Source organism: Phascolarctos cinereus, unplaced genomic scaffold (genome assembly GCF_003287225.1).
Source record: "Phascolarctos cinereus isolate Bilbo 61053 unplaced genomic scaffold, phaCin_HiC Scaffold_1;HRSCAF=81, whole genome shotgun sequence".
In the NCBI taxonomy this organism is placed as follows: Eukaryota; Metazoa; Chordata; class Mammalia; order Diprotodontia; family Phascolarctidae; genus Phascolarctos; species Phascolarctos cinereus.
Window position 1 is genome coordinate 366,359 of NW_027555514.1, and position 248,945 is coordinate 615,303.

Sequence of the window (248,945 nt, forward strand, 5' to 3'; positions counted from 1 at the left end):
GCAAGTCACTTAACCACATTGCCTAACCCAAAACCAAAAACAAACATACTATGGTTTCCTTATTTTTCTCTTTTAATTAAAATCTGATTTTAGCTTTAATTTCGTCTGAAATAATGGTTACTATTCCTGCTTTTTTACGTAATAAATTCTACTCCTGGCCTTTATGTTAGTGTGTATCTCTCATTTTTAAAGCATTTCCTAAAAGCAACATATTGTTCAATTCAAATGTTTAATCTGCTATCAGTTTCCATTTTATGAGTAAATTTATCCCATTTACATTCTAAACTAGAACTACTTGTATATTTTCCTTCTTCCTATTTTCCTCAGTATACTTCTCATCCTATTCCTATCCTTCCTCACTCCTCTACTTTACTTCTACCCACTACCTTGCCCTCCTATTCCTTAACCTACCCTCCTCTAAGAATCCCTCCCTTATCCTCTCCCTCCACCCTATCCCCTTACCCTCTCACTTCTTTCTGAACTTAGAAGATTTTTATACCCTTCTAAATGCATACATTGTTCCCTCTTTATCCCATTCCCACTATACCCCTTCCCTTCCCCTATTCCCTTATCCTCTCCCTCTAAGCTGAACCCTTACCCTCTAATTTCTTTCTGAATTTAGAGGACTTTTATACTCTTCCTAATATGTATGTATTATTCCCTCTTTAACCCATTCCTGATGAGAATAGCGTTCCAGAACTACCTGTCCTCCTCCCCCCTCTAATTCCTCTGTATCAGTTCTTCCTCTTGCACCTCATTTGTATGAGATAATTACTCTTTTTGCCTTTTCCTACATCACTTTGCCTTTTAGAACCACGTCATACTCAGTTCTTCGCCACTCTTTCTTTCAGGCTACCCAATTACTAATGACAGTCTTAGGCATACAATTTACATTTCCACACATAACAAGTAAACAATTTGTCCTTATTGAGTTCCTTGTAATTAGTCTTTGATGTTTATGTCATATTTCTCTTTAAGAAGATGTTTATCTTATATTTCTCTTCAAGTTTTCTATTTAGTTCTTGTCTTTTTGCAATAAAGTCCTGAAAATCTGTCAATTCATTGAATATCTGGGTTTTTTGTTTGTTTGTTTCTTTGCTAGGCAATGGGGTTAAGTGGCTTGCCCAGGGTCACACAGCTAGTAAGTGTCAAGTGTGTGAGGCTGGATTTGAACTCAGGTCCCCCTGACTTCAGGGCCAGTGCTGTATCCACTGGGTTGTTTTTTTTTTCTTTCACTCCAGATTGTACTTGACTTTGCTGGGTATGATATTTTCAGCTGTAACCACATTTCTTTTGCTCTTCAGTATATAGTGTTCCAAGATGTGTGGTCTTTTAGTGTTGTCACTGCTAGGTCTTGTAATTCTAATTTTGGCTGCACCATATTTGAAGTATCTTTTAATCTTATTGCTTGTAATATTTTCTCCTTAACCTGGGAGTTCCTGAATTTGATTATGACATTCCTGTAGATTTTCCTCTAAGGATCTCTTTCAGGTGGTGATAGGTGGATTTTTTCTGTTTCTACTTTCCCTTCTTGTTTTAACACTTCAGGACAATTTTCTTGAATTATTACACGTATTATAGTATCAAGATTCTTTTTTTGATCATAGCTTTCAGGTAGTCTGATTATACTTATGTTTTCTCTTCTTGATCTGTTTTCCACATCAGTTGTTTTTCTTATAAGATGTTTCACATTCTCCTCTATTTTTTTCATTCTTTAAATTTTGTTTTATTATTTCTTGGTCTCTTATAACTTTGCTGGCTTTCCCTTGCCCAATTCTATTTTTCAAGGAGTCGTTTTCTTCCTTAAGATTCTGGATCTCCTATTTCAGTTGGTTGACTTTATTTTCATAATTTTCTTGTTTTTCTTGGATTGCTCATACTTTAAAAAAAAAAGTTTTCCCTCAATCTCTCTTATTTGATTTTTGAAGTCTTTTTTGAGTTCTTATGTGAATTATTTTTGTACAGGTGACCATTTATTTACTCTTTGGGGTAGGAGAGACTCTTTTTTTTGCTTCAGTATCCTTCTCTGAAGATGAATCCCAGTCTTCTCTATTTCCATAGTAACTATCTATGATTGGGTTCTAGCTTATCATTTCTTACAACATAGTAGTATTCCATCACAATCTTATACCACAACTTATTTAACCATTCCCCCACTGATGAGCATCCCCTCAATTTCCAGTTCTTTGCCATCACAAAGAGAGCTTAAGTGGAATGGAAGAATATTTACAAAAATGTAAACTGCCTAGATTATAGAGTTATAAATATATATATGTATATATTTCCAAGGCAATTGGGGTCAAGTGACTTGCCCAGGGTCACACAGCTAGTAAGTGTCAAGTATCTGGTCTGAGACCAGATTTGAACTCAGGTCCTCCTGACTCCAGGGCTGGTGCTCTATCCACTGTGCCACCTAGCTGCCCCATATAAATATTTTAGAACATATAGGTTCTTTCCCTTTTTCCCTGATTGCTGTGGAAAACAGACTTAACAGTGGTAATGCTGGATCAAAAGGTGTACACAGCTTTATAATTCTTTGGGCATAATTACCCCCAAAATGGTTGGATCAGTTAACATTTCCATCAACAATGTATGTGTCCCAATTTTTGCACATCCTCTCCAACATTTTTCATTTTCCATTTCTATCATTTTAGCTAATCTGTTAAGTGTGAGATGTTTCAATATGCATTTCTTCAATCAATAATGATTTCATATGACTAAATATAGCTTTGATTTCTTCATTGAAAAACTACCTGTTCATATCCTTTGGCCATTTGTCAATTGGGGAATGACTCATATTCTTACAAATTTGACAGAATTCTCAGTATTTTTGAGATATGAGACCTTTATCTGAGAATCTGTCTATAAAGATTTTCCCCCAATTTTTTGCTTTCCTTCTAATCTTAGCTGCATTGGTTTTATCTATACAAAAAATTTTTTAGTTTGATATAATTTTACGTCTTACAATGCTCTGTATCTCTTGTTTATTCATGAATTCTTCTCCTAATAATAAATCTCGTAGGTAATATGTTCCAAGCTCTTCCAATTTATTGATGATATCTCCCTTTATATCCAGGTCATGCATCCATTTTGACCTTATCTTATAAATGGTGTAAGATATTGGTCTATACTGAATTTCTGCCAGGTGTTTTCCAGTTTCCCCAACAATTTTAACCAAACAGTAGTTCTTATCCCCAAAGCTTAAATCTTTATATTTGTCAAATACAAGGATACTGTAATCATTTACTACTGCATTCTGTATGTCTACCCTGTTCTACTGATCTACCTTTCTATTTATTAGCCAGTACCAGATAGTTTTGATAATTATCACCTTATAATATGGTTTGAGTTCCAGTACTGCTAAACCTTCTTCCTTTAGATTTTTTTCATTAATTCCTTTGAAATTCTTGACCTTTTCTTCTTCCAGATGAATTTTTATTATTTTTTCTATCACAATAAAACATATTTTTAATTGAGATGGCATTGAATAAGTAGATTGGTTTAGGTAGAATTGTCATGTTTGTTATATTGGTTCTGCCTACCTATGAACAATATTTTTCCAATTATTTAAATCTGACTTTATTTGTATAGAAAAGTATTTTATAATAATGTTCATATAGTTTATTGGCACACAGTTGTCTTGGCAGGTATGTTCCCAGGTATTTTATGCTGTCTGTGGTTATTTTAAATGGAGTCTCTCTTACTATCCATCCTTGCAGAGTTTTGTTGGTGATATATAGAAGTGCTGATAATTTACGTTGGTTTATTTTCTATCCTCCTATTTTGCTAAAATTATTGTTTCAACTAACTTTTCAGTTGAATTTCTAGGATTTTCCAAGTATATCATCACATCATCTGCAAAAGGAGATATTTTTATTACCTCATTACCCATTCTGATTCCTTCCTTCCATTTCTTTTTCTTCCCTTATTGCTAGTGCTAGCATTTCTAATACAATATTGAATAATATTGGTGATAATGGGCTCACTTGTTTCACTTCTGATCATTGGGAAGGCTTCTAGCTTATGCCCATTGCAAATAATGCTTGCTGACGGTTTTAGGTAGATACTTCTTATCATTTAAAGGAAAAATCCACTTATACCTATGCTTTCAAGTGTTTTTAATAGGAATGAGTGTTGTATTTTGTAAGAAGGGGTTTTTTTGCATCTATTAATACAATAGTGATTTTCATTACTTTTGTTATCGATAAACCAGTTATGTTAATAGTTTTCTTTATGTTAAATCATACCTGCATTCCTGGTATAAATCCCACTTGGTCACCATGTATAATGTTTGTAGTATATTGTTGTATTCTCCTGACTAGTATTTTGTTTAGGATTTTTGTATCCATATTGATTAGTGAAACTGGTCTATAGTTTTCTTTCTGTGTTCTTGTTCTTCTTGGCTTAGATATTAGTACCATATTTGTTTCATAAAAGGAATTTGGTAGGACTCTTTCTTTGTCTATTATTCCAATTAATTTATTTAATATTGGAATTAGTTGATCTTTAACTGTTTGGTAAAATTCACTTGTAAATCCATCTGGTCCTGATGCTTTTTTCTTAAGAAGCTCATTCATGGCCTATTCAATTTAATTTTCTAAAATAGATTTATTCTATTTTCTCTTTTGTTAAGCTAGGCAGTTTATATTTTCATAAATATTCTTCCACTTCACTTAAAATGTTAAATTTATTTGGTATATAATTGGACAAAATAACTCCTATTCTTTTTTTTTTTTCAGTAAGGCAATTGGGGTTAAGTGACTTGCCCAGAGTCACACAGCTATGAGTGTTATATGTCTGAGGCTGGATTTGAACTCAGGTCCTCCTGACTTGAGGACTAGTGCTCTATCCACTCTGCCACCTACCTGCCCCCAGATAAAATAACTCCTAACAATTACTTTGTTTTCATCTTCGTTAGTGGCATATTAACCCTTTACATTTTTGATACTAGTGATTTGGTTTTCTTCTCTCTTTTTAAAATCATATTAACCAATGGTTTATTTGATTTTTTTCATGAAACCAACTCCTAGTTTTATTTATTAATTCAATGGTTTTCTTACATTCAGTTTTATTAATCTCACCTTTAATTTTTAGGATTTCCAATTGGGTGTTTAATTAGGAATTTTAAGTTTGTTCTTTTTCTAGCTTTTTAAATTGCGTACACAATTCATTGGGCTGCTCTTTCTATAATTTATTGATGTAAGCATTTAGAAATGTAAATTTTCCTCTGATTTCTGCTTTTGCTGAATCTCATAGGTTCTGGTATGTTGTTTCATTGTCATCCTTTTTAATATAATTATTTGTTGTTCCTATCACATGTTTTTTAACCCACAAATTCTCTAAGATTAAGTTATTTAGTCTCTAATTAATTTTAATGCATTCCCATGATCCCTTATTAAATATAATTTTATTTCATTTTAATTTTAAAATTATTCACTTAATATTTCTGCTTTTCTTCACTTTAAAGTTTTTTATGGCCTAATATGTGGTCAGTTTTTGTAAAGGTACTATGTACTGTGAAGAAAAGGTATATTCTTTTCTATTCCCATTCAGTTCTCTCCAGATAGCTATCATTTCTAGCTTAGTTAAGATTCTATTCATCCTTGACTTCTTTCTTATTTATTTTTTTGTTAGACTTATCCAGTTCTGAGAGGGGAAGATTCAATTTCCCCACTACTATAGTTCTTCTATCGATTTCTACCTGTGATTCATTTAGCTTTTCCTTTAAAAATTTGGGTGCTAAGTGGACTTCAGAAAAACCTGGAAAGACTTGTATGGACTGACTCTGAGTGGAGTAAGCAGAACCAGGAGAACATTGTACACAGTAACAGCCACACTGTGCGATGACTAACTTTGATAGACTTAGCTCTTCTCAGCAATGCAAGGATCTAAGACATCTCCAAAAGTCTCATGATGGAAAATGCTACCCACATCCAGAGAAAGAATTAGGAGTTTCAATGCAGATTGATGCATACTATTTGCTCTTTTTTCTTCTTCTGTTTTGTTTTGTTTCCTCTTTCTTGTGGCTCCTCCTATCAGTTCTAATTCTTCCTTACAACATGACTAATGTGAAAATAAAAAAATTAGAAAAAGGAAAAAAAATGTGGATGCTATAGCATTTGGTGCATATAGGTTTGGTATGGATGTTACTTCATTATCTACAGTATATTTTATCATAATGTAGTTTACATGTTTCTCTCTTCTAATTAAATCTATTTTAGCTTTAACTTTGAGATCATGATTGTTAACTCTGCTTTTTTTGCATTAGCTAAAACATAATAAATTCTACTCTAGCCCTTTATTTTTACTCTATGCATATTTCTCATTTTTAAATGTATTCCTTGTAAACTACATATTGATGGGTTCTGGATTTTGATCCGTTCTACTATCTGTTTCCATTTTATGAGTGAGTTTATCCCATTAACATTCAAAGTTATAATTACTAGTTATATATTTCACCATCCTATTTTTCCTCACTGTTTATCTTTCTCTCTCTCTCTTTTTACCTTATCTCCTACCTCCCTAATCTATACCCCTTCTAAGAATCCCTCCCTTATCCTCTCCCCTTACCCTCCTATTTCTCTGTATATTCTTTATACCCTTCTAAGGCATAAGACCTTTATAACCTTCTAGATGTATGTTATTCCCTCTTTAACCCAGTTCTGATAAGAAAATGTTTCTACCACTACCAGCCCTTCCCCCCATTCTATAATAGTTGTTCCATTCACACCTTGTTTGTATGAGATAATTGCTCCATTTTACCACTCTCTTCCCAATCTTGTTTTTTAGTATCATCACATCATACTCAACTCAACCCCAAGTCCTCTGGCTATCTATGCTCTTTCAAACTACCCTAGTAATGATAATGTTCTTAAGAGTTATAGACAACGTTTTCCCATGTAAGAAGTAAACAGTTTGACCTTATTAAATCTCTTATAATTGGTCTTTCATGTTTACATTCTTATGTTTCTCCTGATTCTTGTAGGTCAAATTTTCCATTCAGTTCTGGTCTTTTCCTTACAAATACCTGAGATTCCTTTAATTCAATAAATATCCCCCCACACACACACACATACATAGGATTACACTCAGTTTTGACACATAAGTAATTCTTGGTTGCAAATTCAGTTTCTTTGTTCTTTGAAATGTCATGTTCCAGCCTTTCAATGTTGTGTTATCCTGACTGTAGCTCTACAGTATTTTTTAAAAAAAAATTTTTTTTTTCTAGTTGCTTGCAGTATTTTCTCCTTGACCTGGGAGCTTTAACTTCCTGTGAGTTTTTCATCTTGGGATGTCTTTCAGGTGGTGATCAGTGGATTTTTTCAATTTCTATTTTGCCCTGTAGTTCTAAAACTTCAGGGCAATATCCTCGAAGTATAGTGTCTAGACTTTTTTTTTTATCATATTTTTCAGGTAATCCAACAATTATTATATTCTCTCCTTGATCTGTTTTCCAGGTCATTTGTTTTTCTGAGATATTTCACTTTCTCTTATTTTTTTTTTCATTCTTTCGATTTTGTTTTACTATTTCTTGGTGTCTTATGAAGCCATTAATTGTTTCTTTTCATAATTTTCTTGCATTACTCTTATTTTTTCCCTAATTTTTCCTCAACTTCTTTTATTTATCCTCCTAACTCCAGGCCCGGTGCTCTAACCACTTCACCACCAGAGGATGTCTAGTCCTGATCTGATCTGGGCAAGACCATTAGGTCAAGGCCAGAGCTGGTAGAATCCTGGGGCCAGAGATCTAGACAGAGGAGGTTTGTTAGAGAGGCTTATCTTCAATTAGGGTCAAGTCAGTTCTGCATTAGGATTCACTGTAATGTTGAATATATTCTCTTTCCCTGGGGTGGGTGAGGAGGGGGTTGGCACTTGCCAAGTGAAGAGAGATGGTAGCCAAAGGCTACCCACATTTAGAGCACAAATTCATTTGTAGTCTTATGAAGAAGAATGATGGGAGACAATGACAAGTATCATCTCATAAAGTAGGGAAGAAAAGAAAGTAAGTGTAAAGGAAGCTGGGTGAGAGACCCAAGGAAGGTGAGCTCACTCAAGGGAATTCAAAGACCAAACTGGAAGGAGGAGCATGAACAGAAGAAAAATGGGAAAGCTGGACAAAGAGTTTGAATAAAAGACTGTCTTCACCATCGAGGCCCGGAGCCCTGCCACATCTGGATTCTAATATCACAGTCCCAGATGTGCTGACAAAGTCATGAGGTCATTCCCTAGGAAAGGCAGCTGGATTCCACCAGTCGGACACCTGGGAGGGTTTTTGTTGGCACTGCTCAGCAAAGAGAAAGTTAACTCTGTGCCAGCTTTGAAAGCATGCGCACCTACATGCATGCATGTTTGTGAATGGATATGTATCTGGATTACGGGATTTATCAGAAGCAGAGTTAAGGTGGCAGAGTAGCAGGAAATACAGCCTAGCTCTTACTCAAGCCCTCTTCCCTCAACTTCCTCATCTGCTTCATCTCTCCCTTACTTAAGCAAAGTTGTCTGTTTACTCAGTGGGACTCAGTTTACCAGGCTTCCTATTGTCCATTACAGGAAAAAAAATATCCTGAGGTAAAGAGACTACTGGCCTGGAACCATTTCTGATGGAGGAAGTGTGGCCCTAAGTTTTAGTGGTTCTGCCTCAATTTCCTTCCTTGTAAAATGAAGGGGACAGGGAGAAGTGGATGAGGTGAGTGGGGTGGGGTTGGGGTGGGAGGAGATTTCAGGCACTGACTGTGAAAATGAAAAAAAAAAGCCATCAGTTAATAACCCTTAGTGAGACCTGGATAAATTCCAGAGTCCCAGCCTGAGATCCATAATCGCTCTCTATCTGTGACACTCTCTGCATCTGAAAAATTCAATTTCCTGCAAATATGTTTAGTGAGCATCTCCTCTGCAGAGGGGCTCATGCTGGGGTGCACAAAAGTGAGCTGATCTCTTGCAGCCAGGAGAGTGCATTTTAGTGGGGGCATTCAACAAGGATCCAGGAAAATAAATGTAAAGTCACTGTGGGGGAGAGGGGAGTTTGCTACCCCCAAGGAATCAAGAAAGGATTCCTGTAGGAAGTAGTATTGGAACTGTTCTTGTAAGAAATCTGGAGATTCCCACAGGGCAGCAGAGGGGAGGAGGGACTGGAATTGGGGGGGAGAGGGGACGGGATGGACAGAAACAGAGAGAGTGTGTGAAAGGGAGTCAGTCAGTCCACAAGCATTCATTAAGTACCTACTATGTGCCAGGCACTGTGCTAAGTTCTGTGAATAATGTGAAATGTTAAGATCCCAGCTCCCTCCAGTTCTACTCCCTTGCTCACTGGCAGCCTGGGTCCCCAGAGAATGGTGGAATACTTCTCTCAGGATTGTAGGGGTCACTCGGAGAAGTTGGGGGAGGGTTCTAGGACTGTTGTGCACAAGCCCTCATCCTCACACATGACCTTCCATCTCCCAACTCTAGGTGTTTTCATTGGCTGCACCCCATTTTGATCACTGAAACCTCACGAAATATCTTGGGGTTTATGGTTAGATTTTTTTTTAAGGACCTTACCTTAAACCCAAATCACTCTGGCTCTTTTTGATTGGCTAACAATAGGTCCCAGGTCAAGCCCTACTTGGTCACTGTTTTAGCAATTGTTTCTGTTTCTGCCAGAAACCCTGAGTGTCTTCTCCTCCCAGATGGATTTTTTTTTTGTTCTGTTTTGGACTAGGTAAAAGAAGCCATTCTCTGCCTCATTTCTTACCTAGTCTTAATCACTGAATGGGTATTGCCTCAGTCAAACTGAGACCTGTTTAAAAACCTTAGCTTTAAATAAAAGGCCAGGGTCTCCCACTGCATCTGGGCCATCTCCAGACTTCCTGATCTGTATCTCACCACTGGACCCGCGTGGCTTCGGAGGAGAAAGTGAGGCTGGTGACTTTGCACAGCCCTCCCTCACTTAAATGCAATTCCTTTGCGCGTCATGGTGTCACCTCCCTGATGTCAGGGTCCTCTTCGAGAACGTATGACCTATAGCAACAGCCCCTCCCTGGAACTCTCCCCCTTAGTCCCCCGTCTCTCAGATTCCTTGGCTTCCTTCCAGTCCCAGCTAACAGCCTGCCGTCCAAAAGAAGTCTTCCCAACACCTCTTCCTTTTGGTGCCTTCCCTGGGCGATTTATTCTCATCTGTCCTTAGTTCTTTGCATATTGTCTCCCCTAGACTGGGAGCTCCTTGTGAGTAGGGGGCTTTCTTTTGCCTTTCTGCCTAACTCCAGTGCTTAGCACAGTGCCTGGCACACAGTAAGCACTCAATAAATGCTTGTTGGGTAACTAGGTGGGACACTAGTGGATAGAGTTCTGGGCCTGGGGTCAAGAAGACCTGAATTCAAATTCAGCCCCAGGCCTTTGCTAATGGTGTGACTCTGAGCAAGTCACTTCACCTTGGTCTGCCTCAGTTTCCTTTTCTACAAAATGGGGCTAATAACAGCACCTTCCTCCCAGGATTGCCATGAGGATAAAGACAGATAATCGTTGTAAAGTGCTTCATGCAGTGCCTGGTACACAATAGGTGCTAAATAAAGCTGTTATTTTTGTTGACATGATGCCTTATCCATTTTAGGAATATCTGTCTGGCAGAGGTGCAGAAGATGAAACGGGAAAAAAAAGTTAAATCAGATGCACCAGAATTCATGAAGTGCCTACTGTGTGTTGGGAAGGCACCATGCCAAATGCTGGGGTTCACAGTGTGAGAGATGATCTCTCAAAAGTGAAGCCTCCTCAGGGGATCCATAGTTCTTGTTAATATTTCTTTATTGTTGCTTTCAAAACCCTCCCCCCCACCCTGTTTTTAAGCACACAAGAGAAAGAATAAGCCCTGCCCCCAACCTGAACTGTTTGCCATTAGCTTCCCCCTTCTCCTGTCTCTGGGATAAGGGGGGAAGGGGTTAGGGAGGGGAAATTTCAGTAGATTTCAGTTTCCTAGGAATTACCTAACTGATGGGAATTCTGCCCTAAACCCCTTCCTGATCGCCACACCACTGCTATGTCAGCATTAGGTTTACTAAATCAGGACATGGATGTTTAGATTGGCTATACCCTGTTTCCTTGTTCTTTGTCTTTGAATTTTCGCACCTAGAATGTAAGCCCCGCCTCGGAAGCCCAGCCAATGGGAAGAAGGGGGTGGGGGATCGTGGTTAAGATCTATATAATCTTCTGAGCTGAACACACCTCGGCTCTCTTTGGTATGCGCCGGCTTTTGAGTGCCCTGAGGGAACCCTTTCTCCAGAAAGCCAATAAACGACCGATTCTTTTTGCTAATATCTCTGAGTCTCCAATCTTCGTACCCCACACAACAAGAAAGAAGAAAGAGTTTCTGTTTTCCAGGATTTTCTGTCCTAATGGAGGAAGACAGACCTGGAAGGGGAGGGCCTGGGGGAGAAAGTGCCTGCCCATGAGAAAGAAGGTGGAGAGTCAAGAACGGGGGAAGCCAACTTGGCTGGCCTGGGCTCCTTCCTACTAAAGCCATTCCAGGAGGACTGGCTTGGAGGCAGGGAAGCTGATTTACAGGCTGTCGCCTGTACAGTACAGTCAGCTGGCCTCAGAACTAGGAAGACCTGGGTTCAAATCCAGCCTCGGACCCTTACTGTTGAGGGACCATGGGCAGACCAGACCAGACCCTCTCTGAGGTCCCTTCCAGCGCAAGCTCTAGGAGGCAATGGGTGCACATTCTGCTTAGGGCAGATGCGCTGAGAAGCCAGAGCATCCAAGGGGCACCAGGATGGATGTTTAACCCTCCCAGCAAGACAACGACCCGGAGGACCACAGACAGCAGTGCCAAGGAGCTGGACCAGGTGGTCAGTGTGGGTGGAGAAGAGGCTGCTGAGAGGTCAGGGCAGAGAGAAAAAGGAAAACGGCCAGTCCTTGGGAGGCATGTGGGGAAGGGGGATCCTGCCCTGGCTGCAAGGAGATGGTGATCTAGAATAAAGGGGGAAATATTTATTAAGCACCTACTGTGTGCCCAGCACTGTGGAAGCACTTTACAATTATCATCTTGTTTGATCCCTATGGCAACTCCGTAAGGTAGCTGCTATTGTGATCCCCATTTTACAGCTGAGGAAACTGAGGCAGACAGCACTTCAGTGACTTGCCCAGAGTCACACCGTTGGTAAGTGTCTGAGGCCACATTTGGTCTTAGTTCTTGCTGGCTCCAGGCCAGCCCTCTGGCACTGTGACATCCCTAGTAGCTTCTTTGTTGACAAAGGAGTTGTTTATCAAGGGTAGGGGGGTGGGGAGTGTAGAAACAGGACCTTGAAAGCATAGATGAGAAGGGGAACTGAAGCACAGACCTTGTCATGGCAGCACCTTTGCTGGCTGAGCAGTCTGGGGATTCTCGCTGCTTCGGTCCACCAAAGAGCCAGGGAAAGAATGAGGGGATAACAAGATACCCAACTCTGGTTCCCCAGTCCTATACTAAGACATGGGGGAGAGGCATGATGCCCAAGCAATGGCAAAAAGTGGGGCTGGACTAGCTGGTGTGTACCTCCTGTACAGGCAATCTTCAATCCCACATTGGGGCACTTCTCTTGTTTTGAAACAGAGTGCAGACTATTAAAAGGGAGATGAGAAATGAGCCTTGTGCACAGACCTTGCAAGAACTCTAATTTCATTACAAACTAGCCACAACTGGACCTGTTCAACTGGACATTGAACAACAGCGGGCATTGTCCTGTATAGACACTGGCTTCTAGAACTGAATTCTGCTCATGCACAGAAGGCTCCGGGCTTCATCACTGTGTCACTTAGAGAGCACATAGCTCAGATTTTCCCATAATTTGGATGAAAATGGCATGTACAAAGCTTCTTTTGTGGCAACACTATACTACCAGTATCGGCCTTTCTTCTTGGGGACTTCTCTTGAGAAAGTGGCTGCAGTGTTGGGGAGCTGAAAGGGTAATGCAGGGGATGCAGAGGTCTGTTCAAGCCATCATGGTCGGGGAGTGAAGTGTGTGCTGGCCAGAGGCCCCTGCTGCCCATGACAGTGCTCAGAGCTCTTAGCGTGCATGGGACCTTTCGGCTATACTCTACCATCCCAGACCCAAACACATCTTTCTCAACATCAAACATACGACTTCAAGCCCTCCTTGTGCAAGTAATCTCAGCAAGTCAAGAAGCTTTTGTTGTGCACTTATTATGTGCCAGGCACTGTGCTAAGTGCTGGGAATACAAACAAAAAGAAACAGTGCCTGCCTGCAAAGAGCTTCCACTCCAATGAGGGAAGATCACACATAAAAGAAAGATAAAAGGGCCCTGGGGAAAAGATCTCCATGCTGGGGCTTGAAGGAGAAGTCCAGAGAGTCTGGAGGCAAGAAACGAGTGAAGGAGTGAGAACTACCCATCTCTGGCATTTCTGGAGACTGCCAAGTTTCTTGGTCCCACTCCAGACTCTTTGGTTCCTGGTTGGGTGTGTTTGGGCAGACCTGGTCAGTCAAGTGGTCTGTCAACACCGGTATAGGACTTCTTTTCCTGCTCCTTTTCTTCCCAGGACTGAAAGGTTTCCTACTGCTTATACTCTTCAAACAAACAGCACAAGTGGGTGGTATTTCGGCACCCAGTAATAAATGTTATGTAAACCTTATATAATAAATAGAAATCAACCTTACTAAATGTTTATTGACTGATTTTGCGCACAGGAGGTCCTAGTGTCCATCTTCGTGGTGTCTGTGGCCTCTGGGCCCTCTTCTTACTAGCTATAGAAGCCTGCCTTGATCACTGTAACTCTAAGGTTAAAAGCCTGGGGAGTTGTGCATGCTGGCGCATATGTGGAGGGAGATGTGACCCAAGTCTGGACTGGTGCTGAGTGGGCCATGGTGCTGCTCAACTGAATAGCAAGGGGTGGAGCTTATTCAGGGAGAGAGAAAGATGTATGGCCCCAGAGACTTTTGGGGAGAAACAAGTGTGGCTACAGAGACTTTGGGGGAAAGACACATATGGTTCCAGGCACTCTTTAAGAGACACTTGGAGAGAGGGACTGAAGGTATACAGAGGATGTTGGCTCCTCAATGTGTCCCTAATTTACAGTTTGCTTCCTTAGAAACTGCTAGAATGGAACTTTGGGGTTGACATTGGACCCTCTCATCTGATTTGAACTAAAAACTCATTTCATGCCCAGCTAAAAAGCTCATTCCTTCTTGTGTGTGTGGTTTCTAAAAAAAAAAAAGTATTCTAATCTCTAGTATTCTAATTCTCCAGTTTCCATTTTGCTGTTTTGCTTGGATAAATGGACCTACCCACTCTTCACTATCTGAGTCTTTTGTGTAACCGTCATTTGGTGGGAAGGGGCCAAGTTAGTGGCCATAAGCTAAGGCTTATCCTCCCATGGGCCCAGGGCAGAGGCTTTCCTTCTGAGTTCAAACTCATACCTCTAGACCGTCCTAGGTATTTATAAGGCAGACAGATTTAGTTCTGGCCCAATTCGCCTTGTGGATGCTGATGAGAGAAGGAACAAGGGATTGGCCTTTTTTTCCCAGAGATGTCTTTCCATGCCTATCAACGTAACCTATTTGGTCCTCCTTCTCATATGGGGGGCCCTGGACAGGATCCATGACAGTCGCTCCAGCTCCGAAGGAGGAAGCTTCCTTGGAAGTGGCCCTGGAGCCCCTGGCATCAGTGTCCCTTCTCATAGTGCTTCCCCAGCATCTTTGACTGAGACAAAAGATGGTGTTACAAGGATATCAGACTCCCAGCCCTCCTGGCCTACTCCTTGCTTGGTGGCACATGGGGCCTTGATCCCTTCTGTGGCTATTGCTTTGGCCCCGGTGCTCTCTGGTCATCCAAGGCTTGTGCTTGTCCATCACTTTCCAGAAGGCTGTGCTGGCTTAAAGTCTACCCTCGGATCAGTGCTCAAACTGCTCTTTTCTCCTCCTCTTCACTCAACTCCCATGGCTCATATTAACCTTCACGGTCAAACAGCTAATCTGCTCTTCAGCTTCTAACACCTTCTAGTCTTTTATGCTCTCCTGGCCTTTTTTCTGTTCTTTGCCCACATCACTCCATCTCCCAACTTGGAGCGATTTCCCTGGCTGTCCCCCTGTGCCCAAACAGCTCTTCCTTCTCATCTGCTCCCAGCTTCCCTCAAGTCGCAGCTACAATCCTACCTTCTCCAGGAAGTTTCTCTCAGTCTTCCCTCATCCTGGGCCTTGGTGCTGAAGCTATCTCCCTTCCTCCTGTCCAGAGTTAGACTGGGAGTCTTTCACTTTCTCTGTGTCCCCAGCATTGTCCTTGTCCTCGTTGTTAGGAGAGCTAATCAAGTGAGGAATTTCCACATAATCAATAGATAAAGCTAAGAAGTGACTGCGTCCATTTGTTACCAGATAAAATTATGCCAAACTGGACTCGTCAAAACCAACAAAGGACAACTTCAGTCTCACAATCTTTCTTTTATTATTATTTATTATTTATATGTCTCATAAATTCCTCCTGCTGTGATTTAAAACCTCTCTGAGCCTTTCTCTCTCTCTCTCTCTCTCTCTCTCTCTCTCTCTCTCTCTCTCTCTCTCTCTCCCTCTGTCTCTCTCTCTTTCTCTCTCTCTCTCTGCCTCTTTCTTTAAAATATTTTATTCTAGTCTGGTCTTTTCATCAGAATTCTTGGAAGTCCTCTATCTAATTAAGAGTCCATTTCCCCCAATGGGATTATCCTCACTTTTGCTGAATTAGTTATTCTTGTGCTTTAGACTTCTGGGTTCCCAGTTCTCCACTCCTTTCTGGTTGCTAATCTGGGGTTATTCTAATTGTGACATCTTGGCCTTTAGCGTCTTTCATTCTGATTGTTTCTGGAATTTTTTCTTCTGGATCTAAGCAGAATGTTACCAGGAGTTTTCCTATTGGGGTTTCTTTTAGGAGATGAAGGGCAGCTTCTTCTATGTTTACTTTGGTCTCTGGTTCTAAGAGATTTGGGCTGTTTTCTTTCACGATTACTTGAAATATGATATTCAGGCTCTTTGTCCAAAAAAACTCCTTTTTTAACTTTTCATAATTTTATTTTATTTTTTTGCTGTGCAAGGTGAAAATTCGATGTATGCTTCACATTTTTTGTGAGCTACCTCAACATAATACAAATTTATACAGGAGCATTTACGTTTCATCTCGCCAAATACACCTTCACTATTTAAACAGCTGACTGAAAGTAATACAGTCCTCTCATGATGTAAAGGATCTTTTCACTTGGCACACATCCTAATTGTAAAGAGAGGTGAATGATCTACTGAGTTCTTCAATCTTAGATTAGTCCAAATGTTTCAGTAGTAACAACCTTGTGCTCTAAGATTTTGTTTTCATGACTTTTTTTAAGTAGGGAAAGTCCTTGCTTTGTTTAAGCAAATGCCAAATTTTGTTGAGTCATTTCAGTCATGTCTGGCTCTCTGTGACCTATTTGGGTTTTGGGTTTTGTTTTGTCAAAGACATTGGAGTGGTTTGCCATTTCCTTCTCCAGATCACTTTACAGATGAGCAAACTGAGGCAAACGGGGTTAAGTGACTTGCCCAGGGTCACACAGCTAGTAAGTGTATGAGGCCAGATTTGAACTCATGAAGATGAGTCTTCCTGACTCCAGGCCTGGTATGCTATCCACTGCACCTCCTAGAAGCCCTAATGCTAAATTACATTATCAGAGTTATAAATTGAGCCATTTTCTATAATAAGTTGATATAACCCTAAATGTAGATGTCCAACTGGGCACAGAAGTCCATGGCTGATTCTTTTAAAATCCAAACTGAAAAAAACAAGTCTCATCACAGACCGAATTAAGCCAACTTGACAAGAATCATGGAAATCATTCCAGAGTTTTAATATTTGAGACAATTCAGATGGTTTTTGCATTTGGATGAATTGTAGACATTTTCAGAAAAACTTGTGTGAATTTCTTCCAATGTTTTGGCACTTGCGTTAATCTCGTTCCACTTCCCAAACATCAGTAGGTCCCTTTGGGCTCATTTAGATGGTCTGTTATGTAAGGCAGGCTCTGAAGATGTCACTTGGATCTTTTTTGAATGAGGGTGAATCCATTCCACTGGTGATGTCATAGACACTTCATTTCCATACTCCTAATGTTGGGTCTGCTTCATTTAAATCAAGAACTCACCAGGAGCAGATTTGATGAGTGACATAAGTTTATGAGTTAAATAAACCAAAGATACATCATGATGAGGTTTGGCCATGCTGAATACTTCAGCAGGCTCTCCATGGGACATGGCAGCTGGGGATTGAGCCCATGGACTCTGGCTTCCTCTGGCCAGGTGCCCGACCCTCAGTGTGCTGCAACTGCCTCCCTAGCAGGTTACCTAAGTCAAATGGTTCATTGTCCTCCTCCTCCTGGCTGGCTCTCCAACCCCAGCATTTAGCTGTGTGCCCAACACACAGCAGGTGCTTAATAAATGTTGATAGACCGACAATTTTGCACTTCTTGACTTTCTTTTTCCATGCCTCTCCAATATATATGCTCAGTGAGGTCTTCCAGTAGCTTGGAAATCACCATATCTAACACATTTGCAATTCTAATCACCAAACTGCAGGAAACTGCTTAGAGGTCAAAGGTCCTCGGGGCATGGCCAAGTCTGGAGCCCTTATAACCGCTAGGATTCGTGTAGCACTTTGTGGTTGGAAAAGAGCTTTAAAAATATTATCTCATCCTCACAATAACTCTGGGAGGGGGGTACTGTTATCATCTCCATTTTACAGATGAAAAAACTGAGGCAGACACAGATTAAGTGACTTGCCCAGGGTCCCACATCCAGCAAAAGTTTGAGGCAGGATTTAAACTGGACTCCTGGGCTCTACGTCCAACAGTCTATCCAGTGGCTCACCTAGCTGCCAACTTTCTCTAGGTTGGTCTTTGAGTTAAGTGTGGCCCACGCACTCAACTACAAAACTCCCACATGTCAGTGGAAAGCTTCTAGTCTTTGCCACTGAGGTACAGCCACCTGGCCCCAGCCGCTTTCTCCATCAGTCTCTGGAAGGCAGCAGGGGCCCCTGCAATACCTTGGTGCACACACTTGATCTGGCCACTTAAAAACATCTCATTTTCCCTTGGGTGGGGATCTGGCAGAAGCCCACCCGCAGGTCCATTCAGAGAAGCCGTGGCAGCCTAAACTCAATCCAGGACACCTCCAGCTCTTGTGGGGTGCGCTGAGGGCAGGCTCTGCTCCCATGTTTCTGCCCTTCTTCAGTACCACTCCTCTCGCTGCTGAGCCCTGTGGTGCTGTCACTAGGCAGTAGTGTTCTGAGCTAGCTGCTGAAGGCGCCATCTGAGAAAGGGGAAGATTGTCTCCAGAGCTCAGGCATCCCCCAAGAGCACACTTGTCCTATGGCTCTGCTTCTGCCTCAAACACACCTTCCAATTGTGTCTCCTTGACTTCACTTGGGGTTTTCTTGACAACAATACTGCAGTAGTTTGTTATTCCCTTCTCCAGTTCATTCTACAGATGAGGAAACTGAGGCAAACAGGGTGAAGTGACTTGCTCACGCTCACACAGTTAGTAAGCATCTGAGGCCAGATTTGAACTCAGGAAGATGAATCTTCCTGACTCCAGGCCCAGAGCTCTACCCACTGTGCCACCTATTTGCTGAGTCGGGGGCAGCTAGGAAATTCTTAAAGACAATTTTCTCTCTCTGCCCCTCAGAGAATAAATGGGAAGAGCTAATGTCCTTGTGAGGTTCACTGACACACTGGACTCTCTCCCTCATGCCTCTCTGCTCAGGCCATGGGGACGATCAAGTACTCAAGGTGGGATCCAGCTTGTTGGTGGCAGGAGTCTGCCAATACTTCCAACAGACTGGAAGGGGCTCCCACAAAAGCCTACACTGCTGAGACATGGGGAGTCTGGACATGGCAGAGCCACGGGCTGAAGAGGCACACCTAAAGCTTTGGTGACACCCACAGTGTCTTCAGGAAATCTCCGAGTCCCCCACAGCATACCTCAAGGATGTAAAGTTTTTGTCTTTTAGCTCTCCAAGGCCAAATCCTTCAAGAGGCTGACAAGTATTTTCTTCAAATGTCCTTCAGGATGTGACCAGGATGTGATGGCCACCTGTACTCCATCCACTGTCCTGACATCAATCTAGGCCTCACGGTCAGTCTTCATATCATCTCCATAATGGGTCCTAGGAGTCCCCAAGGGGATTGCTGAGGAGTCTGCCCCGTGCTTGTGGGGCTGGGGCAACCTCCTTCATGGCTGCATCTGCTTTTCCTGATGCTGGCTACATGAATAGCAGCCAACAGTAGCTAGTACACACTCTGAGCCAGGCTTTTCATTCATGCTAGCTTCTGGGCCATCGTGAGGGCTACGTTGTTTCCAGGAAAGCACCTGGCTCGCATTTCACCACTGTTGCCATAGTTGTAACTGAAGGAGGGTCCGCCTTTCTTTTCCCTAACTGCCTGCATTTCTGTGTTGGTCTATCATGGTCTCCACTCACTTGCCTTGTTTGTTTTGCAGGTGGAACAGCATTGAGCCTGGCTCCACTTCTCGCCAGATTGTCTGGGAGTTTTATCCAATGCCTGCACCTTTGAGGAAGCTCCCCCGCTTAGTTTCCTTGGACCAGCATGGAAAAAGTCCTCTTCATGGCTGGAATGGAGTCCCTCTTGTTAGGGCTCAAATGATTCCCTGGGATCTCTCAAGTCTGGGTCATGCCAGTGCAGTGACAACCTCAGTTCTATAATATTCCCTGGGGATAGCCTCCTGTTCAGCCCTGCCCCCCACCTGGAGCCCACTGGCTCTTTGGGTCATTCTGTCTGCACACATCTGTCTAGGCTGTGTCTATCTTGACACTTAACTGGCTAAGTGACTGTCTGCCTGGGCCAGGAATCCAGATGGCAGGTCCCCTTTATATGCTGTGATAGCAACCAACTAAGGACTGCCACCTTGATCATTTGACCAGTGTCATAAAAAGACTCAAGTCTTTTTGTGTAGTCCATATTTGTAGGAGAGTCTAGAGTTTCTTCTCCAAGGCCTCCATGGTTTTCCATCAAATAATTCATCTCGTTCCTGTCAAGAGCTGGCCAGTTCTGTAGAAGCTCAGCTGCACACCCAGGCATGAGGAGGAGGGTCACAGAGTCTGAAGTTCCTGTCTTGGGCTCATCTCTGCTCTCTGCAGGACAGTTTCTCTCTCTCTCTCTCTCTCTCTCTCTCTCTCTCTCTCTCTCTCTCTCTCTCTCTCTCTCCCTTCCTTCCTTCCTTCCTTTCTCTCTCTCTCTCTTTCTCTCTCTCTCTTTCTTTCTTTCTTTCTTTCTTTTCTTTCTTTCTTTCTTTCTTTCTTTCTTTCTTTCTTTCTGCCTCGTGGGAGGCAAGACTTCTCTGTGCAGCCTAGGGGACCTAGTTTTCCCTTGACATGGAAGTGGTGTTCCTCCAAAGGATGCAGGGACACCAGCCCAGGTGACTGCTTCCTTTCTGCCATGGAGATCCCCGCTCAGTCCTACCTGGGCTCTCTTCCTGAGGCAGTGGACTGAGCTCTGGTCAGTCTTACTGTCCAGCTACCCCATCCTGCCCCTACCACTCCCTCCTAGTACCGTGTTTTCCATAATTCCTTCCTCACTGAAAACTTTATTTTCTTGACCAAATCTTCTTCCTCAAGATGAGATGTAATGATTAATTACCAGGTATCACTTACCACTGTCATTTACCTAGTCTGCTATTTTTAAATGACCAGGAAGATTGGGTGAATCAGAGAACTCACTGAGTGGCCCCCCCCACCCCCTGCCACCTTGTAAATTCCTAGCTCCAGAACCATTTTTCCCCCTGGCCTCATAGTATCCAAATTTTAATTTGTTAGGGTTGGCCCCTAAAATCAAGAAACCTTCCCCCCACCCCTGCCATTAACTTTTAATGTAAAAACATTACAATACCTTCCAAGGAATTTGTGCCTCATCAGGTCAACAGATTGATCTAGAAAGTCTGTACAATTGACAAACCCATAATAGAGAAATAAATTGGACACCCAACATTATAAAGCAATTCATATGAAAGGCAAGCCCTATTACAACTGATAGGGAAAAAGTATCACCAAGGCAAGTACACAAAGCAGTCACAATCATTAACAAGGCAGTTACCTAAGTTCTCATTACATTAGCATCTCTAATTAACAGACATCCATATGCAAATGCAACATAGAGGTGGAGTAGATTGGTCCAGTAATAACAGACACCCCAAGAAAGAAAACCCCCTAAACAATCCAAAATAGGAGACCCAAAAGCGGGTACGACATTCACAAAATGTAAAAGCCGGAATAATGACTTCACTGAGAGGGAAGAAAAGAGCACAAATGGAACAGAAGTAATTCAGAGCCACAAAAGCATATATCTAAAACACTTAAAAAATGAACAAATTTAATTTTTAAAAATTCAATGAACAAAAGTTCCCAAAAGAAATAAAATGCTGAGCCCTGGGGATCCAGAGAAAGGCAAAAGATAGTCTCTGACCTCAGGGTGCTTACATTCTAATGTGGGAGATAGCACCCAAAAGGAAGCAGAAAAGGGAGGAGGGGGAAAGGGAAGGTAGGAGTCAGGGCAGGATGGAGAGGCCCAGAGGAGTGTAGCCAGCTGGGAAACGAAGAGAAGAGTGGGGGGAAAAATGCAGGAAATTCTACTTTAAATAAAGCAAGAAGAAAAGAATTAAGTTATCTAAACTTCCAAAGCAAAGACAGAAACAAAAGTTCCAGGGGAAAAAAACCCCCAAAAACACAAACCTAGAGATGAAGCTCTCACTTCCTTTCTGAATATTGGTTTGAGGCAGGAAGAAGAGAGTAAAGCTGAAAAGAAGCCAGGGCGCTGTCCCTTGGCCTCCACCTTTGGAAGGTGGGTATTGCCTGGAGCTCCTTTCTCTTCTTCCCGCCTTGACTCCACCTGAGGTGCTTTATCGGCATGCACTGGGGAGGCAGGGATGAGTAAGTGAGGCCAGGGGACCCAGCCCTACCCCACCAGAAAGATGGCTCTAGGGCTCATTTCAGCTCCTGGCAAAAGGGATCACAAATCAGCCTCTTGTGAAGGCTAGCTGAAATCCACATTCCAAAGCCCTAACCCTTTAGCTGGCAAAATAAATTTAAAACACTTAAAGGGAAACTAGAAAGGTTACTTAGTGGAACAAAATAATTTAGAATCAGTTGCTTTTCTGCCTTAGACACTTAGTGGGTGGGCTCACACTCAGCCCCTGCCCTCAAGAAGATCATAATCTAATGGGGGAAAACAGCATGCAAACGACTGTGAGAAGAAGAGGTGGGAAGGGGACACTGTCACTGGAGTCTCCTAAGTGATGTCAGCGGTAACAGTCCTCTGCTTGTGCCCTATGGTGTCATTAGTCCTCTTCAAAAATGAAGGACAAACAATGCCTCTTAGCCCAGCCTCAGTTTGCCTTCAATTTCTCAGCCACCATATTGTTCTGCTGAGCGAATCATTGACCAAAACCCTGAGACCTTTTTTTTTTAAAGTTGTATTATTTTGGTGAGGCCGTTGGGGTTAAGTGACTTGCCCAGCTGAGACCTGTTTTAGATGAAATGCTGCCTAGCCATGCGGCCTTCTTCTCGGGCCTGGAAAGTTGACGTTTTGATCCTGAGTACAGGACTTTACACGTATCCCTGTGGAGTTACATCTTAGCTCAACACTAAGCGAGAATGCTTTGGATTCTGTCTCTGTCATTTAGTACATGAGCTACCTCCTTTGTCTTTGTGTCATCTGCAGAATTCATCGCGGATCATTGGAAATCTTAAGTGGTCACGGCAGCGTTCAGCTCTTTTGCTTGGAGTTAGGGCGAGAGTGCAAGGTGAAGACAAAATTTGGCTGAGAGCTAAGTGGCAAAGATCTCAGCATTCATCAGGCATCATCCACAGGGCAGCCCTTAGACGGAGAACAGGCTGGTCTCCTAACCCCCCTACCCCACCCCCACTCTTCAGCTATTGCCAATGACAATATTGAGTGAAATCAAGCCCTAGAGAGGTTCGGTTGCCCAATGCCCTAAGAACAGGTTCCTCCCGAACCCTTGCAGAACAGGTGGTGGGAACAGCTGCTATAGATTTAAAGGGGACTAGCTCAGGTCTTGAAAGCAAGGTTTCTTCCACTTTATGGGGGTGGGGGATGGGATGCTAAGAGGGGAAAGGGCCATGGCCACCAGGGAAAAAAGCAGTCTGAAGCACGCTTTGACTCCAGGTCTCCTGACTCTAGGAATGCTAGCACTCCTTTCCCCCAGCTCAGATGTGGTTATGATTCTGCATGACACCCCAGGGCCTAGAGAGCCCAGCTTTGGCCACTAAGAAGATCTCACCAGTTCGTAAGATTTCCCCTCCTCGTCCGAGTTGTCCTGCACCTAGGTGTAGGTAAGCCTGACAACCCAGGCTACCAGGTCCCTCCAGTCTGTTTGTTTGGTTTCTTTTTTTCAGTTACGCTCCAGACCCCCTTTCACTTCAGGGAGACAGTTGCCATGGCAACTGAAGAACAGGCTGTGAGGAGTTTTGAAACAGACAAATGGGGAAGCCTGCTTCTTGGTTGTGGGCAGAGATGGGATCCCCCTGCCTAAGGGGAGACACCTTGAGACCTCTGGCTGGCAGGGATGCAGGGTGGTCAGTCATGGCAAGGAGAAGCCAGCCTCCATCCCATGTGTCTTGGGGCTTCAAAGACAATTCTGAAAAAGGCAAAGAGTGTTGTGACCTCAAGTTCAATGCTGCACTTCATTTTCTCACTTAATGTAAACTGTCCCATTGCCCTCCAGAAGGCCATCCTTCTCAGGGCCTGAGCGGAGCTGAAAGACTGTCCGCATTGGTCTGAACAGCTGAGGAAAGCATCCTCGATCTTCTGGCTCCTCGCTCTGCTTGTTGCTTAATGGAAAGGTATGTGGATGGGGCAGGGAGAGAGGGAAAGGCCCGCTAAAGTTTAAATAGGAGGACCAAGAGGAATGCAGCCTGATCCTCAAGACATTTGGAGGGGAAGCCATTGTGAATGTAAAACTTCCCCAAACACAGGAACTTGTCAAATACAATTTTTAAAAATATGACTTTAAAAGACCCCTGTATAACCCCAGTTAGGAAGGAAGAAAGAAACCCCATCCCAGCTCAGGTCCTCAAGAGACTGGCTCTCAACCTTGACCTGGAATCCCACTCATCATGGGCTGCTGGGATCCTAGCTCCAGACCTGTGACTTGCGGGCCCTCCAGCTCTCCAGGCTGGCCCACAGTAGCACAGGTCTCCTAGGGAAAGTCAGGCAAGACAATACTGCAAAGCTGGCTTCTATAGCTACCTTTCCCATGAGTAGAGCTCTATGGATCTGGATAGCAGCAGAAAAGCCCCCAGTGTGGCCTGCAAGTGGACTGACCAGTCATGAGGAATAAAGGCATTGCTGGGATATTTCCTCTGCAGTCACATTTGCAAAAATCCCATTTTTTCCTTAACTCATCCATTGCCTAGCCTGGCACCAGACCCCACACAGACAGCTCCTCCTTCCCAAATTAGCCTGCTGTCATAGTGCCCACCATGTGTCCTGCCTGCCCTGCCAAGGGGTGTGTGTGCATGTGTGTATGCGCACACGCATGCGCGTGTAGGTGAAGGATTCAGAAAAGTCAAGCAGCATCTGTGCCCCAAGAGGGAGTGAACTGGAGTCAGTGGCAGGAGAGAGTGGCCATACACTGGGAAAAGATTTGGCTTTTCAGCCTGCTTCCTCCCACGTCACCTAAACTCACTGGTACAGAGAATAGCAGTCACAGGAAGCCCCACCCCCAACTTTAAAAGAATCCAGTCTAAAAAGCCCCGTGTTTCTGCGCCTCTACTTGTGATCAGAGACCCAGGTGGGGAAACTCTGAAATGCTGTGCCAGCCCCCAGGCCATTGGTCCCTCCGGGATGGAAGCCCCCCTGCTTTCTGCATTGTCTGTGAGACAGAACCCAGCCCAGAGAGTGAGCAGCCACACAGCTCTTCAGGCAGTGACAAGCTTCTGTCTCCCTGAAATACTCAGGGCACACCTACAGAACAGGGCAAGAGGTCACTAAAGTGAAAGCCTGCAGGGTCTGGAAGGGGTCTCTGGATGCTCTGCATAAAAGAGATCTATGAAGCAATAGTGTGTTCCCAGAGGTAGTACCCACACTCAGCAGATCCATTCTGTGTCAAACGGCCCTGAGGGAAAATGCTTCAGCTGCCATGGTCACAGCCCATGTTCTCTGCTCCCCCCTCATTGCTTGTTTCTTTGGGGGAACAGTATGTTTGGTCATGTGGTCTGATATCCATTTATTGGAATAACGGCCAATTAAAACATGACTGTGTTGGCCAGAGAATAGGGGCCAATCTGGAGAAACAGAAATCAGATCCATGGGGTAAGAGTTCAGGGCAGCCAGGGCTGACATTCCAGGCTGCCCTTTTGTTGTTGGAAGATGCATGGTCCACATCAGCTGTTCTTGCAGGCCCTGTTTTGTTCGAAGAGCTGATGGGCTTGTGACTTCTGGGCTGAGCATTAGTGAGATGAGACTGTTTCTGTCTCCTATGCTGACTGACTTTCCAGGCTTCAAGGGGAAGAACCTCACATCTGTCTCTGTTCCCTCTGGATGGTGGGGAACCATGAGTGAGCTATCTTCTGGGCAAGGGCTTTCATGGGGAGGAAAGCGTGTTTACTTGTAACATTGTGTCAACCCATATGTTGGGGGGGGCAACAAGGAAAATCAATGCAATAATTAACACCTACACATCTGTTTATCTTTATGTTTTTATGTAAATACAGTTAAACAAAATCTTTAAAAAAGAAGTCACATTCTAGAGCAGGGGCGCATTCTGTCCAGTTTCTTTTCTGCTTCTGACTAGCCATGAAGGTGTTACCACCTAATCAAGAATCCTTTGGAGGCTCCTAGTCTGGGGTAAGCCTCATCAAGTCAGATTAGATGAGGCCAGGCATAAAGAACAGCAGCCAGGCCCCAGGAGGGTTACTGGAGGTGAGCGGAGTGAGGACAATTACAGAGAAAAAGTTGGGGGTCTGTAAGCTAGGTAGGTACAGGCAGGGTGCTGAGGGCTGCATGAACAGATTCCCTGCCCCTGGGGAGAGAAGCCAGTGAGTAGCTGGAGGCAGGTTGTCAGGTGAGCTCCCAACCCACCCCAGGCTTGAGGGTCTTTCCTCCAGTCTTCGAAGGAGGACCGGACCAGAATCCTGTCTAGCTGACCCACTAAATATTGCTATCTAATAATAGGCTCAAAGCAAAAGCTCTTAGGGCAGGAGGGTAATGCTGAGCTTACACTCTACAATGTGACTCCTTTCCACCAAATGCTAGTAACTCAAAAGACCATCACAAACAGTAGATAGCAAGCAAAGCCATGTCCCCAAGCAAATGGTACACAAATCAGAGAGGTTGCATAGATTAAGAGTGCACCTGCAAATTCCCCGAGAGAATGAGCCTCCCCACCTGGAGAGAGAAGCTCACTCAAGCAGGTCTTGCTCAAGGGGAAATTCTCTGAAGTCTTCAGGGACTGGAGCTGCTAATCCAAGACACATTGTCCTCTACTCTCTGCTGCTTCCAAAATCTATCTCTTTCTCTCTGTCCACATCTCTGGAGTTGGCCCCAAAGAAAGCCTGGAGCTGTGTGCATCCTCTGAAAGAAAGGCTGTCTCCTCTGCCCAAAAAGGCTCTTGTGCCAAGCCCACCCTTCACCCTATTGCATGAGCGTTCTCTTCTCTTTTCAGGAAGCTCACACAACACACCCCAGGCTTAGACCTGAGTCACAGAGGAAAGGATCCCGGTTCCGGCTCCTCGAATGCGGGCTCATCTCACCCATGCTGTCCTCCTGGCCTGCCCAGGTCCTGCCCAGGCTGGCGAATGGGGAGAGGTCATGACCAGAAGCTTCCTGGAAGATGCAAGGGTCAGAAGCCACAAAGCCAGAGTCCATTGCCATGGTCACGGGTGCTGAGCTGAGGGGACCAAGACAGAAAGCAGCATTTAAGTAATAGCTATATTGGGGTCAATGCCATGAGTATCACACATGTCAGTTAGATATGTTTATATGGAGAAGACCTGGCAGGTTGAGTCTGAGTCAGGATGAGCCAGAGAAGTCCGTGCGGTCCTGGTACGTGTTAGGAGACGCTGAGCTTTCAGGAGTGTCAGATGTTGTCTGAAGGATTGGATTTGGTTCTGAAAACCACAATTTACCAATATCATGGATTAGCTAGGGAGTGTCAAGAGAGGGGAAGACAAACTGAGGAGGAGACTGAATCCATGACATTTAAGGAGACAGTGTGGTACAGCAGAGTCAGAAGACCTGGATTCAAATTCTGCCACTGATGCCACTACCCGTTTAATCGTGGGTTTTTAACATCCTCCCCCACCCCCACTCTGGGCCTTACTTGGTTCTTATGTGAAAGGCAGCTGATCCATGAGGTCCCTCCAGCTCTAGACTAGGATCCTCTGATTGGCTGAAGAAACTGGGGATGTAAAGATCCCCTTCTGAGCTGCCTTTCTGTGTCTCCAGCAGAAGCAAGCGCTGGTGCCATGATCGGACAGTTTGCCAAGTAAAGGTCGGAGTCAAGAGGGTGGATGAGAGGGAGCTTTCATTTTTGCCTAGCTCTCCCTGCATACCTTTTCCACAGCAACCTAAAAATGTGCCAGATCAAGTCCTGATTGGAAAAGCCAAGAAAAAGTCCCAGTGAGCATTTGTCTTGCCCAGGGCAGCTTAAGAAGACAGGCAAAGAGCTCTATGGACACTGGGGGGCTGGCTAAGAGCACAGCGTGGCTATCATTAAATCTATCTTGACGTTTGCTGCTGATTTCGTTCTCTGGAAATGAGTAGAATGAGTCTCAACCCTCTTTGCTGTGACAACCATCTACAGCATATTCACCTCAGCCCTGAGTCTCCTCATCTCCAGGCGAAGCACTCTCAGTTCTTTGGACCAAACTTCACATGACCTGGATTCCTGCTTCTTCACCTTCCTGGTCCTGCTCCCCTGATCCAGCATAGCCCTGTCCTTTCTAAGCATGTAGGGCCCATGTATACTCTGAGAATCCTAATCCTAATTCTCTTTTCTAGTTATGATTCAGATCCCTAGAACCTGTCTACATCTATCTCTCAGGATTCTAGAGATGTCTCTGAGGAGTTGGGGGTGAGTCATTGGCTCAAGCCCTAGGTAAGTACATGAGCCCTAGTAGTAGCAGCACCCCCTCCCTCCACACCACCAGCCCTACTTCCAGCACAGCCTTCATCGGGGAAAGCAACTACTATAAAGAAGAGGTCAGACACCCCCACCAGGCTACTGCCACCGGAAGAGCAAGAAAGTCAGTTGTAGGTGAACCACAAGGCACCCTGAGGGAGATAGGAGGCAGCATGTGCCTGGCAAATCAAACCAGCACCACCTCGACCACCCTACCCCCTCAGACCCTGAAGGAGCCAGCCCAGGACCCTGAGCCCAAGAACCTTGGGAAGAGCAGTGCCCCCACAAACTACAAAACAACTCATAGAGTAGGGAGTTCTGACAAAAGGTGATCCACTAGAGAAGGAAACAGCAAACCCTTCCGGCTTTGCCAAGAGAACCCCACAGACAGGACTAAAATGATAAAAGAGATGACATTGGAAGATGAGCCCCTCTGGTCAGAAGGTACCCAATGTGCTCCTGGGGAAGAGCAGAGGACAACCACCAGTGGCTCCAGAAGCAATGAGGCAGCTGGGCCAGAGCTGAAAGGAAGCTCAGCTGCAGGTGTGCCTGGTGACAAAAGCAAAGTCTGGTGCTGTAGAAAGCAATAGTGCACTGGAATGCAAGGTCTCTGAATGAAGGCAAGCTGGAGGTGGTCAACAGGAGATGGAAAGATTCAACCTAGGAATCTTGGGTGTGGCGAGTCTTCAAAGTGATGGGAGTGCCAGATCATCTTACTTATCTCTGGAGGAACCTCTGTGTGGGCCAAGAAGCTGCAGCTGGAACTGAATAAGTAACAACTGATTGGTTTAAGCTTGGGAAAGCCCGACGTGTTTGTGAATTGTCATCTTATTTACTTAACTTCTGTGCAGAGTACATCATGTAAAATGCCAGACTGGAAGAATACAGAGCCAGAACGACGGTTGCTGGGAGAAATATCAACAATCTCAGGCACGTGATATCAACCTGGTGGCAGAAAGTGAAAAGGAATTAAGTCTCTTGATGTGAATGAGGAGAGTGGAAAAGCTGGCTTGAAGCTTCACATTAAAAACAACAACAACCACCAAGCTCTTGGCAACTGTCCCATCACTTCCTGGCAAATAGAGGGAGAAGAAATGGGAGCAGTGTCCGATTTTCTATCCTTGGCTCCAAGATCACTGCAGATGGCGACTGCAGCCATGGAATTGAAAGATGCTTCCTCCTAGGAAGGAAAGCTGTGGCCAGCTTGGACAGCAGACTGAGAAGCAGCCACCATCTTGACAACACAGGTATGTCTAGTTAAAGCTCTGGTTTTTCCAGTAGCAGTGCATGGCTGTGAGCGTTGGACTAGAAGGAAAGCTGAGCACCCCAGAATTAACACTTGAATTGTGATGCTGGACAAGACTTTGGAGAGTCCCTTCGACAGCAAGGAGATCAAATCAGTCAACACTTCAAGGAGAAGGCAGAGGGTGAGGTAGACAGATGGTGTCATGGAAGCAATGAACATGAACTTGGCCGGACTTGGAGAGAGAGTGCAGGAGAAAAGCCCGGAGTGCTTGGGGTGCGTGAGGTCACGAAGAGCCAGAAAAGACTGAGCAATGATGCCAAATCAGACCCTGAGCTCCTTGGGAGCAGGAGGTGACTGCCAGATGTTTTGTTTTGTCCCCTTCACTCTTCCCCAGGCGGTGCCACTGCCACAGGTTGAGCCCCCCTGCTTCCCCACTTCAGCTCCCTTTTCTGTGGGTCTTTCTCCTTTCAAATATAAGCTCCTTGAGGACAGGCTCAATCTTTCTGCTTCTATTTGCGGTTCCCAGCACTTTGTATAGTGTTTTGCACATAATAAGCACTTTTTCATTCATATACTTTATTCATTCTTTCTTTTTCTTTTTCTTTCATTCATTCATTCTTTTTCATTCATTTGAGCCCCAACTGGTGCGTATCCATCTCCAAGACTCTCCATGGAGAATCATTAGCCAGAATTTTAGAAGGTGGGATTTACTAAAGTGATACAGTAAGAATGGTAGGTACCAAGCATCCCCCCCCTGAATCCAAAGCTAGCCTTTATGTACTGGGGAGCAGCTAGTGCACAGAGTGCCAGGCCTACAGTTAGGAGAACTCATCTTCCGGAATTCAAATCCAGCCTCAGACACTTATTAGCTGGGTGACCCTGGGCAAGTCACCCTGTTTGCCTCAGTTTCCTCAGGTGTAAAGTGAGCTGGAGAAGGAAATGGCAAACCATTCCACTATCTTTGCCAAGAAAACCCCAAATGGAGGGTCAGACATGACTGAAATACGGAAAAACAAAAAAGCATTTATATGGCTCTTTAAGCTTTGCAAAGCACTCCACAAACCTTATCTCATAGTATCTATTATTATTCTCAATTTACCGAAGAGGGAAAGAACTGAGGGAATGTTTAAGTGACTTATCCAAGTCAAGTAGCTAATTAGTATCTGAGACCAAATTGGAATCGGGTCTTCCTGATCCCAGCCTCACTGCCTTTGACAGGGCCCTCTACAATCCACACTCATGGCACAACTACAGCCAGCTCCAGGGTAAGGGGACCTCCAGGTGGACACAAGTATTTATGGCAAAGGGTCACTTGCGGCTCCTGGACATCCTCTTCTCCTGTTTCTGGGCTGCTCCAGAAGCTCCCCCCCTTCATCAAGAGAACTTGATGTCCGCCTGTCCTTGGCTCCCAATGCAGACACCCCTGTCATTCGATCCAGGCATGTGGTCATTTGGGATGGCCATCCTCCTCTAGTCCCTAGGAAGACCACAAGGCTAGGGCTAGAGTCCAGCCAAAGGGCAATCATGGGAAGGCGTCCTGGTCCAGGTTAGTGCTGTGGCCTCTCCTTCCCTGCTGCTTCTCCCAGGGTTCAACACCCCAGACATTCCAAGTCCATGACATCCCTCTTCCAAGTAGCTTGATGCTCTTATACAGGACCTGGAAGGTGTGACGAATCCTTTAGCCAATTGGAATAGACTTCCTATCTCTTGTTATTTCACTTCACTTAATGGTTTTCAAAGACTTATCACTGTAATTTGAGGCCTATGATTGACTCAGCATCTTATCACTTTCCTTAAGTGGGGTAGGGTGGGTCCAGTCCCTCCACCCACATCTTTGGCTCCTAGAATTCGAATTCTGGTTCATTTGGGCCTGGCAGCTTCTTCCTCTTTGAGACGAGTTGGAAGTGAAGGAGAAGAGAGGGAATAAGCATTGCTCTAGGGCCTACTCTGCCTGATGCCCTAGGCAGCTAGGTAGATACAACTACAGTGTGGAGAGAAGGCTGGCCTGGAGTCAGGAGGACCTGAATTCCAATCTGGCTCAAACACTTACTAGCTGTGTGACCCTGGGCAAGTCATTCATCCTGTTTGCCTTAGTTTCCCCATCTGTAAAAATGAGCTGGAGAAGGAGATGGCAAACTGCTCCAGTGTATTTGTCAAGAAAGCCCCAAATGAGAGTCACATTTCAGGAGATCATGAAATGACTGAAAAACATCAAAAATCCACCAATATTGCTGTTATTATCTCCATTTTACAATTGATGCAGGATCTGAGGTAGGATTTGAACTCAGGGCTTCCTGACTCCAGGTCCAGTGCTCTGAGCACTATGGTGCTCCCTAGCCCCCTAGGAAAGAGTTAGAATCATGTCCATGTTGGCATGAAACTTGAGTCAATTGAGTTTAATCCTGTGGTTTTACAGATAAGGAAACTGAGTCCTGAGAGGCTGAGATGCCTTGCCTTAGGTCACCCAGCCAGCTTGAAGCCTCTCTGGAAGCCTTAGCAAGTGATGGCAGCATCAGGGACTCCAGGGCATTTTCCGGATCTATAGCCAGACCCAAGAGCACATTAGACCAAAGAGAAGAATGCCAGAGATGGGGTTGGGGGGGCTCTTCCCTTCTCAAACTGTCATAGGTTTACTTCTCTGTGCGCTATGCACCTTATCCTCTGGTTAGGGTTAGGGTTAGGGTTAGGGTTAGGTCTCAGGTAACTCTGGAGCATGACCTAACACCCTCAGAGAACACTCCAAAGTCAGGCCAAGCTTGTGAATGTGACAGATACAGGCATAGCCAGCCCCAGCCAGCACCTGCTTTCCTGGCCTGATGATCCATTTGTCTCCCATCTGCCCCCTCTGAGCACTACTTGTCTTCTGGACTCTCTGGACACAGTATGGCTGCCTCAAGAACAAGCCAGACTCACCTCATTTACCATGGGAATGCTTTCTAGACCTAAACAAGAAAATTAGAGAGGGAAAGGTTACAGGGGTGGGGAACCTGAGGCCTTGAGGCTAACATGTAGTCCTCTAGGTCCTCAAGTGTGGTCCCTTGACTGAATCCAAACTTCACAGAACAAATGCCCTTCATAAAAAGATTGTTCTGTAAATGTGGATCTCTGGTCCCTAAAGGGCAGCTCTCTGCCCCATGCCAGAGAAGCAGCTTCCTGTAGCTTCACAGACGACTTCTGGATTCACCAACCAAAAATGACGATTCAATGCTTGGGGAACTGTCCTTGGCAGAACCTGGCAGCTAACCCCAAATGCCACCCTCTTGCCCCACCCACATTACTGGAAGGCCCCAGGCTCCCTTTAAGGTCAGGAGCCTGGGAAACTTGCTAGACCAGTAAAAATGTGACTGACGGATATGAGAATTCAGCTGGGCGAGGTCTGCCTATGGGGCCTCTGGACAGGCCCAGGCTCTGGCCTGACTCCAGAGGTGGCCAAAGAAATGGCTGAGGCCTGAATGGATAGGCTCCCAGGATTCAGTCTGGGTCTTAGATCTTAGAGACCCTGGGATGGGGGTGGGGACATGCCCTGGGAGGACCTGCTGAGCTGGGCTGAAGGGCAAGGGGAAAGCCAGGCCTTGCCACACACCCACACCCACTACACACACACACACACACACACACACACACACACACACACACACACACACACACACACACACACACTCATCCGCCACGGGCTGGACACAGGCATTTTGTCTCCACTTCTCTGTAATCCTTGGAAGGGGGAGGGGCTCAGCGTGGAATAGAGGGACTTTGGGCTAGAGAGAATGAAGGTGAACCTTTGAGAATGCACAGTCCTTGAGGGTAGTTGTTTTCCCGTCTTTCTGTATATCCCCAGGGCTTGTACATAAGTAGGTCCTTAATAAGTGTTTGTGGACTGCCTGCCTGCCTGAAGAGCCCAACCCTGACAGGCACAGACCAAGCTGGACAGGTTTGGAGTTGGGTGCCCAAAATCTGAGGAGCAGCCTCCCTGGACCTGAGCTTTGTCACCAGGTGGGGCCTCAGGGGATGACCACCCCAAGCACTGCCTCCAGGTGTGATTTGGCTCAGTGGAGGGCTTCCCACAGTGGAGAAATTTCAGATCCTCTCATGGATCCAGCTCAATGCATCCTGCCTAGGAACCTGAATGGAATGGATAGAGCTGATTCCTCTCTAGCACAGGAGGAATGGTCAAAGTGAAACTCTTGTTCTAACACGGCCTGAGCAGGTGGCCCAAGGGAGCCCGTCCCAGGCAAGAAGGGTTGGCAGGGGGCTCCAGACAATCTCAAAAGCTGCTCTCAGCTGACACACCCACGCTGGGAATGAACCCCAGAACTCTCAGTAAGTCTGCCGCCTACCAATTACTGAGCTAAACACAAGTTGGGATTCTTAGCTCTTTGAAGGGAAAGTCAAAGGATCAGGCATTTGTTAAGTATCTCCTGTGTGCCAGGCACTGTGCTAAGAACCTTACAAATATTACTACAATTCCAGGAAGTAGGTGCTGTTATCTCTATTTTACAGTTGAAAAAACAGAGGTTAAGTGACTTGGCCAGGGTCACACAGCTAGTAACCGTCTAAGGTCATGTTTGAACTTCGGTCTTCCTCACACCAAGCTTAGCGCTCTGTGCACTGTGGCGCCCCCTAGCTGTCTTTGAGCCCCCCAATTCCTCCTTAAGGGGAAACTGAATCATGGAATGCAGATGGGATCTGTCCTATGGTCCAGGTGCAGGGGGAAGGCCCCAGTCTAGCAATACATCTGAGCCACTAGTCAAAATAAAAACCATGCTGAGCCCCTCACTTTCCACTAATAAAGAAATGGCAGCTTCTGATCATTTGGCAAAGGAACCTAAGGAACCATTGGCCCCCCCCGGCCTGAAACTCCGCTCCGGGAGGCTTGGCTGGCAGCCTCATGCTCAGAGTAGCAGCTGCTTAGTTCATGCTGGGGAAGGGAAAAAGATCAACGGACCAGCCCCCTCCCCTTCACCAACACTCAGGGAAATCTATTGTGGAAGGAGGATGCAGGAGGTGAGGAGGAGGCTGGTGGCAGCAGTGTGCCTCGCTGACATTCCAGCAGGACTTGGCTGCAAGTTTGGAGTGGACACGGCACTTCATCCCAGTCCTCACGGACTCCCCTTAGCATGCTCCATGTCCCAAAGCGGGCTGTGATCCAGCCCCTCATCCTATATTTCACCTCCCCATCATTCCCTTTGTCCCCTAGGCAGTAGCTCTTTCCTCATGGCTGCCCTCTCAAGCCCTGGCTCCAGCTCCAAGCTCGCCCTGAGCAATCCCCTGAGCAATCCCCTCCCCAGCTCCTAGATGTTAGCTTGGGCCCCCTTCTCAAAGTGCTTCCTCCTGACCGATCCACAGACTTTAAATCCCCTGTCTCACCCACCAGCATGGCTTCCCCCTGTTCCATTTTTGTGTTTGGGTCCTGGTGCCTAGAACAGTGCTGGGCTCACAATAGGTGATCCTCAGGTAGTTGCTGTATGGAATAGATGAAGTGGGGTGGCTCCTGATGTGGGGTGATGCCTTCAATCAGTCAAGGTGTGAGCAAATACCAGGAGCAGGAGGGGGCAGGAAGGTGGGTGTAGACCTTGTCTGCAGCCTTCACAGCCTGCCAGAGAGGCCCCATCCATTCCAGCCCCTGGCTTTCGGCCCCCAGAGGGTGTGTCTCTTCAAACTGGGAGTTCCTGTTCCTTGGTCCAGTAAGACTTTGGCTGGAGGTTGATGGCCCATGGGGGTCACTCTTCCTCAATCATATGTTGGTTCAGGACCTTTGGAGTGGGCATTCTTACATAGCTCTGTGTGTATGGGGGGAGTTCCTGCGCTTTTTCGGGTGCCTACAGGGCCTCAGAGCAGTGGAAGGTAGCCTGTTCGAAGGCAGTAGTATGGGAGCTGGCAGCTTCTGTCCACCAGGAAAAGTGTGGGCTCAGGATGGATGGTAGGCCCATTGTCCAAGGGCCAACCTCTCTAAGGCTGGAGAAACTCACCACTCAAAGGTTCAGCATATAAGACACTCTCACGCCACTGTGGCCTCCAAAGACCCAAAACACAAGGTGGCCTTTGGTCCCGTGGGGCTCCTGCCCTGCCTCAGGTTCCAAGGGAGAGAGGGCCTGCACCCTTGGGGACCTGCATTCCTCTCCTGGAGGCCGAGACCTGTGGCCTCTCTAATAGCTCCCCAGTGTTTGTACTGATATGATCTGGAAGCTGGTGCTCCTGTCTCCACATGGACACAGGTGTGGTCACTGCAGGGCCCTGGAGGTAGGAGCAGTACCCAGCAGGCCCACACCCTCTCCCTATTCCCTGTGTTGTGTATTATCTGCTACATGTCCTCTACTCCGTTCCCTGTCTCCTCTTCCCTCCATCCACACTCTCCTCTCCCTTCCCCTTCCTTTGGTATTGATAACAATCTCATCTCATCCTCCCACTAGCCAGGAAGCATTGTGTTTTGGGCCATTCTTGTCAGGGCTAGGTGCTCCTCTCACTCCCCTGAAGCCTGGGACCAGGCAGACGACGGGCAAACCACTTGTTTCTCACTGCCAACATCCTCTGCCGTTCTTCCTTCTTGGGGGTTGATGCCATTTCTGATGGATTGCCGAGTTGGAAAGGATACTGGAAGCCATGGAGTCTTGCCCGTACATAGAAAAGAATCCCTGCTACTGAAGACCCTAAAAGCAGCACCTCCAGGGATGGGGAACTCACTGCCTGTGGCAGCAGCCTTTTCTACTCTCCAGGAGGTTCGCTGGCAGAGGCTGGACAGCCCCTCCTTGGACCTGCAGTCCCTGAGGTCCCTCCTAACCCAGAGGCTTTGATTCTGTGAAGGCTGGAACTCCACAGTAGGAGAAGCATTGAGAGAGTTAAGGAAGATGCACGAGGAAGGCTGGGGAACATTACTGAGGAGGCCAGGGAACATTACTGTGGGGCTGTGACCAACATCACAGAATGTCTTAGGGACCAGAGAGGGCCATGAGTTTGTCTTGAAGTGAGGATAAGAGCAGAGGAGGGTGCTCTCTTAGGGGCCCATCAGCAGGCCCAAGGCACCAGGAGCAGAAGAGGGGGCCTCGAGGGCCACACAGGTTGAGATGGCATGGGGCCTGGATGTCTGAGCTGCTGGACCCAGTGACCACTTTGAAGAAACCAACCATCAGATACAGAGAGTTCAGACCAGCTGCCTTGGGAAAAGAGAGAAGGCACCCTCACCTGAGGGTGAGAAAAGCGCCTACGGCCTGGCCCACTGTTACTAATCCTGACACATCTGGTTGCTAAGCAGAAAATTAGCTGCCTGTGATCTGTCAAAGAGTTCTGAATGATTCAAAAGCCCACATGCCATCATGGAGGAAGCCACCAAAGAGCCTCCTTCACCCAGGCGGCCTTCAGGGGGTCTGTCGATTGCCTGCTGAGGGCCCCACAGCCTTAGAAGTCAAGCGGCCATTGACAGGTTCACCAAGTGCTCAAAGGAGCCAAATTCTGCCCACCCCAGCCCCAACCACTGAGGGGTTCTAGCCCCCAGAATGTTACAGCTAGTGGGACGGATGAAGTCCAACCTGTGTCCATAAGGAATCACTCCTGTGCCATCTCTGCTTGAAGACTTCCAAGGCTGGGGGAGAAAGGGTCCTCCCCTCACCTCCTGAGGCTGCCACATGCTACTGCCAGGCAGCATGAATGACTAGACTTCCCTGACACCCAGCCTCAGTCTGTCTCTTGGCTACTTCCTGGGACTTCCTTGTGGGGGTCATTCTCCACAAGGCAGATGGCAGCCCCTCCCTACCCTACATCTCCAATCTAGCCATCTCGGGTTCCTTCCACCAGCCATCCCCATTCTGCTTGTCCTCCTCTGGATTCTCCTCAGGACTGGAGGAAAGAGTGAGGCTGATGGTTTTGTGCAGCTGTGCCTCACTTACATCCATCTTCTGTGCAAGTCAAGACATCACCTTCCCAACATCTTTGGTCCTCTTCCAGAATGAAGGATCCACCACCACTAGCACTGCCACTACCCTGGGCAGGGGGCAGGGCTTCCCTAGATTCTCTGCAGGACTGGAATTTAAGAAAACCTCAAGGGACCAAACAGCATTGATTGGCCATGCATTTTTTACAAAATCCCTAAGAAGAAAAAAGAGAGAGCCCTGACAGCTTCCTTTCAAAAACAGAATGCTTGTGACCCTGGTGTGCCTGGTCCTTCTAGGCTTAGTGGCTGGCCCTGGCCTTCTGTACTCATTACACTAATCCTGGTGACTTTTTGTGCATTCTTAGAAACAGCATCTGAGCAGCTACATGCTCTGAAGAGCTCCAGCCCAGAGGGGAGAAATCTGCCTTGGACATTCATCATCTAACTGGCGAGCCATTAACTTTGTACCTTGAAGTGGGCACCACAACACTGGGTCTCAGAGGCATGGCAGGAGGGGCCAGTGTTTGCCCAATGATCCCTCCTTGTTTCCCAAGACAACCAAGCCTCCACCTTCTGACCATGGCTGTGCTCGAGAAAACAGGGGAGGGTGCTTCGAATGCTAAATCGGCCTCCTCCAAATCTTGATTCCCCCAGTGCAAGGTAAAGGACCTCATCTCTCTGAACTGTCCCTGAATGCTGAATCATCCACCAAAGTGGAACCAGAGTCAGGATGAGTTTGCCTCTGCCCCGGGCTGACTCTCAGTTTAGCTCACCTCTGCAGTGACATGTGATAGCCCATGATGCTGACGGGTTCTGGGGCCAGCACCCAGATCCAGGCACCTGCATGATGCTTGTACACAAACAGGGAGGCCATGGAGCTCTTGGTACCAGGGCACAAAGAGGCAGCTGGCAGGCAGCCCTCGCCACCCTGTGTGTTTTCTGCTGGTATGTCCCCATGAGTGTGGGCCCAGACAAGTGGTTTCTTAACACAAGGAAGGATGGCTGTCTTTAAAAAGAAGAAAAGAAAAGAAGAAATGGACTTGGGGTTGACATTACTGAGCTAAGATACAACTAAATCCAATTTAACATTAATGAAGGAAGGGCCCCTTCTGTGCCCAGGGCTGTTCCTGGGGATTCAGTGACAAAAATGAAGTGGTCCTTGCCCTCATGAGGCTTCCACTCGGGGGTGGGGGTGGCGTGGGAAGGAGAACAGCATTCCCACAGTTCAGGCGAAGGGCTTCAAACAAGACCCAAACCCAAACCAGTCCCTGTCCTCACCAAGCTTGTAGTCTACGGGAGGAGTGGCAGCCAGGAAGGGTTTGGCGGGGCGGGGTGGGGGGAGGGAGCACCTGGGGGGAATCTTTAAGGAAGCCAGGGCTGCTGAGGCAAAGGGGAGAAGAGCATGGCGGAACCGGCTGCACAAAGACATGGAGGCTGGAGCACATACAGGATGCAGCCAACAGGTCAGTGGGATGGAAATGGAGAGTGGGAGAGGAAATCGCAGGAAACAGACTGGAAAAGGTGTGCACAAAAGAGGGCCCGCTGGGGAGACCAGTTGTGGGGGGGAGAAAGACTGGGTCAGATCTTTGTTGGATGCCAAGGATGGTACTAAATCCTGGGGACACAGACCAGGCAAAACCCAGCCTGCCCTCAAGGAGCTCACATTCTAACGGGGGAGGCACAAACATACGGCTATAGAAAGCAGCTGCCAAGTGGACGCAGGAGCTGCTGAGATGCCATGGAGGGAGGAAGAGCAAGGTTGGCAAGGCCACCCAATATGGCATGGCCATTAGGGAGCACGAAGAGGGAGGGTGACCGTGGGTGATGGAGGCAGGGGGAGCGCCGGGGGAAGTATGAGGCGATGCCAGGGATGTGTGTATGGTGGGAGAGCTACAATGGGCCTGTGGGGCATCCAGGGCAGGTAGTTGGTGATGTAGGACTGGGGTTCAGGAGTGGAGTGGGGGAAGGAGAGGGGGGGGAGAGGGAAAAGGGGAGAGACACAGACAGAGAGAGAGAGATGCAGAGAAAGACAGAGAGACAGTGAGAAGGGAGAGGCTGTCTAGGTAGATCTGGGAGTCCTCAGCACAGAGCTGACAGTCCAACTTGTGGATGCCGATGAAGTTACTAAGAGAGAGAGTGAAAGGGAGAACATGGGAAGAGAAGCATCTGCAGAACCGAGTCCTGGTGTCCACTCAGCGCCAGGGTGCTGTGTGTGGAAGGCTAGCAATCCCTCTGCAGCTGTTTTATGGCCCTAGCGGACTATGGAGGGCACCTGAAGGGCTTGTCTTTCTAGTGCTGTCACTCAGAAGCCCCCACCGGTGTATTTCCCAGGGATTCCCAACAGCTAGACTTCCGTTAGCTTTTAGGATTTAGGTTATTCATTGAAGTGGTACAGCAAGGATAATAGATACAAAACCAATCCCTCCAAACCATCTCTCCTCCCATGTGCCAGGTCCCTGGGGAGCGTGGCCTTAAACTTAACATACCGAGGTAGTGAGGCAGAGGGTAAGAACACGTGTGGCAAATGGGCACCTTGTATGACCTGGCACTGAGAATCCTTCTCCCACTGTGGAGCCCTCAGGTCACAACAAAAGCTTGAATTTATGTGATATTACTATATATTGTATTTATATAGTAGTGCCTGCCATGTGCCAGGCATAGTGCTAAATGCTTTCTAAGTATTATTTCTTCATTTTATTTTCCTTATTGTTTTTCCAGTATAGCTTTCCGATGGGCTCTGAGGGTCAGCACCTTTACAGAGTTCATATGGACCCTTCTCTTCACCCTGAGGTGTGACAGTCCCTGAAGCTGTCTTTCTTTGAGTGACTAGTTTGTCCTCACTGTTCTTTAGCTTTCAATGCAGCACTGTGCTCCAGAGACACCATGAGAGATGCTGGTGGGACCTCCACATCTTTTGACCTGTGGAAGTTCATAAGGTCAGAATCTGACAGTTCCATTTCTGGATATGCTTAAGATCAGGAAATCACACAGAGAGATCTAGCTGTCCTTGGGCTCACAGCCACCATTACAACCAGTCCCCTTCCACTCCCTCAGGGTGTTACTTGTGAGGCTTGTCACTTCTCACTCAGGGGGAAAGAGAACAGAGCTACTATAGCCCCTCTGTTCTTGGGATTGATCCCTAGTGGTCCCTTTTGTCTGGGGACAGAGTGATGGCTGGGGGCAATGAAAGAGGGAGAGGGACGCTCTCCGGCTTCCCCCCAAGCCATCTAGTGTGACTCTGGAGTCTTTCACAGCTGGGCTGGCTCAGCACTTGACTGACTCCGAACAGGTGGTATCATGTTTCCATCCAACCTTCACACTCTTGACTTTAGCAAGGACTTATTCATACCTCCAGTGCATTGATGCTTCTATGACTGGTTTTAGGGGTGAGGGTGGGAGCTTCCCCCTTGAGAGGTATTCCTATAAAAGGACACTGGGAAAGTCCACAAAAAAAAGAGTATCCAGGAAGAGAGAGAGTGATGGCCAGTTTCCAGTACTCCAGAGAGGTCAAGGAGAACGGCGGAGAAAAACCCCTGGACTTAGCAATATTGATCACCAGGCAGCTTCAGTTGAGGGATGAGGTCCTACAAGCCAGATTGCAAAGGGCTGAGAAATGGGTGAGAAGGGAGGAAGTGGCATCAATGAGTGTAGAAGCTTACTTTAGGAGTCTGGCTATGAAGCAGAGCAGAAATCTGAGATGAGAGCTTCTGGGGTGGTGAAGTCAACAGGGTTTTTCTTTTCTTATTTAATATCTTATTTTTTTCCAATTATATGTAAAAACAATTTTAACATTCTTGCTTTTCAGATTTTGAGTTCCAAATTCTCTCTCTCCCTCTCTTCCCCCCCTCAAGAGAAGGCAAGCAATTTGACATAGGTTAATACACATGTAGTCATGCAAAACACATTTCCATGTAAGTCATTCTGTGAAAGAAAAACATAGACAAAAAACCCCCAAGAAAAATAAAGAGGGGGCAGCTAGGTGGTGTAGTGAATAGAGAATCAGCCCTGGAATCAGGAGGACCTGAGTTCAAATCCGGCCTCAGACACATACGATTCACTAGCTTTGATCTTCATTCAGGGTCTACCAGTTCTTTCGCTGGAGATGATCACCCACTGTCATCAGAGGTCCTTCAGAATCATCTTGGGTCATTGTACTGCTGAGAATAGCCATGTTTTTGGACAGTAGATCATCATACGATATTGCTGTTGTGGTGTACAATGGTTCTGCTCATTTCACCTCTCGTCAGTTCATATAAGTCTTTCCAGGTTTTTATGAGCGTCCTGCTCATTGTTTCTTAAGGCACCATAATATTCCATCACAATCATCTACAACAACTTGTTCAGCCATTCTCCAATGGATGGGCATCCCCTCAATTTTCAATTCTTTGCCACCACTAAAAGAGCAGCTATAAATATTTTTGTATTCATAGGTCCTTTTCCTTTTTGTTTTTTGTCTCTTTGGGATGCAGACATAGTGGTATTACTTGGTCAAAGGGTATGCCGGTTTTATAGCCCTTTGGATCAATTCACAGCTCCACCAACAATGCATTAGGAACCCAATTTTTCCACATCCTCTCCAATATTTGTCATCTTCCTCTTCTGTCGTATTAGTTAACCTGATAGGTGTGAGGTGGTACCTCAGAGTTGTTTCAATTTTTATTTTTTCTAATCAATAGTGATTTAGAACATTTTTTCGTCTGACTATAGATAGTTTTGAGCACTTTGTCTGAAAACTGCTAGTTACCTTTGACCATTTTTATGAATTGAGGAATGGCTCTAATTTCCATAAATTTGACTCAGTTTTCTGTTTGAGAAATGAAGTCTTTATCACAGAAACTCACTGTAAAATTGTTTTCACAGCAATGACTACCAACTATGAATTTCCCTCCATCCTATTTCCCCCCATGTTTATCTCTCTCTCTCCTTTTACCCTGCCCATTCTCAAGTGTTTTGCTCTGACTTTTACCTCCCCCAAACTGCCCTCCCTTTTATCAGCTCTCCCCACCCCTTTCAAGAAGGTTTTTAAAGACGGGACAGCCTCCGAACTAGTATCTGGGGAAAGAGAAAAGATTGCGGGGGTGGGGATTTTTGAGGGGACAAGCAAGCTCCAGAGTCGGGGAGAATGGAGCTGAATTCAGAAGCGCTAGAGCTGGGGGTTACCCCATCCTCCGAGACTGGAGCGAGGATGGTGTTCGCACTATAGTGAAGCAACGGCGGGGGTGGGGATGGGAGGAAATCAGGGAAGCCCTCCTGGAAGTGGCGCTCGAGCTGAACTTTTAAAAAAACTGTTAAAATGTTCATTTTCAGTTCCCAGTTCTCTCCCTCCCGTCGCCCCACCTCCCCACTCGCTGAGAAGGCCAGAAGTCCGCTCTCCAGGGCGCACATGAAGTCCCGCCGGACAGATTGGTTTTGTTTAACCATTTTCTTTTCCGTGAACAAAAACTGCCTTTGTCTCCCCTCCCCGCCATTGAAGATGAGACGTAGGGAGAGAAACAAAGCCCCCAAGACGCGCTGGCCGGCCCCCAGTGCCTCAGTCGGTCTCCCGGGGCCCGAGGCAGGGGAGCCCGTCCCGAAGTCCTTTCCAGTCGCCTGCCTTTAGGTCGTAGCTGTTGGGCGCCCCAGTCTCTGCTCCCTTCACGGGCTCGGCGCGTCCTCAGTTTCCCGTCCCGGCCCTGGGGACCTCCCCGGCGCGGTGGAGCCCGGGGGCCCAAGGGGTGGGGGGAGGGCCAACTCCAAGGCGGTCCCCGCTGGCCTGAGGCCCCTCCCCACAGCCCCCCTCATTCCCCCCCTCCCGCTCTCGCCCGGTCGCTGCTCGGGCTGGCCCCGCCCCCTCCTGCATCGCCCCGCCCAGGGCCCGCCCCCTCGCCCCACTCCTCTCCCCCTCCCCACGTCGGAAGGCGCCGCGCGTGCGCGCGCGGGTGCGGACCGGGGTCACGCGCGGCGTCTCCAGTGCGCGCGCACGGGGGGCGGAGGCCGCAGCTGAGGTGGAGGAGGAGGAGGAGAGGAGGGGAGGAGGGGGAAGGGGAGGAAGGCCGCGGGCCCTGGAACCAGAGGCAGGGCTCGGAGGACTGGAGGACGCGGAGGCTCCGGCCCGGGAGGCCGCGGGGCGCGGGCGCGGGCGCAGGTGGGTGTGCGCGTGCTCGCGGGCAGGAGTGGGGGAAGGGTTAGCCCCACGCGCGGGGGAGGGGGCACTCGGGGTTCCGACCCCCGCCTCGGCCCCTTCCCCTGGCGTCTGGTGGGGTGTCTGCTGCTCGAGGGGAGGGGGTGCGCCTCCCCCCACATGTGTGCGTTGCGTGTGTGTGCGTGGGGAGACGGGGGCGGGGGCCCGCACCCCCCTTTCTGGTGCGGGCCTCCAGCCCCCCGTTTGTCTGTTACAGATGAGCCTCGTGGGCGGCTCCGCCGCCGCCGCCGCCGCAGCGAGCAGCAGCCTCCTCGGCCACCTCTGCGCCTTTGCCCAGCTGCTTCCTAACGATCGGCTGCCCCTGACCGAGGGTGCCCTGCTGCGAGCCACCCTGTGCCGGGCCATGCCCGTGGCCTCCGCAGTCCTCATGTCAACATGATGAAAACAGAGCCTTCGGGGGAGCGGAGCACCCTGCGGAGCGCCTCCCCACACCGGAATGCCTACCGCACGGAATTCCAGGCTCTCAAGAGCGCTTTTGACAAGCCTAAGGCCGAGGGGGACCCCAAAGCCAAAGAGGGTGAGGGCTCTCAGCAGAGCAGGGGCAGGAAATATGGCTCCAACGTCAACCGGATTAAGAACCTCTTCATGCAGATGGGCATGGAGCCCAGCGAGCCCGCGGCTACTCCCCCCAAGGCCAGGGCCAAGGGGGGGCCCCCTTCCCCGCCGCGGCCGGGGAGGCCCAAAGAGCTCCTGGAGAAGGCGGCCGGCTGCGTGCTGAAGCTGGAGTCGTCCGTGTCGGAGCGCATCAGCAGGTTTGACACCCTGCACGACGGTCCTTCCTATTCCAAGTTCTCTGAGACCCGGCGCATGTTCGAGAGGAACAGCCGGCGATCCCCGCAGTCGGAGCGGCTGGGAGCCGACGTGCCCGACGACTGGCCTGGCGCCAAGTCCAACCGGGGCAGCACGGACTCCCTGGACAGCCTCAGTTCCCGGCCTGAGGCCGTCTCCCCCACCGTGAGCCAGCTCAGCGCAGTTTTTGAGAACTCGGATCCCTTCGCTGAGAACCACGAAGAGTACTCAGAGGCTGGCACCGAGGCCCCCAGCCCCCTCAAGGAGCCCGACTCTTGGGGTCCTTCAGACCACCGAGGGGCTGAGGCTGAAGGTGCAGGCCAGGTCCCGGCGGAGGCAGCTCCCAGGTCCTTGGAGGAAGGACCTCCGCTGGAGGCTGAGTACTCAACAGCCCAGCAAGGGCGAGGCCCAGGAAAGCCAGAAGGGCCTGAGGTGGAAGATGCTGCCAAAGCAGCACCTGCTGAGCTGCCCGTACTCCAGGCGTCCCCTGCAGAGCCAGAGGCCTCCAAACTCCCTGGGGATCACCTGGCAGCAGCCGCTTTCAGCTCCGGGGATGCCCCTGGCAAAGAGGAAGCCCCTGAGGAGGGCAGTACTGCCCAGAGCTCCCACGTCTACATGCACACGGACTACAGTGTCTACCGGGTGCGGTCCAGGTATAATTCAGACTGGGGAGAGCCGGGCACGGAGCCTGACGACCAGGACGACAGCGATGAGAATCAGGACTACCAGCCCAGCAGGGACTACCTGGAAATCAGCGGCTTGCCGGAAGAAGAGGACATCCCGGCCAATCGCAAGATCCAGTTCAGCCGGGCACCTATCAAGGTGAGTGCGTGGCCCCTCCAGGCTGGGAGCAGAGGCCTTGGCTGACCCCTGGGGCTGCTGGGGCGGGAGCCCAGCCACCCATTCTGTGGTGGGCAGAGAGGCTCTGGTAGGGGCCATGCTGTGCAGACAGCAGTCCGGGGGGGGGGGGGTGCGGTCTTTGGGTTGGTTTCCCACAGGTGGGTCAGCCTTGGGGGGCATGGTCTGGGGTGCAGATGAGGGTGGAGCCAGGAGTGGCCTTGCTCTGGTATCTCCCCAGCAGCAGCTTGGGCAGGCCGGCCAACCTCACTCTGGTGGCCAAGGCTTTTCTGATCATCTTCCAACTTAATCCATTTTTTGTTTCAACCTTCGTTTCTCCAAGAAACTGGGGCCTCCAGCTGGTACCCTTTATGCACAGGAAGCAGAGGTCCTGACCCCAGGATCAGGCCCTACTGTGGGTATCGGCACAGACTGGTAACCTGCTGCCCCATTACAGACTTCCTGATGCTTGAGCCCTCAGCCTTGTGGGGCTCCTGGGGCCAGGAATGGCACAGGCTCTTGGTAGCGTTAGTGAGAGCAGCTTGCTTGATGGAAGCTCCTGATCCCTTGTTTGTCCGTCACACTGGGCCTCCTATCCTCCAGGGCTCTTGGCCTCAGCCTCCCAGGCAGGGTCTCTGGGGGGCACCCCCTGCCTGGGCTCTTTTGTGGGCCGTCCTTGGGGAAGCTCCTGGCTCCTCTGGAGGGGAGGCAGACAGGCCAGAGCCTGGGACAAGGATGAGTTCTGAGGGCTCACCCTCTTTCAGGCCTTCTTCTGTGTCTGGACAGGAGAGGCCAAATGACCTGTGGGATAGAGGGAAGTCTCACACTGAGCTGTGACTTTCACCTCTTAAGTTTTCCTGCCCTAAGGCTCAGGCCAGCTGCAGTTTCAACCACACACAGTATGACAGACCATCAGCCATTGGGTGGAAAGCTCTGGGCCTTCCTGAGAAGGACTGGACATTGTGTGTGGGTCCCTTGGCCTCAGGGAGCTTCAGATCTAATAGGGAAGGTGGCTTACAAAGGGAAGGTTCTTCACATGGGGGGTGGGGAGAAGGGTGAGAGATGCCTGAGGAGGGAGGAGGTTGGCCTGAGGGGAATGAGGGGCAAGAGGCGAAAGTGGGACCCCCTTCACATGGGCCCCTGTTAATGCACACAGGACACGTTCTTTTGAGTTGAGCCTTTTGTTTGCTTTGGAAAAGTTGGGTTGGATTTCTGGCGCTCAGTTGTTTCCGGGATGGTCTTGGAGTCCCTTCCTTTGAGGATACAGGCCTAAGGTGCTTAACCTTTAGAGGTTTTGAATTTGTCTTTTCCTTGCCTCCTCTTACCTCTCCTGATCCCTCAGAGAGAAGGGAAGGAAGGAGAAAAGGAAAGGGCAAAGGAGAGAGGCTTCTGAAGGCAAACTGAGAATGTAGGGGCACCATCATTTTCATTCCTCATGGAATGGATGTTGCCGGGACTCCTCCTGGGCATGTGGCCCTGGCTTGGTGGGGGTGATGGGATGGTGCTGGACCTCGTTGCCCCCGGGCCCACCATCAGCTGTCATCTCTTGGGTTTCCTTGACCCCTTCTACCTTTATGGCTAAAGCTTCTCTGGAAACCCGCCAATGGGGACCTGTGCCTCTCAAGTGTCCTTTTCTGACAGCCCAGTTTTGTTCTGGGGCTCTACTCCATGGACTCGTGCTGTCCCCGGCTGCCTCTTGGCCTTGGCTCCTCGGTCTCCATGGACGGCTCCGAAGGGGAGCCAGGCCGAGGTGATTCACTCTGGGTTAGGGACATCCTCCTGCTGACATGAGCGCTTTCAGGCATTCAGAATGAAATGAAGGAATGAAAACCCATCTGGGGCTTACTTTGTACCTTGTGCAGTTTGCTTGTGGTGGTGTCTGACTTTTTGTGACCCGATGCTGGAGCAGCTGGTCGTGTCCTTCCCATTTTACAAATGAGGACTCTGAGGCAAACAGGGTTGAATGACTTGCCCAGGGTCACACAGCTAGTCTGAGGCTGGATTTGAAACTCAGCTCTTCCTGACCATAGGCCCTGCTAGCTCTCTCCTCTGCCCCTGTTTGTGCCTAGCTCTGTCCTAAGGAGCAAAGGGATTCTAACACTAAAGCTGTGGTCGGTCTGAGCTGCATCTTCTGTTCTACTGGAAAGCCCACTCCTGGGGGTGGGCGTGGCTGGGGAAGTTCTTGGGACTGGGGGGCAGCTTCTGGGGGGTGGATTGACACGCCCTGTGGGGACTTGAGCTTGGCTGAAAACCTGGACCTTTGGGGTTGGAGGAGGGAGAAGTGCCCTGGAGAGTCTGGGGAGGGGGCAGCAGAGCGCGGTGGAGCTGGGCCTTTCCTGGTGTGCCAGGTGGCGGAGAGCTGGAAGAGAAGGATGGAGAGATCCTTTCTGGGACTGCGTGCCTAAGCCCTGGTGGTGATGGGCAGCTCATTACCTCACCAAGCAGCCCAGCCATTGCTAGACAGCTCTGTGCTGCCTGTTCTGGGAGCTCTGCCTGTTCTCCCAGGACTCCCTGGGACGCTGTCGCTGCCCCCACCTCAGGGCCTCTCCAGTCCTGGTGGTGGTGGTTTATCCCCCAGAGTTTCTGCTCCTGGGTGGGCAGGGCCCCTGCAGTCTGGTGAGAAGCTGGGTCAGCAGAGGTTCCGTCCTCCTGAACCTGAGCCCTCCTCGGCAGAGGTCACTGGGCCCTGGTCCGGGCTTGCTCCTCCATCCCGGGCAGGCATGACCCAGGGGCTCCCCCGGGATGCATCTTGGCGGCCTGGGAGTGAGCTTGGCTGTCTTCCCCATGTTCATATCGGTGAATCAGCTCAGCATTAGAGGGGAAACACAGTCATTTCTTGCTAAAAAGCCTGTTTTTGACAATCTGTCAGGCAGGGGCAGTGGCTCATGCTGAGTGTGGCCTTGGGCTTAGGGCACGGAGCCTATGGTGTGTTCTAGCTGGGGCATCAAGCTCTCCCTCCACCTGGAAGCAGTGAGCAGGGGCTTTCTCAGGCTTATAAAAAGCTAGCAGACCTGCCCTCGGGGAGCTCTCATTCCAGTGGGAGTACCACAGGCCGCCTCTGAGGGAGGGTTCTCGTGCTCTGAACAGGGAGCCTGGGACCACAGGAAAATAAAGACTCACAGACTAACCAGGTAGTGGTAGAGAAGGTTCCTGAACTGTGCCCTGGCCCTGGAATTCACCTCTCAGCAGCTCCTCCTGGCCCCTCCCTGGAGGCCCCTCCCAGAACCTCCATCTAGGGCTGGCGCCCAGGCCCTCTCCAGACCTCCTTCACCAGGGCCTGGCGCTTTTGTCTCCCTGGTCCCTGTTGTCTTTCAGTTGTTTCAGCCGTGTCCCACTCTTTGTGATCCCATTTGGGGTTTTCTTGGCAGAGATGCTGGAGTGGTTTGCTATTTCCTTCTCCGGCTCATTTGACAGATGAGGAAACTGAGGCAAACAGGGTGAAGTGACTTGCCCAGGGTCACACAGCTAGGAAGTGTCTGAGGCCAGATTTGAACTCAGGAAGATGAGTCTTCCTGCCTCCAGGCCTGGTACTCTGTCCACTGCAAGCCCCACTTTCCCATTTGCCACAAGTGTATCTCTTCTTAATTACGAGGTTTCTTAGACAGCCTGGCCTCCTCTGTGCAGTCCCAATTCCCTCCCAGAGCCCCATGGGGCTCCTTGTGCCTGTGTCATGGTGGGGGCCCTGGGTGGTCTAGCTAGTTAGCTGTCTTCTGCATTGGGGTCTCCCTCAAATGACCAGCCTCCCTTTGGTTTGATGTGCTCACCAGCTCACGTATACACTCATCCATATACACATACATACACTCACACATATACACTCATATACACATGCACATTCACCACACACACTGTTCATACACACACACACTCGTATATACACTGTCACCACATACACATATTCACACACACACACTGATACACTCACACACATACACACAGTCATCACATACATAGATTCACACACGTACTGATATACACTCACACATACAAACTCGTCCATATACACTCACACTTACCAAACACACTGTTTTCACACACATACCGATACACGTTCACCCACATACACTCACAACATATACTATTCACACACATACTCTTACACACACACATACACACTTGTGCATACAAACTCATCCGTATACACTCACATTCACCATATACACTATTTACACACACACTGATACACACACACATACACACACTCACCCATATACAGTCACCCCTACCCACCACATACACATTCACACACATACTCACACACATATCCACCCGCTCATATACACACTCATCCATATGTATTCACTCACCACATATACATATTCACACACACTCACACGTGCACTCATTCACACTTGGTCTTCTCCGTCTTCTTCCTCTCCACATTAGAGGCCTTTTGCTCACTCACATTTGCCAGATTCTCAGCAAGTTCCTTTTCTTGGTTCTGGGGAGCAACACTCCAGCCTGGCCAATGGCCCTTTGGGCCTCCGCAGCCCACAAGTCCAGCTGACCTTCTCAGACCTGTCTTTGCCTCATTCCCCATCAGGGACAGACCGCATCCCTGGCCTGGGACTCTGGGGCCTTGGACAGGGCTTTCCGCCTTGTGCCTGTGGGGATGCCCAGGAGCTGCTTGTAGTGGTCAGGTGGCGGGTTAGGTCATGTCTTGTCTGGAGGCATGAGCCAGGCAGACGACAGGCCTGCCCCTCAGCAGGGAGTCGCTTCTTCTCACGGCTTGTCTCTTTTTCTGCTGACAGTTGCTGCCGATGGGAGTCTGGTGTCTGCACATTCTGGGTCTCTCCCACCTCTGAGCCTCACGGTTCTTCTCTGTAAAATGGACCTCTTCAGGGGATTTTCATGAGACTAAATGTCCAGCCATGGCAGGCTCCCCTCCCTCATCCTCATCATACTGTTCTGCCCTCTGGTCCCCTGCAGGGCCCCAGAAGGGGCCCCGTGGTCGCTGCAGGGAGGGGCTCGTGTTGGCCTCCCCTTACAGCTGAGGACGAGAGAGCTTCGCGGACGGGTCCAGGGGCACACAGCTAGGAAGTGTCTGAGGCTGGATTTGAACTCAGCCTCCCCTGATGCCTCTGCTGTTACAGGCCAAGGCCTGGATGGGACCAGGGAGGCTTGATTGGAGGGTCTGTGAGGGAGGTCTCAGAGACGATGAGCCGAGGACGAGGGATGAGTTGGATGGAGCCTGTCCAGCTTTTGTCTCTGTTCCCCCAGCACCCGGTGCAGTCCCGGGCAGGCACAGAGAGGGCCTTTCAAGAGTGCTTGCTGGGCCACTGACGGTGCTGCGCTTGGCATGCAGGATGGCCTGGGAGCCATGGGGGAAGTGACACTGAGGCCGCTTCAGGCCATCCCAGTGTGGAACGGGACCCCAGAGGGGTGCGCCCAGCCTCAATGGCCCTGATGTTCCTTTGGCATTTCTAACATTCCTTCCTACTCCTGCCTTGGGTCCCAGTGCCGTTCAGATGGCCTGCACGTGAAATGGGAATCCACAGGTTTGAGGTTTCCTCTTCCAGCAGTGACAGATCCTTGGAGAGCATTGTGGTCCCGTGGGGGGGTGGCGTGCATGCATGCACACACACTAGGCATAGCATGGGAACCTCTGGGCCACCAGCCCTAATCAGGCTCCTCAGTTCTGTGACCTGAGGCTTTGTGAGGTGGATCTCTCTGGGCAGGAGCCAGTCGGGTTTCCAGGCATCCCAAGGTTCTTTTTTTTTTTTTTTGGTTAGGCAGTAGGGTTAAGTGACTTGCCCAGGGTCTCACAGCCAGTAAGTATTATGTGTCTGAGGCCGGATTTGAACTCAGGTCCTCCTGAGTCCAGGGCTGGTGCTCTATCCACTGCGCCATCTAGCTGCCCCCCATCCCAACATTCTTGAGGTGCCCCCGAGCCTGCTGCCATATTTACTCTTGTGCTGTCTCCTGCCAGGAGAGAGTGGCTGGGAAAGAGCCTGGCCATATCTTGGTAACTTACTATGGGGCAAACCATTTCATTCCCCTCTGCATCTCAGTTTGCTAATCTGTGAAATGGGGGTTATCAGCATGGTGAAGAGGAAGTTCTTTGTAAACACTAAAAACTCTGTCAATGTTAGCTATTATTATTCTTGTCCCTCACCCCCCCCAATCCTGTCCCATTTCTGCATGCCAGCTGGTCTTTCTTTCCCTCAATTTCCTAGTAGTTCCCCAGGGGCAGAGTGGTGTCCAGTGAACAGCCAAATGAAATAGCTTTGGGGGTCAGCTCCAACCATTGGCTACCTGGTAAGCCCCCAACATTAGTATCTCCTCAGAGGCCTCCAAGAGTCTCCCCTGGTTCCCTCCTTATCCCATAGCCTCAGTGTTGTTGCTGTGGTCTTCTGGGTGAGGCCTTCTCCCTGCCTGGAAGGTCCTGGGCTTGGGCCCCTGGCACACAGCTTAGCAGGAAAGGGGGAGCTGTGCTCCAGTGGATAGCCTGGGGGCAGGAGGGCTGTGGGGTTAGTCTGTGTGACCCTGAGCTGTTTATACTTTCTTGTGGAATGCTGAGGCTGCCAGACATTTCATCAGAGGGGCACACTGGGGTGTCCTTTATGAATCCCTACTAGAAAAGGCGTGGGGTCACCCGTGATGAGATAGCTGAGAATGTTTTTCTGTGAACACAAATACTTTCTCATCTTCTGAAGAGGTCTTGTAGGTTATCCTGTTAGAGTTCTGCGGGGAACAAATGTGTTTGGTCAGGTTCTGAATGGAGACGCTTTGAAAATTCAGGGATGTTTGCTCTATCTGGAAGAGGTACATCTTCTGCGATCTGGTGCCGGGTGGCGGCAGGATGGGCAAGAACTGGAGATGTTTTGATGATGATGCAGGTGAGATAGGTGAGAATAGGAGACATTCACTGGGGTCTGGGGCTTCTGTGATGACCGTGAACAGGAGATGTTTACTAGGTAGCCTGGGGGCTTCGATGATGATGGATGTGAACAGCAGGATGTGGTGCGATAGACAAGAAGATGAGATGTTTGCTGGGGTCTCGGGGCTTGAATGATGACGGGCGTGAATAGGAGAGGTTTACTGGGGTCTGGGGGCTTCGATGATGACAAGTGTGAATAGGAGAAGTTTACTGGGATCTCAGTGCTTCAATGATGATGCGGGCATGATGGCAAGAACAAGAGATGTTCCCTGTTGGTGGGCATTGTTCTGAATTTGGAAACTTATTTGGGGAAAAGAACTGAGAGAGATGCAGAGTGGCCTGTGGCCCTCTCTGCATCTTCCTTGGGGTTCTGAGTATTCTGGTTGTGAGGACACACACATGAATTCAAGGCAGGTGGGATACCAACAAGTTTTAGGAGCACCAGCTTTTTAACTGGGTATCTGATTTTGGAAATATTTTGCAAATTTAGCTTACATTTATCCTGGCTCTGGCTCTCTCTCTCTCTCTCTCTCTCTCTCTCTCTCTTTCTCTCTCTGTCTCTCCACCCTCTCTCCTAGTGACCTCATTAGCTCTCCAGGATCAAAGATGATCTCTACAGAGATTTATCACTCAGCAGTCATGTATGAAACAGCTTCAGTGTTCCAGCCACTGAGCTAAATCCTGGTGTCTCTCTTCTTTCTTTCTTTCTTTCTTTCTTTCTTTCTTTCTTTCTTTCTTTCTTTCTTTCTTTCTTTCTTTCTTTCTTTCTTTCTTTCTTTCTTTCTTTCTTTCTTTCTTTCTTTCTTTCTTTCTTTCTTTCTTTCTTTCTTTCTTTCTTTCTTTCTTTCTTTCTTTCTTTCTTTCTTTCTTTCTTTCTTTCTTTCTTTCTTTCTGTCGTTCATGAGGCACTTTGGGGCTAAGTGACTTGCCCACAGTCACACAGCTAATGAGTGTTATGTGTCTTTGAACTCATGTCCTCCTGACTCCAGAGCCGGTGCTCTCTCCACTGCGCCACCTAGCTGCCCCTTTCCTTCTTCTTTCTTTCTCTGTCTCTATCCTCATCTTTCTATCTCCCTCCTTCCTTCCCTTGCTCTCTTCCTCTAACCTGTCTCTCTTCCCCTCTAGGAACCCTGAGGCAGAGGAAGGCTTGTACTGTGTAAGAGCAGTACCAAGGCCAGCTGGGGGAGTCATTGGGAATCAGTGTGGCAGGAAAGTGGGAGCAGGGGAGATCAAAGCAGAGAATGCGGAAGGGGAGAAGAACCAAATTATCAAGATCAAAAATAGAAAGGGTGAATCCGCCACCAATGAAGAGTAAATCAAAACAATAATTAGAAACTATTTTGCCCAACTGTATGCCAATAAATTTGACAGTCTTAGTGAAATGGATGAATATTTACAAAAACATAAATTGCCCAGATTAAGAGAAGAGGAAGTAAAATACTTAAATAATCCTGTCTCAGAGAAAAGAAATTGAACAAGCTATCAATGAACTCCCTAGGAAAAAATCTCCAGGGCCAGATCGATTTACAAGTGAATTCTATCAAACATTTAAAGAACAATTGATTCCAATACTATACCTAAAATGGGAAGAGTCAAAACAGAGAAAGAAAATTATAGACCAATTTCTCTAATGAATATAGATGCAAAAATTTTAAATAAAATATTAGCAAATAGATTACAGCAACTTATTCACGAGAATAATACACTACAACCAGGTAGGATTCATACCAGGAATGCAGGGCTGGTTCAGTCTTAGGAAAGCTATTAGCATAATTGATCATATCAACAACAAAACTAACAGAAACCACATGATCATCTCAATAAATGCAGAAAAGGCTTTTGACAAAATGCAACACCCATTCCTATTAAAAACACTAGAGAACAGAGAAATAAATGAAGTCTTCCTTAAAATGATAAGTAGTATCTACCTAAAACCTTCAGCAAGCATCATATGTAATGGGGACAAGCTAGAAGCATTTCCAGTAAGATCAGGGGTGAAACAAGGATGTCCATCATCACCACTATTGTTCAATATGGTACTAGAAATGTTAGCTTTAGCAACGAGAGAAGAAAAAGAAATTGAAGGTATTAGAATAGGCAAAGAAGAAACAAAGCTATCACTCTTTGCAGATGATGTGATGATATACTTAGAGAATCCTAGGGAATCAAGTGAAAAACCACTTGAGATAATAAACAACCTCAGCAAAGTGGCAGGATATAAAATAAACCCACATAAATCATCAGCATTTCTATATATTACCAACAAAACCCAACAGTAAGAGATAGAAAGAGAAATTCCATTTAAAATTACTGTAGACATTATAAAATATTTAGGAGTTATCTGCCGAAACAAAGCCAGGTACAATATGAACACAATTACAAAACACTTTTCACACAAAATTCAGATCTAAATAATTAGAAAAATATCAGTTGCTTATGGGTAGGCTGAGCTACTATAATAAAAATGACAATTTTATCTAAGGTAATTTACTTATTCAGTGCCATACCAATCAAACTACCAAAAAATTATTTTGTAGAGCTAGAAAAAATAATAACAAATTCATTTGGAATAACAAAAGGTCCAGAATATCAAGGGAACTAATGAAAAGAAATGCAGGGGAAGGTGGCCTAGCCCTTCCAGATCTTAAGTTGTATTATAAAGCAGCAGTCATCAAAACTACTTGGTACTGGCTAAGAAATGGAGTGGTAGATCAGTGGAATAGGTTATGTATGCAAGATGCAGTGGTCAATGACTATAATAACCTACTATTTGATAAACCCAAAGACCCCAGCTTCTGGGATAAGAATTCACTATTTGGCAAAAACTGCTGGGAAAACTGGAAAAGAGTATGGCAGAAGCTAGGCATAGTTTCAAAATCTTATACCATATACCAAAATAAAGTCAAAATGGGTTCATGCTTTAGATATAAAGGCTGATACTATAAGCAAACTAGAAGAGTGAGGAATAGTTCACCTGTCAGATTTATAGAGAACAGAAGAATTTATGACCAAATAGAAGATAGAGAACATTATGAAATGCAAAATGGATAATTTTGATTACATTAAATTGAAAAGTTTTTGCACAAACAAAGCCAATGCAGCCAACATTAGGAGAAAAGCAGAAAACTAGGAAAGAATTTTTACAACCTGTATCTCTGATAAGGGCCTCATTTCTAAAATATACAGAGAACTAAGTCAAATTTGTAAGAATACAAGTCATTCACCAATTGATAAATGATCAAAGGAGATGAACAGGCAGTTTTCAGATGAAGAAATTAAAGCCTTCTACAGTCAGATCAAAAAAAGCTCTAAATCACTATTGATTAGAGAAATTCAAATCAAAACAACTCTGAGGTGCCACATCACACCTGTCAGATTGGCCAACATGACAAAACAGGAAAATGATAAATGTTGGAGAAGATGTGGGATAATTGGAAAAAGAGTTGTGAACTGATCCAACCATTGTGTAGAGCAATTTGGAACTATGCCCAAAGGGCTATAAAAATGTGCATAGCAAAGGCCTCATGATGGAAAATGCTATCCACATCCAGAGAAGGAACTATGGAGTGTGAATGCAGATTGAAGCATACTATTTTCTCTTTTTTTCTTCTGTTTTGTTTTGTTTCTTCTTTCTTGTGGTTCCTCCTGTTAGTCCTAATTCTTCCTTACAACATGACTAATGTGAAAATATGTTTAATAGGAATGTATATGTAGAGCCTATATCAAACTGTGCGCCATCTTGGGGAGGGAGGTGGGAGAAAAATTTAAAACTCAAAAGCATATGGAAGTGAATGTTGAAAACTAAAAGTAAATTAATTGAAAAAAAAAAGAAGGGGGAGAAGGCTGAGGACAGGCAACGCTGGCCTTCCTGGTCGATGCTGGGGGCAGATGCTTCCTTGACAGGGGACATCCCATGAAATGACTGTGGGATGCAGCTCTTTCAGCTCTCTGCCGTGTTGTGGATGGTGTCCGTGAGTGCCTGGGTCCCTTCCCCCCAGATTGCTGCAGTCAGGCCTCAGGCCTTGTGCTGATGTGGCCATCTGGTGCCTTCTCTCCTTGATGTCTTTCAGAGTCCTTCCTGCTGTCTGTAGCTGTAGTCCTTGGCATCTGGGGGTAGCATTCTAGGTGTCTGCTGATCCTTGTGGGCTCCTGAACCTCTGCCATCTCTCCAGAGGGTCTCACCAAGGGCACTCGGGATGTTTCGGGAAAGCCTTTAACAGAACATGGAGAGGAAGGGCGTGTTGTGGAAGTGTGGGGCGCTCTCTCACATGTCGACTCTGATCCTGGGAGACATCCCTGTCTTCTGGGAGAGCCCAGGGGTACCCAGTGTGTATGGAGGTATCTGCTTTTGGACAGTGAGGAACAGGGATGTTGGGCTGTAGGTGGGACTTGGTGAACCAGCCCCCCCCCCCCCCCCATAGATGAAGAAACCTAGGCAGAAGGGAAGTGGCCTGCCCAGGGTCACTCAGCTAGTCAGTGTCTGAGGCAGGATTTGAACTTGGGTCTTCCTGGCTCTAGGCCCAGTGCTCTGGGCACTGTGATGCCCTCCAAGCATGGCACTATCAGCCCTTGCTGGTGCTCAAGAGTAGTGGGGGTTGGGGGAATCATGGGCTGTAGGGAACAGCCAGGACATGCTCTGACCCTGGGGGAGGGTGGCACAGTGCCCTTGTGAGAGGACAGGAGCATTTTCCCCATAGATCTCGAGGTTTGGGTACAGGCTGCCCCGTGTAGGGACTTCAAAAGAGCCTTTTGCCTGTATTCTGAGGTGTTCCTGCGTGGTGACCTGCCCTATTCCCTCTATCAGGGCCTGGGGCGCACTTGTCTTTGGGTTCCAGAGGGTTTTTAGGACTGTCAGCCTAGAGCCTCTCCTTTCCAGTGACTCACCTTCAGGCCAGGCCCCTAAGGAGCTTTCTGTGGGCTCTCTAGGAGGGCTGTGCCATGCGTAACAGGGAGCCTGAGGGCTTGGCCTGGCTGCAAGGCCTCAGGTCACAGGCCTAGAGCTGGCAGGGGCGTCCCAGCCAATGGCTCCAGCTGAGGCAGCCGTACAGAGTAGGGTCTTGAACCCAGGTCCTCTGGGCCCTGTCTTCTCAGGGCTTCCTCTGGCTCTCTGATCTGAAGGCCAAGGGTCAGTGGGCTTTGTCTGATACCCGTTCGAACCCCTCTGGGCCTTCTTGGTGCCTCTGATTGGTTCTTTCTTCCTGCTGCCCCAGCACGGTGGTCTTGGGGAAGCCTGGCTCAGGCAGGGCCTCTCCTAAAGGGAGTCCCTCCTCTTCCTGTCCTCCAGACCCCCTGCCACTGCTGAGGAGAGGGCAGATGCTCCGTCACCTGCCTGGCTGCTCTCCTCCCACCCCCAGTCCTCTGTGTTTCTGCCCCAGTACCCAGGCCCTTCATTACCTCCTCCTTGGAGGGGGCCTGGCTCGGGTCTTCTGGCATCTCTGACGTTTATTTGGGAGCACACCGACCCGTCAGGCACTTCCCACCCTTACCCGCCTTCCCTCTTCCCGCCGTAGTTGTCCTGCACATTTTTTGTAGGGAGAGATTTTGTGGCTGGGCTGGAGCCGGCATCAGGGGCTCCCCACCTGCCCTGTCCACAGCCTGGCAGACGCCGGCCTCACTTGACGAGAAGCCCTCAGACACCCCCCCCCCCCCCGGGACTCTGAGGTCGGACTGGTTTTTAGAATCGGGAAGCTGGGAAGTAGGCTCTAGCCCCGTGAGGGAGTGGGGGGGGTTCAAATGTGTTGCCGGGGGCTGCTATCCTAATGCTCTTGTTCCCTGTGGTTTTGGTCAAATTAAAAAGCAGATTGAGTTAATTCAGATATTATGTAAGGTCTGAGGCTGCTCCAAAGTGCCCCTCCTCTCTCCTCCCCCCCCTTGTCTTCCCCCTCCCTCTCTCTCCTGCCCTCTCCTTCCTTCCCCCTCCTCCTTGTCCCTTCTTCTTCCCAACTTAGTCCTCCCTGTCCTCCCCTTCCTCTCTCCTCCTCCCCCTCTCCTCCCTCCTTCCCCTCCTTCCTCCCTTTATCTCCCGCCCCCCTGGTCTCAGCCTTACCCTGCCTCACCTGGATGCTCTGGAGGCTTTTGTAGGTGTTCTTGGCTGTGATGGTGCAGGGAAGGGTGAGGGAGTCACCTGGGAGGACCTAGGCCTGGGGGATCCTGCCTCTCCCAGACCACCCTCAGGCATGCCCTGACTGTGGCCCCGCAGGGTGGGCTGTGGCTTCTGAGGAGGGCGAGGCCTGGACCTGCCTCATTTGCTCTGAGAAGGTGATTTCAGGGGTGGCCAGGGCACCTTCCCCAGCCCCCCCCCCCCCCCCCCCCCCCCCGCCCTCAGGCAGCGAGCGCCTCTTCCTTTCTGATGTTGTGGCGGGGATCTTAATTGGGCTCCTGGCTCCAAGGGAGGGGGAGGGCAGAGTGGGTGGGGCCTCCCTCCCTTCACTCCCTTTGTGGGAGGTGCTGAGGGGCCACTTGGATCGGGAGGGTCCTTGAGGATCCATGAGGACTCCTCAGTGAGAAGTCACTCCTAAGAGGCGTGGCAGGAGATCAGCTCAGGAATGTTTTTGCTTGAAGCCAAAAACACTGGACTTTGATTTTAGTGATGGACGGATTCATTTTAAGAGAATCTCATTCACCAATATTTATCTAAGAGGCATTAATTAAATATGAATTAATATGGTTTCCTAATGGATATGATTAATTTCCTGGCATTCACTGTGGCTGCATGGGAGATCAGGTGGAAGTCTGGATAATATCCCTTGGGTAGTAAAGGCTGTGTTCCAGCCCAGGCAATCAGTGGCCTGTTCAGTGACAAGAAAGCCTCCTCCTTCCCTATTTCATCCAGCTGGAGTCTCAGTTCTGACCTTTCTGGCCAGATCATCCCATTTCTCCAGTGCTTTTAGGCCAAATATTAATGTGCCCAGAGAGATTGAGCACCTCGTCCCCAGTCACATAGCTATCGTCATTGTCATATTGTTATTGGCTTTTAGAGTTTGCCAGTTGAGGCCACCTAATTCCTATCTGAGCCAAGGTCATTGCTGCAGCTCCCAGACCCAGGTTGCACTAGTCCCAGTGGGAGGTGCCAAGGATGGAGGTGGTATGAGTGAAGAGGAGCATGGTGGGGTGAGCCTGAGCCCCGAGTTGGGTGTGTAGATGTATTGGGGGACCCTCAGCAGGGAGAGGGGGGCTTGAAAGGGGCTGCCTTTGGGGCTCTGGCCTGGTTTGGGAGCTGATCATTTCACTCCTGGAAGCTAATGAGATCATGAGGCAAGATGGCCTCAGAGCTGGGGGGAGGAGTGATGAACTTTGGTGGGAAACAACTCCATCTCTATTTCCATAGAATTGGGTTTCTTGTGGACCCTGTGCAATTTCTGTGTTTAAAACCTCGGTCCTCAGAAGGGCTACATCTCACCAGCCTGCTGCCAGAGGGACCCGGGCCTAAACTAGAGGAAATCCCTGATGGAGAGGTGAAGAGCAGTCCCCGGCCTTGTGCTGGGGAGACCAGGCTGAGCTTGGGGCCTGGCTGCCAGCGTCCAGGCACTGACCTTCACCCTGGCCCGGGCCCCAGCTGGAGCAGGCCTTTCTCTGCCTGTGGCTCAGTATGCACTGTGTAGTTTTAGCCCTAGGCAGTAGATGGATAGCTTAGGAGCCTTCCTGCATGAAGGGCCTGGATGCTGTAGGCTGCTTGATTCAGCATGGACAGATCCTCAAGTCCAGTGGGCAGCTCATATAGAGGAGGACAGTGCCTGGGGAACAGGTCGGGGTGGGGGAGGGGCTAAGTCAGGGGCTTATCTTGCCCTGGCATCACTGGACCTTAGAATCCGTGGAGGAAATGGTTTCAAATCAGCTAGAAATGCTGCCCAAGTCTGGGACTGGGCAGGATGGCCGGGTAGGGTGCTCCGCAGGGGTCGTAGGTCCTGGAGGGGAGGATCTGTCTCAGTGGGAAGATTGGCAAAGGCATCAGCAAATATGTTACATCTAGGCTGGGCTGAGAAGGGGAGAAAGATTCTGGAAGTCCTGGAAAATGGGGCTGGTGCAGTCAGGGGCTTGGATCTCTCCAGACAAATCAGGCTGGATGGGGAGAACCCAAGTTCCCTGGCTGAAGGGTCAGAACTAATCTGAGAAGAGCTTGCTCAGTGCTTCCTTGGTGACACGCCCCTCCCTGGTCTGTCTGTCCATCTGTCCCTTCATCCCACCCCCATCCCTCCCTCTATCCCCACATCTGGCCATTCATAGCCAACCCTGCCCCCATCCCTTTGTCCATTCCCACTCCCTCATCCTTTGCCATCCATCCATCCCCACATCTATCCCTCCATCCCCTGTCCATCCATCTGTTCCCCCACCCATTACCTACCCTCCCCTCATCCCTCTGTCCACCCCCAGCCCCCATCCTTTGCCGTCCATCCATCCCCCATCTGTCCCTCCATCCCCCGTCCATCCATCTGTTCCCTCTTCCATCACCCACCCTGCCCTGTCCCTCCATCCACCCTCAGTCCCCATCCTTTGCCGTCCATCTGTCTCCCGCCCCCCTCCAGAAAGTTTCAGTTTATGCATTTTTCAGAGGGTGATAGGTCTGGAATAACTAACCCGTTCCCCTGCTGATTGCCTGCCTGAGAAGCCAGGGACAAGGCTTATTTAAAATGATTTACAGAGAAGTAGCAGATGCCTGTGCCCTGTGAGCCCTCCCTTCCTGGCCTTTTCCCTGGACCTTTCCCCTGCCTGGCGCTGCCCTCCTTGCTCCCTGCCACCTCCTGGCTCCCCTGGCAGTGCCCACTATGCCCATCTGCTCAGACTGGCTCCCATTTGTGTCAGATCTTCTGTGTTTGTAGTTATCTGAATGTTGTCTGTCCCATTGGAATTTGAGCTCTTTTGAATGGATCTCTGCCATTCTTCATATCCTCCATGCTTAGCACAGTGCCTGACACATAGGAGGTGCTTCATAAATGCTTTTTAACTTAAGGTGTTGAGAGGTTGTGTCCTGACCTGGGCATCATTAGTGTCTATTCTGGCCTCCCTGTTCTCAGGACGTTTCTGTCTGTTGGTTTCTCAGTGACCTTTGCATCAGCCTTGTGGTCCACTGGGAACATGAGGACAAAGGTACTGGAATAGGAAAAAGGCTAGCCAGAAGCGAGCAGCTGCTGAGTTCTCAGGGTGTTGGGGGGACACCTGGGATGGGGGTGGGATACAGATTTCCCCAACATCTTGGGTGACCTCTCAGTGCAGAGGAGAGGGGCTGACTGGTGTGCGTGAGCCTTGCCTCTGTGGAAGGTTAGTGGAAGAAACCGTAACAGAGGCTGATTCTGTACCTCTCTCTGACCACGGCCAGCCATAGGTGAGGCCAAATGCAGCATCATGGTTGGCTCCTGAAAACTAGAGGAAAGACTGGGAGGATGCTCAGGGCCTGGCTTAGGAAGGACTGGGGAGGAGAGAGCAGCCAGCTGGGGCAGTGGGGGGGGTCCCCAAGAATGTTACAGAGGGGGGCAGTTGTGATGCAAAGAAAAGGGAGGACAGCTTAGGACATGGCCATAGGCTCCAGAATGGAGAACGTTGGTGGGAAGGGGCCTCTGGGGCCATCACCTCTACGTATCATCTCAAATAAGGAAGGGGCCATGAGGCCTCTGCTTCAAGACCCAGGCTCCCATCTTTCCTTGTGATCCAGCCTCGGTGGTCTGTCCTATCTACAGGGGCCAAGCAGAATTGGGCTCACCCCTCAGGAGGATTAGCCCGGATGCAGTAGCTCTTCGGCTGCTGGACTTTTCTCATCTCCAGGCTAACCCACACAGATGCATCCAGCAGCTGTATTCAGCGCCTCCCTTTGGGGACCTGAAGTGGCGGCCTGGGGAGGGGTGTTCAGGCGAGGGAGCCCTGCGGTCACAGGGCCTCATGGGCAGGCTGTTCATTCAGTCCCTTTAGAGCTTTCTTCCATGGGGATCCAAGCTGGAGGCTGTGACCACAGAAGGTTCAGCATAACAAGGATGGATGACATGCCCATGAGGCCTCCTCACGTCCTGGGGGTGGGGCTTGTTCTCAGGCGGAAGTCCATGCAGTGTGGGGCTGCGATGACCAGACGCAAGGAGGTCATCATCCTCTTTTCTTTGCTGGGAGCAGACCAACGGCTTGCAGGAAGGACGTGGGGAATCAGGATGACGGGCCTGGAGTTTGTGCTCGCCCGGAGTGACCAGAGCAGGGAAGTCTGGGCACTCGGGAGCTGAGCTCGAGTAGTCTGGAGACCATTTGAAGGACTGTGAAGGAGTGATTTGGCTGCTTCTCCTTGGTCCCAAGGGCAGCTAGGGGGTGCCATGGTGCACACAGCGCCAGGCTTGGAGTCAGGAAGATCCGTCTTCTTAGTTCAAATGTGGCTGCAGACACATCCTAGCTGTGTGACCCTGGGCAAGTCACTTCACCCTGTTTGCCTCAGTTTCCTCATCTGTCAAATGAACTAGAGAAGGGCATGGCAAACCTCTCCAGGATCTTTGTCAAAAAACCCCCGGATGGGGTCATGAAGAGTTGCACACAACTGAAATGACTGAATGATGAAAGCAAGAAGGCAGAGCTAAGACTGAGTAGCTGCTAAGAAAGGCAGACTGCATCAAGAACAGTTTCCATTGAGGAGAGCTGTCCCAGTGTGGAGCAGGCTGCCCCCCTCACTGGGGCTCTTCAAGCAAAAGCTGAGGCTTTTTGAGCGGTTCCTACTTAGGTGTAGGTAGCTTAGGGACCCTGGGACCCCTCTCAGCTCAGAGGTGGTGGAGAATGGACGATTTGATCCGTTCCCTGGAAGTAGAGGCCGGGTCCGCATCACATTGGGCGCCCCAGAGGCCAGAGGCTGTGTCCTCATCACCATTAATACCCCAGGGGCCATGTCCTCCATTACAGTGGGCACCCCAGAGGCTGTGCCCCTATCACAGTGGGCATCCCAGAGGCCATGCTCCCCCATCACTGTGGGCACCCTAGAGGCCATACCCCCATTACAGTGGGTACCCCAGAGGTCATGTCCTCATTACCGTTAATACCCCAGAGGCTGTGCCTCTGTCACCGTGGGCACCCCAGAGGCCATGTCCCCTATCACCGTGGGCACCCCAAAGGCTGTGCGGCGGTCATCTCCTTCTGTAGACCTATGCTCATGTTGTGCTCAGAAGTGGCCAGCTTGTCACTGGGGAGCACACCAGGCTGTGTGGCCTGCTTTCCCAGTGAGTCACCTGCTTGTGGCTTCCAGTGGCCAGTGTGAATTTTGTCAGGCTCCCAGGGGTCTGGGAGCCCACCGAGCTCCCTCGGTCCCTTTGGCCAAGTAGACCACAGAGCAGAACAAACCTTTATTTCTCCTGGGGTGAATCATTAGGGGTTTGCTGGCCCTGCAGCTGGGGGACGGGTTCTTTTGCTCCTTTGGGCAGCCCTCTTTTGGGGTCCTGAAGCTGCCTTTGTTTCTGCCAGCTGGGAGAGAATCCTGCTAAACAGCTGGATTTGGTTCATAGGGAAGTGTGTTGTTCACCCTGAAGCCAAGCTGCAGCTTTTATTAATTTTCAGAATGAATATTTAGTGATAGTTTCTGTTTCTTACATCACCACAGTTATCCCTCTCCCCCTCTCAGAGAGTCCTGTGTGACACACAGCCCTTTGGAGAGATGAACAAGGTCCTAAAGCCTGTGCTGGGGGTGGGGCGGCCGCTCCTGGCTCTTCCTCAGAGTCCTGCGCCACTGCAATCTTTATACTTTGTTACGTTCGCTTTGCCTTCAGTTGTCACGCAGTTATGGTTGCTGTGCACTTGGTGTTTCTTGGCCCAGCATCAGATGATGCAGGACTTTCCATCATTTCTTACAGAGCAGTAACACTCACACACCACAGACTGTTTAGCTGATCCCCAGTCAATGGGCAGTGACTTTGTTTACGAGTCAGCTCTCACAAAAAGTACTGCTATAACTGTTTTGGGGTCTGTGGGAACTTTCTTCTTTTTGACATCTTGCTTGGGGTATAAGCTCAAGATAGAGTCTTTGGCTCAAAGGGTATGAGTATTTTGGTCATATTATCTGTGTAATTCCAAGTGGCTTTCCAAAATGGTCCTACCATTTCACAGCTCCACCAACAATATGTTGGTGTGCCTGTCTTCCATGCCCCCTCCAACACGGACATCTTTGCCAACTTGCAGGGTGTGGGGTGAAACCGCAGGGTTGTTTTGATTTGCGTTTCTTTTATTATTAGAGGTTTGGAGCATGCATGTGGTTGTGAATTTTTTGTGGTTTTTCTTTTGAGAGGTGTTTGCTAATATTCTTTTTGACCACTTAATCTGTTGGGGAATGGTTTAGTCCAGAGGTGGGGATTTGTCCAGTGAAGTTTGGATTCAGTAAAAGGGCTGCACTTGAGGACCTATAGGGCCACATGTGGCCTTGAGGCTGCTGGTTCCCCACCCCTGGCTCTCTCTCTCTCTCTCTCTCTCTCTCTCTCTCTCTCTCTCTCACTCCATATACACACACACGTATCTATATGTGTACATATATGTATATATAATATATGTATATACACACATATATACACATATGTGTGTGTGTATTCATTAATTATTTATGCATTTTGGATTCCAAACCTTCATCAGGGAAATTTGATACAAAGATTTGTTTTCCCGTTTGATCACTTCCCTTCTCATCCCAGATGCCATCATCTGTGCAGAAGCTTTCAGGTTCAAGTATCAAAGTTAGCTGTTTAATCTTTTGGACTTGCCTCTCTCTTATTTGGTTAATATTATTAAGATTCTATATCGATTTAGCATGTATTGTAAAATATGGTCAAAGGTATTGGTCTAACCCTAAATTTCGCAAGATGGCTTTCCAGTTTTTTAGCTGTTTTTAATCAAAAAACCTTATAGGAAGGATTCACCTCACTGGCTCTCTACCTCTTTATGTTACCTCTCCCAGATTTCTTCCTTCACCCCTGTCTCCTTGTGTCCCTCTTCCTGGGCTCCCCAGGTCCCTCTTCCTTGGCTCCCTGTGTCTCTCTCCTGGGCCGCTGCATTTATTCACTCTTCCTGCATTTCTGTTCTGTGGGGAGTTCCAGAAGCAAATAGAGTCACTAGTCCTGCTTTTCTTTCTAAAAGTGTTTCATGCTCTTCTTTATTATTGAACATATATCTTCTGTCCTGTGTGGTTCAGCTCAGTATTGCAGGAGAGGTCCTCTTGGGTTGTACCACGAGCACATTATCCCATTCCTTCCTCCTTTTGGGGGGGGCATGGCCGAATAGTCTTGTGTTATTCAAATGCCCTTTTCCTTTGTATTTGAAGAGCTTTCTCCAGATCCCTTGCCAAACTTGTTTCTGAATTGAATTGTGAAATTTAATAACCACTTTGTGTCTTGGGAGTTTTAAGGCAGTGGTGATCTGTGAATTCTTTCAATTGGGATTTCATTTTCTATTCTCAAAAATGTGGGTTGCTCCCTTCTGTTCTCCCCTTCATTGTGGCGTGAAGGTTACTTGTCCTGTCCTGTTCTTTTGGGAGGCCTGTGATCCTTAGGTGGCCTCCAGGCCTACTGATCTCAAGATCTCTGCGGGTTTTGTCTCCTTCTCTTCTGCTAGATTGTCTTTCACTTCTGTGTGTTTGCATTCCTGATCTCCTGTTCTTGCTTTTGTTTCTTTGATGAAGCTTGCCAGTTTTTCTGTTCTGCCTGTTGTTCTTTGTTGTGTAGGCCATACATTCTGCACTTAAAATTCTTAATTTTCTTTCCCTGAGAATAGTTCCATGTTCTCCTATTCATCATATATTTGATCTTTTTCTTTGTTTTGCAGGATCTGGATGCCATATTCCCTCTGCTGTTAATGTTTTCCCTGTTGATTTATCTGCTTATTTTCAGCATCTTAGAGTTTTCTTCTTCCTGAGATCTTTGGTCATTTCAGTCTTTTAAACATTTGTCCTGATTTTCCCCTATTCACTTTTTGATTCTGTGCCCTCTGATGGTGGTTTCCTTGGGGCTGGATATCAGAGCATTAAGATGCTTCCTCCCATGCTGGATACTCATGGTTCACCAGTCTAGTGACTATTTGGGTGGTCAGAATTGGTCCCATTTGAATGCTATGCCCTTTCCCTAAGCCTAGTGGGATGCTGCATCACCCTGTGACTCCCACCCCCATGTGGGGGCTGTCCTGATATTCTGCCCCACTTTCTTCTTTGCCCAGTTTTCTGGTCCATCACTGGCAGTAATGCCCTGCTTATCCTGTGGCTCATCTATCTGGGCACCTACTGTTCAGAACTTGGCAGCATTGGTGCTACAGGCTTGTGGCCCCCAGCAAGTTTTGGCCTCTGAGGGGTTGGTGCTGCTCGCCGCATGGACTGACTGGCTGCTGGGGCAGACTTCTCAGACTAGGACCAAGGTCTTCCTGGCACTGGACAGAGGGAGAAGGAACCAGTTGTGGGGGTGGGTCTTGTTGCAGGTCTGAGTGTCAAGGCCTGGGTGTGTCAGTGCAGCCTCGGCGCTGGCCGCAGTGTAGGCAAGGAGCGGTGCTCAGTGAGCCTGAGGGCTCAAAGCTTCATTTGGGTTCTGGGCATCCTAGACTGTGGAGACAGCTGAAGTCGCTTTATCTTTGGTGCATCATTTCTGTTTTGGAGCGGTTGGAGAGGTTGTGGGGATTGGGAAAAATGTCAAGTTCTCCATCTTGTTGGTCATGTGGCACAGAAGTACTTGATTTGGGGGTGCCATTTTTAAGGGCTCCTTTATCACTCTAAAGGGCCTCCCTTGTTCTTGTGGGCTGGCAGCCACCTCCTCTGGTTTGGGATGAGAGACCATGATTGACATGGGTCCCACATTTGAGACGTGGGAGGCGGTCATTAGCAAGCAGCTCAGAAGGGAAGTATCTGCTGTTCTGTGGGGAAGTCAGGGTGATATGGGCACAACCCAGTACGATGGCTTTGTCAAGGGTTTGCTCCTGTGAACACGATGCAGGAGCAGATTTTGGGAAGGCTGCCTCTTGGATGACTTTCATAAGGCAATAGGCCAGGCCAGACTGATGGATCTGATTTGTTTCAGCTGCAGTCTTGTAGACTTGGGCACTGCCTTTAATTGGAATGGCATGGAGGTGTTGCTTGTAATTTTACCCTCTTGAAAGTTGTGGTTTGTTGTGACTTTGTTTTGCTTTGTTTTTTTTTTTTTAATAAATGGGCTGAGTGTCCCATGGTTTGCAGGCTATAGCACCTTACAAATGGGGAATTCTATAGGAGAAGGGATAGAAGACTATCACTGGGGATGAGCCCAGGAACTGAGATGGGCCAGTAATGCTGGGGGAGCAGTGAGCTAGCTTGCCTCCTCTCTCCGGGGAGGGGGGGAGGAGAAGCGCAGTGTTGAGCAAGGAGGGGCATCTGGGCTGGGGAACTGCAGAATTGGTCAGAGGACATGGATGGGGCCCGGGATGAGCAGGCTGAGTGTTTACAGGGAGACGTGTGGGATACCCATTGACGATGTTGTGAGGCTTCCAGTCCCTCACATTTTCACGTCATGGCAGTCCTGTGGCGAATCCCGTGGTCCTCAGGCATCATTTCCCACATATCTCCATTCATAAAGCCTTGGCCATGTCTGCTGTGGATTCATTGGATGGAGGTTGGGGCAGGGTGGGGCATGAACCTGAAGGCTTATCCCTGTTGAGGCCCCAGGGTCCTTCAGGAAAGAGGCAGGGTTCAGTTAGGGATTAAAAGTGCTGGGTTAAGACCTTTGCTGCTCACATTTTGTGATTAATAGATGACAAATCACAATTTCTGGAAAAATACATTAAATGCTATTTAATCAGAGAGAGTTTAGATCCCCCAGGTTCACCTTCCAGGTACCTGTGAGCATTGGGAAGACAGACTTTTGTCAGCCAGACAAGGAGATCTCAAAGTGCCCCCAGAGCTTCCGAGACTCTGCGTGAGAGTGTGCTGAGTGTCCTGGTGGTCCCGCCACTTCCCCATATCTACACCTGACGCTGTGATATCTCCCCTGTGATTCCCTTAATTTCTGCTTGGGTAGAGGCTATATGTGGAGGCCGCCTTTCTGGCATTCTCAACCAGCCAGGGTCCTACGATCTGTTAGTCCGAAAAGAGCTGCTGACCTGAACCGGACCCTTCCTTTGTGAGCTTGGGTAGAGAAGGCAGTGGCGCCAAGCTCTGTGCCCCAGCAGTCAGGGAAGGCAAGAGTGGGGGTCACCCTGACATTTCTGTTTGGCTTCGGGACCCCCCATTTTCTTATAGTGTGTTTCCTCTGCTTCAGCTCAGGTTAGAGGCGACTAGGTGCCTCAGTAGCTAAAGCCCTGGACCTCGAGTTAGGAAGACCTGCATTCCAGTCCCCCTTCCTCCTTCCCTGCCATGCAGGCTTAACCCCCAGCCTTTCTGGGATTTCCCAGGCATGGGGTCTGTACCCTAGGAGAGTTCTGCTCCCCAGATGGGGTCTGCTTGGGCCTGGGCCTTGTGGGTCTAGGGTTTGGGGAATGGCATGGAGGCAGAAGGATGTGGCCCAGGCAGGACTCCTTGCCAGGCCCTCCTCTTAGACTGAGGCATCTTTACTGGTCACTCCATCTCTTGGCCTCCAGGAGACTTCTGGGAGGGCACCCCCAGCCTGTTCTTTCTCCAGCATTCATAAGCTGGAGGCAAAGTCTCCCCCTGGGGGCTGCTCTGCAGCACCCAGCTGCCCCCAGGCCACCTGCTCTACTTCTAGACAGCTTTGAGTCTTCGGAAAGATTTGTCCTTTTTTCATATTTTGATCCAATTTTTATTTTTTCAATTAACAAGCATTTCTTTTCTCTCCAATGCCCCCCCCCCCCCAAAAAAGGAAAGAAAGACAAAGGCCTCATAACAAGAGCTCAGTCAGGCCAAAGCCATTCCCACATTGGCCGTGGCCAGGTGTTTGTCTCATTGGAGGGTATCTCCCTCCATCCTCAGCGGTATGCTTTGACCTCAAACGCTTCCCCTCCTGGCAAATACTTAGGGACCTGGTGTCTGGCTCCCACCAGGCCTCCCTTCTCAGGTATCAGCCTGGATCTTCCTCTTGCCATGAATGGGAGGCCTTTCTCATCCCCCTCCCATCATCAGCGCCCTTCCTGGGTCTGGTCATGACTCTGGTCAGCCATGCAGCTGTGTGGGACAGCCACCCTAACCCAAATTAAACTCAGAGACTTTTCAAGGTGGAAAGCAAAAGTCTCCACCCACCATGCAAACAGCTCTCCACCCACCACTATCCCTTACCCCCTTAACTGGGGGTGAGCTTACATTCTAACTGGGAGGTGGGACTTACATTCTAAGCTGGAAAGTTTCTTCTTCCTGTCCCCTTAACCAGGTGGTGGGGCTTACGTTCCAGGCGAGAAATTCAAAGACAAGGAAAGAGGTGGGAAGCCAAGGGCAAACGCTCAGGTTGGGGGTGGGGCAGGGCTTATTCTTTCTGTTAAGTGCTTAAAAACAGGGTCTGAGTGAGGGAGGATTTTGAAAGTAATAGTCAAGAGTTATTGACCTTTTGAGGAGGCTTCACTTCTGAGAGTTCATCTCTCACACAGCCAGGATCTCATTGCTTTTCCAGCAACCACGACAGTGCAGACCACCAGGACTGGTGCCGATTTTTGTCTGCAGATTTCTTTTGCCTTTGGATTCAGGTTGTGGGCCCACCGACAGCGGGGTTGTCGCAGAACCATCAGGGCTGGGGGGGTTGGGGCCAGCTTCTGGGGGTCAGATGACGGCGTGTGAGCAAGGCCACCCTGGCTGTGGTCAGTGCACATTGCACTAAGGGTGCTGGTGGTGATGGACGAGGAAGGAGCCCCAGCAGCCTGGGAGTTTGAGCTGGCGTTGACTGCAAGCTCCCAGGGAGGGGGCCCATGCCGCGCTCCTCTCAGCTTGTCTGCTGGGGGTGCTGGTTTCTGTTCTCCCGTCTTCTTTTTTCACTTAGTTAACCTGCCTCAGGTCCCATGGAGACGAGCGTGTAGGGGCTACAGATGTCACTGACATAGACTGCTCAGTGCATTGCGGATGAGCTCCGCGTCTCATTTTCTACCAGTCCAAGGGACCATGTGGAGACTCCTAGAATCTCAGAGGGACCCCGGCGGCCCCTTCTCTGGCTGCTGTCTGTCTGTCCTCCTACTGCCCTCTGAGGCAGCCTCCCCCCCCCTCGCCCCCTGCCTCCCCCCACCATTGGACGTATCTCACGATCAGGATGATTGTCCTGACCCATAGCCCATCTTTGTCCCTCATTCCTGCTGGGGCCCGGGGGAGATCCTCTTTGTCTCCTTCTGGATTCTTCTTTTCTCTGGTTCCCAGCTCCCCTTCTTGGGGATCCTCCTATTCTGGCCGTCTCTTGTCCTTTAGTCACAGGCTGAGTGGCTGAATCCAACGTGTTGGTCACGGTCTGTTTGCTTTCCTGGCCACCGGAGCCCACTGTGCACTCATTGTGGAGCTTTCAGTTCGCTTAGACCTCTGTGTCTTTTTCAGGCGACCTGCTTCTGCCTTCTTTTACTCTTACGTACAAGTAAGTGAGTTTTATCTTGTTAACTCTGATTCAGTGAAGAGTCTAACCTATAGAAGATTTTTCTTAGTCCTAACTGTGCCCTCCACTGGATTCACTATCCCTCCTAACTTGGTATCATTTACGGATTTGATGTACGGACCATCCACCCCCTTCAATTTAGTCCTTGACCGCAGCTAAGCGTCTTGGGGCCCAGCACAGACCCCCGAGGTGCTCTGCCTGAGACCTGCCCCATTTATATTGATGGTTCCTTTATGAGAGTGTCCAGAGGAGGGCGGTTGGAAGAAGGGCCTCACTCTCACTTAACATCATCATTTTGGAAGCAAAGGCCCTGGGGGGCCATGGGAGTGGGCTTCAGGTGTCTGGAAAGCCGTGTACAGAAGGCGTTAGGCTTGTTTTGAAGAATCTGTGAACCTCTCAAAAAACGAGACTTGTTCAGCAATAAATCAGCGTTTATTGAGCACCAGGTGCTGTGCTAGGCTCTGTGGAAGCCTAGTTCCTGCCCTCAGGCTGCTTCCATTTTATCAGCAGGAGCAACATGTGCAGATAGGGGCGCGTACAGAGTTGGTACCTGTGAGTGCCAGGCACTTTCAGGACAGGAAGCCTGTAGCCTGTGGGGGTGAGGGAGCGGAGTGTGAGCCACACCCTGAAGGAGGGAGGGCATTCCTGGCAGGAGGGACAGCCAGTGCAGAGGCACAGCCAGGGATGATTGAATGTCCTGCAGAAGGAGCGGTCAGACAAAGAGCCTTCCTTGGGGAGCCAGCTCAGTTTGACCCAGGTATGTGAAAATGTCACAAGATTTTTAACTCCAATTTTGTTCCTGCCAGTGGAGGAGAGCAGAAGGGAGATGGAGTCTGGTGGTTAGGGCCTTTGCCTTTGCCTCTTGGTGAGGCTTGGACGTCCTTTCTGGATCTGGGGTTCAGGGTGTCCGGGCATCGCGGTAGGCTGGACCCTACGGCCAAGGAGGGACCGTGGGTCGCCCTGCAGACCCTGGGATTCTCTGTGTCGCTGAAATGACTTTACGCATAGCCCTGTTAAGAGGCACCTTGTCCAGCTGGCCTGTCATTCTCTCTGGTGAAGATCATTTTGGGTCCTGTGGGGGGCTTCCTGTATCCATCCCGAATGCCTGTGCTGTGGCTGTTCTGGATGGCTAGGGAGGCGGCCCCTTGGCAGCTCCCTGGGAGGGAGGCCCTGCGGATGGCAGGGAGAGCTCAGTGGGCCATCCTGCAAGGCCCCTGCATTCTAACCTCACCCTTCTTCTGAGAGGACTTTGCATGTCCTCTCAGGCTTCCCTTCTGTGCTGACACATCCCCCAGGCAGCCCCCGGGCCTTCGGGGGGGAACAGAACGTGGCTTTAAGGCAGGAAGAGGCCAGGCACTCTGGCCGTGTCTCTCTGGATGCTTCCTCGACTCTATTCAGTCCAGTCAGCATCAGTTAGACACCTGGGATACACCAAGCTCTGAGGATACAGATTAAAAACAGCCCTTGCCTCCAGTGAACTTACACTGTCCTGAGGGAAAATGATGGATGGAAGGAGGACTCAATACAAGGTAATGTCAGGAGGGAGAGAACTCTGAGAGCTGGCAAGTTGGGCGTAAGGAAAGGGTGCACTCCAGGCATGGGACCCTGCTGCTGCAGAGGTGCAGAGGTGGTCAGTGCATAGTGATGGGCAGCTGCTATGGACAGACGTGTGGAGCGGGTAATAAATGCCACCCAGGTCCACGTCAGATCCCTGAGCTGTGCTGAGCTGGGGAGCACGTGGCCACCCTGCTGCTGTGCTTTATTTTGGAAGATGACTTTGGCGCTGTGTGGCCGGTGAATCAAAGGCAAGCAAGTGAACGTTTTCTTTGGGCTTCCTCTGTGCTGGGCATGGCGTGGGCGGAGGGAGAAGGAAGATGGGGAAGGCCTGGTCAACCATCTGAAGCCCGCTGTGGCCTCCAGGGAAGAACGCTGAATGTTTGCAAATCACGCTCGGCTATGTTGAAAAATGTAGGGAAAAATGAAACAGCCATTCTTAGCTGGCAGTCAGCAGGCTGGATTTGGCCCTCCAGCAGAACCCAGAAGCAGGGTGCATTATTGATGTTCCAGGTGAGTAGAGGAAAGCGCCCAGAAATGAGAGATCTGGCAGCTTAGCAGAGGAGAGAGGAGGGGTGGTCCAAACCTGAGGGGGATCACCCTCACCAGGAGGGGGAAGGCTGGGCTTGGTGGTGGGCAGATCCCGAGTTCTGTCAGAACACAGTGAGAGAACACACTGCTGGAACTTTGAGCTGGGGCTGGGGAGAGCTGGGGAGAGGACCGGGGGAAGGAAGAAAGGGCCAAGAAGTGAGCCCAGGACATGTGCCGTGCCCGAGCCTGAGGTGGATGTTGTGTGGGCCAAGGAGGAGGAGAGCTGAGCGGGATGGGCACCACGAAAACCCAGAGAGGAGAGAGCCCCCAGGACAAGGCCAGACTTGGCACTTGAGAGCCGTGTCAAAGCTCAGGGAGGCATTTGTAGTATGAGGGAAGCAGGGTCTGAAGCAGGTTTGAGGGTTCCAAGGATTCTAGGAGACTTGGGAGCTAATTCTCATGAAGACGAGAGAGCCAGAGACAGAGGGAGAAAGAGGGAGAGTCATACCCACAGACAGACACTGAGCTGCTGGCAGAGAGCCAGGGGGAGCCTGGAGAAGGAAAAGGAAAGAGGGTTGCTGGAAGGGGACAGCTGGAGGGGTGACTGGCACTGCTCTGCCCAAAGGGGTCCAGAAGTTCTCCTGAGGGAGTATGTTGTTTTGTTTTGTTACCTTATGCCAAAAAGGTTTTGTTTCCTAGGAAAACTAGAAGAAAGTCTGTCTCCCAAGTGTAGGTTCGGGCTGGTTTGTGAAAGGTGTCTGAGGGAAGGCCTATGGGCAGTCCCCGGCTGGTGCCTTCCTACCTTGGACCCAGCTGGGAGGGGAAGGCTGACCCTAACCCCCGCCCCCCATGACTTGACATTTGTATGTGTATGTTGTCTCCTCCTATAGGATGTTGGGTCTTTTACACCCCAGCCCTAGCTCTGTGCCTGGTACCTTCAGACACTGAATAAATGCTGAGATCACAGATCTTGTTGAGTATTCGTTCAGCGTACCTCTTCAGTGCCTGGCGTGGAGCTTGGCCCTGGGGATCCAAGTCTGCGCTTGAGGCAGAGGGAGGGGAGATGTACATATAGTTGTTGTTCAGTTGGGTCGGTCGTGTCTGACTCTTCGTGACCGCGTTTGGGGTTTTCTTGGCAGAGCCCCTGGGGTGGTTTGCTGTTTCCTTCTCCAGCTCATTTTACAGTTGAGGGTGAAGTGACTTGTCCAGGGTCACCCAGCTGAGGTCAGGAAGAGGAGTCTTCCTTACTCCAGGCCAGGTGCTCTGTGCCACTTAGCTGCCCATCTAGCAGTGGAATCTCTGGGTCACAGGATATAAATATCTTTGCCTCTCCCTTTTCATATTTCCAGATTGATCTCCAGAAAGGTTGAACCAATTCCCAGGTCCACAAACAATACATTAATGTGGCCATCTTTCCACAGCCCCTCCCACCTAGATGGGTATGTGAGGTCAAACCTCAAGGGTGTTTTAGTTTGTGGGTTGTGTTTTAAGAAAGATGCCCGTGTCAGAATCAGTTCCATCTCATTGATGAGGGCATTGTGCAGACTAGGTGGCCTCTAGATGCCTCCGCGGGATCCTCCACTGAGGGTGATTGCCCCATTGTGTGTGGGTGGATGGAGGCTTTCTTCCCACCAAGTCCTCTCCACCTCCTGCCTTTAAAATAAATATTTGTTCTAACTTTAATGAGCACTAAAATAAATAAAATATTTCAGTCTAAATTTAATGAACACTAAAAAAAGAGAATGTTTCCCTGTACAACCTAAAACAGGAGAATTATGTGGTTCTCTGTGATATACAGCTTACTTTTAAAAAAAATACAACACATTCATCCTTTAACTTTCAAAACTGTTCTGCTTATCTCTGTTTCCTTCTGTTCTCTGTGTATTTTTTTAAATAACCCTTGTTTCTTCCCTTTTTGAGGGTATTTATTGCTACCCCCCCCCTTAAGAAGAAGGAAGACCCTTGTCACGACTATTCACAGGACAGGTCCCCACGTGGGTGTGTCCAGAAGTGGGCATCTTGCCGGGAGAGTCCATTGCCTCCCCGGCTGGATTGGTAGCTTCCTCAGCCACGCTGTGGAGGTCAGAATTGTCAGTGGTTTCTCTGACAAGGCTTCACTTGGCTTCTGGTCATCCAAGTCCTCCCCATGGGTCTTATTCCCTGTGGATGGATGGCACTGCTTTGGTTTCTTTTCCGTAAAGAGAATTGCTGCTGTAAATGTTCTGCTCTCCGACCTGCCCCTCTTTTCCTGGGCTCTGGGGGAGGCTGTTGCTGAATGGCCGGATGTGGTGCCCTGACTGCCCCAGAGCATTAGCTCCTCTGCAGTCTTCTTTGCTGCCAGCTGCTATGAGGTGGAGCCTCAGAATTGCTTTCATTTACATTTCTCTAATGATTAGTTATTTGGAGTATTTCTCATCTGGCTACCAATAGCTTGCTTGCATTTCTTGTTTGAAAGCCGGCTGGTCATATCCTTACATATTCGAATCAGAGAAACCACATTGGTGGGTACAGGGTAGCCTTGGCCTGTCACAGTGGGACCCACTGTTTTCCCTTTTCATTTGTCATATGCTGCCCCTGGCCTCATGCCAATGATAGTCCTCTCTTGGGGATCTTGGGAGGATTGCATGTTGGGGAGGAGAGGGTTTTCCTTCTGATGTTCCAGTTGGTAGAGAACACTGTTCTCAGGACCTTGGGGTCATGGCTCTAAAGGGGACTTTCCAGGGAATCTCATTTTACAGATGGGAAGACTGAGGCTTGGAGAGCTTAAGGGAGTTCCCTACTCAGGTACTTCATGGCAGAGGGTCCTTTCTTGTCTTACGTACTGTACCTACTGTCTTCTGATGGCATCCAGCCCCAGAAGACCACTGGGTCTCCCCCAGTGCTGTGAGATGTTGTAGACTGCTCTTTGCGTTAGCCTTCCTGCAGATGGCTGGGGAGCTGGGCCCAGAATTGATGGGGGGAAGAGAGCATTCTGGAAATCAGCAGAACCATCTCACTCCTATATCTGTGGGCCGAACACCATTTATCTGGAAACTAAGTGTGGTATCTCATTTCTCATTAGTCCTATTTGAGTGAGACATTTGGATACTTTCTTCAACTGTGAAATGGGCATCATAACAGCCACATGCCTCCCTGGGTTGTTGTGAGGATCAAATGTGACTACATTTGTAAAAAAGTGTTTAGCACACAGTAGGTGCTATATAAATGCTTATTTTCTCCCCTCCCCCCATCCTTAGTCAGACATATGCATTCCTGAAGTCACCAACCACACTGTGCAAAGCTGAGCAATTAAAAAAACCACAGAGCTTCTGGGGAAAATGGGATTGGGGCACAACATTCAAAAACCTAAATAAAAATGGCAGTACATTTTTACACGTTAAGTGGTTAAGATATATATCAATATGACAATGAATGGTGGCAGTGTCTGTGGCCTTAGGTGGCTGCCTAGCTTGTGCCCACTTCCCAAGGGCAGCCTCCCCCAAGTGCTTGACACTCTGAAGCAGGAGCTGCCCGGGCGTTGGAGGGAGGAGCGTGAGGGTGGGCGTTAGAGTGGGGGTGGCGTTCCTAGGTGCTCACCAGCCCTTCTTCCACCCCCGCTCCCCCCGCTCCAGAGGGTAAGCAGCAAATGTGACATTCTACCTTGAAAAAGATGTGACATTTGCTTGTGAAAGTGGGCATTGGAATCAGGGCTGCCGCTGTACCTGGGAAGTGGTAGAAGGGGTGGCGCTACCCAACATCAGACGAAAAGATGGCGCACTGCCTTGGGCCGGCTCTTCTGCAGCCGGGGGGCAGTGTTGGCCTTCTCTGATGACACTGGGCATAAGCAAATGTGAAACCTGCCTTAGCTAAAATTGTTCCCTGATTTGGCATTTGAGCTGGAATAAATGTGTATTTCCAAAACAAACGGTATAGCAGAAATGACAGAAAGCCTTTGCACTGGGTGGGGTGGCTGCCCTTGTCTGTCAGTCAGTCGTCACCAATTACGTGCTGAGCACTGGACTGGTGTTACTGTTTGTTCCTTGTGCTTGAAGAGGACCAGAATGATGTCGCTCGGGGGGGTGGGGGATGGGATGAGGCACAGCATGTCTGACTGTGTCAGGCCAGTGTGAGCTCAGAAGGTTCTACCCTCGGTCAGGCACAAACAGTCCATGTGAACATTTGGGATGGAGACGGCTCTAGATTTGTGCATCTCATGTTTCTTTTGAGCTGCTGCAGTTTTGCTTTACTCTCAGAGCACAGAGCCTAACTCTGATGAAGGCACACCGTGCTGGGTGGTCCTGTGCCAGTGTCTTCCATGACACATTCTGATTCCAGAGTTCTTCAGAGTGACCTTGAGAGGGGTCCTTGTATTGCTTCTTCTGACCTCCTTATGAGTACTTGCCCTGTGTGAGCTCTCCATGAAATAGTGTTTTAGGCAAATGTATGTTTTTGGCATTCGAAACATAAAAAAAAAAGCATTCATGCATTTGGCAGTTTAGTTCTAGAAAGGACCTCAGTGTCTGGTGTCTTATCCTGCCAGGTGATCTTCAGAATCTTCCTAACATAATTCAAAGGGAAGCTTCAGTTTCCTGGCATGGCGCTGGTAGACTATACAGGTTTCACAGGCATACAGTGAGGTCAGCACAACGGCTCTGCAGACCTTCAGTGTGGCAGGCAGTAGAGTGCCTCTTCTCTCCCACACTGTCCTTTGGAGCCTTCCAAACACTGAGCTAGCTCTGACAGTGTGTGCACCAACCTCATTATCAATGTGTATAGCCCTGGAAAGCACACTGCCAAGGTCAGTGAATTTATCTACAGCATTCAGTTTCTCCATTTGCTGTAACTGATGGTCCTGCGTTTGGATGGTGTGGTGGTGGCTGGTGGAGAATTTCTGTTTTCTTGGTGTTAACTGTCAGGTCAAAATTAGCACAAACAGCAGAAAACTGATCCATACTTTGTTGCATCTTGACCTCAGAGGCTGCCCTGAGTGCACCATCATCTGCAAACAAAAAACCATGCACCAGCACTCCCTCACTTTGGTCTTGGCTTGTAGCCTTTCCAAGTTGAAGAATTTGCCGTCAGTGCAGTAGTTGATCTTCATGCCACGTCCATCCTCATTGAAGGCGCTTGACAACGTGGCTGAAAACACTGTGCTAAAAAGCACAGGAGCGAGCGCACAGCCTTGTTTCATTCCATTGGCGACTGGGAAAGCGCGAGAGCGCCGCCTGTTAGCCAGAGCCTGGGTGAGCTATGCTGTCATGAAATTGATGTAAGTGCTGATGAACTTCTCTGGGAAACCAGGTTTTGACGTAATTTTCCATACACCCTCATGACTGATGGTAGCAAAGGCCTTGGTCAGATCTACAGATGTTGTGTACAGACCTCTGTTCTGCTCCCGGCATTTCTCCTGGAGTCGTCAAGCAGCAAACACCATATCGACCATTCCTCGGCCCTTTCTGAAGCCACACTGGCTCTCAGGTAGATGACCAATTCCCAGGTGAAGGATAAGCTTCTTAAGGAGGACTCTGGCAAGAGTCTTGCTAGTAGTGACTAAGAGAGAGAGATGCCGCGCCCCCCCCCCCGGTGATAGTCATAGGGTAATCTATTTCCTTTACCTTTATAGAGATGGACAGTGGAGGCGTCCTTGACCTGGAAAATTTCAGTCAGCTTTTGCATGAGCAGTAGACCCTCTGCCTTCTAAATCTCAGTTAGAACAGAATCGGCATCATGTTCTTTGACACACAAAAGTAGCCTAGTGGCATTCAAAACCTCTTCTTCAGTTGGAAGGTCAGGTAGGGAGGAATTGACTTCAACCTGAGGTAAATGGTCAGTGGCTTCAGCACTGATTGATAACAGTCTGTTGAGAACACTATGGAAGTGTTCTGCCCATCTCTCCAGTATCATGTTCTTATCACTAATCAGTGTGGTTCTATCAGCACTGAGTAGTTGAGATGCACCATAGGTCTTTGGCCCATAAATAGCCTCCAGGGCATCACAAAAGCTCTTTGGATTGTTACTATCAGCATAAAACTGAATTTCATCTGCCTTCTTACTGAGCCAAGAATCCTGCATCTCTCCAAGCTTCATTTGTACTTTACTTTTGGTGGAATTAATTGCTGCCTTCTTAGAGATGAATGACCTATCCTGCTGGTAAACCCTGTGGAATTCTCATTTTTCATTTAGCAGCTTCCGAATTTCTCCATCATTTTCATCAGACCAGTCTTGATGTTTGTGAGTGTTCTGACCCAGATGAGCAAATGCAGTGCTATACACCAAATCTCTGAAAGCTGCCCACTCCTTCTCTGTTCCACTGTTGCCAGCCGTGAGCTGGCTCAGCTTTCCCTCCACGTTAGCAATGAACTGTTCATGATTGTAGAAGTGGATAAGCGCTGTAATCTAAGCGCTAGGCTAGGCTGCAAAGAGAGGCAAAAGACAGTGGATACCCTCAGGCAGCTCACAATCTAATTGGGGAGATGATACATAAAAAGAAGCTGAAGGAGTAAGGCCACTACCCAGCTCAGGAGCGTGATTGAAGTCCTAGACCCAAGGTAGAGAATGAGCTGAGGATGTGCTTTGAGCATGTTGCAGAAAGATGAGATTCTGGAGACCATGAAACTCATGCCAGGAAAGGAGTGGTGAATCCCTGAGTGCCCTCCTTCAGTGGTGGAGAGTCAAGGAGGAGATCTCCATTGTCTGACCTCTACTCTGTCCAGTGGGGGTGGGAGAGAGTGCTGATCAAGTCCTCTTGCAGAATGATGACACGTGGGTTTCATGGTAGGCACTTTTCCATTTGGGTCTCATAGTAGGAACTGTCTTGCATGGTTTCATAGTAGGCACTTTCTCACATGGTCCTCATAGTAGGCACTTTCTGCACTTTCCCACATGGGTTTCATAGTAGGCACTTTCCCACATGGGTCTCATAGTAGGCATTTTTCCATTTGGGTCTCATAGTAGGTACTTTCTTGCATGATTTTCATAGTAGGCACTTTTCCACATGGGTCTCGTAGTAGGCACTTGCTACCACATTTTCAATAGTATCAAGAGCCCACATATCTGTAGCATATTATATACAATGTGTAACTTGATGTAAAAAAAAATTAAAGCTACATGAACAAGAAGAAAGACAAACTCTTAGCTCTGTCTGCATTGTCTTTCTCTTGCCTCTAGGTCACGGGGAGCTCAAGGGTCTCTGTAGATGTGGGGCTGTCCCTCATCTTTTGGGAGCCAGTGGAGGGACTTGTCGCATGCCTAGCCAAGATGTCCAAGGTGCTTGTTGTGGTGGTTTCAGCCTAGTACAGGTTGAGGGCAGAGGATGGGGCACAGAGAGGAGGACAGCAGGAGCTATCCCATGGCTCCCTGCTGAGCACTGTCACCTGGTGATGCAAAGAAGGCTTTGCACCCATGGGGGCCAGGCTGGATGCTCTCTTCTCCATCTTGGCACAGGGCACAGGGCACTTGGGTACGTGGGAGGCTGCAGGACAGCTACGTGCTTGCCTGGATAGGGAACGACATAGATCCAGGTGGAAAACTGGAGTCCCCTTGCCTTCAGTGAGAGTGACAGAGCCCAGAAAGGCAGGGCTGGAGAAGGTTGAGAGCATGGTCTGGCATCTCCTCCGTGTGGGCGGCACATAGTTGGCACTTACTATTTACTTGCTTGATCGAGAGGGCCAGAACAGGACGGAGGCATGGGGGATGATCCAGCCGAGGATGGAGGAGCGGTCAGACAGGCGGACAGACTGAGAAAGCAACGGGACGAGAAGCCGGGGAAGATCCAGGTGGCTGATGAGGGGTCAGGAAGGATGCAGACTGAGAAGAGGCCTTGGAGAAGCAGCTCAGCGTCGCAGTGGGTACTTTGACACTTCCTAGCTGGGTGACCTTGGGCAAGTCACTTAACCCTAATTGGCTAAAAAAGAAAGAAGGAACTATAAAATAGGGGTCATGGCCTGTACCTCCCAAGGTAGTTGTGAGGGTCAAATGAGATCCTGTTTGTAAAAAGTGCTTATTCCTTTCCTTTCTCTCCCTGCCTTGGAGAGAGGCAGTTTCCGTCTGGTGGTGTGTGTGAATGATGTCCCTCTGTTTGCATTTTTGCATTCAGCACGGTTCCTCCATACAGTATGCCAGGAGATTCCTTGTGACTTTGTGCGTGCTGGGCAGGGATCTTTTTAGGACAATGGGATGTTGCACCCCAGGGGGACGAGGAGTGCACATCTCTGAAATCAGGCTGCCTTCAGACAGCTTTTCCAGGGATTGCTTCAGTACTCGGTAAAGAGATTTCTTTTTGATAGTGTGATTGTGGGGATGTGTAGGCTGTGTTGGGAAGGGGAATGTCTGTCTTGTGACTCTCCTGCTCCCCTGGAAGGTTGGGGCTCTTCAGAGCAGCTGCTGGACGCCTGCCTGGCACCCCACGCTGGGGGCCTGTCATCCTCTCCAGAACCTCACTTTATCCCTGCAGCCTGGGTAGGGAGAGGGCCAATTACATCAGCTATTTTTCGAGGGGTCCCCAGTGGGCCAGCTTGCACGGTTACCCACTTCTCAAGCCTGCTTCTGGCTCTCCTGACTTGTCCACACCAGTGATGTCAGCCTCAGTCACGAGGCTCTCATTGTGAATTGGTGCTTCTTGTGAAAGGTGAGGCAGGTCCTCAGAGGGAAAGATGGGGAACCACATCCTTCTTTCTGTGGGGGGGGGGCAGCTGGGCTTTCCACTGTGCGCATTCCTTGGTCTGAAAACATTGTCTGGAAACCTCCTGAGACCACCCCCTCAGGCAGTGTCCCCGTCTGAGAAACTTCTTCTAAGACTTCCCCATAGGAGCCGTGGCCTGGGTAGGCCTGGAGCCCTGTAGGGAAGCTTCCTCTCATTGCCTCCCTTGTCTTTGCAGCTTCCTTCCCCCAACAGGTTTCTGTCAGGTGGCCCTGTGGAGGCCTTGTGAGTCCTGCCAAGGGCCCTGCCTGCTTCCCGAGGCAGATGGGCTCACCTGCATCCAGCAAGGAACCGCCCCCCTGGGCAGAGCTGAGCGGCCCTTAGTGTGAGCTGGGCTCCAGGGAGGCAGAAGCTACTGGTCAAATGCTGTTGAGGGGAAGCTTCAGTTGGGGGACCTGCCGTAGAGATTCTAGGGCCCTTTGAGAGAGGAAGGGGAGAAACAAACATTTATTAAGCTCTTGTAATGTGACAGGCGCAGTGCTGAATGCTTTAATCCTCACAACAGGCTATGGGGTTGGTGCTGTTGTCTCTTTTTTATAGTTGAGAAAGCAGAGGCAGGCAGAGGCTGGGTGACTTGCCCAGGGTCACACAGCTGGCAAGTGTCCAAGGCCAGATTTGAACCCGTCATCTTCCTGACTCCAGGCCAGCGCCCGCAGGCACCATCTAGCTGCCTCTATGAGAAAGATGAGATTTGTGATTTTGTTTTTAGGGTTAGGTATTTGTGAAAATGAGGCAGAATGGTTTATGTACGTTAGGAGAGTTCACTGGCATCCCCCAAAGAGTGGGGATCAACCTGAGACACAGAATTCAGGTGAGAAGGCCACAGGAGTAAACGTGGTCATAGCCATCAGAACTGGTGCAGTCCCCTGGTTCCTGAGCACCTGAGGCAGGGAGTCAGCTCTGTCGCTTCTCTTCTGAGTCTTCCGAAAGCTGGGCCGTGGAGAGTTCTGTTTGCATTCTCTGTTCCTGGGATCAGTCTGGCACCAGTGAAAACATCGCACCTGACATGTGAGTGGAGAATCTGCGGCCTCGAGGCCACAAGTGTCCCTCTAGGTCCTCAAGTGCAGCTCTTTGAATCCAAGCTTCACAGAACAAATCCCCCTCATAAAAGGATTTGTTTTGTAAAACTTGGACTCAGTCAAAAGGCCTCACCCAAGGACCTAGAAGGCTACATGTGGTCTTGAGGCCGCAGGTTCCCTACCGCTGGAGTAGAGAATCTTGTTCAAGAAACAGCAACAGGGCTGGTGTCATTGGATCACAGAATACACGGGGATGTGGGGGAGTGAAGAGTGAGGTGGAAGACGACTGAAAAGGTGGGAAGGGGCAGGTGATGAAGGGCTTTGAATGCCAAACAGAACATTTTGTGTTTGATCCTGGAGGCCGTAGGGAGCCGTGGGAGTTTATTAAGTAGGGGTCTGTGTGACATGATCCAACCTGTGCTTTAAGAAAATAACTTTAGTGGCTGAAAAGAGGGTAAGTTAGAGCAGGGAGAGACTTAAGGTAGGCAGACCGCCTAGCAGTGATGGCAGTGATTGACGTATAAGGAGATGAGCACCTGTACCAGGGTGGGCAGTGTCAGAGGAGAGAGGGGGCTGTGTTCTATGAGACTGCAGAGGTGAAATCTATAAGAGATACCCAGATGTGAAATCCAGGAGAGATGCTGCTGAGGTGAAATCCAGGAGAGATGTTGCAGAAGTGAAATCTACAAGAGATATTGCAGAGGTGAAGTCCAGGAGAGATGCTGCTGAGGTGAAATCTAGGAGAGATGTTGCAGAGGTGAAATCTAGGAGAGATACTGCTGATGTGAAGTCAAGGAGAAATGGTGAAGAGGTGAAATTGATAGGCCTTGGCAACAGCCTGGAGATGAGGGATGAGAGAGAGTGAGGACCTTGGGGTGACTTCTAGTTGGGGGACTGAGAGGACAGTTGTGCCCTCACATCATAGGGAAGTTTGAAAAGAGGGAAGATTTGTGGGGAAAAAATACCGAGTTCTGTTTTGGACATGTTGAATTTAAGGCATCTGTGGGACATCCAGTTTGAGATGTCCAATAGGCAATTAGTTGGGTGTGTGAGAATGGAGGTCAAGACAAAGGTTAGAGCTAGATATATAGACTTGAGAATAAAATAATGTAGAAGGAGAAGAGAAGAGAGCTTTGAACAGAACCTTGTGGGACACCTGTCGTTAAGGATCTGGACACACATCCAGGAAAGGAGACTGAGAAGGAGGGGGGCCAGCAGAGAACAGGATAATTGGATTAGAGATCCAAATATTTGGTTACCAGACATCTACCCTTTGGAGTTCTGAGGGAGCCCTTCTTGTGACAAGATAGTCAAGCCACAGTAGCCAACATAGCGACTGTGTCCTAGTGTCACCCACCTTTCTAGCCAAAGGAGACGTCCTTATCTCTTCTCCACACTCAAGATCCATCATTGTAGTTAGACCTAATTAGCCTTCACTTTAGTTTTCTTTTCATATGTGTGCATATAAATACATACACCTATATGTATACATACACATGTGGATGCACACATATACATGTATACATATACATTTGCATGTGTTTTTTGTTTCTGTTTAATTTACTCTGCGTCAGTTCCTATGCGTCTTCTCATTTTTCTTGGAATTCAGCACCTCCCCCTCCTCCTCTTGGGAGCGCCACACATCCTTTCTTTCTGTCCCCAGACAGGTTTGTCCTGTCTGATGGTGCAGCTCACTCATCTGAATTTCTCATTTCTGTTGAGGGTACCCACCTCCTCCCCACCACTCAGATTTGTCGCCTTAGAGCCGTGCTCGTCTGTGCCCTCTTCCTCCCTTACCCCCACTCCCATCTCATCAGCTGCCAACTCTGGTTCTTTCTGCCTCCGTGTCTCCACTGTGTCTCCCAGGCCTCCCCTTCTCTGTTCTCACCACCTTGTCTCCCGTGTGTGACTGGCCTTAAGGCCCTACACAATCTGTGTTCACCTCTCTTTACAAACTGGCTCTCCTTGCAGGTTCCCATGTGACGTTTTAAAAATAAGTTTGTACTGATATTTTCTGTTTCTTACATCACCATAGTTATCCCCCTCCCCCTTCCAGAGAGTCATCCCACATGACAAAGAGACCTTTTAAAAGTACTGTTTGGGGGGGGGCAGCTAGGTGCCACAGTGAATGGAGCCCTGGCCCTGGAGCCAAGAGGACCTGAGTTCAAATGTGGCCTCAGACCCATAACACTTACTAGCTGTGTGACCCTGGGCAAGTCACTTAATGCCATTGCCTAGCCAAAAAAAAATCCAACCCAAAAGCCATAACAAACAAAAATAAACAAACAAAAAAGTACTGTTTGGGGCAGATAGGTGGCACAGGGCAGCAGTGGATAGAGCACCCCACCTGGAATCAGGAAGACTCACCTTCCAGAGTTCAAATCTGGCCTCAGACACTCACTAGCTGTGTGATTCTGGGCAAGTCACTTCATCCTGTTTGCCTCAGTCTCCTGATCTGCAAAGTGAACTAAACAAGAAAATGGCAAACCACTCCATTATCTCTGCCAAGAAAACCCTAAGTGGGGTCATGAAGTGTCAGCTAACAACAACAACATTTTTTAGAAAGGAAAAAAAAGGCAGCACAGCTGATTGGTGTATTGAGAAAGTCTGAACACACATGATGCCTGTGGACCTCCCATCTGCACAAAGGGCTAGGTCAGGAGCATCCTCTCATCCCTCCTCATTCAATTTCTTCTCAGTCTTTGCACTTTTATTACATTTACTTTGCATTTTTTGGTGAGTGGTTTTTCTTTTCATGTACATGGTTAGTGTGAATAGCTTTTTCTTGGTTCTGCCAGCTTCCCTCTGCATCAGCTTATACAGCTCTTTCCAGGCTTGTCTTTTCATCACCGGCATCATTTCTTACAGCACAGTAATATGCCATAATGATAATGAACCACGAATTGTTTAGCTGTTCCCCAGTTGATGGGCATTGATTTTATTTCCAAGCCTTAACTATCACAAAAAGTGCTGCTATAAATATTTTGGAGTGTATGGGGACTTTTTTCTTATTGATGTCTTCCTTAAGTTGGGGTATAAGATCCAGGTGGAGTCTCTGGTTCAAAGGATATGGACATCGTAGTCACATTATTTGCATAATTCCAAGTCGCTTTCCAAAATAGTTGTAGTATTTCACACCTCTGCCAACAACGTGTTAGCGTCCCTCTCCTTCCACAACCCCTCCAACATGGACGTCTTTGCCAACTTGCAGGGTGTGAGGTGAAACCTCAGAGTCCTTTTGATTGCATTTCTCTTATTGATGGTTTGGAGCCTTTGTGTGGTTGCGAATTCTTTGCACTTCTTCTTTTGAGAAGTGTGTGTTTGTATGCTTTGACCACTTATCCCTTGGGGAACGTACGTGTGACATTCTTCTCCCTTCTCTGTCCTCATCTCTGCCTCTTAGAAGCCCCAAATTCCTTCAGAATCCAGCTCAAGAGCAGCCTCTTCCAGGCCATTGATCTCCACCTCTCTACTTGGTGTAGCGTGCCGCCCCCGCCCCCCATCACTTTGCATGCTTTTTGGATTTAATTTTCTGTGCACGTGTTGGGGTCCCTCCTGTAAGGAAGGCAACCTCCTTTGGAGAAGGGCCTGCATAGGTTTTGTTTTTGTCCAGTGCCAGGTACACAGCGGGGGCATAATAAATGTGTAGAATTTAATTGTGCAGCTAAGGAAGCTGAGGATGTGAGCGTAGGAGTCAGAATGTGACTATACCCCTCCTCCCATGGATCCCAGTCATCTTCCCACATCACCCTGCTTTGCTGACGCAGAGAGCTCGCTGATAGACTCAGCTCCGAGGTGACTTCACCTGGCAGGGTGGTGTAGGTGTCACACAGAGATGTCATCTCCCCGTCTTGTGGGGGCCATTTCATGTTTTCCTCTGCATACTCTTGTTTATTGATTGATTGATTCATTGACGAGGCAAAGCTTTATGAAAGAGGTGGAGAAGTGGGTGCAGCCTGTCCTTTCCCTGATAGAGATGGTAGCTTCCTCAGTTGGAGGAGGTTTGGAGGGGAGACACTGGGGGTCTGTGTTCTTTTTCTTGCCCTGCCTTTCACAAGTAAATCTGTTTCTTCATCTGAAAAATGGGCAAAAATTAAAGGCTATATTGAAATAATCCTGGCCCCAACTTTCTCTCAGCTGTGTACTTGGGGAGCAAATTATCTGTACCTTTACCCAAGTCATTGATCAGCACATTAAACACCATAGGGCCAAGCACAGATTCCCACAGCACTCCACATACTGGTGGTGCCCCTGCCATCCTGCCGTGCCTGACTGTAGTCCACATATCTCCATTTTTTCCCACAAGAAGCTCTACTCCTCTCTAGTCTCCAGCTATCCCCATGGAGATCCCTTTGCTTACTGGTTTTGTGATCCTGTCAAAGGAGGAAGTCAGGCAGGTGTGGCCTGTCCTGTCCTGGGTGCAGGCACCAAGGACTGGCTGGCTGTGTAGTCACTGCTTCCCTTTCTTTGTGTTCCCTGGCCACCCCTTGAATGTTCTGTTGTAGAATCTTCCCAAGAATCAAAGTCCAGTGTGATGGGCTGCCGTTTACAGTTCTGTTCTCTTCCCTTTTTTGGACAGTCAGCACAACTTTCCACAACCTCTCAAACATCGCTTTCCTGTGTTCCCAGCAAAGAGATGGTGACCTCTTGGCTGCTCTGTGAGGCAGAGCCCAGGCTTGGTTTGGCCGGACAGCTTGCTGTGGTGAAGCCCGAGCAGGGGGGTCAGTAACACCTGGCGAAGGGCAGGAAACAAACTGCCCTTGTGAATGTCCAGTACCATTTCAGCATGTTTCTCTGCATACTAACAAGAAGTAGAGGAGCAGATTTTTTTTTTTGTGCTGATAGCTTCATCAAGGCAGAAGTCAGTGCTTTTAAAAACTGTTCACCTTGAAAACCAGTCCCTGCCCTAGAGGAGGCTCTGTCCTGCTGTAGTGGCTGGGAAGCCCTGCTTTCTCCTGGATTCAAACACTGCCTCAGATGCCGGCAGAGGGAGCCCACACATCTCTCTGCCTCATCTTCCTCATCTGCAAAATGCACCTAATGGCCTCCAAGGTCCCTTTGAGCACAAAACCTGTGATCTTCTTAGGCAGGACTGTCTTCATTTTCTTCATGTCTCTTACAGAATCTAGCCTGGCATTTCTCAAAAACACCCATTAGCCTAAAAAAAAAAACAGAGGCAGAAGCATAGTGCATGGGGGAGCACTTGTTCTGGTCTCTCCCAGTGTTCTGGCTTCGATGAGGAAACCTCAGTGGTCAGCGATGATCCCAGGATGGTTGTCCAAGACGGCTCTCACTTCTTGGAGCAGAGAATGGCCTCGCCTGTGGCTGGTGATGCACTAAGTGATGGCATTTTCCTGCATGCAGTCTCACTGAGGTGTGCATGGCGGATGGTCAGCCTTCAGTTTGGCAGGCATTTGCTGTAGCAGCCAGTCATGGGAAGTTTGTTTAGAGCTGGTTGTGAGTCTTAACAAGCCCTCCTGCTGAGTGAAATAGGAAAGACTCATTTCTGCCTTGCCATTCAGCTTTGGCCACATTGAAAACATGGAGCCAGCATCCTCCTGGGAGGGTGCGGACCCAGCGTTGTTTAGCCACAGGCACCTGCTTGTCCTTAGGATGTTTCGTTTAGAAAGAAGGTGGAGGAATTTTGGACTTAATTGGAAGAGCATGTTTATGTTTGACTATCGTGCCAGGTTTTCCTGCCTGTTTTCTAGGAGCTCAGGCATGGAGATGATTTCATTCGGGGAGAATTCAGAGGCATTCATCCCTTGTCTGCAGCTGTTTAAGGCAGATGCCTTATTAGAGTTCTGAATGTGCAACACAGAGAAGAATTCAGAAAAGGCAAAACAGAAATGTGCTGCCATCTCATGCAGGAAGAAAGCATGTGAAGGGGGAGGGTCTCTGTGGCCCTGGCCTCTTTGCCCTCATGGGGCACTGAGCCAGCCATGGCTGTCCAGGCTTGCATTGGAGCACGTGGCCCCTCCCTGGAGTGCCAAGAGCCTTGGCCAGTGGTGTGGGTGTCAGTCAGTCTACCAACGAGCATTCTCAAGTGCTTTCTAGGTGCCAGGCACTGTGCTAAGTGCTGGGGTTAGAAGTCAAATAGATTTAATGCCCTGCTCAGCCTGGCTTCCTTTACCCTCACCTTGCTTCCGTGAAATGCTCTGTGACCCCTTCTCATCTGTACTTAGCCTTCGTACACACCAGATCTTCTGCTTGGTTGGGTTTGGACACACTGCGCCACAGCTCCGAACAGAAGCCAATTCAAGGAAGCCAAGCAGGAAGTTACCAGGCTGAGCTGGGCAGAGATACACGATGTGGCCGACTCTTACCGAGTTCGTGAAGGAGCCAAAGTGACCAGACATTCACCCGAGTGCTGCTCAAAGCGGGCAGATCCCCCACCCCGCAGCATTCCCCTCAAGCACATGCGTCCGTGGTCTCTGGGTGTCTGAAGTTATTAGGTTAGGAAAGGACCTCCAAGTCTCCAGTCTGAGACCCCCCTGTTATAGAGAAGTAATGGGAGCCTGGAAGGGGGGCTGGAGGGGGCAGCAGGTTGGGTTGCAAATTGTTGCTTCAGCGCAGGTCTCATTGTCATGGCCCCTGCCCTGTGGCGGGGGTGGGGTGGGGGTGGGGTTATGGTACCTGAAGAACTCATCCATTTCTAATTTAGAGAGGAGCAGTAAAACATTTCCAGGGCCGTGATTGGTTCTTCAAAGAACACTGGACAAATATTGTTTCAATTTTCTTCCTCCTAATTTATAGCTGCGACTGGCACATGACAGGGCAGTGAAAAGGCAGCAGGCTTAGAATGTTTCATTCTGATCAGGACAAACAGACGTCAAAATCAACCCAGAATCAGGAGAAAAGAGACAGTTAAATTTGCTCCAGCCTCACCTGTTCAAACAAATTATTTTATTTAAAAAAAAAGCAGGTGAAGTAATTGATCTTGATGCATAGGCAGCATTTCCTGTGGGAGTTTAACAAGTTTCTAGAAGCACTTGTCGAAATGGCTTCAGGCGGCACACCCGTCCTGTCTGTGCCAAGGCCTGTAGTCTCCACTGTGTACTGGCTCCTGAGCGCTGGCTGGGGGATGTGATGGCAGATCAAGCTAAGTGTTGTCGGCCACCTCCGCCTCCCTCTCTTTCTTCTCCACAGCGCCTTTCCTGTTGGGAGCTGGGAGTCGAGAAATTCTTGTTGACTGACTGACTGACTGACTGACTGACTGACTGCCTGGTCCCCCTCTCCCAAACTGCTTTGTGAGTTTTGTTTTGTGTTGTGTGGAGAGTGTGAGTGCCTTGTGAGGAGGGATTGTTTCATTCTTTGTACTTGTGTCCCAAGCACATGGCCCAGTGCTCAGCACATAGTAGGAGCTCAATAAATGCTTATCAATTGATTAAAAAGCAGAATGAAGCAGTGGAAGTGAAAGTGTGTGTACAGAGTCTTGTATTTAAAGTGTGAGCGCCTTGTGAGTAGGGATTGTTTCATTCTTTGTATTTGTAGTCCAAGCACACGGTAGGAGCTCAATAAATGCTTATCAGTTGATTGATTGAAAAACCACACAGAGCAGTGGAAAATAAAGTGTGTGTGCACAGAGCTTTGGGAGGCAAACAAATCAGAATCCCAAGAGTATTTACTGACCGAGTGACGGTGGGCAAGTAATTTCATTCCTCCTGGCTGCAGTTTCCTCACTTGAAAAATGGGGATAGTAATACCACCACCTCCCAGGGCTGTTCTGAGGATCACAAATGCCAGCCTAAAAATGCTCTATAAATGTGAGCTGTTCTTTACTGTTGTGGTTGTTAAAGGCTGAACCTCCAATGGAGTCGATAATCAGGCATATCTATGCTTATTGAGTGCCTGGCATTATGGCAAGCCTGGAGATACCAGAGACAAAGAAAAGCCACCTCTGTCCTCAGGGAGCTTACGTCCTAAAGTGTGTAGTGAAATGAGAATGTATGAAGTGACACAGAGTAGATGGAGGGCTACTTTAGAAGCACCTGCAAGTGGGGGTGGGGGAAGACCTCCAGGAGGAGGGGGCCCTTGAGCCGAGTCTTAGAGGAAACCAGAGACAGGGAGAGTGCCCTAGTCATGCAGACCAGAGATGGACCTTGTGCAGCGAGTGGCAGGAAGTTCAGTGCATCTATTGGTAAGTCAGCAAGTGTTTACTGAACACCAGCCATGTGCCTATCCTTGTGCTAGGTGGGGGTGGGATGTTGACAGAGGGAGAAAACAAGGGGGGGCCAGCCTGGAGCTTTGGAGCAGTGACTGTGACCCCCCTCCCCACCCCCGTCACAGATGGCTTTCGGACAGGGAGTGGCATCACAGAAAATGGAACCGGATCAGAGCCAGTGCGCTCCAGAGAGCAGCAGCACACTCACCTGGCAAAGAGCCCTTCATTTGCAACCAAATTTCCCAGATGACTAAGTGACCTACCTTGCTCTTCTAATAAAATGGGATATAGAGTTGTCACTGAAAGAGAAGTGACTTAGAAGTGGAAATAAGGCCACATCTGTATAACGCAGCCAAAGCTTCATTTTATACATTTTTCTCAGGCAGTCACGCCCTGGCAGGTGGGGCCTTCTCATCCCCTGATCACGGAGAACGTTGTCAGCTGTGAACCCACAGCCAGACACTGATGAGGGTGCGTGACTATGGTGCTTGGGAAGCACAAGGCAGAATGCCTCAGCCCTGAGGGCCTGCCATTCCTCTTAGCTCATCTTAGCTGTCAGGCACTTGGCAGCATTGCTTACCAGAGCTTCTCGGTCATTTCCTCTTTCACCTGCCACAGCTTTTTAGGGAAGCCAGCCAGGTGGAGTCAGGAGTCAGGAGTCAAGCCCAGGCTGACAGCCTTCCAGAAAAACTCCCTGGTATATTCCAGTTATTCTTTCTCCAAGGGACTTTTTCTTGGAGACTGCCTCTGAAGGGTGGGCCTTGATCTCCACCCCTGTTTCTTCAGGGCTCAGGTAAGGCTTAGTTTTAGATTAAATTGCCCCAGGTAGTGTGATGGTTTAGGATTAGGTGAAGCAGTAGTTTTCATTTTTTAAGTTTCCCCTGGTGGGGAGGTGATCAGTAAAGGAAAATGGGTTCCAGGAGTAGCAAGATCCTTTTGAGTTCTCCCCAGATAGATTTTTGATAGCATGGCACCAAGGGATGCTCTCGATAGTTACGGGAATGACAGACAGCGCTATTGAATCATGCGACATCTGATATGTATCTGCAAGAGGTTTGGCTGATGATTTGTTTTGGTTGATTTGGCTCATTACATTATTGTGAATTGAAAAAAATTAAGGCTAGTAAGTATTTGTCTTATTGTTTTGTCTACGTTTCTCTGGAAAAGTTTTTGTCTTATGTTTAATGTTGTTTGTACATTCTGTTACCTTGAATGATTTCTGAGAGGGAGAATGCAGACAGGGATGGTTGTCTGAAATTGTCATGAATCTGAGAAGTGCTGCGGGTGGATGCCTGTGCCTGGGAAAAAGTGGAGGGGATGACCTTGGCATGGCCTAAGGTGGGATCCTCATGACTCAGTTTCCCCATTGAGCTATTTCCTTTCTGAACAAGGAACTTCCCCACCTTGTTGCTCCTGAGCCTGGCTTTGGATACTACATGACTGGCTGTCACATATGACTTATGCCTGGAATCAGGCAGAGCTAAGAGAGTTTTTCACCCTGTTATGGTATATGTCAGGTCAGCCTATCCCCTTGAAGGGATCAGTCTCGACATTGTTCTAAGTCCCACATCTTCCTTTTCATGGCAAATTTCTACGAACAGGGCTAATGAGCAGTAGAAATTTTGTAAGTCCAATATTAAATCTATTAATAGATTGGTACTGGTACATCTCTGAGTTACTGTAATAGAATGCAGGTTTGAAAAATGTTACAATTTTAATCTGTATTTATGGTCAAATTATAAGAAGGGATGATATCCTACTAAAGGGGAAACTAGGTAAAGTAATAAAACAAAGATGTAAGGTAAAAGTTTTCTAATTAAACAGAGTAGTAAGTTTTGAGAAAGCAATAGGATTAGATTGTTTTCTCTAAGAACTATATACATTTGTATATGACTGGTTTCTAAATATATGCAGCATGAAAGTCCAGCTTTGATTATGTTTTAATAATAAGTTCTCCAAATTTGATTGAGAATTTTATATGTGAAATTATATTTATATTGATAATTGTAAAGAAAGTGAAATTATTTTCCCATTTTAAAAGTATTTGTCTGATAATTTGGAAAAGTAGAAGAGTTCATTTAAAAGGTTAGACCCTCATGAATTTTTTTTAAAGATTTTTATATTAGATACAGGGTTTAGGTGAAGAAAAATAGCAATTGGTATATTAAAAAAAAAAACTAAACCCTGAAATTCTTTAAAGTTTCAGAAGAATTATGAGTCCCTAATTAGATGTTATTGTCATATCTCTGTTGTTAATACAATTAGTTCCATCTGCCTTGAGCTAGACTTCGCCACATGAACTAGTTGTTGGGGAGCCAAATTTAAGGGATTGTACCAACTTTCATTAAGTCTTGTTACTAGAAAATTTTATCGGGGCAGCTAGGTGGTGCAGTGGATAGAGCGCTGGCCCTGGATTCAGGAGGACCTGCGTTCAAATCCGGACTCAGACACATAACGCTTACTGGCTGTGTGACCCTGGGCAAGTAACTTAACCCCATTGCCTAGCCCCCCCAAAAAAAAAATTATAAGAATTATCTGGGAACCTCTACAAGTGATTTGGAACCAGAGAAGCACAGCTGTGTTCAGGGTTGTCCTAAGAATGAGGCCTATTCCAGAATGTCTAAGAAAAGCTATCTAGGGACTAGATGACCACATGGGACATTTGGAACTCAAACTGTTCTGATCAAATGGACATTGAGAGGGGGTTTCTGGGACACAAGCAGACTTGATGTCATTTAATAGTGATGATCACAATTATATTGCTTTGGCCTTTTGTTTCATGGTGTTTATATTTACATTTTCTTGGTTACCTTGGTATCCTATAAATCTCCCTTCTCAAAACTGGTCATTGTGAGCCTTCTAAGTAGTTTGATCTGTAACCTGACCTGCGTAACTCTGGTTATGAATTTGTGAAAAGCCTTATAGATTTGGCTTATAGGTAAACGATCTGGGGGGGAGTGGGCTGCCTACTCCCCCATAAATCAAAAGGGGGAATTGAGGGGCCTTGGACAGCAAGTGGTTAATTGTGGGAATGGAGTGATCCATACTGACTCCATCTTGTGACTCAGTTCTGAAACCAGCTCAGTCCCCTTTGTGTTTAATTATGGGCTTAGTCCAGGGTCTATCTTATTATGAGAATTATGAGAAAACTTTGTTGCACTGTTCGAACCCATCCCTGTGTGTCTGGGAAGCTGGACCTCCTCTACTTGCTGCTTAGAGACTCTTAACTAAGGACCTCGTTTATGCTGACCAGAAACCTGCTCAGATTCGAGTTCTGACTCAAGGGGTTTTCTCACAGTTGTACATCTCAAGCAACCCATGTGTCTTATCTGAACACTGGCCCCATGTTCTTTGTTTGTTTACAGAAACTTGGGAGGAGTGGGGCAGCCTTCTCTGATTTCAGAGAATTATACCTGTTCACTCACCCCCTTCCAACTTGGAAAGTCCTTAATCATCCCTCCAGTTAGAAATCAAATTACCTAATTTTTTATCCTGGTTAATTGTTTTCTTTTAATTAATTGGTTTTATTTGATTGTTTTTAATGTGAAAAATCTGTCAGGCTCTGTATTTGGGGTTCAGCCCTAAGCTGAGGAGGTCTGGTCACAATTTGTTGGGCAATTGGCAGTCACTGCGTAATCGATATGCTTGGAAGATTGAGCCTTTGTTTCCTCAGTCATTTCATCTTTCACTCTCCATGTGGCAAAGCATTGATTCTTTTCGGATTGACCCTCAAGCTCCTCACAGTGGTTGTTACAAACCTTCTCTTTTTTCCCCAAACCCCAGCAGAGGACCTGGCTTGCCATTGCATGACTGAGAAAATTCAGTTTACCTATTGTGAGTTCAGTCATCTTCTTAATTCCTCACCTTAGAATCCAGATATGGAAAAAGGAAGCAGTCTTTCTGCCCACCAACCTCCTGCCAGATATTTCTGGCATCTCAAAACCAACAGGGTGTGAATGGACCCTTCCAGATGACCTTGATTCCATCCCTGTCATTTCCATTTGGGCCCTGCCTGATCATGTGTGGTTGGTCTTTTTTCATCCATTGGTTCCTATGCCTCAGATATGCCCAGCTTCCCTGCATCCTTATACAGCCCTCCTCAAGCTGCCCTCTGCCATCTCGTCTCCCATTTACACCCACCCTCCCACTGCCTCTCTTCACATTCTTCCCTAGACCCTTGGCAGTTTGATTTACAGCTTTCTTCAGCTGTCTTCTGTCAGGCCTCCAGGGGCCTTTTCTGGGCCCATCTTTGGACACTCATCTCTTCTCCTTCCCCAGTACAGCCAGCCAGCCATCTAACCAGTCTTCAGGTTCCTCTCAGTAACATTACTTGCCCCCATTTCTCATCTCATTGTGGACTATGCCCAGACCGAAGGATTCCTCCCAACTCTCTCCTGGGCTCCAGTCCCACTTAGCACTGCCCCCTCCCAACCCTGCCCCACCTTCTGACTTCTCATTTTCTGCGTCTGTCACCGCTTTCCTCATTCATTCAGGAAAAATTAACTTATTACTGCTGATTAGTAGTAGTACCTCCTGCGTGTCAGCCCGTGGGGATTAAGAGAGAATTGCAAAGTACCACCTAATACCTGGGAAACGTCTTCTGCACAGAGAAGTAGGTGCGAAGGAAGGACGGAGTGATTTAAGAGGGGGTTGCTAAGCATTGGACAAAGGAGCAGAGCAGGAAAGTCCTCTCCTAGAAGCTGATGCTGGCGTGACACAGAAAGGACGCGGCTCCGCTTGGAGGTGGAGGGCCAGATGTGGGAACCAGCCAAGGACAGTCTGATTTAGAGGATCTGTGAGGGGGAAAGTGTGTAGTCAGTCAGTCGCTTGGCCCTCCATGATGGGCCCTGAGGAAGCCTCCCTGGAGGGGGCAGCCCTTGGGCAATACCTTGTGGTCCTAAGGTATGTTTGAGTTTGCAGAGCACTTCCTAGCAGCCCTGGGAGGTGGGTGCTATTTTTATCCCATTTTACAGATGAGGATCTTGAGTGGTAAAGTCCTGAGGAGCAGGCTTAGGGCAGGGATAGCAGATGGGGCAGAGGACAGGAAGGAGGGTTTGGGGGAAAGATCACAAGTTCTGCTTTGGACATACTGGGTTTAAGATGTCTGCTGGACTTCCAGTTCGAGATATCCGAAAGGCAGTTAGAGAGGTGTTTATTAGAGGTTGGCAGGGAGGTTTGGGCAGGACAGGCAGAGGCGAGAATCATCAGCACAGACATGGTCGTGGAATCCATGGTGAAGTTAGTACAGAGGGAGAAGAGAAGAGAGCCCAGTGCCTAGGACAGAGTGGGAGCAGGAGGGGACCCATCGTTAGTAGGCATGACCTGGAAAAAGATCCAGTAGAGGAAGCTGAGGAGGAGCATTCAGAGAGGTGGGAGGAGAATCAGGGGAGAGGTTGTTCCAGAATCATAGAGAGAATGCCGAGAGAGTGATTGACAAGGCCAAAGGCTGCACCTGCCTTGCCTATCTAATTGCACAAACTCTTCGTGCCTGCCCACCTGGCCTGCTGGCTCTTCCCAGATGTTCCATCTCCCACCTCCAAGCCTTTGTCCACATTGTCCTGCAAGTTCGGATGCCAGGTTAGTTCCGTCTCTTTAGTTCCATGTTCTCTCCCCCTTCAAACACTTGGTATGGCATCTTTCAGGGTCCTTCTGACTCTTCTGGTTTCGTTTTCCTCCCTTTTCAGGTTTGATGCTAGAGCGGGCTCGTACACTGGGAACCCCTGGGCCTCCTCTGCTTGTCTCCCCGCATCTGCCTTCTCTGCTCTGTGGCCTTGGAGGGTGACCTGCAATGGTGCTGTTTCTGGGGGGCCTCACACATCCCATGATCCATCCCCCGGGCTGTTTTTTCTTCCTAGTTGACTCCTGGGGGGTCTCCAGGGTCCCCTGGTCCTTTCCCCTTCCTTAGTTCTGGGAGATCAGGCCCCCTCTATGCATGTCCGAGCCTTCTCTACCTTCCCCTCCCAGCCCTTTGGGGCCTCCCATCCCCTCAGGCTGTTGTTGGACCCTGATCCGGCTGTCTCTGTCGCCTTTGACCTTGTCGACTCCATCTTCCTCCTGGCCCTTCTGTCCTCCCTCACCCTTCTTTGTCTCTCTGTCTGTCTGTCTCTGCCTCACGCCAGGCTGACCTGGAGCTGGGGGCGTGCAGTCCCTAAAAGTCTTAGGGTTGGAGCTATAAAGCTCACCCCAGATTCTGGCAGCTCTCTTTGTCCCAGAATCACTCAGGACACACTTTCCATTTTTCTGCTTTGGTCATGAGGACCTAGGCCTCTCTTTCTCTGCCTCTCTGATGACCGGCCTGTGTCTCCCTGTCTGCAGGTTTTCCACACATACTCCAATGAAGATTATGACCGGAGAAATGACGACGTGGACCCCGTGGCGGCATCTGCAGAGTATGAGTTGGAGAAGCGAGTGGAGAAGCTGGACCTTTTCCCAGTGGAGCTGGATAAAGGTAGGAGCACCACTCGCATTGTACTGACATCCCATGAGCGGGTGTGGCCAACCCCAAAGCCTCATTCCTCCAGACGCCAAGACTGCTGAGGTGGCAGTGGAGCAGTGGGTGGGCTGGGGGGTTGGTATGGTCCTCCTTCCAGCTTCTGGGCAGGTTGGCAGGACTGCCTATCTGGGATGTTCTTTTTTCTCCCCAGATGAGGATGGACTCGGCATTAGCATCATCGGCATGGGTGTAGGGGCTGATGCAGGGCTGGAGAAGCTGGGCATCTTTGTGAAAACTGTGACAGATGGTGGGGCAGCCCAGCTGGATGGTCGGTAAGCTGACCCTTTCTAGATCTGTCTTCAGAGTAACCTCTCAGGGAGCTGAGGCCACAGAGAGCTCGGTCAGAGTCTGCAAGTCCATCTGGATCATGGCTGGCTTGTTGCTGGGGGCTCCCTGCAGTGGAGGAGAGCTGGCAGGGGGTGCCTCTGAGGGTGGTGCATGTGTGTGTGCATATGAGTGCATGCATATGAGTGTGCATGCATGCGAGTGTGCATGCACACGTGCATACAGATGTGTGTGTGTGAAAGTGTGCTTGTGTGTGTGAAAGTATGCATGTACAAATGTGTGTGTGTGCGAACGTGTGTAAAAGTGTGCATGTGTCCATGTGAGTGTGCATGTGTATGAGTGTGCATACATGCAAATGTGTGTATGAGAGGGTGTGCAAGTGTGTGAGCATGCACGCAAGTGGGCATGTGTCTGCGAGTGTGCATGTGTACAGGTGTGCATGCAAGTGTGTAAGTGCATCTGAGTGTGCATGTGTGTGCAAGTGTGCTCATGTGTATATACAGGTATGCATGTACAAATGTGTACGTGTGTGAACGTGTGTAGAAGGTGCATATGTCCAGGTGAGCGTGCATGCATATGAGTGTGTGTACATGCAAACGAGTACAAGACTGTGTGCAAGTGTGTCTGTGCAAGTGTGCAGGTGAACGCGTGTGCGTGCAAGTGTGCAAGTATGCATGCAAGTGTGTGCATGCATCTGAGTGTGCATATGTCTGTGCATGTGTGCGAGAGTGTGTGTATATGCATGTGTGCAAAGATGTGTTTTTCTCAGTTTTCAATAACTGCTTGGCTTCTTAATGGGCTAGTGATCTTGCTGGTGTGGAGAATCTCTCCAGAGATGCAGGTGGCAGCCAGGCCAGGCCAGGCCCTTCTTAGACCCATGCTTGGAAGCGCTCAGCCCTTTAGGGGCCATGAAGGATTGGCTGTGCCTTCGTGGACCCAGGCTCTTCCCTGAGCTGGGGCCCTCATTTCTGGACTCAGACCTCTGGGGACATCCATTCTGTGCTTAGGACTCTGGGGCATCTTGACAGTCTGGCTCCGTCCCCAGGCCCCAGACAGTTTCTAGCTCCAGCCTTTGAAAAGTGACTTGAGCACTGCCTTCCTGCAGCTGTATTTGGTCCCCTTTGGGCAAAATTCTTGGGAATCACTTGGTGCTTTGCTGATATCTCTGTTCATGGGAGCAGAAGCCCTGCCTTGGAGCCTCGTCTCTGAGATTTCACTGACATCAGGCCTGGCTCCTGGCCGGTGGAAATGTCACCTCCGATGACATTTCTGGGGGCTTCTTCCTGTAGTGAATGTGAATGTCCCTCCCTTGTCAGTCTGATGGACTTTTCTCAATTAATTCTGGAACAAGTCAGAAAGCCAGAAGAATCCTGTTGCCTTCTTTGCTTTAAAAACAAGTTGTTCGGGCCGACCCTGTTTCTTCAAAGGAAAATAACCCATTCTGGCTTTTCTCTGCTTGCTTTGAAAGGATCCAAGTCAACGACCAGATTGTAGAGGTGGATGGCATCAGCCTGGTGGGAGTCACTCAGAACTTTGCTGCCACAGTTCTCCGGAACACGAAGGGCACTGTCAGGTGAGCACCTCCGGAAGGCTGACTGTGTTGGGGGAGAGGCACTCCGTGCTTCCAGCTCTTGATTCTGGGATGAAGAAGAGGGCTGGTGTTGGAGCTCTTTCTGTCCTTGACTGGGGCTGAAATACCAGACATCAGGACTTCCTGCCCACGATTGGGTCTGTGAATAAAGAAGGAGTCATTTGACCAAGCCCAGAGACATCAGAATGGCCCCTGTCATACTCCTGCTCCAGAAACTCTGATGGCTCCCTATGACTTCCAGGATGAAATCCAGTCCTTCTGTTTGGCCTTTAAAGCCCTTCAACATTATCACATTCTCTGTGGTCCAGCCAAACTGACCTTGTTGTGAAGGAAATACTTATCCTATTCACTTCTAGCTTTTGAGCCCCAACCAGTGTGCTTCCCCTTGGACAAAATTGGTCACTGACAAGAATGATATTCTTAGATCTTAGGCAGAATGATGTACTTAACAACAAGGCAAAAGGGATAATAATAACATCCCAGGTATTCCTCTAAAAATGTTCTGGGCTAATTAATACATCAAAATGCACACATAAATTTGGGTATTACCTCTCTTAACCATGTAATTGTTATCTATAGGGGAGAGTAGGCACTCACTTAGAAAAACCTGCTAAGGTAGCCCATGGGCAAGAAAAATCCATGCGCTCAGGAAAACTCACAGCTCTGAGAGAGTAAACTTTCCTATCTTTTCTCTGTCTCAGAGACTATCCTAAAAGTTCCCTGCCAAATGTAGCTTTTATGTTGAGCAGTTGGTTCTGCTGATGAACTGACTTGATTTAAGCTTGTCAGGCTGCTCACTGGTCATGACACCTTAGCCAGACTAGTCAGGGCTCTGGGTAATGTTCCTGATTCTCTGCTGCTTCCAAATTTTTACTCTGCTCGGGTGGGCTTCTTCGCCAACAGCATCTGTGGTATCCATCCCTTCCAGGTTCCACCTTAGCCAATGCAGTTCTGAAACCCGTCCTTTTATCCCACTGTTCCTCCTTTTGACTTTCTAAGTGCAGACTCTGCTACCATTAGCTGATTGCTTCTCCTTTGCAGCAGCCCGTCTTGGGAATCCTGCTGGTTTGCTATGCATTCGCCTTAGTGAGAAGTCCTGCCGGTGAGAAGAGTGGTTAGCGCACCAGTCGCAGAGGGAAGTGTTGAGCAGTATATCAATGCAAGAACAGTTTGACTAGTGTCTTAGTAGAGAAATCGCTGCTGGATTTTGCTGCATTGCTCACATATGTGATTTTCTGTCGGAGCGATTGTTTCATTGTGTGGAGCTCTTGAGCAGGCGCCTGTGGAAGGTGGTACTTGTTGTTTTAAGGGTTAGTTTGTTTCAGATGAGTGAAGTTAATTTCCTGGCGGTGTTTCACGTCTGTCATTAACCGCTTTGGTCGGGGGGGTTTTGGCTGGTTTCTTCAGGACTTTGGCTGAGGCAGCCTGAGGATTGCATCCTTCTTTGGATGCTGGGGCGATGGAGTGAGCAATTACAGGTCCTAGCCATCTCTCTCTGCCCACGTCGGAGTCCTGGGAATCCCTGCTTCTGGTGGGAGCTCACGGGGTGTTTCCAGAGACTGACACAGGTGACTCACCTTCAGCTTTCCCTTCTTGGAGAGACTGGCTTCTCCTCCCCAGTCCCTGCTGGGCCGTGGGCCACAAGCTCCTCTGCACTTGTGGCAGGAGCTGAAAAGGAGCCAAGCTCAAATTGAGTCCCTGGCTGCTGCCCTGTGGGGTGGTGCCTCTGTGGTTCATCTTCCTGGCCTCTAAGGAGCCCACAGGACAGCTCTGGCCATTGTTGTATTTGCAGCTCTGGGGGCACCCTCGTGCATGACCCCTGTCACCCCATCCTTGTCACCCCCCATTGATCACTGTTTGATTCACTGGCCTCAACCCATGGAAGGTATTCAGTAGCAACTCAGTAATTGCTTGTTGAATGACAGACTTGTTGATTTCTCCATGAGACATTGTTTTCCATTGGTGCTGAAGACCCATCTATGGTTATCAGGGTTGTGAGGGAAGGAGGAGAGGGCTCCCAGCTCCATCTCCTGTGGAAATCACCCAGCTGCGTGCTTTTGGTGCCTTAGTTTGACACCCCCCCCCCAAATCCTCCACGGCTAGCTTCTTGGTCCTGACTCCAGGGCTACAATCCCAGCACATCAGGTGTATGTAAGGAGAGTTTACTAAAAGATGCATTTTAAATGACATAGCTCACATACATATTTTGTGAGAATTTACCCTAACATCTAGAAAATCCAGTCTTCGTAGAAGCCACCAACAGCCAGAGGCCTGTTAGGAAATGTCCAGCTAAGAGGGCAGTGACAATTATGGGGAAGAGCTCACCAAAAAAATGACTGGACATAGCAGCATCTGGTGCCAAGGAGGGCAGGCACCCCCCAGTAGGGAGAGTACCTCCCCAGGAGAGATGCCAAAGTCTCCCTGGCACTGGGTCAGGCTGAGGGGGATGAGTCCTTGACTGCAGGTACAGGCTGCCCCGGGGAGCTCTCAGGCTGGGTTAGTGCCTGGTGTCGCTTGTGGGCACTCAGGATTCTGCCGAGTTCATTTGTAAAGCAGGTTCCTCAGGCTGCGGCACCCCCCTCTCATCACAGCCTGTGCCCTGAACATCCTCGCCTAGCATCAGCCGTGGTTCTCCCAGGTCTGTGACAGACTTGCCAGTGTCATCACCTGCATGGGGAGTTGTTACGCCTCCCTGAACATTGTCTGGGCAGTGTGGTGACCAGGCAGCGGGTTCCGGTCAGTGAGAGTCCTTGGAGGCCTCTGGTCACTGTCCAGCATGGGGCCTCATGCCCAGCCAGCCACTCCGATGTGCCCATCCCAGTCATACCATCCACTCTTCCCCTGGGAGACCCCTGTACCCTTGGCCTGTTTGACAGAGCCCAGCAGCCCCCGCTTTAAGAGTGACTGGGTGGGGACCATGTTTGTGCTCTCTGTCCTTCACAGGTTTGTGATTGGGCGAGAAAAGCCAGGACAAGTGAGTGAGGTGGCGCAGCTGATCAGTCAGACCCTGGAGCAGGAGAGGCGTCAGCGGGAGCTCTTGGAGCAGCATTACGGCCAATATGACGCGGATGATGATGAGGTGAGCCCGCTTCCAGATGGGGTGGGGGTGGGGTGAGGGTGTGGCTTGTGGGGGTCCCTGAAGACCCTCGCCACCAGCTGCAGGAGGTGCTCTTGAGTCAGAGGGTCCACATGGAAATACCCCTCCCCCACCTCCGTTTCCTCATCTGTAAAAGGAAGGAGGTTGGCCTCTGAGATCTCTTCCAACCTTGTGTCTGTAGCCTGTGACCATGGTCACAAGGTGAGGCCTTTCCATCATGTCCGGAAGAAGTGGATGACCGTGGTGTGTGAAAGAGATAGTAGGGAAGCAAGATGAGAGGGGAGGGGGAGGGGGACCACCGTGGCAGGCAGAGCACAGGGATCAGGGGTCAGGGGTGCCTTGGCAAAGAGGAGGGCAGGGTGGGAGTGGGGGCGAGGGCAGGTATCTGAGCGGGGCTTGCTGGGCCTGGCCTGTCACCAGTGTCTGCCTTGAAGGCATTTCAGACCAATGAAGCCCAAAGCTGAAGAAGTTTGTTATTTTTGTTTTTTCAATTAATAAGCATTTTTTAAAAATCCATCTTTCCCACTACCTCCATTTAGCAAAAACCAACCAATCCACATCCCTCCTCATTATATGGACGCGTAGTCTGACAGACCCCCTCCTCACCTTGGCCTGCTCTGTCTCCGTCTCTGCATTGTAAGTGTGTCCCCTCCCAGTGGGAGGTGGTGGCCGTTTCCTCCTTGGTCCTCTGGACTTGGCCACCCTCAGAGGCTTTCCGAGCTGTTTGTCTCCATCGCTGTTGTCACTGTGTGCATTGGTCTGCTGCCTCTGCCCACTTCTCTCTGGGCCTTCCTGGAGTCTTCTGACTTTGCTCGGGGTTCAGCCGTTCCCCGATGGGTGGGTATGCCCATTAGTCTCTCAGCTAGACTGCCACAAGCAGAGCTGCTAGGAATATTTCTGTCTACATAGATCCTTTCCTTTTCTCTTGGATTCCTTTGGGGGTAAGAGCCTAGGAGTGGGATCAGTGGTTCAAAGGGCATGCATGTTTTAGCTGCTTCTGGAGCCTAGTTCCTGATTTCTTTCCAGAGCAGGAATTGTGCCACGTTGCTTCTCCGTCTGCAGCGCAGATCTCCTGCAGCATCCATGAAGTCTCCCTCCTCAGATTTCCCTGGTATCTCCATCTCTCCCCCTATTTATCCAGTGGTCACAGGGATAAAAAGCATCCTGGGAACAGATGTGCTGCTCTCCACGCTGAGGTGGGGAGGAGGTGTAGATGGAGGGGCAGCCAAGCAGGACAGCACATGGGCAGTGTACTTGGCCCGGACAAGTTGGCAGAGGAGAAGCTGTTCAGAGCCCTCTGTGGTCCAGGCTTCTTCCTGCCCTGGAGTCCGTGTCACCTGCATCCACATTGGCCCTGGGGACTCTGAGAGCTCATGAGTCCTGGAGCAGCCGAGTGTCTGGGGAGTCAGTCGGTAGTCAGGGATTCATTGGCTGGTGACTAGGCCCATGGCCAGTGGTGAGAGAGTCAGGGGCTGGTCTCCAGACAGGGCCCCCACACAGATGGGGCAGAGAGCCATGGACAAGGCGAGGGAAACTGGGGGGTGGGCAGCCTCGATTGCAGGGTGCTGTGACACTCATGGCCACTGCTCTCCCCATTGGCCCTACTGTCACTCCAGTATGGACCCCATCCTTATGTGCTTGAGTCACAGAATCAGGCCCTTGATTCAGTTAGTGTGTTTCTAAAAACAAAATGAAGGCAATACAAGCTCACGGTTTCATTGATGTGATCCTTTTTGGAAATGTTTGTGTTGGCCATAAGGCTGTCAGAGTTGTCTTGGATTGTTGTACTGGTGAGAAGAGCCAACAAGTCTTTCATAATGGATCATTGCACAATTGTACAGTGTTCTCCTGGTTCTCACTTCACTTTGCATCATTGTGCAAGTCCAGGTGTTTCTGAGAGCATCTAGCTCATCATTTCTTATAGCATAATGGTATTCCATCATAATCATATACCTCAAATTGTTCAGCCATTCCTTCATTCGTAGGTGTCCCCTCAATATCCAGTTATTTGCTCCCAGAAAAAAGCTGCTATAAACAATTGGGCATAGTTCCAAATTGCTCTACATAATGGTCGAATCAGTTCACAACTCAGCCACCAGTGCTTTAGTGTCTAATTTTCCTACATCTCTTCCAACAATTGTCATTTTCCTTTTCTGTTCCCTTAGCCAATCTAATAGGTGTGAGGTAGTTCCTCAGAATTGTTTTAATTTGCCTTTCTCCAATCACTAGTGATTTAGAGTATTTTTTTTCATGTGGCTATAGATAGCTTTGATTACTTCATCTCAAAACTGACTTAATATTTTTTGATCATTTGTCAATTGGAGAATGGCTCTTATTTTTTTTATAAATTTGATTCATTTCTTTATATATTTGAGAAATGACGGCTTCTTCAGAGAAACTTGCTTCAAAATTTTTTTCATAGTTAGGATTGCTAACTGTTTTTCTCTCCATCCTATTTCCCCCCTGTTTATTCTCTCTCTTTCCTTTCACCCGGTCCCTCTTCAAAAGTGTTATGCTTCTGACTGTTGCCTTCCCCAATCTACCCTCCCTTCTATGAATATTCCCCTCCTCTTTTCTTATCTCCTCCTCCTCCTTTCTTATAGGGCAAGATAGATTTCTGTACCCAACTGAGTATGTATGTTGTTCCCTCTTTGAGCCAATTCTGATGAGAGTAAGGTTCAAGTGTTCCCTGCCACCTCCCTTCTCTTCCCTCCACTCTTTATTGCCTCTTTTATGTAAGATAATTTACCCCATCCTACCTCCCTCTTTCCCTTTCTCCCAGCGCATTCCTCTTTTTAATCCCTTAATTTTACTTTTTTAGATATGATCCCATTATATTCAATTCACACCTATGCCCTCTGTCTATATACACTCCTTCTAACTGCCCTAATAATGAGAAAGTTCGTATGAGTTATAGGTATCATCTTCCCATTAGGAATGTAAACGGTCTAACCTTATTAAATCCCTTACGATTTCCCTTTCCTGTTTACGTTTTTATGCTTCTCTTGGGTCTTGTATTTGGAAGTCAGATTTTCTGTTCAGCTCTCCTCTTACCATCAGGAATGCTTAGAATTAAAGGCAAATTCCTGATCCTCCCCCCTCCCCCCACCACATCACTTTACATGAATAACAGTAACTGTGAATTGAGATAGTGGTTGTGTAAATGGGCACCATTTGCCCTAGAAATCTAAAAGTCAATTCCACCTTTTCCTCAGTCATAGATGGCAAACTGGTTTGCCTTTGCCTTTGATTTAAATGCCTCATCCCAACACTGCCACCACCACCACCAAAAAAAAAAAAGATTCTTCTTAATTTGCTTCACTCTTGGGCCACTCAGTATTTTTATTTTGAGGAAACAAACTTTATTGATATCTTTTTGTTTGTACATAACTTAAATTTCCTGCTACATCCTTTCTCCTCTCTCTTCCCAGAGCACCATATAACAAAGATTTTAATCAATAATTTTCAGAGGCCCTTCAGGCTTTCTTCATAAGCACACAAGGTATTTTTGTGATGCTGGCCCACTCACTGCTGTCAGTATGAAATTAAAGAGTATAGGAAATGAAATCTTTCAGCTGGAAATCCTAATTCTGAAGTGCCTTCCAGAGGGAGGAGTGTACATCAGAATTAAAAATGAAATCATGGTGGGGCAGCTAGGTGGCACAACAGATAAACCACTGGCCCTGAAGTCAGGAGGACCTGAGTTCAAATCTGGCCTCAGACCAAACACTTGACACTTACTAGCTGTGTGACCCTGGGCAAGTCACTTAACCCCAGCTGCCTAAAAAAAAAAAAAAGAAAGCATAACCTTTTTAAAGTGGAAAAGACCTAAACTGAAATATGGGAGAACAGAACTGAGAAGAAAATTTCCAGTTTCAGGTAACATAACCTATTCAAGATTTAAAAGGATAAAATGATCTCAAAAACCTCTTTTAAGTTAAAAATAACATTCAAAGAAGGAAAAAGTTAAATGATTAAATTTGTGCTAAATGGTTACTTGCACTTTGTGATTAGTCATGTTTCCACTTGTCATTCTCCTTTGTTCCCCTTAATTTTTTTTTTGGCTAGGCAGTGAGGTTAAGTGACTTGCCCAGGGGTCACACAGCTACTACATGTCAAGTGTCTGAGGTTGTATTTGAACTCAGGTTCTCCTGACTCCAGGGCTGGTGCTCTATCCAGTGTGCCACCTAGCCGCTCCTGTTCTCCTTAATTTTAAAAAATTTTTATTCTGAGTTCCTAATTCTCTCCCTCCTCCATCCTTTCCCCCACTCATTGAGAAGGCAAGAAATACCTATTCTACATATAAAACCATGCAAAACATATTTCTGCATTAACCATGTTGTAAAAAAGAGAGCCCCTAAATTGTTATAAAGATGACCCCAGACTCAGTTCTGAAGACTGGTGTCTCAAAGACTTTTTATTAAAGATTGAAGTGTCCTTTTGATTCTCATGAGAAGCAGGCACACCTTCTTGGAAGGGAGAATTGCAAGCATAAAAGAAGCCAGAACAAGTTTATAGTTAGTAATTGCCTAACTCCTCCCTTCTGGATCACGATTGGTCCTAATCCTTCTGGGTTACAATCTTCCTTATATGCCCCACCCCGAACATATTATGTGCCTAGAATTGTGTTATCACTCCCCCATTGGATGGAGAAGTTAGCCTGTCTGTGCTGATTTCTTATCTACTTACATGGAAACTTAACTCTTTCATGTCTCACAATTCCTACTTTTTTTTTTAAGTAAAGATTTGGTTTCCACACCTTCCCAATTTCCTTATCCTCTAATCTCCTTAACATGATTTCACATTCTCCATCACTGGGGAAAGTCTCATTGATACATAAGGTATCATCATCCTTATATTTCCAGAGCCTGCCCTCTGAACTCCCACTGTGGGTCCTACTGGGATAATCTTTAGTGAGGGATGTCTCTATCAATTGTTGTACCAGTCCCCTAGTGCATGGAACTATACAACATCCTATAGCAGTTAATACTCCTGAAGCCATTCCTTTCCATTTGCAATTCTGACTGTCCCTTTAATCAGTTATCTACACCAGAGTTCTCTGCCAACTCCTCAGCTAAAGTGGTTAAACCTTGCAATGCCTTAGTAATGGTTCTATCTGGGGCTATGCTGCTGGGCAACATGTCATCAAGGGATTTGGGGGACTTAAAACAATATGGGAGAAGGAAGGGAGGAATTGACCGACGCATTGACAAAGTAAAAAGAGGGAGTCCCCTTATTAAGTACAGATACAGAGACCCAAAAGTAATGATAAATTGTTCATTTAAAGCTTCAGAAATCTCTTCTCATACAGCTGTCCAACACTCTGGACATCATCTGGCGAAGTCCTCTGGTCCAAGTGCTGTTCAAACAGTGTCTCTTCTTGTAGAGATCCTCCTTCTTGTGTGCACCCTCCTACAAGATTGGTCTCAACACAGTTTTTAAATTACCTTGTCAATAACCAGGGCAAATAATGAAAGTTACCTCAACCCCCACGTCTCCACTATTACAAGGTCAAAACTGGAACCTTGGCCAATTGTCATATTTTAAGAAACTGAAATTAGAGAAGTTAGAACCTAGCCTTATACTCTGCATTACTTCTAGTTTTATACCTTGCATTAATTCGGTATTCATTCCTGTTCATATTCCTCCATCAGGAGGATAAGATTCCACTAAGGAATTAATAAGACTCCAATACATAGTAGTTAATTTAAAACCAGTACACATCAAATACTAAAACAATCCCAACTTCTAGTCATGTACAAATTAATAATCCTTAATTAAAATGGATGATTCTTTCAAGGCATTTACAATAAGTCACAAGCTATTCTTCTTTTAACGTTAATTAACTGTATCAAACTGAGACAGCTTACAACTTTAACGTTAACTAAGTATTAACTAAGTAACAGAGTAATATCCTAGTTCCACAATCTCCTAGCCTAATTATCCTCATACCACTGTGAGAAATCAAAGGATCCTGACTTGTACAGGAATATACTAGTAACATATCAAGACTGAATACTTAATTCTGAAGTTCCAGGCCAAATAACTCAATCTTATACTTGCATCTTACTATAATAACCTCAGGTGTTCCTGCATCAATTTATTTTCTTAATAGATTCGATATTTATGCTTACAAAACTTATGATTAATGGAATTCGCCATGAAAGAACAGGGAACAAGTAAGGGAACGGTGCTTCCTTAGATTCATGTCAGTTCCAGGCAGAAGTTATGTATATAATGACCAACTGCATTGAGCCAGGCTTAAAGTCTGCCAGGTGTCATAGTGGGGAAATTGAGTCAGGAGAATCCTACCTCAGCTATGCAGAAAAGTCATTCTCCTGACCTTCCCATGAGAACACCCACTTGCAGCTCATGGTTGCAGCTCACAAACCTCTTTGCAGATTGCTGACATCTTGGGTCAGTAGCTTAATCAGTTCTTTGTTAACCATAACTGAAGTTAGACTCAGAACAACAGTTCATTAACAGTCCCTAAGATCTTGGATAGCAAATTCTCCTTATCAGGGTTTCAGATGTGATTATAGTTTCACTTTAATTAGGGAACATCTCCAAAGTGAGCTCTAAGTAGTTTGCATAACTTCCTCCACATGTTCTGGTTCCTAATAACATCCTGAGTAAAATCAAACTTCTATTAAGATCATAAGTTGCCACTCTAAATAGATTTGCGTTTCTGTTTTTCAAACTTATTTATCTTTCTCTAACCATTCTTAATCTGAAAGAATGAGACACTTTCAGAGCTTGAATCCTATACATATAAGTTCAGACAGTAATTTTAACTCTTGCTAGGCCATGGAATGAATTCAGATCAAAATAGTGAAATCTTCCCTACTTACAGCTTACATGCTTTAGTATTAATCACTAGCCTTAGATCTCTGATACTGCTTCCACTGAGACCATTTCTCTAAGAGCACCCAGTTAAGTCTAATCCAAGGACACAACAAACCCAGGAATGAAACTCTAAGTTCATAGTAGGTTTGGACATAATTTTCTTACAAATAGAAAGTTAGTGGTTCCTCTAAAAGAATATCAAAGATTTCATCAAAATGTTTTCTTCATAAAAGTATCTCTTTTTAACTTAAATTCAGAAATATGTAAGCAGTATATTAAAAACTTGAAACAGAACCAACTAAAAATCTTTCTTTCTTCCTGGACATCTTCACCAGGTCCAATGGTCACCTGGGGCCACTCCTACCACAATAGACTGGCTTTTTTTTTTATTATCTGTGCTAGCCCTTCATTGTCTTTTTACTGGTCTGATAGCCTTGGACCACATCCAGATTAAACCTCCATGACCCTCCCAATCCAGGAATTTGGTGGATAACAGCCTAGATTTTCCGAGTCCTGCCAATCCCTGCTTTAAGAGCCTGGCCCATACTGCCCATTCCCCAACAAACCCAGTCTTTAGCCTAAAGAAGACCTGGGTTAAACTTTTTTTTTTAAATTTCTAATTGAGGCCCTGATATATGAGAGAATATTTCGTTAATTCCAAATTAATGCATATCAATAAGTTTTTCACAATAAAATATATTTGTACCACAGGGCATACATTATAAAATTATTTCCACAATTGTAATAAAATTTGAAACAGCCCATTATCGCTTTAGATGAATGTACTCCAAAATCACTTTGCACAAAGAATCATTCATCTCATCATTAATATGTTGGAACTATAACTTTAAACCGCCACATATTTTTATAATAGTCAAGACTTCAAATGAAAATCTGCTACCATATTAAATATCAATATCATTATTACTTATAATCAAATATACCTCACTAGGTATTTAACAGTTTCAGATTATCTCATTTTTATCACTAAAAGACCCATTCCAGGTTAAGAGTTACTTTTACACCATTTCTACCTCACAATGGTCCCTCAAATTTTATAATCTAAGAGTTTTAGAAATAAAATACAATTTAGAAATACAGTAATAACTTAAACAATGAACTTCAGATAATATCAGTTGCATTTCTGGATTATCATATATAGAATGATCGCTCTTATTACTCTTAGTACTTTTAACAGTTACATTAACTAATAATAAATGCCATTGACTTTTTTTCCTATAACAACCATTATTATTTTTTTCTTTATAGAACAGTAAGCTCAAATCCAATCAGATCCAAATTTATAATCGCTAATGATAAACATTTAAAAACATTTTTGTTTTAAATCCAATACTCTTGGCCCTTTAAAAGGAAATATTCTCCACAAATTTATATATTCCCTTAAAAAAACACGTGGTGACAATTCCTGCTCTAAATAATTCTCTTTCCTTTTCTTTCCTACTTCCTTAGGGGAACAAAGAAAAAGTCCCCTCTTCATCTTAGAGGCTTATCAGATAGAGCCACCCCTCCTGAAAATCTCAGGCTTCAGCAATTTGAACAGGGCATAGTCAGGTTTTCCCACCCAGCTTAAATAAAGTCCTCCTACAGGTTTATTCTGAGAGATGGATGGCCTAAATTTTTAACCTTAACTTTATTTTAACTTTATTATAACTTTATTGGTTTTCAAATCAAGCTACAAAATTTTCATCTTCCAATCCTTCTATTTAAAACAAACCAAACTTCCTCACACCTTCTCAAATACTTAAACCATCTAAAAGCTGGCACAGACACCCAGAACCACAATCCAAGGGTGGGGAACTTTCACTCTCCCTCTTCTCTCTCTTTCCCTCTCTCTCCCTCTCTCTCCCTCTCTCCTCCTCTCTCCCTCTCTCCCTCCCTCCCTCCCTCCCTCTCTCCCTCTCCCTCTCTCTTTTCCCAAACAGCATTTACAACTTAACTATGCATTCTAAACAAATCACTGAAATCTTATCACATTAAAAGACAGCAAAACCCTTATTTTTTTTTTCCAACTGTAAACACATTGCCAGATATATTGGTGGGAGGGATACCAAGGCAGCAATTAAGATTCTTAGTCTTGGGATCTCATTAAATGTGAGTTCAAATTCTTCTCAGCCTTTTTTTTTTTCCTCTCAGCCCTAGCCATCTTGTGTGTCATGCCCCAAATCCTTATCAGTAAAGGCTGCTTGCTGTACCTTCCACTAACTTCTGAGAGATTCTCTCCCAGCCTTTTTGATTCTAATCTCAATGTCCCACTGAAAGCCTGAGACTGGAGCTCTTTCTCACTGTTCCTTCCCCAATCTCAGACCTCAAAAGTTACCCAAAAATTTTTCTGGCAGACACAAAAACAGACAGACAGACAATGTGCACACGGTCTAATTCAAACCTTGACTGGTCAAAAGAAACTCATTTTCTCCCAGGGTCTCCTTTGAATGGGTTCCGAGGCTTTTCCTCCCCTTTTCCTTCAGTAGGAAAAGTTTTTCCTGGGTAGTCCCATTACCTCAATTTGCTAGCTAGCATTCTCCCCAGCGGGCTACTTTGGGGTATCTCCAGAATCAAATCCCTTCCCTGTCTCCTTTTCCTTCGAATTCTTCCCTCCCATCCTTAAGTCAGGTCTGTTAACTAACAGTTAACCCAGACAAAATGATCCCAGAGATAAGGGATTCCCCGATCAAGAAAGGCAGAATTTTGCCGCTCATTTCTTCCTACCTTTGTTTGATATATATCGGACTTGAGTGATCCTTGGCGTTTTTTGTTTTGTTTTGGTTTTTTTTGCTGGAGTTCAACCTGTCTCTGCAGCAACTGCTGCCGTCTTCTGGGTTTCACGAGCCTGGAGGAAAGCAAAATTTAAGTACCCAGACCATTAAAATCAATGGGAGCACTCTTCCCAACCCACTCAGATCTCACCTTTCTTGGTGGTCACTTGGATCCTGGAGAGCCCAGAATTGTTATAAGGATGACCCCTGACTCAGTTCTGAAGACTGGTGTCTCAAAGACCTTTTATTAAAAAGGTTGAAGTGTGTCCTTTCCATTCTCACGAAAAGTAGGCACACCTCCTTGGAAGGGGAGAATTGCAAGCATAAAAGAAGCCAGAACAAGCTTCATAGTTAGTAATTGCCTAACTCCTCCCTTCTGGATCAGGATTGGTCCTAATCCTTCTGGGTTACAGTCTTCCTTATATGCCCCACCCCTAACATACATTATGTGTCTGGACCTGTGTTATCACTCCTCTCTCCATTGAGAAGTTAGCCTGTCTATGCTGATTTCTTATCTACTTATGTGGAAACTTAACTCTTCCATTTCTCACATCAACTTTATTGGCACATAACTGAGCAAAATAGCTCTTAATTATTTTAATTTCCTCTTCATTGGTGGTGAATTCTTCCCTTTTATTTTTGATACTGGCAATTTGGTTTTCTTCTTTCCTTTTTTAAAATCAGATTAACTAATAGTTTATCTGTCTTATAATTGGGTTTTTCCCCCCATAAAATTAGCTTCTAGCTTTATTAGTTTATTATTTATTTTATTATATTACCGTGTTATTTATTTTATTATTAATTATTGATTTTTTTATTATTAGTTTATTATTTATTTATTAGTTCAGTGGTTCAATTAGTTCAATTTTATTAATCTCTCCTTTGATTTTCAGGATTTCCAATTTGGTATTTAATTGGGGGTTTTTAATTTGTTCTTTTACTAGTTTTTTTAGTTGCATGCCCAATTCATTGATCTGCTCTTTCTCTATTGATGTAAGAATTTAGAGAAATTTTCCCCTTAGAACTGCTTTGGCTGCATCCCATAAATTTTGGTATGTTTTCTCATTGTTGTCATTCCCTTTAATGAAATTCTTGATTTTTTTTTTGATTTGTTCTTTGATCCACTCATTCTTTACGATTAGATTGTTTTTTAGTTTCCAATTAATTTTTAGTCTCTGTTTTCACGACCCTTTATTAAATATAATTTTTATTGCATCATGATCAGAAAAGGGAACATTTAATATTTCTGCTTTTCTGCATGTGTGTCACTATAAATGTGTGCTTGTGTTTGTAGCATTGCATGTATGAATATATTTGTGTACATGTGTGTGAGTACAAGTATGTATGTATAGTATATGTATATATAGGTGTGCTTATATATGTATGTATATGCTTACATGTATATGTGTATACTTGCATGTACATGGATGTCTTTGTGTGCACATGTGTTTGAGGAAATGTGTATGAGTACAGATGTGTATATATGTGTGCTTGCATGTCTGTATGAGTGTGCATTTGTGTGTGCATGTGTGAGTGAATGTGTATGTGTGTGTATATATGTATGTCACGTGTGTATAATGTTTGTATTCATACTGTTGTGTGTGTAGCAGGGTGAGTATGTGCACATGTACTATGTGTATGTGTGAGTGAGTGTGCATAGAAGTGTGCTTGTGAGTACTCGTGTGTATGTGTGTGTGTGTGTGTGTGTATGTGAGAGAGAGAGAGAGACACACACACACACGATTCAGCTGCAGCCAGGGCTGATGTGGCCTCTCTGCATACGGGTCTGTGCAGGGTCTACTCTGGCAGCCAGCACATTGAGGGGGGGTGGGCAGGCGGGCAGGCAGCCACAGCTCTGCTGAGAAGCCCCCTTTCCAAAGGTCCTCCCTGGGCCTCCCTTTGTTCATGTCTGAGTGAATGGGGTTGGCTCCCCAGGAAGATTTCCCAGAATGCCGACTTGCTCCCATGTCAGGGGGAGCCTCGGTGATTCTTCTGTCCCCACCCAGGATTCCTCTAGGGGACATCCTTTGGGTCCTTCCCTCTCCATGGTGCTGTTTGCGCGTGCGACTCACCTCCTGTTGTGGCAGTCCCTGGAGAGCGACCCCAGCCACAAGAGGCCTGCTGGACCAAAGCGCTGCCTCCTTTGCCATTTGGTGACCCAGCTGCTCACACATCACCGACTGGCCAGGGAGTTCTCACCTTGTCTTCCCTTCAGACAGGGGAGTATGCCACCGATGAGGAGGATGAGGAAGGGGGGCCCTCCCTCCCCAGCAGGGACCTGGCCATCGAAGTGTTTGAGCTGCCAGAGAATGAGGACGTGTTCTCCCCATCAGAGCTGGATACTGGAAAGCTCAGTCACAAATTCAAAGAAGTAAGTTGTTCCAGGCCTGGCCTCCATTCTGCAGGCTATACAGTTAGCTGTCCAGTAAGGTGGCCTTGCCACGCCCTGCCTCGCTTAAGGCTCAGGGCCAGGCCCACTGAAGGCCCTCCCTTTGCCTGGCTGGTTTGGCCAGCCACTGGGCTGTTTTCACCTTCCCTGGGCCTTGGCAGAGGGGGACGATTTGCCAGGGGTGGGAGCTCCTGATCCTTGCGAGGCTGGGGTGGCATTTCTCTAGAGAGCCCTTCTAGCAGCGGTGGCAGAACAGAGGCGGGCAGAATCCGGAGGGTGGGCAGGCACCAGCACAAAGGTCAGAGTGAGCTGGCTCTGTTCAGGGGACATTCTGCCCTCACTGTCCCTGGGGGGAGAACAGGTGTTAAAGCATGTCACTCCCTGCCTCCTAAAGCCCTGAGGTGGGCTGATGACCTTGGACTTCTCGCTGGTCTGAAAGAAGCACTGATTGGGAGATTGGGATACAGGGTGGTTCCATGGAAGGTTGTGAGTCTGAGCCCTGGGTTCAAATCCTAGGAGACTGACACACCTCCCTGGACATCAGAGGGCTGTGTTGGTATCTCCATGCTTAGCACTGGGCTGCTGGGCCCGGGGAAGGTTGACTGACTGAGTGGTTGTTTGCTGTGGGGGCACACCAGCAGAGCCTCCCTGGCTCCCCGGGAGCCTTACCTCAAAAACCCCGCAGGCGGCAGAGTGGTGGTGGTGGTGTGGGGGGCTTTCCTGACCCGTGTTAGCCTCTTTACCTTAGATCAGAAAGCTGAGAAAAGTGAAAGCTGAGCCTGTGGGTACCTCAGGACTCCCCAGGGCAGGGGGCACAACCACGGGGTCTTCTGGTCAATTCCCGTCCTCCTCTTCCACCTGGGGCTTATTCACCCTAGTCCCCTTCAACTGTGCCCTAGGCTGGCAGCGCCTTTCCCCTTGGTCAGCCTGTTCTGTCTGGGGACGGCCTGAGACCAACTAGGCCAGCCGTGTTCTCTCCCAGCCCTCCCTCAGTAAGGCCTTGTGAGGCTTGGGAAGGCATGGGGCTGCCTGCTATCCACCCAGGAGAGTCCACTCTGTCTTTCTTTGGTTTTCAGCTGCAGATCAAGCATGCGGTCACGGAAGCTGAGATCCAGAAGCTAAAGAACAAGGTAAGGAGGGCGAGGTGACGGGGTACCTCACTGGCAGTAGCTAAGGAGGCCCTGCTGGTGATGTTGAGGCGGGTACATCACTGGCGGTGTCACAGTGGGGCACCTAATTGGTGGTGCTGTGGTGGTATCTAAGGGCACCACACTGTGGTGTCATAATGGGGCACCTAATTGATGGGGGTTTTGGGGTAGGGCCCTTACACTGACACCGTCAGTGGGGTGCCCTTACATACCACTGCTGCTGTCACCGTGGCATCAAAGGGTACTTCGTTGGTGGCGTCATGGTGGTCGTGTCCTGACGGGGCTCCTTACTGGTGGTGTCATGGTGGGGCACATCGGTGGGGGTGTTGGAGTAAGGCTCCTTGCTGGTGCTGTCATGATGAGGCACCCCACTGGCGGTGTCAGTAGTATGGAAGGGCACCCTGCTGGTGGTATCTCGGTGGTATAGAAGGGCACCCTGCTGGCGGTGTCTCAGTGGTATGGAACGGCACCCCGCTGGTAGTATCTCAGTGGTATGGAAGGCCACCCCGCTGTGGTATCTCGGTGGTATGGAAGGGCACCCTGCTGGCAATATCTTGGTGGTATGGGAGGGCAACCCACTGGCAACGTCAATGGTATGTAAGGGCACTCCACTGGCGGTATCTCGGTGGTATGTAAGGGCACCCTGCTGGCGGTGTCTCAGTGGTATGGAAGGTCACCTCGCTAGTGGTGTCAGTGGTATGTAAGGGCACCCCTCTGGCAGTGTCATGGCAGCATCATGATGCACCTTGGCAGCAGTGACATGGCAGTGTGGCAGCGAACCACGGGTGTCCTGAGGAGGAGGGAGGCAGCGGCAGGGGTGTGCAAAGGGTGCTTGCTGGCATGCCTGAGGCAGCATCTTCCCTCCTCCATTTCCAGGGTGCATCTGTGGCACCAGTAGGAGCCCTGTGAGCTTTTTTGGTTTAACCCATCCTTAGTAGGAAAAGGGTTTCCATGGGAGTAATTGAATCGTTAAAACAAGATTTAATCATTCTTATAGTTCAAAACACATTTGCTTTTGTATGACAGGAATGCTCTAAAACTGTGTGGCGTTCAGGGAGGGTTGGCAGTTTTAATTTTATGAAAAACCAGTTCGGTATTTCTGGTGCAGAGTGAAGAAGGAAGGAAGATGCAGCTATTGTGGGGCTGCCAGGACCTGGAGGTAGCAGATACCTCGGTGGTTTGCCCAGCTTTCACAATATATGCCTGTGGAAGAAATAATCTATTTTTTCAAGTTTGCAAATATCTTTGCAGTCTCACGGTTTTTTTATATGGGCTTAAGAATAAGGATGAGTTTCTAGCTCTCCGTTTTTGTTCTTTCTTAACTTCAGTAAACACGATTTTGGTTTTTCTCTCCTCATTGGAGCGCAGTTTGCGTAGCGTTCGTGGCTATGTGGTGTGTCTAGCCCACATCCCAGGTAGCTCTTGAGCTCAGATGTGTCCGTGCATCGTCTGTGGTGTCCACTGAGCCCTAGGAGTAACATGTGATAGAGAATGGTGGTTAGTTAGCTAACAGCAGGCACACAAAGCACCAATCAGGAGTGGTGGGAGCTTGCCCCTCCTCTGGCCCTGGCCAGGAAACAGAGCTTTTAAAAAGATTTGTTTTTTAAAATGGGAAACCTGGCCCTGGGATCACGAGCTGTGTCTCCAATGGGGCTCACGCACCATCCCAGAAACCTGAAATTCATAAAGGTAGGAGAACACTAGTGGAGAATGTGGGGCCCCCAGGATTCTGTGCCCCCCTTCTTATAGCATTGACACAGATGGGCAGTCCTCAGCATTCCCAGCTTGGCCCCCATCCCATTGCAAACAGAACAGACAGGGAGCCAGCCTCTGGTCATGTCTGCCCATGTGCTCTCTGGCTAGCAATTCCAGCGCATAGGACACAATGCATTCTGGGCTAACATCAATGAGTGTTTGCTCTTCTGTAACTCCCTGGCTCCATATAATGCCCCCAAGAAGCCACATGGCTTTGGGCTGGTGACTGGCTTCCCATCTGCTGGTGGCAGGATTGGGCACCAGGATCTCTCAGGACTCTCAGTGACACCAGAGTCATTTACATGTTGGACCATGGAGGGCGCTGGCTGATTTATTGTGGCATGGGTATTCCTAAGGGCATGGCACATCCCGCCACTCCAAGCCCAGGATTAAGGCATCACCCAGCTTCAGGGGCACACCTTCAGGTGATGTGAATCCTGGGGCCACCCTTGGCTCCTCCACGATGGGGCCTTGAATGAGGCGTTTTCTCTGCCCAGCTCCAGGCTGCGGAAAACGAGAAGGTGCAATGGGAATTGGAAAAAACCCGACTGCAACAAAATATCGAAGAGAATAAAGAAAGGATGCTGAAATTGGAGAGTTACTGGATTGAGGCGCAGAGTCTGTGCCACACGGTTAATGAGCATCTTAAGGAGACGCAGAGCCAGTACCAGGCCCTGGAGAAGAAATACAACAAGGCCAAGAAGCTCATCAAGGACTTCCAGCAAAAGTAAGACCGAGGGTGGGGTGGGGGGAGACTGAGGTGGGGGCACTGAGGGCGGGGGGAGAGAGGGGAGGGAGACTGAGGGTGGGGGGGGAGACTGAGGTGTAGGGGCACTGAGGGCAGGGGGAGGGGGAGGGGGGAGACTGAGGTGGGGAGACTGAAGGATGGAGGGGAGGGGGAGAGACTGAGGGTTGGCAGGGAGGAAGGGACACCTCAGACATCATTCCCTTATAATCCATTGAAGGAAGGAGGGATGGAAGAAAGCATTCATTTAGCACTAACTGCAGAGTTCTGTAACAGGTGCTTAGGGTAGGAGATGAGTGAGACTCTCAGTCCCATGGAGCTCCCATCCTAACTGGGAAGACAGCATGTGGTGGCCCCTTTCCTCTGGTCTCATAGTTTTCCCCGTGAAAAGTGGGGCCTGGAGCAAAGATGTGGCCGCCTTTCCCTCACTCCGGGTACTGTTTCTATGTTTCCACCATTACATCCATTGTTGAGTGAGAACAGAGGAGAGGGTGCCTCAGACATCCCCCTCAAGCCCTGTGGTTGGGAGGGAGTAGACCAGAGACGCCATTGCTGGGTGGTGTCCCTGTAACTTAGTCCATGCTGGGCTCAGAGCAGAGCTTCCCTGGATGTCCCCCACTCGTGACCCAAGCCCCAGGAGACAGCTGGCCTGCCTTGCAGCTTCTCTGATGGCTCTTGGCCAACCACGGCCGCTCAGCCCCCCACTCGCTTTCTTCAGCTCCTCCTGAGGGTCCAGGCCCCTCCCTTATCATAGGGAGAATTGGCCTCCTTCCTGCTCTGCTTTGTGGGCCAGGAAGGAGTTTGACCAGACGTGGCCGCACGGAGCTTCTGGCCTGGGAGTCCCCTGCTCCACCGCTTACAGTCATGGTAACTTGAGCAGGCGTTTCCTGTCCCTAAGGACAGTGGTGCCTGGACTCCCTCTGCGCCTGGTCACTTGGAGGCATGGTCACTGTCCCACTTCTTACATTGTGAGCCCCATACAGCCCAGTGCTGCCCTTGGGATGTTCCTTGGATGGGAATGTCCTTCCTCCGGGCCCAGGCACTTCCCCTGGTTGGGCTTCAGATTTCTCCTCTGAGGTGATGATCCTCTATGGGCCTCCACCCCAGCTCGTCTGCTTCTCAGGTGCCAGACAGGTTTTCCCTGGCACTTTGCCAGCGTGCAAGGACTCACCTCCATGGCACTGTGGGGCACTGGAGGGGATGTTAGTGAAGGTCAGGATCCTAGGCTCCATCCACTCAGGTCCAAGAGTGCCCTGGCCCCTCCAGGCTCCCGCCCCAGCCCTGTCCCTTCTGTCTCTCGAGACAGCTGCTGTGAGGCCTGAGAGTAGATCGCTCGGGACCCTTTGGCCTTGCCTCACTGGGTCTTTTGGTCTCCTGCTTCTCAGTCTGTTGCCTTCTCTGCCCTGTGACAGCCCTGTTTGCTTCGGCCTGGTTGGCCTCTCCTGGCAGAGACTCCTCAGAGGCTTTCTCCTCCCCTCTGTTTTCTTTCCTTCTAAAGAGAACTCGACTTCATCAGGAAACAGGAAGCCGAGAGAAAGAAGATTGAAGAGCTGGAGAAGGCACATCTTGTGGAGGTCCAGGGCCTCCAGGCTCGGGTGAGTCTTGGCCTCGAGGGCCTGTGGCCGGCCAGGGAGGTGGGCACCTCAGCCTGCAGCATGTGTCTGTCTCTCTTAGATCCATGAGCTCGAGACCGAAGTCTTCAGGCTGATGAAGCAGAACGGCACGCAGGTGAATAATAACAACAACATCGTGGAGCGGAGCACGTGCCTGGGTGATGGCCCCCAAGGAGAGGCCGTGGAGAACCTGGACAGCCAGCAGGTGTCCAGCCAAGGTCTGTGCTTGCACCCGGAGCGGTGCCAGAGGGAGGGGGCAGACGGCGGAAAGGCGCTCCTCAGTCAGGGCATCAGACAGGAAGCCTCCTCAAAGTTACATTCTGTTCCCAGGCATCTCACCCCCCCATCCACCCCCATTCTTCTTGTTCCCCAGCTTGGCCCCAAAAGGTCCCCAAAGTCATCCCACGAGCAGGGCAAGCTTCCCGCGTTATCCAAATCTGTTTTCGGAGGCAACAATCGGACCTTCATGTGATTGGAATCTAGTCCAGGCTTCGCTCTTAAATGTTTTTTAGCTCGTGGGCTTCCTAGGCTGGGCGCTCGGGACACAGAGCCCCCAGGGCTACCCGGGGGTGGCTGTGTGCCCACCCTCCAGGCAGTTCAGTTTTGATAGCAGGAAGGGAGCACTGGCGACCTGGCGACCCTGAGGGGACCAGGACCAGGACCAGGCAGTACCGGTTCAGCCTTTGCCTCAGGCTTCTCTTCAGGCCCCTCCCATTCCCCCTGGGGCTTCATGTTCCTCTTTCTAATTTGCCTTCTCTTTCTGCTCCTGTGGGAACCAGCTCCCCCCAGCCATCAAGTGCCCTCAGGCCACTGACTCAGCTTCTCCTACCCCCCCCCCCCGGGTCCACTCTCTTCCTTTTCTAGGACCCAGATCTTGTCACAGTGGGCCATTAGACCTTATGTTTAGCCACAGGGATCTCTCTCCTTGTGCCCATTATTGAACTTCCTTGATTGCTAAAGCCTTACTAGAGTCCTATAAGACCCTGAGCCAGTCTGGATTCCTGAATCTAGAGAAGAATCTAGAACCCTCACAACCTGCATGTGGTGTTTTTTTTTTCCTACCGATGCTGTTATCCTATCTAAGTGCCTGTCATTCAAGGCCCTCCATGGGCACCCAGCCTAACCTTCACCTCCCTCTCTGTTGTTTCCATCATGCACTCCCCAGTCCTGCCTTCCTGTGTGGATTCTTGCATGTTTGTACACACACACACACACACACACACACACACACACACGCATACGCATGCACCATTTATTGCATTAGTGTCCCCTGCATAGAGGAGCCCTCAGCTGTGAGAAAGTGTGAGGGAGTGGGGGTAAGCTGTGGTGTCAGTAACGGAGGAGGAGGAAGGCCTGTCTAGAAGCCAACCAGAGGTTCCTCCTTCCCTCCTGGTCTCACTGCCTTCCTCTTGCAGGCAGTTGGGTAGCAGTGTGCTGACCAGAGGGTAGGGGGCAGCAATGGGCGGGCCCTATGTGGGCAGGGGCAGGGGAGGCTGAGGTGGGCTTGAGAAGTGAGCATCAATTTAAGAATAAAAAATAAATTAAGGCCACTGGCAAGCCAAACTGTCCAAGAGGCGTCGATGCTGAACAGAACAAGGTAGGATACGTGCTCCTGGCGGCCCAGAGCCAGAAGCTTTCATCCTGTCTGCTTGATAGGGGAGAAACAGCCACCTTGGAAGCCAGCCTGTCTCTGCCGCGGCCAGGGGCCGGTTGGGCCTGCTGCAGATGGGTGGCCCTCCCGTGATGGGATCTGGGCATGGGGGGAAGGGCTGCAGCTGAGGCTAAGGCTTTATTTTCAGGCCTGAGTCTGCCTGGGAGGAAGCAAAGCCTGTTTGGGGCTAGTTTGGGGAGCGCAGAGAGAGAATGATAAAAATAGGAGAGAGAGAAACTGGGAGGAGAGAGAAGGGAGGGAGAAAGGGCCAGAAGGAGGACTGTTACTGCAAGAGATCATGTCAGCTGTTTTCTTTCAGCCTCTTGTGGGAGAGTGTTGTCCTGGGAGGGAGGGGCCCTGGGTCTTGCCATTAACCAGCTGTGTCACACACACCCTCCCCAACCCAGAGACCCCATAGTATATGGCTGGGAGGTTCCCTTGTGCTCAGTGTGGGCACTGTAGCCGTGGCCTCATGGCAGCAGCTTAGGCTGGCCACGGTATTCCAGATTTGGGTCTGGCCAAGGCAGACGAGCCCGAGACACCGTCTGTTGGCTGCCCCCATGCTGACTCACTGTGCTGGCAGTCCACGAGACCCCCCTTCCCCCACCCTGGGTAGTGTGGACAAGCTGGTATCTCTCCAAGCCTTCCCAGGTTGGACTGATGAAATCGATTTGGGGACCCCAGTGTGAAGCTTGACTTTTGTCCCTGTGACCCGTCCTCTTGTTGAGTCCAGCCCATGCTCTTCATGGTGGTGCCTTCCTGGGCTCCTGATTGCCAGCCCTCCCCCCCAGAATTTCACAAGCAAACCATTCGTCACAGTCATTGCTCAAGATGTTAAACCACCTGGGGTCAAGCCCAGTCTTTGTGGTTGTCGTCCTTGGCCTAGTTTGCTGTCTTCTCTGTTCTGTTACGTCTCTTGAATCTCCCTCGTCTTCCAAAAAAAGACCCACAGGGGCTCAGCTTTCGGTCTCTGAAGGAGGAACACCCCTCGGCCAGGTGGCCCGACTTCATCAGGAGTGTTTGCTTACTCTCTTAGCAGCTTCCTCACTCATCAGGGCACTGGCCCCCTGGCAGTCATTTCTGTGTTTCTTCCTTCTTTGGCCTTTACCCAAGTGCTGTATGCCCTGCTTGCCTCCTCAGGGCACTGATTGCTTCACATGAATAGAGCTCCTTCATATAGGATGCCACATCCATACCTGTATGTGTCTCCAGGAAATGGAGAGCTCAGTTCAGGTTCTTTATAGTTCCTCTCTCTGGAGTCATCATGGGAGTCATGGGGCCCTTTGCATTGAAGCCAATTCTTACAGCTTTCAAAGCTGTTTCTTTTACAGTGCTGTTGTTACTGTATTAATTGCCTCCTGCTTCTGTTCGTTGCATTCTTCATCAGTTTATAAGTCTTCAAAACTGCCCAGTTTTAAAATGTCAGAGTAGGAGCAGCTGTTCATGCACAGCTTTCACTGTCGCTTTGAAGCTGTGTTGTTCTCATTTCTCCATTCCATTCTTTCCTCTGGTGCATTGGGATGTAGGCCTTTGAAGCCAAGTTGTACTGGGGGTGCCTTTCTTTCCGCCTCCTGGCCTGGGTGTGTCTGCTCTTCTTTCCACGCTGCCCCTCCTTTTATAGCATCTTGAGGCCATTCTCTCCCACCTTTACCAAATGTACTCCATCCCTGGCCAGCAATCTGTCATCCCCTCTTCTAAGTCATGCTCTGGAAATCCAAATCCCATTCTCCAGTGTGTCTCTTCCTCTTTCCTTGTCTGCTTCCTATGCCTCCACACACTTTAGTTTCTTGCCTAGGACTTTGTAATCTTCAGCATGGGTTTGACCGTGTAGAACTTCTTTTGGGAAGTGTTTGTGATTTGTGCCCATATGAATCCCCAGGTTCTCATCATTGTACTAAGTGTGGACACGTGCTCCTAGGAGAGGGGTGGACAGCCCACTGCCTCAATGCCCCTGAATAGGCAATCACCAACTATGATTCCCCTTTTCATCTTCCCCAACTATGACTCCCCTTCTCATTTTCCCTGACGGCTACAACTTTGGCTTCTGTAGCTCAGCTCTGCCATTCTCTGGAGGACATTCCATGCAGCTCCTTCCTCCCCACCCTTCCCCAATTCTTTTCTTTTCCTTTCCTTCAGGAGAAGTCTCAAATTCATCTCTTCTCTCTAGGGGCCATTTTCTTTCCTTCCTTCCTCTGTGACCTTCCCTGTCCAATATCCTGACAAGGGTCAAGTTTCCCTTTGTCCCCTGTAGATCGTTTTTCTCTCACTGAAACCCTTGATGGTCTGGGTGTGGGTAGGCTTTCTTCAGGAAGGAGCCCAGTCTGTGCTGGCCTCCTTCTGCAGGGGCAGGGCTCTGTTGTGGGCCATCTTCATTACCCCCAGAGGGGTAGGGACAGGACCCTTGGATGCTCAACTCAAGTTGGGAAGAAACCCCAGAGGCTGGCACATTCAGCCACCTCCTTTTAGAGAAGGATGTTGGGCCCGAACTCATGCATCCAAGCTGGGAGCATATGCGTATGTTGCTTCTGTCTCACCAAGTCTGTGGATGACTCGGGAGAATGAAAAACCCAATCAGGGGCCCAGAGGAGCGACTGACATTCCTGCCACACTCCTCCTCCGGGTCTGTTGGAAACTTTAATTGCGTACCTACTGTGTGCCCGGCACGGTACCAAATGCTGAGAATGCAAACAAAAGAAGGCAAAAAGCAGTCCCTGTTCTGAGGGGGAGGAGGGGATGATGTGAAAACAGCTGGGTATGAATGGGCTCAGTTAGAAGTAATCACCAAAGGAAAGTGCCAGAATTAAGGGGGCTCAGGAAGGGCTTCCTCTGTAAGGCGGGGCCTTAGCCTTGAAGGAGGTGAGGAGGGAGGGCACTTCAGGCATGGGGGAAAGCCAGTGAAAATGTCCAGAGTCTGGAGAAAGAGGGTGTAGTGGGAAGCCCAGCAAGGAGGTGGGTGTCACTGCATTGCCAAGCACATATGGGGAGGGGAGAAGGGACAAGAAGACTGGGGAGGTGGGGGAGGGGAGGGGACTGGCTGACAAACAGAACATTTCATATTTGATCCTGGAGGGGATAGGGAGCCGCTGCAGTTTACTGAGTAGGAGGATGACATGGTCAGGCGTGGGCTTTAGGAAGCTCAGGCAGCTGTATAGAGGATTGCCTGGAGTGGGGAGAGGCTTGAAGCAAGCCCCCAAACACAGCTCCTGCCATAGTCCAAGTGTGAGGGGGTGAGGGCTGTGTCAGAGGAGAGAAGGGGGTGTATACAGAGGATGTTAGGAGGGCAGCAGATTGGACATGGGGTTGATGTGGGGGGCAGTGAGAGAGAGTGAGGAGTTGGGGAGATGTGGAGGCTGCTGACTCACTCTGTAGCTACTTTGTAGTGGAGGAGTCCTCTGGATACTAAGTTACAATGTAGCCAATGCAATGTTGCCTTTGTCATAGTGCCTGAAATTCTCATGATTGTGGGAGAGGAGATCCTATGTCATGCAATGGGAACAGGATGAGAAAAAGTTCCTTCCCCAGTCACTTATTTTATTTTTTGCATTTAAAAACCTGGTTCTGAGCAGGAAGGGCCTGCCCAGGGGCCCCATAAGCACCCAGAAGACATGGCTATGAACCCTCCCTCTAGAGGGTACTTGCTAGAATCCTGGCGTAATGGGTAGATCACCAGACCTGGAGTCAAGAGCCCTGGGTTCAAATTCTGCTTCCAGTTTTCACCAGCAAGAAAGCCTTAGCTTCTTGATCTGGAAGGAAGGCGACTGCCCTGTGCGCAACCCTCAGCATCTTGATGTACAGAAGTATCCCACAATGCCTTGTAACCATCCAGCCAGCCCCTGGGGTGAAGGTGTGATGATGAAAGGTTCTGCTGGATGCTGGGGCCTGACACCTTTGGCTTTGCCTACTTTGGCCAGGCTACGATGTCAGAGGTTGCATTCCAAGCAGCTGTCCAAGAACGGAGAGTTAGGGCCAAGGAACACTGAGTGGTGTCCTTGGGGTATTGAAATTTGCTTTTTGGCTTCTTTTTAAAGAATACTTCTGAGGAGCAATTAACGGCGCATAAAGGATAGTGTTGTCTAATGGTTAGAGCACCACTGCTGTGGTCAGGAGACGTGAGCTCCAGGCTTGGCCCTGAAACCTGCTCTCTTTGTGACCCTGGGCAAAGGGGCAGGAAGACATGAATTCAGATCCAGCCTCAGATACTCACTAGCTATGGTCTCCACCCCCTAGCCTCAGCTTCCTCCGGTGTTTGTCTTGGTTACCAGGGGAGTCTGGGCCCAGTCTTCACCCCCTGGGTACCCACCCTGGGCCCACCTGTGGCCTCCATCGGCCTCACCTGCCCAGGCCCTTGTGTCCAGAGCCCTGAGCTCAGTTCTGCTTTGTGATAACCTTTGAATGTTATTTCCTCAGACCTGAATGAAGCTGTACCAGAGACAGAGCGTCTGGATTCCAAAGCCCAGAAAACGCGAGCCCAGCTGTCCGTGAAGAACAAACGGCAAAGGCCCTCCCGGAGCAGACTCTACGATAGCGTCAGCTCCACAGATGGGGAGGACAGCATGGAGCGGAAGGTGAGCGTGCGCCCTGTGGGGGCCATCCCACAGCAGGGCCAGCAGTTTTGCCTGCTCACGGTGCCCCCCGTTGGCCTACCAGGAGGCAGGTTAGGGGTTAGATACTCTAGTGTTGGGGCACCCCACTTTCCTCCCCTCCCCTGACCCATGTGGCCTCTGAACAGTCCCTGCCCTGCATAACCCGCTCTGTCCTCTCTCAGACCGGCGCCTTTGGGCGGCCACAGGCCACAGTCCCCTCTGCCAGCCTTGCGGAACTGCCAAAGGAAGCCCCATGGCCACCCGCGGGTACACCATCCACCTTACCGCTGTTTCGGGGGAAGTGCTTTCCTCCGCTCTCCTTCAAAGCCCGTTCCTTCCCACCGCTCGGCCGCCACCGAGAAAGCGGCCCCAGGAAAAGGTACCACTTCCTTCCTCCACTTCCACCTGCTCTGTACCCCTGCCTTGGCCAGGGCCTCATCCTCTTGGGTCAGGAGGCCATGACCTCCCTGCAAGGGGTGGGAGGAGGACACAGGCCCAGGCCAGGCCTTGCCTTTAGAGGCTGGCCCTGGGAGGCTCTTGGGGAGCCAGAACAAGGCTGAGGAGAAGGCATCTCAGCCAGGCCTCAGCTTGAGGCTGCAGGGATCCCATACTGGGGTCATGCTTGGTCAGCAGGATATCGGAGGGTGGGCATTGCAGCACGAGTTTGGTGACCGGGAAGCCCAGCCTCCAGGTAGGTGCCAGGGTGCAGCTTCCAGGGACAAGGCCAGGCCTCTGCTTATCTCTCATTGGTGCTGGCTCTGTCCTGGTGTAGATCCCAGGCTGGACTGCGGGTGTGGCTCCTCACAGCGCTATTGTGTGTCTTCTCCTGACACCGTGAATATACCTTGAGCCATACATGCACATGGTCTGGGGCTGCCTCTGGAATCAGAGACTCTTCTTGGAAAGCCTGAAGGGACATGCTCAGCCTGCTGCCTGCAGGACACGAGAGGTGTGTGCTTGGGTGCTGCATGGAGGTGTCTCCGGGCCTTCAGGCAGGCCCTTTGGACACAGCGCCCCATGTCATCCGAGCTCCCCAGTCCCATGTCTTCCCATCCATTGTCCTGCTCTGACACATCAGACTGAGGAAAAGCTCTCTGTGACCAGGCTGGAATGAGCCCTGGTCCAGGGGTGAGGGGTGCTTGTCCTGGGCTCATGCACCCCCACGGTAGGAGATGCCAGCAGGGCCCCGGCTGAACACAGCCCCCCAGGGGCAGGCCCTGGATGGAACTGGGGCCAGCAGGCAGAGCTTCCCAGAAGTCAAGAAGACCCAAGGCCTGGGCCCCCTCCCTGGCCGAGGTGGGTCAGAGCCTCCTTTCAAAGGTGGCTTAATGAGACAAGGCCTTCAAGGAGGATGAGCTAGAAGCCAGCTGGCCCTCTGCAGGTAGCAGGTGGGAATGAGGGGACAGCAGCACCATGTCCCTTGGATTGCCAGCTCCTGTGAATGTAGTGGCCGGCATGTTGCTAGGACAGAGGGACGTGGCTCAGGGGCAGGACGGGGCTGGGCACCCCTCCTCCCCTTCTATCTTGACAATGGCACTCGAGGTGTGCCAGCATGGCCCTGTCCATGGCCTTCCTTCCATGCCTGCTCCTACCCTGTCCTGACTCTGAGGATGAAGGCCTCCGTGAGCCATGTGGAGCCTGGGGCCAAGATGCCAGGCCTGCCAAACATCCTTTTCAGGCAGAAAAGTCTAGGGATATGCCGGGTGTTGGGGAGAGCCCTGCCTGGGTCCTGCTTACTCCCTGACAACCACAGAAAGAAGAAGAAAACTCAGCCTGAAAGGTTGGCAATGTCATCCAATCGGATCATCCCAACAACCTAGCAACTGAGGGCTCTTATTATCCCCATTTTACAGAGGAGGAAACTGAGCCTGGGAGAAAGGAAGTTTGTCCGGGTCACACAGCCTCTGGTAAGTCTTTGATGTGGAATTTGAACTCAGGTCTTCTGACTCCAAGCTTCGTCTTCTTACCCATTATGGTGACAGAATCTTGTCAGGAGGCAGCCCCCGTGGGCCATCCCACACGTGCCTGCAGCCTGGCGGAGGGCACTGGAGCCCAGTGTGAGGTGATCCAGGCCACTCGCGGGGGCACAGTAGTTTAGGGGACAGAAGGCCACAGTCCCTGTTGGGGTGACCCTGAACAGGTCACTTCAACTCTTGAGGCCCCAGAAGATGGGAGTGTGTTCTCTGCGTGAATGGAATCCTACGTCCTGACCCTTCTGAGCCCAGGTTCATCAGCACTTGCACCCTGAGATGGTGAGAAAAAGGAGAGAAGAAGCAGCTGGGTGGCTCAGTGGATAGAGCATTAGCCCTGGAGTGAAGAGAACCTGAGTTCAAATTTGGCCTCAGATACTTATTAGCTGTGTGACCCTGGGCAAGTCACTTCACCCTGATTGCCCCCTCCCCTCCCCAAAAGAAAAGAAAAAGAAGGGAAGACTAAAAATGCACGAGGCCTCTTAGGGCATCAGTTTGTTGCTAACAGGAGAGGAAGCTGATGGGGGATGAGATACAGAATGGTGGGAGGGGAAACCCCCTTCACCCCATTGTAGAGCATTCTATGGTAAAAAGTCAGTTAAGGGCTGTGCCAAAGGCATAAATACCAAGCCTGGAGTCAGAGAGCCCAGCTGTGAGAAACCAGGCCTGACAGTGAGAGCCCCCAAATTCCAGGGGGATATTGCAGAGGATTCAGAAAAGGGAAAGGCCTTCCCTCACTTCTGAGGGAAGGTATGGCCGGCATGATTGTGGGCCTGAGGTGGCCAAATGGAAGGAAAGGCAGGTCCCCAAGGAAGGGGCGGAGCCTGAAGGGGCAGATCTGAGGCTAGGAAGGAATGAAGATCCTGGGTTCTTAGGCATGTTGGAGGCTAGAGGGACAGCTGAGGAGGACTAGAAGCCCCCTAGGGGCAGGCAGGCAGGCAGACAGAAGAAGGTGCTTCTGCTGTTCAGAGACCTTGGCACTGGGGCCAATGACTTAGGCGTTGGTGAGAAGTGGCCAGAAGCACCTCTGGCTTCGCAGTGGGGTCTGGTGCATAGGCCTGGTGGAACAGCCTGATTGGCCGTTGAAGCACGCGATGACCGAGTTGTTTTGGGTGATGTCTTGTGAGATCTTGGAAAACAAGCGAAGGCACCAGATGTCATCCCGATTTCCAAAAGGAGTATGGAAAGGATGGCCAATGAACTCACCGTCCATCCTGGCAGAATGGTTAGGGCTTCATTAAAGGGATGGTTTGTGAGCCGTTGGAAAGGGAAGCCGCGGCCAGAGAAAGCGTGCAGTCACACCTCCAGCAGCCTGAGGTCCTGCCAGTCAGCGAGGTGTGGGGGCCCTGGTGTAGATGTTAGGTGGAAGCGTGCTTGTGTAGGTATTGCTTTTTGTTCGCGCCTCTAGGGGGCGCATCTCAGCAGGGACTAGTTCATAGTGCGCCCTTACTTCCCTCCCATTGATGGACTTTGGCAGGGCGGCTTGCACATTTTGGGGTGCTGTGCTTATGAGCCAAATGCCACATTACCTAACTACCCCAAATTAACCAAAACGACGAAAGAACGCTCTAGGTCATAGGAGAAAACACTGGGGAGCTCTTGGAGCGACTGGCCCACAGACCCTCCACTCAGTCTACATTTTACCGAGGCTGCACGTGCTGAGTGTCGGAAGCTGAGAACAGAGAGGCCTACTCACTGCTCCCGAAGGATGACACCGGGCTAACCCTGGCCCAGAGGAGGCCTGGCCTTTGGGGAGCAGCTCCGCCCTGGGGCCCCTGCGCTGCCAGCCTCGACTACATGGCCCAGCCACATTTCCAAAAACTCTGTTTTCCTGTCCATAACCCCGTGTTCTGGCCATGTTGTGGTGTGGAGGCCGGTGGCCCTGTGGCTGCTGCGTCTCCCAGTGGGCCGTGGCTGTGTCCCAGGGCTGGCGGAGCTGAGATCAGACGGAGAGGCTCCACCCTAAGGCAGGCCACACCATGGCCTCCACTGGCTGTGGGCTGGGAGGGGTGAGGAACAACGGTCACGTGGAGAGGCCAGACGTGGCCAGACGTGCAGGGATCCCTCCCTGACTGGACGCCCTCCTCCCCGGAGGCCCTAACCTGCTCTTTTTCACAAACAGGGTCTTCAAAGACAGGCTGCCGAATGTGGAGCCTGAGCCGCCTCCTGGAGTGCAGCCGCCCGCTTGGCCGACTCGCTCTCCCTTCTCATGGTTTAGTGCCCGCAGAAAAGGACCCCACGGCTCCCGAAACCGGCCAGCACCTGCCACTGCCCCTGAGCCTCCTCCTGGGCAGCCCAGCTCAGATAAAAAAGGGGCCAAGGTAGAAAACCTGGGCACCGAAAAGACAGACTAGAACCCCACCTTCTCCTTTTCACCTTGGTGTGGCTGCCCCGGTTGCTGATGCCCAGGACTGGTGGTGTGGGAAAGGCCTCCTCTCCTCCCCACTTCTCACTCCCCTTCCCCTCCTCTCCTCTCCCCTTCTACTCCCTTTCCCCCTTCCCTCTCTCCCCTCCCCTTTTACTCTCCCTTCTCCTCCCCTCTCACTTCCCTTCCCACTTCCCCTCCCCTTTCATTCCCCCTTCCCCTCTCCTCTCACTGTTCCCTCCCTTCCCCTCCCCTCTCACCTTTCCTCCAGTCCCCTCTCCCTTTCCTTCTCTCTTCCCTCCCTCTCCCCTCCCTCTTCCCTCACCTCTCACTCCCCCTCCTTTTCCTTCTCACTCCCTCTGCCCTCTCACTCTCCCCCCCTTCCCTCTCACCTTTCCTTTCCTTTCCTTCCCTCCCCTCTCACTCCCCCTCCCCTCCCCTCTCATTCCCCCTCTCCTTCTCTCTCATTTCCCCTTCTAGCCCTCACACTCTCCTGCCCTGTGACAACTATTCTTCTCAGTTGCCTGGGCTTGTTCTCCCCATTGGATTACTGATGCCTACAGGAAGGCGATTTTGGGTTACCTTCCTTCCAGCTTCAGGATGGCCTGGCACATAGTAGGCTCTACTGGGTATCTTTCTTAAGTGACAGCCTCCGGGCCAGGAGCTCCAGCAAGTGCAGCGTCTCTGCGGCCCCTGAAGAGGGTCCCCTGCCTCTGCTCTGTGAAGGCCTGTAGGAGGGGGGCAGAGAAGAGGACTCTCTGAAGTCGTTTGCACAGTAACAAGTGACAAGTAACAAGTGACATGTATGGACCGTGTCCTTTGGGACCTGACACAGACTGTGTGGCCTCTGTGTAGGGGACCATTTGAGCCGTCAGCTCTGCCCCTTCTTCTGCCCTTCTCACACTTTCACAGAACCCTGGCCCCTCAGGGAGTCAGTGCATTTGTAGGGAAAGACCTGGACAGGTGTGGAATTGGAATAAGAAGCTCGCCCTAGGCCCCGCCCCCTGGTGATGGGGGCTAGGGGTGGGGGAGGCCTGAGAGTGAGGCCCTTTTCAGGGTCTGTGCCCTATTCCCTTGGGCTGGAACAGGAGAGAGAGATGAGGAAAGACCTGAAGGCTGGTGTGATACGGGCCGTAGAGGGCACTGCATGCCAGACAGAGACTGAAGCTCATTCAGAAGCAGTGCCTTAAGGGGCCAGGTGGGTATGAGGATTCAAGAGGCCACTACCACCTAGGCCAGGCAGGGGGAGACAAAGCCCCAGACCAGGAGGCATTTTAGGGTCTCGGATGCAGGGGTGTTGTCGAGGCGGGATGCCCAAGGCCTGGCAGCTGACAGGTCGTGAGAGGTGAGGGAGGAGGAGGCTCAGACAGGTGGGAGGGAAGCATCATGGGAAAAGTGGGAAAAGCCGAAGAAGTAAAGGGGGATCCGGTCCACACCCTGGCAACAGGGAGGGTATGGGCAGGATGCAGGGATGAAGTCCTGCAGTGCCAGGCTTTGGCCGTTGCCCACACCCTCAAGAAGCTTAGCAGTGAAGAGAGGGAGAGCGTTGGAATGGGAAGAGGGTAGAGATGGTTTCTGAATTAAAAGGAAAGGGTAAGGGAAGTTTTTCCAAGATGGTGGGAAGGCAGGTGGAAAGGGGGTGGGGGGATGGGAGATGCATGTCTGAGATGGAATGAGTTCAGGGACAAAATCCTGATGGGGATGATAGCCAAGGTGCTGGCAGAGAGCTGGCATAGTCCTGAGGACTGTGGGCTGAAGGGAAGGTGGGCGAGGAGGGTGGCCATGGTAGAGAGTTGGGGGGCTTCGCCCCAGCCTTTGGGATGAGGAGCTGACCTGCGCAGACTGCCTGGTCAAAAGGGGCATGCCATTGATTTGTCTCAGGTGAAATCAGTGTAGGCTCAGTACAGCCTGAAACAGAGATGCCCTTAGGGGCTCCAGGAGCTCAGCAGCCCGGGGAGGGGTGGGTGCAGAACAGCACCCTCCAGTGCTCAGAGTGTCCAAGGGAATCTGGTGGGGGAGGGCCAAAAGACTGGAGACCCATCCCGGCTGGGACGGAGGAGCGTAAAGCCAGGGGCTTATGGGTAACATAGAAGGGTGAAGAGTAGGCCACGGGTGAATCTGAGGGGGGATGATGTGTTTGGAATTGGGTCATGAGGATCTACACTGATTCAGTAGCCCCAGAGTTCAAGGTGAGGCTGCCGGGGAGGGGGGCAGGCTGATGCTGCTTAACTGTGGTTGGGCAGATGGGTAGGCATCACAGGGAAGACATTGAGCCAGCTCTGAGAGTCACCGAAAAACTTGGGTCTGAGCTGGAGGATGGTCAGCGCCGGCAAGGAAGCTGGCTAAGGATCATCCCCCAGAGAGAAGTCCTTGAAGGATTCTTGGAAGGCTCTGGAGGAGGCCTCTGACCCTGTCTCCCCCCTAGATCTCTATTCCTGGGGCCTTTTTCTTTGACTCCCAACTCAAAGAGCTGAAGACAGTCAACTTAGAGCTGGGTCAGCTGCGTGCTTTTGGTGGAAGGTGGAATTTGTTCTTGTCTGCTGGTGGTTGTGGTCTGGATGCTCAGACCCAGCTCATCCTTAGGGGTTCACAAGGCCGATAAGCCCGTTTCTGAATGGGCAGCAACACCCTTCCTGTGTCCCCTATTAGGGGCCAACTTCAGACTGCTGTGGGGCAGGCGGGAGCCTACACTGGGCTTCTGCAGGTCAAGCAGGCTCCCAGCCCATGGGGCTTCCCCACAGACGATGCTGGACCCCTTTCCTCTTGTGCTGGGACTAGCCCTCCCGATTCACTTCCGTGGGAGCTCTGGGGCAGATGCAGGGGCAGTGTGCTGAGGAATGAGAGACCTCACTGCCTTCCACAGGGCAGCCTGTGCTGTTCCGTGGTGGGGTTCACCTGCTTTGCATGCTCCAAAGTACTCAGGCCAGTCCTGGCACCTCTCAGAAGAGGGAGTGACAGCCCCTGGGGCACACGGCTCCTGAGGGGCTGCAGACCTTCCCCCTGCTCCTCAGGCTCCTCACTCTTACTTTACTTCATTCCTGCAGAATTTCCCTCTCCCCGATGATTTCAGCCCCAGCAGCACAAGCTCAGCTGACCTCAGCGGCCTTGGGCCCGACCCCAAAGCTCCAGCGCTTTCCAGATCCTTGGCCCTGTCCTCAGATGAGGTATGTGTGGCTTCCTAAGTCCAGCCCTAGCTCCTGATGTGGTTTTGGGGTGGAGGAAGGAGGGTGGGCTTGGAAAGTCAGATCCCTCCTGGGCCCCCCCCCCACATGTGTGCAGAGTGACCCAAACCCTGTTCTGAAAACTCTTCTTTCCTTCCCTTCATGCTCACACTAAGAGCCTGGATATGATCGATGATGAGGTGAGAGCTCTGGCCTTCAGGGGTGGGCCAAGAGGGAACCCCAGGAGAGGGGACACTTCCTGCTCTCAGAGATTCTCAGGACCTTCCCTTGGGAAGAAGGTCCATGTAGAGTGTCCTTATGAGCATCCTATTGGGTCAGAGTGGCTCCAAGGCCCATCTTCTCTGTCCTCCTGTTGGGCCTGTACCCTGGTCCCCATACTCTGTCCCCAGCATGAGCCCTCCTGGGCACTGACTCTTCTGGGTACCTCATTGCTTATCTCTCCTTCCCCTACCTCTGCTCCTGGCAGCCTCCACCTTTCCCCACCTCTGCCTCTAGAGGCGTCTTCTCTTGCCTCCACCTCCCCCACCTCTGCTCCTGGCAGCCTTCACCTTCTGTCTCCACCTCCCCCCACCTGTGCTTCTGGCAGCCTCCACCTCCCACACCTCTGCTCCTGGCAGCCTTCACCTTCCCCGACCTCTGCCCCTAGAGGCCTCTTCTCTTGCCTCCACCTCCCCCACCTCTGCTACTGGCAGCCTCCTCTCCCACCTCTACCTTCTGCCTCCACCTCCCCCCACCTCTGTCCCGCCTTCTCCCAGCCTCCTCTTCCTGGTCCCCTTGTTGATGCAGGCCTCTGCCCTGTTCTGACCCATTTTGCACAAACATTCCTTTCACTTAGGCTGTTTTAGAAACAAAAGCTGCAGCCTTTCCCCTGCTGTTAATTTTGGCCACACATCGAGGAGCCTTTCCTGAGTGGATTGAAGGGTTTCATGCTGTTGTCTTCAGAGTTCAGGGCAGCCCCTCCTGGATACCCTAGAAGAGGTCCTAGGCACATGGACTTAGAGCCTAGGAGCTCTGAGTGTCCTGTGGGGAAGGAGGCAGATGGCGAGGTGGGGAGTCGACCTCCTCTGCCCACCCGAGGTACTGCTTGTCCTCTGTCCCAGAACTTAGGCCCCTGGGCCCTCTGACCACTTTGCCCTGTTCCCAGATCCTTGATGACGGACAGTCTCCCAAGCACAGCCAGGGCCAGAGCCGGGCTGTCCGGGAGTGGAGCGTGCAGCAAGTGTCCCAGTGGCTGCGGAGCCTGAACATGGAACAGTATGTGGCTGAGTTTAGCGCCCAGAGTGTCAGTGGGGGGCAGCTTCTGCAGCTGGATGGCAGTAAGCTCAAGGTGAGGAGGGGGAGGCGGCCAGTGGTCACCAGGTACGGAATCCTCCCCGTGCTCTCCCCAACCTGTCAGCCCTGTCAGTGTCATCCCACTGCCCTGGGTACCTTCCCGTGAGCCTCTTCCCTCTTCCTGGGGCAGGCACTGACCTCCCCATTTCCCCTTCATTTCAGTGGCATCTGTAGGGGTGGCACCTAGGACCCAGGCAGCTTGCAGTCCTTCCCCTGTACCCCACCCCCCATCCCTTCTGTCCTCTCTGGAGACCACACTTGGGCCCTGCAGGCTTCTGCTCTCTGACAGTCTGGAGAGTCGTGGGCTTGCTGAGGGGCGTGACAGACTGGGGGAGCCAGGCAGCCTTTGGGTTTCACAAGGTGGCAGACCTTCTGACCAGAGATGTTTCAGACATGCCTATTTCCGAATGCTCATCTTCAGGAGCAAACTTGTAAGGACGCCCAGTCCAATCAACATTTATTAAGCGACTGTTATTTATGTGCCAGGCACTGTGCTGAGTGCCATCTCTGCCCTCGGGAAGCTTCCAGTCTAATGGGGGGAGGGGGAATGGGAAGGAGCTTTTTCTGTTAGAGGTGAGAGGGAGGCAAATGGAAGGTGGCTGATCTGAGTCCAGTCTCAGCCCCCTATGAAGGAAGGCACTGGGAGGAGTTGGGACTCCATCCTCCTATTAGGAGAGGCTGAGGAGGGCGGCTTGCCCCGCCCTCCCAGGTCAAGGGTGCCAGGTTATCTGGTAAAAAAGCTTCTGGTCCCTCCTGCACCGCCAGCAGGAGTGCTTTTTGTCTGGGGCCACTAGGGGGCGCCAGAGCGCGCTGAGCTTGCCTGCTGTGCCAACTGGGACAGCTCAGGCCCCCCTCTGTCTGCCCCAGCTTCTTGGTCTGCAGGATGGGGCTAATAGCAGCACCAACCTCCCGGGGCTGTTGTGAGGACCTAGTAGAGAGTGTCAGGTCCTTTGCAAACCTTCCAGCTGTAGGGATGCTGGCTGGTCATTACTGGTTGGTGTGGGCCCTGAACCCCCAGGATCTTGCAGCAGCCAACTCGTCTGGCTTTGGCCAGCTCCTGAGAGGAGGTGGAGGCAGTGGATTTTCGGCTTAGGGTCCAGCTTAGGGGCTGCTGCAGGGCTTGGGGGGCAGGCCCTGACAGATTACTCCCATGTTGCTTTGCCAGGCCCTCGGGGTGACTTCGTCCCAGGACAGAGCCCTCATCAAGAAGCAGCTCAAGGACATGAAGGTGGCCCTGGAGAAGGCCCGCAAAGCCCAGGAGAAAATGGAGAAGCAGCGGGAGAAGTTGCGGAAGAAGGAGCAGCAGCAGCAGCAGCAGCAGCAACAGCAGAGGAAAGCCCGAAGGGCCGAGCCCGCGTCCCCAGAGCCGCCAGAGGGTGCCAGTGAGCAGTGAGGCTGGGCTGCGCTGGGGCTGCGGGCCCGGGTGCCTGCCTCCCTCCCTCCTCCAGAGAGACTGGCTCTGGCCCCCTCTGCCTGGGGCTTCCTGCAATAACTAACTGTGTGTGCTCTCCATCTCCATCCCTGGGAGGATCCCAAAGCACCTTGGGTTTGTTACCACAGAGATCCTCACATGGAAGAGAAACAGAAGGGACCCTGGGGATGTGGGGGGCCTCTTATCCCTGAGGAAGCCGGGCTCAGGGACTTTCCCAGGCCTCTCTCCTTGCCGGGAGCTTGTGAGGACATGCTAGAAAGCCAGGCAGGGCCTGGGCAGGGCTGGCATCTGTGGCCTCCTCTCTGGCTGCAGAAAGGGAGGCTCACCCTCTCCAGCTGTCCTTCAAGCCCAAGAGGAAGCCAGAGCCTTAAAGCAGAGCTGTGGTGGGCAGCTCAGGGTGGTCTCCAGGGAGGGGAAGGAGCAAGTCTTCCTGGGCACCGAGATCCCCCATCCTGTGCTCCTTTTCCCCGACCAGCTGGTCAGCTGTGCTGACGGGCAGCAAACTCTGAGCAGGAAATTTCTTTTGCCCCACGTCAGGACACCCCTGGAGCAGCCTGGCTGGGCCATGACTGAGCACTTCTTGTCTTTCTTTTCTACTGGAAATTTTCCATGGGTTTGGGCTTAGAGAGTGTTTCGAATCCAATGCTTTGGAGAGACATGGGAGTATGAGATCAAGGACCCCTCCTCTGGCCTGGGGAGGCTGCAGGGGCTGCTTGGCCGACAGGCCAGCCTGGGAGCAGAGAGAAGCTGAGCCCAGCAGGGCCAGCTCTAGGAGCCGTGGGCTGGGTCTTCATTTGATATCCATGAGCAAGGAGGGGGCTGGGAAGGTAAACATTCACATTGGGAAAAGTAAGGAGGGGGTTTTGCCGTGTAAACACCGTCTGCTGTGTCTGTGGCTGCTGTGTCGCATGCTGCCTGACCCTTGAGAAGGGGACACCCCCAGGGACCTGTGTCCTCTCCTGGCTTCATGCTTTGCTGCTTTACTGGGGGCTGGAATTGAGGAAGGGGCCGGCCTTGTCATCCCTGCCAGTTCCCTCTTCTAGGCAGTGTAGAGGCTGAGGCTGCTCCACGCTGGGCAGAGATGGGATGTGTCTGGGCTTCCCGCAGTGATGTTGAGATGCCAGGGTCTCTGGGTGTGTGCGTCTGTCTGCTTTGAGATCAGAAGTTGAAGCTGCTCTTAGGGCTGGGGGGGGGACGGGACACAGGCCAGGATCATGTCCTCAAATAGAGGACATCACCCCAGGGACTTTCTGGGGGCATTTTGGCTTCTGGAAAGGTGGACCATTTGGGCCCTTTCGAGTCCTATTTAGGTAAGAAAAAGGAGCCTGAGCTGAACTGGCTTTTTCACTGTGATGCCAGAGCTCTGGGGTGGGACACGTGAGAGTCATTGCTTTGCCTGCAGGCGCATTAGTCTGGGAGTGGGAGTGGGTGGCAGCTGGCAGTGGAGTGGGCACCTGATGTCTCTGTGGTGCTGCCTGGGAAGCCTGTCGACCACTCGAGAACTGGCAGCCTTTGGCCAGGCAGAGAATGGGAGCTGGCCAAGCTCCCAAAGATGTCTCCCCAGCACCAGGTGGGAATCAGCCACGATTGAACCATGAAGGCAGTTCTCTGGGATTTCCAGCCTCAGAGTAAAAAATGTGGAGGCTGAGGCATGTCTGGGCACAGGTGGCCTCATTCCCCATAGGAAGGCCTCTTGCCCAGAGTCATGGGAAACTCTCCAGAGATTTCTCAGCCTGCATAGGAAGAGTATGGAGTGACGTAAGGAGGGGAAGCTCAAAGGTTTCACCGTGGAAGAATTTAGCACAGTGGACACGTGAGCCTCAGTCCCCTCTCAGGTACAGCTTCACAGACTTAGGGTTGAGAGGAACCATAGACACCACCAAGACCCCTCAGAGAAGGAAACCTCACCAGGTCCTGCAGAGGTTCCCAGGCCACACAGCTAGTGAGCGTCTAGGATATGAGCTCTGGTCTTTGTGACCCCATCATACCTTGTGCCCCAGCCACCTCTCCAGGCTGCTGCTGAGTTGGGATGTTTCCCTCCCTGTTTCTTTTCTTTTTTTTTAGGCAGTTGGGTTAAGTGACTTGCCCAGGGTCACACAACTAGTAAGTGTTAAGTGTTTGGTCTGAGGCCGGATTTGAACTCAGGTTCTCCTGACTGCAAGGCCGGTGTTCTATCCACTATACCACCTACCTGCCCAATCCCTCCCCATTTCTGATTTTGGCTTTCTTCCTTCATTTCTTCTCTGCCAATCTCAAGAGCGCTGCCATAAGAATATAGAATGGGGATGGAGCCCTTTAAGGGGCTGCAGGCATCCGGCCCCAATCAACCCGCTTCCCCAAGTATCACATGAGGACCTCTTACCCCATCAGTTTCCCAGGAGGATTTGGGGCGCTTTCACCCAAAACACTGGTGAGATTTTTTTCTTTGTCTGAAGAGACACCTCAGAGCTAGAGAGGAGGAAGGCAAGATTGAGTGTCCAAGGGCCAGTGTGGCCAGTGTGGGGCTCGCTGGAGACCAAGGAAGGTGGCTGGGTACAAGGTGAGGGATGCTTGGTCCTCAGCGGGATTCCTGTTGTTTCTTTGAGGGTCATTACAGTTTCCCCTTCTGCACAGTGAGGAGGCTACAGGAGATGACCTGTCTTGGAAATCTCTCCTCCCATGAGCCAGTCAGTATTTACAGCGTCAGTGTGGCCCCCTGAGTTTCCCATTGATTCACATCAGAAACACTGAATTGGAAATGGAATTCCCTATTCAAATCTCCAAGTGATGTCTTGGGCCTTTGGAAGAAGCAGCACTGGCTTAGACCTGGGGTGCGTCTCCTTGTACGTGTTCTTGGTACATTCTATCACTTGTGAATCCCTCATTGGGCTCGTGGTGACAAAGGAAAGCAGATTCCCCTAGGGGATCACTCAATAGCCATTGTCTCCCAACCTGGTGGGAAACAGGTGGCTAGAAGCCAGATGCCCAAGCTGAGAGGGTTACAGGGTCTCTTGGTCACTCTGTCTGTGGAGTGGCTGTGAGACTGTGGCTCCCCTTGAGGCACTGAAGGTTAATGTTGGGGGGCTAGGGGTATAGGACAGCGTCCAAGCTGGCAGACACTACAGGGCCTTCACACTCTCACCCCAGGGGTGGAGGCAAGTGGCCCTTCTCTTTGGTCTCACATAATTAGTCTCAGGAAGTCATCTTGGTCTGAAATCATCTGCCTCTGCCCCCGCTGGGGGATGAAGTTCCCGGAAGAAACAAGCCCAGTAACAGATCCCACATGACCAGGCCACCATTCCAGGAACCCACAAAGCAGGAGTGATGCTTTGACAGAGGATCCTCCACTAACCTTGGTGGAGCTAGAGGGGGCACCAGTGCAGGGCTGAGAGCATTTTCTGGAGTGAGATGCAGAAGAGGTGGTGACCATGGCAGGTGCCGTGACAGTGTTCTGTGGGTACACAGTGGGTGCGCATTCCCATGTCCATCCTGAGCCAAGCAAGGCATCCGTGAAGACGTCTCTGATGGCTCCAGTATCTCAGCAGAAACATTCAAAGACATTCCAGCACCTTTTGAACACTTGCACATTTTCATTAAAAGCGGTTTATGGGGGGACTTGGGCAAATGGAAAGGTGTGAGGGCTTCAGAAATATGTGCTGCCCGGGGGGCGAGAACTCTGTGTGCTTTATCCATGTTGCTTCAAGATCTCCCTCTTGGCTGCCTGGTGCTGGCAGGCAGTGTGGTGGGGAAACAAGGTTCCTGTGGCTGGCAAGGAAGTGAGTGTGTGGTGTGTGACACTCATGGATAAGTGAGTGGGTGGACCTCATTCGATGTGAGTGGTGTGTGTGGTGGGTTGGTGGGTGGACTTCATGTGTATGCTAGTGGGATATGTGTGTGTGGGTGGGGGGTAGCTCATGTGTTTAGGGGGTGCTCTAGGAGACACAGAAGAGCTCCTTTCCATTGTGTCTCAATGTTTTGATTTGCACACTTGTGTCTTCTGTTGATCTGTATAAGAATTCAGTGTAAAGGGACACATGGCCACAAAGGATGATGCAGGGACCACAAGGCACTCACTGGAGGTCATACCCTGGAGCTCTAACCCAATGCCCAACATTGTGTGTCTCCTTCCCCCCCTTCCCCCCTTTCCCCACCTAGGTCTGTTTAATGTCATGACTACTGCTTTTGTACTTTTCAGTGCCCTGGCAATTCAATCCCTTAGAGTGACAAGTGCCACATTTTGCTAACAGATCATTGGGCAGCTCAGAAAGAGAGAAAAGATGGACTGTCCCACTGTTTTTTAAAAAAGTCATTTTTATTTTCATCTTTCTTTAGAATCATATTGAAGGCAAACCAAGTGTTGAAGTAACTTCAAGTATGTGATAGCATGTTATCCAGAATTCTTAATTTGTACATCTTGATGTCTGCTCATTTGCATGGAAGAGTAAGCGTGCTATGTCCAGGACCGTCCTCATCCTTGGCCCTCCATCGAGTGAGTGAGCCATCCCGTGCCCAGCTGTTGGTTTTCTGACCAATGGAGAAAGCCCCCCGGGATGACATGTGATTTCCTGGTGTAAATAAACCTGCCCTTGAGTATTATTGTCATACAACGAATGAATGCAATAAAGAGCAGGCTTGAGATCTGTCCAAGGTGTTTTTGTCCGCAGTTCATCCACCGACCCAGAGCCCTAGCAGGGCTGTTCCTCAGAATCAGAGTCCAGGATGATAGGGCTCCAAGCCACATAGGGGCTGTAGGCAGAACGTGCCAGGGGCACCCAGAAAAACGGAGGAACCAAAGGGGCCACCAGTGGCTGTGTAACTGCCATTTGGACACCACAAGTGATGGGCCATGTCCTGCATTTGCCCAAAGTGTTTCATTTCAAATTGGGGGAGAAATGCCCAGCCTTTCTGCACGGGCACACATCAGAGCTGCAGAGCAGCCCATGCAGTGAGCCAGCAGGACAAGTCTTGTCCCCATGAGATGGACACAGAATTGACTTGCTTGTGATGTGGAACTCAAACCCAGGCTTTCTGATGCCTCATCTGGGCCTCTTCTCACTGTCCCCTCTATGACACACTAGGTGAGATCCTGCTCCTGTAGCCCCTCCACTTCTGAAGTAAAGGAAGAGATCTGCCCTTTTCAGCTCTTCCAGGAAATTTTTAAAGCAAATAAATGCTGTTTCTGGCTCATACCTAGGGTGGTTGTTTAGTCATTTAGTCGGGTTTGGCTCTTTATGACCCAAAGCACCGTAGCATTGCAGGCCCTTCTGTCTTTCACTATCTCTCAAAGTTTGTCCAGGGACAGCTAGGTGGTGCAGTGGTTAGAGCACTGACTGGAGTCAGGAGGACCTGAGTTAAAATATAGTCTCAGACACATAACACTCTGGGCAAGTCACTTAACCCCAATTGCCTCACCAAAACAAACAAACAAAAACGAAAAACCAAAGTCTGTCCAAGCTCATGCTCATTATTTCCATGATGCTACTTCTCCATTTCATCTGCTGTCTCTTTCTCCTTTTGCCTTCGATTTTTCCCAGCATCAGAGTCTTTTCCAATGAGTCCCATCTTCTCATTATGGGGCCAAAGTATTTACATTGTAACTGCAGTATTTGATCTTCCAGTGAATAGCCTGAATTAATCTCTTTAAGTATTGACTGATTTGATCTCCTTACTGTCCAAGGGACTTCTCAATGGTCTTCCCCAGCATCACAATTTGAAAGTGCCATTTGTGCTTTCCTTATAGTCCAATGCTCGCAGCCATACATTGCTACTGGAAAAACCATACCTTTGACTATATGGGCCTTTGTTGGCAAGGTGATGTTTCTGCTTTTTAGTCTGCTGTCCAGATTTGCCATAGCTTTCCTTCCAAGGAGCAAGTGTCTTTTCATTTCGTGGCTGCAGCCGCCATCTACAATGATCTTGGAGCCCAAGAATGTAAAATCTGACAGTGCTTCCAAGATATTAGGGTTTTTTTTTACGTTAAGCTTCAAGCCAGCTTTTACACTCTTCTCTTTCATCCACATCAAGAGGCTTCTGAATTCCTCTTTACTTTCTGCCATCAGAATGTTATCATCTGCATATCTGAGATTGTTGATATTTCTCCCAGCAACCTGAATTCCAGCTTTTGTTTCATTCAGCCTGGCATTTTGCATGATGTATTCTGCTTGTGAGTTAAATAAATAAAGTGACAGTATACAGCCTTGTACTCCTTTCCCACTCTTAAGCTAATCAGTTGTTCCATGTTTGGTTCTAACTATTGCTTCTTGGTCCAAATACAGGTTCCTCAAGAGACAAGTAAGATGATTTGGTCTTCCCGTCTCTGAGGGCTTGCCATGTTTTGTTGTGATCCACGTAATCAAAGGCTTTCGTGTACTCAATGAAGTTGAAGATGTTTTTCTGGATCTCCCTGGCTTTCTCCATAGTCCAGGGAATGTTGTCAATTTGGTCTCTGGTTCCTCTGCCTCTTTGAAAACCAGCCTGCTCTTCTGGTAATCCTTGGTTCACAGGTTTCTGAAGCCTAGCTTGCAGAATCTTAAGCATAACCTTGCTGGTGTGTGAAATGAACCCAGTTGTTGGGTGATTTGAATATTCCTTGGCATTGCCCTTCTTTAGGATTGGAACATAAACTGATCTTCTTCAATCTAGTGGCCACTGTTAAGTTTTCCAAATTTGCTGGCATACTGAGTGCAGCATTTAAACAGCATCATCTTCAGATTTATAGAAAACTGAGTTAAATTTATAAGAATACAAGTCATTCTCCCAGTTGATAAATGGTTAAAGGATATGAACAGGCAGTTTTCAGAAGTAGAAATCAAAGCTGTCTATGGTCATGTGAAAAAATGCTCTAAATCACTATTGATTAGAAAATTAAAACAACTCTGAGGTACTACTTCACACTTATCAGATTGGTTAATATGACAGAAAAGGAAAATGACAAATGTTGGAGAGGGTGTGGGAAAATTGGGACCCTAATGCATTGTTGGTGGAGTTGTGAACTAATCCAACCATTCTGGAGAGCAGTTTGCAACTATGCCTAAAGAGCAATCAAACTGTGCATACCCCTTGATCCAGCAATACCACTACTAGGTCTGTATCCCAAAGAGACCAAAGAAAAGGGAAAAGGACCTATTTGCACAAAAATAGTTATAGTAGCTCTTTTATGGGGAAAAGAATTGGAAATTGAGGGGATGTCCATCTTTTGGGGAATGACTGAACAAGTTTCAGTATATGAATGTAATGGAATGCTATTGTGCTATAAGAAATGGTGAGCAGGTGGATTTCAGAAAAACCTGGAAAGATTTACATGAACTGAGAATGAGTTAAGTGAGCAGAGCCAGGAGAACATTATGCACAGTAACAACTGCATTGTGTGATGATCAATAATGAATAAAAGCTCTTCTCAGCAATGCAATGATTAAGACAACTCCACAGAACTTGTGATAGAAAATGCTATCCACATCCAGAGAGAGAACTGATGGAGTCTTAATGCAGATGGAAGCAGACTACTTTCACTTTATTTTTTGTGTTTTTTTTCCCTTTTGGTCTGTTTCTTCTCTCACAACATAATTGATATCAAAATATGTTTTACATGATTGTGTGTATATAACCTAAATCAAATTATCTACCGTTTTAGGGAGGGGGAGGAAAGGGAGGGAGGGAGAAAATTTGGAACTCAAATTTTTTAAATGAATGTTAGAATTGCTTTTACATGTAATTGAAAAAAATAAAACACTACTTTTTAAAAAGACAGAGGACAGTAAAGGGCAATGTAGGCAAGACTGAGGAATAAAACCCCAAAACAAAACAGCTGCATCTTTGAGGATTTTAAATAGGTCAGCTGGATCCATCACCTCCACCAGACTTGTGTCAGCAGTGCTTCCTAGGCCCCACTTGACTTCATTCTCCAGGACATCTGCTTCTAGATCAGTAAGCACACCATTGTGGCTATGTGAAGATCTTATATAGTTCTTTTGCATTCTTGCCACTCTTCTTAAGTTCTTCTGCTTCTGTTACATCCCGGCCATTTTTGTGTTTTATCTGCCCATTTTTGTATGAAATGTTCCCTTGGTAGCTCTAATTTTCTTGAAGAGATCTCTTGGCTTTCCCATTCTATTGTTTTCTTCTATTTCTTTGCATTGCTCATTTAAGAAAGCTCTCATCCCTTCTTGCTATTCTCTGGAATTCTGCATTCACCTGGGTATCTTTCCCTTTCCTTCTTTCCCCAGCCATTTGTAAAGCCTCATCAGACTTCATTTTACTTTCTTACTCTTCTTTATTTGGAATGCCTTTTTTTTTTTTTTGGTGGCTGCCTCCTGTACAATACTGAGAACCTCTGTCTACCAGATTTAATCCCTTAAATCTATTCATCACCTCCACTTCATATTCATAAGAGATGTTATTTAGGCCATAGCTTTATTATCTGATGGTTTTTCCCTATTTTTTTTAAGTCTGAATTTTGCAACGAGAAGCTCATGATGTGAGCCACAGTCAGCTCCAGGTTTGGTTTTGGTTTTGCTAGGCAATGGGGTTAAGTGACTTGCCCAGGGTCACACAGCTAGTAAGTGTCAAGTGTCTAAGGCTGGATTTGAACTCAGGTCTTCCTGACTCCAGGGCTGGTGCTTTATCCACTGTGCCACCTAGCTGCCCCTCCAGGTCATGTTTCCACTGACCATATAGAGCTTCTCCACCTTTGGCTGCCAAATATATAATCCACCTGATTTCTATATTGACCATCTAGTGATGTCCATGTTCTTCGGCTTGTTAAAAGTTATCTCGACAAAACTCTTAGTCTCTGCCCTGCCTCATCTGCTTCTGCCTTTTGCTCCAATCATCTTTTTATTTGCTACTTGAGCATTCCAATCCCTATAATGAATGTGACATCTTTTTTGGGTGTTATTTCTCAAGTATGTTACAGGTCTTCAAAGAACTGATGGACTTTGGCTTCTTCCGCATCAGTGGTTGGAGCATAGACTTGTATTACTGTGATGATGAATGGTTTGCCTTGGATTTGAACAGACATCATTCGGTCACTTTTGAGATCATACCCCAATATTGTTTTTATCACCCTTTTATTGACTGAGGGCTCCTTCATTTCTTCTAAGGGATTCTTGCCTACAGTAGTAGATGTAGTGATCACCTGGATTGAACTCACCCATTCCCATCCATTTCACTTCACTGACACCCAAGCTGTCATGCCAGACTTTGCTTTTGTCACCAGGCATGTCCGCAGCTGAGCTTCCTTTCAGCTCTGGCCCAGCTGCCTCATTGCTTCTGGAGCTACTGGTGGCTGTCCTCTGCTCTTCCCCAGGAGCATGTTGGACACCTTCTGACCAGAGGGCCTCATCTTCCAATGTCATCTCTTTTATCATTTTAGTCCAATCTGTGGGGTTCTCTTGGCAAAGACACTGGAGGGGTTTGCCATTTCCTTAACTGAGGGAGGGAGGGATGCTTCTCAAAATTAAACATGTTGGACCTGATAGAACGTGGGCAACTGCTGCCTCTGACTGGGACCTGAACCCCTTCCCCAGCTGCACTCAGCTCATCACTTGGATACCAAAGCACCTTGGCAGGTGTGTTTGTTTCTCTCAATGAACCCCCAGCAGCAAGAGGAGACTCCAGGGCAGAAAGGTCCCCTCTAAGAGTTAGGGCTCTGTACAAGGCAACACAGCATGGTGGGAAGAGCCTGGGTTCTAATCTTGTCTGTACACTGACTCCATATCCTAAGCTGTAAAGTGGGAGGGTTAGAACAAACAGTCCAGGAAGTTCCCAGGGTCCTCTCAAAGAGGAGAAGGGTCAAGTCTGGACTTTCTCAGATCATTTGTTAGCAGGAGAGGGCTAATGTTTGGCAGCAACGGGAGCCTGGGAAACAGCTGGGCTGCCTCCAGCTCTGCTTGGGTTGGGCAGGACCTGCCTCTGCTGATTTCTTGCCCATTTTCTCAGGCGCTAGGCTGTTCTGTGGGTGTACTTGGCTGGGCCAGGAATTACTTACCAATCAGGCTCCATCAGGGATGGACAACTTCCTTATCTTAAGAGCTCAGCCTCCTGGGGCCTTGGAATTTGTGCCTGGCCCAGGTCAATAACAATTCCTAAGGTGTACAGGTGTGCCATACACCTGTTTATGAATGAGATTTAGCTCCACCCCACAAGATTGCATAACCCTGGGGCCCTGTTCTCACACCCACATAAAAAGCCAGGGAGCAGCTTTCAGGTCACAGCAAAGTGGATAATCCCTGGTCTATTGGGGAAGCAGGGTTGATTGGGGCTGGGAGTGGACAGGTAGGAATCCCATGAGGAGAGCAGCCTCCCCCAAGCCTGCCAGCATGCCTCCAGACAGGCTGGCTGTCCCCAGACAATACTTGGGCAGGGGATAGTGAGAACCAAGGCAGGAAGAATTTCCAAAATGTTTGCCTTCAATAGAAGCTGGAGTCCAAGGAAGCTGTGGAGGAGATGCCTTTGTGGTGTGTGTTGGGGGGGGGGGCCTGAGGTCCTGGACAGACTCATCAGTGAATCAGCAAGCTCATGTGGGGCACCCCTAGCCTGGACTCTGAAGATGCAGAGATGGGGAAGCAGGTGCAGAAAAGGGATTGATTGTTTCAGGCCAGCGCAGCTGGCACATGTCTGAATGGAGATTCAAAGCCAGACTTTCAAGTCCATGTGGGAAGGCCATGCAGGAGAAAGCCTTTTCTCTCCCCAGGGAAGAGTATCTGCCTTGTCTGTCCCCTTTGAATGAGGCTCAGCTTCCCTTCCCCACCCCTAGAGCCTAGCCCAGTGTCTGGCACACAGGCGGCCCATCACACACCCTGGGATGGCCATGATCTTGTATTTATTTTGTGTGTACCCATAGGTATATGTGCCCCCCCTACCAGACAGTGTCATCCTGCAGATGGACTGGTTCATGTCCGTCTTCTTCTTCCCCTAGTGTCTAGCCCAGCATCTGGAACTTAAATGAATGCTCGAAGTGCTGGGGGTGAGAGACTCGGCCAGGGCAGGCCAGAGGGTCAGCATCAGGCTGGCCTTAGCCACAGCTACTTCAGAGGCTGCTAAGTGGGCCTAGGAAGGCAGAGCAGAGCAGGACATGTACCAGTGAAGACTCACGTCCTAGAGTCCACCCTGGGCAGGCTTTGGGAGCTGCCTCCTAGCACAGGGAGTGATGGGGCTGGTGAAAATGCTGTTCACAGCTCATACTGGCTGGTTTGGCAGTGCCCCATTGTGTCTTGTGGGTAGTGTGTGTGTGTGGTGGGGTGGAGCTGGCAGCCAGTATCCCCAAAGCAGCCAGAGGCTGCTTGGGAGATGGATGTGATCTGGAAAGCCAGCTTTGAGGGAGAGCAGAGGTATTGGGAGAAGGGAAAGGAAAGGAGGGAAGAGGGAGAAACGTAGGTGGTGGGGTGGGGGACTAGGATGCCATCCACTTGGGGTTCCAAGTCCGGGAATGTCAGGCTCCATTTTTTTTGATGCTTAATTACAGGGATAACATTTTTTTGAGCCAAACATCCTCTCCTCCCCTCCCCCCCTCCTCTCCTGCTAACACACCTCCCTCCTCCTCTTCTCCCCTCCCATCCCCCTCCCCCTCTCCTCTCCTCTCCTCTCCTCTCCATTCCAGCCAGCTAACCTGAGACCCTGTCATCTGGGAAATTCCATGCTTTAGGACCATCGGGAGACTGGAATCCCGAAGACTCAGCATCCCTGAGAGCCCCCTCGAGGTGAGGCCACAATAGGAGTGGGGCACTGTCCAGCAGGCGGGAGGTGACAGACCTGCCCCCTCCCCTGCTCGGATCACATTTCAGGAGACTGAAGTCAGTTCTAGGCACTGCATTTTAGGAAGGACATTGACAAGCGGGAGAATGTGTGACAGAGGAGGGCAACCCCCCAGGAATGAGAGAATCGAAGGTGAGGGGCCGCGGCTGTTGCCTGGAGGGGGATCCAGGAGTAGCCAGAATAGGGGAAGCTACAGGGCCAGGCCTGGGTTTGATACCAGTAATAACATCCCAGAAGTGATCTGAAGAGGCCCAGGCTGCCTTAGGAGGGGTCCATGACTTCTGCCGATGGCTCTAAAACAGAGCGAACGCCCCATCTCCTGGCCCCTTTTAGCCCCCAACATCAGACTCTCTCACGACTTCGGAGGGGCATGCCTTTTATTGCTCGGATGGGTTCCCCTCGATGGCCCTCGGCCTCAGCGCGGGTAGGGCGCGTCTAGAGCTCGCAGTACAGAGCCCGGTGGAAGACCGTGCCTATCAGCAGCTTCCCTTTGAAAACCGAGGCCACGGTGCTGCCCTGAAGGACAGAGCCATCTTCTGCATACACCCGGGTTACCGTCGGCTCGGGGGAGAGAATGTTCTGGATGCGGAGCACCTGTGGCAGAGGGGAAATGACGTGACAGGCTGCAGCCCTGGCTCAGCTGGGTCCCTTCCACTAGCCCTGACGACCTTGGCCAGATTCCTTGTAGTCAGTCCCTGGCGGCCCCAAGGCTGACCCCGGAAGACTTTCCTGCTTCTCAGTGAAGGGCCTCACCAGTTGTAGCTCCCGGGCTGCTGGGCTTATCCCCGCCCCAGCCCCAGGCACCGAGAAGCAGGAGTTCCACCACCCACAGAGGAATGCGGCTCAGTATCTCCAGGCTACGCCTCTGGGCTGCATCCTGGCCAGTGACTGAGTGACCTTGCCTGGACGAGCTCTGGAGCAAGCCCAGACTTGCAGAGAAAGCTAGCGTCCCCCAGGCCTGGCTCTGCTACTTAGCACCTGTGACTTCTCGCTCGGTGTCTCAGTTTCCTCATGTGTAAAACAAGAGGATCGGCCCAGATGACCTCTCAGGCTCCTCAGCTTGGGATGAACTCTGAGCACTCATCATTCCTCATGAAGAGGAAAGCCGACTAGGGCGTCGCTAACACACCTCCCAGGTTTAAGAGGCTGGGCCTCCTTTGGCTATGGTGTGGCTCTTCCGGACCTTCAGATCTCAGTTATCCAGCTCAGTCCTATCCAGAGCAAGTTCTAAGAAAGAGACAGCCACCGCTGGTTGTCAGCATTTAGCAGTTCCCCACCCTCCCCACCCCCCAGCCGAGAGTCCAGGCTACCACCAGAAACTGGCAGGATGGTTCATGTGGGGCCCTTTTAGAGCAGCCTCCAGGGCCCCACCGGCAAGTGGAGCTGGTTAGAATATCCCTATGTGGCGATGGGAAATGCTGAGAGGGTGGCTTCCGCTCTGGGCCCAAGGGTGCAGCCTAACAGCCGCACTAGTGACGGGAGATGGGGTCCAGGCACGGTATTCTCAGCATGCTGTAGCAAACCCACTCACGGGGCATTGTCCAGTGCTCTGCCTGAGGAAGCTCTCCCATCTATTCCTGCCCATCTCTCTCCTTCTTCCTACTTCTCTGTCTCTCTCCCTCCCTTTCCCCCTGTCTCCCTCCCTCTCCCCCCTTCTCTCTGTCTCTCTCCTTCCCTCCCTCCCTCTCCTCCCTACTCTTTTCCTTTCTCCCTCTCATCTTTCCCTCTCCCCCTCTCTCCCCCTCCATCTCTCTGTCCTTCATGTCACTTGTTTAACTGAGGTGAAAGCTGGAGCAGAAGGGTCTTATTCAAGAGGTATTTCCAAGCAATCATTAAAAAGTGATTTGGAGGAAGGAGAAGGTGAAGTGATCTACCAGGGAAGGCTTGAGCAGTGTGGGATAGTGGTTAGAATACTAGACTTAAAGTCAGAAGAGACCTGGGTTTAAGTCCCACCTCAGAAACTTTCTTGCTTGGGGCCACTAAGCAAGTGTCACTCAGTCTCAATTTCCCCACTTCTAAAAATGTGTGTGTGAGAATCGAGGGAGGAGCACCAACCTCACAGGCTTGTTCTAAAGCTCGAATGAGGGAGGAAATAAGAGGATAAGCATTCGCTCCTGGCTTTCTTCAAGGCTGCAGGAAGACTTTCTTTCTCTGCCCAGAGGCTCTTGTCCTCCCATCCAACAGGAGCTGGTTATGTGCTTTGGGTGTTTTGTGTGTACCTGGGCAGGTTTCCTCTGCCTGCTTCACCTCTGTCTTTGTACTGAATGCCAGGCACTGGTCTAAGTGCTTCACAAATATCTCATTGAAGCCTCACAACAACCCTGAGGTAGATGCTGTTATTATGCCTATTTCACAGTTGAGGAAACTGAGGCAGACAAGGTGAAGTGATTTACAAAGTGTGTGAGGCTGGATTTGAACGTGGGTCCTCCTCCCTCCAAACCCAGCTCTCTATTCACTGCCCCATCTAGCTGCCTTTAAATGAGATAAAATCTGTTAAGCATTTGGTCACACACTAAATGTAAACTATCATTCTTAATATTAACCAGCAAGTCTAAAGAGAAAGGCCAGCTCTGCCTCAGGGCTGGTGAGAAGGAGTGCTTAGGAGGCCAGATTGGCCCAGTTCAGCTTGATTGGGATTCCTCACAAAATCAGACAGATCAAATCATAATCAAAATGCAATGGTTATTTCTTTTAAACACCTTTTCAGCTGAACTATCTCTTTAAAATAGAACTTCTGCTAAGTTAAGGGGTATGTTTTCCAGGGGGAACATTATAGGGGAGAAGAAAGAAAATGTCTAAATGTCTTCCCAAAACTCACCTCTGATGCAGGTAGATTCTCTGGGTCATAGAAGAAAATTCTCATGCCGTCGGGATGGCACCCAACCCACACGTCCCCTGTGGTGGGATCCACTGACAAGTTATCCACGAGGGTGTCAAAAACAAGGGACTTCCGAAATGTTGAGAGACAGACAGACACACAGAGAATGGAAACATAACAAAACAATGTCAGAAGCAGCAGCACCTGGAACTCACGGCCATTTTCTCATCTTCCAGCTTCCAGAAGCACATTGCAATAATAGCAACCCACAGACATCCTCCATGCTGCCATTTCTATTGTGGATAAAGTTACCAGAATGAGAGAACAAGGGGGGAAGGACCTGGGAGAAAGCCTGTCCTGACAGGTGGGCAATGCTCCAGTCTGACCTTCCAGAAAGGAAGAGGACAGGAATGGGGAAGAAAAAGTGACCCATTGGGTTAAATTGCCTGAAAAAGCCAGAAGAGTAAACCCCAAGTGGAGGTGATGTGATGGCACAAGTGTACGTGTTTCCTGGGTCAGTGTAAATATAGATGCCCCCATGCACACACATGTACAAGGGAGGACATCCTCCAGGGTGGACCAGGAAGCTCGGACCCAAGGTGGGGCCACACAAGGCTGCTTGTTCACAAAGGACACCTATTTCCCAACTCAGCCCATCCCCCCAGCCAGAACTGCTGTCCCTCCTGGCCTCTGCCTCTTAGGTTCCCTCCTCAGGGGCCTCCCTGGCTTCCTTCCAGGGAAGACCGTCTTTCTCTGCCCAGAGGCTCATGTCTTCCCATCCAACGGGAGCTGGTTATGTGCTGTGGGTGTTCTGTGTGTACCTGGGCAGGTTTCCTCTGCCTGCTTCACCTCTGTCTTGGCATCCCTGGCACCCAGCCCAGAGCCTGGCCCATAGTGGAGCCGATGCACTCAGTAGTTGTTTGCTGATTGAAGGATGGATTGAGGAGGAGCATGGCAGAGAGGACTCAGGGAGGAAGCCCTGGGCCTTTGACAAGACCAAGGCTTTGTCCAGTTGGTCTGTTTCAAGCCCCAGTGAGATGAACAACATGACTCCTCCCCCAAGAGGGTGTGTGGCCCCAGGCCCCACTTTCCAGCCTCAGGGGGAGGGAGCTGGTGCTTTTAGTTTTCTTTACTGTTGGGCTCACTAATGTTCTGGCTGCAAATGAACATGTGCCGCCTTCTGCCAGGAGGTGGGCCCGACTGACTAACTCCCAGATGACCACATCTGCTGACCATGTCTGCTTCCCATGGCTCCCCAGGAGCACCACACATTGAGAAAGAGCCAAGGCCTAGAAAGCCACAAATGGGCTTCTTGGCACCTTCCTCCACTGCTCCCGGTTCTGCCCCGGCCAAACAGAACTATCTCATCTCTCCTCCACATGACACAGTGCCCAGTACCTCTGTCCCAGGCTGGTCGTAGGCTGAAGGTCCTTCACCACCCTGGTTGCCATCCTCTGGACACCCCCAAGATCACTATCATCCTTCCTAAAACATGTCACCCCCAACCGAACATTACATTGCAGATGAGGCCTGAAGAGGATGGCAGCACGACCACTCCCTTGACTGAAATAGAGATGGGCAGTCCTGGTGCAGGTGGTAGAGCTGCCTGCTTCAAATGTCCTGCCTCCCGCCAACGTTCTGGCCAAATCCCACTCTCTCAGTGCTGCAGGAGCTCTCCAAGAGGAAGGTGCTGACCTGCCTAGACACAGGCGGCTGCCTCAAGGAGGTCTGGCCCTATGTAGAAAGCTATACCCCTCAAGATGAACAGACCTTTCTCGGCTGTCATCTCACACTGCTGACTTATAGTGGGCTTTGAGTCCATCAAACATCCCCTTTTCTGCTTAGGTTTTGGAAGAATTAAAGAAGATCCCGCTGGATCACATGGGCTAAAATTCTTTTGGGACGCCCCTGCTGCTACTATTGGCCACGTAGTGGCTCAGCCCCACAAAGACTTGGCACTCAGGTGCAACCCTTGGTCCTTGCCCTGGACCAGGATAAGAGCAAGTACACACGGCGCCGTGGCAGTTGCAAAGGAGAGACTGCTTCTGGCTCCCTCTCCTCCGCTGCATAGCCCATGTGGCAGCAGCACTTGCCTGTCACTAACTAGGTTTATGGTGTGGGGTGGGGAGGTGGATCCTGCTTCCATGAGGAGTGCTTGTGCCTGGGACCCTGCTTTGTGTTTCCTGTCCTGAGTCTTAGAGGTGACCTTGTGAGTTCAGGAGGTCCTGAGGCCTGAGCCCATCAGGCGGAACTAACTTCCTCAGAGGAAAGGAGCGCTCTCAGAAGATGTGAACCAAGATTTGTTTAGACAGTGCAGGACCAACTGAAACGGGAAAAACTGCTTTCTGCTCCGACGAGGTGTGATTGTAATAATGGTAGGAATTAAGCGAATTAAGTCACTCTGTCAATATGCAGTAGAAGTTATTTACATCTTTTGGCATTTCTATTGTGTGTAGGAAATATTTGTCTGACACCTGGTTTCTGGCACACTCAGTTCTTTTCTACTCCCCCTTGGGAGAGATTAAGCACAAGTCAGGGTAGGGGTAAATCTTCCCCCAGGCACTGGAGGGGGGAGAATGGGAGAGAGCCCAAGAGTGAGGAAAGGGAAGTTTAGCCCTTCTGATGGAGGCCAGTGGTCCAGAGCAGAGGAGACCCCTTAGGAAAAGGGAGAGGGCCCTGGAACCTGGCAGCGGTTGTGATTGTGACACTTCTTAAAATTCTACTTCAAAAACAGAGCAAGGAAGCAAATTCAGAGAGAAACGAAGTATTGGTCAGTCTTCTCTAAATGTGTCTCAGGATAAAAACCATCTCTCTGATCACACCTTCCTGCCTTTAGGTATGTCCCCCTCCACAGCTTGTGGACTCCAAGAGTGGGAAGCTTCACAGTAGTAATTCATGTGAGAGTGGGAGTGGCCTGAATGGCCACCAATGGTCAGTTCCTCCTGAGGGAATGACCACAAATGCTGGAGCTGTTTTCTATATCTATCCCTTGGCTGTCTCCCACTTTCTGGACGATGCCGTCATAACGCTGGAGCTGTTGTCGCAGCTCCTGGGGCATCCTCCCTCTGCATTATCCATCTTCCCCTAGGACTGTCTCACCTTGGATAATCCACCTGCCCTGGGATGTCCTCAACCTGAATCGTCCCTTCACCATGCTGCCACTTTTTCTCATTGTTGAGTTCCTCCAGGGACCTCCCTTTTGGGGAAGAGCCCAGGCTGGCCAAGCTTCATTCCCTTCCTCTCTGGCCTCCTACACCAAGCCTAGTCATTGGTGGGCTTCCATGTCTTCCAGGGAAGTAGCCGTTTGACATACTTAGTCCTAGAGATGTTTCCTGTCTTTGCTGCCTTGGTGGGAAAATGCATCTTACCTTCAGTGGTGTGAGACTCCCATTGGCAAGTTTTTCAAAGACATGAATCTTAGGACCCAGCAGTTCAGCTATATAAAGGTAGCTTTAAGAGAATAAAGACTGGCATTAAAAAAAAACCCAGATAAAGGATGTGCAAGTGAGGGAACAGCCTTCACAAGGCAAAGTCCTTCCTTCGGAAGGGCAAGTCACCCCCTTGACCACCTCCAGGAGTGTCCTTCACAGAGAAAGGACTTGTTTCTTTCTAGAAAACATGTTTGATCTCACTGTGCCTCAGCCCAGTGATGATTTTGTTATGGCCAATGCCAAAGTCTTCACCTTCTTGCCCTGCTCACCCACATTTCTGTTGCTGTTCCGCCCTCCAGACTGGACCACTAGGGACTGCGGCTGGTGGGAGGTGAGATGTTCCTCCTCTCTTTGCCTCCCCAGCTTTCCACCTCTTGTCCTGAGACCTGTAATCCCTTTCCTAACATCTCTTCCAGGAGACTGACCACCCAATGGCTCTACTCTCCAGAAGTCCCTCTCCTGCCCACTGCTCCCCACTGGGGTGAGAATGTAAACTCTCTGGGGGCAGGCACTGCCTAACCTCTGCATTTGTGTGGAGTAATATATGTATTTTTCAATCTCTAACATGCCATATAAATATTAGCAATTATTGTAGCCATTAGGCATTAAGTGTCTGCTGCCAAAGTCACGAGGAGGATGAGCAGGTCTGTGCTAACCCCAGAGTTTCGATCCCACTCTGTTGTAGTCTATGCTGTGTCCTTTCTCTGTTTTCAGCCCAGCGGCATCTAGTATTAATCCTGACCAGGCCTGGAAAATTCCTAGGAAGAAATCTGAGGTTGGGAATTTGGCTGACTTTTGTAAGAGGTCACATACTTCCCATCAGGTGAAATGTTGATACCATTGGCAAAGTCCAAGCCACTGACGACCTCACGCACTGCACTCGGGCTGTAGTAAACCACATTGGACCATTTCAAGCCCAGGTACAGCTCCCAGGACCGAAGATAGGGGTCTGAGAAATAGTGGTCATTGGTGGCATAGAAATGCTCACGTCCCACGGCAACGATATCATTCATACTGCATTGTAAACACAGGGACAGAACATTCCAGAATGAGAAGCACATTCACACTTAGCCAGGAAGGGGATTTTCTGTATAATGAAGAAACAGACTTGAGGAGGTCGCTGTGGGGGTTGGAAACCCGCAAGAAATCCCTGCTCTTGTGCCTTGGGGGTCAGAATGTGGGCCACACCCCTGATGCAGAGCTGTCCATGAGGGGCTGCTCTGGCCTGGGGGGAGTCACATGGGAGAAAAGGGTGGCCTCTTCCCACCAGGATGGTCTGTGGGGGAGGTCCTGCTGAGAGCCTGGATGTTGCATGGCAGGCTTGACCTGGAACTTTGACTTTCTTAGAGGTCCCTTTTGGCTGAGTGGGGGTCAACTGCATCAGCGGCATTGGGCAAGAAGAGCCGATGTGGTGTGGAGGAGGGATGGGGCTTCCCCTCTTCTCCCCATTGGCCTGCTGGTGACTCCCCAATTGTCATGGAGCCTGTACCCAAATGGAACTACACTCAGATGATGAGATGGAGGGAATGACTGGGGCGGGAATGGAGAAGGGCTGGCTCTTTTGAGCTTCTGGGCAGCTTAGCCAGAACGATCCAAAGGGCATCATCCAGTAATGCCCCAGTAGACTCAGGGCTCTGGTCTCACAGCACTCTCATGGCTGTGGGAGGAACAGAAGTGGAGGATTTCTGGTGCAGTGGGAGAGGAGACCTCTTGGAGCATGTCTCCGTCCGGTCCTCTGGCCCAAAGTGCAAAGTGCCTGGGAAGACCCCTCCCCCCCAGGTCCAAGGAGCTGGACTTTGGGGGCAGGGGCAGGCCCAGAGAGGTGGTCTTGGGGGTGTACCATGTCCCTGTTTGGGGCCGTACTTGGGAAGTAGCTCATGTTGTATCGTTTTCAGGTGCAGAAGAGATCTTTCGTCTTCTTGAAACTTAAACACCTCCACAGTGGTCTTGAGCCCCCGGTGGTTCACCACAAATAGGTACACGGTGTTATCTGAGGGGAGAGAGAGCCAGGCATCAATCGCACCCAGAAGATGGTGGCTTCTGTCCTGCCTCCCACAAGGGTTCACTTCATAGGGCTCATCTGGCCTCAGGAGGGAGGACATCTGGGCCTGATGCCCAGAAAGGGCCAAAGCAGGACAGGACTGTGTGTCACTGGAGGCTTAAGGCCAGATAGAGGTAGCAAGAAGCCTCCCCAGCAGGGGAATCAGCATCTGGCCATGAAGATTCTTTGGAAGGCCCCAGAGAGAATGTGAGATGGTGGGACCATCCCCCCCCCCCCACCAGAGCCTGTGTCTGCTCATGTGGGGTCTGTACTGGGCAGAAGACAGTAGGAGGCGCCGGGGATGCTGAGGACCTGTGTGGTGGCCTGGGTTGCTTGAGGAGCCCAGGATTGTGCCTGTGTGTATGTGTATGTGGCAGGGCCTAGATAGGGGACAGGCTGCCCTGAAGACCAGGCAAAGCAGTCGAGACTTGGCATGGGCCAAGTCACAGAAGGTTCTTGAGAAAGGGAAGCCCGTGGGGACAGAGCAGGCTGCAGGTGGATGAGAAAGGGGGCAGAGTCATGACAATAACTGAGATATCTCTTGCTCCTTGGAGGGAGGGAGCCTTGGTTCATTTGAGCCTCACAGCAATTCGACAGAGGGTAGATCCTGGCATTGTGATCCCCAGTTTGCAGATGAGGCCCAGAGATGTGCAGAATTGCCCATCCCACAGCTAAGCACCAGAGGCAAGATGTGGAGCCATGGCCTTCCCGACTCCACATCCAGCCTTCCATTAACCTGCTAAAAAGCAGGTTAAGGGTGAGGTGACCAGAGAAGGGGCTGGCCCTCATTTGACAGGTAAGGAAACAAAGGCCCTGGTGTCAAGTCACCCAGAGAGAGTCTAGAAGGCAAAGCTGGGTCCTCTGGCTCTGTGGTGGACGTCCCTTCCACTTGGCCATGCTGCCTCTATAAGGGCCTTGTTGGGTCAGTGGCAGTAGAGAAGAGAAGGGGGGCAAGAAGAAGATATTGCTTAGGAAGGCCCAAAAGGGCTTGGGGATCAGGCTCCTGGAAGAATACCAGCACCACTGGTGGAAAGGAGGCATAGGAGGGATCTGCGAGAAGACAGGACTGGTGTTGATGGCTTTGGGGTCACTGCCGTGGAGGGGTGACTCTGGTGGGGCCATCCCAGGGTCAGCGGGGGAGAGGGGAAGTAGGGCCATGCTTCCAGTCACCAAGACGAGGCTGAAGAAGGAAAATGAGCCTAGAGAGGCCAGGACAAGAAAAGGCAATGAAGGAGGACAAACAGAGAGGGTCGATGGACACAGGACCATAGACAGTCAGGCAGAATGTGGACAGAAGAGGCGGCTGGCTCAGGCCTCAAGAAGACGTTTGAGAGAAAAGCTATAGTTAAGTGTCGGGGAAGAAGTCCAGGGAACAGGAGCTTGAGGAGGACAAGTGGGGGAGAGGGATCAGGGCACTGGTCAGAGAAAGGCCACCACTCCTCACACGGAGTGTCCCTTCAATCAGTTCATAGTGATTACTTTGGTTTGCTTTTAGTCTGATTGTAGGATTAAACCCCTTTCTTTGGGAAAAGCTAGCCCTAACAGCTAAGCCAGACTGACAAAAATCTTCTCTTAAGTCTTGTTACCTATCGATTTGGTGAATAGATAGATTGAGAAGACCCTATCATTTAGTAGCAGATCATTTTATCTTTGCAAGGCCAAAATAATCATAGGATTATAAGACTCTTTTTAAAGGCCAGGGGAACCCCTTCTGGCAGCTGGAGAAAGTGGGATTGCCTAATGGCTCAGTTCCCCTTTCCTGTCTTAGCGACCAAGAAGCCCCCTTCTTTCTTGAGCTAGATGTTAAGTCTAAGGCAAGTAAAGTGGAATCCTGGCTGCCGGAGGGTGGAGGGTGACCCTCACTCCAAACCCCAAGTTCCTCTTTCTCAGTGGGCTTTCTGGTTACAAAAGTCCTGTAGGCAAGGACTTGTGGGCGAATCTCACTTTGACAGCCAGATGTTGCCTGAGAGAAGCAAAGGAGGCAGATGATCTCTCTTGCCCAATTGAATTATGTTCAAAACCAGCTTTCTGGTTTTTAAATTTCTGTTGTAAAATTTGCCCTGTAGATCTCTCCTTTGTCACTAATTACTGAGGAATTAGCTGACCTGATTTAATGGTAACTTGTTAGCCTAACTATTATTCATTTTCACTCAAAAATAATGTCTCAGAAAATGTTTTATTTCAGATAATTAATTTTAACAGAAGGGAGTCGAGAGACCAGAAGTCTCTGCCAGAGGGGATAGAGTGGGGGGTGGGGGAGGGTGCAGGCCCCTGGAGGGCACCCATACCCTTGGGCTCCCCTGGTGATGGCACTGAGCTGAGGACCACATTCTAGGAGGAGATGGCTGTGGTCTTGCAGCCTGCAGTCAGTCCATGCCCACCCAAAGGGCCCAAGAGGTTCATGCTGGCAAAGATCTCGGGCTTAGCAAGTCCAAACTCGTGGACTTTTGTCTAAGAACAAAGTGGTTCAGAAAGGGGGATGTGACAGGCCCAACATCCCACAACCAGGACAGGGATTCAAACCTAGCCCCCCCAGTGCTGAACCCAGCCCCATTTTGATTACAGCCCCATATGGAAAGACACCACAAACATTTGCACAATTACAGTGCAACTTTCAGAAGGCTTTCTAAGCCTTGAAGCACCCTTCTGAGATCTCATTAGGTGCTCAGCTCAGTGGGAAACAATCCCCTCCATCACCAGGGGTGCCCAAAGGCATGTGTGCCCTCCAGGGGGGCTGCAGCCTCCCCCACCTCCCCCCACCCCATCCCCTCTGGCAGAGAAGTGCTGCTCCTGAACTTCTAGCTAATATGTAAACTGTGCTTCAGCATGCATCTCCATTCCATGTATGCATGTGTGTATGTATATATGCATGTATGTGTGTGCATGCATGCTCTGTCCTATGACTGTGATGAGGAGTCTCAGGTCCAGACTACAGCTATGCCTGGGTTGAGGCAGAAATTCTCAGCTTTGAGGTCTTGAGGAGAATTTGGGTCCACATTCCTTAGGATACCCTTTTTCCAAATAACCCTGGCATTTTACCTTCATCTGTGAATGTGCTGATCCCATGTGGGTTAAGTGAAGTCCAGTCCACCCCATCCCCGTGGATCGGCAGCGCCACAGCCTCAGGGTTTTTTTCATTCAGATCCATCAGAAGTATTTCTCCAGGCTTATGTGGATCAAAGCACTTTAGGCCTGGATATTTTATTCCCTTTTGAAAACAGAGAACAGGACATGTGTATAAATGCACACAGGAACAGACTGACCCATCATCCAGGAACAGTTTCTGGGGACTCACTTAGCCACATTCATACCTGTCCCCTTTTGAGCCCCTCAGGGCTGCTGACTGAATCATGGACACATCTAAATACACCCTACCTCCACGCCATGCCTAACACACTGCTTTGCACACAGTAGGTGCTTAACAAATGTGGACTGAACTCACTCCTAACCTTGGAAGACCAGCTGGCTCTCTCATGAAGATATCCAGAGATAAACACGCAAATGATGCCCAGACTCCAGAGAAATCTGACTGGGAAAGCCCTTAGGGCCTCCAGGCCAATGGTGTGGAAGGCCCATTGGCTTCTGGACTTTGCTCCCAGCCTACAACAAGAAGTTACAGGCCTCAGATGACCTAGCAGAGCAGAGTAGACCAAGGGGCAAGTCAGCATCTGTAATGGCCTCTCTGTAAAGCGTGGATGCAACAGGAGAGGGAATCAGCCATCCTGCCTCTCAACTGAGCAGGGAACAAAATCAAAATGGTTTGGGAATTTCTTTTTAGGAGGCTTATAACAGAAACTTTTGGGGTTCAGAAATCAACTGACTAGCATTTGTTAAGCACCTCCTGCTGGCTGCTGGAAATGCCTGGCCTCTGGACAGAAGGGATGCAGCTCATTCCTTGGCATTCTAAGGGTAAGAGGGACCACTCATCCCCACAAGGCAGTGAGGGGAGGGAAGGAGGGCAGGTACAAGTGGCTGGGGCTCTAGGGCTATCTGAAAAAGCTGCTTGGAGTGGGCTGTGCTGAGGCATGGGTGTCTGGGGACAATCAGCCCACAAAGGTGAGGCTTCGCAAGGCCAGAGACCTGCTCTTTGGTCTGAGCTTAGCAGATATGGAGTCACTCACTGCCTGTCTTTTCAAGGCTCTGAAAAGGTGGCTCCAGGATCATATCTGTTTCCAACAGATGGGCTACTCTGGGCAACTGAAAGTGGCCACTCTGGGACCAAGATTTAGTCCCCTCCACCCTGACAAAAGTCCAGGGTATGCAGCTCGGATTAGGGAAGGGTAGAGTTGTTAAATGTTAAAAATGTTTTTGCGTGGAAAAAATAAGATGTTATTTAAATAAAATATTCTTTAAAAAAAAAGGAATACATATGACTTTGTCAATTGAAATGAAATTGAAGGAGCTATATTACCATCTGCTCTGCTGCAGGATCACTGGACCTTTCCTTATGACTTGCAGCTGAAGCCTCTTGTATATGACATGTCCCTATTAGAATGTGAATTTCTGGAGAACAAGGCCTTTCCTGCTTTTCTATTAACAGTATTTTACATGTAATATGTGCTTAATAAATATTTTTTTCTTAAAAAAAAAGGAAAGACAAGCAACAGGGAGTGACCACTGAAACCATAGAGACTCCACTTTCTTCTCCCTTCTGTATTCACCTCATATCATGCCAACAGGTGGCGTTATTTGCTCTGCCTTTTTAAGGCTTCCTGCTCACTGTATTTTAATGATGGATTTTCTAGATAAAGATGATTTTAATTTCACCTTGAGTTCATGTCTTTGCTATGGAGAGTGGGGATAGGGGGATTCAGATCGGCCAATGGATATTTGACTACCCAGCACTCAATGGGATGGGAAAGCCAAATCTCAGCTGCGAACCAAAGACCCCTCTTGGATCTCACAAAAGTTCAAAACTTTCGTGAATTTATTAACTGTATATTTCTTAAGCTTTTTAGGTTTACAAAGGAAGAAAAGACACATGGAATCAAGTTTTACCCTAGGCGAAAAACTTGTCAAGCTAATTTCTGTGGAGTCAATGATGGTGTTTCCCCTGCAGAGCCTTTGGGCTTTTTCCATCATCAGCGTCAAAGGAGGGAGATGGGGGTAGAGGTGGGGGCTTGTGAAAAAAAAGGTCATGGCCTGAGCTGGCCCAGGGTCTGCACACAGGTGTGGTCAGTTCCCTTTACTCCCCAGAATGGAGGGGGAGAATTCTTGGGGACCCAGCTGGTATCTGCATCACAGCTGAACATCAGCAATAGAGGCCCTTTTCAATGGCCACGTTACTCTCCCCAGTGACTCCTATTGGCTGCATAAATGATCGCTGGAATACCCTGCACAATTCCATAGAGAAGTCAATCCAGGGGACAGGAAATGCTGGAGAACAAAAATCTGGACACAAAGGGAAATAATTCCAATAATGCAGAACAGAACAGGGGCACTGGTTACAGAGATAGCTGGGGTGTATCACTGCCTCAGTTTTTAAAAACAACTCAAACCTGAGTTATTTTAAAAACCATTATTAAGAGAAAACAGGTAGTGAAAAGGGGAGGAAGGGCAGTTGATAGGAGGAAAGCCAAAATGTGGAGCAGCTCTTGGCAATAGTGGCAGGCACACTGAAGCTCAGAGTTAGCTCTGGCTGGTGAGACAGTCTGGCAGAGGAGCACTGATGTGCCCCCCGCCCCCAGGGTCCTGAAGGTCTTTGGCTGCTCAATTATGACTTCATCATCTGTCACAGGCACAGCACTGGAAGGGACCCCAGCAGCCATCTAGTCACCCCGTACGTGAAAGGACCCCCCCCCAACATGCACAACATCCCTGACCGATGATCATCTTCTCAAAGACCTCCAAGAAGGGGACACCAGTTCTTGAGATCGGCATCCCTCTTTGGGACAGCTCTCATGGCTAGGAAGCATGTCCTCACGTTCAGTTTAAATTTGTCTCCTTACAGTTACCCCCTCCCACCCACCCCCCTTCTCTTCCTCTGGATTCATCCCTTTTAGGTCCCCAGTCTTGGCTTCCTCCTTGGAGGGTCACGCTGTCTCCTCAGGGGCAGAGCTACAAACAGGTCATTTAGCTCCAAATGCTTTACCCTCATCTTGAGATCCTCTTTCCTTCTTGGTCTCTGCCTTGAAGCTCATCCCCCACATCCTATCTATTGCCAAGGTCCATTGGTTTTGCCCATGGGCACCTTTCACTCCTCTGACCCTGGTACAGACTCTCGTCTCCTCACACCTGCATGGCTGCAATAGCTGCTGGGGGGCCTGCCTGCCCCAAGTCTCCCCCTGCTCCTGTCCATCCTCCATTCAGCCACCAAAGTGTTTTTCTTAAAGCACAGATCTGACCATGTCAACCCCCTCCCCCATAGACTCCAGTGGCTCCCTATGGCCTCCAGGATCAAATATCAAATCCTTTCGAATCTCCCCCACCCCTTTCCAGTCTTCTTATACCTTACTCCCATGCACTTCATAGTCCAGTGACCTTGGCTTCATTGCTCTTCCATGTCCTCATTACAAACCTTTTCTTTGATTGTCCCTGAAAGGTGAAACTCTCCCCCTTCTTCTGTCTGCCTCCTGGCTTCCTTGGGGCCCAAGCTAAAATCTCCCCTCCAAGGGGAAGATGTTCCCAACTCCTCTTAATTTTGGTGTCTTCTTTCTGCTCCAGCATATCCTTGTCTAAATGTTGTTTGTCCACAGGCGTGCTCATGTTGTCTCTCCATTAGACTGGGAGCTCCTTGAGGACAGGGGCTGTCCTTTGCCTCGCTTTGTATCCCCAGTGCTTAGCACAGTGCCCAGCTCGTAGTAGGTGTTTAACAAATGTTTGTTGACTGACATTTTCCTGAGGGGCACACCATATTTAGAGGAAAGGCTATCTAAATAGACTGTGACTTCAAGGTGGAGAAGAGGCAGGCAGATATTCTAGGCATGAGGACAGCCTGTTCCAGTCACAGGAGGCAGGAGCTGGGGGTCTAGTTTTGTGAAGCACTAATCTCATGGAGCTGGATCACAGACTGTACAAAGGGAAAGAAGAGGCAATAAGGCGGGCAGCTCCTCTGGAGCCAGAGTCGGGGATGAAGAGGCCATGGAGAAGAAAGGAAGGTCTTTGGGCTGGGTGGGAGGAGACTTTGGCATTAGGGCTGGATCTAGGAGGTGGGAGCTGCTGCCATCACCTCCCAGTAGTCCAGGCTAGAGGGGATGGAAGCCTCAACTAAATCAGTGGCCGTCTGAGTGAATGGGGAGGAATGGAGAGATTCTGTGGCTGCAGAAGTTTGGGCTCTCACAGCTGATTGGCTGTGGGGAGTGAGGGAGATGGAAGCCTATTGGGTGTGGATCTGTGGGCTGCAGGGGTGGTGGGACCCCGGTCAGGAATAGGGAGGTCTGGGAAGGAGCTGGCTGAGAGGAGAATGTGGTGAACTCTGTTTCAAGCATGTTAAATTTAAAGCCACTGGCAAGAGGATACCTGTTCATATTATATATATTTACATGCTTTATGTGGCCCTCCAAATCCTGATGATAGCTGTAATCATCTGTGTAGATAGTTGATACATGTGTGGCCCTCCCTCCCCTTGTACAGCCCTCCCAGCTATCACAGCAAGGGGTGTTTGGGGACAGACTCAGGGAGGGCTGTGTGTCTGGGACTGTTCACAGACAGAGGCCAGGGATGGAAGAGGAAGGGGAGGAAGTGGCATGAAGTAGGGTATATGCCACCCCCTTTGGGGACCTTGGGAGAAATGATGGTCCCCAGCTCTTCCTTTCAGAGAGATTACTGTGGTGAATGCTGCTGCTCCAGTGGTGCTGGTGAGGGAGGAGAAAGAGGCACCATGATGCTGAATGAGCCTAGCTTGGTGAGACAGCCCCTTGTACCCAGGTGTGAAGGCCGCCTTAGTGCTGATCTCTAGTGGGCTGGTTGGTGGGCACCTCCTGTTCCCCTTCCCTTTTCTTCTTTGGTCCATTAGTTTTACTAGTGGGTTTCCCGTGGGTATGAAAACTCAGTGTACCCAGCAGGGCTTTGGCTGTTGTTTAGGAGTGATAGAGACTGGGGGTGGGGGAGGGATGTCTGTGTGTGGAACAGAAAAAAATGGACCCTTTCAGGACCTAGCGTGAGGCTGGCAAATGAGGAAGTTGACTGAGTGATGGGTCCAGTTATGGGCAGTTCCGATCTGGTGTGATCTCCCAGCTTGGGTGCCTTTAATCAGCCCAAGCAGGTTAATGCAGGAGAAACATGTAAATGGGGGGAGGGGGAGAGGAAGTGAGAGCAGGAGTGGGAGAGGGAGAACTCAGGGAGAGACTGAACATAAGTGAGAGAGTTGGAGTAATAGAGAGATGAATATTCTGGAGAAGATGGAATTGAATGGAATCTTTTGTGCGTGTTGAGGGATTGGAGTTTGCAAGGAAAAAGGCCACCTCATCATATAAGACAAAGAAAAGAGGGAGAGACAGAGACAGAGGCAGACAGAGAGAATGAGAGACAGAAAGAGACAGAAAAAGAGAGACAGAAAGAGACAGGGAGACAGAAATTTTCATCTGAACCTTTACCCCCCCCAGACAACATGTCTAACACATACCATTTTTGGCAAAGCCCCTAAACTAAGGATAAGAGTGGGACAGGATGGAGTTTCATCGTGGGGGTCTTTCCTGAGTTCCTCTACTCCTGGAGCTCAACCCTGTGCTACATAGTCACCAGCACTTATGATTGCTTCTCTGTGTGTGTATGTGCGTGCATGTGTGCGCGTGTGTCCAGAGCAAAAGCAGCCCATATCAGAGCTCAGCTGACCCCCTGGGGTTCCCTGCCAGGTGGCACTTGAGGAGGATAGACAATACTCACACAGCTCAGGAAAGCCAGGCCATGGGGGAGTATCTCCAGGTCTTCAGAACCAGTTTCTGCAAGAGAAGAGAGTAGAGGTGGGATGTGGTTGGAATGTGAGGTGGGTGTCAAGAGCCTGGACAACCCCAGAGGATCTGAGCAGGGCCAGCTCCCATGTCTATGACTGACCCCACTTTCCAGAAGGTCTGAGAAGTTAAATGAGCCCTCAGAGTCACAGAGCCAGCAAGTGGCAGGCGGCTCCACTCTGGCTCCATTGTCCCTAACAAGGTCATGGTTTGACAAAGATACTTTAGTCGGGAGTGGATTTTTCACATTCCCCTCAATAACTGCTTTGGTGGCATTCTGAGGTGCTGATATTCTCACTTCTTCCTTAGCTTAATCTTAAACTTGAGATTCTGTGAACTCCAGATCTAATTGCATGACCACATGAAAATTGAAGGCCATTTTTACAATTTACAATTGAAATTCTGTTTTAAATCTAGTGACTGAAATGTGGTTAGTATCATTGACTAGACATGTACACACACACACACACACACACACACACACACACACACACACACACTCACACTCATTGTTAGGAGGCTGTGGGCCAAGCACTCTCTTTAGCCTTGTATTCTGTAGGGTCTGTTCCCTGGCATGCAGACCTCCATGGAGGTCCAGCCTCCTCATTCTCCCTGTCCTCACCCACTTTGTCCTCATCTACTCTGCCTGTCCTTATCTTTGCCCCACTATTTCATTGAAGGTAGACCCCTTTGGTAGCTTTCAGAAGATGCTGTTTTGCTTCGAAACAAATAGATTAAAGCCCATATGTTCCCTGATGCCCTTGAATAACAGCTAAGTGTGACCTGGTGAAGAGAGGCCTCCTTTCCTCAGGTCCTAATTCCAGAAGGTTAAATGAGTCAGTGGGCTATGAGGGAGGGAGGGAGGCTAAGAGAGTTTCCCTGACCTAGACAAGGTGCCTGAGTGTCCTTGGGCGCTAGCACTCTACAGCAGCTGTTTCCAATGCTTAGAGACCCCTTGCACTCACTTTAAAGTTCTCAGCTGCATTTCAGACAAGTAGGCACAGGGGGAGAGAGACAGACAGACAGACAGACAGACAGAGACATAGAGAGACAGAGAAAGAGGAGAGACAGGCAGAGACAGAGACAGAGAGAATACATGTGCACATGTTTATTTATGTACATGTGTGCTGCATTGTATGCTGCACTCATTCATGCATGTTATGAACAATGGTTCTCAAAGTTCCCCCTGCCCCCACACACCAGCCAGCTGCCTGCTCCAAAGTTCTTCACAAGGATATGAGTTTTAACCCTGGTCAAACTCCAAAGCAGGCCTGAACTGATTTAATCTGCCCAGGCTTGAGTGGAGTCTGCCCAGATAGCCCAAGCCTAGGTCTGGTATGGTGGAAGGTCTGGTAGAACAGGTATTTCCTCTGCCAAGGAGGTAGAATTACTGTGGGTCGTATCAGCCCCTGTTGAAAAGGTATATAACCCTGTACCCCCAAATCCCAAATCGAGCCAGTTCTGAACTGGCCTCCTTAGGGGGGGCCCAGTTTTGGACTCAACTCCCATGCAATGCATGTTGCCAGCTTGTGAGAGAAATTAAAACATGGACATGCACACCTTAATTTCATTTGTCTCTTTCTAAGAACAAACTCTGTTCTCAAATTGGGATTTGACATTAAAGGTGCCATGACTTGGATTTGGACTAGGATTTCTGGGGGACTCTTCCCCCTGACAGTGCTAGTACTGGGCACCCACAGGACCTTCTCCTGAAGTCCCAGCCCTGATGGGTGGGTGAGTCTTATTTCCAAAATCCCTGCTCCTTATCTATTGGATTCCCCATATCAGGTTGCAGTCTGGTTTTTTTTTTTTCTCTCCAAGGTCTCTGGAGGCAGGGGCCTCCCAAGACAGGCTCCTTTGAAAGGATATCCTCTGTAATTTGGCTATAGGTTAGTCAGAGTAAATTGGCATGTGATAAATTGTATTGTAATCTGAACTGGTTGTTTTTAGAAGGATGTGAAACTAAAAGAAAACTCTGAATGTTGACCAGTCTAATTTTAATTCTAATTACATTAAAATCAGATTCATGCACACTCTGTCTCATCATTCTGTCCATGTCTCTGTGTGTCTGTGTTTCTGTAAAATGTTTCATGTTCACACTATAAGATTTAAAATGTAGCCAGAAAAACTTCTAAGGAACTTCCAAGGTGTGTAATTAGAGAGAACACTCTTAGGTTTTCAGTAGGAGATTAAGACTTTTTTTGGGGGGGGGATCCCAACACTGGCCAAGTTGGGACACCAGACTAAAGTTAGATAATAAGTAATGGAAAGCAGGGTTAGGTCCTCCCAGAAGTTAGTGGAAGGTAAAATTAGAGCAGCAAGCAGCTTTTAAGAATCTAAATCAGGCAAGGGCTGAGAGAGAGAAAAGCTGAGAGTTTGAATTTAGGTTTAATTAGATCCTAAAGCTAAAGTTTGTAGATCATGTTTACATTAAATCTAGAGAACTGTCTTTGCACCCCTCCCACCAGTGTATCTGATATCAGGGCAATGTGTTTAAAACTGTGAAAACAAGGGTTTTCCTGTCTTTTAAGAGATCACTTTAGGATTTCAGTGATTGTTTAAAATGCATATTAACATTATAAAAGCTGTTTGTGAAGGGTGTGGGAGAAATGCAGCTCTCTGGATTTGTTAATTGCTAGGTGTTAACTCCTTCCAGATTCTAAAAGGTGAAGAAAAGCAGGACAAAATGGGGTGAGTATGATTTTTAAATTTGGAATGTAAAGGAAAGTGGAGGTAGAAATGGGTTTGAAGGATTAAGAAAGAGAAATAAAGGTTTAAATGAAAATATGAAGGGCAGACAAAATGGTTTGGGAATAGATGGGATTGGGGTAATCAGCAGCAAGCCCATGTGCTCTAAGACCTCCCCTCCCATCCTTGAATAGCTGTTCTAGGTGCCTTTGTGCCAGCTTCAGATGGTTTAAGCATGTTGAGAGGATGTGAGGAAGTTTGATTTTGTTTTAAGTAGAAAGGCCGAAAACGAAATTTTTGTAGCTTGATTTGAAAACCAATAAAGTTATAGAAAGTAGAAGGAATTACGTCCACCTGCCTTTCAGAATAAATCTGCAGGAAGGCCTTATTAAATCTAACATTACAAAATATTGGTTATTGTGATTTGAGATCATTATACAAAATCTTAAAATGTTTCCTTGTATTGTTCAATTAATTATTAAACTGTGGAAGGCTTGGAGGTTGGTGCCTGGGGGAAACTGACCACACCCTGTCAACATTAATTCAAATTTATTAGGTCTCTGCCTGGGCCAAACTCTTTAGCTAATCTGATGATAACAGGTGATTTCAAACTTTTTTAAGGAAGTAGAGAAAAAAAGTATTCAGAGCTGGGAATTGTCACCATGTTGTCTTTTTAAGGGAATATATGAATTTGTGGATAATATTTCCTTTCAAAAGGCCAAGAGAATTGGACTCTAAAAAAAATAAATGTTTATCATTAGCAATTATAAATCCAGATTTGATTTGACTTAAGTCAAAAGAACAGCATCTGAGAGTGCTCTTCCTATCAGGATTAAGCACAAAAAGATATTGTTATTCGGCATTAAGGAATTTACTAAGCGGCAGCTAGGTGGCACAGTGGACAGAGCACCAGCTCTGGAGTCAGGAGGACCTGAGTTCAAATCCAGCCTCAGACAGGTAACATTTACTAGCTGTGTGAATCTGGGCGAGTCGCTTAACCCCAATTGCCTTGCCAAAAAAAAAGAAAAGAAAGAAAGAAATTTATTAACTGTATGGCCCCAAGAAAGTTCTATTTACCTCAGTTTACTGTTCTATACAGGTATAATAGTGGAACTCACTTTCCAGGGATGTTGTGAGGATCACAAGATTGTAAAGTGTTTGACACACTGCTTGGTGTAGGACAAATATTATCTGAATGTTAACATTTAAATTTAATTGTTTAAATTAAGGTCACTTAATTGGTAATTAATTGATTTTGTTTCAAGTGTAATACATGATAATTGTTATGGTATTGTTATATTCCAAAATTTCCTTATATTGTGTAATTTGGTAAACAATTGTTTCACCTATGTTGTTAGAAAAGCAATTTCTCTTATGATCTAGATTTTGTTAAATTAAGGATTGCACTGTCAGAAAAAAAAAATTAATGGTTCAGGAAGCTGTTAGGTCATACTATCTGACCATACATTGTAATGTTTTGATGTACTGTAATTTAAGAAATCATAAACTTCCAAGTTATGTCTATATTTAAAAGAAAGTTTCAGCTAAAATTATTTGGCTCTCACTTAAGAAAATTGAGATTGTTAACTAAGCTATTTGGAGTTATTGTTTAAATCAAGCATTTACAAAAGTATTTTTGTAAAATGAAACTTGGTAATTATGCGAAGAAAGGACCTTGTAAAATCTCTTTGTAATTAATTTAGTTTGGATAAATTGTAAGCTGTTTTTACAGAAGGGAAAAATATGTTTATGAACAAATGTTTTGCAAAATCTTTGTCTGATTTTTAGAAGGCCTGCTAAATTTCTATTTGCAAGCTAATTTGTTGCAGTAAGAATTTGATGTTGATGACAACTATGTCCAAACCTACTATGAAGTTTTAGTTTCATTACTAGGTTTGTTGTATTCTTGGATTGGCCTTTAAATGGGTACTTTCAGGGAAAGAGAGTCAGGGTCAGCTGCTGAATGGGAGCAGCATCAGAGATCTAAGGCTAGTGATTAATGCTAAAGAATGAGCTGTAAATGAGAAAGACCTTGCTGTTTAGATCTGAATTCATTCCATAGCCTAAACAAGAGTTAAAATTAGTGTTTGAACTTATCATATGTATAAGATTCAGTTCCTGAAATGTCTCATTCTTTCAGATTAAATATGGTTAGAGAAGGACAAATAAGCTTGAGAAACAGAGATGCAAATCTATTAGAGTAGTAATTTATGATCTTAATGGGAAATTTGATTTTAATCCTTTTGTTATTTAATCAGGAATTAGTACATGTGTAGGAATGTATGCAAACTACTTAAGGCTCACCTTAAAGATGTTCCCAACCAATGTGAGATTATAGTCATGTGTCTGAAACTCTGATTATTGGAACTTACTATTCAAGACCTTATGGGACTGTTAGCTGACTGTTGTTCTGAGGCTGACTCCAGGGATGATTATCAAGGAATGCTGTTGAGCCACTGATCTGTGATGCCAGCAACCCTGTGAGATCTGTGAACTGCAGAGGGCATTCTCATGGGAAAAGTTGGGAGAATGACTATTCTGCATGAGCTGAAGTAGGATTCTCCTGACTCAATTTCCCCAATATGAATACCCCACCTGGCAGACTTTAAGCCTGGCTCAATGCAGTCGGCCCTCTGCATCACTTTTGCCTGGAACTGACATGAAGTTAGGAACAATGTTCCTTTACCATAGTTATGTCCCTGTTCTTTATGGCAAACTTCTATAATCAAAAAGTTTTGTAAAAACAATATTAAATCTACAAAATGGTAGATTGATGTTGGAACATCTGAGGTTATTATAGTAAGATGCAAGTCTATTTGGCCTGGAATTTTAGCCCAAACAACTAACTAAGTATTCAGCTTTGACATCTGTTACCAGTATATATTCCTGTATAAGTTAGGATCTTTTAATTCCTCATAAGGATATGGGGATAATTAGGTGAAGGACTTGTGAAAGCAGGATATTTTATTCTGTTACTTAGTTAATATCATACCTGTCTCAGTTTTGTTACAATTAGTTAATGCTAAAAGAAGCATGGCTTGTGGTCTGTTCTGTCTTGTAAATGCCTTAAAGGAAGCATCTACTTTAATTAGGGGTTATTTATTTGAACACGACTAGAAGTTGGAATTGTTTTATTAGTTGATATATACTGTTTTAAAATTGATCACTCAATGTTTTACATATGTATTCAAGTCCATCTTTTTATAAAAAGTTTTCTGTTATTGATTCCTTAGTGGAATCTCATCCTGCAGATGGGGGAATGAATAATGAATTAATGCAAGTTATAAAAACTGGGTTCTAATGTTTTCTGTTTCTTTTTAACTTGAGTTTCTTAAATATGACAATTGGCCAAGGTTCCAATTTTTATTTTGTAATAATAGAGACATAAGGGTCAAGTTAACTTTTATTATTTGACCTGGCAAGGTAATTTAAAATTGTGTTCAGATCAATTTTGTAGGAGATTTTAGCAAAGAAAGAGGGTCTCTCTCTGCAAGGAGTCTTAAGAAGAGAGTCTGCTGGAGACTGCCAAACAAGACTCTGACCAGAAAACTTCATGAGATGATGTCCTGAACACTAGACAGCTGTATGAGATGAGACTTCTGAGCCTTAAATGGACAATTTTATTCATTGTTTACCCTTTCTCTTTGCATCTTTTAATCCTTGGTTTTGTCAATGGTTCAATCAATTTCTTCCCTTCCCTCCTCTTCCCATTTTGGTACCTGTTTTAAGTCCCAAAACCCTGGATGAAATGTTGACCACATCAGTTAGTGCTTCATTGGGAAGTCTATGCCTCTCATTAGAATCAGGTGGGAAATTGTGAAAAATGATTCTCAGAGCTCCCCCACCATCACTGCAGCCAGCCCCCTGCTCCAAAGTTTTCACAAGGATATGAGTCTTAACCCTGGTCAAACTCCAAACCAGGCCTGAATTGATTTAATCTGCCCAGGCTTGAGTGGAGTCTGCCCAGATAGCCCAAGCCTAGGAGTGGTCTGGTATGGTGGAAGGTCTGATAGAACAGATATTTCCTCTGTCCACGAGGTAGAATGATGGTGGGTCGTATCAGCCCCTGTTGAAAAGGTATATAACCCTGTACCCCCAAATCCCAAATCGAGCCAGTTCTGAACCGGCCTCCTTAGGGGGGGCCCAGTTTTGGACTCAACTCCCATGCAATGCATGTTGCCAGCTTGTGAGAGAAATTAAAATGTGAACATGCACCCCCTAATTTCATTTGTCTCTTTCTTAGAACAAACTCTGTACTCAAATTGGGGTTCGACAGTGTGCATGGTGTGCTCATTGTGGGCATACATACACGTACGTATGGGTATATGCACATGTGTGCACTGACTGTGTGGTATAAGTTTGCATGCTCTGTGCGTGTCCATGTGTGTGTGCATATGCATGGGTTGTATATGTGTGTGTGTGCGTGTGTGTGCACGTGTTCAGGACCTTTATTTCCAAGTGGCCCTCCAACTCCACTCCCCCTTCCTGTCCTCACCTCCCATCTCTGCTCTACATGGAACCCAGAGGCCACTGCATGCCGTAAACAGGAGCTTCTTATGACTTTTGAACCCACTAAATCACCCAAGTGTTCAAGGTCATGTAAACAGTCCCAGAGTTTGATTGTGAAGTAGTTTGGCACTCATTGTTAAATATCAATATGGGCCACATTCTCAGCCTCAAAGGCTCTGGGACTGGTTCCCTACAAGCCAAATTCACAAGTGCATTGCAGAATAATCCCACCAACCCTGAGGCTTGAGAGCCATCCCAGAACATACCAATGCCTTTGATGAGGCGGCAGTGAGGAAGGTCCACGGGCTTCACTTCTCGGGAGGCATTGAGCCGCTTTCTGAGCAGGGACCAGAGAGAAAACAAACAGAAAACCACACAGAGTTGACCTCAACATGTGAAATCATGTCATTCATTGCCCTGCTTTAACCACCACCGCCAAGCCCAGCCCCATTGAGTCAGCACCTGGACCTTTGGCCAAGGCAGAGAGAAATCCTGCCTCAGGACAAAGAGCAAAGCCCCCTCTAAACATGGGCCTTGTGAACCTCAGGGCAGACAAGGAGGTCAAAGAGGCCATCCTAGCCAAGGAGAGGTCTTTGTGTCCACACCCTGGGGCAGGGGGCTGAAGGGCCCCTGAGTAGAGAGGGGGCAGCTCCGAATCAGTTAGCCCAGGGGGGTCCCCAGGCCAGGGCAGTGGGTGAGGCAAAAGAGATGGGCAAGTAGTGTTCTGTTCTTTGTGGATGGACATTGGAGAACTAATTTAGAGAGGGGACTGCCTTGGAGGGAGGGTTGAGGTGGTGTGCTTCCTCTGGGTGAAGGGCTAGGCCAGGAGGTACCATGAAGTTTTACCAGGTGCCTAGATGTACAAGGGACAGTACCGAAGTGCTGGGGATAGGACTGTGTGATGTCTGCTCTAAGCACTGCAGGGACCCAAGAAAGAAGCACTAAAGGAAAGGTCCCCACAAGAGGGACCCTGACCACATCCTCCAAAGGCAGGAGGGTCAGCAGCAAAGACCTGAGGGTGGAAGGAGGCCGATGCCCTTGGGCAATAAGGATGGGATGGAGGTGTGGAGGAGGGAGAGAGGCTCTTGGTGGGAAGAATCCTTGGAGAAGTCCCTAGGACCAACCATCTTAGTTCTGAGTGAGCTGGGCAGTCAGTGAGGCTCTACTGGGTTTGGACAGTTCAGTTGGGAGAGAAGAGTACTGAGATCCCAAAGAGTCAGACCTGGAGGGGCCAGACAGGTCGTCTGTTCCAACCTACTCATTTTACAGGGGAGGAAACACAGGCTTCAAAAGGAAAAGGGTCTTGGCCACACTGGTCATAAATGGCAGCTGTGTCACTGGAAGGAAGATGGTGCTAGCAGAGGGATGTCCACTGGGGAAGGGATAATAGGCCAGGGAGAGAGTTCTTAAGACCAACCCTACAACAGTGTCAGGCAGCTTAGAGAGAGGGATGGGTTTGTGAGGCAGCAGGCAGTGAAAGGTAGGGTTTGTGAGCATTCAAGTGTGTTTGTCAAGATAGCGCAATTCCAATGGTGAGCAAGAGCCAGGGTGGCACCGTCCTGCTCCCCTCAGACTTGTCTTTCAGGGCCCCTCACTAGCTCTGTCATTGTCTTAGGAACACAGCCTGGCCAGTTCAACCAAACATTGGCTATCTGCCATGTGTGAAGTGATGTGCTCTGTGATGGGTGTGTAAAGACGCAAAAGAAAAGGGGGCCCGTGCCCTCCATTCCAGGAACTTCCAGTCTGACAGGGACCAGTGTATGTGGGCTGGGCAGCTAGGATAGGGTTAGAATGTAAGTGCCCAGGAAAGGCCTGAGGGATACGAGCTATGAGAAATTAGGGGTCATTTCCAGATTTAGAAATCAGGGAAGGCTTCAGAGAGTAGGTAACCTCAGAGTTGAGCCTCAGAAGCCAGGGAGGGTTTGCGAGGCCCAGAGCTGGGGGATCCATCCTAGACACAAGGCGTGCAAACGCCTGGGTGCAGAATTGGGCAAGATGAGATCATGGAATCAGAGGAGGGGGCATTTCCATTTGCCTGGATGAGAGCATTTATGAAAGGACACATGAGAAAGGAGGCCAGGAAGGCAAATGTCAGCCCAGGGAGCTGGTAGTTTATTCCAGAGGCAAGAGGGAGCCCTGAAGGTTTGTGGGTCAAATGGATTTGGAGAGAGGAGACTGGGGTCAGACAGGACAAGTAGGAGGTGATTTCAGCCAAAATGGGGAGGGGGGTCTGGGGGAAGGACAGAGAGCGTCAGACAGATAGAGAGATGGAGAGAGACAGATAGAGGCAGAAGGAGGAGAGAGAGAGAGAGAGAGAGACAGAGACAGATAAACACGGGGACAGAGACAGAGAGACAGAGAGAGGAGAGAGACAGAAGCAGAGGGAGGAGAGACAGAGACAGAAACAGAGAGACAGAGAGAGACAGAGATAAAGACAGACAGGGACAGAGATAGAGAGAGACAGCGATGGGGAGGGGGGACTGGGAGGAGAGGGAGAGCAAGGGTTCCAATACAGAGCTGGAGTCTTGAGATGGCAGAAGTTGGAGTATACTAAGATATTTCGATGACAGAAAAAGTTTAAAAAGTCATTTTTTCACAAAAACCACACGAAATCAGGAGTGTGCAGATCTCCGTCCCTAGCTCAGAGATTGTGTCAAAGCCTGAGCTGGAGCCTGGGGTTCCCCTGCCCTCACTGATGGGGAGGCGGCAGCAGAATGAGGGCATGTGGGAGGAGGGAGGCTGGGTCCCCTGCTCCCCTCTGCCTCCTTTCTAGGCACAATTCAGGAGCCCCCTCCCTCCTCCAATGGGCAGACACTGGGTTTTACTTTGTCTTGGTTCCCCAGCCCCTGATGCACAGTAGGGGATTAATGCTGGGTGGGGCAGGTTTGAGTCCTCCTCCCTCTATGACTGGGGGCTCAAAGCCCCAGAGAGAGGCTGGGGCCATATGGAGCAGATAAATGTGCCTAATTGCCTGCATTTTCCGCTTTGTTGGCTTCAGACCAGGGTCCAGTTCCTTCATTTCCAGTGCCTCTCTGCCCACTCAAGCCTCAGAGACCAGGCTAGCTCGCATCTGGCTTCCCAGCATCCCTTGGAGGATGCCTCTTCTTTTGCAGGCCCCAGAAGAGCAAGGCCACTTCCTTCCAGGGACCCTCAGAAAAGACCTTCTCTTCAGCTATGCATTTAATCAAGTCCTCTCTGGGTCTTAGCTCCTCTTCTGTAAAATGGGGGTAATTCTACCTCCTCCCCTCCCCAGGCCAGGGCCTGGATTAGGTAAGGTCCTAAGGCTGCCTCCAGTTTGACCTTCCAGGCTTCCAGACAGCAGCAAGCTTCCCAGCTCCTCTATCCTGCCTGGCTGATGGATTCTAGAGTGCTCTGGACTCTGCCCTTGCTGAAAGGACCTGTGGTGGGCCCCCAGCCTCTCAACTCCATATGAGGCTCTGCTTCTAAGAACGTCCTAAGACGGGGACCTTCCTGGCCTTGGCACTTGGTGATCCAGTTTCCAGATCTCTGCAGGCCCAGTCAGAGGTGAAACCCTAGAGCAGTGAGACCTTAATCCAGGCCAGAAATCTGTGGGGAACAACCCCAGCTGCCGCTTGTGAGTCATTGGCCGTGACTCAGCATATACACACTGGGGCTAGGTTTCCCATTATCACAACTCAGAACAATTAGAACATGGTCCTTAGTGCAGGAGGAAGCCTGGGCTGCTGCCCTGAGGTCTAGGCTCCAAGTAGGAAGAAAGGAGGACAGAGTGGAGGGAGGAGGGGAGCTGGTAGCTCAGTGAGATGGAGAGCTGGGCCTGGAGTCAAATCTTCCTGAGTTCAAATCTGACCTCAGACACTTCCTAGCTGAGTGACCCTGGGCAAGTCACTTAACCCTGTTGTCCTCAGTTTCCTCACTGGAAATTGCAAACCACTCCAGTATCTCTGCCAAGAAAACTCCAAATGGGGTCACAGAAAGTTGGACAGGACTGAACAATAATCTGGGAGCCAGCATGTCTTTCTTCAGCCAGTGGTTTCTTCCCTTCTGCAACCTTGGCCGAAGGTATGGATTTAGGAGCCACTGAGCAGGAGCCATCTTGGGGATGTTCACTGCGGCACCCTATGCCCAGTCTGGGACCGCCTCAGAGGGGCTGGCAGTCAGGCAGCTGTTGTGCAGGGAGGATTTGTTGGGCCGAAGGGAGGATTTCCCCAAGGCCTGTTGGGGGTCAGCACTCCATTTCTGGAGCCTCTGCCTTCCAGCACATTCTATAGTGCGTGGATAGAGGCCTGCTGCTTCTTCTCTCTAGACACCGGTACTATGTTGGGACTCTGTCACTCTCTCAAGGCCTATGAGCTAGTCTTCCCTACCTGGGGCCAACCTGTTGGAGGGTATTAACACATCTGGATGGCACACCTCTTCCCCTGTGCCTCCAGACTTGGTCAAAGAGCTCTTTAGCATGGAAATGGGGCCAGAGAGCCCAACTGAACTGTCTGGGGGCCTCAGAAAGGATGGCGCCAGCTGCTTCCTCCAGTCCTGGCAGGGCTTTCCAACTGCAAGGACCAGGTATGCCCCCCTTTCTCCTGGCTGTCTACAGCCCCACAAATGGGACACGGACCATCCCCAAGGGTTGCTGCATTGGTTGGCACAGAAAGGGGAGTGGGCCACAGAGCTCTTGGAGAAATGGAGGCAGAGAGTGACCTGGGGCCTCAGCCCCCAGGTGAGACCCTTGCCCCTTGCCAGCCACTCTGGATCCCACTGACAGCCTTCCTTCCTGAGGCCAGTGACAGCGACCATGTGGGTCCTGCTCTCTCATAGTCCTCCTCTCTTTCCACCTGGCCCCCAATTGTCCCCAGCATGAATTTAGGGTTAAGGTTGGTGCCCCTCAGTACCAGGCCAGTCTCAAGATATCTCCCTTCCCTCTGGGAATCTGCCCACTAGGGAAGTGGGTTTGACTTAAATCACACGAGGTCAGATATTCCAAAAATGGGTCTGGGCTGTTGGGGACAGGGAAGCTGCTAGTCCCTAGTGGGCCCCTACGAATGACACCTGGAGGGAGCTTTCCCCTTGTACTGAGAGGCGCTGAGTATCCTGTGCCCCGGACCCACCACGTGTGATCTATGCGCACATGGTGGGTGAATGGGTGGGGTTCTCCCTGTGTCCTAGGCTAATGCTGCACCCCACTCTCACCAGGACGTCTCATCTCGCCCTTCCCGACGTCTGTAGGTGGGACCAGTCCTGAGCTGCTGCCTTCTGGATGCTCCGCTCCCAGAGACCCCCGGAACCCCGCCCCTGCCGCTTTTCCGCCAGGGGATACCCCTCTTACACAAATCCATGCAGCCCGACTCATCACGCAGCCCCGCCCCTGGGCCCACCCCGTCCAGCCGCCCTTAGCTGCTACTCACCGGAACGCAGCCCGTCTCTCAGCCACCAAAGCCAGCGTCAGGAACACCAGGCTGAGGAACAGCAGCCCCCGCGCCATGGTCGAGTTCGTTGCTTAGTCAGAAGGGAGGGACAGAATGGGGTGGTGGAAGGAGGTGGAGGCGGCTTCCCCGCCCCTAACCTGTCCAGAGCTCCCGGTGTCTCTCCACCCCCGTCACAGATTGGTGTCCCGGCCCCGCCCCTCGGGATCTCCAGCCAGGTGCTCTCTCCCCAAAGTCCCTGCCACAGGGTCTCCATCAGCCCTCTGCCCTTGCTCTCATCCTTCCCTTCTCCTTATCTGTCGCCTGGCACACCTGCCAGGAGAGGAGGTCTGACCTTGGGAGGGACCTCGTGTGCCTTGGGAGAGGCCACGATCCAGAGCAGGGGATGGAAGTCACAGAAAAAAGTTTAAGCTGGACGTCTGGAAAAAAAAAACCTTTCCCTCTATGAGAGCTGTTCCAAAGGGGCCAGGGCTGCTTCTGTGGAGTGGGGAGGGGAAGAGAAGGGAGAAGAGGAGGTGAGGGAAGGAGGGATGAAGAGGGAGGAGGGAAAGGGAGAGGGCTCTCTCCCTGCTAGTCTTCAAGCAGAGCCTGGGTGACCTCAACTTGCCAGACTCTAGATATGGGGGGTCTTGAGCCTTTGGGGTTCTGAGGCCCTTTGTGGTGAGGGACTGGGAGGCCTCAAGGATGGCTGCCAGATCCAGGGCCTGGTGACTGTGAGGACAATGGTGACCTTGGCAGAAAAAGGAAAGTCAGGAAGTGGACTGGTCTGGAGACGCAGGAAGGATGGGGCGTTCTGTTTTGGACTGTTATGTCCGAGCTGCCTCCGGGCCATTCGGGTGAAGATACACTACAGGTGGAGTGTTGTAATGACAGCAGATTGGTGCCCAAGAGAAGCAAGAGGCTGGGGGTGTCTGCAGAGAGATGATCACGGAACTCATGGGAGCTGAGGTGGTTCCTAAGAAAGAAAGTGAAGAGGGAGTGCAGAGCCCCAGTAGACATCTACTCGTGGAGCAGACACAAATGATGGTCCTGCAAGGAGACGGAGGAACAGTCAGGGAACAAGAGTTTGTTAGGCACCTTCTATACGTCATGCACTGTGCTAAGTGCTTTCCACCTGTTATCTCCTTTAATTCTCACAACCCTGGGAGCAAGTGCTATTACCAGTCCTATTTTACAGTTGAGGAAACTAAGGAACACAGGGGACATGATGTGCCCTGGATCACAGGACGAACTAGTGTCTGAGGAGGAATTTGAACTCAGATCTCCAGACCCCAGGTCCAGGATTCTAGTTGCTCAGATAACAAGAGGAGAACCTGGAGAAAGCAGTGTCACAAAACTCAGGAAGAAGAGCATAGAAGGGTAGAAGTCCGTTCAGTGTCCAAAGCTGCCCAGATGCCCACAAGGATGAGGACAGATGATCCAGCAAGCTGACCTTGGGATGGGGAGTTTGAAGGCAGTGTTGGCCTGCAGCGAGCTTGGTTGCAAGGGGTTAAAAAGTGAGCAGGAGGAAGAAGAGCAGACCACAGTGTAGGAGTTTTAACCTTGAGGAGGTGGCAAGTCTAGTGAGAGTTTGTTAAGGATGGTCCTGGGCCTGGCCAAGCCTGAAGGCAGCAGGGAAGTAGACCAGCCTGAAGGAAAGGTTGGAGAGTATGGAGAGAGGTGAGCTATTATGGATAGGAATGGGGCAACCCTCCTAGTTCCCAACTGGAGAATGAGAGATGAGGGCATCAGGGAAGGCTACCTGGAGGAGGTGGGATTTGAGGTGGGCCATAAAGGGGCATTAGAAATTTGCCAGGTGAAGAAGGGGAGGAAGGACATGCTAGGCATCAGGATCGCCTCAGGAAAGGGAAAGCACAGTCTTCCAAAGCAGTCATCTGGTTGTGGAGTGGAGTGAGAGAAGACTTGAATGGAAAGGTGGGGCAGAGCCAGGTTGAGAAGGCCCTGGAAGGATGGGGCACCTAGGAAGATGGCTGATCCTGACGGGATCTAAGTGATCCCTTCAGGCACAAGGGTGATGTGTCTGGGAAGGATGTGAGGGGTGGCCTCAGGCTGGAGCAGACCTTGCCCTGGGGGATGATGGGGAGGACTCGCGCTAGGTTAGCAGCCTTAAGAGGGAAGGGGTGAGGGGAAAGATGCTGCTCAGGTCAGGACAACAGGGCTTGGCTGCCTGGAAGGGAAGGGAGAGGTCTGACAGCAGAGGGAGAGGAAAAACAGCAAGAATCTCAGGGGAGATGGATCCACGGCACTGCCTCAGATAGAAGTAGCCAGGTCAGCTTTAGCTTAACTTTAGCAGGCAATCAGGGGGTGGGGGTGGAGTCAGGAAGACCTGAGTTCAAATCCAGCCTCAGACATCTACTAGCTGAGTAACCCTCGTCAAATCACTTCACCTCATTTTCCTGACAGATTATGGTAGTGTCCAAGACAATTGTGGGACAAATTTAGGCTCAATGTAAGGAAGAGAATGCTGAACTTCCACAACTCAGGAAAGGAAATTGGCTTCTATGTCAAAGCCCCGTGTGGGAGTTGCCAAGCCAAGGGCTGAATGCATGCTGGGCAGCGCATCAGACCAAGGTCCTGTGAGGGCTGATGCTTGTTCTGGTGCAGGTTGGACTGAGCACCTGAGGTAGCATCTGGAGTCCCCGCCAGCTCTGAGGGGTCTCTCCTGGAACTAGGGAGACTGTCACCCCACTGAACTCTGTCCTTGACCCTGGCAGATTGCACTTGGCTCTGGGCCCCACCTTTTAGGAAGCTGGGAAGAATGCAGAGTCATTCCCCAAGCAGGAAAGGGGAGATCTGAGCTGAGTTTGGAAGGAAGCCAGAGGAGCCAAGAGGAGGAGAAAGAGGAGGAGATGGCAAATGGCCGCCAAAAACCCTGTCATTGGCAGATTGGGAACTGGGGAGGCTTAGCCTAAAGAAGGGAGGACTTCCTGGGGGAGATGAGCAAGAATTGATTAAATGCCTGTTCTGTGCTGGGCACTGGGGACACTGAGGCAATGACCAACCGGTCCCTGCCCTCAAGGAGCTTCCATTCCTCCTCCCTGCACCAGAACTTTCCTCTCAGGAGATTGGCCCGAGCTCCCCTCACCTCTGAGCTGCCGGGCATTCGAATTCAAGGATCTGGGCTAGTTTGCTATTTTATACACCCCCTCCCCTGCCATGCACACACAATGAAGTTTCTTTAGCCAATCCCAACACTTCCTGCTGCACCTCATGAAAATGCCTTTGACTGATAAAAGTTATCAGGGCTAGAGTATCTTGTTAGCAGCTATTTTAGGTGTGCCAGGATGATTGATCAATCAGGCTCCCCTTCCCCTAACATAGGTATAGATAAAACACCTGCAATTGGGATGTCAGGGAACTTTGGGAGAGGAAGGCTTCGTGCAGAAGGTGGTGATTCCATGAAAGAGAAGAGAGGAGGGAGTATTTGCCATGCACAGAGGAGAGCCAGTGCAAAGGGAGTGAGACCTAAGATGGCGAGTATTGTGGGAGGAGCAGCAAGGTAGTCAGACTGATTGGACTCGTTCCATTCAACTCCAAAGGGCAGAAGCAGGAATGAGGAGAAGCTAGAAACGTGCAAGTTCTGGGTTTGGGCAGGAAAACTGTCCTCGTGGTTAAACTACTCCAAAGGTGTCAGAAGATATCACACTGAGCTCTGATGACTGACTGACTCATGAGAAATTAGGATTTTTTCACTGATTTAGGTCTCTCTGTTTATAGTGGAATTCATACAGTATCTTGGTAGAAAGACTTCCAAATATTTTACGGATTCTATATTTATTTTCAATAGAATGTATTTTGATCTATGTTAGGCTTTCTTAATAATATTCAGAATGCTAGTGATTTATGTGGATTTATTTTATATATTGCAAGTTAATTGAAAGTATCATTTAACTTTAATTGGCTCATTAAAATCTCTTGACAGACCATCAGATCATCACTAGAAGTGCTTGTTTGCTTTCTTCTTTGCCTCCAGGCCCCCAATTTACTTTCTTTGCCTTAATTCTATAGTTAGCATTTCTAGCACAATGTTAAATAGTATAGTGATAAAGATAATCCCGATCTAATTGGAAAGGTCTCCAATTACACATACTCCATTACACAATGTTTGCTCTTAGATTTTTTTTAATGCTATTTACTAAAATAAGGTCCATTTATGGACTTTAGAAAACTATGTTTTCTAGTCTTTTTAATGAAAGGTTGAAGCTGGTGGTTAGAGGTGACCCTCACTGAAATACACTGAAATACATTGTTGATACATTTAAATATGGCTTTGCATTGTTACCTTGTTAATAAACTGAATAGGCAGCAAAACAAGCTAGTAAATGACTTTCTAAGTGTTGACACACTGGGAACTGCCCAGAAGAGGAATGATAAGTCTGCAAAGGTGGCAGCTTCCTCTTCCCAGCAGGTCTTCAAGTCAAGACTGAATGCTTCCCTGTTGAGGATGGTGTGCAGTTGGAAGTGGGACTGGACCCTTCTGACATGGACGTTTGTCAGTCTGGGAAGAAGGAGAGGCGGCTCCCGAGTTCTACCCATTTCACACCTAGTCTTTGACCTCTTCTACTGCACAATGGTCATCAAAGGGGGTGGGTGAGGGAGAGTGGAAGTGGCGTTCCCTGAGTCTGGGGACACGTCTTCATTGTGTGTATAGCTGCCCTATGGGAAACCCTTCCCTGGGACAGAAGGCAGCCAAGAGATCCTCAGCCTCCCCCTTGAAACCCTTGACCTTGGACTTCACCACCACGACTCAGGTCCTCCTTCCATCCCATTGGGGAGTCTTCCCAGAAGCCCTATCTGGGGGGAAGACTCAGGCAGCCATCTTTCGTTGTTTGGCCTTTGCCACCAGGCCCCTCCACCGGCCTTGCCCCCACCATTTCAGCTCCTCTTTTAACTGTTGTCATTCCCCATTAGAGTGGAAGCTCCTTGAGGGCAGAGACTATCTGTCTCTTCACAGATCTTGGAATCCTCAGCCATGAGCACAGTGACTGGCACACAGGAAGTGCTTTATAAATGCTTCTTGATTGACTGACTAGGCATGACTTGTAGGGAGGGGACAAGGACGTCCCTAGGCTCCATCAGCTCCAAGCTCACTCCTGGTCACCCTGACTTCTCAGTAGAGAAAGTGATCTAACTCGAACTCTCCACATCTTACAGAGAAAGAAGCTTCTGAAGCTCAGGGAGGACAGTGACTTGGCCAAGGTCACCACAGGGAGCTCACAGCTGAGCTGGGACCTGAGAGTCCCCTGACTCCTGCCCCAGGAACTTTTGAAGTAGGCATGTGTAGGTGGCAGAATTCTCTGTGTGAATGTTCAGTGAGGAGGATCAGAGCCCTCTGGGAATACTTTTCTGGGAGAAGAGCCTTGGGTTGGGTTCTTGAAGAAGCTCTGAGGCTCCAGAAATCACCATATCATAGGACTTGGCTTGTGCCTCACCTACAGCTCACAGGGATCGCCTTTCCTCAGCTTGTCTCATGTTAGGAAGGGTCCAGGATGACCTTCCACAGCTCCCAGCTCAGCCCCTCACCTAGAGAACCTGGAACATGGTCTGCATAGGCCCTCCAATAGTGAGACTGACTCAACATGCAAGGAGCCGCAATCTGATGAGGAGAGACAAGAGGGTCACTCAGGCCCCAGAGCACACATCCCAGTGGCCACTCTCCCACTGAGTCCAGCATTGGCCTGCAAGAGCAGGGCACATCCTTCATCCCGGAGGTGCCAACCCGCTTTCCCCCATCAGACCCTCTGGCTCTTGGCACCAACATGCCTGGGAAGGGAGAAGGGCCATGTGGCCATGGGGAAGGGGAAGGCGCCCATAAAGGTTTGCTTGCCGTTTTCCATAGGGAGAAGTGAGAGTCTGGGTAGAAAGAAAAGGACTAAGGGACTGGAGTGGAGAAGACAGGCGTCTTAGGCTAATTTTGTATTTATGGCCAGTTGGAGCTTCAGGTAGTTGGCTAACCATATTCTACCTGGCTACTCTTAGGTAGGCACCTGTCTAGCTGAAGGTAGCCAGAACATTCTTTCCCCACATCGGCTTGAATCAATGTGGGTATAAGTAGTTTCTCCTAAAATGCTGATCACCACTCCTGTGGTCAGTGTGATGGTGAGTCTCTCTGGATCACATTCTGAAACTCTCCATCCCTAGATCTGCACTTGAAGTTATCCAATACTCTAGGATGGGCCAGCATTTGGGCCCCTTGGCTGCAGCCTTCCAGAGCCTAGGGTCTCGGCCATTTTCCAATGAGGATGCTGGAGAGGCTCAAAGAGCAGAGACAGTGCCTCATGGTCACTCTGCCCTGAAAAGTTATCTGAGGAGCCCTACCCCAAAGAGCCCTACCCCTCCAGGAGGAAGGAGCTCCTCCCTCAGGGCTCCCTAGGGGGGCAGCCCCCATCTGGGCCTTTCAGTGCTCATTTGAAGTGTCATTCAAGCTGGCCCCTTGTGCACCAGGGACTCCTCCCTGCACCAGGGGACACAACAGTGGTGCCAGTACACATCTGCTCTCCACCCAAGGAAATGCCATGTGCAGGTTTTTGGTATTTGTTTTTATTTACTACTCTTTGCCTGGAAGGCCAGGCCTCTCTTTTCTTTAATTTACCCAGCAAGGAATTCTGGCTGTAAGAGACTGGGTCAGAGGTCACAGTACAGCGTTCTGTGGAACAATGTACCCACTAGCATTTTTTGATTGTACACAGCAGCAACTGTGCTCCCCTGGAGGACGGAGCCATCGTTGGCATAGACTATGGTCACGTTGGGCTTCTGGGAGAGAATGTTCTGGATGCGAAGCACCTACCAAGGAAGTGAAGCAGATTCATGACCATTTGCACTGAGATCTCACCAAGACCTCATGCTGGTATGTGACTAGTCAGCGACTTTTGCCTTTTGAGAGAGTTCTCAGGGTTCTGTTTCAAGTCCTGGGAACATGCATCTATCTGCTTTTCACCCTCCTTTCATCTCTTGCCTAAGGACTGGAAGGGATGGGGAGCTTGATAAGGCCTGATAATGTACCTGATGATGTTAATCTAGGGTGATCAAAACTTGAGAGACTTGGTGCTGGCCACATATATGTAAAAGAAGAATGAGGTCACATGGGTGGAGAATAATAACCCTGCCTCCCTCACTTACACTTTTTTTCTTGCTCAAATTCACTTGTACACCAAGCTGAAGAAAATATTGGGTGGTGACCCTCCTGGTGGAGGGAATACTTCCCTAGGACATTATTTTCAAGGGGCTATAGGTTGGTCATCAGAAATTAAGCAGTAGTTACAAAGGAATTTCTAACCATAAGTCATAGAGTTTTCTGAAACAACAGACTGTGATTTAGTTCAAGGCTAAAGAGGTTTGAGGAAAGGTTGTGTCTCTGCACAGCTTAGCTTGTTGGCTATTCTGTGCTCCAAGAGAACTTGGTTTTCAGAGATAGAGACTTACCTTTTGGAAAGGAAAATCTGACTACAAGGCTCAGGAAACTGACTTATGGGGAGAGAAACTATTGGGTGCTTGTCTCCTGTCTAATTCTGAGTGTGTAAAGTCCTGTCTGCCTCCTCCAAAGATAAATAAACTTTAGGAGAGGTGGCGGCATTCACTTACAGCCATAGCCAAGTGCCAAGTGGAGTCATGCTTGCTAGCAGCCATGAGATCACCTAGCAATATACCATGTTGCAATGATTCTGAGCTCAGGGGTGGCACTGTCCAACCAGTAGGAAGTAGGCCCAGCAGGAGAAGGGAAATGACATCATGACTTCACTAGAAGACCCTGGTGGCTCTGTAGCATTGGAAGCATGAATTACCTGGGGTGTGACCCCTTTGGGTGTTTCCCTCTCCACCTATTTCCTGGTTCACATGTGAATCCCACATGTATACCTCTCTACATTTCCTAGGCAAATCCAATATCCCAGTGAAGGTGCGTATATTTGGAGAAATGTGTGGCAGGGTTATAGGGGAAATGTTCTATTTATACCAGGTGTCCCCAAAAATCTTTAAGTCTTGTTAGCTTAAAATTGAGATGTGAATTTTTACTATTGCTCTTTCATTAAATGACATTGCTTCAAAATAAATGTATCCCATGGCTGACCAGTAAAAGAAAGCACCTTGGTGTGGGCTCAATTCCTTTACCTAATCATGATCTTTTATTATCCATCTTCCCAATGGCTTACAACCCTTAACTCCATTCTTCATCCTCACCATGCCCTCTTTCCCCACCACTCCTCATTATTTCCCGGGTTATCATCCCTGTCCTGGCTACTCTCTCTTCAATTCTCTTGATGCCTTGGCGAACCAATTCAAATCCACTCTACACCACTCCTTAATCTCAAATCCATCACTCCCTTGTCCTACTGCCAATGGTGCATTGCCAGACCCCAATCTTGAATTATTCTCATCACCTACTTCCTTATCTCCTATTCTCCTATTGCTAAAGGAAATCACAAATCCAAGCTGACTGGGCCCACTACAAATTTATATTATCTAATCTTAATTAGGCCATTATTGTGGTGAAGCAATTTTTCTATATTTCCCAAATAAATCCCTTGCCCAGGCCTTATCCCTTCTCTCTCTCTTCTCTCTCCCCTCTCAGCTGAGGCCCTCACCTCAAAAAACAGAAGATGGGGGCTCCCAAGGAGCTCCCTCTTCTCCCCTTCTCATCTCACATCACTCAGGTGGCTTCTCTCAACTGAGCCTCCTTCACTGGCTTTTGATGAAGAAGTGACCCTTCTCTTGGCCAAGGCCAACCTTCTATGTGCACCCTGGACCCTATGCCCTCCCATCTTCTCCAGCAGGTTGCCCCTTGTCAATTGTTCCCCCTTTCTCTTTTCTTTAATCTCTTCCTTTTAAGCATGTCTCCTCTATTCTTAGAACACCCCCATCTGATGCCACCAACCCCACTAGTTTCATATCCATTGGCTGGCTAAACTTCATGAGAGAGCCATCTACAGTGGGTGCATCCACTTCACCTCCTTTCACCTGATCTGAAACCCCCAGATTCATCATTCAACTAAAACTTCTGTCTGCAAAGTTCCCAGTGACTTCTTGACCACCAAACCTCATGGCTTTTCCCTGACCTCTTTGCAGCCTTCAATACTGTCCATACTCTTGATGTTTCGATACTCTCTTCCTGCTCTCTTCTCCCTAGGGTTATGGCAGACCCCAGTCTCTCCTGGTTTTCCCCCTCCCTGTCTGGCCTCTCCTTCTCTGTCTCCTCTGGGTCATGCCTGCTAATCACAGGAGTCCCTCAAGTTCTGTCCTGGACCTCCTTCTCCTTTCTCTCTAGGCCCTTTCTCTCCAAGGTCTCATCAGTTCCTGCGGAAGCAGATCTTCCTCAGTCTCAGGATCTCTCTAGTCCTCATGCCAGTACCCTTCATTTCTGAGAATGCTTCTGCCCATGAACACAAAGGAAACCATACCTCTGATCCAGGGGGGTCTGCAGGGTCATACATCACCAGCTTCATGCCGTGGGGGTGACATCCAGCCCAAACATCACCCGTGGCAGGGTCAACAGATAAGTTATCAACTAATATGCCCAAATCGAGAACCTTTTAAGTAAAAGGGGTGTCGTGAGGACCCCTTCTCTCCCTCATCCCCTGGCTACCCCTCCCATCTCCCAGAAGGCAAGGCTGGGACTGGCCCGTAGTGACCACCGCTGCCCTCCTCTCTCTCCAGATGGACTTTGCTGCTCAGCAGTGGAGAATGATGTCTCTCCTCCCCCCACATCCCTTCCAGTTGTGGAGTGAGTCCCTGACACTACCTGCAAAAGTCCCACTCCACAGTGTATCCGGGAAGCCACCCTCTGAAGTGCCACAAGGATTGTTACCTTTTCTTGAGTCAGGCTCCAGTTGTCATGTCTTTTCATAACATGGATGCTGTGAGAGGTCACTGCAGCTACATAGACATACCTTCAAAAGAAAGATGTGTTTGCTACAGAAATCCGTGGGAAGGAGAATGAACCCCACCCTCCCCTCCACCTTGTGTTCTGGAGAGAAGGTACAAATATTGATAACAGTCACAATTGCTACTGATATACCCTACAGAAGGCACTAGGTGGTCCCATGGTGCACAGAGCACTGGACCTGGAATCAGGAAGACCTGAGTTTAAATCCAGCTTCAGACACTTACTAGTTGTGTGACTCTGGGCAAGTCACTTCATTGAGGCCTGCCTCAGTTTTCTTAACTGTAAAGTGGGGGTAATAGCACCCCCCCCCCGAGTTGGTGTAAGGATCCAATGAGATTGTATTTGCAAGCCTCTATAAAGGCAGGCAAGCTGTTATCAGAAGGTCACCAGGGAGGAAGCAAGGCTGAGAAGAGAATTTCCTTCCCTTCCTTCCCTTCCTCCTGCCCCCTCCCCAACCCCCATCTCTCACCATGGCTGTAGAGGCTCCTTTCCCCAGCCCACAAGAGTCATAGCACTGGACTCAGCCCATTCCTTTCCTTTATCACGAGCCAGGGAGAAAAGCTACAAAGTGATTTGAAAATTCCTTGAACTGAGGAATAAGAGAGGTACAAGATGGATCTCAGATCCACTGGGGGCTGTTTCAATAGCCTTGGTCCACTGGAGACTCCATTTCTGGGGGGCTTGGGGGATAAAATCCTAACCCCAAATACAGATCTGTGTGAGGGAAAACTCTCCAGTCCCTGCCATTTGCCGATGTAATTCAGGGATCTTTCATGTAAGCGTGTATACGGCAGACAAGTGGCAAAGTAGAGGCTTGAAGCCCTGAGACCAAATTTGGCCTCTGATCTTTGCCAGCAGTGTGACCTGGGCAAGTCATTTCCCCACTGGCCGCCTCAGATTCCTCATCTGTTATGAGGAGAAAATGGGGGAATAAGCATAAAGAGCTTTATAAATGCTAGCTGTTATTATCATTATTAAGAAGTGATGGAGACATAGAGGTAGATGGCATCTCTGTTACTTCCTCTCACTGCTCCTTCTGTCCTCCAGGGCCAAGCTGAACCCCTCTTACCTTCCTCCAGGAGAGCCTTTCAAAGATTCCCAATCATCCCACTGCCCAGGTTATGTATCCACTCTACCTCAAACTGAGCTTACGTGTCTGACTTCCCATTTGTGCCCACCCCCTTGGAATTAGCCCATTTTCTCCTTAGCTGGGTAGGTGCACATTGCAGAATCTTTGTCATAGACTTCACATCACACTGCTCAGGTGGAGACAGGTTTTTCAGTGAGGAAGCATCAGAAGGCTCCTCCACGGTGCCTGGTATTGTAAGCCTCTATAAACCCATCACCATCTGCCTCCCACACTAGGAATCTTCTGTCACTGAAGCCCAAGGAGACTACCAGGTCCCAGCAGAGGACTGTTCCTCTGAAAGCAGAGGGGTCAGTGGAGGGGAGTTTCAAGGGTGTGTACATACTTCCTGTCTGGGGAAACAGTGATTCCATTAGCAAAGCTAAGGCCATTGGCCACCTCTTTGACTTCACCCGGACTGTAATAAATCACGTTTGTCCACTGTAAGTCCAAGTATAGCTCCAGTTGTCTTAAGAAGTAGTTGGTGAAATAATGGTCATTGGTGGCATAGAATTGTTCTGGTCCAAGAACCACGATGTCATTCACACTGCAATGAGGGAAAGGGGATGGGGGATGGGCAGAGAAGGAGAGAAAGTAAATGCAGCATCTGGATCACACTTCAAACTCCATCAAACATTCCAGCAGTAATGAAATAATTTACATATTAAGGTCCCCCAGGAAGATGTAGAATCAATAAACCCTAGGAACTAACTCTACTAGCCCCCATCTCCCTCCCACAACTAAAATAACCTGATAACAGAGAGCACATCAAGAAAAGAGAATACCAAATAATCACAAAAGGGAATCAATTAGAGATTCTCAAAACACAACTTTCACCTTCAACCAAAAGAGTCCACCCTCAGGGAGCCCATCATTTAAGAGACAGAAGTTGAGTTTGGTTTATTCATTAGTTGTAGCAGTCATGGGGGAAAAAAACCCAGAAAACCCAGAAAAATTACTCCCTCCATTAAGTCAGGAAGAGTCAACAAGCATTTATTAAGCACCTACTGTGTGTCATGCACTGGTGAGACCAAGAAGGGCAAAAACATAGGGCCTGTTAATCTAATGGGAGAGCTCATAATCTGATGGAGGAGACAGCATGCCAACAGTCAGATAAACATATGATATGGACAAGATAATGTGGAGGTAATCACAGAGTGAAGTCACTAGCATTAAAGTGAACTGGAAAAAGCTTCTTGCAGAAGGTATGATTTTAGGGGGGACATGAAGGAAGCCAGGGAAGTCAGAAAATGGAAATGAGGGGAGGCATGGTCTGGGTAGAGTATCCAGGTAAATCTCCCTCAGATCTTCTTTGACTGGCATGGCAAATGAACCCAAATAAAGCAGACAGGCTCCACATTCCTGCCTTTTTAAATGCATGTCTGTTCTCAACAAAACCTCAGATTCTCTGTCTCTGTCTCTCCCTCCCTCCTTTCTCCCCTTCTCTTCTCTTCTCTTCTCTTCTCTTCTCTTCTCTTCTCTTCTCTTCTCTTCTCTTCTCTTCTCTTCTCTTCTCTTCTCTTCTCTTCTCTCCCCTTCTCTTCTCTTCTCTTCTCTCCCCTTCTCTCTCTCTCTCTCTCTCTCTCTCTCTCTCTCTCTCTCTCTCTCTATATATATATATATATATATATATATATATATATATATGTACACACACACACATACACATATATAACATATATGTATACACACATATATTAACATTGAGTGGTTGGTCTAAACCATTAGTGGAAATTGAAAAGTGGTGACAGTAATAACATCAGTATAACCCTGCATCAGAAGCTGGCTGTGTGTCAGAATAACCAATGAGATCAAAATGCTGTCCTGGTCACCCACTGGCCACTGAAATAATGAGCTGGAGGCCACCTGGTGGCTTCCAAAGAATAGGAGTTGGGAGCCTGGCTAAGAGGTAAGATCACCTCAGCCAGGAGGTCACATTGCTTTTTGGAGAGTCAGAAACTTAGCTTCCAGGTGGTGTTTCTCTGTTCACCTCTTCCAAGACTTCAAAAGGAACAATGGTGCCCTCCATCCTCACCCCCACCCCAAACCCCTGAACAATGAGGCTAAGCAAAGCAAGGCAGCCTGGGTGAGGTGAGTACCCTTGTCTCCCTAAAGGTATATTCTGCCTCCCAAATCTGGGTGGCTGATTGGGTGAAGGCCACTGTCCTTCATTGCCCACACTTCACTGGAGCTCATGCTCCTTTCTTGCAAGGTGCAGTGAGGCCAAGCGCCACCCTGGACCAAGGTCACCCCAGGTCTGCCCTTCAGTACATGCACTGCCTGCCTCCTCAGGCTGGGTCAGGAAAGCAGCAATCCCTCCACACACAAACATTCTCCTGAGCTCTTCTCTGGCCCTGGACTTCTGGGAGATTATTGCTGGGTGGCCTGTAGGGACAAAGCTAGCAGGGGGCAGCTGACCATGTGATCCTGCATCACTGTGCAGCCTGGGCTGAGATGAGCCACACACCCCCATCTCTCCATCCCCCGAGATTCCCAGTGTCAGATTTGTCTATGTTTTGGTCTACCGTCTCTTGTAGGCTCAACTGTGTGACCCTAAAGGAACAGGGAGGCCAGAAATAAATGGGGAGAATCCCAGGGCATCCCTTGCCATGACAGCCAGAGAAGGAAAGTGGTAAGGACAGAAAGCCCCAAGGCAGGTGCTCCATGACCTCAATACTAGAGGATTGGGGGGAGCTGGGAAGTCGCTGCAACAACACTGGGAAGACAAACAACTTTGAAAGCTGTAAGCACTATGCTCTGTCGAGTGACCTGCCATGATTCCAAGAAATGATGATGAAAACACCTGATCCATCTCCTGATGGATGTGATAGGCTTAGGGGGCAGAGCAAAACAAACACGGTTTTGTAGATGGCCTGACGAGGGGATTTGGTTGGCTTGGCTCTACATATTTGTTGCAAAGAATCTATTTTTCTCTTTTCATTTTTTTCTCCCCAATGGAGCAGAGAGGTGGAAAGGGGGGGGTGGGGAACTCCACTAAAAATGGAAAGGTTGAGAGGAATTCTAGTGAGGAAGGCTGCAGGCACCTCTGAGGTTACTACATTATTCATTTGGCTGTTATTTTGGGACAAGAGAACTCACCTGGGGTGGGACCATCTGGACAGATTTACATCATAAAAACAAAACATGTCGATAAAATGTGTTGTTGCTTTTTTTTTTTTCAAAATCACAGCAGAAGAGGGGTCAGAGGATTGGGAGAAGAAGGGATTTGGGGAGATGGGGCAGGAGGGACTAGATCTGTGACATCACTGGAGTAGAGGACTATGGATGGGGGACCTCCCTGTACTCAAACAGGTCAGCACCGGCTTGGCACTTGTCCATAGATTCCAGAGCTGCCAGAGGCACTGAGAGGGTGACTTGGCCAGGGTCACAGAGCCAGCAGATGTCAGAGGCAGGCCTTAAACCCAGGTCTCCCTGACTCTGAGGCTGGCTTTCCATCCACTCTTCCAGGCTGCTGCTGAAGCCAATCCTGGCTTCATCCTTATCCAGGTTGCACTGCTGACTCACCTTCCCAGAACTTTCTCTACCACACCCTAGGCCAGGTACTTTCTCTTCTCCTTCCCACCTCAGCCCTGTTCAGAATGTAAGCTCCCTGAGGTCAGGGACTGCTTGTATTTATATTCTTAGGGCTTAGTGCCTGACATACAGGAAGTACTTCATAAATGCTTGCTGACTGAATTAAATTTAACTCTCTTAAATTTCAGAAGAGGAAACTGAGGACCAGAAAGATAGAGAGGTCATCAGGAACTGAGTTCAATTTGAAAACCAGGTCCTCTAGCTCCAAGGTGCCAAACAGACAACAGACCCCAGCATGCTGGAGTAAATCGATGGCCAGAGAAACAACGGACATCTTTAGCTAACTGAGGCTGTGCAATCGGTAATCCTCTAGTCAAGGGGGGAACAATGCAGCCCACTGAGATGCCCCAGGCCAAGGAGGAGAAGAGACCTTCCCATACCTTGAAAGCAGCTCATGCGTGATGGTTTTCAGGTAGAACAGAGAATCACCTTCAAACTGAAAGATTTCCACCGTGGATTTCATCTGAGGGTGATTCACCACATACAAGTACACGACATTGTCTGAGGAAGAAAGACAGGAAGGGCCTCAGGAGCAGCTGGCTGAGAACCAGCCCATTCTCACCTCCAGTGTCAGAGCAGAGCAGAGCTCCTGAGCAACTTCCACTCTGCCTAGAGTAATAAGAATCCAATTGTCCTCTGTCTCCTGGGCTGCAGCAGCACCGGCTCCTGCCCCTTTTGCCAGGACTCTGCCCTGTCTGTTCTCCTCCACACTCTTGCTTGGCAAACTCCTGGGTTCAGGACTCATTTCCTGGCTCCCAAACATCCAGCCCGGCATCAGCAGCTGCCTGCTGGACGGTTCCCCTCGGGGACTCCATGAATGCCTCAGACTCAGCGTGACCAAATGAAGCTCGTTACCTTTCCCTCCAAACCCACCCCTCTCCAGAGCTTCCTACTGTTGACTCATTGAACTGATGGTCCACTAAGCCTCCTAGATCTTTTTCAGTTGTGTGCGAGCACAATTTCCCTGCTCGGCACTTGGGAAGTCGAGTTTTTTCCAATTAAAGTGTAAGACCTTTCATGTATCCTTGTTTAGTTCTGCTCACTAGCCTATCAAGAAATGGCTTATAAAGCACTCTTTCCATGGGCCAGGCCTTTGCTAGGGCTCGGGACACAAGTGCAAAGAAGTAGTTAGGTAGTTAGCAAGAATGATTGAGGAAGACCTGAGTACATGATTTTAAAAAGTAAAACTGTTTAGGAACAGGCACAAAGAGTAATTATCCCATGCAAATGAGGTAGGAGCAGAAGAACTGACACAGAGGAATTAGAAGGGGGGGAGGGCTGGTAGTCCTGGAACCCTACTCTCATAGGAAATGAGTTAAAGAAGGAACAATACATACATATGTATGTATGTATGTATGTATGTATGTATGTATGTATGAAATCCTTCTAAAATCAGAAAGAAATCAAAGGCTAAGGGGATAGGGAGGGGGGAGAGGACAAGGGAAGGATCTCTAGAGGGGAGGGTGAGGGAACAGGAAAAGGGTGGTATAGAAGGGTGTTTACGTTAAGGGGAATGGGAGGATAAGGGAGAAATCATTGGGGGGTGGGTAGGTTAAGTAATAGGAGGGCAAGGTAGCGGGTAGAAGTAAAGTAGAGGAGTCAGGAGGGCTAGGAAACAAGAGACACCCACAAACATAAAATAAAGATCAGGAGTAGAATTTATTAGGGAAAAATAGCAGGGGTAGTAATCATGATCTCAGACAGAGTTCAGCTAAAATACACTGAATCATAAGAGAAAAACAGGGAAATGACACTACATGTCAGCCATATTAATCAGTATTGTTTTAGACTATTTAAAACAACTAAACAGCGTAAGGTTGGAATACTGCTGTGGTGCAGGTAATGTGGACTTAGAAAAACATGGGAAGACTCAGACTTATGAAGGAAGAGATTATCAACGCTCAGAGAAACAGAGGGCAAATAAGTATATTATGGTCTTGCATAGATGCATATGAATGCATATGTCTATATATGAGTATGATTATGGATATCTAAGTGTACGTACGTATACTGAGATATGTTATGCAAGTATCTGCATGTTTGTATATGCATGTATATATCCTTTCACATACACGTGCATATGTGTATGTGTTTGTATGCATACATATGTATGTGTATATATCTGTATGTATACATGTGTGCATATAGGTATATGTATCAATATGACTGTATCCATGCTTAATTGTACCTTTGTGGGGGAAGGGGGAAAAAGAACAAAGTAAAAAGTGCTCAGCAGAGAACAAAAGAAAATTTACAAGGAAGCAAAGAAAAGCTGGACAGCTCTGAACAGAATGAGCAGTATTTATGATATAGGCTTTCTTGAAATGGAAAGTTATTGCTGCATATTTGAATACTCTCTTAAGTTCGGCTGTGCACATGGAAATGCTTTTTTTCTTTTGTATTTAAGTTTTAATATTTAAGTTTATAATATATTTCTTTTTCTTTTCTTATTGTACATTTAAATTTTTATATTTAATTTCAAAATAATTTTATTTTATTTATTTATTTTTTGCCGAGGCAATCAGGGTTAAGTGACCCACCCAGGGTCACACAGCTAGTAAGTGCCAAGTGTCTAAGGCCAGATTTGAACTCAGGGCCTCTCGATTGCAAGGCTGGAGCTCTAACCACCACGCCACCCAGCTGCCCCAGTAAATTATTATTATTATTTTTTAAAAGCTCTGTGCTCCCTTTTTTGTGGTCAAAAGTCCATTTACTGCTCTGCCTTTGGGCCAGGGCTGGGCACTGCATCTGCCACCCCAGGATTCGGAGCCATGTCTTAGCAATTCTCTGAGAGCTTCTCCCAAGGTAGAGAGGATTTGTAACAGGCAAAGACCTGAGAATGTTCTCAGGGCAATGTCCTAGATCCTTGAAGGACTGAGTGGCTAAGGGCCACTCCCCAGCCTGCTCTCCTCCTGCCATAACTTCCATGTAAGGCCCACCTCACCCCCTCCAGAGGTGTCCAGAGGAGCCTTACCTTTGTCAATGAAGGTGCTGATCCCATGTGGGTTAAATGACTGCACATCAAACCCATTCCTGATTGGCAGGGCCCTGGCCCTTGGCTCTTTCTCATTCAGGTCCATCAGGAAGATTTCTCCAGGCTTATCAGGTGCTGAACAGGGCATACCTTCATAATTTAGCCCCTTCCAAAACCAGAGAACAGCAAATTCATGTAAAGAAGTGGTGCTTTGAAGGCTTTCCAGAGAGACAAAGGTACTGCAGTGCCCTCTGGCCCCAAGGACCCCAAGCCCATACCCCGCCTACCTGAGCCCCAGATGGGGGGTACGAAGGAGGGAATAAACATTGGTCCTGGGCTGAGCATGCTACAAACATTATCTCATTTGATCCTCACAACAAGCCTGGGAGGTAGGTATTATCACTACCCACATTTTACAGTTGAGTAAACTGAGGCAAATGGGACCTGCCCAGGGTCTGAGGTTAGATCTGAACTCAGGCCTTCCTGACTCCAAGCCCAACACTCTATCCACTGTGGCAAAGTCCATGAGCACCAGTGATAGAGGGAAGGGAAGCAAGAAGAGAAAGGAAGGGGAGGAGGAGAGTCAGAGAGGTGGGGACAAGGAGGGAGAAGGGAATCTGGGAAATGTGGGTGGGATAGAAAGCGCCATGCCAGGAGGGCAGGTCACCCTTTGAATGCCCCCCACCCAGTTTTCTCTTGGTTATCCAGGATAACGTGCTGCCTTCCATCCACCAGGTGGTAAAGGCTCTCTGGCTCAATGGTCTCAGATCCCAAGGTGGTGAATGAAATGTTAAGAGGCATCTGCCCAGATCTGACCTCTCTCTGTGAGTATGTTGGGAAACCAGTGCAACCAAAATCTTCTAGGAAATTCCAGTCTGACCCAGACCCCTCATTGCCTCTTAGATTCACTGGAAGTCCTGCACATTGTCCAGCCCCCCTGGGACTGTGGGGAGCAGAGTCCTGGGCATTTCTGGTCCCAAGGAGCAAACCTGGGGAGAGTAAGGACATGGCTGTCCCCTTGGAGAGCTCACAGCCTAGATGGAGATGTGGTCCATGCAACCCAGGCTGAGTGCAGAGTACTATCAGGAGAGGCTGCAAGGGGTCAGAGGAGGAAGGGCCCCCACAGGCTGGGGGGCTGGTAGAGGCCTTGTGAGGCAGCAGGAGGCTGGGCCACAGGGGCAGCAAAGAGCTAGGGCTGAGGACACTGTGGGAGACAAAAGAGCAGGAAAGGTGAGAGGCAGTTCCCATATCATTGAGTGGAGGGCTGTATGCCAGAGAGAGGGCATTCTGAGGATACTGGGGACCAGGCTGGAGTGCCTCATTCCTTCTCCTCTGCGTCTGACATTGCTGAAGAAGGGTGGTGGCCAGACCACTGAACCTCAGGTACTCAAGGACACGAAGGTGTTGGGATTAGACCCTGAGGCAGCCGGGAGTCTCTGAAGGTTTAGAGAAGAGCAGTACTGAGCACAAAGCAGGCTGTTGGGATGATTCCTTCTCAGCTCTGGGTGAATGGGAGGTGTGAAGAGACAAAAGAAGCCAGGGAACCAATTGGAAGGCTGCTGTCACCACCCAAGAGAGGTTGCCCTGAACTGTGCTGGCCGTGATCCTGAGGACCAAAGGCCCCCAGACTTAGACCAAAAGTAATCTGTGCAAAGTACTTAGCACAGTGTCTGGCACATAGCAGGTGCCCTGTCAATGCTAGTTGTTACCATTACCATTATTTTATTATTATTATAATCATCATCATTGGAGCTGTAAAGGGATATCTCTCAGAGGCCACTTTTGTCTACCTCCCTGTTTTGTCAAACGGAGGAAAGGGGAAAGGAATAAGCATTTATAGAGTACCTACTATGTGCCAGGCCCTTTAGCCTTTTTTTACAGTTGAGGCAACTGACATAAACAGAGGTGAAATGACTTGCCCAGGGCCACACAGCTAGTAAGTGTCTGAGGTGGGATTCAAACTCAGGTCTTGTGTCTCCAGGCCCAGTGCTCTGGGTGCTGTGGCGCCACCTTGCTGCCTTGAGGAAACTGAGGTCCCCAAAGGGCAGGGCAGAGATGGCAAAGGTTTAGGTTCCTGCTGAGTCAGAGGGGGCAGGAGCCTGCTGCCTGTGGCCTTGACTGATTACGCTCCCTTGCCTCTGCCCTTCTGTGTGCCTGGCTGCATGCCCACCCCCTGCAGTGGGGCCTCTCACAGGGGTCCTCAGGAAAGAGCAGTGACTCACAGTGCTGATGAAGGCCAGCCCGCTAGGTAAGATGTCAATGTCCTCGGAGCCATTCTCTGCAGGAGAAGACCAGGGTGAGAGGCGCTGATGACTCAGGAACTTGGGAAATGCACGACCTCTGGGCAATCTCCCCTCCACTGAACGCAAGGTCCTCCCCGGGCTTCAGCAAAATCACTGCCAAACCTCACCTTGGGGCACGTTCTTATTTCTCTGGGACCCCCAGGCTTGAAGGTCAAAGACCTGGGGCCCCGACTGCCTCTTCTGACTGGTGACCAGGTCCCAGAAGCTCTCTGAAGGGTTACATGTATCTCGTCTGACTTTTGCGTCCCTCCCAGCCTGGACCAGATAGATCTCTACACACAGTTGGTGCTTGATAAATGCCTGCCATGTTGTGAAGGGAACACTTTTCAGAATGAATTGTAAACACTCCTTTCTTCAGACCTCCTTCAGACTCCCACAGATGGGTCTGGAGGGGAGAAAGGGGAGGATGGAGACTCAGGCTACTGCCACTCCCTAAACAGGCTAGACCCATATAAACCAACTGCTCCAAACCTGCTCTCATCCTTGAGCTTTACTTGCCTTTGAATATGGGATGGGGGAGGACCATGGAGAGGTCTGGCCTCAGAAAATGGCCAGGAGCCAAGGAGGGAAAACTAGGTGGGAAATCGGTGAGAACCCCATCTAAGCTGAGCCATCAGGGGCACTGGAAGATGAGGCTGGAAGGAGTGCAGTAACAAAAGGCAACAGAGTCAACATGGGGGATTTTCAAATGGGAGAGGAGTGATTTGGGGAAGCCCCTGGTCAGCTGGACCCAGGCTCAGTCATCAGGTTTGTCACTGAGAACAGAGGCATGCTCATTAATCACACAGAATCAACCAATCAACATTTATTAAGTGCCTGCTGTGTGCCAGGCATTGTGCTAAGTGCTAGGGATATAAAAAGAGGCAAAGACAGTCCCTTCCCTCAAGGAGCTTACAGTCTAATGGGACCCAGAACTCTTGACATGGATTTCACTGTGGGCTCTTCCCTCCCTCAGATCTCTCTGTTTCAGCCTAGCAAATTTTGACAAGGTATTTGCTGTGGCAGGCTCAGTTTGGGGTGACAGGTTGGGGAAGGGGCTTGCTGAAAGACACATTCAGTTAATGAGAGAGTAACCACATGCTCCTGGTTGGGCATTGGCCCCTTTCTTTAGGAGATACCCCAGTGGGGTAGATGGAGTAGGGAGAGTGGTGAAGCCACCACCTCCCTTGGACTCTTAGCATCATGGTTTCCCAAAGCTACCTGCCTGGGGGAGGGGGCATGGTCCCACAGAAAGTCAAGTGGGGAAAAGTTGTTGGACCAGACTCAGAGGGCCCAGAGAAGAGAAGCTGATACTTCTGCGTTGCACCACCAGCAGGATGAGGAGTTGCCATTTTCTCTGATCCTTGTGGTGCCTCAAACTTTCCAAGCTTAGACTGTGTGTCCAGGACATGAAGATATCCAACACAGCTCAGGCGTTATTTACTCTTTGAAGAATGTGTAAGGAAAAACAGCTATATTAATAGGCCAAGTCTGTAGTTCAGACAAAGGACAAAGGCTAATTTCCTCATAAAGCAATGCAATGATAATTGTCAAGTCTCCAAATTTCTCTTTCAAGGAAAAACTTGAGCATTTTTCTGTCTATGTGCAGCCTTCTCTTAGGGGAGACCAGAGTGAAGGCTCAGTGTGGACCCATTACTAATGTGGCCGCATCCTGCTTTCCTCTACACGAAAACTGGTGTTAAATACAGAAGTAAAGAAGTGAGCCAAGTATAACTGCCACATGCTGTGCACTTGTCAGAGCCTTGGACAGCGCTCATGAAGTCTGTTAATGAGGAAATGATTAAAAGCTTGAAATTCTATAAGGAAAATTTCCCTCTAGACAAGGAACTACCATGAACGTAAAGGGTATGCAGGGTGGATCACTCCCATTTCTGGTCCTATATAATTTTGACTGTTTTACTATAGTATTTGTGTTCTGTGACTTATTCTGAATATTCATGCATTATCAGAAAAATGCCATTTTCTCTTTTATGTGATAAAAAAGGTCTGCATTCTTAAAAAAAAATTCAATGAAGTAACAGCAGAAAACGTCAGTCCCTAACCCCTAACATGAGGATTCAGCACCTCTCACCATCACCACACTATTGCATTCCCACAAAACTGCTCAAGGATGAGGGACAGATCTCATCTCTGCCCCTTGACCTTTTCCAGTGCCTTGGAAAACAAAAAGGAAGTTTGCTTGTCCTGGGTGGCAGAGCAGCACAGCAGTGGTCTGTGCTGCAACAGAGTTCAGACAGAGGGAACCTCGGCAACACACAGAAAAAGAGCCCAGTATCCATCTGGGTCCATTGTAGCCCCAAAGAAGTCCTTCAGAGCAGAGACAGAGGCCAGGGCAATGTAAATTGCCCAGCATGAGAGGAATCTGAGGCGCTTTGAGATCCAGCCCCTAGGGAAACTGCCATCAAACAGCAGAAAGGGTCACAAAGTAAGTAATATAAGGGGGAAAGACTGAACTTAAGCATCTTTGTAAGAAAACTGGAGAAGAACTGAAGGAAAAACAGATTAACTAACAGGGAGATGCAAATACCAGAAGAAAGTGTGGCTTCTAGATCATATAAAGAAGTCTGGAATTTGTGAATAAGTATTACAAGGCAAAAGAAAATAAATGAGCACCTAATGAGGCAGAGAATTCTATGGGCTCCCAATTGACCACAGAGCAACTTTTCAAGGTGACTTCATTGGGATGCAGCCAATGAGGGGCAGGGGTGGGAAGTAACCCATTACGTGGTTTCCTCTTTTAGTGAATTTGTTTCTTGCTAACCAAGGCTAAGCTTAGTGGTTTCCACCTGTAGAAGGAGCAGAAATGTTGTCAACACTCTGTAACTTTTGATGTCCTAAGGCAAAAGCTTGCCCTGGTTCACTTGCCCATTTCAGTTCATTATTTGCTTCTCATTGACAATGCTAGGTCTTGCAGGATGTGTATGTGATGTACATGGTTATCTAAGGTCTCTGATGAACAGCAAAGCCTTTTGTGGACTGATCAGTGGTTGGTCAGGTTTAAAGGGTCTTCATGGATCCCTTAATGAAATCTACTGTGAACTTCCACCTTGGCTACCCTCAGCCCCGTGTTTGGAGGAGCCCCCACATAGGCAGCATACACTGAGTGGCCCTCTGGGTGATGCTACTGTACTGGGCTCTGTCTATTCAAGGAGAGGTCACTAGTCTTCCAGCAAGTCCTGTGTGGAGGCTGAGAAAGGTAGGGAAGCAAGGAGGAGTGCTCCCTGGGAGATTATAGCCTGGGAGCTCCTGCTGTGAGGCAAAAGGAACAGTTTGGGGGTGCTAATCAGTGAACGCTGTGGCCCACAACCACCTGAGCTTCAAGGGTCACCACCCAGGGGCCCCTCCAAATCCTCACAGAGTCTCTCTTACCTCCTTTCTCTGTCTCTGTCTCTTTTCTCTGTCTCCATCTCTCCCCTCTCCATTCATACTCCCCCCTTCTGGTCTGCCTCTGTTTCTTACTCTTCCTATAGGACAGTTTTACCTCACTTGCTGTTTCACTCACTGTCCTTGTTTTTCTTCCTCTGCCTCCTCCTGTCCCATCCTCAGTCTCTCTTCATCTCATCCTTCATGTGATTCCCTCTTTGCCCCCTCCATTTCCTTTTCTCCCTTCCCTCCATCCAGTGTTTGAGGTTCTCCTCTACCCTTCCTACTCTCCATCCCTCCTGTTCTTCCTTTCTTCAAGGGGCATAGCATAGATAAAGAGTTTGTGTGACAGCAACCAATCGATCCATAAAACATTTATTACACACTTATTGTGTGAGACACTGTGCTAGGCATTGTCTCTGTATTCAGCCTGCCCTCCAGGTACTCATATGTGTACATCCATCCACTCATCCATGCAGTCACCCATCTACCCATTGTTCATGTCTACCTGCCTCTTTATCTCTCCACCTATCCATCCATCCACTTTCCACCTCTCTCTCTCTCCTTACTTACCTATCCACCTATCTGTCCATCATCTATATTTATCTATTTTTTTAGGTGCTAAAACACCATACACACATTATTAACAAGAACTCAAAAGTAGGTTTTTGTTTCTCTAAGAAAAATGACACTCAGAATTGCTTTGTTCTGCATGTACCCTTTCTTTCTTGCTCTGGCAGAGGACTGAATGGACAGCAACTTGAGGCCTTAGGTACTTTGCGGAGGCTGGCACAGAGAAGAAAGCACGGCGTCTGTCCTGGACACAGCCCTGCCTGCCTAGGAAGCCAGAAAAGCTGGGTTTCAGTCTTGCTTTGCCACTGACTTCCTCATGACTGTGGGAGAGCCTTGCTGTGAATGCCTGGGCTGCCTGCCTACCCCTTCTGGGCAGCATGTGCCGCTTCCCAGACCTGGGCAAGCAAGACAAAAACAGGACAGCCCCTACCCTCCTAATATTTGGGAGTGTACAATGTATTGGTGCTGACCCTCCCTCCTCCTTATACCAAAGGCAGTGTGCCCCCAGCTGCCTAGGCTAGGGCTCTGCAACAAAGCAAGCTAGAGCTCTGGGAAGTGGGACGAGGGAGAAGCCACTGGGGTCACCTGGGGGGAGGGCTTTCTTCATTCTAAAGACCCTGATGCAGCATGTGTCCTGTGCTAAGAACCAGTCTTGACACCCAAACACCACCAGGATCCAGCCCTCCTGGGCTGGGTGGGTGTGACTGAAAGGGGTCCCAGCCCAACTCAGTGAGGTTCCTTCCTGAGCCTCAAGCTCTTTGTCAGCAAATTGGAGGTCACAACACCTGAGGTAGGACCCCCAGAGATGTAGTGAGGACCTTGAGTCAGGGAATAATCCCTGATAACATCATGGCACTATGACTCAGAGGAACAAACCAAGGCTAACACTTGAGGGTGCGGGGAGGAGGGGGCGAGGTGTGTGGCACACAACCCTCAACAAACAGCTATAATACGACAGGCATTGGGGGAGCACCTGGGAAAGCTGCCAGCCAAGGATGAGAGGCAGGAAGAGGAGGGGGTGCTCTGCATGGAAGGTATGGCTGGACCCAGGGGCAAAGGGGGAGAGGCTTGGGACCAGCCCAGGGACCTCTAAGGGGGAAGGCAGTTGGAGACAAGCTAGAGATGGTTGGGATAAAATTTGGCTAACTTGGGAAATTGGGTTCAACTGGCTCCCCATGGGGGAATTAACAAGGTGAGACTAGGCAGAGGGAGAGGGCTGGAGCCACAAAAAGGTGGATTAGGTCTCAAGAGGTGAAGAAGAGGCACTTAATGGTGAGAGCTGCTCAGAGCTTAGCTGCACTGCCTGGGGTGGGGGTGGGAGTGGGGTGGGGGAGGACAAGCTCTCCATCCCTGGACTTCTTCTAGCAGATGCTGCTGGGTGTAATGGTTGCAGATGTCTGAGGTGGGGCTAGGGGTCTTGGAAGCAGAAGGTCAAGTTTTCAGGTCCAGCTGGGTGACCATGGACAAGTCACCTCTCAGATGAGTCTGTTCCATTTGTCTGAGAAATGGGCATGATTATCCACCTCTCCAGTTGATGTCACAAGGATGTCGTAAGCAATGCACTGAGTGACCTCTGGGACCCCTGAGCACCTCCCAATGTGTGGGTATCACTGTGTAGGGTGAGCTGGAGGCTGTCACAACAGTCCAGATGAAAGGTGACCAGGAGCCTGGGGGTGTTGGGAAGGGGAAGGATGGGTTCTGTGGGCCTAGGGTCACTGGGAGAATGACCATGACACTAGTAGAAACTGAAATCCTGACTTCTGAAGGTGATAAGTCTTGCTTTGGGGAATGTTAGTCTCTCTCTCGGTGCCCAGGGCACATACCATACATACCTAGTCCTTCGATTAAGCGGCAGCTGGGAGGTTCTGCTGGGTGCACTAAGTGGGTGATTTTCATCTTTTGTCTGGAAAAAAACCCCACAATTGATTTTCATCTTTTGTCTGGAAAAAACCCCACAATTTCATAGCAGGAAAAAATGAACTCCAGGCACCCATGAAGACCTTAGGAGGCCTCCAGTATGGGTCTCCTCCACCATGCAGGGGTGAACTGACAACAATAAGGGTCAGAGTACCAATGCTTAGCACTGTGCCTGGCACAAAGTAGGTGGTAAATAAATGATGATTCATTAACTGATTTCCTAGCTTGAGGCCTTGGGTGAGTCACTGTCTTACTAAGCCTCAGTTTTTTTATCTGTAAAATAGGGCTAACAGGACTAGTTTCAAGTGGAACCATGAACAGAAGCAGAGTTTGAAACGTCTGTACCCCACACAGATAGGAGCAGTTGAGGTTCCTAAATTAATCAGTGATCAGAGCCAAGCAGTCGATAAGTCACAGGGCAAAGATCTCCTTCCTCTCTAGCCACAGAGATGGTGTTTCAAAACAAGCTCAAAACAAGACCTTTTAAAGGGTCATGGGAAGACAGACCCAGAAACTCCAGTTTTAACTCTTAGCCTCTCTATTTACTTGTATCTGTTTGTTACCCAGCCAGGTACCTATGAATCACTCCCAAGCAGGAACACTGATCAGCCCAGTGCCCATGGATGTCACACATGTGCCCTATGCCCAGGCAAGTGCCCAGCTCTAGTGGCCAGGGGCATCACAGCATGCACCATAGCCAAGCAGGGTCACTTTTCAGCTCTGGTGTGCAGAGATGCCACAGACTTGCACTCTGCCCAGCCTGGGTGCCTCTGGAGTGTCAGGATATGGACTGTGCCAAAGCAAGGCCAATGCCCACATGCTGAGGTTTGCCGGGTTGTCCTCTTCAGCAAGGCTTTCAAAGTTTTCTGATTCTCTTTCTTATTAACAAGAACTTCCACCCACCTGGGACAGCTCATATTCCCACAGGCCAGGAAGCCTTGGGGCCTCGAGGGGGAAGGAAATTGCTTCACTTCTTTCTTCTCTTGTTTAGATAAGAATCTGGGGCCTGAGCACTTGGAGAAAGCTGCTCTGCTCTGGGTCCTGAGGCCAGAGAGTTAAGATCGTGTCCCTCCCCCCAGTCTCAGTCCTGGCTTTTAAAACCCGAAGTGAGGCAAGTTTAAAGGCATCAGCCAGGCTGCCCCTCCGTCTGTCTGTCTCAACCGGGGGTTTTCTCTGTGCTGCTCTCTCTGTGAATGTCTGGGCGTCTTTGGGACGCCCTTATATCTTTCTCTGTATCTCTATGTGTCTGTTTGTATCTGTGTGTGTCTGTTTTTGTGTGGTGCATGTGTGTGCACCCCCTGTGCTTGGAAGGCAGGCTGAGGCTCAGCTAGAAATAGCCAACCCTGTCCCGCGAGGCAGTCCAGGAAAGGCTCCAGGTCCCATTCTTTCCCTACAAGAACCTCAGGCCTTAGACCCTCGGAGAAGCCGGAGGAGTGTGGAGGCAGCCTGGGTCGCGCCCTGGATTAGCAGCTACTTGAGGGGATGGACGGATAGAATGATAGACAGCTCTGTGGCCCTCCCTATCTGTAGGGAGAGCACTCTTGGAAAGGGCAGAGAGGCCCGGCCATAGGCCGTTCCTTTGCCTCTTCCTCTGCCCGGACGCCCCAGTGTCCCGCGGTCCCAGGGCCAGCGCCAGGGGTGGGTCATCCCTCCTTCCTCGGCCCCAGAGCCCCCAGCTCACCTGAAGGCCATGAATCTCTCACCCACGAACGCCAGAGCCAGCCCCAGGACCGTGAGCACCAACAGCTTGGCCATGACCGAGCAGCGCCCGCCTTGGCAGTCAGACGTCCAGGGACCGAGACCAAAAGAAGACGGAGACTGAGGCCAGAGTGAGAGAGAGAGATACTGAACACAGGAAATGGAGCGCGGGGGACGACTGAAAACCAGTTCCCTCCACCTGGCTACAACGGCTGCAATCTCCCCTCCTCAGCCGTATCTACGGGGAGGGGCGAAGGGCTCCGCCCTCCCGCTAGGACCAGTGGATTGAGTGAGGCGCTGGAGCTGCCCGTTTGCCCGTCTGGCTGTCTGGGCCAGCGCCTTTTCAGGGGCGTCCGACTCCCAGGAGGCAGAAAGGCACAGGTCGCGGAGTACCCCTCCTCCCCAGTCGGTGAAGTCAGAGTCAGGTGTGTCTGGGGATAGGGAGGAGAGGATGGGGAGATGCTGGACCCCGACTAACACACTGACAGAGACCGAGACACAGACAGGTGGACACACTGACTCAGAAAAAAAGACTCTGCCTCAAACCCGCATCCCTTGGACCAGATCTCCCCAGGAGTGTTCTTGGGAATCTGAATTGCCATTTTCCCCGCCCCGCTCACAGGCAGTGGACTGGAAGGTTGGCTGCACTTCGAGAGTTGGAAGCTAGCTGGGGGCGGGACGGCGCTAGGGTACCCCAAGTGGTGAAGGAATCACACTGGCAGCCAGACATCCTCGTGGGATAGGAGAGGAAACTATGCCTCGAATATCCAGCCCCCGCCTCTCCTACCCGCCGCTCCTAGGTAAGAGTAACGGGATTTCCAGCCATATGCCCATTTCACGCTGGTGCGTACACACATACAGCGAAAATGAGCGAGAGAGCACAACGCGGCTGCTGTTGGAAATCTGGGCCAGGAAAGACTGCTGGCGGGCCTCGATGGACTGCCAGTGAGCGTAGGCCTGGAGGAGTGAGAATGTTCGAGAGTCTAGAGGAGAGGAAAAAAGGCAAGGAGGCAGAGGCGGAGGCGGAGGGAAAAGATGTTTCCTGCGGTGAGTGGCGACGTTTCCCCATTCGAATGTCCTCATCCCCGCATTTCCTGAGCGACTGCCTACCTACGCGCTCACGGTCCTCTGTGCTGGGCCGAGGATGGCCTCTCAGAGCTCGAATACTGGTCCTGGGACAAGGGAAGGGAATCGAGGAAGGCACCATGGCGGGAAGACAGAGAGAGAAGCAAATGCCAGGAGCAGGAGGAGGAGGAGGAGGAAGAGGAGGAAAAGGGGGTGGGGAGAGGAGGAGGAGGAAGGAGGAGGAGAAGAAGGAAATTTATACTGTTCATATTAATTGATATGATATGCCTAATGAATATACTAATAATTTCGTTTTTTCAAGAGCTGCCTCTCTGGCTCAGGAGTCAGAGCTCACAGTGCAACTGATTCAAACTGAATCAAAACTCTGACAGCGCTCACAATCACTGGACCTAAGTGAAGTGAATCAAAGATTGTAGAACCTGTTCCCATCACAGAACTCTGGTTCTGTACTCTAGGGGAGGTGGTCACGGTCCCCAAAGATGTGACTCCAGACTTGTTGTATTGTAGGATTCGTGGGTTTCTCCTCGGAAACACTAAATGATTGTAATCCACCTTCCCCCTTCCTTCCCCACTTGTGATTTAAGTATATAACCAGTGCTTTTAGTTCAGCTAAGGGAACATTCCTCACTCTGAAATGGATTAATTAAACTACTTGATTACTGACACTCCCTCTCTAGGCCTGCTTCCTGTGGCTCCAAGCATTCTCACGTTAGAGACTGGCTCAGTAAAAATTCTGTGGAGAAAGAGGAGAAAGAGAAGGCGGAGGGTGGCCTCAGCCCTAGAAGAGGCCTGGGGGGGGCGGGGAGACACTGGAGCTAGCCATTCAGGGACATCCAGGATTCTAAGAGGCTGAGATGAGATGGAGAGCTCACCAGACTAAGGGAAGTCCACTCTGCACCTAGTCTGAGAGAGGAAAGATGGAAATTCTGCCCTGAGAGCAGCGAGCAGACAGTTGGCTGGGAGAAGACAGTGCCCTGTAGATTCAGTCTGGACCAATTAAGGTTAACTCGAGCTGAGTGTTGTATGTGCAGGGCAGAGGAGTTTGGAATGGACCCGAGGGGTGCAAGGGAGTGTCGCAGTCAGAGACATGAGTTTCAGGAATATTAATCTGGGCCCCATTGAAGGCTGGATTGGAGAAGCGGGAGAGATCAATCAGGAGCCCAGAGCAGCTGTAGAAGAAGAGGGGATGAGGGTGGGGCCCACTCCTGTGGGGTACCTGTGGGAGGGAGGAGGGGCGAGTGAGAAAGGGATGGAGACAGTTGGGACCAGACTAGGCTACTAATTGGATATGAGGGGAATAAGGGAGGAGAAAAGCTGAGGATGATTCTGAGGTTTCCAATCCAGGTGCTGGAAGGTTGGAGTGGTCCTGGACAGAAATGAGGAAGTGAGGACTAGAGGAGGGCTTGGGAAGAGATGTTGGCTTCTGGGGTGAACATGTTGATTTTGATGATGCAGGTGCAATGGACAATGGGAAGAACTAACGGAGTGAGAAGGAAAAACTGGCAAGTTCAACTCAATAATCACATATTAAGCCCTTATTGTGTGCAAAGCACCAGATAGGTGCTAGGGGTGATGCAGAGTTGAAACGATGAGCCCCAGTAACACTAATTGCTATCATTTATTTAAACCAAGTACCACTTATGTCTAATTACTGAGCACCCTAGTAGCAATTGCGTATCATTAAATAACTGTTAGATTAAGAACAAAAAGACCTCTAGTGATTTGGAACTGTCTACCTCCTGTGGCCACCTGCTCTACCTTGGGAGAGTTGGCAGTTTGTTAGCTGAAATCTGGCTCCCTGTAACAGTGCCCAGGTAAATGAAGTTTTTCTTTTTTCTTTCTCTTTTTTTTTTTAAATCTGATGTTTTATTTTTCAATGTTTAGTATTTACACTATGAAACCAATGGTGGTATGATAAGCAGTGGTAAAGTAACTAAACTTCATAAAGCCAAAGTTTATAATTTTACAATAATGAGCAAATCATAATTATAATATATAAAAAATGAAAACATAGCAGAGCTTTCTGTTACAGAAACCTTAATCATCTGAGCTGTAGTCATTACTCGATAACAATTTACATGCAATACCTGCTAGGATTGACATTTGCTTCCCACCTTCCCCACCCTTTCCCCTCAAAAAAGTGTTAAGTAGATAAATGACATTTAAGAGACAAACATTAACTTACTTGCAGACAAAAGTTTTTTTTTTAAACTGTACTCAAGATCAGTACTAGTCACAAGCCTATTTCCATACATAAATTATACGAATGGGATGATAAATGTCCAAAAGAATAGATGCATAGGCAGAGTACCAGGAATGGCACAGCTCAGTAGCTATTGGGATCAATTATAAACATACATGTATCCATACACACACCTTCTTTCTTCCCCTTAGAAAAGAGGTCAAGGTTCTGACCAAATGGCAATGGTTGAAGCAAGGAGACGTACAGGCACATAACTAACTAAATCTTGAAAAATACTTAGATGGAGAGGAATAGGATCAGGAGAAGGGACCTGTTAATATACGATGCAAACTATATACAGAATATACTGGAATGCATATTTTATCCCAAACCTGCAGTTTGAAACAGCTGGACCTTTAGACACAAACTTTCATTTTGATTTTTAAGTAGTCAACCATAGTATATGTGTACAATAATATTTACATTAGAAGTCAAGGGGGAATTTTACATTAAGTATTTAATGTGCTGTTCTAATTTAAAAATAGCTTTTCTAAGCACACATCTCAACTGGGGTTGATATATAAAATGTCCTAATAGATACAGACATTTACCTTTGGTGAGTTAAAGGCCTTTTTTATGATTTCTGTCTGAATTGTACTGCAGAATGCTAGAAACACACACACATAGGGAACAACTCACGATGAGGTAATCCAAAAGCCGTGCATGTGGGACTGGAGGCACTTTGAAAGCATAGCAAAAACAAACAAAAATTTACGTTGAGAATTGCAAGCAACTTGAGTTTAGCAGTAAATGGAATGCCAATATGGCAGCATTTTTTTTAATAACAGAAATAGGAAGGTGTCTTGCACCTGCAGAATCTTGCAAATGCACAACATACAGGAAAAACCACCTATTGTTTCCATAAAACAAGATCCAATTCATATTGTGAGAAAGTACGAATTACAGAAAACAAGAAGTCAGTAGAAGAGAAACAACATGAAAGAAGAGTCCAACAACAGTTATTTTGTACAGGCTGCAACTACAACCCACAGGACCTCATTTGTGTTGGCCTTCATCCATTTAACTTCTGGGTCTAAATCTAGAAGCTGTCGCACTCTCTTTGTGGCCAAATCATACTGTTCCATCCAGAAGAGGGCCAAAGCGTTCTCCCGGACCGCAGCAGCATGAGCCAGGCAAGCGCTTGTCTGTTCCACGAGGGTCATTCACCCATTCGTCAAGAACAGCTTCTCGGACTTTCTTGATGAGGCCTTGCTTAATGTTGTTGGTGGTGAGTGGATGTGTTGTCATGTCAAAAAGGAGGAAGTTCTGTTTCTCTGTGTCAATACACCTTTTTCCACCAGGTTTTTAGCTAATCTTTCACGAACATTTCTTAACTGGTAGTGCAATTTCAACGGATTCCTTGTCTCACGGCTAAGCAGTTCGATCCAGTTCTGGACTGTTTTTGGAGGCAGAGTTTCCTTAACATGTTTCAAAGCTTCATCAAGTAAAACATCCCTAGTTGGAGCATCTGACTTACAAATCACCTTTCTTGTTGAAAGACTTTTGCGCTTCATTCCACAAGCCTCTAGTTATAGGCGCCCTCTCAGAGCTAATTCCATTAACACACAGCCCCGTAGTCCAGATGATATAGTCATTCCGAAATGATGTGCAGCCCTCTCGGTCCTTGAGGCCCAGCAGCAGCACCTCCTCCATCAGGGTCAGCCGGGTTTCCTTGGAGTCGCCCTTGTCGTCGTCGTCCTGCTCCTCCCGGAGGCTCTTGCTCGTCGCCGCCGCCGCCACCGCCCCCTCTGCTGCCGGCCGCCCGCTCCTTGTCGGCGGAGCTGCGCGAGGCCTTGGTGCGGCGCTGCACCGGACCCGAGCTGCTCTGGGTCAGCGAGGCCATGGCTGCGGCCGGGACCGTGGAGGTCGGGGGCAGCAGCGGGGCTGCGCGGCAGGACGCCTCGGACTGCTTCGTCTCGGCTCTCCGCTAGCCCGCTATGGCCCGCACTGGCTGAGCTTCAAGCGCTGGGGCGAAGTCCGTCTGCGCCGGCGCCTGCGGGAGTCACGGAGGACTGGCCTCGGGGCGGCTCTCTCGGCGGCCGGGGAAGGGGCTCCTGCTCGCGGGGGCGGCGGCCGCAGGAGGCGGGCTGAGCTGGAACGTAAACGGGGTTTTTCAAAGTTACAGTTATCCCTTCGACATGCCTTTCCCCAACTCAGTTTTTATATATCTCAGGTTGACATAAGAAATTGAATGGGAATTTTGAGGGAGCTTTGTGGAAACTGCAGATGACAGGCTAAAGCCATTAGACCACGCAGAAAAAGTTTAGAAATTCAGAAATGCATAAATATATGTATTGTATAATATCAACACAAATTTTACAATAAAGTACTGTAAACACCCCATAAAAGAAAAGAAAAATTCAGACCTTCTCTGGTATGGAGGGCCAGATATTTTCCTGGGGTTCTTCAGCTCTCAGGGTGATCATTGTCATTGTCATCCCACATCACCTTTGCCAATCTGATGGGTGGAGGTGGAACCTCAAGGGTTTGAATTTGCCCTTATTAGTGGTTTAGAGCATTTTTTCTTGTGGTTGTCTCTTTCCATTCTAATGGAATGACATTGAAAGTCTGTGTGATGAACACTGTCCATTTTACATGCTGGGATATTCTCTCTCCTGGTTGGTCATCCTTAAGATAACCTTTTCTTCTCTGTGCAGGCCAGCCTCAGTTTCTCCTGCAGAACCTCATGTATCAATGGACACCAGGCCCTCCAACAGCCTTGCTTGGCCTTCCTAAAAAGGGGTGTCTAGATGGTGGTTCTGGCCATTGCAGAGCACAGAGGGATAATCACCCTTTACCTGGAATTAGGCCTCTCCCAAATCACAGGAGCATTTTGGGGGGCTTTCAGTTCATTAAGAGGCTTTGATCTTGTTCAGATTGCAGTCTAGCCAACCCCTCCCACCCTGCATCCACCAATGCTGTCCTTGTGAAGCTCTTTTTTTTTTTAAATCCATGTCAGGATTTCATTTTCCTCTGTGGCTTTACTCACAAGGGAAAGGGGACAGATCTCTGCCCCACAGGATGGAGCAGGCTTATCCAATGATGCAAATTCTCATTTGTGCCCTGATCCTGACCTGAAGATCTAAGGGCTTGGTGAGAACAAGAAAGAGACAGAGGGAGCCATTGCAGGTGATGCAGGGCTGGACTGGAGGAGACACAGGGCAAATTACCTTCTGAGAAAGTCTGCTGAGATTGGGACTCAGGAGGTGTAACTGACTCAGAACAATCCAGGGAAGACACACAGGTGGCCATGCCTCCTAGGCACACAGGTCAGTCAAGTCCCTGGCCTTGAAGCTTGGCAGATGGTCCCAAAGGGCAGAGCCACAGGGGGGCAGCCTCACACTTAGCAAACTAAGTTATTGTCTCAATTTTGCAGCTGAGACTTTTGGGTTTCCAGGGATATAGGTAGGTAGGTAGGTGTTAGATAGATGCTGCTGTTAATGTTCAGTCACTTCAGTCAGGTCCAGTTCTTTGTGACTCCATTTGGGGCTTTCTTGGCAAATATCTTGGAACCGTTGGCCATTTCCTTCTCCAGTTCATTTTGTCATTTTACAGATAAGGAAACTGAAGCAAACAGGATTAAGTGACTTGCCCGGGGTCACACAGCTAGTAAATATCTGAGGCCAGATTTGAACTGAGGAAGGTGATTTTTCCTGACTCAGGCCTCATACTCAATCCACTGTGCCATCTAGTTGCCCTAGATAGATAGACTGATAGATGTTAGACAGATACATATTAGATAGATAGATAGATAGATAGATAGATAGATAGATAGATAGATAGATAGATAGATACATGATAGATGATAGATGATAGATAGATAGATAGATAGATAGATAGATAGATGGAATGTTAGACCCGGATAGATGGATGTTCGATTGATAGATATATGTTAGACAGATGGATGGATAGATGGATGGATGGATGGGTGGATGGATGGATAAAGATGATAGATTAGATATATGGATGGATGGATAGAGATGACAGATTAGATAGATAAATGGATGGATAGAGATGATAGATACATAGATTAGATAGATAGATGGATGGAGATGACAGATGGATGGACAGAGATGATAGATAGATAGATAGATAGATAGATAGATAGATAGATAGATAGATGGAATGTTAGACCCAGATAGATGGATTTCGATTGATAGATATATGTTAGACAGAGAGATAGATGGATGAATGGATGGATGGGTAGAGATGACTGATAGATATAGATGTTAGATAGGTAGATGGATGGATAGAGATGACAGATAGATTAGATAGATAGATGGATAGATGAATAGAGATGAGGGATAGATAGATGGAGATATTGGATGGATGGATAGAGATGACAGATACATAGATTAGAGAGATAGATGGAGATGACAGGTGAATGGATGGATGGATAGAGATGATGGATCGATAGAGAGATGTTAGTTAGACAGGTGATAGATGGCAGATATAGACAGAGAGAGAGAGATGTTAGAGAGATAGGTAATAGACAGACAGATGACATTTATTAAGCACTTAGTACCTGCCAGCACTGCTAAGTGATTTACAAATATTTGATCTTCACAACACTAGGAGGTATATCGCTGTTATTATCCCCATTTTCCAGTTGAGGAAATGGAGGCAGAGAGAGGTTAATTGGTTGCCTAGGGTCACAAAGCCACTAAGTGTGTGAGGTCTCTCTGAATTCAGGCGGGCCTTCAGCTATCTGCGCTCTCTGGCACTCCCTAGTGGCATCTAATTCTAATGTCATTCTCCTGTCTAGTCTCAGGTCATTAGCAATTATGTGCTTTTGACCCCTGAATTTCTGAAGATGATCCCGCCACAACGTCTTTTCCTGTCCTATTTGCGCTACTGAAATTCTCAGTGGGACTGGCCCTATGATCCCCTTGCTCTAGGGAGCTCCATAGAGAAATACCTAGCTCAGAACCAGAAGGAGCATCACTTTGGTCCCATTCTTCCTGAAAGACTTCCCACTATGGTAGCATGGTGGCCATTCTGGCTTACTACCTGATATTTCTCTGTGGCATGGCATTTCCTCCTGATTTCAGGTAGATTAGAGTTTGGATTCAAATCCGTTTTCACTCCTGAAGAGGGCTCCCCTGATTGCAGATCGGCACCTGCTTAGAGGTGCCTAAAGTGCAATCAGTCAGTCAGCGAACACTGATCAAGCACCTGCTGTGTGCCAGGCTCTGTGCTAAGCGCTGAGGACACAGAAAGAGGCAAAAGCCAGTGCCTGTCCTCCAGGAGCTCCCCGTCTGAAGGGGAAGACAACCAGCGACCACTGGGGAAGGCACTGGGGGCAAGGGGATGGAGTGGCAAGGCAGTGGATCAGAAAAAGGATTTCGAGCCGGGTCCTGAAGGAAGTCAGGGAACTTGTCTCAGATCCTCATTGCTATTTTTTTCACATTAGCTGAACCATAATGAATTCTGCTCCAGCCTTTTACATTTACTGTCTGTGTGTCTCATTTTTAAGTAAATTTCTTATAACCGACATAATGTAGGGTTCTGGTTTTTGATCCATTCTGCCATCCAGTTCTGTTTTATGAGTGAGTTCATCCCACTTACATTCAAAGTTATAGTTACTAGTTGTGTATTTCTCTCCACCTATCACCCCCCCCCCACTGCTTATCCTTCTCTCTCTCTCTCTTTTTACCCAATCCTTCCTCAGAAGTCTAGTTTACTTCTGACCCCTGCTTCCCTAATCCACACACCCTTCTAAGGGTGTGTGCTTCTATTTCTCTGTTAAAAAACATGTTTTTACCTAATTATCTCTGTTATTCTCTCTTTAACCCAGTTTCAATGAGAATAAAGTTGCTACCCTGCCTAACCCCCATCCTGTCCTTCACTGAAACAGTTCTTCCAATCATGGCTCATTTCTATTTTACCTCTCTTTACCCAATTTTATTTTTTAGGAGCATCCCATCACACTCAATTCAACCCCAAGTCTTCTATCTCTATATACTCTTTCTAATTACCCTAATAATGACATTTCTATGAAACACTGCATACCCTTTGACCCAGCAATACCACTGCTAGGTCTATACACCAAAGATATCCAAAGAAAGGGGAAAAGGATCTATTTGTACAAACATATTTGTAGCAAGGATCTTTTTGCTGGTGCTGAGGCAGGATTCTCTTGCTTTGTCCATGCTTCGATCTGGGTCCCAGTCCTCAGTGGAAGTCCTGGGGTGAGGAGGAGCACTGGCATAGCGGAGCTTGTAGTAGCAGTACAGAGAGAACCCTCCTCTCATTTCCAGGGCAGAAAAGAGTATTTGTGGTCACTCAGACCACAGCACAGGCCAGGAGAGGAGTAAACATCTCTCCTCAGATCATACCAGCTTGGAAGAACTGAAAACGTACAGGTCCCTAGAAGTGTCTCTGAAAACAGCTGCATAGAACCCCTGGAGCTTGAGATAATACACCCTCCACTATAAGCAGAGCCTACCTTAACAAAGAGTTAAAAAGTCAGGTAACTGGCCAGGAATGTAAGCAAACAGAGGGAAAAAACTCAGACTATAGAATCTTACTTTGGTGACAAGGAAGATCAAAACATACAACCAGAAGAAGGCAACAAAATCAAAGCTCCTATATCCAAAGCCCCCCAAAAAATATGAATTGGTTTCAGGCCATAGAAGACCTCAAAAAGGATTTTGAGAAGAAAGTAAAAGAAGTAGAGAAAAAATTTGGAAGCAAAATGAGACTGACACAAGAAAATCATGAAAAACGAGTCAACACTTGCTAAAGGAGACCCCAAAAATACTGAAGAAAATAACACCTTGGGGACAGGCAGGTGGCACAGTGGATAGAACTCTGGCCTTGGAGTCAGGAGGATCTGAGCTCAAATCTGTCCTCAGACACTTGACACTTACTAGCTGTGTGATCCTGGGCAAGTCACTTAACCCTGATTGCCTCACCTCTCCAAAAAATAGCACCTTAAAAAAATAGACTAGACCAAATGACAAAAAAGGTCCAAAAAGCCAATAAGGAGAAGAATGCTTTAAAAAGTAGAAATGGTCAAATGGAAAAGGAGGTCCAAAAGCTCACTGAGGAAAAGAATTCCTTAAAAATTAAAATGGAGTAAATGGAAGCTAATGACTCTATGAAAAATCAAGAAATTATGAAACAAAACCAAAAGAATGAAAAAGTAGAAGACAATGTGAAATACTTCATTGGAAAAACAACTGACCTGGAAAATAGATTCAAGGGAGATAACTTAAAAATTATTGGACTACTTGAAAGCCATGATCAAAAAAAGAGCCTAGATATCACCTTTCAAGAAATTATCAAGGAAAATTGTCCTGATATTTTCAAACCAGAAGGTAAAAATAGAGATTGAAAGAATCTACCAATCACTTCCTGAAAGAGATACCAAAAAGGAAAACTCCCAGGAATATTATAACCAAATTCCAGAGTTCCCAGGTCAAGGAGAAAATACTGCAAGCAGCCAGAAAGAAACAATTCAAGTATTGTGGAAACACAATCAGGATAACAAAAGATTCAGCAGCTTCTACATTAAGGGATCAGAGGGCTTGGAATGTGCTATTCTGGAAGTCAAAGGAGCTAGGATTAAAACCAAGAATCACTTACCCAGCAAAACTGAGTATAATCAATGAGGGGAAAAAATTGACATTCTATGATATAGAGGAATTTAATGCATTCTTGAGAAGCCAGAGTTAAATAGAAAAACTGACTTTCAAATACTAGACTCAAGAAAAGCATGAAAAGGTAAACAGGAAAGAGAAATCATAAGGGACTTATTAAGGTTGAACTGTTTATATTCCTACATGGAAAGATGCTATTTGTAACTCATGAGACCTTTCTCATTATTAGGGTAGTTGGAGGGAATATATACAGACAGAGGGCACAGGGTGAATTGAATATTAAGGGATGATGTCTAAAAAAGAAAATTAAGGGGTGAGAGAGTAATGTACTGGGAGAAGGAGAAAGGGAGAGGTAAAATGGGGTAAATTATCTCACAGAAAAGAGGCAAGAAAAAGCTTTTACAGTGAAGGGGAAAAAAAAGAGGAAGTGAGAAGGAATGAGTGAACTTTGTTCTCATTGGCATTGGCTTAAGGAGGGAATAACATACACACCCAATTGGGTATGGAAATCTATCTTACCCTACAGGAAAGTAGGGGGGGAAGGAGATAAGAGAGGAAGGGGTAATAGAAGGGAGGGCAGATTGGGGGAGGGGGTAATCAGAAGCAAACACTTTTGAGGAGGGACAGGGATAAAGAAAAGAATAGATTAAATAGGGACCAGGATAGAATGGTGGGAAATATAGTCTCTCACAACATGACTATTATGGAAGTGTTTTGCACGACTGCATATGTATATAGCCTATGTTGAATTGCTTGCCTTCTCAATGAAGGTGGGTGGGGAGAGAATTTGGAACTCAAATTTTAGAAATGAATGTTAGAAATCATTTCTGCATGCAACTGGGAAATAAGATACACAGGCAAAGGGGTATAGAAATCTATCTTACCCTACAGGAAAATAGAAGGGGAAGGGGATAAGTGGGGGTGGGGTAATAGAAGGCAGAACCAATTGGGTGAAGGGGGAATCAAAATGCAGGCCTTCATGGGGTGGGGATAGGGGAGGGATGGGGAGAAAATTTGGAACTCAAAATCTCATGGAAGTAAATGTTGAAAACTAAAAATAAAATTTTAAAATGTGCTTTAAAAATATTTATATCAGTTCTTTTAGTAGTGACTAAGAATTGGAAATCAAAGGGATGCCCATCAATTGGGGAATGGCTAAACAAGCTGTGGTATATGATTGTGATGGAATATTATTGAGCTATAAGAAATGACCAGCAGGATGATTTCAGAAAAACCTGGAATGACTTTACATGAACTGATGCACAGTGAAGTGAGCAGAGCCAGCAAAACATTGTGCACAGTAACAGCAATATTATTCAGTGAAGATCATGAGTGACTTAGCTCTTCTCAGCAATACAATGATCCAAGATAATCCCAAAGGACTGATGAAGTTTACTATCTGCCTCCAGGGAAAGAAGTGGTTTTGAATGAAACAGACTAAAACATGCAATTTTCTACTTTCTTTCTTTCATTTTTTCTTTTATTCAAGTCTTCTTATACAAAATGATGAATATGGAAATGTTTTACATGATTCCATGTGTATAACCTATATCTAATTGTTTACCATTTCAGGGAGAGGGGAAAGGAGGGGAGGGGAGGAGGGATAGAATTTGGAACTCTAAATTTTAGATAAAAATGTTAAAAAAATTGAAAAAAGAAAAAGAAAAAATAAATTAGAAATGTTTGTTTTAATAGAAGAAATAATGACAACATTCTTAAGAGTTAGAAATATAATTTTTCCACATAAGATAATAAACAATTTAATCGTATTAAATCCCTTATGATTATTCTTTCATGTTTGTCTTCTTATATTTCTCCTGATTCTTGAATTTGAAAGTCAGATTTTCTGTGCAGTTTTGGTCTTTTCCTCAGGAATGTCTCAGAGTCCTTTATTTAATTAAATATGGATTTTTTTTCCCCCCTCACAAGATTACACTCAGCTCTACTGGGTAGTTTATTCTTAGTTGCAAACCTAGCTCCTTTGCTCTTCAGAATGTCTTATTACATACTCTTCAGTCTTTTAATGTAGAAGCTGCTAACTCTTGTATTATCCTGACTGTAGTGTGCCACAATATTTGAATTCTTTCTTTCTAATTGATTGTAATATTTTCCCTTGACTCAGAATTTTGAAACTTAGCCATAATGTTCCTATGAATTTTCATTTTAGGATCTCTTTCAGGCAATGATCAGTGAATTTTTTTCCCATTTTTATTTTATCCTTTAGTTCTAAAATTTCAGGGCATTTTCCTTAATAATTTCTTGAAGCATAATGTCTAGATTTTTTTTTATCATGACTTTCAGGTAATCCAACATTTCTTATGTCATCTCTCCTCAATCTGTTTTCCAGGTCACTTGTTTTTCTAATGTTTTTCTAATCTGCCCTCCCTTCTAGTACCCGTTCCTCTCTTATCCCCTTCCCCCCTACTTTCCTGTAGGGTAAAATAGATTTCCATACCCAATTGGGTGTGTATGTTATTCCCTCCTTAAGCCAATGCCAATGAGAACAAAGTTCACTCATTCCTTCTCACTTCCTCTTTTTTCCCCTTCACTGTAAAAGCTTTTTCTTGCCTCTTTTCTGTTAGATAATTTACTCTATTCTGCTTCTCCCTTTCTCCTTCTCCCAGTACATTACTCTCTCACCTCTTAATTTCCTTTTTTAGATATCATCCCCTCATATTCATATTCTCTTCTTTTTTTCATTCTTTTGATTTTGTTTTATTATTTATTATCTTGTGAAGTCATTAGCTTCCCCTCTCCCAGTTCTAATTTTTAGGAAGTTATCTTCTTCAGTAAGTTTTTGAATGTCTTCTTCCAATTGCTTGACTTTCTTTTCATGGTTTTCTTTTATTACTCTTATTTCCCCCAATTTTCCTCTATAGCTCTTTTTTTTTTTTTTGCAATTTATTTATTTATTTTTAACTTTTAACATTTACTTCCATGAGATTTTGAGTTCCAAATTTTCTCCCCATCCTTCCCCTCCCTCTACCCTATGAAGGCCTGCATTCTGATTCCCACTTCACCCAATTGGTTCTGCCTTCTATTACCCCACCCCCACTTATCCCCTTCCCCTTCTATCTTCCTGTAGGATAAGATAGATTTCTATACCCCTTTGCCTGTGTATCTTATTTCCCAGTTGCATGCAGAAATGATTTCTAACATTCATTTCTAAAATTTGAATTCCAAATTCTCTCCCCACCCACCTTCATTGAGAAGGCAAGCAATTCAACATAGGCTATATACATATGCAGTCGTGCAAAACACTTCCATAATAGTCATGTTGTGAGAGACTATATTTCCCACCATTCTATCCTGGTCCCTATTTAATCTATTCTTTTCTTTGTCCCTGTCTCTCTTCAAAAGTGTTTGCTTCTGATTACCCCCTCCCCCAATCTGCCCTCCCTTCTATTACCCCTTCCTCTCTTATCCCCTTCCCCCCTACTTTCCTGTAGGGTAAGATAGATTTCCATACCCAATTGGGTGTGTATGTTATTCCCTCCTTAAGCCAATCCAATGAGAACAAAGTTCACTCATTCCTTCTCACTTCCTCTTTTTTCCCCTTCACTGTAAAAGCTTTTTCTTGCCTCTTTTCTGTGAGATAATTTACCCCATTTTACCTCTCCCTTTCTCCTTCTCCCAGTACATTACTCTCTCACCCCTTAATTTTCTTTTTTAGACATCATCCCTTAATATTCAATTCACCCTGTGCCCTCTGTCTGTATATATTCCCTCCAACTACCCTAATAATGAGAAAGGTCTCATGAGTTACAAATAGCATCTTTCCATGTAGGAATATAAACAGTTCAACCTTAATAAGTCCCTTATGATTTCTCTTTCCTGTTTACCTTTTCATGCTTTTCTTGAGTCTAGTATTTGAAAGTCAGTTTTTCTATTTAACTCTGGCTTCTCAAGAATGCATTAAATTCCTCTATATCATAGAATGTCAATTTTTTCCCCTCATTGATTATACTCAGTTTTGCTGGGTAAGTGATTCTTGGTTTTAATCCTAGCTCCTTTGACTTCCAGAATAGCACATTCCAAGCCCTCTGATCCCTTAATGTAGAAGCTGCTGAATCTTTTGTTATCCTGATTGTGTTTCCACAATACTTGAATTGTTTCTTTCTGGCTGCTTGCAGTATTTTCTCCTTGACCTGGAACTCTGGAATTTGGTTATAATATTCCTGGGAGTTTTCCTTTTTGGTATCTCTTTCAGGAAGTGATTGGTAGATTCTTTCAATCTCTATTTTACCTTCTGTTTGAAAATATCAGGACAATTTTCCTTGATAATTTCTTGAAAGGTGATATCTAGGCTCTTTTTTTGATCATGGCTTTCAAGTAGTCCAATAATTTTTAAGTTATCTCCCTTGAATCTATTTTCCAGGTCAGTTGTTTTTCCAATGAAGTATTTCACATTGTCTTCTACTTTTTCATTCTTTGGTTTGTTTCATAATTTCTTGATTTTCATAGAGTCATTAGCTTCCATTTACTCCATTTTAACTTTTAAGGAATTCTTTTCCTCAGTGAGCTTTTGGACCTTCTTTTCCATTTGACCATTTCTGCTTTTTATAGCATTCTTCTCCTCATTGGCTTTTTGGACTTCTTTTGCCATTTGGTGTAGTCTATTTTTTAAGGTGTTATTTTCTTCAGCAATTTCTGGATCTCCTTTAGCAAGCTGTTGACTTGTTTTTCATGATTTTCTTGTATCAGTCTCATTTTTCTTCCAAATTTTTCCTCTACTTCTCTTGCTTGCTCCCCAAAATCCTTTTTGAGGTCTTCTATGGCCTGAAACCAATTCATATTTTTTGGGGGGCTTTGGATATAGGAGCTTTGATTTTGTTGTCTTCTTCTGGTTGTATGTTTTGATCTTCCTTGTCACAAAATAAGATTCTATAGTCTGAGTTTTTTCCCTCTGTTTGCTTACATTCCTGGCCAGTTACCTGACTTTTTAACTCTTTGTTAAGGTAGGCTCTGCTTATAGTGGAGGGTGTATTATCTCAAGCTCCAGGGGTTCTATGCAGCTGTTTTCAGAGACACTTCTAGGGACCTGTACATTTTCAGTTCTTCCAAGTTGGTGTGATCTAAGGAGAGATGTTTACTCCTCTCCTGGCCCGTGCTGTGGTCTGAGTGACCACAAATACTCTTTTCTGCCCTGGAAATGAGAAGAGGGTTCTCTCTGCACTGCTACCACAAGCTCTGCTATGCCAGTGCTCCTCCTCACCCCAGGACTTCCACTGAGGACTGGGACCCAGATCGAAGCATGAGCAAAGCAAGAGAATCTTGCCTCGGTGCCAGCAAAGAGATCCCTGTAATCCCCCTCTGATTAACCACTCCATCCCCCACACTGTCTGTGGGATGAGAGCTCCAGAAGCAGCCACAACTGCTCTGGCTGCTACTCTGGGGCTGTGCTAGGACCAGGGCCGGAACACACTCCTCTCTTACCCAGGTCAGGCAGACCTTTCCCACTGACCTTCTAAGTTGTCTTTGGCATTTGTGGGTTGAGAAGTCTGGAAATTGCCACAGCTCTCCTTGATTCAGTCTCCTGAGACCTGCTCTGGGTTTCCAGGGTCCTGGTCTTTGTCAGCATGGCCCATGTTGAACTGTGCTCCTCTCCCAGCCTGGTGCGACAGACTATTCCCATTGACCATTCAGGTTATCTTGGGCTGGAAATTTGTTTCACTCTGTCTTTTTGTGGGTTCTGCTGCTCTAGAATTTGTTTAGAGTCATTTTTAACGTTGGAGGAGTTTGAGGAGAGTTCAATCATGTGCCTGCTTTCATTCTGCCATCTTGACTCTGCCCCTCTTATTTTATTTTTTAAGTCCTTTTTGAGCTCTTCCAAGAATTCTTTTTGGGGCTTGTGACAATTTTACACTTTTCATTGAATGTTTACAAGTAGCTGTTTTGACTTCATTGTCTTCTTCAGAGTTTGAACCCTAATCTTCTCTATCACCATAGTAACTATCTATAGTCAGCTTCTTTTTCTATTGTTTGCTCATTTAAAAAAAGCACTATTTATTGGCTGTTAACTTTACATCAGGGTCAGGCTCTGTGGTGTGAGGATAATGTCTGAGGTTTCAGGTTTTTTGTGTTGTTATTTTCAGAGCTTCATCTGGGGTCTTTGACTTTTTGGTTCTTGTGATGTATTATGATCCAAGGCCAGGTATAGTCACTGCTCTTCCAGCTTATGCCTTGGTTTACGAATGACCTCAGCTACTCCTCTCCCTCTTTTCCCCTCCCCCTGAAAGAGGACCAGAACCCCCCCCCCCCAGCTGCCGCCATAAATGCTCTCACTCCCTGCAATTCTAAAAATGCACTACCAACCTCCATTCTTCCATAGCCCCAAGCATCAGTTCAACTCTCTGCCCTGGAACCAACATCAGGTACTCTGCTCTCTTACCAGTGACCACAATCAGTCTTCTCCATCCCAGAACCTTAAGTAGAGCTCCTGCCCCTCTGTAACTACACTCCCTTGTGTGTGTTCACTCCTCTTCACTATGGTCATAGCCTGGCACCACTTCTGGTCAATGAGCTTAGGCCCCAGGTCCAATGCCAGCAGAGAGCACCCCACAATCTCCTTCTGATGAGTCACACAATGCCCCCCCACTGTCTGTGGCGTGAAAGTTCCCCAAACTGCAGCTGCTGCCAGTACAGCTGCCCCCAAGGCTTGCTGTATGTTGAGGGAGGGAGGGGTGGTGTCCACACTTCACTGCCAGACGGACTACCACCATGGTAGGCTAGGTCTTTTCTAACATCCTTCTAAGTTGTCTTAGACTGGATGGCTGCTTTACCCCAATTTTTCATTATTTCTACCACTTTAAAATTCACTTTCAGGCATTGTTTTAAGTTATTTGGAGAGGAGTTTAGGAGAGCCAGATAATGTCTTGCCTTATTCCCCCATCTTCCCCGTTGCAGTTACTCTTAGGTTGGAAAAGTCCACTCTCAGTTCTTCAACCTCTGACCTGTGCTCAGAAGGGAAACAGAAAGGAGGGACTTCTCTTCTAGGCTACCTGAGCAAGCACATGGAGATTGCCAAGCGCTCCTTTGGGAAGGTAGGCATTAGTGACTTTTGGGGTAGGAGGATGTAGGAGAAGTGTTCTTCCTCTTCCCTACCCTACTGCCATCGTACTCTGGAAAAGACACAAGGAAAAAGGTGAAAATTGGTAAAAGTGGAAAGGCACCTTCTCCCAAGAGTCTGAGTCAGCCAGATCATGTCAGGGGCAGCCCCTCGTTCATGGGGGAGGGGGGAGAAGAGAGAGAGGAATACCTGAGACCATTCATAAACCAAGGCATAAGCTAGGAAAGCAATGACCACACTTGGCTTTGGATCATAACACATTGCAAGAACCAAAAAGATCTGATTCTTTTAGCATTTTCTGGTTTGAATTTGACCTTATTTAAAATCTTTACAGCCACGCCTACTTTTTTGCACTTGCAATTGTATATTTTAGACATGTTAATCTACTTGCATCTTGATATATTAAATGTCTTATAAGCAGAAGGAAGGGTTTTTTCACCATTGATGTAAACGTTCCATCTTTTCCTCCATTTAATGGAGTAATTCATGCCATTTATTTTTAATTTGTCTTCTGACTTTTTTATGATGCCTAGAGAAAGTGAAATCTGTCTTAATCTTCCATAAGTGTTTAAAAAACACTTCATTTTTTGAAATTATTAATTTTTCTTACTATAGCCCTGAAGTCTGGCTCTCCCTTATTCAAGTTTTGTCTTTGGGAAAAGAGATTCATCATCATCATCATCATCATCATTGCCATCATCCTCCTACAAAATTTTGTTTTGCAATTGCTCCTTAGCTGTTTTAAACACCTTTCAAAAAAGTAAATGCCTATCTGTAACCACTTTATATTTGCTGTTTTTATTCTGCATGTATTTCTATACACAGGGAATGGAAGTCCCTAGAGAGCAGAGACTTTTTCCTTTTTTCTTTCTGGCACTTAGCACACTGGCTGATGCACAGTAACTATTTAATAAATAATTTTTATTTGTATAATTGATATTTTAGAGATCTCTTTCTCTTTTGGGTTCATCATGAGGAGCCCTTTTAACTCATTATCTGAATTTTATTGTGTTGTTGAACTGAAGACCCACAGCTTACAATTCAGGGTACAAATCAATAAAAAGACTTTCATATGTGGTAGGAAGAAGCATTGACTAACCCATAGATCAGGGACATCTTTATGAGACGAGTGGGTTTCTGAATATGGGCCTTTTTCCACAGGCACTTATAACATACAGAGAAACCAAAGTCATCGTGGGTTCACAACTGGTCAGCCATCTATCTTGAAGGCAGTTTGTTGTGATCCAGAAGAGGTGATGGAGACTTAGAAATCTGCTCCTCTGTTGTTGACTTTGGAGTCTGAAACAAAGGGAACTGGTTTGGTTTTGTTTGTTTTTGCTTGTTGATGGGGCTCCTTGCCCAAAATTTGGGTTAGAGGAAGACTATTTATGGAGATTAGGTGATGTGAGAATGCCCATTGTTTTAAGATTTCTCCCTGCTGGGGTTCTATGCATTCTCTCTACTTGTGGAATATTTCATACACTTGTCCACTCTGAAAAGTTTTCTCTAACTAGGTCCTCAAATATAGTGTCTAGATTTTCACCTTTTTGGTGCTTTTGGAATTCCAAGATTTGTTCTATCTTCCAAATCTGTTACTTTTTCTGAATATCTATTAGTTGATTTTTAAGTTTTGTTATATTTCGGATGGGAATTTAAGAGATTAACAAGTCTGCCTTCAATTTCTTCCATTTATCTTTATTATTGATTGATATTTGCTGAATTTTATTTATTCTATTATTTGTGGCTTTCATTGATGTTTTTAGTTCTTGGATATTGCTTTCCATTTCTCCCTCATTGTTCCCTTATTTATTTTTGTGATTTGGTTTCTGACTTAGGGTCTTTCGTGTGTGTGTGTGTGTGTGTGTGTGTGTGTGTGTGTTGTGTGTGCGTGCGTGCGATACAATCTATACTAATCTTTTCTATTGTTTCCATCCCAGTCAGTGATGTTTTACCTTGTATTTCTGAAGAGATCATGCCACATCAGGGTTACTTGAAGGAACTGGGCTGTTTGGTCTGGAAACAAGAAGACTTAGGGGGGACATCAAACATTTGATGCATTTGCACTTCGAAGAGGGGGTTGACTGGTCCTGTTTGGCTCCCAAGGGCAGAACTAGCAGCAGTGAAGGATCATGAAAGAGCCCATGGGATTGAGATTAGAATGTATGAGGATGGCAGGTTTTAGCATACTCTCTCTGAGTCTCTTACTCTGGCTCTGACTTTCTGGCTCTGGCTCTGACACACACATACAATCAAACCTTCACCAATAAAGCTGGTCAGGTATAGAGAAACAGGTAGTGGAAGACACAGAGGCATCTCATATAACAGGGTAGACATTGTTCATTTCTTCAGAGGTAAGCTAGATCTCCCTGTGCATCTGGAGTGTGGCTATAAAGTCCCTGGATTGGCGGCAGGTCTAAGAAAGTGACTTAGCCGTGTGGCTAACCTCCTGGGAACACTAATTAGTGCTGAGCTGGAAGATAATGTGTAGGATCCTGTCCCCTGTGGCCAACTTATCTTAAGGTGGAGAAAAGAGGCTTGATCTGGGACTGGCAGGACCTGAGTTTTATGCCAGCTTTGCTTCTCACTATCTTAAACGAGTCATGGAGATGGCCTACTGTGGTGGAAAGAGCCCTGGATGGAGTCAGAGAATCTGGATTCAAAACTTACCTCTGGCGTTATTTGTGTGACAGCCTACACGTTGTGTCCCTCACCTGGGCCTGTAAATGAAGCCACTTGTTGGCCTCTGCCGCCCCTTCTAGCTCTCAATCTGGGGCCTAGAATAAGCTGCAGAGACGGGACATGAGCTTAATGCAAGGAAACAGCTTTCTAACAATGAACTCCAAATAGAACAGGTGGAAAAGGAATGAACAGTCCTTTTCACAGGCAACTTCAAAATGATTTGTTGACCATAGGAATTTATACTTTCAACATCTCAACAAACTAGACTTAAGGGGGTAAGATCCGTCACTAATGACTTTACCATATGAAAGGGTGTGAGAAGACACCCCCCCTCCTAATCCTTTGTTGCAGAGGTGGGAGACCATGGGTGAGGAACATATGGTACACTTATTACTAAGACTCATATCTTGCTGTGTCTGTGGTGATTCGTTGTGCACTGGGCTGTACTTTGAGTTATCTGAGGTTTTGGGTACAGAACAAATCAAAGGAATGGGTAGTGATGACTGTACCTCAAAATCAGCAACCGCCTCATCCTTGACGACACCTTCTGAATGATCTCATGCTATGTGTGTCAGAGTTTGTGGGACCCAGACACAGGCGTACTGAATCTCAGGGAAAATGCCACCGGAACCATGAAATAGTATGATTTGGGGCCCTCTTGAGGTCATCCGCCTAAACTGCATGTTCTTCTTTTTAGAAAGGGGACCCCACTGAGCCTCAGTCTGCAAAAGCCCTTTCTACTTGTCACTTATTAATTGCTAAAGGACAATGTGTATTCATTCATTCATTGATTTTTAGTCATTAATTCAGAACTGGCGGAGCCATCTGCTCTGAGATCTGAGCCTCAGAGATGAGAGACCTGCCCTAGGTAACATGGGTCAGGGCACAGGGGGCTTGGAATCCAGTTTTCTTTCTATAGAACCAACTAAGTTCTTCCCATTTACTAGGCAGGCATTAGAAAGTGGATAATTTTATGCCAATTATATCCTGGAGAAAGTGACCCATGTGGGCTTCTGAAACAGGCACCATCACCCTCAATGACAGGCCAACACAAGTTTTCTGCTTTTGACTCCTGAAGAGCTGAGGGACATCTGATGACCAACTCCCTCCTCAGGGAGCAGTGTGGTAAGTTGAGGCAAGTATGACAGCTGGAATTCTCAGCGCTTTCTTCTCTGGTTTGACAAAACTTGGTGAAAGAACTGATGTTGAGGTAGGAGCCTGTCTAGGGAGAAGCATGATAGAACCTGGGAGGTAGGTACTGAGCATCAGCTAGCAATGGAGAGCCCACTGCCCCCCCCCACCCCATCAGTACTAGAAGTCTCTACTTGAAAGGGGCTGCTTTAATTTTTGTGGTGGCAGAGAACTGAAAACAATAAATATCCGTGCACTGGGGACTGGTCAAAGCAACGGTGGCACAGAAACTCAAGGGAACATGATTGCCCTGTAAGAAACAAGGATGGTGAATCTTGGGTGGAGCCTGGGAAGACATATAAACTGATGCAGAGTGGAGGCAGCTGAACCAAGACGATGCACCCATAAGGGAAGAATGGCCATCACAAGACAGTTACCACTGAAGGGTGTGACTGCCAGCTTGGCTTGGAAGAAGAGACAGGAGAGGAGCCCCTCCCCCCTTTCTTTGGGAGTGGAATGCTGCATATGTCATTAGACTTTGTCAAGATGTCTGCCTTTGGGAGGGCTGGTTGTGAGAGAGAATTAGGGTGGAAAATGCAGGGGATGGAAAACAAAAGATAACCAAAAATGTATTTTTTCAAGTAAAGAAGTTGGCTTCTTAGGCACCCATAGGCAGCATCTGAAGGACAACTTGGACAAGCTCTGGGTTTAAGGAAACCTTTAATTGTTGACATTGTAAACAACAAGACCACAGTAGGTAGTGCTAAGAGCTGCTGCTGAACTAAGTCCATAGCCTCTGGTCTTTCTCCTGGGCTCCATTCCAGAAGCCCTGTGAGGGCAGAGAGTGGATGGGTGAAGACAGGGCTCAGGCAGGAGCAGCAGGGCAGCTGCCCTCTCTCTCATTTCCTTGCCCAGGAAAATGGGCACTTCCTTCACATCAGCTGTACCACACGCACTTCCTCAGGAAGAACAGTGCACAGTGAATTTGGTGTTAGTAAGAGCAGAGGCTGTGGACGCCCCTCAGAGCTGACACTGCAGGGCTCTATGGTACAGTGTACCAATGAGTAGCTTCCCGCCATACACAGAGCCCACGGTACTGCCCTGCAGCACGGATCCATTGTTGGCATAGACTGTGCTCACTGTGGGTGTCTCAGAAAGAATGTTCTGGATCCGAAGCACCTGTGCAGAGAGGAACATGGCCAGCATCAGCCCCTGCCCCCTGCCCTGCCCATGGCCAGTGACAGCGGGATCAGCCTCTGCCCCATGAGGAGCCTGGTGTGGAGACCCTGAAAGGGAGCTCCCTCTTCATGATCAGTGAGCATCGCCCTCCTGCACGAATGATCCTGGAAGGGCTGGCCCTGCAGAATGTCTCCAGAGGTCACTCTGGCCAAACATGTATTCTTCACAGGGGAGTGAGGGCTGCCAGGGGCTGGGCCAGTGAGAGTGGGGACAGGATGAGCCTCATCTTGTGGATGGTAGGGGGTCTGCGGGGGACAAAAACTCACCTGGGATGCAGGAGGGTTACCGGGGTCATAGATGAGCAGCTTCTGGCCATTGGGGTGACAGCCCACCCAGAGGTCTCCTGTGGAAGGGTCAATGGACAGGTTATCCACTATTGTGTCCAGGTGGAGCACCTGCCAAAGGAAGATGAGATGGTGTCTACACAGGTGGCATGTAGTTGGGCCATACAACTTAGCTGCCCATGTCATATGACTTCCCAATGACCTCCTTATACCCAGCTGGCTCCTGGGCCGAGCTCTACTTCTTCCTCCTGGATGTGGAGTGACCCCTAGTAGAGTAAATCTTCCTCACTGAGACAATGGCCATCAGCTCTGGAGAATTGGGCCTTCAGGCCAGACTAAGACTTCTTGTGAGTGTTTGAGCCTGAGGACACAAGGGGCGTAGCCCCTCTACTTCTGCTCATCAATTTTCCTCCACAGAGAGCTGATCCCTGAGCCTTTTGCCTTGGGAAAGCTCACTGTATGCACAGATTCATGGTCATTGATGCCTGCTGGCCTTGGATTAGAACCCAACACCCCAGCATCCCCAGGGCCAATGCTGAAGGTGTGGTGGGAGAGGGGAGAGGTACAACCTTGAGACTTGTCACTGTGACCACTAAGTCGAGGCCTGCTCTGGACACAGCAGGCTGAGTTAGCCATGCGGGATGGGTAGCTGGGATGGCAGCATGCCAGCTAGGATGGATGCGTCATCCTGTCCCCTTACCTTTACTTGAGTCAAGCTCCAATTGGCGTGTTTTTCCATGACGTGGATTTCATGGGCTAGGCTATCTGCGACATAGATGTACCTTCACCAAAGGGACACATTTGTTAAAGTGACGCATCCGCATCAAGCCTTGGCCTCTAGCTAGAGCCGGGCTCCTTAGCCTGTGGTCCACGGGGTAGCGGCTAACTGACTATCAATATGATTGGTTTGCTGTATTTTGTTTAGTGTGCTTGAGGTCCCTGTGAGGCCCAGGATGCTGACCCCATGCAGACCACCTGGCCTAGAGAGAGCCAAGGCATGCCCGTTGCATGGTCTGCCCACTGGCCACCGTTGGCTGTAGTTTTGTTTCAAGAGTGGGACTGGCTGGGCTCCCGTTGGAACACCCTACCTCCTCCACAGCGCCTGCAGGTTTGGAGAGCACCGTCTCCTGTGCCCCTTAGCCTCCCTGCATGGGGCAGCTAAAAGAGAGGCCCGCTGCCCTAGAGAGGAGGCTGGAGAGGCCGACAAGGCAGAGACTGGGGTCACAAATCTACTTTTTACTCATTCCCTGAAGTGTTGTAACCTCATCTGGGCAGATCCTTTGCACCTGGACTAATGTGGGTTTTGTGATTGGCGTCCCTCGTGACACTGAAAATGAAGATGCCTCAAGACAGATTTGTCTGGTTGCAAAGGGCCAAAGTCTGCCCAGGGGAAAGAATCCAGACTCTGGGATCAGCAAGCCTGGGCTTAGACCAGACCTCTAAGGCTGGGCCCTGTAGCCCTTCATCCTGGGCCTCAGTTTCCCCACCTGCCCAATCATAGGGGTGGACTAGCCGACCACTGAGGCCCCTTCCAGCTCTAGACCTATGTCTAGCTCACCGAATCTCTGAAAGGGTAATTACAAAGAAAAGCCCATTGAAAACCAGGAACCCAAACCCTATTGATAGTGGGCCACTGAATGAGGATGAGGCCTGTTTCCTAGGAGTCTGGGCACTCTCAGGCAGGGCTCAAGAAGCCCCTGAGGGATGACCAAGCATACTTCTCATCTGGGGACATGTTGATGCCATTGGCTGAGTCAAAGCCCTCGGCCACCACGCGGACGCCCTCGGGGCTGTAGTAAATGACGTTTGTCCAGAGCAGATTCAAGTAGACTTCCAGATACTTTAAGAAAATGTCGGAGAAATAGTGGCTGTTGGTGGCATAGAAATGCTCTGGGCCCACAGCGACAATGTCACTCACACTGAAAGAAAGAGAAAATTCAGGCCAGGAAACCAACACCTGGGCCTTTACTCAGGGCAGGCTGCTGGTCCTCCCCGGCAACAGCTGGTGTTCTGGGCCTCCAGCAAGGCCAGGATGGCTCAACACGCCCTGAAGGGAAGGGAAAAGGAGTCAGGGAGAGAGAGGGAAGGGGGAGGGGAGAACCAGGAGAGGCAGGGGACAAGTGGGAGGGGACAAGTAGGAGGGCGTGGAGGGGATAGGTGGGAGGGGACAAGTGAGAGGGAGAGAGAACAAGTGGGAGGGGGAGGGGAAAAGTGAGAAGGGGGGGTAAGTGGGAGGCACAGGGGTCAAGTGGGAGGGGGATGGGACAAGTGGGAGTGGGGTAAGTGGCAGCAGGGGAGAAGAGGAGTGGGATGGGAATGAGGGAGAGGAGGTCACAAAGGAAACCTTGCGCCTCCCCCACTCCCAACCCAGCCCCACAGTGGGTGCAGGAGGCACCCAGGAAGCTTTGGGAAGGAATGGAGAATAGGTACAAATTAAAAGAGGTCACCCAGTTGGGAAGCACAAGATGCCTAGATAATTGTCCTTGAATTGGGGTGGGGTTACTCTTGGCAGAAGCCAGACTAAGGAGCAGGAAAGGCGGCTGGCTGCCTAATTGCCCACACAGGGAGATTTCCTTCCTCTTGCATCTAAGGGGAGGACCGCCCGCTTAGTGGTTCCTGCATGCAGCTGCTGGAGTCCATGAGGGCAGGGTCGGCCCTGTGTCCAAGCCCGCCACCAAACCTTTGTTCAGTGCTTCCTGCAAGTCAGGCCCTGAGCTAAGTACCCAGGATACAAAGAAAAGCAAAAAGACCGTTCCTAGAGGAATATGCCAGCAAGGAGAAGCACCGGGGAGCCCCTCTCAGGGACCATGCTGCTGCCTCTTGTCAGGAGGCCCCAGACCAGCCAGATCACCAAATTTCATCTCCCCCAATTTGGCTTCAGACAGATGAAGTTCCGTGTGGGTGTTTGCTTTTTGACTCTAGTGTGACAGTCCAGCACGAACCCGCCCATTTAGAGCGCACTGGCTGCTGAGGACAGGAGGCAGCAGGTAAGAGAGAGCCATCTTGTCTCCTGCCTCCAACAAGCCCCAAGCAGAACTGGAAGTCTGCCACTGTCGTTGCTGCCTGGAGCTTCCTCTGGCTATCAGGGACTTTCCAGCTTGTGGCGCCTAGAAGTGGACAGGCTAGGCACCTGATGGGGCAGAGGATACCCACGTAAACCACTAAGGGCCGCTGGCCACACCTGGAGGACGCTCCATGTGAATGAAGTGGAACAAGATGGCAGTACCTTGGAAGGAGCTCATGGCGGACGGTCTTCAGGTGTAAAAGGGAATTTTCTTCTTCTTCAAATTTAAAAATTTCCACTGTGCTCTTGAACTCAGGGTGATTTGCAACAAAGAGATACACGGTGTCATCTAAGGCAAGGACAAAGTGTGTGGCTCAGAGAGGACATAGCCACTTGACCTGGACCTTAGCTCTCTGCTTCCGCCCCAGGACTGTGCTCTGGAGGCTTCTCTCCCCAACATCCCCCCACTGTTGGCCTGGTTTTATGGTGACTCCATTGTCCTGGGACAGTCTCCCCCTCTCCATGTACAAGTTTTCAGGAGCCCTTCCATTCTTGCTTCAACTCACAACCCAAAGGTTCCCACGCCTCTGTGCCAAGTGTCATGCCCAGAAGGCTTTGAAGGAGGCTGGGCTCCAACTGCGAACAGTGGGGAATTCACAGAGACCACTGGGGCGAATACAAAGTCAGCTGGACAAGACACACTTTGGGAGCCTTGGACCAAACAATGGCAGAGCCGTGGGAGACAGCCTATGCCTCGTGTGTGAGAAGTTCCATTATGCTGCTCCAGGCTTGCAGTCAGGGACTGCTGTGGACCGCCTGGTCACTGAAGGCTTCCTCTGCTCTTACCTTTGTCGATGAATGTGCTGATGCCATGGGGGTTAAAGGAGGCCAGATCAAATCCTCGGCTGACTCGCAGCTCCAGGGCCCGGGAGCTCTCCTGGTTCAGATCCATCATTAGGATTCCTCCAGGCTTTTCTGGGGCAAAGTACTGCAACCCAGGAAACTTGAGGCCCTGGTGCAAAACAGCCCCAAGCTCATCAGGCCCTAGGGTTGGATGGGGCAACAGAGGCAGAGCCACAGGCTGCCTGGAGGCTCCCCTCCTTGCCCCACCCCAACCCGCATAAAAGGCAGTGGGAGGCTGGAGGGGAGAGCTAGGGACAGGCAGGTGCTGCTCAGAAGAGCTTCCACTCTGAGCTGGAAGCAAGCCCTGAAAAACCTCGTCACTTCAAGATATTCCGTCCTAGGTCCTGAGAAGAAACACCTTGTGCCCCCTTCGGGCTGAAGGAGAGGCTAGAGGAGGGGCTGGAGGAGAGGCTGGAGGGGAGGCTACAAACTAGCTGCTCAGGTGCTGAGTGTGCCCTGTTCCCCAGAGACGGGCCAGTGCGGGAGAGAGTGTGCTTTGCTTAAAATAAGCAGAGGCTTCAAACACAGTCCAAAACTAGGTACCCTAGGAAAAGTTGGTTCCCATGCTGGAGGAGTGAAGTCCCCAAACTAGGCAGGACCCAGGGGAGGGGCACCTGGCTTCCGGGAGGGGCACCTGGCTTCCAGGAAGCCAGAGAGATGCACACTGAGCTTGTGTTCAGTCTGGCTACTGGCCAGGAGGTGACCAGCCCCAGTCTCTGGCCCTGACCCAAGGAAGGCAATATTTCCAGTTCTGAAGTGCTCAGACACAGGAAAGACACTTACCACGCTCAGGAAAGCCAATCCATTGGGAAGTATGTCAATGTCTTCGGAACCTGCTTCTGGAAACAAAGGGAAACAGGTAACCGTGGGTCTGTGTTCCTGGGACCTCGGCGGCCTGGGGCCTCTCTCTGTTCAGGGTGACCTCACACCCAGTCAGGCCTCTGGGCATCCTGTCTTGCCATCTTGGCCTTGGGGCTGCTGACCTCAGGGGAGGGGCAGAGCTTGGCCCCTTGGCCCCAACTGGACTTTAGGCCTGTCCCTGGAGGTAGCCAGAGCCTGAGCTCACCCTTGGCCTCAGCCTTGGTTCTGGTCCTCCTTCCAGCCTAGCCCTGGAGCTGGGAGGCAGATCCTGGCAAATAGGCTCCTCCTGGGTTGGGACCTGCCCTCGGGGGAAGGGAGGCTCTCCCTGGACTTTGTCCTAGACCCCTGACCCTCCGAAGCTCTCTCCAGGGATTCTAGTGTGTTTTCTTCCCCTAACTTCTAGCCCATTTTGGGGCCTGGAAAAGGAGGGAACCAGAGACTGAGGCAGGGCGGGTATCACTCCTACTTTGGTCCTCCTGCTGCCTGGGGCCTTGTGAGAGGGGCTCAGATCCTGAGCCCCAGACACCAGCTGAAATGTCAGCTCCTCCCTCCCTCCCTCCCTGGGCCTGGCTTCCCAGAAACAGCAGCTTGGGCACTCCTGTGACTGCCTTGAGTCTCTGGGAGAGGAGCTGGCTGTGTCTAGATAAGGGGACTTCCCCTATTGGGGCTTCTTCCCTTTCTATCCTCAGGCTTAACACTCTCCCCTGTTTCTTGCGCCCAGGCCAGACCTTGGGAGCTCTGGGTAATGATGGGGGTTGGGGGTAGAACGGGTGCCTGGGGAGGGGACGAATGACTGGCTGACTGTCAGTGGGTTCCTTCCTTGGGCATGGCTGGCCCCTCTGAGCACGGAACTCTTGGCTGTGTCCTGGATCTTGGCCCTGGCCCTCTGGCCTTCTACACTGAGATTGTGGATAGAGGCAAAGCCTGGTATCTGGGCCCCTCCTGGGGCCTTGAACCTGCCCCTTTGGGCAGTAGGAAAGTCCCTATGTTCTATTGATTATTCCTGGGAAAGTCAGCAGCAGGGAAAGGAGGAAAGCAGAGGGAAGAGAGGAGCCAGTGATTGTCGACAAGCCCACTCAGTGCCCGTGGCCAGAAGAGGGCCCTGGGCATCCTTGGAAGGTGGTCTCATCTTTGGGTTTCCCAAAGCCATCACTGACACGAGGAGGGGAGCTGGGGATGAGGTGCAAGGAGGAAGTGGGTTCTCATCCCACTTGCTATGAGACCTCTGGCAATTCAGCTGACCTTCCTGGGCCCAGCTTCCACATCTGTCAAGAAGGGAGGGTGCCTGCCTCAAAAACCTCTGGGCTGTTGTGTAGATCTTTTTGCACCCTTAACTTGATTCAAAACTAAGCTCAGGTGAGAAGTCCTATGGTCAAGCACAGGCATTCATTAAGTGTTTCCAACGTGCCCAGGGCTGTGCTAAGTGCTGAGAAGACAGAGACAAAAGGGAACAAGCCCTGCCCTCCAAAGGTTTATATTCCAATGGGGGCGGGGACAATCTGGACACAAGCATAATTATAGATGAGATGAGTCCAAGGTGGTTTTGGGAGAATACAAAGCGTGGAGAGAGCAGGGAAGGCTTTATGAAGCTGGGGGCATTCGGCTGGAGACCTGAAAGATCCTAAAGGGGGGCAGGGAACCAAGGGTTTGAGTGAATCTGAGCCAGGGTAGGGTACGGTGCGGGGTCAGCCAGCGTGGGCCAGATTGAAGAGTGAGGACAGTGGAGTAGAGCGTAAGAAGACTGGAAAGGTAGGAAGGGAGCATCTAGGGAAGAGATTTCAGCACCAAGCAGAGGGGTTTTTTCTGTTTGATCTCAGAAGTAAGAGGAGTCACTATGTTCATAGAGCAGATCAAGGGGTGACCCGGCCAGACCTGGGCTTTGGCAGCTGAGTGAAGGACGGGCAGGAGGCAGAGAGGCCAGTGAGGAGGCTATTCTGGCAGGAGAGACAAAGAAAGCCTGAAATCAGGCGGGGCTGGGGGAGCAGAGAAGAGGGGACAGAAGTGAGCTGTGCACACAGAAGTGGCTGTGGGGGAGAAGAGGTGATGCTAGGGTTGTGAGCCTGGAATTGGGAAGATGGCCATGCCCTGCACAAATAGAGGGACCCCAATAGGTTCTGTTGTAGAAACGTTGAGTTGGAGATGCCTATAAAACATCCAGTATGAAGTGTCCAACAGAAGATGGGTGATGAGGAACTGAAGCCCAGAGGAGAGACAAGGGCTGGACACATGGATCTGGGTGTCATCTGCAGAGAGGATAACTGAACCCATTCAGTTCAGAGCTGCTAAGATCGGCAAGCAAGGTAATATAAATGAAGGACAGAGGTTGGGGAATGAGTCTTGGGGGCGCCCACTTAGCAGGTGGGACAGGATGAAGAGCCCTCCAAGGAGACTGAGGAGAAGTCGGGCAGGTAGGAGAAGAGCCAAGGGAGAGAAAAGAGTATCTGGAGAAGAGGGTGACTGACAGTGCCCAGGGCTGCAGAGATGTCAGGGGAAAAGACATTAGCTTGGGTAGTGAAGAGAGACTTGGGAACTAGGAGGACTGTGGGATCAGCTGAGTGATGAGAGCAGAGTCGGGGAGGGAGAGGAGGGGAGGCATCCATGGCAGAAGGCCACCCTCCAAATTGGGGAGAGACATGGGATGTGGATAGGGCCAGTGAGGGTTTCTGAAGGGAAGGGAATAAGCATTTAGGGAGTGCCTGCCGCTTGCCGGGCAGTGCTAAGCAATTTACAATTATCTCATTTGATCCTCACAACAACTCTGGGAGGGGGGTGTTATTGTTCCCATTTTATAGTTGAGGAAACTGAGATAGAGGTTATGTGACTTGTCCAGGGTCACACAGCTAGTAAGTATCTGGGGACAGACTTGAACTCAGATCTTCCTGACTCATGGCAACACCTAGCTGACATTGATGGCATCAATGGTGCATGTTGAGGGATCCATTTCACTATGAAAAACTTAAATAAAGTAGAAAATGGTGAGGAGGCGATGTCAAGGAGGTGTGAGGGGAGGAAGAGGAAGATTGAATTCAGCAAATGGTTTTCATTACTTGTAAGTGAAATATGAGGGTTGGATTCTCAGCTGAGGACCGGGGTGAGGGAAGCCATGGGAGGCTTGAGAAAAAAGTTTGGGAAGTACAGGGGGGCTAAGAGATGAGGGAACATAAAGGGCTGCCTTGCTGCAGTGAGGGCCCACCGAGATGATGTCACAGAAATTGGTGGTGGGTCCATCCATGGTTTCATCACTTTACAGCTCTGTTTAGCTGTGTGTGAATAAGAGCAAAGGGGGCAGATGGGGAAGTAATCCAGGGTGGCACACTGTCCAGGTGTGATGGGCAACAGAGAGAGGACATGAGGGACTTTTGAGTAGAGGACAGGGAAGGGATGAAAATGGGGAAGGGGAGTGTGGCCAGTGAAGGGTGGCCTGGGAAAGAGCCCTATCTTCACACACACACACTACCCAGTTTGTGCTGTTATTATTCCCATTTCACAGATGAGGATGGAGGGTTTGGAGGCCATTGTGAGCAAAGACGAGATAATGGCTGGTTTCAGGAAGCCCCCCCTTTCCCCCTCTCCAAATTATAAATAGTACATGTTTCTGGGAGTTTCGAGTAGGAGGAGACTGCAGTGGGCATGGCGCCCAGGGAAGACAGGGTAGTACAGTGGAGAGAGCACCAGCTCCCTCAACATTCTGTCCAGTCCCCCTTCTTCCTCCTGAGGGGATGATGAGGGTTGGAGAGATGGCCTCCAAGCTCCAGATCCAGGATCCAGCTTATGGGTCATTCCCCAAGGCTTCTCCACCACAAAACACCAGATAAGGGACCCCCAGGAGAGTGTAAACTCCTCAAAGGAAGGGATGGTACCTTGCATGGAGCTGACCTATACACAAAAGGCTTGAATTGGAAGTTAGTCTCCACCCACCCACACCATGCCAGGAGCTGGATGTCATGGTGAAGACAGAGGGCCCTCACTGGCCTCTCTGCCCACCACATGTGGCCAGCACTCGGGGGCACTGGTGAGTAGCTGACTCAGGGGTAGGGCTGATCATACGGGCTCGAGCAAAACCGGGAACACAGTGTGGAAGGTCTGGTGGTCTAGCTAAAGCCCTTGGATTCTGTAGGCAACAGCCAGCCATCAAAGCCCTTGGCTAGGCAGTGAGGGACTAACTGCTGTCCCACTCATGTCCACAGCAGGACTCTTGTCCACAATGTTCCCAACAACCCACCACCCAGCCTTGCCTTGAAACCACCAGGAACAAGGGGACTCACTACGTTATGCTGCCCTCACTCCATTTTCAAAGATAACTCTAATTGTTAGGAAGTTGTCTGTTTGCCTCCTACCACAATCTGCCTCAAAATCTGCCTCCTGGTAACCTCCCCCTACTGTTCCTGGCTCTGCTCTCTGGAGCCAAGCAGAACAAAGCTAGGCCCTCTTCTAAGGATCTGCCTTTTAAATACGTGAGGACAGCTACCAGGCCATTCCCCAAGTCTTCTTTTCCAGGAGAAATGTCCCCATTAATTCCTCCTCCTAGGGCATGATCTTGAGGTCTTTCACAATCCAGGCTGTCTTCCTCTGAGCCCCCAGTGATCTATTTAAGAAGCATTTACTGCTAAATGTCAGAGACAAAGAGAGGCAAATGTGGCCACATCCAAGCTAAGGCCCTTCACTATCTTCGCTGTCCTCTTCTGACACTCTCCAGCCTAGCTCTACTGAGGCGGTGTAGAACAGAACTATCCTCTCCTCTCCCACAGAGGCAGGAGGGATGCTGCTTCTTTTCAGGACACTTTTTATAAGGAAGTAAAATGTGGAGCCTTGGACAAAAGCCTTGAAGCCATTAGGGAACTCTTAGGAGTGGAGAAACCACTGCTAATTAGGTCCTCTCTGCTGGAAGCATGCCAGGCTTGGACCCAACAAACTTGTTACAGTGAACAGCCCTTTCAAACTTTTCCAATTTTGGTAAGCGGATTGAACAACTGTGAATTCAGACTTTAAATACTGCAGTCATGACAGACCCACTACAAAAGAGTTGGGCTGAGACTGGAAAGGAAAAAGCAGTGTTAACTCCAGGCATGGCCATGCCCCTGGTTCCCCAAAGATTTGGGAAATCAGCTCCTAACACGTATGAACCCAAAGAGAAGCTAGGAGATCTCACCCACAATAAACAGGAGAAAAATGAGTTGCATTTCAGAGGTTGGGGGGCGGACAACCCCTACCTCATACATACCTACACCTTTGATGAAGTGGCAGTTGGGAAGGTCAACAGCTTCAACCTCTCTGGAGGCGTTAAGGCGATTCCTGTGAACATAAACCAGTGTATCAGCTGATGAATATTCACCCAAGGGCTCTCCTACCAAGGGGCTCTGCATCCCCAGGAGGGCCCACCGTGGAATAAAGCATTCCCATCCCCTCTGTCAGTTCTCCTGATGTGCTACAGGTAAATGCAGTCTACGACAAACTGTGTGTGTGGGGTGAGGGGGAGCAGTAAGGTAACAGGAGAGGGAAAGGATTCTGCAAAGACTAGCCAGTTCAGGAAATGCTGGCCCTTAGCTAATTCCATCCAATGAACAGTTAGTGAGAGTCTACTATGTGCCAGGCATAGTGCTAAGCATCCGCCTAGGGAGGGAACAGATGCCTCCCACAAACCAGGGGAAGGAATGATAAAGGGTAGTGGGTAAATTGTTGGAATAGTCTTTGTCCCCTCAAGATGTGTATCTTCCGCTTCTTAGGACTGATCAGACAATTGCTAGGTGCAGGCACAGATCAGGTAGCTTCCCCCTTCTCTCCCTCCAGTTTCCCCTCTTTCTGATCCCTCTGAACTTGAATGAATAATGACAAGGCCTCTACTCTAGCTGAACTTGGTAGCAGATTCTTACCTGTCCTCAGTGGCTCACCCCCAGCCTCAGAACCTCTGGCTGACACAGCTTCCCCAACTGGACAGAACAATATAAATGAAGGTATCTACTGGTTATTCTGAGTCCTGGAGGAGCGCCTTAGCCAGGGTCCCTACATCACAGAAGAGCTGAACCCCTGGCAGGCCAGCCCTGGTGAGCCTTTGTAGACAACACTTTCGTGGGAAGAGCAGAGCTGGCTTATCCCAAATACCCAGGTCACAGAACTTGCTCAAAGCCAGGGAACAGCAGAAATGGCCTTGGAAATGGAAGGTTTGAATGGCCCTGCTCAAGATGGCACATTTCCAAAGGTCCAGGGTGGACAAAGATGGGGAAAGTAGGCATGGCACAGGTGAGTACCCTGGACAGTCCCCACTCAGCCCGCAGGCTCCTGGGGCATCAGCCTGGGAGTGAGTTATTCAGCCCTATCACTTCCTATACTCCATGGCTGCCCCCCAGCATCAAGAGTTCTGGGAAGCTCCAGAATGTTGGGTGGAGGACTCCCAGGAGGACATGGCGGGGCTGTGCCACCACGAGGCCACACCCTTGAGGACGACAGTCATGTCCCTGCCCTCCTCCATCTTCCTGAATGGTCCAGGATCTCTGTGGGTTCTAGTGTACCCTGTGGGCTTGCATGGAAAAAAGAAAACTTGCACTTATCAAGTGCCTACTGTGTACCAGGCACTGTGCTAAGCACTTTACAAATATCATTTCATTTGATCCTCATAACAAGCCTGGGAGAAAGGTGCTATTATTATCCCCATTTTGCAGATGAGAAAACTGAGGCAGACAAAGGTTAAGTGACTTGTCCAGGGTCACACAGCTAGTAAGTACCTGAGACTGGATTTGAACTCAGGTCTTCCTGACTTCAGGGCAACTAGGTGGCAAAAAAGCTAGAATGTCAGGCCTGGAGTCAGGAAGACTCACCTTCCTGGGCAAGTTACCTCATCCTGTTTGCCTCAGTTTCCTCATTGGTAAAATGAGCTGGAAAAGGAAAAAGCAAACCACTCCAGTTGTTTTGCCACGAAAACCCCAAATGCTGTCATGAAGAGTCACACATGACTGAAACTGACCAACAGTAGATTTCCTGACCCCAGGCCCAGCATTCTACCACCAAAACACACACGTCCAAGTACAGCCAGGGCTCATGCTGGCCCATATCTCACGCCCCTCCTGCTTGCTGGCAGATGTCTGTGACTGTTCAGCTTGTGAGCCCCCTGCAGGCAAAGGCTGTGTCTCTACCCTAATCCCCAAACCCACATAATAAATGAGAGGGCCCCAAGCATGGTCCACCTGGGCCTGGTCTCCTCTTTTGACCGAGGATCTACTAAGATGTCAGGATGGGCTTGTGTGCTCAATGCCTTTATGTCTATATGTGCATCTTATGTCATGTCTATATGAACATACGACAGGGGCCAGGGTGTGGGGCGTGATGGCCAGGACACTTCTCAGTCATGTCCCACTGTCAACAGCGGGCCCCTCAATGCCACAACCAACTGGAAGGAGAAAGAAGAGGAACCTAGCTCCTGCCTCCATCTCCCTGTGCCCCTTGGAACAGGTGGTGAAACAGAGAGCCCACATGGGTGCTGTGGACCCAGGACAATCCCTGTGGCCACCCAGCCCTCTGAGGTCACAGGGCCCAAGCATTGCCAGCATCCAGGAGACACTGGCTTGGGACCCCTGCTTGGGTTGAACCCTTCCATGCCCCAGTCTTACTGGGGCAGTCCCTGGGGCTTCTGGGTCTGGATACTAATGAAGCTAGTGACACAGTCAAGTTGCTGCCAGGAAAACTGCAGGATCGAAGATGGAGAAGAGACTTCAGAGGCTATCATGCCCAAACTCATGTCACAGAGAAGGAAACTGAGGCCCTAGAAGGTCATAGGATCCTAGACCTGGGACCAGCAAAGGCTCTTGACGCCTGGGAGTTACATCAGGAACCTGGGGACCGCAGAACCCTCAGTGTCATGAAGAAAGCAGCTCAGCCCAGAGAAGAAGGGAGTTGGCCAAGGTCCCTGAAGAAACCAGTCCGGGCTCTGCCCCCTTCACCCCATTGTCAGAACCAGCTTTTCCTGGCTGTCTTCACTTTGCAAATAAGCTTCAACCTGTCCCCCGACCCCAGCATGCCACACACCAATTACCACCATCAGTGGGGCACACGTTTAAAACTGGGACCCGAGTGAAATGGAGCCGGGAAGCAATGCATGGGCTTAAGGCTGGGGAGCGGGGCTGCTGCCCGCGCTGGGGACAAGGGGAGAGTCAGGGATGATCTTCACGAGCAGCCCAGAAAAATCGCTGAGACAGGAGCGCGCTCCCCAGTCAGCGGCAACTCAGTGTGTGTGTGTGTGTGTGTGGGGGGGTTCTCTCCACGGCTGCTCAGCGACTTTTGTGGAAGTGTGGTGACGGAAAGAGAAAGGAGAGACGGGGGGGGGAGAGGAGGAGAGTGAAGGAGAGGGAAGGCCAGGGAGCGGCCCTGGAAGTTCAAGTCGCAAAGTTTCTGGGCTGCGGAGAGCGGGTGTGTAGAGGTGGGGGTGGGGGAGACTCAGGGCCACGCCCTCTTCAGCCTCGCGGCCGGGTAACTAGGGACTGAGGGACCAGCATCCGGCACAACTGGACAAGGGTGGCGGAAGGCAGAGCCCAGGGCGGGGCCGCCCAGGCCACCAGATCGTTGTCTCTAGCCCTCTACCCGGCGCCTCCGCCCGGTTCGGGGCTTTTGGGAATCGGCCCGCCCTCATGGGAGGAAGGGAAGTTTCCAGGCTCCCACCCCCGCTGCAGCTCTCACCCTCGCCCCTCTGGCTGCAGAGGATGGGTAGGGGTGGGGGCAAGAGAGCAAAGTTGCGGCGCCCAGGTCCCGCCCCCCATCCACCTCGGCCGTTCTGGGCTCCTCACCCTCCAGTGCCCCTACACTCAGCTCTCAGGCCCAGTGGAGCGCGAGCATTGTGCCCGCCCGAAGTCCCCTCTCACCTGAGCGCCACAAACCTCTCGCCCAGCAGCGCAAGAGCCAAGCCCAGAGCAGTGACGGCCACCAGCCGCGCCATGGCCGCTTCTGGCCCCGGCCCAACCTGGGGATCCCGCCCTCTGCCCGCCTCCGCTGCTCCTTGGCTCCTGGCTCCGCCCCACCCGCCCTGGTTCCCAGGCTCCGCTGATCCCTGAACCAGCCAGGAGGCCGGATCCTACGTTTCAGACTTGGCCCCGGGCCTGGGCTCAGGGCGCCACACATCTCCTGACCCCCACCCCTCCCTTTTCTCCGCCCTCTTCTCCTTCTCCTTCTGTCTCCGCCTCACCTTGACACCCTCCTTCCTTCTCAGGTCCCTCCCTCCATGTGGATCTGCCTCTCCCCTGCTCCTCCCCACACCCTCACACCAGGTCTTCTATCTCTTCCTCTTTCCCTCTGTGCCCAGGGCCCAGATCAGCACCGCACAAACCCTAGAATTCCCCCCAGAATCTTGTCCAGAGATCCTCTCCGCCAAAGGGCCTCCGAGTGGACCCTGCGTCCCCCTGGCGCCCCCTTGTCACCTCTTGGGGTGGTGGTGGTGGGGTGTCTCCCTTTCTCCAGCCTGACGTTACTTTGTCTGGGCTTTTTAAAAAGTTTATTGGATTCAAGAGAAATGCAAGATGCTCAAACTCAGAGAGTACACCCCAAATGTTCACAAGAACTATTTGTGCCCATCCTGTGGTCGAACAGTTCGACACACTAAAACTTGACTCTAGCATAGCGATGCCATTTAATCCTCTTCCAGAATTGGATTGGAATGAGCAACATGACCACTCCCCCCTACTCCCACCCCTCAGCTCTGCTGGCTTTCCCACGTTTGAGGAACCTCTGGTCCTGATGGAGCTCCTCTGGGCAGGTGCCCCCACCCCCCAGTGGCTGAAGGTTAATGTGGTTCTTTTGTTCCAATGTGGGGAAAGATGAGTTGCTGTCTGACAAATGCTTAGGGGGACCACTGGTGGAGCAAACAGAGATGGCTGGAAAACCCCAGTTCGCTCCCCATGCCGGAGGCTTGGCCGAAGTGGGCTTCTCCAGCCTTGCTTGGCCCTGGGGCCAATCCAGATGACTTCATCAGAAAGAGTTTCATTCTGGTGGGAAAACGGCAGTGCTCACAACAATAATACAACACACACAACAGGACCACCACAGAATTTCTCCTCCAGTCCACATGGTCTAAGTTGAGTTCTGGCAAGGGGAGCACCCTCCAAAAAAAAAAATCCTATTTCCCCTGCCTTGGCCATCAGAGAGTATACCCTGGGCACTGTCCTCACTTGCCTCTTGGGCCTCTGGGCTCTCCTGGCTCTCCTCTCAGTGCCTTCTCCTCTGATCTCATTCTCAGAAGGACCAGAGGCTGCATGGGGATGGACACCTGCCCTCTCCAGTGTCTTGATAGAGCCTGGCCTTCTTGGGCTGGTGAGGTCAGGCCTTCAGAAAGGCCAGAGAAGCTCCAAACAGTTGGGATGGGCCTTGTCTTCAGTTCTGTTAATCTCAGCACAGCTCCTGATACATACTAAGTCATTTGACCTCATAACACCCATGTAAACCAAGTCCCAAAGCCCGTTGGTATAAGACTCTCTCCTGACTGGTGGAGGTGAATGGCATATGTATGTGTGAGGGGCAGAGTAGGGAAGGGCAGAGTAGGGAAGAGCAGAGCAGGGGCCAATGCTTCAGTCTTCAAGCTTCCAATCTCTTAGCTGCTTCTGGCTTCCAGAAGAGAGAGGAGAGAAGGAGCTGGGGAGGGGAGAAGGAGAGGGAGGGAGGGAGGGAGAGAGAGAGAGAGAGAGAGAGAGAGAGAGAGAGAGAAGAGAGAGAGAGAGAGAGAGAGAGATATGGAAGAGACCTACCCCTGGCAAGAAGGTGACATGAGAGGAGCTGGTTCATCATGTTTGCTTCACTGGAGACTTTGGGAACTTCCCCTTGGATGAGAACCAGGACCGGCTCTCTTGGTTAAGCTGAGTTACCTCACTCCCAATGGGAGAATTCCTTCACTCTGTATTACCTGGTATATACTCTCCCTTGGGGTCCTTCTGTCCCCTCCCCCCCAACCCTTATTGAAACAGGGATCAGAAATTACCTTGAACCTGAAACTCACATCCCCCACACTACTAACATTTCAGGGGACAGATAGATATAATTCTAGCCTGGTATTCCCTCCCTCTCTCCAAGTAGAGCAGAGTGGCAGCTTCAGCCACTGCTCTCCTGCTTCCCCTCCTAGCAGGGAGTAAAGTCTCCCCTGCAGAAGAGTGGGAAGAGAAGAGGCTAGAGATATTTATTCTTCCTCCCTTTTGAGCTACACAATGACACCCCTGTGCTCTATGTCTGGGACAGCCCTTGCAGCACATGAGCCTCCTCACGCTCATGTTACAGATGAGGAAAATGAAGTCTGAGGCATCTCATGATTTCCCCAGAGTTGTACAGGTAATGAGTGTTTAAGGTTGGATTTGGACCCATAGACTATAGGGGAATTAAGCCCAGGGGGCCTAGGAGGCTGTCAAGAATGACATTCCAAAGAGGCAAAGATAATAAGTTCAGCTGGGGAGAAAAATGACTAATTTGCAGACAACACCAAGCTGGAAGTGAGAAATAACACACTGAATGTGAGAGCCAGGAGCCAAAACAGCCTAGAACAGCCTAGAACAGGGGTCCTAGGGCCAAAGCCAACCTGCTTCCTGCTTTTGGACTGCTAGTCAACTGGGAATGGTTTAAAATTTTAAATAAAGTTTGTATTTTTAGCTTGAACTGTACAAAAACAGACAATGGGCCAGATTTGACCCCAATTGTTTGCTGCCCCCGGCCTAGAATTTATATTGAGCTGAAGGCAATATGGTGAAATGGAGAGTCTGATGTTTCTTCCCCGCCTCCCCCCCCAAAAAAACCCCACATCTCCGAAAGCACACAACTGTGGCAGCAGAGATACATAGTGGTTCACCTGGAAGAGACCTGGAGATTTCATGGCTCCCAAGTGGACAGTGTGATGTGGCTGCTAGGAAAGTGAATGGGATCTCAGGTTGAACTGACGGAGGCAGAGGGAGGAAGGGGATGTTGTCCCTGCCTCCTGTTCTGCTGACACCACAGTCAACATCAAGGTCTTTTCCAATGAGTCTTACCTTATCATGTGGCCAAAGTATTTAAGCTTCATCTTCAGTTTTTGACTTTTCAGTGAATAGCCTGAATTAATTTCTTTAAGTATGGACTGATTTGATCTCCTTGCTGTTCCGGAGACTCTCAAAAGTCTTCTCCAGAACCGCGATTCAAAAGCATCAGTTCTGTGCCTCAGCTTTCCTTATAGCCTGCCTCTCACGGCCATGCATTGCTACTGGAAAAACCATAGCTTTGACTATCTGGACCTTTGTCAGCTAGGTGATGTCTCTGGCTTTTAGTCTGCTGTCCAGGTTTGCCATAGATTTCCTTCCAGGGTGCAAGTGTCTTTCAATTTCGTGGCTGCAGTCACCATCGGCAGTGATCTTTGAGCCCAAGGATAGAAAATCAGACACTGCTTCCATTTGCCAGGAGGTAATGGGACCAGTTGTCAAGATCTCGGGTGTTTTGATGTTAAGCTTCAAGCAGCATTTACACTCTCCTCTTTCACCCTCATCAATATGCTTCTTAATTCCTCTTCATCTTCTGCCATCAGAGTGGCATCGTCTGCATTTCTGAGATTGCTGATATTTCTCCTGATAGCCTTCCACGTGATGTACTCCACGTAGAAGTTAAATAAATAAAGTGGCAATGTACAGCATTGTTGTGCTTGTTCCTGTCTTCAACCAATTAGTTGTTCCGTGTTTGGTTCTCACTGCTGCTGCTTGGCCCACAGCTGCCTTAGGAGCAAGTAATAATCTGGTCCTCCCATGTCTTTGAGGACTTGCCACATTCTGTTGTGATCTATACAGTCAAAGGCTTTAATTTAGTCAATGAAGCAGACAGATGGACAGATAGACAGATATAGATATTTATTAATTAATAGACAGAGATAGATAAACAGATAGGTAGTGATAGATCAGTAGATAGGTAGGTAGATAGATGGATGGAGACAGATAGATAAACAGACAGACCAATAGATAGATAGACAGTGATAGAGGGAACAGTTGATGGCTGGTGTTGCCTGAAGCCAACTTAACCTGGCTTCTCCAGGCACACTGGAGCTGGGGTGTGCAGGAGGCCCTGAACGAGTCAAGGATGAAGTCCCGCTTTCCTCCCAAGCTCACATAATTTGTTACTGGCACCTTCAGCTGGTCTCTCACAGTGTGCCCTTGAGGGTTGAACCAGTTACAAGCCAGGTGCCAGTCAGCCTGCACCAGACTGAGAAACTGTGCAGTTGAGACCTTTGGAGATAAGTGGACCATTAGACCTTCAGAGTCTAGCAGTTCCCAAGGGAAAAGAATGTGGCTTTTGCCATGTACTTACTCATGTCCTTCCCCCCCTTTCACCTTTCTCCCCCCCTTTCAGGAGGGGATTAACCTTTTCCTCACTCTATTGTTCCCTTCCTCCTCCCGGTCACTCCCATTTGGGAGAGGATTGCCTTCCATTCTCCCCACCCCCCAACCCCCCAGCCACTGCAACTCATAAATATGTGTGTGAGCTTACTCCTGAATTGTGAACTCCTTCATGCTTGGTATGAAAGTTCCACATGTATGTTCGTTTCTCTTGTAATAAATCCAGTTTCAACCCATGCCTTATGGACTTGTGATTTTTTTTGGTTAACAATAGATAGGTAGATAGACATGATGGAATGATAGGCAGAGACAGATAGACAGATGAACAGAGAACAATTATTAAGCACTTCCTGTGCACCAGGCTCTGTGCTAGTGCTGCTGATAACAAACACAAGTCAAAAAACCTGACATTCTTTACCTTTAAAGAACTTAATGGGGGAAGGCAACCAAGAAAAGGGAGCCAGAAAGTTAGTGGGGGGAGGGGAGAGTTAAGAGTGGGGCTGGGAGAAGTGGACAAGGATGGCCTGGGCTCCTCATAAAATAATGGCGCTGGGCAGAAACTTAGCAATCAAAGGAGGGGCTGCCAGAGTGGATGCTACTTTGGGCTGAGAGGGCTATCAGAGAGGACAGAGGCTATCCAGAGTTAGGAGCAGGGCCAGGAGAAAAGTGAGCATCGATAGCCTAGTCATTCCTTTAAAGCATTCAGATCCCAGTGTGCTAAGAAGGCACACGGGTGCCAATGGGCTAACTGTGCCAGCGCTCTTGGACCCATCCTTCCGCCATGGCCAGGTGAGATCTCCTTCTTCAAAGAGTTGCTAACAGTAAAGTGCTGATGCACTGACTGTGAGCAGATTGCTCCATGCCCATTCACAAAGGAAGGCCAACAGGAGAGCCTTGAGGGGCCACCCCTGTTGGCCTAGAGATGGCATCATGAGTTTAATAGTACCATGGAACAATGGCTTCTCCACAGCTAACTTTTTAATGAAATTTGGTCCATCTTCATCATCATGTGAGGTAGCTAGGTGGCACAGTAGACAGCCAGGCCTGTAGTCAGGAAGTCCTGAGTTCAAATTTGGCCCCAGACATTTACCAACTGTGTGACCTTGGGCAAATCACTTAGCCTCTGTCTGCCTCAGTTTGCTTTACTACAAAATGAGGATAATACCTACCTCCCAGGGTGGTTGTAAGGAGCAAATGAGATACTATTTGGAAAGCACTTATCACAGTGCCTGGCACATAGTAAGTGTTATATAACTGCTATGCCATGTTTGACCCACCTGAGTAGAGTCAGGTTGGCTCTAACTTGAGTTAATGTTATAGTCTATTCCTGTGCCTAGTTTCACTGGGATTAAAAGAACTTGGGTTGAGTCTGGAAGCTACAGGGCATGATGGGACTTACCCTGGATGGCTGGGAGATCTTGTGGAAAGGCTTCCACCAGGTACTTCATGGGAGAGCCACCAATGGGCTCAGGGCAGCAGGATGTGTCTGCTTGTATGTAGCCATGAGGGTGGGAGATGCCAGCCTCTGCCTATTGTGTTATAAGCTGACATTTACATGGTGTACATTCCAAGCCAAAGTTTATGCTGCATTGAATTTGGCTAATATTTATGCTGTATTGGGTCAAACCAGAGTAAATGCCCACGGGAGTGAATATTGGGGCTGTTTAAGCTGAGAAGCCACACATGTGCTTTGTTGGAAAGACAGCATCAGTCTACAACCTGAGAGACAGAAATATTCTCTCAAGCCCTGGCATCCCAAACGCTTGCCTGGGGTGTCCACGTCCCGGGCATATTCCCTCAGGCTGTCTCTTAGCCTACCCTCCCTCCAGTGCCCAGTGTCCAGAAGTAATGGGATGGTCCACATGGGCCAGAAATGGACAAAAGCTGTTTGAGTGGAGGATGTAGAAGAATGAGGGGATCTCCAGCAATCCTTCCAGACCTCTGCTGGGGGTGCTCACAGGAATCTGATGGCTCTGGGCTGTGGCGATCATGGGAGGTGGAGGGCACATAGCTGTGAGACACATAATTACAGTCCTAATTCCTCCTTACCCTGAGGTCCCAAGCCTCTATGGGAGGAGACAAAGGCTAGGACAGGAACACAAAGAGAACAGGGCTATTGGCCAATTCATGAATTCCTGTCATATTTAAATGCTTGTCCCTTCCTGCAAGCCTTCGGCTTTCTATTTGCTCTGTCTCCATCTGTCTGTGAAGCTCATGGTTCGGATATCTGGCACAGTGGACATTGTCTGCTGATAAGCGGCTCCTCCCTCATCACCCTCAGCCTTGGTCGAGGCCTGCCAGCTCACTGGCCTTTGGTTTCCTCTGATGTCAAATGAAGGGGGTAGATTTGTGAACCTCCAACTTCATGCTCACCTCTGATATCTGAAGAGTACAAGTCATTCACAGTGGAGCTACCCCAAGGACCCTCCTCATGGTCCTTGTTACAGCCTCCTAAAGCTAACCCCAGGCTGACCATGAGGTTTGATCATGGCTTCCCAGAGCCCAGCCCAGTGTCTGGCTTTGGAGTCAGCTGTCAGTCAGCTAGACAACTTATGGGATGGAGGCAGAGCTCCCTCATTTTACAGTTGAGGAACTGGAGCGCAGGTCGGGGGAAGGGACTTTCCTATGTCATGAGTCAAGCGAAATCCTGGTGTGGAGACTTCCCCCACTTATGCAGATTGCAAACTTCAACTCAGTTCAACAAGAATTTGTGAACTGTGCCACAGGCCTTGGGGACAGAAGGAAAAAACCCAACCTACTTCTGCCCCTGAGAAGCTTTTATTAAATTCCACTGAGGAGGAAAAACAATTTGTCCACAGAGAGCAAATTCGAGATACAATGAAAAGAGGAATGTGGCAGCCTCTGGGGCTGTGGGCCCACTGTGCCAAGCCCTGGGGCCCTGCATGGTCAGGTCCCCAGAAGGCAGAAGACTTCTCTCCTCTAGGGTATCAGACAAGGGCTCCTACCCAATGTACCCCTCTACAGATTAACCAGCTGACAGCAGTTAGCTTTGGGAACAAACCTATTTACTGGGAAGGTATAGCAAGGGCAACTGT

The 248,945-nt window shown here is 48.8% G+C and overlaps 4 protein-coding genes and 1 pseudogene across 11 annotated transcripts; 1 reads left to right on the top strand and 4 right to left on the bottom strand.

The window, feature by feature from the left end:
- Positions 1–43,228: 43,228 nt before the first annotated feature.
- On the top strand, positions 43,229–140,172 carry PPP1R9A (protein phosphatase 1 regulatory subunit 9A). Of its 7 annotated transcripts, XM_021000011.2 has the most exons (18): positions 43,229–43,337; positions 43,591–45,005; positions 96,616–96,748; positions 96,945–97,065; positions 98,547–98,651; positions 101,613–101,748; positions 113,602–113,757; positions 114,852–114,905; positions 117,176–117,405; positions 118,922–119,018; positions 119,098–119,254; positions 125,095–125,252; positions 125,453–125,649; positions 129,363–129,561; positions 132,650–132,769; positions 132,943–132,966; positions 133,932–134,114; positions 135,285–140,172. In XM_021000011.2, the coding sequence occupies exons 2-18, from the start codon at positions 43,770–43,772 to the stop codon at positions 135,510–135,512; spliced, it is 3,534 nt and encodes a 1,177-aa protein (XP_020855670.1). In that variant the 5' UTR covers positions 43,229–43,337; positions 43,591–43,769; the 3' UTR covers positions 135,513–140,172. The 7 variants fall into 7 exon arrangements, 6 of the variants coding, with proteins under 6 accessions (XP_020855670.1, XP_020855671.1, XP_020855672.1 ...); XM_021000012.2 differs by lacking the exon at positions 132,943–132,966; XM_021000013.2 differs by lacking the exons at positions 125,453–125,649; positions 129,363–129,561.
- A 7,472-nt stretch (positions 140,173–147,644) lies between these two features.
- PON1 (paraoxonase 1) lies at positions 147,645–177,164 on the bottom strand. Its single transcript, XM_020999986.2, has 9 exons — positions 177,038–177,164; positions 171,923–171,993; positions 164,395–164,450; positions 158,611–158,779; positions 155,394–155,520; positions 154,344–154,544; positions 153,468–153,549; positions 150,100–150,228; positions 147,645–147,875 (listed from the first exon to the last, which is right to left on the bottom strand). The coding sequence occupies exons 1-9, from the start codon at positions 177,112–177,114 to the stop codon at positions 147,717–147,719; spliced, it is 1,071 nt and encodes a 356-aa protein (XP_020855645.1). The 5' UTR covers positions 177,115–177,164; the 3' UTR covers positions 147,645–147,716.
- A 6,413-nt stretch (positions 177,165–183,577) lies between these two features.
- Positions 183,578–204,716, bottom strand: PON3 (paraoxonase 3). Its single transcript, XM_020999987.2, has 9 exons — positions 204,464–204,716; positions 202,698–202,768; positions 196,849–196,904; positions 194,627–194,792; positions 192,033–192,153; positions 188,405–188,605; positions 186,855–186,936; positions 186,448–186,576; positions 183,578–183,838 (listed from the first exon to the last, which is right to left on the bottom strand). The coding sequence occupies exons 1-9, from the start codon at positions 204,535–204,537 to the stop codon at positions 183,680–183,682; spliced, it is 1,059 nt and encodes a 352-aa protein (XP_020855646.1). The 5' UTR covers positions 204,538–204,716; the 3' UTR covers positions 183,578–183,679.
- A 3,536-nt stretch (positions 204,717–208,252) lies between these two features.
- LOC110217556 (Golgi phosphoprotein 3 pseudogene) lies at positions 208,253–209,826 on the bottom strand (annotated as a pseudogene).
- A 17,168-nt stretch (positions 209,827–226,994) lies between these two features.
- LOC110217612 (serum paraoxonase/arylesterase 2-like) lies at positions 226,995–241,539 on the bottom strand. 2 transcript variants are annotated; one of them, XM_021000078.2, is made up of 9 exons: positions 241,429–241,539; positions 237,804–237,874; positions 232,505–232,560; positions 231,665–231,830; positions 231,041–231,167; positions 229,533–229,733; positions 228,515–228,596; positions 227,797–227,925; positions 226,995–227,470 (listed from the first exon to the last, which is right to left on the bottom strand). In XM_021000078.2, exons 1-9 carry the CDS (start codon positions 241,500–241,502, stop codon positions 227,312–227,314), a joined length of 1,065 nt encoding a protein of 354 aa, XP_020855737.1. In that variant the 5' UTR covers positions 241,503–241,539; the 3' UTR covers positions 226,995–227,311. The 2 variants fall into 2 exon arrangements, with proteins under 2 accessions (XP_020855737.1, XP_020855738.1); XM_021000079.2 differs by lacking the exon at positions 229,533–229,733.
- Between the last annotated feature and the right edge of the window lie 7,406 nt (positions 241,540–248,945).

Coding starts and splice junctions, on each gene's coding strand:
- LOC110217612 (XM_021000078.2), bottom strand. CDS start 241,502: ATGGCGCGGCTGGTGGCCGTCACTGCTCTGGGCTTGGCTCTTGCGCTG. Junction 232,561..237,803: donor CCACTTCATCAAAGGTGTAG/GTATGTATGAGG, acceptor CTTTGTTTCCAG/AAGCAGGTTCCGAAGACATT. Junction 227,926..228,514: donor GGAGCTTGACTCAAGTAAAG/GTAAGGGGACAG, acceptor TTCCTTTGGCAG/GTGCTCCACCTGGACACAAT.
- PON3 (XM_020999987.2), bottom strand. CDS start 204,537: ATGGCCAAGCTGTTGGTGCTCACGGTCCTGGGGCTGGCTCTGGCGTTC. Junction 202,769..204,463: donor GAGAGATTCATGGCCTTCAG/GTGAGCTGGGGG, acceptor GTTTTTTTCCAG/ACAAAAGATGAAAATCACCC. Junction 194,793..196,848: donor GGCTGGCCTTCATCAGCACT/GTGAGTCACTGC, acceptor TGGTTTTGGAAG/GGGCTAAATTATGAAGGTAT.
- PPP1R9A (XM_021000011.2), top strand. CDS start 43,770: ATGATGAAAACAGAGCCTTCGGGGGAGCGGAGCACCCTGCGGAGCGCC. Junction 117,406..118,921: donor ATCAAGGACTTCCAGCAAAA/GTAAGACCGAGG, acceptor TTCCTTCTAAAG/AGAACTCGACTTCATCAGGA. Junction 129,562..132,649: donor CAGATAAAAAAGGGGCCAAG/GTAGAAAACCTG, acceptor TCATTCCTGCAG/AATTTCCCTCTCCCCGATGA.
- PON1 (XM_020999986.2), bottom strand. CDS start 177,114: ATGGCGCGGGGGCTGCTGTTCCTCAGCCTGGTGTTCCTGACGCTGGCT. Junction 164,451..171,922: donor CCGCCTCATCAAAGGCATTG/GTATGTTCTGGG, acceptor CTTCTCTTGCAG/AAACTGGTTCTGAAGACCTG. Junction 155,521..158,610: donor CAGCACATTCACAGATGAAG/GTAAAATGCCAG, acceptor CTCTCCCCTCAG/ATAACACCGTGTACCTATTT.